The sequence below is a fragment of the Hylobates moloch genome, unplaced genomic scaffold (genome assembly GCF_009828535.3).
Source record: "Hylobates moloch isolate HMO894 unplaced genomic scaffold, HMol_V3 SCAFFOLD_5, whole genome shotgun sequence".
In the NCBI taxonomy this organism is placed as follows: Eukaryota; Metazoa; Chordata; class Mammalia; order Primates; family Hylobatidae; genus Hylobates; species Hylobates moloch.
This window is the reverse complement of record NW_026652280.1, coordinates 87,106,284-87,350,076: the sequence shown is the minus strand read 5'-3', so window position 1 is coordinate 87,350,076 and position 243,793 is coordinate 87,106,284. Positions and strand designations below refer to the sequence as shown.

The 243,793-nt window shown below is 51.7% G+C and overlaps 2 protein-coding genes across 4 annotated transcripts; one reads left to right on the top strand and one right to left on the bottom strand.

Annotated features, from left to right (window-relative positions):
- Positions 1-10,924: 10,924 nt before the first annotated feature.
- LRP5 (LDL receptor related protein 5) lies at positions 10,925-149,373 on the bottom strand. Its single transcript, XM_032153698.2, has 23 exons — positions 149,245-149,373; positions 113,661-114,057; positions 104,367-104,564; positions 98,134-98,330; positions 96,380-96,511; positions 74,517-74,913; positions 70,556-70,727; positions 57,808-58,024; positions 54,855-55,144; positions 51,715-51,941; positions 50,234-50,418; positions 47,825-48,148; positions 45,020-45,219; positions 37,429-37,637; positions 35,826-36,016; positions 34,928-35,137; positions 30,845-30,970; positions 26,739-26,975; positions 23,574-23,684; positions 21,872-22,108; positions 20,653-20,792; positions 13,589-13,686; positions 10,925-11,312 (listed from the first exon to the last, which is right to left on the bottom strand). Exons 1-23 carry the CDS (start codon positions 149,324-149,326, stop codon positions 11,051-11,053), a joined length of 4,839 nt encoding a protein of 1,612 aa, XP_032009589.1. The 5' UTR covers positions 149,327-149,373; the 3' UTR covers positions 10,925-11,050.
- A 41,397-nt stretch (positions 149,374-190,770) lies between these two features.
- Positions 190,771-201,427, top strand: CUNH11orf24 (chromosome unknown C11orf24 homolog). Of its 3 annotated transcripts, XM_032153695.2 has the most exons (5): positions 190,771-190,893; positions 194,502-194,699; positions 198,990-199,164; positions 199,937-200,124; positions 201,040-201,427. In XM_032153695.2, the coding sequence occupies exons 3-5, from the start codon at positions 199,089-199,091 to the stop codon at positions 201,118-201,120; spliced, it is 345 nt and encodes a 114-aa protein (XP_032009586.1). In that variant the 5' UTR covers positions 190,771-190,893; positions 194,502-194,699; positions 198,990-199,088; the 3' UTR covers positions 201,121-201,427. The 3 variants fall into 3 exon arrangements, with proteins under 3 accessions (XP_032009586.1, XP_032009584.1, XP_032009585.1); XM_032153693.2 differs by having other exon boundaries at positions 199,937-201,421; XM_032153694.2 differs by lacking the exon at positions 190,771-190,893 and adding an exon at positions 191,072-191,104 and having other exon boundaries at positions 199,937-201,421.
- Positions 201,428-243,793: the final 42,366 nt, after the last annotated feature.

The window sequence follows — 243,793 nt, the reverse complement described above, 5'->3', positions numbered from 1 at the left end:
CGTTGGCACAATCTTGGCTCACTGCAACCTCTGCCTCCGAGGTTCCAGCGACTCTCCTTCCTCTGCCTTCCGAGTAGCTGGGATTACAGGCACACACCACCACGCCCAGCTAATTTTGTGTTTTTAGTAGAGACAGGGTTTCACCATGTTGGCCAGGCTGGTCTTGAACTCCTGACATCCGGTGATCTGCTTGCCTTGGCCTCCCAAAGTGGTAGGATTACAAGCATGAGCCACCGCACCCGGTCCCCAATTTTAATTCTGTCAAGTAATGACTTTTTTTTTTTTTAGAAAAGTATTTACTATTATCATAATTTCATAAAAGAAAGGACATGCTAACACACACATACACTAACACAGGAAAAACTAGCTCTGAATAAAGAAGACCTTAAATTGAAGAAGTTCAGGCCTGGTTGCGTGGCTCACGCCTGTAATTCCTGCACTTTGGGAGGCCGAGGTGGGCGGATCACCTGAGGTCAGGAGTTTGAGGCCAACATGGTGAAACCCCATCTCTACTAAAAATACAAAAAGTAGCTGGGCTTGGGCTTGGTGGCGGGCGCCTGTAATCCCAGCTAGTTGGGAGACTGAGGCAGGACAATCACTTGAACCTGGGGGCGGAGGTTGCAGTGAGCCGAGATTGCGCCACTGTACCCCAGCCTGGGTGGAAGAGCAGAACTCTGTCTAAAAAAAAAAAAAAAAACAAGAAGTTCAACTTGAAGGGAAAAATGCCGTATTGTCTTTCCCTTTGTTACATCACCAGGGCACAGTCCATCCCAGGCTGGCGCTGATCCCACGGGCTGGAGCGGGGCTGCCCCAGAAGAGGACATGCCAGGAAGGGCTTGGCTGGTGTTCAGGAGCCCAGGCCAGGTGAGATCAAGAGGTGTTGAGGCTGGACGGGAGAGGCCAGCTAGGGGCTCTTGTAGGATATGAGGGGTCAGCCCATTTCAACGTGGAAACTGAGCTCTTCTGCTTCTCTTCCTCTTCTTCAGTGCATTAAGATTCAATCCCGCTTGGGAAGTGGGCATTTCCCTTCCTATAAAGGATGGTTGGGAGCCTGAGTGTTGGGAGAAAGTGAAGCCGCTGAGTTGCTAACAACTAGGGCTGCCGTCAAGCCTATGGGGAAAGAGAGAAGAGGACATTTGGAAGGAGAGAGATCGAGGTGTGGCACTCTGGGAGAGGACCACAGAAAAGGGGACAGCAAGGGGGTTCCCCAGTGCCATCTGAAGGTGTGGCCCAACCAGGAGGTCCGGAGGCTGCCAGCCAAGTGGCCCAGGAGAGGGAACCTCACAGGGGCTGAGTGGGATCCAAGCCCTAGCCACCGTCCTGACCACCCACATTTCTCAGGAACAAGACCTCCCACAGTGGCCTCCCCGGCAGTGGAAATAGCCAAACTGGCAACATGGACTTTCTCAACTGCCCGGGCGATGCTGCCTCAGTGCCCCAGGGCAGGCAGGAAGCTCCCACATCCATTCTGGAAAGAGGGGTTGGAGGAAGGCTGAGCTGAGCAAAGGACCCCTCTCTGCTCTGGTTGGTGAGGAGGGAGCCCATTATACAAGAGACCCTTCAGGGCTCAGTGAGGGGTGACAGAGACTTGGGGAGTAGTGGCTGTCACTGCAGAGGTGGGAGGGTTTGGAGAGAAGGTACATGCCTTTTTGGCCGCATTGAGTAGCACCTGGTAGCCAGTTAGTAATGCTTATTGGATAAAGAAATGATTAAACGGATGCAAAAAAAAAATGTTGCCTTTGCTTCTTTTTACCCAAACCTCAGTTCCCTCAACTACATTCTGGGGACACCACCTACTTGGCTGGACTGTTGTGAAGTTTAAGCCAGGTTAACTTCGCCTCCTCCTTTAAGACACAGCTCAGACACTGCCTCCTCCAAGAAGCCCCCTCTGCCTTCCCGTGTGAATATGACGCCCCTGTGGGCTCCAGGGTATCTTAGAACAATGCTTCCTCATGGCTTTGGAACCCGGCTGTCCCCTGGATTTGGAGGAAATGCAGGCGAGGAGCCACACCTGACTAATCTCTGGGTCTCCCAGCGCATAAGTGGCATAAGGGCAGGGCTGTGCCCGCTGCAGGCACTTACTGAAGGATGTACTTGGCAGAGAGGAGGCAGCCGGCGGGTGAGCCCCTCACTCTCCCCAGCTGACTGCGTGGGCAGGAAAGGCGGGTTCAGGAGACCCAGCCTCCCTGGGCTGTTACCACCTCTGCACATCCAGCCCCATTGATCAAGAGTTCAATTGGGCCGGGCGCGGTGGCTCACGCTTGTAATCCCAGCACTTTGGGAGGCCGAGGCGGGCGGATCACAAGGTCAGGAGATCGAGACCACGGTGAAACTCCGTCTCTACTAAAAATACAAAAAAAAAATTAGCCGGGCGTGGTGGCGGGCGCCTGTAGTCCCAGCTACTTGGAGAGGCTGAGGCAGGAGAATGGCGTGAACCCGGGAGGCGGAGCTTGCAGTGAGCCGAGATAGCGCCACTGCACTCCAGCCTGGGCAACAGAGCGAGACTCCGTCTCAAAAAAAAAAAAAAAAAAAAGAGTTCAATTTTTGGGGTCCTGTTGGGAGGCCAGGAGACTCACTCCAGGCACTTCTTCCAGGTCTTTGTGTTGGGGGGTGTGTGTGTTTTGTTTTATTTATTTATTTATTTATTTTGAGACAGAGTCTCCCTCTGTTGCCCAGGCTGGAGGGCGGTGGCGCGGTCTGGCTTTCTGCAAGCTCCGCCTCCCGGGTTCATGCCATTCTCCTGCCTCAGCCTTCCTGAGTAGCTGGATTACAGGCGCACGCCACCATGCCTGGCTAATTATTTTGTTTTTTTAGTAGAGACAGGGTTTCGCCACGTTGCCCAGGCTGGTCTTAAATTCCTGGCCTCAAGCGATCCACCCGCCTCAGCCTCCCAAAGTGCTGGGATTACAGGCGTGAGCCACCGTGCCCGCCCAGCCTAGGGGTACATGAGACTTATTTTTTTTTTTTTTTTTTTGAGACAGAGTTTCACTCTGTCCTCAGGCTGGAGTGCAGTGGCCCAATCTCGGGGCACTGCAATCTCTGCCTCCCGGTTCAAGCGATTCTCCTGCCTCAGCCTCCCGAGTAGCTGGGATTGCAGGCACGTGCCACTACACCCAGCTAATTTTTGTATTTTTAGTACAGACGAGCTTTCACCATGTGGGACAGGATGGTCTCGATCTTCTGACCTCGTGATCCGCCCGCCTCAGCCTCCGAAAGTGCTGGGATTACAGGTGTGAGCCACCGCGCCCGGCCATGATGTTTTGATACAGACATATAATGTATAATAATCACATCAGGGTAAATGATGTGACCATCACATCAAGCATTTATCCTTGCTTTGTTTTTTTTTTTTTGTTTTTTTTTTGTTTTTTGGAGACGGAGTCTCGCTGTGTCGCCCAGGCTGGAGTGCAGTGGCACGATCTCGGCTCACTGCAGGCTCCGCCCCCCGGGGTTCACGCCATTCTCCTGCCTCAGCCTCCCGCGTAGCTGGGACTACAGGCGCCCGCCACCTCGCCCGGCTAATTTTTTGTATTTTTAGTAGAGACGGGGTTTGAGCGTGTTAGCCAGAATGGTCTCGATCTCCTGATCTCGTGATCCGCCCACCTCGGCCTCCCAAAGTGCTGGGATTACAGGCTTGAGCCACCGCGCCCGGCCATATCCTTTCTTTGTGTTACAAAAAAAAAATCTAGTTATACTTTCTTATTTATTCTTTTTTTTTTTTTTTTTTTTTTGAGACAGAGTCTCCCTCAGTCGCCCAGGCTTGAGTGCAGTGGCGCGATCTCAGCTCACTGCAAGCTCTGCCTCCCGGGTTCATGCCATTCTCCTCCCGAGTAGCTGGGACTACAGGTGCCCGCCACCGTGCCCAGCTAATTTTTTTTTTTTTTTTTGTATTTTTAGTAGAGACGGGGTTTCACTGTGTTAGCCAGGATGGTCTTGATCTCCTGAACTCGTGATCGGCCCGTCTCGACCTCCCAAACAAAGTGCTGGGATTACAGGCATGAGCCACCACGCCCAGCCTATTTATTCTTAAATGTACAATAAATTATTGTTGACTCCAGTCACCCTGCTGTGCTACCAAATATGGATCTTCTTCATTCTATCTAACTGTATTTCTGTACCCGTTAACCATCCCTGCTCCACCTCACCCCCCAAACCCACTACCCTTCTCAGCCTCTGGTAACCATCCTTCTACTCTCTATCTCCATGAGTTCAATTGTTTTAATTTTTAGCTCCCCAGCCGGGCACGGTGGCTCATGCCTGTAATCCCAGCACTTCGGGAGGCCAAGGCAGGTGGATCACGAGGTCAGGAGTTTGAGACCAGCCTGGCCAACATGGTGAAACCCCGTCTCTACTAAAAACACAAAAATTAGCTGGGTGTGGTGTGGGCGCTTGTAGACCCAGCTACTTGGGAGGCTGAGGCAGGAGAATCGCTTGAAACTGGGAGGCAGAGGTTGCAGTTAGCCAAGATCGCGCCACTGCACTCCAGTCTGGGTAACAGAGTAAGATTCCATCTCGAAAAAAAAAAAAGTTTAGCTCCCACAAATAAGTGAGAACATGTAAAGTTTCTCTTTCTGTGCCTGGCTTGTTTCACTTAACATAATGACCTCCAGTTCCATCCATGTTGTTGCTTTGTTATAAATGACAGGATCTTGGTCAGGTGCAGTGGCTCATGCCTGTTATCCCAGCACTTTGGGAGGGTGAGGTGGACTGATCATGAGGTCAAAAGATCGAGACCATCCTGGCTAACATGGTGAAACCCCGTCTCTACAAAAAATACAAAAATTAGCCGGGCGTGGTGACACACACCTGTAATCCCAGCTACTCGGGAGGCTGAGGCAGGAGAATCTCTTGAATCCGGGAGGCAGAGGTTGTAGTGAGCCGAGATAGTGCTCTAGCCTGGTGACAGAGCAAGACTCCATCAAACAACAAACAAACAAACAAAAAACAAATGACAGGATCTCATTCTTTTTTTCTTTTTTTCTTTTTTTTTTTTAATTTTTATTTTTTGAGATGGAGTCTCGCTCTGTGGCCCAGGCTAGAGTGCAATGTGCCATCTCGGCTCAGTGTAATTCCACCTCCTGGGTTCAAGTGATTCTTTTGCCTCAGTCTCTTGAGTAGCTGGGATTACAGGTGTGTGTCACCACACCCAGCTAATTTTTGTATTTTAGTAGCGACAGGGTTTCACCATGTTGGCCAAGCTGGTCTCGAACTCCTGACCTCAGGTGATCCACCTGCCTCGGCCTCCCGAAGTGCTGTGATTGCAGGTATGAGCCACCACGCCCAGCCCTTCCTTTACAATTTGGATGCCCTCTAATTCTTTCTCTTGTCTGATTGCTGTAGCTAGGACTTCCAGTACTATGTTGAACAACAGTGGTGAAAGTGGGCATCCTTGCCGTGTTCCAGATCTTAGAAGAAAGGCTTTTGGTTTTTCCCCATTCAGTCTGATATTAGCTGTAGGTCTGCCATATATGGCCTTTATTGTGTTGAGGTATGTTCCTTCTATACCCAGTTTTGGAGAGCTTTTATCATGAAGGGATGCTGAATTTTATCAAGTGCTTTTTCAGCATCAGTTGAAGTTATTATGTGGTTTTTGTCCTTCATGCTACTGATATGATGGATCATATTGATTGATTTGTGTATGTTAAACCATCCTTATATCCTTGGGATAAATCCCACTTGGTCATGATGAATACTCTTTTTAATGTGTTGTTCAATTCAGTTTGCTAGTATTTTGTTGAGAATTTTTGCATCAGTGTTCATTAGAGACATTGGCCTGTAATTGTTTTAATATGTCTTTGTCTGGTTTGGGTATCAGGATAATACTGGCCTCGTAGAATGTGTTTGGAAGTATTCCCTCCTCCTCTATTTTTCAGAATAGTTTGAACAGGATTGGTATTAGTTCTTCTTTAAATGTTTGGTAAAATTCAGCAGTGAAGCCATTGGTTCCCGGGCTTTCTTTGTTGGGAAACATTTTATTACAGCTTTCATAGCATTACTTGTTATTGGTCTGTTCAGGTTTTTGTCATTTTAATTTTTTTTTTTTTTTTTTTTTTTTGAGACGGAGTCTCGCTCTTTCGCCCAGGCCAGAGTGCAGTGGCGCTATCTCAGCCCACTGCAAGCTCTGCCTCCTGGGTTCATGCCATTCTCCTGCCTCAGCCTCCCAAGTAGCTGGGACTACAGGTGCCCGCCACCGCGCCTAGCTAATTTTTTGTATTTTTAGTAGAGACGGGGTTTCACCATGTTAGCCAGGATGGTCTGGATCTCCTGACCTCGTGATCCGCCTGCCTCGGCCTCCCAAAGTGCTGGGATTACAGGCGTGAGCCACCGCGCCCGGCCTATTTTAATGTTTTTGAGATGGAGTCTGGCTCTGTCACCCAGGCTGGAGTGCAGTGGTATGACCTCAGCTCTCTGCAACCTCTGCCTCCCAGGTTCAAGTGATTCTCGTGCCTCAGCCTCCCAAGTAGCTGGCATTAGAGGCACCTGCCACCATGCCCGGCTAATTTTTTATTTTTTTTTAGTAGAGATGGGGTTTCACCATGTTGGCCAGGCTGGTCTCAAACTCCTGATCTCAGTCCTTCCAAAGTGCTGGGATTACAGGCGTGAGCCACCGCACCCGGCCTGTTCAGGTTTTTGGATTTCTTCATGGTTCAATCTTGATAGGTTGTATGTGTCTAGAAATTTACCCAGTTCTTCTAGGTTTTCCAGTTCATTAGCATATAGTTGCACATAGTTGCCTCTAATAATCCTTTGAATTTCTGTGGTGTCAGTGGTAATGTCTCCTTTTTAATCTCGGATTTTATTTATTTGGGTCTTCTCTCTTTTTTTCTTAGTCTAGCTAAAGGTTTGTTGCTTTTGTTTATCTTTTTGAAAAAACAACTTTTTGTGTCATTGATTTTTGTATTGTTTCTTTTATTTCCATTTCATTTATTTCTGCTCTGGTCTTTGTTTTTTTGAGACAGAATCTCACTCCAGTTACCCAGCTAGAGTGCAGGGTGCATTCATGACTCACTGCAGCCTCCACTTCCTGGGCTCAAGTGATTCTCCCACCTCAGCCTCCCAAGTAGCTGGGGTACAGGCACACATCACCACATCCAGCCTCTTCTTTTTTTTTTCTCATATTTTTAGGAGAGATGGGGTTTTGCCATGTTGGCCAGACTGGTCTCAAACTCCTGAGCAGCTAGGAGTTGAGCCACCATGCCCATGAGCCTGGCCTGCTCTGATCTTTATTATTTCTTTTCTTCTACTAATTTTGTGTTTGTTTTTCTCTTTTCTTTTTTTTTTCTTTTTTGTGACAGGGTCTCACTCTGTCGCCCAGGCTGGAGTGCAGTGGTGCCATCTTGGATCACTGCAACCTCTGCTTCCCAGATTCAAGCAATTCTCCTGCCTCAGCCTCCTGAGTATCTGGGACTACAGGCGTGAGCCACCACGCCCAGCTAAGTTTTGTATTTTTTTTTTTTTAGTAGAGATGGGGTTTTGCCGTGTTGGTCAAGCTGGTCTGAAACTCCTGGCCTCAAGTGATCTGCCAGTCAGGCCTCCCAAAGGGCTGGGATTACAGGTGTGAGCCACCGTGCCTGGCCTGCTCTTGATTTTCTAGTTCTTTAACATGCATTATAGTCAGGCATGGTGGCTCACACCTGTAATCCCAGCCCTTTGGGAGGCCAAGGTGGGGTTGCTTGAGCCTAGGAGTTTGAGACCAGCCAGAGCAACATAGTGGGACCCTGTCTCTACAAAAAGTACAAGAATTAGCTGGATGTGGTGATGTGCACCTATAGTCCCATTTACTTGGGTGGTTGAGGCAGGAGGACCACGTGAGCCTGGGAGGTCAAGGCTGCAAAGAACTATGGTTGTGCCACTGCACTCCAGCCTGGGCAACAGAGCAAGACCATGTCTCAAAAAAAAAAAAAAAAAAAAAAGTGTCAGGTTGTTTATTTGAAGTTTTTCTACTTTTTTGATGTAGGCACTTATAGCTATAAACTTTCCTCTTAATACTGCTTTCACTGTATCCCATAGGTTTTGATATGTTGTTTCCATTCTCATGTTTCAAAAGATTTTAGTTTTCCTTCCTGTTTTGTTGTTTTGTGGCCCAACATGTGGTCTATGTTTGAGATTGGTTCATGTGCTGAGGAAAAGAATGTGTATTCTGCAGCTGCTGGATGAAACATTCTGTAAATATCTACTAGGTCCACTTGGTCTGTAGTGTAGATTAAGTCCTATGTTTCTTTGATTTTCTGTCTGGATGATCTGTCCAATGCTGAAAACAGGGTGTTGAAATCTCCAGCTATTATTGTATTGGGATCTCTCTCTTTAGCTCTAGTAATATTTGCTTTATATATCTGGGAGCTCCAGCATTGGGCGCATATGTGTTTACAATTATTATATTCCCTTGCTGAGTTGACCCCTTTATCATTATATAATAACCTGCTTTGTCTCTTTTTATAGTTTTTGTCTTGAAATCGATTCATTTTCTCTGATATAAGTTTAGCTATTCCTGCTTTTCGGGTTGTTTGCATGGAATATCTTTGTCAATTCCTTTATTTTTAGTCTATGTGGTTTTTTTGTTTGTTTTTTGTTTTTTCTTTGAGATGGAGTCTCGCTCTGTCACCCAGGCGGGAGTGCAGTGGTGCGATCTCAGCTCACTGCAAGCTCCGCCTCCCAGGTTCACGCCTTTCTTCTGCCTCAGCCTCCTGAGACTACAGGTGCCTGCCACCATGCCTGGCTAATTTTTTGTATTTTCATTAGAGACGGGGCTTCACCGTGTTAGCCAGGATGGTCTCGATCTCCTGGCCTCGTGATCCACCTGCCTCGGCCTCCCAAAGTGCTGGGATTACAGACGTGAGCCACCGCGCCCGGCCTAGTCTATGTGTGTTTTTATAGGTAAAGTGTGTTTCTTGTATGCAAGAGATGGTGGGGTCTTGTTTTTTGATCCATTCATCCACTCTTTTTTTTCTTGAGACAGGATCTCACTCTGTCACCCAGGTGGGAGTGCAGTGGCTCGATCTCGGCTCACAGCAACCTCCGTTTCCCAGCCTCCAGTGATTCTCCTGCCTCAGCCTCATGAGTAGCTGGGATTACAGGTGCGTGCCACTACCGCCTGGCTGATTTTTGTATTTTTAATACAGATGGGGTTTCACCATGTTGGCCAGGCTGGTCTAAAACTCATGACCTCAAATGAGCCATCCGTCTCGGCCTCCCAAAGTGTTGGAATTACAGGCGTGAGCCACTGCTCCCGGCCCACTCTGACTTTTGATTGCAGAGCTTAGCCTATTTACAGTCAATGTTATTATTGATAAGTAGGGACTTACTCCTGCCATTTTGTTATTTGTTTTCTGTTTGTTTTGTGGTCTTCCATCCCTTCTTTTAGTCAAAGTGATATTTGTATTTTGTATTTCTTTTTTTTTTTTTTTTTTTTTGAGACAGAGTCTTGCTCTGTTGCCCAGGCTGGAGTGCAACGGCACAATCTCGGCTCACTGCAGCCTCCACCTCCCAGGTTCAAGCGATTCTCCTGCCTCAGCCTTCCAAGTAGCTGGGATTACAGGCACACACCACCATGCCCGGCTAGTTTTTGTATTTTAGTAGTTGAGGTTTTGCCATGTTGGCCAGGCCGGTCTCAAACTCCTGGCCTCAGGTGATCCACCTGCTTCAGCCTCCCAAAGTGCTGGGATTACAGGCATGAGCCACTGCATCCAGCCTACATTTTGATTATTAAATGCACCGTCACCCAGCAATAAGCTTGACTGTTTTCTGACCTCCCTCCACCATGCTGAGGGGAGTCAGGCCCTTCTCCACTGATGTGATGTGCATTTTCTCCCTTCCCTCTGAAGACGGCTGTTCCTGCCTGGCCTGCAGGACACGAGGAGGACAGCTCAGCTTCCCCACCGAAAATGCCTAGGTTACTGTCTCCTTCCACAGATTGGGGACCCTGCAGAGGCAGTAACCAGGCCTTGTCTGTCTTCTCCAGCACCGCAGGGATGGGCCCACAGCAGGCGTCAGGTGTGGCTTGCTTACTGTTCCTGTGAGGACCCAGGGATTCCCTCCCTGCCAGGGGCAAGTGCAGTGTGGCAGAGTGGGCTCAGCAGCCCCATCCAGCGAGTCAACACACAGTCATGGGGCCCCTTGCCCTCAGGAAGAGCAGCAGCCTTGGGCCGGCACAGAGAGGTCAGATGGAAGCCAACACAGGTTCAGGAAGAGCCCAGAGCCCAGGCATATATTCTGCAGGGCCCAGTGAAAAATGAAGGCACAGTCCCCTTCTTAAAAATGACTAACAGTCAACTGGGTGCGGTGGTTCATGCCTATAATCCCAGCACTTTGGGAGGCCGAGGCGGGCGGATCATGAGGTCAAGAGATCGAGACCATCCTGGCCAACATGGTGAAACCCCGTCTCTACTAAAAATACAAAAATTAGCTGGGCAGGTGTGGTGGCAAGCACCTGTAGTCCCAGCTACTTGGGAGGCTGAGGCAGGAGACTCACTTGAACCTGGGAATCGGAGCTTGCAGTGAGCTGACATTGCGCCACTGCACTCCAGCCAGGTGACAGAGCGAGTCTCCATCTCAAAAAAAAAAAAAAAAAGACTAAGAATCTGAGGAAGACGAACAGCAACAGCGTGATCAAGCCCAGGGCCCTTTCTGACGGCACAGGCCACACACACATAAAGCCGGCCCAGCCTGCAGCTCAGAGATGCATCCCAGGGGAGACATCTGCCTCTGCCCAAGGCCCCAGCCCTTCCCTGCAGGAGCCGGACAGAGGGACGCCCGGGTGCAGGAGGACTCTCATGGTGGTCCGGGGGTTGGCATTCGCTCCACGGGGACACACAACTCAAATGCACACAGGGCACGAAAGAATGGCAGTTCTGTTTTACAAAATTAAGTTTATAAATATTTCTCCACTGTACAAAGTTCTCCCAGCCCTGCCCACCCCATCACAGTTCACATTTCTCATGTTTTTAAAATCCCAATTATATTTATTTTTTAAATCATAAAATATATTTTTTCTTTGTTCATATTTAAAACTATTTACAGGGGCACAGAGAAGCCGGGAGTGGCCCGGCCGAGGTCAGGATGAGTCCGTGCAGGGGGACGGAGGGGGCGGGAAGAGGTGGAAGTAGCTCCTCTCGGTGGCGGGCGAGGGCGGGCAGCTGTCCTCCGCCGACAGGTACTGGCTGTGGGGCGTGGGTGGGGGCGGGTAGGGGTCTGAGTCCGAGTTCAAATCCAGGTAGTACTTGCTGGCCTTCCAGCGGCTGGCGCTGTAGTCGCTGTCACACACGTCAGTGCTGCAGGGCGTCGTCGGGGGTGCCATTCCTCGAATGATGTAGGGCCTGAAAGGGACACACACACAGAGGAGTGGGATTTGGTAGACACATCTGCCCTGGTGGGCACAGCAGCCCCGGGGCTGTGAACGGGAAAGGCCTGTCCACAGGCCAGCTCCAGAAGGTGCAGGCCTGACTCTGGACCCACCCCGCTGTGTGGCCAGGGCTCATCACTTACCCTCTCTGAGCCTCAACAATCCCACCTCTACCATGGGCATGCCCACACCTGCCCTGCAGCCTGCCAAGCCCGGGCCCTGCCAAGGCTGCCTCTGAGGAGAACGAGGCCTCCAGAGCCTGCTAGCTGACCTTGGCCAGGAACTTACTTGACCTCTTTGAGCTTTAGTTTCTCATTGATAAAAGTGGGGATGAAATAGTGCCCATTTCAAAAGTGAAGGATACATGAGATTCTGCCTGGAAAGTGCTAGAAATAGTGCCCGACAAAACAGGAGACAGGACAACTGTTCACCTAACACTGTTACTGTAAATGTTGGCAACCGATATGGTTTGGCTGTGTCCCCACCCAAATCTCATCTTGAATTGTACTCCCATAATTCCCACGTGCTGTGGGAGGGACCCAGTGGGAGAGGATTAGAATCACGGGGGTGGTTCCCCCACACTGTTCTCCTGGTAGTGAATACATCTCACTAGACTTGATGGTTTTATAAGGGGAAACCCCTTTCGCCTGGCTCTCATTCTGTCTCTTCCCTGAGGCCATGTAAGATGTGACTTGCTCCTCCTTGCCTTCTACCATGATTGTGAGGCCACCCCAGCCACATGGAACTGTGAGTCCATTAAACGTCTTTCCTTCATAATTACCCAGTCTCAGGTATGTCTTTATTAGCAGCGTGGGAACAGGCTAATACAGCAACCAGTGGGTCCAGAACGCTTCCATCCTGAGTTCAAGCAACCTGACTCGCAAGATGGCTCCTGACCTCCCATCCTCCCAGAGGCTGCCTGCTCCCCACTGTGGCCCAGAAACGCTGCATCCCACTGTGTGAGTCCAGACTCGGACCTGTGGTGTGTTTAGGAGCCCCTGTCCTGTCACAGAGGGGCTTGCAACGGGTGGGAAGTTGCAGCCAACAATGGGTGTTGAGAAAAGTGCAGCAGGACAGGATGCTCCTCTTGGAGCCCAACTGCTGCGAGGTCAGATGGCGAGGAGGGAAGATGTGTCTGCAGTGGGGCCCAGAACAGGATGGCATGAACAAAGGCAGGAGGTGGGATGGGGGACTAGTGAGACTGGCCTGCCCGGTGTGGATGTGACCATTCTGGAGACAGTGATCTGTATGGCTGTGGGACAGACTGTGACAGTTTGATATAATACTGAGGCATCAGGGAGGTGGCCCGACCCAGCGACCCGGAGCGGGGTGGAAACGGAGGCTGCAGTTCCGGCTCCCCAGCCAGGCCTGGGAGTTCGTGGAAATGGCCACTAGGTGGCAGGCGGCACCACACTCGGGAGGCCCTGCGGCTCCAGGGACCCAAGCAATGAGGAATGCGTGGTCCAGAGGTGTCCTGGCCCAGGCCCAACCCATCCCACCCCTTCACCTCTGGGGGTGGGGCCCGGTGCAGCTGGCGGGTGGGCCATGTTGGCTGACACCACTGGGTTAAAGGTCAGGAGGCTCACCCTGCCCATCCCAGGCTCTGATCCAGCCCCTGCGGAGACCAGCACACCTGGGTCCCACTTTTCCACACTCTCAGTTGCCCTGCCCCAACCAGGGAGGTGGGGCCTGTGACCCCAACATGGGCAGCTCGGGGCTGGTGTCCAGCTGAGCAGCCCCGTTGGATTCCCGGGCTCAAACAGGCCACTGTGGCAAGTGAGCAGCCCGGACCATCCTGGTGACGTCACACGATTAGGGGTCCACGGTGGGTGCTGCAGCAGCCTTCAAAGACTTGTCCCATCGAAAGAGGACTGAGCCACCAAGAGGGGGTATCTCAATGGCTAGGGTTCCACAGCCGGACTCAAACACACGGTCGGACCCTGGAGCCCAAGCCCCCAGCCCCTCGACTCCACAGCCATTTCCCAGCTTAAAAATAACCCCCACAGGAGCAACTTGAAGAGCAGCTCAGAACGTGGAGTTCTGCTGGTTTCTGAACCCAACACTCAGTCCCCGCTGGGTTCGTCTGGGGAGGCAGCCTAGTGTGGTTGGCAGAGCAGAGGGAGGCAGGGCTGGGCCTGGCACCTGCCCACTAGCCCCCAGAACACCTCATCAGTGGCATGGGGATTAGGCCCCTCCACCACGGGCTGGCGGGAACCCAATGGCCATGGAGGGCTGCAGGGGATGTCCTACCTGTACGGTCTCGCGGTGGCCGGAATGTTTGAAGAGTAGAACATGTCCATGTTGTACAGGGAGGGGTCCGTGGCTGGGGAGGGCGGCGGGTTGAGGATCTGAGGAGAACCAAGCCAGGGTGACCTAGAGCCTCGCCGGCCTGGGCATTCCTTCCTCCCTCGTCCCTCGGGCTTTCCTTGCAGGGAGGGCTTCTGGCCCCCCTGCTTCCCAGGACCCCTTCCTCTGGCCAGTTGGCGAAACCTGGGGATGGGAGGGGAGGCAGCAGCCACCTGCCCTGAAAGTCATCTCAGTGAGAGGCAAAGGGAACCCAGGCACTTTTGGCCCAGGTGCCCACGCCCTTCCGAGTACCTGCCTTGTGACCAGATGATGGGCTGTGAAGGCAGGGATAGGACTTCGGCCACTCCCCTTTGTGGCCGGCCCCCAGCAGTGGGAGATGTCCCCGCAGGCCCTGAGTGTCCTCCACACCAGTGAGCACCTCACCAGGCTCCTCAGGGACCTTCCCAGGAACTCTCCTTATGACCTTTCCTCCTGCCCCTCCTCCCTCCATCACGCACAGTCTAACTCCTGCAATGACGCCCTTGTTCCAAACACTCAGGGGCTCTGCGTCCTTGCTGAAGCCCTGACCCACACACAGAAGTCGCCATGCTGAGGGAGGAGCCGCGACCCCACTCCAGACAAAGGCACCCCCTTCACATGGGCCTGTGCTGGCACCAGCCCCAAAGCTGGGATAATAAACAGACAAATTCACCATATGAACGTACCCTCCAGGGCCAGGCAGCACACAACCAGCCCTACAATGGGAGGAAGGGACCAGAGGCCCCAGGCCCACACACCCACACAGATCTGCACCTTCCACAAGTGCCACTGACGGCACCCCAACCCAACATGCAGCTTCCCAAAGGGTGCAGGGCTTATGTGGGTCTCCAAGGCCCTCCTGGAAAGGATACAGCCAGATCCAAGCCCCTGCGGAGTAATGGGAACAGAACTGTCAGTTATGCCCCGAGGGACTCAGTTCTCTCAGGCCCCCTAGGGTGGTACGAGAACACAGTGAAGTCCTGTTTTACCACCTTCCGGCTGCAGCAGGATCCCTGGGGAGGGAATTTACCTGTCTCAGCCTCAGTTTCTTCAACTTTAAAATGGGCTCGACCTAGCACTTTGGGAGGCCGAGGCAGGCGGATCACTTGAGGTCAGGAGTTCAAGACAAGCCTGGCCAACATGGTGAAACCTCATCTCTGCTAAAAATACAAAAAGTAGCCGGGTGTGGTGGCGAGCACCTGTAATCCCAGCTACTTGGGAGGCTGAGGTGGGAGAATCCCTTGAACCCTGAAGGCAGAGGCTGCAGTGGGTCGAGATCGCACCACTGCACTCCAGCCTGGGCAACAGAGTGAGACTCTGTCTCAAAAAATAAATTTAAAATTAAATAATAAAATAAAGTAATAAAATGGGCTCGAGAAGGCCTGCTTCCTGGGGCTATCCTGATGGCTGGTGAGTAGCCTCTGGGGAGTGCCCAGGCCCTTCCCTTGCCCTTTAGGAAGCCGCACTGGGCCCTGCTCTTTCTGGGGAGGGTCCTCTTTGGCCCAGAGAGCCAGCCTGGGTATTCCTCAGGATTTGACCCCAACGTCGGGAGGGCACGAGACTGGGGGCGCTGGGAAAGGTGCTTCAAAGCAAAGAGCAGGCAGGGAGGCAGCAGAAAGGGCTTCCTGCAGCTGCCCAAGCCCCAGCCTATGGGGTCTGTTTCCACCTCTTCTCAGGAACTTGACCAGACCTGGTTTCTCTCCTACATCCCAAGGCAAAGTTTGAGATTCTGCCCAAATCTGCACCGGGCAGATTTCTGGCAAGATCCACCAATGCAGCGCCTCGGCAACGTCTCAGATGTCCCGTGAACCACAGCCAGGCCCTCTTCAAAGAAGACTGGATCTTGGCCCAGGGTGGGGGGTGGGAAGGCCCCACCTTGGCTCATCTGCTACTCCTGCATTGTTGTTGTTGTTTTGACTGAGTCTCGCTCTTGTTGCCCAGGCTGGAGTGCAATGGCACGATCTCGGCTCACTACAACCTCCGCCTCCCAGGTTCAAGCGATTCTCCTGCCTCAGCCTCCCGAGTAGCTGGGATTATAGGCATGCACCACCACACCCAGCTAATTTTTTTGTATTTTTAGTAGAGATGTGGTTTCACTATGTTGGCCAGGCTAGTCTCGAACTCCTGACCTCAGGTGATCCATCCGCCTTGGCCTCCCAAAGTGCTGGGATGACAGGTGTGAGCCACCATGCCTGGCCTATTCCTGCATTCTTAGAGTTCTCTGTACATCTCACTGGTCAATTCCTGCTATTCCAGTCCCTGGTAATAAGCCTGTAGACGGAACTTTCTCTGTTCAAATTCTCATAGAGTTTCTGCCTCCTGATAGACCCTGACTAATTCACGCCACCCAGAAGCCATCAGCAAAGAAACAAGCTGGATGCCTGCCTTGCTCATCAAATCTAATTACATCCCAGAAGAATTAAAGATCTGAATGTAAAACGAGAGGAGGAGGACGTTAAGAAAGAGAGTGTGGGCTGGGCACAGTGGTTCACGTCTGTAATCCCAGCACTCTGGGAGGCCGAGGTGGGTGGATCACCTGAGGTCGCGAGTTTGAGACCAGCCTGACCAACATGGAGAAACCCCGTCTCTACTAAAAATACAAAATTAGCCGGGTGTGGTGGCGCATGCCTGTAATCCCAGCTACTCGGGAGGCTAAGGCAGGAGAATCGCTTGAACCCAGGAGGCAGAGGTTGCAGTGAGCCAAGATCGCACCACTGCACTCCAGCGTGGGCAACAAGAGCGAAACACCATCTCAGAAAAAAAAAAAAAAAGTGTGAAAATAAGTTGTTCTTTATGATCAGAGCAGGGAAGGCCTTTCTGAGCATAAACAACAACAACAACAAAATATATATATATATCATAAAAGAGGAGATTGATAATTTCTTTCTTTTTTTTTTTTTTTTTGAGATGGAGTCTCACTCTGTCACCCAGGCTGGAGTGCAGTGGTGCGATCTCGGCTCACTGCAACCTCTACCTCCTGGGTTCAAGCAATTCTCCTGCCTCACCCTCCCAAGTAGCTGGGATTACAGGCATGTGCCACCACACCTCGCTAATTCTGTATTTTTAGTGGAGACGGGGGTTCACCACGTTGGTCAGGCTGGTCTCGAACTCCTGACCTCAGGTGATCCGCCCATCTCGTCCTCCCAAAGTGCTGGGATTACAGGTGTGAGCCACCAGCGCCAGCCGAGATTGATACTTGCATCGTATAAATGGTAAAACATACCATAACCCAAATCAAAAGACAAAAGACTGGGAAACAAATATTTTCAATACACATCGCAGGCTCTGGGCCAATTTCCATAGTCTATCTGTATCTAAAAAGACCTCACAAATGAATAAGAGTGTCAACAACCCAATAGAAGAAGGACTTTGAACAGACCCTTCTGAGAAAAATAAAATGACAAAAGTTCTTGTTTTTGAGAAAGAGTCTCGCTCTCTCACCCAGGCTGGAGTGCAATGGCACGATCTCAGCTCACTGCAACCTCCGCCTCCCATGTTTAAGCAATTCTCATGCTTCAGACTCCCGAGTAGCTGGAATCACCATGCCCGGCTAATTTTTAAATTTTTACTAGAGACAGGGTTTCTCCATGTTGGCCAGGCTGGTCTCAAACTCCTGGCCTCAAGTGATCCGCTCATCTCAGCCTCCTAAAGTGCTGAGATTACAGCTGCGAGCCATCACGCCGGGCCCAAAGGTTCTTAAACACACAAAATGATGCTTGACATCATTCATAATAAAATAAATGTAAATGAAGATCTTAACATAATACCATTTTTACTCTATATTAGACAGGTGGAGAGAAAGGGTGCCAGGGACAGTTTTACCGGTGTGGCCCTCTGCTGAGAAAAGATGGACTGTCCCTTTCAGAGGGCCACTTGGCAGGAGTGGTTGAAACAGCCAAGGTTCAACCGCAGCAGGAGAGGGGACCCTGATGCCCTCCAGTGGGGGCCCAGCCACGCCTGACAAGGAGCGCTGTTCAGCCACCAAGAATGTGACAGCTGTGCCCTCGAAACATAACAAACTTCAGGGTGCGGGGGAAGCAGAGTAGAAGGTGGTTGTGAGTTGGACGGCCTGGCCCCACTGCCTACCAACTGAACAACCCGGGCCAGTGGTTCATGCTCAGTTCTTCGGCCTCCTTGTTGCAAAATGAGGAAAACCATAGCACTCCTCCCGGAGACGGGTTACGGTAGAGTTCTAGGCAGGGTGCACACGGCAGCTGGGAGCCTCCGAAATGCTCAGAACACCACCTTTTATACATCGTTAGTAGCAAAAGGCAAGGCTCAATGTTGACTCTTCAGATGCTATCTTTCGGGCTTATGAAAACATATATGCCAGCCCAGGAGCAGTGGCTCATGCCTGTAATCCTAACACTTTGGAAGGCTGAGGCAGGAGGATCACTTTAGCTCAAGAGTTCAAGACTAGCCCAGGCAATATAGTGAGGCCTCACCTCCACAAAAAATTTAAAAATTAGCCCGGCATGACGGTGCACACCCGCTGTCTGAGCTACTCGAGGGGACTGAGGCAGGAGAATCGCTTGAGCCCAGGAGTTTGAGGCCGCAGTGAGCTGTGATTGTGCCACTGCAATCCCACTGGGTGACAGAGGGAGTTTGTCTCAAAAACAAACAAAAAATACCTATGTCAATCTGAATAAGGTGAAAGGATGGTTATCAGTGTCTTGCTTATGATAGGCATGGAAGACATGCAAGATGGCAGGCAGCACTGGGGGAAACCAGGCAGAGGATAAATGGGTCTGTGCTATTTCTCACAACTGCACATAAATCTACAATTATCTTTTGGCTGGGAAAACAAAGTCCATGCTCTTGTATGCTTACATTCGTACAGATGACCCCGGGGGGACAGAGAAGAAACACACTGCAGGAGGCCATGCCTCCCGGGGAGTCCTGCTTGCCGTCATGGGGGCGGGGTCTCTTTGGACTGCAGGCTCTTCTGTAGCTTTTGAATTTTGTACCATGAACATATATTTAATAGATGCAAAATAACTTTGCTAATTTAAAAACAGCTGGCTTCATGCAGAGTTTCTTTTAGGGGCAGGAAAGTGTGCTAAAATTAACTGTGGCGAGGGTTGCACACATCTGTGACTACACTAAAACCCACTGAACTGTACCCTTTTTTAAGTGGGTGAGTTGTATGGTTAAACAATAAAGTGATTTAAAAAAATAGCTGGCTGGTCAGTGCCATCTCTTATTGCCTGATTAAGATCCTTCCAGCTCCCAAGGGAGAACAGGAAAACAGAATTCGTGAGCCTCCTGCTGTGTGCACGGGGACCCTGCTCGGGTTCCTGGCACTCCTGGCTGGTTAAGTTGGGTTGCAGCAGCAGGAGCAGAGAAGAAGGGCAGTGGGTGTTTAAACTCTCAGCTTCTGGTTCCCAGTTCCCTTTGTCCCTAAACATAGCCAGGCCCTGGGGCCTCCGGAACACTCAGTTCCTGTCCAGGAAACCAAGGAGAACCCTCTTCTGCTACTTCCTTCCCAGGGCCCACCACAGTCAGGTGCCATAAGAAGACAATACCCCAGGCCAGGCACGGTGGCTCACGCCTGTAATCCCAGCACCTCGGGAGGCCAAGGCGGGGGGATCGCTCCAGTCCAGGAGTTTGAGACCAGCCTGGGCAATATAGTGAAACTTCGTCTCTACAAAAAATGTAAATATTAGCTGGGCATGGGGACGCATGCGTGCAGTCCTAGCTACTTAGGGGCTGAGATGGGAGGATTGCTTGAGCCTAGAAGGTAGAGGCTGCAGTGAGCCATGATGACGCCACTGCACTCCAGCCTGGGTGACACAGCGAGACCCTGTCTCAAAAGAAAAGAAAAGAAAAGAAAAGAAAAAGGCCAGGTGCAGTGGCTCACGCCTGTAATCCAGCACTTTGGGAGGCCAAGGCGGTGGATCACCTGAGGTCGGGAGTTCAAGATCAGCCTGACCAACACGGAGAAACCCCATCTCTACTAAAAACACAAAATTAGCTGGGCATGGTGGCACATGCCTGTAATCCCAGCTACTGGGGAGGCTGAGGCAGGAGAACTGCTTGAACATGGGAGGCAGAGGTTGCAGTGAGCCTGGAGATCACACCATTGCACTCCAGCCTGTGCAACAAAAGTGGAACTCCTTCTCAAAAAAAAAAGAAAAAGAAAACAAGAAGACAAGACCCCAGATGTGAGGGATACCCAGAAGGGCGGTAGGAACCAGCCCCGGCAAGGTGGGGCTCACTGGCGAGGCCCCAGAGGAAGCAGAAGGGGGCTGGACTCACCTTAGGGGCATACAGCTGCAGGAACAAATGAAAAGCATACAAAGCATGTCAAGTCAGCCCCCGCCGTTTACACTCAGGGGTTCACATCCAGGCACCAAGCTCGCCTTGGCATCCTGGGGCTGTGCTCCCAGAAACGGGGGTTCTCCCCAGCCAGCCCCAAGGATCCTGGAGGGCGGCGGCAGTTTATTCTCCTCAGTCATTTCACTTAGGGCGTGGCTCAGCTGGAGCCAGCCCCTCACCCTGCCGAAAGCTCCAGGGAGTATTTTAGCCACGAAAATCACTCTGTGTTTGTGTGTCATGCACAAAACCATCCAGCTGTTTTCCAGGAAGCAGCCAGCCCTGGGGGGGAGAACAGGGTGTTCGTGGAGGGGACCCCGTGGAGAAGCTCACAGAGGGCAGACAGGCCTGGTGCAGGCGGCCATCAATGGGCTGGGCCGTACGGAACAGAGACGGCCGCCTGGATGCTGACGTGGCCCAACAGCCACTCTAGGAGGTGGATTTGGGTGATATTTCGGCTCTTTATGTTTTTGTGTGGTTTTCAGATTATCTACAATCAACAATGTCATTGAAGGAAACAGAAGGGTTTGGAAAGGGAAGAAAGCAAGCATGCCTCAGAGGCGGTGGCACAGCCCCCAGGAACCCGAGAAGCCTCCCGTGGCCAGCACTGACGGTGGGAGGGGCCCACAGCCCCATCCCGCCCCGCCCCGCCCCTCCCCGGCCCCGCCCCTCACCGGTGGGTACAGCGTGGCCTTCGTGCTGGACGAGCTGCTGGACGAGGCCCCTGTGACGTGGTTCCGGTCGTAGAGGGGCACCCCGCCCCGGCCCCCCATCAGGCTCACGGAGCTCATCATGGACTTTCCGCATGCGATGCCTGGCAGGGAAGGGACGGGGGCGGTCAGGTGGCTTCGAGGCTCAGCCAAGCCGCCGCACAGACACAGGGCGCTCTCCTCTGCTCCCGCTACCCACGAGACTCAGACCAGGGCGGTGTGTCCTGTTGGAGATGTGCCCCACTCCCTGAGCCGCACTACTAGAGTGAGCTCCCCGGGGCTCATCTGTGAAACGGGAGACACATGGTACCTCCCCCAAGGGGTCTGCAACTGGGGCGGGGAACCCAGGCGGGGCAGCACAGAGCACGCCAGGAACAGACAGGGCCCCGTTCTCTGGGGGCTGCTGCGACTGTGATGGTGCCACCACTGTGGGCTCCTAGGAGCTCTTGAGAAGCCAGGTAACTGCGCTCCCCAGAGAGAATCAGGTTACATCTATACCCCGCCATCCAACAGGCTCCCAATGAGGCCGGCTTGGGGTGACAGTGGGACAGGCCAGGGAAGAGGGAACTCAGGGCTGGGCAGGCAGAGGCAATCCTCAAGGTGGCCTGGAGCTGTGGGGGCACCTGCAGACCTCACAGGGACTCTACCTTCTTAGACATACCATGGTCACCCATGTGATACAAACCAGCGTGGTGCAGCTCTGCGGTGCAGCTGCCCAGCCATCTACGAACACAGCCTGCGTTCCTGGTGCCTGGGCTACGTAGGAATTGTAACTGCTCAGCCACAAATCCCAACTGCACTCAAGACAAAGCTGCTGTATGGTACAGAGTGATTCCTTCAGCTCTGGAGAGAGCCCAGCTGCCCCCACTTCATTTCTAGGGGACATGAGAATTTGTGGACAACACAGCATATGTCCTACTAGAATATGAAGGTCAAGTCCAAGGAGCTATCTCCACACCTACAGTGCCAAAGGGCGGGTTGCTACAGCCATGCAGGCCTCTGTGTTGAAGGATTCTGATGCCAAGCACAGGCTCAGTGGGAAAGGCTGAATGCTGTGATCGATTAGCAATGTCTGCCACACGCGCAAGAGGGCCCGGGGTAGCGCATCCCTGCTCCACTCCCCAAAGCTGCCCAGACTACTCTCCTGCCTCCTCCAGGTCGTTCCATATCTCAGGCTCCTTACCTGTGAAGGGGCCATGCTGGGAACCGCCCGGGGCTATGAAATTGAGGGGCACGTGCGGGGTACCGCTGACATACTCGTGCGGGAAGGGCCCGTTGGCCCCCGCGTAGCGCTGGCACACCACGCGCTGGCACACAAAATAGACACCACCCATGACGAAGAGGGAGAGGATGATGCCAATGACGGGCCCGATGGCACTGCTGTGGGTCGGGCTGTCGTCTGAGGGTGGCTTGGTGATTTCTGCCAGACACAGACAGAAAGAGGTGGCCGACATTAACCCCAAAGGAATGGGCCCTCCTTGGGGGCAGACACCGTGCGCCCTGAAGGGGCTGGCTTTGCCACTCGTGGAGGGTGGGGAGAAACTGGGCAAGCTGGGAGGGTAGGCCTGGGGAGCCTGGCCAACCTCGGGGTAACGCGGCCCTTCAGCCTGCACGGTGCACCCTCCTCCTCCTCTGACCCCCGCCCCTGTCCGACTCCCCACAGCCCTCAACACATCCCTGCCAAGGCACCTGGTATTCACTGCTTCGCCCAGGGCCCTCGGTGGTGGCGGAAGTGAGTGCGCCCTGGCCAGCTTGGGTGATGTTGGTCAAAGAGCAAAGCCAGGCAGCCCCTGGTGCCGCCTACCAGCCACGGGAGGGGCAGGGTCGGCTGGGTGGGCTCCTTGGGCCACTCCACTATCAAGGCTGCCCATGGGGAAGTTTCCAGGCTCCAGACTCAACTTTGGCAAAAGCCACATTCACTCTCCCACAGGGCCAGCCCAGCGATCCTGAGGGCATCGATGATGTCAGAGGAATGGGAGGAAGCGTGCCAGCTCTGGCGGCAAGGCCTGGCTGTGCATCAACAGCACCCCCACAGCTGGGGCCCATGGCCATGCTGGAGGCCCAGGCACAGGCCTGTCAGACTGGAAACTTGCCCAGCAGAGGAGGCAACTCTTGGTGGCCCCCACCACTGCCTTCAGGCCTCAAGCCTGACCTGGCATGAAGGTGCCAAAGGGCACAGGGAGTCCCTTGAGGAAGCCCCCTTCTCCCCCTACAGACTTCTCTCCCTGCTGCAGCCAGAAGAGAGGAGCTCTCAGCCCAGGTCCCTCTGCAGCGAAGGAGTGGCCATGTCCCCAGACACAATGACTCATTGCTACTTCCTATCTGAACTCAGCTCCCTTCCTGCCTGAATCAGACAGCCTTTCAGGAGCCACTGCCTCTAGGAAGCCTTCCCTCACTGTCTTGGCCTCCTATCCCCTAGGCCCTATATCCATGACTGTACAGGTCATGCTATTTGAGCATGGGAGACGTTGTCATGTACATGTGTGTGCACATGACATGTGTGCATATGTGAACATCACTCCTCCTCAGCCAGACAGTAAGCTGCCAGGGAACAGGACCACTGCAGCCCTCAGGGGTAATCTTGCTGCCTGACAGACGCTGCTCAGCAAGGTCCCATGGGTGGGTGCGTGCTGCAGGCACCTGGGCAGGGTCAGCCCCGCCCACCAAGGCGGACTCTGTAGCCGCCAAGCCCACAGCTCACAGTCTGTCCTCCTGGCCACTGCCCTGGGAAAGGCTTCCCTGCCTCCCGCAAGGAGCCTCCCAGCCGCCTGAGTCTCCCACACAGCCCCCAGCCCCGCTGGAAAGGCACATCTCCTCCCCTAGACCCCACGCTCCTGGGGGAACCCAGCCCGGATGCCCCCTCCCCATGCCAGAAACTGGCTCACCACACATGAGCTCGTCGGAGCCGTCAATACAGTCAGGGAAGGAGTCGCACTGCTGCTTGATGAGGACACACTGGCCGCTGGCACACCGGAACTGGTTGGGCAGGCAGATGGCTGCAAGGAGAGGCCACACACTCAGGAGGCTGGAGGGTGCCCCCAGCCCACCACGCAGGGCACAGCAACCAAGGTCTGGACTCCGAACAGAGAGCAGACAGCTGGGACCCTTTCTAGGACCAGCAGGGAGTGGTCTAGTGCAGTCTCCACCCACCCTCGATGACCCTGTGACGAGGCCTATGCCACGTAGGGGAGGGACTGCCAGGGCTGAGACCTCAACGCACCTCCTGCCTGCCCCCGCGGAGGTATTTGTCAGGTGCCTACTGTGGGGAGGTCTACGCCATGCAAGGAGTAATAGACCCCGCCCAAGGCTCTACCAGGTTGGGGGGGTGGGTGCCAAGGACAGGAATGGCCACAAGGAGCTTCGCCTCCCGAGAGTGGGGGCTGTGGAAGGCAGTGGTGCCCAGCAGAGCTTGGGGGGAGGGGAGGGAGCACAACCCACTGGAGATGCAGGCAGCCCACATGGGAGCAGCGCAAGGCCACGGCCTCTGGCCAGGGAGGAAGAGCAAGCCAGGGCACTGACGGCTGCCTCCTCCCCTCCTCAGACGCCCACCCGGAGGGAGCCATAGCCACGCCTGCCCCGGAGAACTTGCTCAGTTCCCCACCTGCCCTGCCCCCAGTGTCCTGCCCTGGGAACGGGAGATAAGGGGACCCTGTCCTTGTAATGGATGGGATGATTTTCTGGCAACCGAGCAGGGAAGCAAGCTTCTGGAACAGAGCGTGGCGCCAGAGCCGGCATGAGGGCCTGCCACCAGCACCGCGGGGCACACAGGAGGAGAAGCTAGAGCGGGATGAGGGGGCTCAGATGGTTCCAATGTCTGCCCCTCCAAATCTCAACGGAAATGTGACCCTCACTGGGCGCAGTGACTCACATCTGTAATCCTGGCACTTTGGGAGGCCAAGGTAGGTGGATCACTTGAGGCCAGGAGTTTGAGACCAGCCTGGCCAACATGGTGAAATCCCATCTCTACTGAAAATACAAAAATTAGACGGGTGTGGTGGTGTGTGCCTGTAATCCCAGCTGCTCGGGAGGCTGAGGCAGGAGAATCGCTTGAACCTGGGAGGTGGAGTTTGCAGTGAGCCGAGATCGTGCCACTGCACTCCAGCCTGGGCAACAGAGCGAGATTCTGTCTCAAACAATAAATAACATAACATAACATAAATAAAATAAAATAAAATAAAACAAAATAAAATATGACCCCAAGGTTGGAGGTAGGGCCTGGTGGGCAGTGTTTGGGTCATGGGAGCAAATGCCTCATGAATGGCCTGGTGCCCTCTCTGCAGTAGCAAGTGGGCTTTCACTGTGAGTTCACATGGGAGCTGGTTACTTAAAGGAGCCTGGCATCTCCTCTCAAGGTGAGGGCAAGAGGCAGAGGCTCTCTCTCTCTCTCTCTCTCTCCGTTGCTCCCTCTCTCACCATGTGATGCACCTGCTCGCGCTTCGACTTCCACCATGAGTCAAAGCTTCCTGAGACCTCATTAGAAGTTGAGCAGATGCGGGTGCCATACTGGTACTGCCTACAGAACCATGAGCCAGACAGGCCTCTTTCCTTCATAATCTACCCGGCCTCAGGTGCTCCTTCATAGCAATGCAAAATGGACCAACACAGGGACAATTCCTAACCACGGCTCCTGCAAGCTGAAATCACACACACAGCACATGCTGGGCCAGGGTGCACAGCAGGGCTGGGGAAGCTCTGTCTGTCAAGGGCCAGACATGAGGTCCGGGGCTTTGAAGGCCGTAGGTCTCCAGCATAACCACTCAGTTCTCCTGCTTTTGGCATGAGAGCAGCCACAGACATTGTGTAAATGAAATGAATGGGCATGGCTGTGCACCAAGAAAACTTTATTTACACAAGTAGGTGGCAGGCTGGATTTGGCCCCTGGGCCCTTAGTTTAACAGCCCCTAGTCTACAGCCTCCATAAAATTCTCCAATGGTCAATGTGCTGGAAGGACTTAACCACTATGTCTTTATAGAAAAACATGGAGGGAGGTTACTCCCAGGCCCTCATCTTCTACGAAATGTCTGCTCTTTGTGAATGAGGACGTAGGACAGTGGCCAGACCGCATGTGAATTACCTAACAGAGCCGGTGGCTCTGGGAGATGGAGGACATCAACAGCTCCTCAGCAGTCCTGGGCCTGTGGTGCTGACAACATGTGGCAGGCAACCAACCAAGCAGGTCATTCATAAAAGGAAAACTCAGGCCGGGCGCTGTGGCTCACGCCTGTAATCCTAGCACTTTGGGAGGCTGAGGTGGGTGGATCACCTGAGGTCAGGAGTTCAAGACCAGCCTGGCCAACATGGTGAAACCCCATCTCTACTAAAAATACAAAAATTAGCCGAGCATGGTGGTGCGCACCTGTCATCCCAGCTACTAGGGAGGCTGAGGCAGGAGAATCACTTGAACCGTGGAGGCAGAGGTTGCAGTGAGCCAAGATTACACCAGGGCACTCCAGCCTGGGTGACAGAGCAAGACTGTCTCAAATAAATGAATGAATGAGTGAATGAATGAATGAATGAATGAAAGAAAGAAAGAAAGAAAGAAAACTCAGAGGGGGCACAGAAGAGATGTGTTTCACTGTCAAGATCTAAAGGAAGATCCTGCTGGTCAGAGAGGGCCCAGGATGCCTGAGCAAATCTCTTTATACCTCCTGATTCTACAGGTTGATAGAAACCCCTCAGGCTTAAGCACTATCCCACAGACTGGTCAGTGGAGACAGCACTGTCTTTTGGGGGGATTTTCCAGGGTGTAAGCCATGGACCTCTGCAGCCCACCCCTGAATGTGCCTCAGGTTTCTGTGAAACTCCTGACCTAATGCAGGAAGGTGAGACAGACCCTCACAGTCTGCCTTCAAGCCACACTACCTGGTGGGACAGGATGGGTGGGACTGCAGAGTTTTCCTTGTTGGGCCTAAAAGACAGCCTTGGCGATCTCCCTGCAAGCAAATGTTTTCAGAGCCCCTACTCCTGTGAGGCCAGAGGCAGCCCCAAGCTCTGTATCCCGGAGGGCAGGGCCAGGGTCTTGGCAGAGTCTTGACGGGGAGGGCCTCACCGTCACAGTCCGCCTCGTCTGAGCGGTCCTGACAGTCGGCCTCGCCATCGCAGCGCAGGCGCAGGTCCACACACTGGCCCCGCGCGCAGGGGAACTGGGCGGCGGAGCACACGGGGCAGCCCTCCTCGTCGCTCTGGTCGTCGCACTCGGGAAAGCCGTCACAGCGCCAGGCCCCGGGGATACAGTCGATCTCCCCCGTGGCACATGCAAACTGGTCCGGGGAGCAGGTGGGCGGCTCTGGGGGAGGGACAGAGGAGAGCATCACACGCAGCCCCGCCCAACAAAACCCAGGCAATAGCGTGACTGGGCTTCAAAGAAGTTGAGATGGACTCAGCGCGGGTTCGGCATCCCTGCTGTGCCGGGTGCTGCACCCGCACATCCTCCATCGCTGCGGCTCCTGTGCGCCGCCCCACCTCCAGCCCCAACCCAGAAGAGAGGCTGGGAGAATACACATTCACTGCAAGAAGACATGCATCTGCATGTTTTTCAATGCAGAAGGGAAAGGGGGCTGACTGGGAATCAGAGCTTTAAGCAGCAGGCGCTACACCAAATACAACAGAAATGCTCCGGGTGGGAAATTCAGCCCTGACTGGAGCAGTCCTTCCTCCTCCCGGCAACACACATCTGCTCAGCCATGCCTGAGTGCCCACTGCGCCCTCCTCAGGACCAGAGGGGCAGAAAGCAGGTGGTCAGCAGCCACACCTGTTGCAGGTGTGGGACTGCTACAAAAGAAGGGCCAGGCCTCTGTGGTGATCAGTGTGCGCACAGCAAGGCGGGAGCCGGCAGAGGACCGGTCAGCACGTCCTAGGCACCTGCAGAAGATGGGACAAAGCACAGGCAGGAGGGCCGAGGACACCTGGGGGGAGGGCGCTGAAAGGGAGGAGGGAGAAGATCATCGAAGGGTGAAGGCCACTTCCTACGCATGACCACGGAGGCCATCCTGCCCCTCGGGGCTCCACGTCCTCAGTGCAGGCTGGGCATGCGGCAGCACGCAGGGAACAGCAGAGTCCCAGGGGCTGGGGACACAGACACAAAGCGTGGGGACACTGGCACAGAGAAGCCAGAGGAGCCCTCAGCTTCGAGGTGGCCCCCCATTTTCTAGGACTCCTCCCTCCTACTTTGTACAGAAAATCACAGAAAACAGAGGCTGGCCTCAGAGGGGGATGCTGGGAAATCGGCCCAGGCCTCACTGAAAGCTGAGCAAAGCCCCTGCCAAGCTGAAATCTGATCAAGGAAAAAAACATCGGTTTCAAGCTGTCACGCTGCATGCAAGCCATTGGATGTTTGGAACCCGCAGGCCTTCCCCATGACTACTGGGCTCACCCAAGTGACGGGGACTGTGTGGCACAGGGGAGGGGGCCTGATCAAAGACGAGAGCTCTCACGTAATAAAAGGAAGCGGCTGTCTCCGCTGGGCTCGGCCACAGCAGGACACGCCAGGGTCAGCCCATGGCGGCTGAGAGGAGCCAATGACAGATGTCTGCAAGCCGTGCCTGGCCATGGGGGACATGGAGGGCCGGTGGCTGGAGGTTGAGGGCGACATAGGGCAGACCTGAGATGGAGCCCAAGTCTCCCTCAGCAGTTGTGAAACCGAGCAGCCTCTCAGCCTCCCAAAGCCTCCGACCTCGACTCTCAATCAGAAGCAACCACTGGGCACCACAAGCTCCTGTGAGCTGTAACTGGGACACTGGGGCCAGAGCCAGGGGCACGCCCAGCTCAGGGAAGGGCTGAATGGCGGTGGTGATGGCACTGCTGAGGTGACTCTGGCTGCCTCTTGCCCAGCCTGGCTCCTGCCACTATCAAACGGTCCATGTCCGAGACCTCAGTGAGCCCCTGTCCTTCTGTGATCTCCTTGGAGAAGAGGCCACAAGAGAATGACAAGCACCTGTGCGGTAAATACACATCTCTTGAGCCGTGAGGAAGGGGCCTGGAGTCCCCGAGGAGGAGGACCAAGGCCCAGGCCAGGGGGCGGTGGATGGAAGGGCATGGCCTCTGGCATGGAGGCCCAAGGCTGCGGTTGGTGCAGCGTTCTGACGGCCCCGTCTCTTGGCCAGGGCAGTTCAGGCATCAGTGGGAGCTGCACAGACACCCTTGGGTTGCAAATCCATCTGAGCTTTTGGGCTGTAACTTGGCGAAAAGCTGCCAGGAAGCTCAGGAGGGGGACAGTCACAAAATGTCCCCTCTGCTTATGGCCAAACTCAAGGTGTGAGGCAGCACCCCGTGGTCCTACTCCCCGAGCTCCTGGGCAGGAGCCAGTCTCTCCAGGAACAAGACAAACCGCTAAAAAGAACCGGCACTCCGGGTGTGGTGGCTCACGCCTGTAATCCCAGCACTTTGGGAGGCTGAGGTGGGCGGATCACCTGAGGTCAGGAGTTCAAGACCATCCTGGCCAACATAGTGAAACCCCATCTCTACTGAAAATACAAAAATTAGCCGGGAGTGGTGGCGGGCGCCTGTAATCCCAGCTACTCGGGAGGGTGAGGCAGGAAAATCACTTGAATCCAGGAAGTGGAGGTTGTAGTGAGCCAAGATCACACCATTGCACTCCAGCCTGCACGACAAAAGCAAGACTCGATCTCAAAAGAAAAAAAAAGGGGAGAGCCAGCGTGTGCTGCTGTCTGTAGGATGAAGCTGAGCCCCCAGGAACTCCCACGGGAGAACGGGAGCTGAGCAGAGCACAGAACCAACAGGATCCAAGGCCACCTGGAGGCATGGGGGCATAGGACAGAAAGCCCTGGGCAGGCTTCACTGTGGTGAGGATACAGATGGTCATTTTATTACTACTGCCACGCCCACGGCATAGCAGCTGGCATTCCTGTGCATCACGTGTCAGGGTCCAGGTGGAGTGCCCTGTTACTTCATGCCCATGACAGGCTGTCAGGTAAGTGCTCTCAATTTCACAGAGGAGGAAGTGGAGGCTCAGAGAGGGTCAGGCACCGGCCAGGGTCACTCAACTGGGAAGTGACAGAGCCAGGATTTGAACCCTGGCCTCTTTGGCCCTAAAGCCCATGTTCTTCACTACCCCACTCTCCCACTACCAACACCAGGAAGCCCTAGGGGGAGAAGAGGATCAAGGGTAGAAGGAGAGAAAAAGACAGAACTACTAGGAGAAATAAACAAATCCACCATTAGAGTGGAGACTCCACACTCCTGTCAATAACTGACAGCTCGAGCAGGCGGTCAGGAAGGAAGGATATAGACAACCTGATGAGCACTATCAATCAACTGGATCTAATTGATGTTTCTAGAACACTCCACCCAACAACAGAAGAATCCACATTCTTTTCAAGAGTACAGGGAACATTCACCAAGATAAACCACATGATGCTGGGTGATAAAACACACCTAACGGCCAGGCACGGTGGCTCACGCCTGTAATCCCAGCACTTTGGGAGGCCAAGGCGGGTGGATCACGAGGTCAGGAGTTCGAGACCAGCCTGACCAACATGGTAAAACCCTGTCTCTACTAAAAATACAAAAATTAGCTGGGTATGGTGGCATGCACCTGTAATCCCAGCTACTCAGGAGGCTGAGGCAAGAGGAGGAGGCGGAGGTTGTGGTGAGCTGAGATTGCGCCATTGCACTCCAGCCTGAGCGACAGAGCGAGACACTGTCTCAAAAACAAAACAAAGCAAAACAAAACAAAAAAACACAAAACAACAACAACAACAAAAACACCACACCCAACATATTTAAAATAACAGAAATCATACAAAATAAGCTCTCAGACTACGGTGGAATTAAATTAGAAATCAGTTGCAGAGAGACAGCTGGAAAAGCCCCAGCTCTTTAGAAACTAAGCAACACTTCTAAATAACACATGAGCTAAAGATGTCATCTCAGGAGAAGTATAAAAATATTCAAACTATCTGAAAATGAAAATGTAACAAAATTTGTGAGATGCAGGAAATGCAGTACTTAGAGGAAAATTCATAGCACCGAATGCACATAGTAGAAGAGAAAGGAGGACAAAGGAAGACACAATCAGCTTTGGAAACTGGATGCCACAGGGACCGTGATTTTTAAAAGGATGCCAGGCAGCAGCCTAGCAGGCAGAGAATCAGGTACCTGTCCATCACCCCAAAGGAGCACCTAGGTCCCACCTACCTCCACAGGTCAGCAGGTTCTGCAGGAGCACAAGGTGGACTGGGCATGAGCACCGTGGTGTCCCATCACCCTTGGCAATACAGATGTGGGAGCAGCCACCATTGTCACGGGCACATGGGTGGGCTGCTGCAAAGACAAAACAAGACAAATGGAGGTCAGGCTCTGCCTCCCACCTCAGAACCACAGCCTGGAGGGTAGGGGCCAAATGAGAACTCATGAGAACTGGCCATCCTGCAGGCCCAGCCTCTCTGGGAGGATCCTCCCACTTATTCCTCTTGGCAGCCTACAGAGTCTTTCTTTTTTTTTTTTTTTTTTTGAGACGGAGTCTCGCTCTGTCGCCCAGGCTGGAGTGCAGTGGCGCAGTCTCGGCTCACTGCAAGCTCCGCCTCCCAGGTTCACGCCATTCTCCTGCCTCAGCCTCTCCGAGTAGCTGGGACTACAGGCGCCCGCCACCATGCCCGGCTAATTTTTTTGTATTTTTAGTAGAGACGGGGTTTCACTGTGGTCTCGATCTCCTGACCTCGTGATCCGCCCGCCTCAGCCTCCCAAAGTGCTGGGATTACAAGCGTGAGCCACCGTGCCCGGCCCAGAGTCTTTCTACTGACATGGAAATTGACATCACAGGCCAGCCTGTCTGCACCAGTCCCTACTGTGCCCATGACCATCAGTCTGAACTGCCCACTTGTCTCTCCTCCTATTTACTTACTTTGAGACAGGGTCACACTCTGTCACCCAGGCTGGAGGGCAGTGGTGCAATCACGGCTCACTGTAGCCTTGATCTCCGTGGGTCGAACAACCCTCCTGCCTCAGCCTCCTGAGTAGCTGGGACTACAGGCATGCACCACCATGCCTGGCTTTTTTTTTTTTTTTTTTTGAGACGGAGTCTCGCTCTGTCACCCAGGCTGGAGTGCAGTGGTGTGGCGCGATCTCAGCTCACCACAAGCTCCACCTCCTGGGTTCACACCATTCTCCTTCCTCAGCCTCCCGAGCAGCTGGGACTACAGGCGCCCGCTACCACTCCTGGCTAATTTTTTGTATTTTTAGTAGAGACGGGATTTCACCATGTTAGCCAGGATGGTCTCGATCTCTTGACCTCGTGATCCACCTGCCTCGGCCTCCCAAAGTGTTGGGATTGCAGGCGTGAGCCACTGTGCCCAGCCATGATTTTTTGTATTTTTAGCAGAGATGGGGTTTCACCATATTAGCCAGGATGGTCTTGATCTCCTGACCTCGTGATCCGCCTGCCTTAGCCTCCCAAAGTGCTGGGATTACAGGTGTGAGCCACCACGCCCGGCCTTTTTTTTTTTTTTTCAACTTTTTGTAGAAACGGGGTCTCATCATGTTGCCTAGGCTGCTCTTGAACTCCTGGGCTCAAGTGATCCTCCCGCTTCAGCCTCTTAAAGTGCTGAGATTATAGGCGTGAACTACCGCACCTGGCCCTCTTCCCTTCTTTCATTGTATAACGGGTTGGATAGTGCCCCCCAGAAAGATACACCCACGTCTTAAGGCCTAGAATCTGCGAGCATAACCTTTTTTTGGAAAAAGGGTCTTTGCAGGTTAAGGATCTCAAGACGAGGTCATCTCGGATGATTTGGGTGGGCCCTAAACCCAATGACAAACATCCTTATAAGAGGCAATACAGACACGAAGAAGAGGTAAAGATGCAGACGCAAAGGAGATGGACACATGAAGATGGGTAGAGGTTGAGACGGCGCATCCACAAGCGTGGAACGCTGGCACCCACAGCACTGGAAAGGGGCCAACAAACAGATCCTCCCTGGAGCCTCCAGAGGAAGCACAGCCCTCCCAACAGTTTGGTCACGGGCTTCTGGTCTCCAGCACATTGGGGGAATCCATTTCTGTTGCTTTAAGCCGTCCAATTTGTGGTCATTTGTTATAGCAGCCGTGGGACACTAATACACGTGGGAATTAAAATAGCAAATGGTGCCAGGCGCGGTGGCTCACGCCTGTAATCCCAGCACTTTGGGAGGCCGAGGCAGGTGGACCACCTGAGGCTAGGAGTTCAAGACCAGCCTGGGCAACATGGCGAAAACTCGTCTCCACTAAAAATACAAAAAATTAGCCTGGTGTGGTGGTGGGTGCCCTGTAATCCCAGTTACTTGGAAGGCTGAGGTAGGAGAATCGCTTGAACCTGGGAGGCAGAGGTTGCAGTAAGCCGAGATCGCGCCACTGCACTGCAGCCTGGGCGACAAAAACGAAATTCCGTCTCAATAAATAAATAAATAAATAAATTAAATAAATAAATAAATAAATAAATAAATAAATTAAAATAAAATAAAATAAAATAGCAATGGACCAAGTCCCTGGGAACTCGCATTATTCTATCCAGTTAACCAAATGTTTCCAACATCCCGACAATGAGAAGAAGAGGAGGCGGCTTGGAGGGAGAGCTGACCACTCCCAGGTGGAAGAAATGCCAGAAGACATTCTGTTCCCCGCCCCACCCAGGAAAATTTCACAGGGTCCTCACTGTCTCCAGGATTTGGTGTTTGGTTTTTTTGGGATAGGGTCTCTTTGTCACCACCACCCCTGGCCCTTTTTTTTTTTTTTGGAGACAGAGTCTCACTCTGTTGCCTAGTCTGGAGTGCAGTGGCGTAATCTCGGCTCACTGCAACTTCTGCCTCCCAGGTTCAAGTGATTCTCCCACCTCAGCCTCCCCAGTAGCTGGGATTACAGGCGCCTGCCACCACACCCTGCTAATTTTTGTATTTTTAGTAGAGACGGGATTTCACTATGTTGGGCAGGCTGGTCTCGAACTCCCAACCTCAAGTGATCAGCCCACCTTGGTCTCCTGAAGTGCTGGGATTATAGGCATGAGCCACGGAGCCCAGCCCAGTCCCTTTTTGTTTGTATTTTTTGTAGGGATAGGTTCTCACCATGTTGCCCAGGCTGGTCTCAAGTAATCCTCAGATGGTTACCATGGAGGGGAGGAAGGACTGTGGTCCCAGCTGTGGAGGCCCCTCCCCCAAGCCCTGGGACACAGCAAGGCAGTGGCAGGCAGAATCCTAAATGCCCCCATAATTTCCCACCCCAGTCCCCAGCAAGGTGTCATGACCTTATGTGGCAGAAGGGATTCTGCAGATGTGATTAAGGTTATTAATCAGCCGACTTGGAGTCTATCAAAGGGGAGGCTAATCTAATCTAAAGGCGGCTGAGCCGAATCACAGGGCCCTTTAGAAGCAGAGCAGGCTCCCCATCTGGTGGGAGGGGAGCAAGGCAGAGAGACTCAAGGTGCGGGAGGGACTGACGCAGGGAGCCCCCACTGCTGAGGCAGAGGGGCCATGGGGCGAGGACCTAGGGTGGCCTCTAGGAGCTGAGAGTGGTCCCCGACCAATAACCAGAAAGAAAACAGAACCTCGACCCCACAACTGCCACCTGCTGAGTGAGCAAGGAAGCCAATTTCTCCACGGAGCCTCCGCTGAGGGCCCAGCGTTGCTGACACCTTGATTCTGGACCCGTGAGACCCTGGGCAGAGAACCCAGGTGAGCCACGCTGTGCCTGGACTTTGCTTTACAGAACCGAGAGATAATCCGTGGGTGTTGTCAGGCCAGTGGCTCACACCTATAATCCTAGCACTTTGGGAGGTCACAGCAGGCAGATTGCTTGAGCCCAGGAGTTGCAGACCAGCCTGGGCAACATGGGGAAACCCCGTCTCTACAAAAAAAAATTAGCCAGGTGTAGTGGTGCCCACTTGTAGTCCCAGCTACCTGGGAGGCTGAGGCAAGACGTTCACTTAATTAAGCCCAGAGGTCGAGGCTGCAGTGAACTGTGTTTGCACCACGGCACACCAGCCTGGGCAACAGAGCGAGATCCTGACTCAAAAAAAAAAGAGTTGGTGTTGTCTTAAAATGCTGTTCGTGGTGATTTGTTCTGCAGCAAAAGAAAACCACCTTAGAGGCCCCGGGACATTTGGACATCTTGCTGAACCCCAGCAGGCAACAACCGGCATCTGGCGGAGCCCACCGCCTGGCCGAGGCCACACGGGCTCTTGCACTGGCCTCCCGCCTCCTCCAGAGGTCCGTCCAGGTTAGAGGCCACCCTGCCCACCCCGCTGCCACGTACAGAACTCCTCCAGGCTGACTTCCTCCACTGCGTGGATGCCAGTGAGGTGGGCGACACGGCCCTGGATGCGAGTCCGCTTGTCCCCAGTGGTCTTCTCCACACGCTCGATCATCTGCTGCTGGCGGTCGATCCAGTAGAGATGCTTGCCAAGGACGGTCAGGCCCAGAGGCTGCACGATGTTGGCATCCTCCAGGGTCAGGCGGTTGGCCCCTGCAAGCAGCCCAAGGGCCCACCTGAGCGGTGCTGACCTCCAGAGCTCGCCCCACACTCAGCTTGGGAGGACAGAGGTTGACAGGGCTGCCAGGGAGGCTGGGGGATTCCGTGCTCCGGACAGGGGTGGGAGCTGCAGCAGAGTCCCTGGAAGCAGGCTGACCCAAGACAAGCCCTTGGAAAGCCCTGCTCCCACCTGGGCTGGGCTGTGGATGAGGGCCATCAGTTCCAACGGCGGGCCTCGGTCACTGGCCCCTGCAAGCCTGCCCCCTCCCCTCCCCTACCCACCCCATCATAAGAGGAAAAGCCATGGGGACCCGTGCCCCTTCTCTAAGCACCAACTCTCATTTCTCTCCAGCCCTCGCAGCCTAACACAGTCCAGAGCAGAGCAGCTGCTTGTGCAGGTGCTAGGGACAGAGGCTAGGCTGGAGTCTTGCTCCATCCCCGGCTGTGCGGCCCCAAGCAGCTCGCTCACCCTCTCTGAGCCTCATTTTCTGCCTCTGCCCTCTGGGGCTCACTCGGAAACCCAGCCTGGAGCTGTCAGCACGAGGACGAAACATGCTACACAGAAAGCCCCCGGCACGGTGCTGGGCTCACGGCAGGTCCCGGACAATGTGGCAGCTGCTGCCGTTACTGACGACAAGGAAGGCCGGGTGTCTGCGGGCAGGGCAGGCCCCGGGGCACGTACCTGACAGGTCACAGCTCTCAATGCGCTTCAGGTCCGCGTCCACCCAGAACAGCTTGCCCAGTGTGTTGTCCACCACCAGGGCCACGGGGCGGATGAGGCCAGTGGTGAAGAGGACCTCGCGCTCGGTGCCGTCCAGGGCCGCACGTTCGATCTTGGCTGCCCGATCCTGCATGTTGGTGAAGTACAGGTACCTGTGGGAGGGTGGCGGGTGAAGGATGGGTGCAGGGACGGCGTCTCCTCAGCCAGCGCGGAGCCCAGGGCACCCAGCTGGGCTGTGGAAAGCCCCTGCCTCTCAGGGCTGCCCGAGGCTGACAGGTCACATTCTGTACTAGTTGAACAGTGCTCCCCAAATTCCCACTCACCCCAGAACCTCGGAATGTGAGCTTATTTGGAAGTAGGGTCTTTACAAATGTCATGAAGGATCAAGATACGACCACAATGGGTGAGGGTAGGCCCTAAATATCCAACTCAAGTGTCCTTAAACGATACAGAAGAGGCCACGCAATGTGCAGCCAGAGGGAGAGACTGGAGTGACATGACCACAAGTCCAGGGACGCCTGGAGCTACCAGAAGCCCAAAGGTTCCCTCAGAGCCTTCAGAGGGCGCAGGGCCCTGCCCACACCTTGATCTCGGGCTTCTGGCCTCAGGAACTGCGAGAGAACAAGTGTCCATTACTCTCAGCCACCTGGCTTCCAGTAATTTCTGACAGCAGCCATGGGAAACAGATGCAGGCCCCCCACAGCTGCTAAGGACCCCGGAGCCCTGGCCGTTGGGAGACCAGCTCAGCTGGCTCCTGCACAGCCACCTTATAGACCCAGGGCTTCCACCCACCAAGCCCCCTGTGTGCTGCAGAGGCAGCACGACTGTGGCTGTCATTCCTACCAATAAGGAAACTGAGTCTCCAAGAGGTTAAGCCACCCGCCCAAGGTCATGTGGGCAGTAAGTGGCAGAGTCAGGGCTCAAACTCTGGGCTCCCGGCCCAGGACCTGTGCTGGCTGTAGCTCCATCTTCATGCCAGCCCCCTAGCTATCTGAGGAAAGCCATTGCACTCCTGTCCCCAAACACTCCCGTGCTCAGTTTGGAGCCTGAGTTTCATGTCACGTGGGTTTCAGTCTCCCTCTTTCCCTGGCTCTTCCCTCTGGAAACCTCCAGGTTCTGGGTACCTTCCCACCAACCAGAAGCTCTGACGACCGACAGGTGGGAGCGTCAGGGGCCTCCGGGAGGAGGAAGCCCAGGAGCTCCCTGTGGTGGAACAGGATCGAGTCAACAGGCAGTCCCCTTGCCGTGGAAGGGATTTCTGCACAGGGTTCAAGTTCAACAGGGATGGTACAAAACCTATCAACCGCAACTCCCGTCGGCCAGCGCTGCCTTGTAACCTCTCAGCAGAGCTCCCCCTTCCCTTCCAGCCCTCGGGGCTTTCTGCTTCCCTGGAGGGGCTGTGAAAGAGTCTGTGTTTGCTTTTGGGATCGTGGAAAGTCACCCATTGGATCCCCAGGGTGGAAAGTCTCCCCAGGCTGTGAGGGGCTGGCATTCGGCAGAAGACACAGCGGGCACGCCTGGGGGGGGGGGGGGCAGCACACCCGCCCGCCCATTGGCCTCCTACCCTCGCTCCGCGTTGACGACAATGGCCCTGGGCTTGTCACGGTCCCCACGCAGCACCACCCCCATGGCTTCGCCGCTCAGCCTGTGGACGTTGATGGTGTTGGTGGCCTCGCACGTCCAGAACAGCGTCCGGCTGTAGATGTCAATGCTGAGGTCGTGGGGCTGCCTGTCTGGGTTTTGGCCTTGGCTCAGAGAGGTCAAAACAAAGGGCTGTAAGACAAAGAAAACAAGACTCCTGGGCACTGGCGGAGACCCCTGGGCACTGGCAGAGACCCCTGGCACTGGCAGAGACCCCAGGCCCTGGCAGAGACCCCTGAGCACTGGCGGAGATCCCTGGGCACTGGCGGAGAGCCCTGGGCACTGGCTGGAGAGCTCTGGCAGGAGAGCAGAGGCCACAGTTCTCCAGTTTAGCCTAAAAGTCAAATCCCAATACTGGTGTGGGGGTCTCTCCTCTCCAGTCAGCTCCTAACTACGTGCCCACCCGAGTATGCCAGAGCGATCAGGACATCAGCCTCTGGAAGAGCTCTTGCTGCCTTGGAAGTTAGGTCTCATCAGCCAACCCGCCGGAGCACCCAGCTGTGCATCACTAGACTGGCGCTCCCATGAAGGCCCCGCTGACAGTCAAGAAGGCATCCAGGACCACGGGGCCCTTCCCAACACATCCCTGTCTTCTCCACCTTCCAGGACTCAAGCTTTTGGACTGCAGCCCTCATGTCCTGTTTTCTCTGCAGGGCACCAGGACAGCCAGTTTGAGGGCCACCCCTTACAACCCTTTCCCCAAGAGGAGGCAGCCAGGTGAGGGGAGGGCAGGTGAGGGTGGGGGTTAGGTGAAGGTGGGGGACAGGTGAGGGTGCAGGGGTGGGTGAGTTGGGGAGGTGAGGGTACAGGGGAGGTGAGGGTGGGTAGGGAAGGTGAGGGTAAAGGGGTCGGTACAGATGTGGGGGTAGGTGAGGCTGGGGGCCAGATGAGGGTGGGTGGGGGCAGGTGAGTGTGGGGAATGACTCAGAGCCCCTCTTGGGAACGCAGGGCAGCCACGTCTCTCAGTGACTCTCAAGGACTCTCTGTCTCCACACTCTCCAGGGTCACCGCCCAGGAGATGCTCGAGCGCTGCCTGAGCCCAGCCCACCCCCTGCATCTCAGGGATGAGCCTGGGCTTTTGGGGCCTCTGACACAGCCTCCCTTCGAAGGGATCTTACTGAGCTGATGTAGGAGGAGAGGACAGCCCAGAAGCCTACTGCCCGGGGGGATCTGGTGCCTTTGGGTTACCCCGAAAGACAGCTGCATCCAAGTTCCCGAGTGACTTGGCCTGGGGCAAATGGGGCCTGGGGCACCTGGGCTACTGCCACCCAGGCCTGAAGGAAAAGCTCCCCTCCCTCTCCCTTGAGTCAGAGGGAATCATCTTAGGATGGTGCTCTGATAGTAAGTCTTTTCAGACTTTCTTTATCTAGGTCTTTTAGCAGTTAATAAAACAGGGAGGCAGCAGTGGCTCACGCCTGTGATCCCAGAATGTCGGGAAACTGAGGTGGGAGAATCACTTGAGCTCAGGAGTTTGAGACTAGTCTGGGCAACATAGCAAGACTCCATCTGTATCAGAAAAAATTAAACCAACCAAACAAAAAAACACTAGCTCAGTATGGTGATGCACGCCTACAGTCCCAGCCACTCAGAAGGCTGAGGTGGGAGGATCGCTTAAGCCTGGGAGGCGGAGGCTGCAATGAGCTATGCTCACACCACCACACCCTAGCCTGGGTGACAGAGTAAGACCCTGTCTCAAAAAAAATACAAATAAAACAAAGTCTCTAAGTAGATAAAAAGAAGCTTCTTCCCCAGGCCCAGCCTCTTGGACCCAGATGGAAAGGGTGCCTCCCTCCCCCATACACACACACACACACCACACACCACACACTCACACACCCAGATGGAAAGGGTGGCTCCCTCCCCCATACACACACACACACACCACACACACCCCCCACACACACACCCCCCAGATGGAAAGGATGCCTCCCTCCCCCATACACACACACACACACACCACACACACACACACCCCCCACACACACACACACACACCCCACACACACACACCCCCAGATGGAAAGGATGCCTCCCTCCCCCATACACACACACACACACACAACCTTGCTGGGCAGCTGCAAAGACATCATCACTTTCATCTGGACACGAAGGATCATGTGTCTTTGTAGATAACAATATCCACATCACCACAGAGCTGTGGCCCCTAGGGGGCCGTGTGTCAACGCCAACTGAACAAATTCCTTCCTAAAAGCCACTAGCTGTAGACCTTGGTCTGGTACAGCTGCCGGGCTGAAAGACAAGCAAGATTCCAGCTACTCTGGCCAAAATCAGGCTCAGCATGGAGGGTGGGTCTATGGGAACCAGATGCAAAACCAGACTTTGGGACAGCAGTCTGGAGAACAACCATCTGAGAAACGTGTACTGTGTGACGTGAAACCCTGGCCACACTCCTCCCAGGCACAAAAACAACACAGCAGACTTTACATGGCTGGCCAGTTTCATAAACCCTGAACTCTTTTTTTTTTTTTTTTTTTTTTTTGAGACAGAGTCTTACGTGAGATGGAGTCTTGCTCTGTCGCCTAGGCTGGTGTGCAGTGGAGTGATCTCCGCTCACTGCAAGCTCCGCCTCCCGGGTTCACGCCATTCTCCTGCCTCAGCCTCCCAAGTAGCTGGGACTACAGGTGCCCGCCACCAAGCCCGGCTAATTTTTTTGTATTTTTAGTAGAGACAGGGTTTCACCATGTTGGCCAGGATGGTCTCGATCTCCTGACCTCGTGATCCGCCCGCCTCGGCCTCCCAAAGTGCTGGGATTACAGGCGTGAGCCACCGCGCCCAGTCCCTGAGCTTTCATTTTACTGTAAGTACAAATACTTATGGTTAGTGCAAACTTTCTTACCAGAATCCTGTGCAACACCACAGGCAACACGCCTTTTCCTCGCTAGTACAAAACCTTCCCCACGGAAGGAACTGTTCATAGTGGCCTTATTCACGACACCCAAAGGTGGAAGCAACCTAGCACCCGTGGATGGATAAATAACAAGATGTGGTCTGTCCATCCATATGATGAATTTTTTTTTTTTTTTTGAGACAGGGTCTCACTCAGTTGCCCAGGCTGGACTGCAGAGGCACAATCTTGGTTCACTGCAACCTCTGCCTCCCGGGTGCAAGCGATTCTCCTGCCTCAGCCTCCTGAGTAACTGAGATTACAGGTGCGAGCCACCACACCTAGCTAATTTTGTACTTTTAGTAGAGCCAGGGTTTCACTATGTTGGTCAGGCTGGTCTCAAACTCCTGACCTCAAGCGATCTGCCCACCTCAGACTCCCAAAGGGCTGGGATTAGAGGGCGTGAGCCACCACGCCCAGCCCTTACAATGGGTTATTATTCAGGCTTTAAGGAGGGAAATTCTGACACAGGCTATGACACAGATGAACCTTGAGGACACCATGCCACATGAAAGAAGCCAGTTAGGCCGGGCGCGGTGGCTCACGCCTGTAATCCCAGCACTTTGGGAGGCCGAGGCGGGCTGATCACGAGGTCAGGAGATCGAGATCATCCTGGCTAACACGGTGAAACCCCGTGTCTACTAAAAATACAAAAAATTAGCCAGGCATGGTGGCAGGCGCCTGTAGTCCCAGCTACTCGGGAGGCTGAGGCAGGAGAATGGCGTGAACCTGGGAGGCGGAGCTTGCAGTGAGCCGAGATCGCGCCACTGCACTCCAGCCTGGGCGACAGAGCGAGACTCTGTCTCAAAAAAAAAAAAAGAAGCCAGTTACATAAGGGCAAATATTGGTGTAATTCCACTTACATGAGGTACCTAGAGAAGGCAGAGAGAGACAGAAAGTAGAATGGTGGCTGTCAGAGGGAGACGAGGAGTGTGTTCAATGCAGACAGTTTTGGACACCTGCCAAGAAGGTGAAGTAGTCTGGAGATGAATGGCGGTGATGGTTACCATGTGAACTGACTGAATGCCACTGAACTGTCAACTGCAGAATAGGGAAAATGGGCCGGGCACGGTGGCTCACGCCTGTAATCTCAGCACTTTGGGAGGCCGAGGTGGGCAGACTGTTTGAGTTCAGTTTAAGTCCAGCCTGGGCAACACGGTGAAATCTGTCTCTACATAAAATACAGTTAGCCAGGTGTGGAGGTGCACAACTTGAGCCTGGGAGGCGGAAGCTGCAGTGAGCCAAGAGCCCACCACCGCACTCCAGTCTGGGCGACAGGGCGAGACCCTGTCTCAAAAAAAAAAAAAAGGCGGGGCACGGTGGCTCACACCTGTAATCTCAGCACTTTGGGAGGCCGAGGTGGGCGGATCACCAGGTTAAGAGTTCAAGACCAGCTTGGCCAACATGGTGAAACCCCGTCTCTGCTAAAAAATACAAAAATTAGCCGGGCATGGTGATGGGCACCTGTAATCCCAGCTACTCGGGAGGAGGCTGAGGCAGGAGAGTCGCTTGAACCCGGGAGGTGGAGGTTGCAGTGAGTTGATACTGAGCCATTGCACTCCAGCCTGGGCGACAGAGCGAGACTCCATCTCAAAAAAAAAAAAAAAATTAAAATGGCTGGGTGTTGTGGCTCATGCCTGTAATCCCAGCACTTTGGGAGGGTGAGGTGGGCGGATGGCTTGAGTCCAGGAGTTGAGACCAGCCTGGGCAACATAGCGGGTCTCTACAATAAAAAAAAAAAAATACACAAAATCAGCCAGATGTGGTACTGTATTCCTTTAGTCCCGGCTACTGGACAGGCTGAGGTGAGAGGATCACTGGAGCCCTGGAGGCTGAGGCTGCAGTGAGCCATGATTGCTGCACTCCAGTCCTGGCACTGGGGTGAGACCCTGTCTCAAAAACAACAAGAACAAAACAATTAAAATGGTAAATTTTATGTTATGTATATTTACCACAATAAAAAATAAAAACAATTAATAGAAAACAAAACCTCGGCCAATTGGATGATAATTTAGACACCATCTTTTGGAGGAGCAGGGGACCCCTAGTAAAGAATCAAAGCCAGGGTCCACAGGGCGGGGAGGTTGCAGGAGGCTGGACCTTAGCGAAAGACACAGGAGGGGAAAAGTACATTTTCCAAATTAAGTGGAAAACCTTCTGGGTTTTCTTCCAAGTCTTCATCACTTCTGCCTAGTAGACACCATAAAAGAACGCAGCTCCAATGAGACTCTAAGGCAATGTACGCCCAGGAGCTTTCTCAGCATGGGACCACATCCATCAATTAACACATCCCTTTCTCCAAAGGACTCCATGTGACAGTCACCTGTAGCAAGCAAGATGAAAGGAATCCATTCCACCATCTGCACCACGACAGAGGCAATGATCATAGCTGCCCAGGAGAGAAGCTCCAGGGAGGCGGGCATAGCTCTGAATTTCAATTCAGCTGACTTTTGCCATCAACCAAGGACACAGACCTCGCAGTACAACGTAACTAGAAACTGCTGCGGGAGGAAGGATCTGGTGGAAAGGGGCGTCCAGCCTGTCTGGACAGCACCAGCCTTCAGATGGAGAGCACGACAGTGAAACCAATGGTGGACATGGCGACCTATCTGAAAGTCTCTCCAGATGCTCAGCCTCTCTCTGCCTCAAGAAAGTACCAAGATTTCACCACAATAACACAAGCTCCCACACCAGCGCTCGGTGGAGAAAGAGGCCATGTGGCTCTGCAGTTTTTTTCTTTTTTTTTTTTTTGAGATGGAGTCTCGCTCTGTTGCCCAGGCTGGAGTGCAATGATGTGGTCTCAGATCACTGCAATCTCCACCTCCCAGGTTCAAGCATTTCTGCCTCAGTCTCCCGAGTAGCTGGGACTACAGGCATGTGCCACCACACCCAGCTAATTTTTGTATATTTAGTAGAGATGGGGTTTCACCATGTTGGCCAGGCTGGTCTTGAGCTCCTGATCTCGTGATCCACCCGCCTCAGCCTCCCAAAGTGCTGGGATACAGGCGGGCTCTGCAGTTTTTGTAAAATAAGGCTGCTTAGGAGCCAGGCCTGTCCTGGAATTCTACACAAATGAACCTGTTGTACCCCATGCTGCAGACTCCAGGTGGGCCTTAGGCCGCCGTGAGCACATCATTCCTGGAACAGGCCACACAAGCCTGGCACCGCAAAGTGGTTGCTTCTGCTACAGCACTTGTTTTTTTATTTTTTATTTTTTGAGACGGAGTTTTGCTGTTGTTGCCCAGGCTGGAGTGCAATGGTGCGATCTCGGCTCACTGCAACCTCTGCCTCCTGGGTTCAAACAATTCTCCTGCCTCAGCCTCCTGAGTAGCTGGGATTACAGGCACCCGCTACCACGCCCAGCTGATTTTTGTATTTTCAGTAGAGACGGAGTTTCACCATGTTGGCCAGGCTGGTCTCAAACCCCTGACCTCAGGTGATCCACCTGCCCCGGCCTCCCACAGTGCTGGGATTACAGGCGTGAGCCATCACGCCCAGCCTAGCACTTGTTTCAAAAATGCAAATCTGGCCGGGTGCGGTGGCTCATGCCTCTAATCCCAGTTACTCGGGAGGCTGAGGCAGGAAAATCACTTGAACATAGGAGGCAAAGGTTGCAGTGAGCCAAGATCATGCCACTGCACTCCAGGCTGGTGACAGAGTGAGACTCCATCTCAAAAAAAAAAAAAAGCAAATCTGTTCCAATGCAATGATGTATTAGGACAATTTGAGCACAGCACAGTTTCACATTTGCTCATGCACAATTTCCTCCATGAGAAATATTAAGCGAATGCAAAAAACCACAGCTGGCAGGGAACTGCGCAGGGTCACACCCAGACACACACCTCTGTCTCTGACCTCCCTGGGCTCACTGCTGGGGCCATGACCCACTCCTCTCCACACCTGGGGTGAGAACTTTCCATCTGATTTTCCACAATCTTCCTTCCAGCGTTTCACAAAAACTCATGCGCTACACCCTTCCACACTCATGAGCCAACTCCAGATCTTCCCAAGGTAAAGTGCCGTATTTATTGCAGCGTTAACGTTTACGAATGCACAGTATTGTGGGATATATCTAACCATTTAATGTGCAAAAGGCGTTTTGCTATTTCCCAGGTTCCTCTCTTTCCTTACATGTCATTGACGGAGATTTTGAGGGCTGTGCCCTGGCCCCCCTTTCCCTATGAGTCGTGTCATTTTTACTGTGCGATTTTGCATAGGTGACTTTTAGAAGCGCATATACTGCATTGTAGCAGAAATGACTGTACAATTCCCAAAAAATCAAGGATAAACCTGCATTAACCAGTACCAACTATCCCTGCATGACACACGACCATTTTCTTTCTTGGAAAGACAAAAGTCCTGTGGGGTTTGACCCCACCATGACTACTTAAACAACGGGGAAACCCAGTTTCTACATATAATCACAGTCTCGGGGTTCCACGCATCTCAGGGTCATACCCTGTGACTATGTAATCGAAGCCTAAGTCATCATTCACCCAGAACCATGCTCTGTTTCCTCCCTCTGCTAAGGACAGGGGCAGCAGCCTGGAAACCTGCAAGAGGAGCGCCTTGGGAAGCACACCCCACACCCTTCCCACGGGGCACCTGCCTGGGTCCCGTCGTCCTTGGCTCGCTTGATGTTCTGGCGCCCGTCCACCCAGTAGATGAACTTGTCCAGTGGGTCATAGTCGATGGCTTTGACGTTCCTCAGTCCATGCAGGGGCAGGATGAGATCCGGGCTGTGCTGGTCATCCGGGATCATCCGACTGATGGCAGATTTCTGGCTGAACAGCAAGAAGGTGGTGGGCGCTAGAGGAGGCAAAGATAGGGCTGCAGATGGTTGTCTGGAAGCCATAGAGGAGCTGGAGGATGGGACAGCACGCCACTCGACTACAACAGGTGGCTCAGCATCCGCCCCGCTGGAGGTCCACGGGAAAGACGGGGGGACCAGGGCTGTCTCTTGGGGGTGCGCTGTGGGAAATTTCACTCTCTGTGTCATATGTGTCTCTGCTGTTTCAAAGTATGTGTTATTTTTTAAATAGATCATAAATTTATTTTTCTTTATTTTATTTTTTTTGAGATAGAGTCTTGCACTGTTGCCCAGGCTGGAGTGCAGTGGTGCAATCCTGGCTCACTGCAAGCTCTGCCTCTCGGATTCACGCCATTCTCCTGCCTCAGCCTCCTGAGTGGCTGGGACTACAGGGGCCTACCACCACTCCCAGCTCATTTTTTGTATTTTTAGCAGAGATGGGGTTTCACCGTGTTAGCCAGGATGGTCTCAATCTCCTGACCTTGTCATCCGCCTGCCCTGGCCTCCCAAAGTACTGGGATTACAGGTGTGAGCCATTACGCCCTGCCATTCATTCATTCATTCATTTACTTGAGACAGAGTTTCGCTCTTGTTGGCCAGGCTGGAGTGCAGTGGTACAAACTCAGCTCACCTGAAACTTCTACCTCCCAAGTTCAAGAGATTCTCCTGTCTCAGCCTCCCAAGTAGCTGGGATTACAGGCGTGCCCCACCATGCCCAGCTAATTTTGTATTTTTAGTAGAGACAGAGTTTTACCATATTGGCCAGGCTGGTCTTGAACTCCTGACCTCAGGTGATCCACCCGCCTCAACCTCCCAAAGTGCTGGGATTACAGACATGAGCCACCGCATCCAGCCCAATAAATTTATTTTTAAATGATGAAAACTTAAGACGGAAGGAAGGTAATGGTAGTGAACATTGGTGGTGGAATGTAGTGACACTCATACCCATGACTGTGTGTGCAGTTTGCTATGTGCCTACGTGTGCACCAGTGAACTGCGGAAAACCAGGCAAAGTCAACAAGCCTGAGAGGAGACACTCCTCGAGGGTGTCAGTGAGCAGCACATGCCACCACAAGGCAGCCCCGGAATCAAGCTGGGCCTCCTCGCAGTGCATTGGCACCAGGACCCGAAGAACCAGCTCTCTAGCAGGACCAGAACATCCGGTGGCCTCTCCCTCTCAGCAGCTAACAGAGTCTCCTGGCCTGAGTCCTGCCTGGGATCAGAAGCTGTGGCACTTCGAGCGCACTGTCAGCGGGCTATAGTGGCTGGTCTGAAATCCAAGTCATTGCACCAGGTCTGCCGGCCACAGGACGGGGACTCTGAGTCATGGCAACCCCTCCTTGCCGTGGGTTACCTGCACCTCCATTTTACTCTCCAAGGTCATGGCTCCAGGGAGGGATGGTGAGCAAAAGGACCAAAGACAGCCCAGGCATGGGAAGTCCCAGACTCTGGCCCAGGCCCATCTCTTGCCAGCCTGGGCCTCGAACAGCCCCTTAACCTTTGCAAAACTCAAGTTCCCCATCCATGCAGCTGGGACAGGCAAGACCAGCCCTGCCTGTGCCCAGGTCTGCATGAGACTCCAATGGGGCCTGGATGACAAAGAGCTTTATAAACTATCAAGTTCTGTGTAGGGGATCATAACCAGCTCGCTGCTGATGTCATGGGGGAAGGACCTGCCAGCAGGAAGCACCTGTACTCCAGAGGGGCCATAGGAAAGTCACTCTTCTCATCACTAACACGAGAACAAAGAGGCCCACCTGCTTCCGAGGGTCAGGGCAAAAATTCCCCGAGTTAGGCCGGGCGCAGTGGCTCACGCTTGTAATCCCAGCACTTTGGGAGGCCGAGGTGGGTGGATCACGAGGTCAGGAGATCAAGACCATGGTGAAACCTCGTCTCTACTAAAAATACAAAAAAATTAGCCGGGCGCGGTGGCGGGTGCCTGTAGTCCCAGCTACTCCGGAGGCTGAGGCAGGAGAATGGCGTGAACCCAGGAGGCGGAGCTTGCAGTGAGCCGAGATCACGCCACTGCACTCCAGCCTGGGTGACAGAGCGAGACTCCGTCTCAAAAAAAAAAAAAAAAATTCCCCGAGCTGATGCCAGGCTACTTGGCAAGGGTTCAGGAGCAGGGACTCTTGAGCCAGCCTGCCACAGTCAACCCCGGCTGAATCTGCCCCAGTCGTATGGCCTTGGGTGGGCTGCCACACCTCTCTGTGCATTGGGTTCCTTGTACGTGAAATGGTACCATGCTACTCTCCACCCTCCAGGCTTGAGGAGTAAATGAGCGCTGTGGAAAGCACTCAGCACTGTGCTGGCAGTATGAGCGAGCACCCTTCCCCTGTGACTGGTTTTCACACCCAAAGATCCTGCCCGGGACCTTCCAGCTGAGGGGTTTTGGCCATTTATCTGTGTCCTGATGAAGCAACAAGTCCACCCAGCCTGGACCTGGACCTCCAGGTAGCATCATGCAGCTTGTGCAGTGCACAACCTACCCAACCATCTATGTACACCCAGAAACCCCAGATGAGAAGCTCCTTTCAGCGTCAGCTCCCAGAACCAGCCTGATCTAATGAGGGAGTGAGGTGTGGGGGACCGCGAGGCACTTACGGCTGCAGTTGCGGCTGCTGGGGTCCAGGGTGTAGTGTGAGGCGCAGCCGCAGCGATGGCCACCAGGGATGGCAAGGCACAGCTGCCCACACTGCCCATTGTTGTGCATACAGTCATTGAGGCCATCCTGGCGGGAGGAGTGGAACACGAGGATGTCCATCACGAAGTCCAGGTGGCCCTGGATGAGGGTGCGGTTCCGGCCGCTAGTCTTGTCGGCCCGCTCAATGCTGTGCAGATTCCAGTCCGTCCAGTAGATATAATCGCTGTACTGCGTCAGACCGAACGGGTGCGGGAGATCGTCGGCAATCACGACCCGCTCCTGACCTGCACAGACACACACGGGCACGGTGTCAGCAATGGCACAGCCAGGCCACAGAGCACACAGCACCCTGCGGGGCGAGCCAGGGTTCAACCCTGCAGCCTAGTGACCACATGAATGCTTTAAAGTGTTTGGCCACCTTGGAAAACCAGCAAGATCCACTGACGCGCAGGCAGGATCTACCAAAATTAAGTGACCTGGCTACAGTCACACAGTTGCTAAGTGGCAGGGCCAGGATTACCACCCAGGCAGTGAGACTCCAGGTTCCCGTTCTCACCATGTCAGGCCTGGCTATGCATCCTTCACGCCCGCAGCAACGAGCCCAGGCCTTCCATGTTATTAATCAAGCACTCAGTAAACATCCGGAGCGTTTAAGTCCAAAACACATACAGCAGAGTGATGGCCAGGCTGCAATGCACATGGCCACCCTCAATGGCAGGGTCACATGAGTTTCCAGGGCTTTCTGGTTTTCATCTGAGTCTGTCCTCACTCCAGGGTGATTAATGAGCTTAATCATTTCAGGCAACCACAGCTGTGCTATGACTGGTTTCTCGCCTGGCAACAGGTTTGCATGCGGCCTGGATGAGCTGGGTCACGGGATGCACTGCAGAGCTGGGTGACGGTCACGAAGTCACGTGCAAACTTTGCTACTGGCCTCACAAGTCAGGGTGCAGCCCACCCCCAGCAGCAACCAGGACATGGGGTTCAAGTGCCAGCTCTGCCTACGCAGTACCTGGGACAAGGCATTCAGTTGGTCGATGCCTCAGCCTCCTCATCTGTAAAATGGGCACAACCACGCCCAGCACAGATGGCGAGTAGCAGTGGCGGAGGTCAGAAGCCAAATTCTTGCTGCCCTTCCTGAGCGGTTCGACATGGCTGATGTGCTCAGAGGCTCTCCTAGGGCCAAGGTCACTGAAGGTCCCTCTGCCAGGGGACAAAAGTCAGGGCTGCCCAGGTGACCCTCTCCTCCCTTGTCTGCCCTCAAGCCGAGGGCTGCCTGGGGGCTTGGAGCCTCAGAGCTTCTTTTTCTTTTCTTCTTTTTTTTTTTTTTTTTTTTGGAGACAGGGTCTCACTCTATTGCCCAGGCTGGAGTACAGTGGCACGATCACAGCTCACCACAGCCTCAACCTCCTGGGCTCAAGCAGTCCTCCCACCTGAGCCTCCCAAATAGCTAGGACTACAGGCATGAACCACCATACCCAGCTAATATTTTAAAATTTTTTTTGTAGAGATGGGGTCTCACTATGTTACCCAGGCTGATCTTGAACTCCTGGGCTCAAATCAACTGCCCGCCTTGGCCTCACAAAGTGCTGGGATTACAGGTGTGAGCCACTGCACCTGGCCCTTCAGAGCTTCTGCCCCTGACCTTCTAGTCTCCCAACTTGGCAGGGGGGATGGGGGTTCCTTTGTTAAGCACAGTGGGCCCTGTCACCTGCCATATCACCCAGGACAGCTAACTACCCTAGCAGAACAGAGTGTGCGGTCCCCTGTTCTGGGTTCAAATCCTGCTCCTGTTGCTGTGTGACTTGGGATAGGTTTTTTTCAAACTTCCCCGAGCCTCATTCTCATGATCTGGAAAAAGGAGATGAGAGCACCAGCCCCAGGGTCCCGGGCGTGTGGACACTCCCAGCACAATCCCAGCACATGGTGGGGCTCAGGGCCGGGTGGGGATCGAGTGCTGGCCCTGGTGTCTCTGGGGGATCCTGAACTCACCAGCTCTGTGACCTAAGGCAAGTCATGTGACTTCCTCAGGCCACGGCTTCCCCAGCAATGAAAACCTCCACCATGTGTGGTAGGGTCAAATTAGAGTCTTGGCACAGGGATTAGCTGGGACCCGGTGCCCAGCAGGTGCACAGGAAACAGCTGTCACCAGAGCCTCTCCCGACACAACTGCAGCAACGGCACCCAGGGGTGGACGGGGACAAGCCCCACAGCAGAGGGTGAGGCTGCTGGGCAGTCGTGGGCGTGGCCACAGCTCCTGCCAGGTGGGGAACTTGCAAGGCCACAGGGTATGTGCGGCGAGGCTGGGAGGTGGCCAACGACCGGCTGCCCCGCCCTCCATGACCAGCAGGCCCCAGCCCGGCCCTCACCCAGCATGTTGGACGACTCGATCATGTTGGTGTCCAGGTCGGTCCAGTAGAGGCGCTGGTCAGCGTAGTCAATGGTGAGGTCGTTGGCCCGGCCCACCTTGTCCACCAGCGTCATGCAGTTGGTCCCATCCATGAAGGCCCGCACGATCCTTGGCTTGCCGCCCCACTCGGTCCAGTAGATGTAGCTGGAAGGCACAAGGGAGAAGGGCAGGCTCAGTGAGTCCGCTCTCACTGCAGGACAGTGGGTGGTGGGGGGACGCAACTGTCCCCACCTCTTCAGCTTAGCCCTCCCCGTCCTGGAGAAAGCCACGCGCAGGAAGCCGGGAAGGGCGAGACCCCTGCCCCCTGCCACACACATATCCCTCCAGGGGTGGTCACTGCGCCACCTCCCTGAATTCCCACAGTGGCTCACTCGTAAGGCGAATAAATACCCATTTACAGACACAAAAACAGGTGCACAGACAGGGCGAGTGTGTGCTGGAACATCCACCTAAGCTTGGCCGGATGTTGGGGACGTGGGAGAAACCAGGACGGACACAAGCACATCACAAAACAAGACCTCAGGGCAGGGGAGGCCTTGCAGGATCCGGATGTAAACTCGGCTCTGGGATCCTTCCCCCGCAGCCCCTCCTTCCCTCTTCTTTTAGCAGATCCAGAAGAGGAAGTGCACATCCACATTCCAGAATTTTCTAAGTTTGACCTGCCCTTGCTCTAAAACCTGGACCTCTTTCTGTTGTCCTGCCATCCTGAAGTCTTCCTTCCTCCCCTAGCAGAACAGGCGACAGGCAGGGATGGGGCTGCTGCATGCATCACAGATGCTTTACAGGGTGAGCACTGTGTCCACTGCACAGAAAAGAAAACTCAAGTCCAGAAAGACACCCCACACATCTGGGGCCTGTCTGACCCCCGTGCCCAAGGCAGGGCCCCCAAGATGCTTGGCAGCTAAGGGCACATTTGCCTCTGAGGTGGGTCCTAAGCTGTGGCTCAGCAGCCTCCCAGAGGTCATTTCGAAGGAGCCTGAGGTCCGGGGACCTCAAAGTGAGTTCTGGATCATGGTTTTGGCAAAAGAGTGCAAAGCAAGGAGGCCTGGTTGGGAGCCTGAGACAGCACTTCCCAGCCCAGCTCTGCCCTAACTGGGTATGTGACCTTAGGGAAGTCACTTGGTTTCTCTGAGCCTGTTCCTGCATCTGTAAAATCGACACAGATACCTGCCCTATGCAGGCTCCATGGATGCTTCGGTGAGACGGCCCAGGTGAAAGCAGCCAGCACTGTGCCTGATACAGCCTCAGCACCCACTCCACCAATGAACTCCATGACCTCTGAGGGTCCTACCAGTCCTGGCCACCATCAAGGCTAATGACGTCAGTACAGCTCTAATCACTGAGGGCCACACGGGCAGCCTGCCACCTTGCCCAGTTGGCACCCCTGCACTGTCTCATACGAGGTGGACACGAGGACGCACGACACAGGCAAACCCTTACCCCTTGGTGGGATCCAGGGCCAGTGACCTTGGGTTGTCCAAGTCCCTCCACACGAGGACTTGCCGGAACTGCCCATCCAGCCGCGCCACTTCGATCCTGTTGGTCCCGGTGTCGGCCCAGTAGAGGTTTTTGCCCATCCAGTCAACGGCCATGCCCTCAGGGTAGTCAAGGCCAAACTCCACCACGTGCTCCACCGAGCTCCCATTCATGAAGGCACGGCTGATGGTCTGGCAGCAGGTGAGGAGGAAAAGGGCCACGTTTTAGGAACTAGCATCTTTTTTTTTTTTTGAGATGGAGTTTCGCTCTTCTTGCCCAGCCTGGAGTGCAATGGTGCGATCTCGGCTCACTGCAACCTCTGCCCCCGGGTTCAAGCGATTCTCCAGCCTTAGCCTCCCAAGTAGGTGAGACTACAGGCGCCCGCCACCACCCCTGGCTAATTTTTTTGTATTCTTAGTAGAGATGGGGTTTCACCAAGTTGGCCAGGCTGGTCTCGAAATCCAGACCTCAGGTGATCCACCTGCTTCGGCCTCCCAAAGTGTTGGCATCACAGGCGTGAGCCACCATGCCAGGCCAGAACCAGCGTGTTTTGTAGACATCTGCCGAGATGCTTGGCCACTGGGAGCAGCTACTGAACACATTCTGGACCAGATCACCAACATTCAGGTTTTTAAATGAATGTTTGAAATGCAACAAGACACCTTTCTGGAAAAAGCAACTTGGAGATTTTATATATATATACATATATATGTATATTATATATCATATATTTTAAAATATACATTATATATTAAAATATATATATTTATAAATATACATTATATACGTTATATATATTATATATTTATAATTATATATTTTTTATATATCTTTTATATATATATATATTTTTATATATATTTTTTTTTTTTTTTTTTTTTCTTCCCCAGACAAGTCTTGCTCTGTCGCTCAGGTTGGAGTGCAGTGGAGTAATCTCAGGTCACTGCAGCATCAACCTCCTGGGGCTCAAGCGATCCTCCCAACTCAGCCTCCTGGGTAGCTGGGACTACAGCTATGCACCACTATGCCCGACTTATTAAAACAGTTTTTTGTAGAGATGGGGTCTCACTATGTTGCCCAGGCTGTTCTCAAACTTCTGGGCTCAAGTGATCCTCCTGCCTCAGCCTCCTAAAGTGTTGGGATTACAGGCATGAGCCATTGTGCCCGGCTGTAACCAGCACATGCATAATAAAAGAACAGGTAAGCCTAAAAGCGAACATCTGTGAAGTGGAGTATTTCACACGTTTAAAAGATTGTGCCGAAAAGTTTGTCACAGCGTCATCAAGTACCTGTTGTAATGTCAAGTGAAAAAATCAGGATACAGAATTCTGTGTAGCATATGACTGTGATGATGAGAAATGCTATCTTTGAGAAAAAAGACTTGAAGACAGTATGCTGAGGTGTCAGCCAATGGTCGTCTCTGGCTGAGAGGTTATGGACAATTTTTATTTTCTTTTTTATACTTTTCTCTCTATATATTTTTTTCTACAAAGAACCCTTGTGACTTAAAATCGTAAAGAATCTTTTAAAGCTATGTAATACAAATAGTAGCATAGGCTGGGCATGGTGGCTCATGCCTGTAATCCCAGCACTTTGGGAGGCTGAGGTGGGTGCTTGAGCCTAGGAGTTTGAAACCAGGCTGGGCAACATGCGGAAACCCCGTCTCCACACACACACACACAAAATCAGCCAGGTGTGGTGGTGTGTGCCTGTAGTCCCAGCTACTAGGAAGGCTGAGGTGGGAGGATCACTAGAGCCCAGGAGGTCGAGGCTGCAGTGAGCTAAGATTACACCACTGCACTCCAGCCTGAGTGACAGAGGCAGACTCTATCTCAACAACAACAACAAAAAGCAGAAAACAAATCGTAGAGTAATAAATGAGCGAACATTGTAGTTGTCCAATACTTTAGAACAGAGGTCAGCACACTTTTTCTGTAAAGTGGCGGATGGTACATATTTTAGGCTTTAGAGCCCATACAGATCTGTCACAACTCAACTCAGCAGAACAAAAGCCGCCACAGACAATCCATAAACAAATGCACTTTGGTGTACACCAATCAAACGTTTCTTCTTTTTTGAGACAGAATTTCACTTTTGTTGCCCAGGCTGGAGTGCAATGGTGCCATCTCGGCTCACCACAACCTCCACCTCCCAGGTTCAAGCAATTCTCCTGCTTCAGCCTCCCGCATAGCTGTGATTACAGGCAGGTGCCACCATGCCCGGCTAATTTTTTTTTGTATTTTTAGTAGAGACAGGGTTTCTCCACGTTGGTGAGGCTGGTCCCGACCTCAGGTGATCCGCCCACCTCGGCCTCCCAAAGTGCTGGGATTACAGATGTGAGCCACTGCACCTAGCCACCAATCAAACTTTCTTTACAGAATCAGAAGGCCAGCCCATGGACCAGTTTGCTAAACTCTTCTTTAGAAGGCAAAAAGTTTTCCTAGGCCGGGCACGGTGGCTCACACCTGTCATCTCAGCACTTTGGGAGGCCGAGGCGGGCAGATCACCTGAGGTCAGGAGTTCAAGACCAGCCTGGCCAACATGGTGAAACCCTGTCTCTACTAAAAATATTTTTAAAAAATAGCTGGGTGTGGGGGTGTGTGCCTGTAGTCCCAGCTACTCAGGAGGCTGAGGCAGGAGAATCGCTTGAACCTGGGAGGCAGAGGTTGCAGTGAGCTGAGATCACGCTACGGTACACCAGCCTGGGCAACAGAGCAAGACTCCGTCTCAAAAAAAAAAAAAAAAAGTCTTCCTGTATTTGTCCTGGATGTTTATATTTGCACTATAAATGAAGAAACAGTCTGCTAAGCAAACAGACACTGATGAGGGAGCGGGTGGGTTGTCTGAAGTCAAGCTCTATGGACAACGAACATTTCACATTCACACAAGCATTTCACAAAAGCCCTGTGTGTGTCTACCGGATTTGCTCATTACAATCATCTTTTTTTTTTTTTTAAACAGGCTTGCTCATATTTGATTAGCTTGAACTGCGTTACAATAAATATGATAGTGCTTTAAGAAAAATGTCTGAAGCCTTTGAGGCAGGAACAGAGGCAAGGTTTTCCCATAAAGGCTGCCTGTGTGCACGTTCTGGCCCACGCTACCTTCAGGCTGACGTCTGTCCAGTAGATGTGGTTGTTGGACACATCAAAGTCCAGGGCTGAGGCCTCCTTGACGCCGGTGAGCGGGATGGCCACGTCGTTGTTATTGGTCTCGAGGGAGATCCTGTGGATGGCGGCTCTGCTGGTGAAGACCAAGAAGGCCTCAGGCACGATGCAGGTCTTCATATCACTCAGCAGCTCCAGGCCGATGGGGCAGCCACACCGGGTGGCGTGGGGCGTGAAGAAGCACAAGTGGCTGCACCCCCCGTTCCTGTCCGCACACGGGTTGGTTCCTGGAAGCGAACACAAAGGCTCCAGTCTAAACATCAACAGCCCAGCAGGGAAAGGGGTGCGGCCAAACCACACAATGAATGCCGCCGTGAGCCACACAGCTCAGGGGTGCCGAGCTCAGGACTCACCCCCGCGTTGGGTCCAACCTCATGGCTGGGTTGGCCAGGCTCAACCCTCAATCACACACACATTTTCACCTGAAAGCCAGGATGTGCCAAAAGCTCCAACGTGCACAGCTTTATTCCTGCCACACGTCAAACAGGGACAGTAGTGGGGGTGGTGGGAGAACACCTGGCAATGGCAACCAAGTTCTCCCCTGGTACGGCCAAGGGTCAGTATCAGTAACAGCAGTGCGGGCTCTGAACGGACCTTGTCAGGCGCCAGGCACTGGTCCCAGGGAGTCACCTGTCCGAACTCACTCCATCCACCTTGGAGGTAGGAGCTATTCTCATTCCCATTGTTCATTCAAGGAAACTGAAGTGCAGAGAGGCTGCTGAAGGGAACATGGTCAGGAAGTCAGGGAGCAGCTCAGCAAGAGTGCCAGCCCAGTGGTCCAGCCTCCTGGCCTGCGCTCCTGCCCAGGAAGAAAGCAGTTAACGCCTCAGAGCAGGGACCGGGCAAGTTGCCCCTCGGGACCTCGGCTCCTGAGAGTACCAGCTAGGCCTTTCCTCCAATTCACAGACATTCCCAGCAACCCTGAAAACTCACGTTCACCCAGCATGGCCAAAGCTGCCTCTTTTTCACATAGTACACACAGCGTTCATTTATTTTTGGCCAGTCTGTTAATTTCACTCATCAACCGAAGTGCTGTTAAAATTGGCTTTAATTTAATGTTAAATATTTCAGCCAAAATAAGAATCCTTTTCCCCATCTCCTTTAAACCATGGGGTGAGAGGGGAGGGGGAAGAAGCCCAATTTCTCAGCTTCAAATCACACCCCTATGGAGGCACCCTTTTGTCTTATCTCTGGGGTTTATTTTTTGTTCTTTGAACATCACTCACAGGTCAGTCTCACCTTCCATGGTGGATAGTAAATGCTTTTTTTTTTTTTTGAGACAGGGTCTCACTCTGTCACCCATGCTGGAGTGCAGTGGCATGATGTCAGCTCACTTCAACCTCTGCCTCCAGACTCAGGTGATCCTGCCACATCAGGCCCCTAAGTAGCTAGCTGGGACCACAGGGACATGCCACCACGCCCAGCTAATTTTTTGTAATTTTTTTTTTTCTGGTAGAGATGAGGTCTCTCTATGTTGCCCAGGGAAGACACTCTTAAATTCCTGGGCTCAAGTGATCCTCCTGCCTCAACCTTCCAAAGTTCTGGGATTTCAGGCATGAGCCACTGCACCTGGCATAAATGTTCTTTTTGTTTTTTCTTTTTGAGACAGAGTCTCACTCTATTGCCCAGGTGGAGGGCAGTGGTACAATACTGGCTCACTACAACCTCTACCTCCTGGGTTCAAGCGATTCTCCTGCCTCAGCCTTCCAAGTAGCTGGGATTACAGGCGTGTGACACCACACCTGGGCTAATTTTTTTTTTTTTTTTTTTGTACTTTTGGTAGAGACGGGGTTTCACCACGTTGGCCAGGCTGGTCTCAATCTCCTGACCTCAAGTGATCTGCCTGCCTCAGCCTCCCAAAGTGGTGGGATTTCAGATGTGAGCCACTGCACTGCCCCGGCCCCAGCATGAATGCGTTTTTAAAGGAGGCTGGGAAAACTAAATTCGTGGATTGCATCCCCTGTATGAGGACTGTAGGCCGTGAAGGAAGCACTCACTGCTCCAGGGGTCACCAACACTGCCTCAGCTCCAGGCTTCCGCGGGGCTGTCCTTTCTGCCCCAACCTGCTCCCTCAATTCCCAGCTCCCTCGTATTTTAAAGCCGGGGATCTAACATCACAGCTAACATCACATCCACCCGACGGGGAGCAGAGTCAACCTGGGCATCTCACCCAAGACTGCAGGCAATGCAGCAGCAAGCATCACGTCCTCTGTCCTCTCATCCTTCATCAGCAAAGATTTACTGAGTGCCTCTGACAAGCAGGTGTAGCACGGGACCCCGGCAGGACACAGAGCCCCTGCCCGCGAGCCCCAGGCCTGTCCCTGCCGCACCTGGATGTTGCTCTCTCCAGTGTAACTCTATCACCTTTTCAGGAAGAGACAAATCATTGTGCCAGACAACGACCTCAGGGAGCGTCCCGAAGATCCTGGCTTTCAGGTGAAAGGTGCACGTGCATTGGCCACAGGGGCAACAAGCACAGCCCAGCCCAGCCCAGGCAGACCTAGGAGTGAGTCCTGAGCTCGGCACCTGTGAGTTGCACGGCTCTGCCTCCCACTCCCCAGTGTGAGTAAAGCAAGGAACTACATTCGCAGATGGGGTCACTCGGGGCACGAAGGCTCCCGGCCAGGGCCGGGCACATAGCAGGTGCTCAACAAACGTTAGTCACTTTCTAACCATTGTTACCAACATTCCTAGTCCATAACCACTCCCTAATCAGCACGCTTGGTCCCTTCCCATCTGTCCTTGGCCAGATACTGTCATCTTTCCTGTCCTGCCCTTCCCCAGGGCGGGGCACCTCAGCTCAACACTTATGCCCAGGCATGGACCTGTCACTTCCTCATCATGCAAGTCTGCATGGCTGAGCCATGGCTTGGCGCCCCCCTGGACTCACCGACGACCTTGGCCACATTCACAGCTTTGAGCCCCATCAGGTCGGGCAGCTGGTCAATGATGACATCCCGGCTGGCCTTGACCTTGTGCACCCGCTCGATGCTGCGGCGCTGCCAGTCAGTCCAGTAGATGAAGTCCCCCAGCAGTGTGAACCCAAAAATGTGCGGGAGCTTGTCCTCCAGGAGGGTCCGCCTCTTCGTCCCATCAACATTGATCACCTGCAGGACGGCAGAGATACAGGTCTGGATGGGCCAGGGCCATGCCAACGAGAGCCAACCCTGACCCTGCCTGGGGCCTGAGCTGCCCCAAACAAGACGGGTTCAATGCCCAAGAGCCTCAACTTCACCTGCACCTTGCCAGGTACCATAAAACACCAGGTATCATGGTGCCCCAGGGGTGCTGGATAAATGGCGCTTTCTTTATTTAGTTTTTTTTTTTGTTGTTGTTTTTTTGAGATTTTGAGACAGAGTCTCCCTCTGTTGCCCAGGCTGGAGTGCAGTGACAAGATCTCCGCTCACTGCAAGCTCCGCCTCCCAGGTTCAAGCGATTCTCCTGCCTCAGCCTCCCGAGTAGCTGGGATTACAGGTGCCTGCCACCACGCCTGGCGAATTTTTGTATTTTTAGTAGAGATGGGGTTTCACCATGTTGGCCAGGCTGGTCTCGAACTTCTGACCTCAAGTGATCCACCCTCCTCAGCCTCCCAAAGTGCTGGGATTACAGGCGTGAGCCACCACACCCGGCCATGATGTTTTCACTAGGTTGCCACGTCCCTAGCTGATAGAGCAGTGACAGGGCCAGCTGAGGATCCCTTTCCCATAGCATCCCCCACCTGTGCTGGGATAAGAGGCAAGATTTGGAACAGACCAGGCAAGCAGGTGTCCTCTCCCGAACCACTGCAGGCTTGACAGGCAGCGGCTGCCTGGAGAACCAGGGCGTGCTCTGCAGGAAGGAGTCCTGGGATCAATTAGCAATGCCTGCCCCAGGTGCAACAATGCGGGGAGGGCTCCAGATCACACCCACCACACAGAGCAACTGCAGGACCTGAGGCAGGACCTGGAGCAAATGTAAGGACCTGGGGCAGTTGTGAGCAATGGCAGGACCTGGGGCAAGGTTCTCCCACTTCTCTGTGAACTCATTTCCCACTGGGTCAGGGCCCAATGAACTCTGAGGGCACTTCTCGTTCTAAGTCTAAGCCTTTAGGTCTCAGATGCTTTCCTCCTTGTCTCCTCTGAGACATAACAGCTAAATATTTTTCTTGAAGAGTCAATGCTGATTAAAAGCAACCACCGCAAAAGCCACAGAGGAGAAAGTACTGTCAAGGTAAAAACACCTGAACCAACGGAAGCATACGGCCGCGTGAGATGTGGTTCTGATGATCCACGAGCCTGCAGAAATGTATGTTAACAGGAAGGTTGGGTTAGGCGCAACATCCAAGTTCTCTGGCTCTCAGGACAGGATGAAAGAGACACGAGGCCATTAAAGGCAAGCTTTCACGGGCCTCCTGCTACCAGATTACATTTCCAGCTTACCAGAAAAGCAACAAGTCGTCTGTTTTGCAGGTGGCAAAACTGTAAGGCAGATGGAATGCATGTTAAGAAGCAAAGACTTCGGTCATCTGTTGTTGGGTGGCACAGGACAAAGCTGCTAGGGCCAGGCGCAGTGTAATCCCAGCCTGTAATCCTAGCACTTTGGGAGGCCGAGGCAGGCGGATCATTTGAGGTCAGGAGTTCGAGATCAGCCTGGCCAACATGGTGAAACCCCATCTCTACTAAAAATACAAAAAAAAAGAGCTGGGCATGGCGGCACACACCTGTAATCCCAGCTGCTTGGGAGGCTGAGGCAGGAGAATCACTTGAATGCAGGTAGTGAGGATTGCAGTGAGCCGAGATGATGCCATTGCACTCCAGCCTGGGTGACAGGGTGAGATCTTGTCTCAAAAAAAAAAAAAAAAAAAAGCGGTCAGGAGAGTGGGAAGGGGACCAGCAGCTCTGGGACCCAAAGCCAGGCCCCACCTCAGCTCTGCCCCCAAGGGGCCCTGGGTCCTCGGCAAGTCCTTGCACCCCCATGGGTCTCAGTTTCTCCACCTGTAACTGAGGGGCTCAGAGTAGCCCAGTGGCTAACGTCACAGAGGAAACAACAAAAAACAACGGCCTGGCCCCAACCTGGAGCAATTAAGTCAGAATCAGATGGCCCAGGGCCCAGGTATGGGATCATGATAACAGCCCCCAACTGGCAGCTCTAGGGCCCAGGTACAGAATCATGATAATAGCTCCCAACAGGCGGTTCTGACGAGCAGGCCGGCGCGAACATGGTTAGACCAGCGCCCAGGGCCGTGCCTGGAAGTCCGAGCTCTCCACCCACTCCTGGATGCTCCAGTGTGCAATGAACAGCAGGTGATGGAGCCCTGGTTCCAATATCGTCTAGGGTTCTTCACGTTTTGCCTCCACAACAGGAAGACAAGCAAAGGCCGTGAATGCACACGCCTATGTATGACACTCAGAAAACACCTGAGGGGTTGGCCCCGTCCCAGCAGCACAGAACCACGCCAGGAGGGACCCGGCCCTGGCATACAATGAGGAAGTGCAGGTTTCTCCAAGGACACCCAGCGTGAGAGGAGGGGCTCACAGTAGCGGGCGAACCCTTGCCCCTTCTTCCACTCACAATAACAGGGCTGGGGGAGGGACATCGGCACAGAACACAAACACCACAAAGAAAAGAATCCGCATTTAGAAAAAGAAAGCAATCCAGGTTTCAATCTACCAAAAGGTCACTATTATCTCTTAAATTTTATTTTATTTTTGTAGAGATGGGGTTTCACCATGTTGGCCAGGCTGGTCTCAAACTCCTGTGCTAAAGCAATCTGCCCATCTCAGCCTTCCAAAGTGCTGGAATTACGGGTATGAGCTGCCACACCTGGCCAGAGGTCACTATTTTTATTCATTTATTTTTTTTTTTTTTTGAGATGGAGTTTCACTCTTGTTGCCCAGACTGGAGTACAATGGTGCAATCTTGGCTCACTGCAACCTCTGCCTCCCAGGTTCAAGCGATTCTCCTGCCTTAGCTGGGATTATGGGCATGCGCCACCACGCCTGGCTAATTTGGTATTTATTTATTTTTATTTTATTATTATTTTTTTTTTAGTAGAGACGGGGTTTCTCCATGTTGGTCAGGCCGGTCACAAACTCCCGACCTCAGGTGATCTGCCTGCCTCAGCCTCCCAAAGTGCTGGGATTACAGGCGTGAGCCACCACGCCCAGCCCGGAGGTCACTATTATCTCTTGGAGAGATTTTTCTCTTCTTGCTCTATTTCCACACATTTTTTTAATTTTAATAACTAAAGTTCCAGACATGTTGAAAGGAAGTGAGGCGAGGAAGTCCACTTCCCTGGCTTCATTGAAGAGCAATATAAAGGAGCCCACAGAGGGCCCAAGGCAAACAAGGGTGCTGGGCAACGGCTGGCAGCCACTTCCTCCCTCTCTACCCTTGCTCCACACTCCCAGGTGGCCCCAAGACAAAGTGAGAGGAGGCAACGTGGCTGTTCCACCCGGCTGGGGCTGGCTGTAGCCTCAGCAAGCGCAAGACACTGGCTCTGGGCCGGCAGGGCCTGCGCAATCTCCCGGATGGGCAGAGGCTCCTACAGAGACCCCTACGGTGGCTCAGAAGCCACTCCCTGAACGTCGCCACTTTCCACCTGGATTCCAGAACCCGGGACACTCCCCCAAGCCCCCTATTTTCCACCCAGATTGCAGAATCCCAGGACACCCTGTGGACCCGCCAACTTGGAAAACATCAGGCTCGCAATGAACAGTTCTCAGTTGCTCTAATACTGGAGGAAGGAAATCCCAAAGTGGCCTTTTGAGGACAACTTTCAGCACACCTTGACCGGTCCAACCCATCTGCAAAAGCCACTCTGCTGGGTCAGGCCTCCCCAAGACCTGGGGCAGGTTCCCTCTGGGCTGACTCAGGAGGCCTCCGCCTTTCCTGGAGCCAGATCTTTCCAAGAATGCCCCAGCCAAGCCAAGCCTCTGAGCGTCAGGGGACAAGACGCAGAGAACGTGCCCGTCCTGGCTCCTGGGAGGGAACAGGGCCAAAACAGAGTTCAGAAATAACAGGGGCCAAATTTAGGACACCCAGGAACGCCAGCACCGGAAGAGAACTTGGGAGATGAATTTTCCAGGACAGAGGTCGGCAAAACCTTTTTGTAAAGGATAGTAAATATTTTCAGCTTCCAGGCCATAAGGGTCTCTGGAGCAGAAAGCAGCGTGGAGAGCACGGGACTGAACGGGCATGGCTGTGTTCCAATACATGTTGTTTTTTTTTTTTTTAAGAGGCAGGGTCTGGGCTCTGTCACCCAGGCTGGAGTGTAGTGACGCGATCTTGGCTCGCTACAACCTCAAACTCCTGTGCTCAAGTGATCCTCCCACCTCAGCTGCCTATGTAGCTGGGACCACAGGCGTGAGCCACCCCACCCAATGCTTTTTAAATATTTTTTTTTAGAGATACGGTCTTGCTCTGTCACCCAGGCTGGAATGCAATGACATGATCATAGTTCACCTCCTGATCACTTGAGCCCAGCCTCAAACTTCTGGGCTTAAGCAATCCTCCCACTTCAGCCTCCCAAATCGCTATAGGCACACACTACCACACCCGGCAAAACTTTATCAGTAAAAAAACAAAAACAGGCTGGGATCCATGGCTCGAGCCTGTAATCCCAGCACTTTGGGAGGCCAAGATGGAGTTCCAGAACAGCCTGGGTAACACAGAAAGACCTTGTCTTTACTAAAAATAAAAAAAAAATTAGCCGGGCTTGGTGGCATGCACCTGTAGTCCCAGCTACTCAGGAGGCCGAGGCAGGAAGATCGCTTGAGCCTGGGAGGTCAAGGGTACAGCGAGCCATGCTCACAGCACTGCACTCCAGCCTGGGTGACAGAGCGAGACCCTGTCTCAAGAATTATTTATGGACACTGAAATTTGAATTCCATATAATTTTCATGGGTCACGAAACCTCCTTTTGATCTTTTTTTCAAGTAATTAAAAAATGTAAAAACCACTCGGCTTGAGCATGGTGTGAAAACCGGGGCAGGGCTGGATCTGGCCCGGGGGCCGTAGCTCTCAACTCCTGCTCTAGGAGTTCTGTGCACTTGTTTTCAGGAAATGAAACTAGACCCGAGGGGGAGGGGCTGTGTCTGAGGACAATGAGATGGTCCAGCCAGAGGCCACCAAAGGGTCCAGCCCTGTCCTCTCCAAGCTGCCAGCTTCTGTCCTGTTCCCAGGGTAAGCAGAGCAGGCGCGTGCCCCCCTGACCAGTACACCAAGGAATGTACCAGCTGCTGGCTGCCAGGTGGGAGGGAAGGACGGGAGATCCCAAAGCAGCCCACCCTAGCTGTGCTCTGAGGGGCAGGGCTGCTGCCGTCCTGCAGGCTGACTCTGGACAGTCGCCTGCTGTGCAATGTTTTTATGAAGAACCCTGTGTTTCCTCTGACTTGGTTGTGCAAACAGACATGAGCCCAAGACCCAGCCTCTGACAGCACGCGTTTAAAGGGGAGAGTTCTGTTGTCTGAGGGAAGAAGTACCCCACTCTGTCAAACACAAAACCCAAAAGGAAACGGCAACAGTTATCTTGCTTCATGTAATAAAAAAAGATCTTATACACACGTGCGCGCGCGCAAACATACACACACACACACACACACACACACACACACACACACACACACGGCTCTGCAGTGTCAAAGCCCAGGGGTGTAGCCTCTCCCCAGATCCCTAGGAGCACAGTGCAGCCAACAGACCCTGTCCCATCACTCCCGCTGTGAGTGATGTCAAAAGTCAGGGGTGCCTGTCAAAGGGCACGAGGTTTGGGGGTCACTCCTGACCCAGACCTGGTACGTCCCGAGTCCCCGTCAGGGGTCAGCACTGAGACCCCAACTCAGGCTGGACCTCAGAGGGTCTCTGCTCTGGGAGACCAGGCCGGCTCACAGACAAGCAAAATGATGATGATGGTGACGATGATGACGTTGATGGGAACTTGGGCCAACCGAGTGCACAGACCCTGGAGGGGCATGGAAGGGCCACAGCTTCCAGCCTCCAGGCAGGGACCAGGTATCGCCATTTGGAAAGAGGACCTTCCCTGGGAGGCTAAGGAGGCAGGATGTCCCCACCATGGCATACGGCTGGAGTGACCCAGGCTTCCAGGGGAGACGGCTGGGGGCAGCTGGGCACACGGGGCTGGGGTTCGGGAGAAGGCTGGGCTGTCCCTCCAGCGTGAGGGCACGGCTAGCGAGTGGGAAGAGCAGCACTGAATCGTGGGCCTCGGAGACCCGCAGAGATGCCAGACCCTGCCACTTTCACACACAGCTGTGTCTTGTGGCACAGGATATAAAAGCCGTGGCAGGGTAGAGGGGAGAAGGGCAGGGTAGAGGGGAGAAGGGCAGGGCAGAGGGGAGAAGGGCAGGGGCAGAGGGGAGAAGGGCAGGGCAGAGGGGAGAAGGGCAGGGCAGAGGGGAGACACTCCCAGCCAGGCCTTCCCCTGGCTGAGCCCAGGTGGGCGGGGAGGCAAGAACGTGAGGGCTTGGTCCTGAGGGGACATGCTGGAGGCTCACAGGAGAAGCTGAGTGTGGCTGTAGGTGTCCCAGGGGCCAGAACTTCCAACCCCCGGGCTCTAGACTCAGGAAGAGGGCTAAGGAGATGCCCCGGGGCAAAGCCAGCACAACACTGGAATTCCTAGCCCAGGAGGCTGGAAAAACGCTGAGAAAAGGCAGCTATGCGAAGCAGAAGGGAGGTGGGGCCGCATCCAGGGGACCTCAGCCCACGACCATTTGGGCCTCACACGCGGTGGGGCAGGACTCGAATGCGGCTCCAAGCAATCTGTAGGTGTCAGGACTGCCCTGGGTGGGCCCCAGCAGGTGGGGAAGGCGCTCAGGGCTGGAGCCACCGCCACTCCCAGCTGTCACTGATGATGGCAACAGCTGGTCGCAGGATGGGGCTAAAACCCCTGTGTGTGTCAGTCAGGCTGCTGGGGAAGCCTGGAAGCTGATTCCCAGGACAGCTGTCACAGACAAGGCCAGCAGGAGGGGCCTCCCAGACCTATCCACCATCTCTGCTCCACTCTGTAAATCTGTTGTGAGCGTCTCTAATGCCATCTCATCTACATGAAACCTCATTTCATAGACCTTTGTTCTTCTCCCAATTCATCAAGGGATCAGCCACAGCTGCCCGTGAAGTCCTCTCATGCACTGGGAGCTGAAAACCTGGAGCCTGATTGTGTGTTTAAAGGCAGGGCCTGGCTAGCCCCCCAGAAAGCACCTTCCTCCCAGCGCCCAGATCCACAGAGCCCAGCTGTGCACACCACCGCGTGGAACGGAATCCTCTCTCCCATCACTCCCCAGCAAAGGTGAGCGGCAAAACATGTCCAGCGCTGGTGTGGGCTCCTCAGCACCTGGGTTGGCCGCTTCGTTGCCTCCCGACATAGCATCTTAGAAATGTTCCCATTGTTCCAAATGTGTCTCCTCCCTGACCCCATTTATACCTCCCCCAACTATCCCTTCCACCTGGAGTCCAACTGCACCCTCAAGGAGCCGTGGCTCCTTCCACCTCAGCTGTCGCCAGAGTCCCCAGAAGCCACCACAACCCCAGCAGCAGCCACTGTCCCTGCCATTGCCTGGCACGCAGCTGGCACACACTGCATCCTCAGCAGGTGTTTGCTGAATGAGCCTGCAGGCCCAAGACCCTCATGTGAGACGGGGGTCACAGCAGGAACACTGGCACATCCATCTCTAAACAAAGTGCCAGGAGGGTTTGCTCCTGGCGCTGGGCAAGGACCTGAGAAGCGGTCATGACTCGCACAAGCCTGAGGACATACCCAGGAGCGGTGGCCACTTGCAGGAGGAAAAGACGCACCAAACTCCAGCAGAAAACACAGAAACAGCGTCTCCATGGGCACATCCAAGGTGTCCCCGGGCAGGAGGTGCTGGCAGGAATCTCGAGGCTAAGTCAGCTCTGGACGTGCAGGTGGATGGCAGGGTGGGTCTCGGCATCCACCTGCACATTCCCAGAGAGTGCGCCAGCAGGGCCACAGCGGGGAAAGAAAGGGACACTTGATGAGGTAGTCTGAGAACGCTTATGCGATGTATCCCCCTCTTAGAAACAGCCCATGTTAAGCATGTGAAGGGCCCTGAGAAGGCCTGCAGTGAGGCACCCCAGCAGTCCCCAAGTTCCGGCCACCAAAGACACCCACACCCCGCGCCATCACTCCTCATCCTTCAGTATCTCTCCTTAGGCCCCCAGTGATGAGCTCCAAATCGTCAGGTAATGAACTTCCAGTGTGCGACCGCAGGGTGGCCTGCTCCACGACCCCCCTTCTGCTACTGTGACACCCCCACTTTCAATTCCTCGGTTGGCTTTTTTTTTTTTTGAGATGGAGTCTCACTCTGTGGCCCAGGCTGGAGTGCAGTGGTGCGATCTTGGCTCACTGCAACCTCCAGCCTGGGCGACAGAGCAAGACTCTGCCTCAAAAAAAAAAAAAAAGAAAAAAAAAAGTGGGCAATCAACACGCAGTGCTCACGTCATTGTGACATGAAGGCCCCAGCAAGTGCAGTTCCTGGGGGTGAGCTCCTGTGACCCCCCTGTTCCTGGACAGCGTCGCTTCCTCCTGACTGCATTTCTCTTCTTGCTTTGTCTGACTTTGCCAGACCCTCTGAGTCTTCTAACTTGTCAAGGACAGTATGGAGAATCTGGAATTCCTTCCTTTCACCTGAGACGCCTTCCCCAGAACCCCCTGTCCTACTCCAGTCTGGACCACTGAGATATAAAGTGACTTCAGGACCAAACCACAGACATCGTGTATCCAATGTGGACAAAACGCTCCTGTTTTGAGCTTTGGTGTTCTCATCTGAAAAATCTGGGCTACATCCACAACACTAGGAGGCGGTAAGGATTGGGGCTTGGTCGGCTGTGGGGTCAGATGGCCCGGAGACCCCCTGCTCGCTGTGTGACATGACACAAGCTGCTGTTCCCTAAACCTCATTTCTCGTTCGCAAATGGGTACTGTGCGACGTATCTCAAAGTGCTGAGATGTGGCAAGCCTGGGACAAGACGCTCAGCATCCTAGTTATCAGGGAAATGCAAGGCAAAGCCACACGGGACACCCACTAGGCTGGCTGTGATGAATGTTTTTATAAATTTTTATTTATTTTTATTTTTGTTTTATTTTAGATGGAGTTTTACTCTTGTTGCCCAGGCTGGAGTGCAGTGGCGTGACCTTGGCTCACTGCAACCTCCGCCTCCCGGGTTCAAGTGATTCTCCTGCCTCAGCCTCCCAAGTAGCTGGGATTACAGGTGCTCACCGCCACACCTGGCTAATTTTTATATTTTTGGTAGAGATGGGGTTACACCATGTTGGCCAGGCTCATCTCCAACTCCTGACCTCAGGCGATCCGCCCGCCTCAGCCTCCCAAAGTGCTGGGATTACAGGCGTGAGCCAGCACGCCCGGCCGAATATTTTTTTAAATGGAAAAGAAGCATCTGTGAGGAGGTAAAGTCAGAACCCTCACACACTGCCGGTGGGGATGCAGAACGGCACAGCCACTGTTGAAAACAGTTTAATGGTTCCTCAGTAAGTCAAACCTAACATTACCATAGGACTCAGCAATCCTACCCCTACGCATACATCCAAATAATTCACAACAGGTGTTCAAACAAAAACTTGCATTGAAATGTTCATAGCAGCATTCTTCATAGGAGACAAAAGGTGGAAACCACTGCCCACCACCCGACAAATGGACAAACAAAATGTACTCTGGCCATACAATGGGATGTCATCCAGCCACAGAAAGGAAGGAACTTTTGTTTGTTTGTTTTTTGAGACAGGGTCTTGCTCAACTGTTGCCCAGGCTGGAGTGCAGTGGTGCGATCATAGCTCACTGCAGCCTTGACCTCCTGGGCTTAAGCGATCCTCCCACCTCAGCCTCCCAGGTAGCTGGAACCACAAGTGCCCACCACCACGTTCAGTTAACTTTTAAAATTTTTTGGTAGCTGGGGTCTTGCTAGGCTGGCCAGGCTGGTCTCAAACTCCTGCCTCAAGTGATCATCCTGCCTTGGCCTCCCAGAGTGTTAGGATTACAGGCCTAACCCACTGCACCCAGTCAGGAATGAGGTTCTGATAATGTGCGACAATGTGGGGATGAATCTGGAAAACACGATGCTACAGAAAGAAGCCACGCGCAGGGACCACATATTGCAGGATTCCAGTCACACAAAACATCCAGAAGAAGTGAACCCCCAGAGACGGAAAGTAGATTAGTGGTTGACAGAGGCTGGGAGAGAGGGGAGAATGGGCGTGAGTGCCGGCGGGCATGGGGTTTCCTTCAGGGCAGAAGAAAGTGTTCTAGAAGTAGATAGTAGCAGAGATACCTGCACCACATTGTCCTCATACTAAACGCCCTGAATTGTTCACTTTTTAAAAATTATTTATTTATTTATTTTTCAAGACACAGTCTTGCTCTGTTGCCCAGGCTGGAGTGCTATGGCGTGATCTCAGATCACTGCAACCTCCACCTCCTGGGCTCAAGCGATTCTCCTGCCTCAGCCTCCCAAGTAGCTGGGATTACAGGCACCTGCCACCATGCCTGGCTAATTTTTGTATTTTTAGTAGAGACTGGGTTTCATCATGTTGGCCAGGCTGGTCTCGAACTCCTGACCTCAGGTGATCTGCCCACTTAAGCCTCCCAAAGTACTGGGATTACAATCGTGAGCCACTGTGCCCGGCCTGAACTGTTCGCTTTAAAATGGTTAAAATCGTCAATTTTGTGCTATGTTTATTTTACCACAATAAAGAAAATCATTGAGCTGGGTGTGGCGGCTCATGCCTGTCATCCCGGCATTTTGGGAGGCCAAGGCAGGTGGATCGCTTGTGCCTCAGGAGTTTGAGATCAGCTTGGGCACCGTGGGGAAACCCCATCTCCCCCTAAAAAATACACAAAAACTAGCTGGGTGTGGTGGTACGTGTCTGTAGTCTCAGCTACTCAGAGGATGAGGCAGGAGGATCACTTCAGCCCAGGGAGATTGCAGCTACAGTGAGCTGTGATCGCGCCACTGCACTCCAGCCTGGGTGAGCGAGCGAGACCCTGTCTCAAGAAAACCACTGCTGAGACAGTACACGGAACAACGCCTGTCACAGGCCTGGTGTGCCACAGACACGCGAGTCCCTGACCTGCTCCCACGGGTAGCGGGGATGCGTGAAGGCAAATCATCCTTAGCGGCCCGCAAACATGGGCCTTGCCAAAAACAAAACATTTACAAGGAGCTCCAGCAGGAAATGGTCAGCGTCTAGGGTTTTCGTGGGAAGGGCGTCCGCTCAGCCTCCCCCATCCCTCAGTTCCCACCCTGAAGGTGCTGAGGCTCCTCCCGCTCAGAAGCAGGGTCTGAAATCCTACAACACAGACACACACTCATGTTCTCCATCCTGCCCTGCCCTGCAAGCTGCCTGATTCGGGCCTCCTCTGGGAGCCCTGAGGAGAGCAAAGGTGACCCCAATGGTGATGTCAACGAGGACTGATGCGGCTCAGGAAAAGCCTTCAGAAGTTGCTGGAAACAGAGGGAGGCATCCACTCCGAGGAGAGGCACCAACGTCACCTCAATGAGTGACGATGGTGTGATGGGGACACATGTAATTAACATATCACTGGCACCAAGAGCACCTCAAAATATGCTCAATAGAGGCAGGGCACAGTGGCTCACGCCTGTAATCCCAGCACTTTGGGAGGCCGAGGCAGGTGGATCACATGGGGCCAGGAGTTCCAGACCAGCCTGGCCAACATCGTGAAACCCATCTCTACTAAAAATACAAAAATTAGCCGGGCGTGGTGGTGGGTGCCTATAATCCCAGCTACACAGGAGGCTGAGGCAGGAGAATGGTGTGAATCCGGGAGGCGGAGGTTGCAGTGAGCTGAGATCACACCACTGAACTCCAGCCTAGGCAACAACAACAACGACAAAAACAAACAAACAATCAAACAAAAAAACAAACAAAAAAGCTCAAGAGAGGCTCCATAAGTGAGCAAAAAGCAAGCTGCCAAAGCACACCCACGGGACAAGGCCACTGAAACCCGACCACCGCGGCAGGGCGAGGCTGCGTCCACGGGACGAGGCCACTGAGACCCGACCACAGCGGCAGGGCAAGGCTGCACCCAGCATAGGGAGAACAGACATCTATGGAAAAACAAAACTGCCTTCAACTGCTTGGGAACCAATCACCAAACTCAGGCCAGCAGCTGCCTCTGGCTTCAACGACACCCATGTCTTCTGTCTTAAGCAGGGCAGTGGATATGTGATTAATTTTTTGTCTTAATTTTGTATTGTGAAATAACTTAAGTCTCACAGTAAGTGGCAAAAGCAGTGCAGAGGATTCCTGTGTCCCCTTTGCCCGGGCTGGCCTCAAACTCTTGGACTCCAGCAATCCTCCCACCTCAGTCTCCAAGTAGCTGTGACTACAGGCGCCCGGCCGAATGATAACATCTTACGTAACCACAGGACGTTGTGTAGCACTACCCTCTCAAGGCGTTTTTGTCAGAAAGTATTGTAACTATTTTCTCAAGCATTCCATGTGGCCAAATAGCAGAGCACAGGCACCCATCGGTGCCTCGCCGATACATACATCTGACTGCAGGGGGTGGCCAGGCCTGGCCTCTCGGGAGCCCAGGGACAGCCGGGCAGGGCCAGGCCTCCTGGATCAAACACGTCCACAGGAGCCTCACCTCGATCTTGTCTGTCTTGGCGTCTCCCCAGTAAAGCTTCCCCTCCTGCAGGTCCAGGGCCAGGCCGTTGGGCCACCCGAGGGAGGCATTGACCAGCACACGCCGCTCCTGCCCGTCCAGGTTGGCACACTCGATTTTAGGGTTCTCTCCCCAGTCTGTCCAGTACATGAGGCTGGAGAAGAAGCAGAAGTCCATGACCCCATGAGTCTGTCTGGTCTCTGCAGCATCCCCAGTGCCAAGAACAAGGCCTGCCCCCAAGCTGGCCCCCATCACATGGCTAAATGTTGATGTCAGTAAATACTGGCGTCGGTAAATGTCGGTGTTGGTAAACGTCAGTGTCGGTAGATGTTGGCATTGGTAAATATCAGTGTCAATAGATGCCAGTATCGGTAGATGTCAGTGTCAGTAAATGTCAGTGTCGGTAAATGTCGGTGTTGGTAGATGCTGGCGTCAGTAAACGTCGGCGCTGGTAAACATCGGTGTTGGTAAATGCCGGTGTTGGTAAATGTCAGTGTTGGTAAATGTCGGTGACGGTAGATGCTGGTGTTGGTAAATGTCGGTGTCAGTAGATGTCGGTGTCAGTAAATGTCAATGCTGGTAAATGTCAGTGTTGGTAAATGTTGGTGTTGGTAGATGCTGGCGTCGGTGTCGGTAGATGCCAGTGTCAGTAGATGTCAGTGTTGGTAAATATCAGTGTTGGTAAATGTCGGTGTTGGTAAATGTCAGTGTTGGTAAATGCCAGTGTAAGTAGATGTCAGTGTTGGTAAATGTCAGTGTTGGTAAATATCGGCATTGGTAGATGCTGGCGTTTGTAAATGTCAGTGTCGGTAGATACTGGTGTTGGTAAATGTCGGTGTTGGTAGATGCCATGTCAGTAGATGTCAGTGTCAGTAAATGTCAATGTTGGTAGATGTTGGTGTCGGTAAATGTCGGTGTCGGTAGATGCCGGTGTTGGTAGATGCCAGTGTCAGTAAATGGTCACTGTCAGTAAATGTCAATGGTGGTAAATGTCAGTGTCGGTAAACGTCGGAGTTGGTAAATGTCGGTGTTGGTAGATGCTGGCATTGGTGTCAGTAGATGCCAGTGTCAGTAGATGTCAGTGTTGGTAAATATCAGTGTCGGTAAATATCAGTGTCAGTAAATACCAGTGTCGGTAAATGTCGGTGTAGGTAAACGTCAGTGTCAGTAAATTTCAGTGTCGGTAAATTTCGGTGTCGGTAAACGTTGGTGTTGGTAAATGATGTTGGTAAATGTCGCTGTTGGTAAATGTTGGTGTCAGTAGATGCTGGGGTTGGTAAATGTCAGTGTTGGTAGATGCCATGTCAGTAGATGTCAGTGTTGGTAAATGTCAATGTTGGCAAATGTTGGTATTGGTAAATGTTGGTGTCAGTAGATGCCAGTGTCAGTAGATGTTGGTGTCAGTAGATGTCAGTGTTGGTAAATGTCAGTGTCAGTAAATGCCAGTGTCAGTCAATGTCAGTGTTGGTAGATGCTGGTGTTGGTAAATGTCGGTGTTGGTAAATGTCGGTGTCGGTAAATGTCAGTGTCAGTAAATGCCAGTGTCGGTCAATGTCAGTGCTGGCAGATGCTGGTGTTGGTAAATGTCGGTGTCGGTAAATGTCGGTGTCGGTAAATGTCAGTGTTGGTAAATGTCAGTGTCGGTATATGTCGCTGTTGGTAGATGCCAGTGTCAGTAGATGTCAGTGTTGGTAAATAGTGTTGGTAAATGTCAGTGTCGGTAAATGTCGGTGTCGGTCAATGTTGGTGTTTGTAAATGTTGGTGTCAGTAAGTGCTGGAGGACTGAGCATGCCAGCGGCAAGCCCAGTGACCTGAGTGCCTGGGGGCTCCCCTGGGACAGGGAAGCCCACTTCCACCCTGTGCAGGCTTCCCGCACCAGCCCCTGGACTCTCAGGGGCCAGGAGCTCATCTCCCATCCCAAATGTCAGTGGACAGAAATGACCTTGTCTGGGGTCTGGGGCAGCCTCACATCTGACTGGTGGGCTGGAGGAGCTGAGCACCTAGAGGGAGGAAGGGGCAGAGCAGAACCTTCTGTACATAGCTGAAGGGCTCCCCTATGGAAAGGACAGGTGACTTGTTCCCTGGGGCCCCCCAAGGAAAGAACCCAGATCCTGGGGTGGCAGCTCAGGGGTGGAGGTTCTGAGGCCCCAGGTCACAGCCTCTGCTTCAGCTGTGTCTGACCCAGCCAGCCAGCCCCTCTGCCTCCCGCTTCCAGCTCGGTGCCCCACCCTGGACCTCACGACCTCACAGGTCAGACTGCCAAGCCCATTTCCCTGGGATCCTCAGACTCATGAAACCAGGGCTAGGAGGGACCTTGGAGTCAGCTTCCCCATCCCTTCCTCTTTCACAGATGAGGACACCGAAGCCCATGTAGACAGTGACTTGACCAAGCTCCTGACCTCAGGGCCATGTTCCCTTCACTGTAGCTGGCAACCAGTTCCTGTGCCTCCTCTTGCTAAAGCCCCTGGGGACCCCACTTCTTACCCTCATCCGCCCTCCTCGGGGAACAACCCAGTCCTTCAGCCACTGCCATGGAGCAGCCCTCTCTCACATGCCTCCGTGCCCCAGGGTCCACGGAGGGCTGCTGGAGCCCCGCCCTCTGCCTGCTGTGCTCCCGCTGCCTGCTGCCTGACATGCTGGCTCCTAGACACCAGTCCAGTTGCAGGAAAAGCTCCCCGGCCAGCATACTCACAAACCCCAGGGCCGGGCCACGAGCACAGGCTCCACAGCCCGCAAATCCTCTGCCCGCCGCTGCCCAACGAGCACCCTGGGCAAGTTACTTCACCTTCTGAACTTCAGGTCCCAGGGCCATGAACCTGGAAACACACCTGGTGCGCACTAAGTGCTCCACAGAGGGCAGCACCACTACTGACCTCCCAGCTCCTCTGGGACTTCCCATCGGCACCCACAGCTCCACTGCGCCTCCTCCATCAGGGTTTTCCCATTCAGTGTTCTGGGTTATGAGCCCCCAGGAAGGCCCCTGGCTACTACCCTCTGAGCCGCTGGGGCAGGTCTCAGAAAGGCTCCCCTACCGACCAACAAACTCTCTGCTTTCACAGACTTCTATGCTGGAAAGCTGGAGCCACGCTGCCAGGCCCAGCCCCACACCTGCCACATCCTGCTGTGTGACCCTGGGCAAGTCCCTGAGCCTCTCTGGGCTTCAGTGTCCTCAACTGCACAACCGTACCTACCCCCCTGGATGAAAAGACCCATGGCGTGCAAAGTGTTAAAAGAGGCCTGGCCTGACGGGGAGCGGTGGCTCACGCCTGTAATCCCAGCACTTTGGGAGGCTGAGGCAGGTGGATCACCTGAGGTCAGGAGTTTGAGACCACCCTGGCCAAGATAGTGAAACCCCATCTCTACCAAAAATACAAACATTAGCCGAGCACAGTGGCAGGCGCCTGTAATCCCAGCTACTCAGGAGGCTGAGGCAGGAGAATCACTTGAGCCCAGGAGGCAGAGGGTGTAGTGAGCTGAGATCGCACCACTGCACTCCAGCCTGGGCAACACAGTGAGACTCCATCTCAAAAAAAAAAAAAAAAAGAGGCCTGGCCTGTACTGTGGTCAGTGTCACAGAGGCTGCCTTTACTGTCACTACTGACATCCTGGAAATCACCCAGGTGGACCATTCCATTCTACAGATGAGGAAACTGAAGCCAGGGGAACAAAGGGCTCACTCCAGGTCTCCAGGGCTTTCTACGCATGGACCCAGTGGCAGCACCAGACCACCGGGGTGCTTGTTAGAAACCCAAGTCTTCAGCCCCGCCCTGGGGCTCCTGAATCACCGCTCTGGGGGTGGGGCCCAGCTGCTGGTGTTTTAACAAGCCCTCCTCCGGGTTCTGATGCAAGACAGTGTTCCAGAATGACAGGTCCAGGTCAATCTCCCTCTCGCCTGTGCTCGGCCTGGCCCTGGCTCCAGGCCCCAGCCCCCACCCGACTTACCCCATCACGGGGTGCAGTGCGATGGCTCGGGGCTCGTCCAGGTCCTCCGACACCAGGATCTTGCGGGAGGTGCCATTAAGGCGCGTCACCTCAATGCGGTCCGTGCCTGTGTCGGTCCAGTAGAGGTTTCGGGCCACCCAGTCGACCGCGATGCCATCGGGGTCGTTGATCTCGGTGTTGACCAGCGTCTGCGCCCCAGACCCGTCCAGGTATGCCCTGCGGATGGCCCGCACCTCGTCATCTGTCCAGTAGACGTAGCCCTCCAGCGGGTCGTAGTCGATGGCAATGGCATGCCGGATGTCGTCCACCTGGAGCACGATGTCAGTGAAGTCCGGCGTGTCCAGCGAGATCCTCCGTAGGTCCGTCCGCCGGGCCAGCAGCAGCACCTCCTCGGCTCCTGTGGAGACAGATGCAGTGGGGTCAGGAGTCAAGGGCCTGCAGCAGGCACAAGACTAGGCCTGGGGTGGGCTGGGCAAGGGAAAGACTCAGCCAGGCCCCCAGGGCTCTCCTTGCAAAGGCTGGTGATGTTAGGTGACACGCAACCAGCCCATGCTACATGGTCACTCGTTCATCCTCACGACAGCTCTGGGAGGCTGGCATTGTTTGTTTCCTCATTTTACAGATGGGAGATCTGAGGCACAGAGAGGTTATGCACGCAGCTGAGAGCCACACAGCCAGGCCATCGGGCTGCAACTGCTGGGTGGGAGCTGCCTCATAGTCCCCCTTGTCTCCTGCCAGCCCCTCTCCTGGCCACAAACCAGCCCCAACCACAACCCGGCCCCAACCAGCCAGGTACCAGGCTGCAGACCCAGCTCCTACCGTGCTGCTCAGTGTCCCCAGCACGCCCACCTTGCAGGGGCTCACCTTTCCTGCCCAGCTCGACGCCACTTCATCTCTCCCTCTCCTCCACCACCTGGGGGCAGCTTCAGGCCCCAGCACCGTGCTGGGGAGCTCCTAGGCAGGGCCAGATGCACCCGTCAAGTGAATTGCCCTCTTTGCTCAACTGCCCAGATGCTCTCGGGCCACCGAGATGAAGGGAAACCCTGGTTCTGAGGCCTGAGACCCGGGGGCACTTTCAGGAACACCAAGAGTGGACACAGCGTTTCACGACCACTTGACACACCAGGCAACACAGGTGCGAGACGAGAAGCACCGCTGGGGCATGCGTCCTGGTCACGGCTAGACCCAGGGCCCTGGCTCCTTGGACGGGGCTCCACCGCGGCCTCCACACAGCTGGGCCATCAGAACATAGCGATGAACCCCAGTAACTCAGACCTCGTTTCTAAATAGCGTCCCACAGAGAACAGGCAAGGCACTGTCCACACACTTCCAACTAAGTTTCAGAACCACGCCACGAAGCACCCACCCCACAGCCACCTGGGTCTCTGCTGCCCCCCAGGGCCAAGCCTGCTGCTGGCTGAGCAGCTTGAGGTCACGCCCCTCCACAGCACGGGTGAACAGGGTTCAGAGTGGCACTTAGGCAGGTGGATGAGGGGACAGCCTGGTCCTCTCAGGACGTCCCTGCAGACAGGCTAGAGACAGCTGGGGACAGGAGGATGCTCAGGTGATTCTGGTCTCAAATAAAAGCCCCCTCTCTAGCTGAGGGCAGGATATGCCAGCCCTCAAGGCTTGCATGTGTTAAATCCCCAAGGAAAGTTCTCTCTGTGCCGGGCATCTGTGCCCTGCCTAACTCACCAGCGTGACCTGACAGCGTACGACCAGCACAAGAGAAGCTCAACTCGGGCTCCCTCGGTGGCCACAGCAACACTCTGAGGACATCTGAGCAGCAGGGCCCAGGGAGCAGCTGTGGACGGGGTCCCGCCGCTCAGGCCCAGCGGCGTGCAAACCCAAGGACTCCTCACCACCCACTCCACAGGACGCATGGAGACCCCCCAACCTTTCAGCCATGGCCCTCAAGTGGGCTTCAGTTTAGGGGGTGGGGGTTACGGGATTCTCTTCTTCTGAACCCCCGTGGCCCACCCTCCGCATGCTCCTGACCCCCAGGGCCCGGAGCTCCACACACGGCGGCATCAGCATTTCTGACTATGTCCTAGGACCCCCAGTTGGGATTTATCAGAGCTTCCTGCAGAAATTGCAAGTGGAGGCCCACACAGACTTGGGGCCCCCAGGGTGCCCCATAATCCTGACAGATCCTTCCCGAGGTTGCTGGGGTCAGGATGTGGCTCCCTTCCTAGGTTAGGGCATCATCTACTCATTTGTTCCAGACCTTTCTGGTCTCAACGATGCACAGAGCCAAGAAGGTCAGGGTCAGAGACTCCTCCCAGCGTCCTGTGGCCATGCCCCTGCACAGGGGCCCAGGTCACAGTCTGCAAAGGGGCCTGGGGCTGAACCAGCCCAGAGCCTCCCTGATGCCCTGGCCCCTAGACCTGGCCCTGCAGCCAACTGCCAGGTTCCCTGAGTGCCCTGCCTGGCTGCAGCCTTCAAACAACAGACGGTCCCCTGTGCCCAGGCTCTGGCTCTTGCCAGGAGGAATGCAGAGACTGTTCCAGGATCCCAGCGTCCAACGTTTCAAGAAAGGGCAGGAGCCCCTCCTGACTCCTGCTCCAAGCCCCGGAGTGCATAATCTGATTCCTCCACTAGAGGGCGCCCAGGTGATGGCGACAGAGACACGGGCCCAGGGCTGGGGAAACTGAGGCAGGCACGCTGGGGAGAGGCGGAGGCAGCACTTGGAAGGTTCCCCAAGTGCCCAGCTACAATGGAAATCTCTGAGAGCCAAATTCAGATCTGGTCAGAGGCATCTGATTTGGTGTGTACTGGCAAGGGGAGGGGAATCTCTGAATTTCAACAAATTTTCTCCCTCTAGGCTCCACTCCCAAAATGTTCTGTTGACAATGGACCTGTCCTTCAAGGCCCAGGTCACACAGCACCGCCACTTCCTCCTCAGGGAAGCTGTTCCTCCCCACACCCCAGTGGATGGCCGCCCCGTACCAACAGTCTGCCCCACGGCAAGGGCGCCACCCCCACTGGCTCACTGGGGTCCTGGCACAAGCCCCCTGCTCTCCACAGCCCCCAGCACAGCCCCACACCCGCAGCAGCACTACATCCAGGGATGAGCGGGAGAATCCGAGACCAAAACCTCTGGGGCCTGCTGGGTGACCTCGGGCAGGTTCCTGCCCCTCTCTGGGCCTGTCTCCTCATCCAGTGAATAATCAGCCAGGCTTGGCGATGCCTGAGTCCCTCTCTAGCTATGACTTGGAGGACCAGAGACTCCACTTCACAAAAGGTCCCTACTTAACAGCCACAGTGGGGAGATCACAGTCCTGGAAGGTCCCCAAGGGCTTGGCCGGGAAGAGCCCCGTCCACACAGTGTCTACAGAACTTTCCAATGAGACTGCCAGGCACAGCGCGAGACGAATCACGCTTGACCTCAGCAGTGTGTCCATCGTGGCCCCACAGAGAATGCCAGTGCCAGACAGAAACCGGCACTCGATCCCAAAACACATTCCAAGCCTGCCTTGCCAGCCTGTTCCCTCTGTCCTCCTAAGAAATCACTAAAGTAGGCCGGGCGCAGTGGCTCATGCTTGTAATCCCAGCACTTTGGGAGGCCGAGGCAGGCAGATCACCTGAGGTCAGGAGTTCAAGACCAGCCTGGCCAACATGGCAAAACCCCATCTCTACTAAAAATAGAAAAATATGCCGGGCCCGGTGGCACACTCCTGTAATCCCAGTTACTTGGAAGGCTGAGGCAGAAGAATCACTTGAACCCAGGAGGCAGAGGCTGCAATGAGCTGAGATCGCACCACTGTACTCCAGTCTGCGCGTTGGGACAAGACTCTGTCTCAAAAAAAAAAAAAAAAAAAAAAATCGGCCAGGCGCGACGGCTCACACCTGTAATCCCAGCACTTTGGGAGGCCAAGGCAGGTGGATCACGAGGTCAGGAGATCGAGACCATGCTGGCTAACACAGTGAAACCCCATCTTTACTAAAAATACAAAAAAAAAAAAATTAGCTGAGCCTGGTGGCGGGCGCCTGTAGTCCCAGCTACTCGGGAGGCTGAGGCAGAAGAATGGTGTGAACCCGGGAGGCGGAGCTTGCAGTGAGCCGAGGTAGCACCACTGCACTGCAGCCTGGGCGACAGACGGACACTCTGCCTCAAAAAAAAAAAATCATTAAAGTAACACAATAGCACAATTTTCACACACCACCCCTCAAGCTATGAGGATGCCCCATTCTACTGACAAGGACCTCGATGCTCAGAGATGGTAGGCTCCCGGCCCAAGGACACACAGCCGCAAGAGGAAAGCTCACTTCACTTCACTTCCTCAAACACTTCAATCCCAGGAGCCAGCACATGCAGGAAGTGCATTTTTCACTTGCCGCCTGGCTGCCTTCATCATCCCACCAGTATCTCTGTGGGAATCTACTTCAGGCCAGGCCCTGGACCCGCTGCTAGGGAAGGAGGGGTGGACGAAATAGACTTGGGATCTGCCCTCAGGACTCCCTTGGGGTCACAGGGCAGAGACCTCAGGTGAACGACACCATCCGTGAATACACAGCCACCAACTGTACTCTGAAGGCAGGCTAGGGTTATGGGGTCTGTGCGGGGGACCTGCTGGGATTGAGAGGTCTGCTCTCCAGCTCAAGAGCCTCTGGGATTTAGGCAGCTATCACCACGTGACAGGTTGTGGCAGGTTCTGGTGGGGTGTCCCAAATGGGCCTAGAACCTTGAGGGGCTGAGCACACCCAGCCCTAGCCCTCTGTTAACTAGGTCAGCAGAGGGCCTCCAGTCCCACCATCAGGAACCCATTCTCAGCATCCCTTCCAATTACTTAGGAGTAAATCAAACCTCTGTGGCGAAGCAGTCCTTTCACTGCTGGAGTGAATCTGTAGGTGTTTACTGACTCCAAGGAGGAGTCTCTGACACCCCTCAGGCTGCAAGTCCTCTGAGGTTTTTGAGTTTTGCAGAGACTGAGACACCTGGGAGAGAGGCAGGACCCAACCCATTTGCCTGAAGGTCTGAGTGAGCTGTGACCAGCACAGAGGTGACCCCAGTGGTGGTGAGGACTTTGTCCAGCCAAGCCAGCAGGGAGCAGCTGCAGAGAGAGCGCCAGCAGCCTGGGCTCTGCCAGAGGCCTGCCAAGGCTGGTGCCCATAGCTGGCCTCCAGGAGGTTCTGTGTGTAGAGAGGTCCGGGCAGCAGCCATGGCCACGGGGAAGCAGGCCTGGGGTTGGGAGGGGCAGGTGCAGGGGACTGACTGTGCCAGGCTATAAAGAAGAGAGGCCAACTCCTTCCCTGGGACCAGCTACAGAGCCTTGGTAGGAGTTTATTTAAACACCAAGGAAGTAAATTGTGTGGAAACTAACAGTTTGGCCAAATGGTTTTCTTTGGGGTTGTTTAAACAAATAGCCAGCCCCGCAACGTTGCCTGAAAGTGAAACCTTCCCCTCGCCGGAGCCTCCTCCAGGCAGGCTCCTGACCTCTCCCCTTCCTCCCTGCACACATGCAGGAGAGAAGGGTGACATCCCTTCTGCGAGGCCAAGCACAGGGAAGGGGCTTGGGGCAAGGGCCAGGCAGGGCACAGCTTCCTGGCAGGCAGCCTTGTCCTCAAAACAAAAAAGCAGTCCCAAGGGATGGCCCAATGTCACAGACATGTCCAGCTCAGCACCGTCCGTCCCTGCCCACCTCGGCACCGTCCGTCCCTGCCCACCTCTGTCCCCAACCACATGGACACACAGAACCTGCGAGGGGCTCCCATGACACATCACTGCCAACCAGGTGGCTTCTAACATCAGAAATGTACCTCCCCACACCCCAAGACATGCATCCCCGAAGTCAAAAGTCAAGACGTCTGCAGCGACAGACTCCCTCTGAAGGCTCCAGGGGAGGATCCTTCCTGGCCTCTTCCAGCTTCTGGTGTTGCAGGAAATACTTGGAGTTCCTTGGCTTGTGGCCGCCATCGCACTAAGCCCTGCTCTGACTCCATGAAGCCTTCACCCCTGAGTGTCAGTGTCTGCTCTCCTGCTCTTATGAGAACATCAGCACCGTGGATACAGGCCCCCTACTCCAGGGTGACCTCGTCCTCGCTTGATTACATCTGCCAAGACCCTGTTTCCAAATTAGATCACATACACAGGTTCCTGGGGTTAGACTTTCAGCATATCTCCTTGAGGGACACAATTCAACGTACCCAGCCAGGAGCAGAGGGTAAGAGGAGCGCTTCAGTGGAAGGCCAGAGGCAAGCGTGCCAGGAAGAGGGGACGGCCTGGGCCACTGCACAGAGGCGGGAGAGAGGGTGGCCCAAACCTGTCGCCGGGGCTGATCTGAGCGTGGAGGCCTGGCACCCACCAGCGTTGGCATTGCCCCACCCACCACAGCTCTCTTCTGAGGCCCCACTGCGTGCAGGACACCCCCCACTGCGTGCAGCTCCGAGCCCAGCCCTGTCCTCCAGGAAGCCTCATGCAAACAGCCCGCCGTGCGTGCAGCAGATCCCAACCACAAAAGCAAACAGACTGCCACTCTCACACAAAAGCCGGGAAGGAAACGCGCTCAAATGTCAACAGTGGTTATCGTCGGACGGGTCCTATCCTTCCTTCTAGCTGTCGGACAGAGGTCGGCAAGCACTCTGCGAAGGGCCAGAGAGCAAATATTTTCGGTGCTGCGGCCTGCACGGTCTCCTTCCCGCCTCCTCAGCTCTGCCGCAGCTGTGGGAAGGCAGCCTGCCTCAGTCAACACAGCTGGGAGCAAACAAAACTTCATTTATGGACACTAAAATGCGAATTCCGTGTCATTTTCCCATGTCCCAAAACATTATTCTCCCGATTTTCTTCTCAACCATGTAAATATATAAAAAGCATTCCAAGCTCATGGCCTGTCCCAACTAGACGGTGAGCCATCTGGCCCCTCGGCCAAATGACCCTCCTACAAGAAGCGTGTATGACTTTGTTTTTGAGCTGGAGCTTCACTCTTATTGCCCAGGCTGGAGTGCAGTGGCGCGATCTTGACTCACTGTAACTTCTGCCTCCCAGGTTCAAGCAATTCTCGTGCCTCAGCCTCCTGAGTAGCTGGGATTACAGGTGTCCGCCACCACGCCTGGCTAATTTTTTGTGTTTTTAGTAGAGACGGGGTTTCACCATGTTGGCCAGGCTGGTCTCGAACTCCTGACCTCAGGTGATCTACCTGCCTCGGCCTCCCAATGTGCTGGGATTACAGGCGTGAGCCACCGCGCCCAGCCATGCGTGACTTTTATAATATCAGAAAGAAAATTACAATGGAGGAAGGAGGGGAGGTGGGAAGGAGCAGAGGAGGAGAGCGGGTGGAAGGAACTCTCCGTACTTGTCCCTTGATTTTTCTGCAAACTTAAAACTGCTTTAAAAAAATGAAGTCTATTAATGTTGTTTAAAAAATTAAAAGGCGTACAAGTCAATAGGGACAACACCAAAACCCTAGCAATAAATGAGCAAAGACTATAAATACAAATTAACAGGAGAAAGAGCAGTCAGTAAATGTGGAAAATGGGTAACTTCTCAGTCATCTGCAAACAGAAGGGAGCTGCCCGGAGCTGCCGGTGAGGTGGAAAGGCCTGTCTGACACTTAAGTGAGGGCATCTCCTGCTTCCAGAAGGGCTGTAAAGCACCTCAGGCTTCCTAGTCAGCAGCCCGGGAGCCGTGGACCCTAGCGTTTCCTCTCTAAACACAGGCAGAAGCAGCAGCTGGAACGCATGGAGGTTCCTGCAACCAGACACCACCATAGCTCCATGAGAATAGCAAAACTCAAGACCAAGAACCTGGAAACAACCCAAATGTCCCCAAATATTTTTGAATAAAATGTACTTATTTTACCTAAACGAGGGCATTCAAGGTGATGGGTGATGACACAGACACGAAAACAGCACGCTCTGAAGAACAGTTAATGATGTCGGAATTTGTATGAACGATAAATGAAAAAGACTCAGACACAACATTACACACATTGTTTGAACGAATCTCCTAAAAGTCCATTTACTTATTTATTTTTTTATTTTTTTATTTTGAGACAGAGTCTCGCTCTGTCACCCAGCTAGAGTGCAGTGGCGTGATCTTGGCTCACTGCAACCTCTGCCTCCTGGGTTCAAGTGATTCTCCTGCCTCAGCCTCCTGAGTAGCTGGGATTACAGGCACCCACCACCATGCCTGGCTAATCTTTTATTTTTAGTAGAGATGGAGTTTCACCATGTTGGCCAGGCTGGTCTCGAACTCCTGATCTTGAGTGATCCACAGCGCCCCCGCCGACTCCAGCCTCCCAAAGTGTTGGGATTACAGGCGTGAGCCACCGCGCCTGACCTTAAAAGTCGATTTTGATATGTAAACAGAAAAAACATGCACAAGATACATGGACACAACTAACTCTGGGTGGCAAAATTATGGGTAATTTCTATTTTCTTCACTATTTTTTATAATGTTTTCCTTGCTACAGCGAACGTATAAATGTTATTTAAGAGGAAAGAAAAAAGCCTCTGAAACACGGGTGAACGGGTTTATCCTTAGAGGCTCTCAGTCTCTAAGGGAGGTGGGTCAGGATGCTGGGGACAGGGTCCTCTTCCCGGGGCAATGTGGGGGAACAAGCCACCTACCCCTCCACTGAATTGCCCTGGGGTGGTACTGACGGCTCATTCGGTGTCCAGGGTCTGAGATGTGTTGACAGAAAGAATGACAGGGGATGGGAGGGATGGGGCAAAAGAAGCCACCTGCAGCCCCAGGAACTATCTGGCCAGCACATGGTCGCCCAGCAGCCTGAGCCACCCCTGCCAGAGCCAGGAAGAGACCCTGCCAACAGGTCACCAGTGTGCAGGAACTCAGAAGGTCATCAAAGTTAATACCCTCCATGCCCCAATGTGGGAAAACAGGTTTTTTCACAACAAACAAGATAATTTTTATTATTTTGGCAAAAGGAGGCAGGGCAGCCCCGGACACCTCCATCCCACCTCATCAGCCAGCCGCAGGACCCTGGCCATCCCTGCAGACAGAGTGGATGTCACAACCTTCCTGTACCAAACCAAGTGCAGTTCCCAGGCCACAGGCCACCCAGGAAAGGTCCAGTGCCCGCCGGAGGCTCCCACCGCAGGCCTCCCGCCACAGCCAGCACCAACCCAGGACGGCTGTGTTCTCCTGGCTTCTTTTCACACGGGTAGCAGAAAGCTGAGATCCGCGGAAAGCTGAGAATCAGCCTCTGCTGCCCGGATGCCCACCCCTAGCTCTGCTCCCAGCTCCAGGGTCTCCTTCTCAGGTGCCCTTACAGGAGGCAGAGGGCTTCAGCCACCTCCCAGGCCTGGGGCACGCAGGGTGAACGGGGTCACAGTGCAGGCCGCTGTCCACTGCGCAGATCCCAAGGCCATAAACAGCCTGGCCGCAGTGGCTTCCCAGCTGGCAGGCGGCTAGATTATTTTTGTTGTTTAGCAATTGGTTAAGTTTCTCCGCTGCCCCCAGGTGGGGCAAATGCCGCAACCGCAGCCCAGCACCTTGACCCGGGATCCTGTGCCAAGCGACCATAGGGTCACAAAGCACAAGGGAAGTGGCTGGGCCCAATGCTGGCTCTGCTGGAACCTGAGGCCTGCCGCTGTCACCTGCACAGTGCCTGGGACCTTCCAGCGAGCGCAGAGAGGCTGTGGCCCGCCAGGAGCAGCTGGCAGGCACCTTGGCCTGCAGTCAGGGGCTCCGTCTGCTCAGCTCTAAAACAGGGAAGTCGCTGCTCTGCCTGGGGTCAGGGCAGCCAGAGAGTAACCAAGTCAGTGCCGGCCTCAGGAAGGGACCTGCAGGCGGGTCCCTTCCTCTCCCATCCCCCAGTGCCAGCCAGCCTCTCCTGTAGCCCCCCACTGCCTGCCTCTGCCCCCACACCCCACCACAACCTTAGGCCCATGGCTGCATGGCCACTCCCCAGGCAGGCAGTGCCATCCAACGGGCTGTGCGCCTGCTCCCTCGGCAGACAGACCTGACTCCAGCTCCCAGCCCCATCTTGTCACTGAATGACCTTGAGTGAGCAACTTGACCTGCTTTCCACATGTCAGACTCAAGGGGAAATGGCCCCCCAGCAAGGTGGGATGCCTATGACCAGGCCCCAAGACATAGAACCTCCCTGTGGGTTTTGCTGTTGTTGCTGTTACTGTGTTTTGTTTTGTTTTGTTTTTTGTTTTGTTCTGAGATGGAGTCTCGCTCTGTCGCCCAGGCTGGAGTGCAGTGGCGCCATCTTGGCTCACTGCAAGCTCCGCCTCCCAGGTTCACGCCATTCTCCTTCCTCAGCCTCCCAAGTAGCTGGGACTACAGGCGCCTGCTACCACACTAATTTTTTGTATTTTTAGTAGAGACAGGGTTTTACCATGTTAGCCAGGATGGTCTCAATCTCCTGACCTCGTGATATGCCCATCTCGGCCTCCCAAAGTGCTGGGATTACAGGCGTGAGCCACCACGCCCGGCCGTTATTGTTGTTTTTGAGAGAGAGAGTCCTGCTCTGTCGCCCAGGCTAGAGTACAGTGGCGTGATCTTGGCTCACTGCAACCTCTGCCTCTCAGATTCAAACGATTCTCCTTCCTCAGCCTCCTGAGTAGTTGGGACTACAGGCGCCTGCTACCACGCCCGGCTAATTTTGTATTTTTAGTAGGGATGGGATTTCACTATGTTGGCCAGGCTGGTCTCGAACTCCTGACCTCAGTGAGGAGTTCCCAGAGTGCTGGGATTATAGGCGTGAGCCACCGCGCCAGCCCTCCCTGTGGTACTAAACACTCGCACCCCCTTGCTGGGGACCCTGGTGAGGGAACACAGCCTCACAAGTGAAGTGTGGTTTTGTTGGGCAAATGAAGCCTGGGCAGCCCTCTCATCTTTGCCTAAAACTGAAGAATTTAGGGGCACGGATGTATAAAACAGTTGGTGACTTAAATGAAAAAGAAGGCCACATTCCCCGCTTTAGGCGGGCAGCTTAATTCTTTAAAAGCCACCACAGGGTGCCTTTCTGAACCCAGGCACACAGTAGGTGTTCAATGGACAGCAGGGGTTACTTGTACTGCTGATGACACCCTGTCTGTGGCCCCTGCAGCTGGCTCTGGCCTGACGCACAGCTGCACCCCTCTGCAAGGCCACCCCACTGTACATGGAAACTCTGTGGAGGTGGCCTTCGGGGCCGGCCAGGACGCCCAGGCCCCGATCCCATCTGTGCCCTTCCTCCATAGACCTCAGCGAGCTCTCAGCACTGCGTGCCTCAGGCCCATTTAAGAAGTAGGGCTGGCTAGGCGCGGTGACTCATGCCTGTAATCCCAGCACTTTGGGAGGCCAAGGTGGGTGGATCACAAGATGGTCAGGAGATCGAGACCATCCTGGCTAACACAGTGAAAACCCGTCTCTACTAAAAATACAAAAAATTAGCCGGGTGTGGTGGCGGGCGCCTGTAGTCCCAGCTACTTGGGAGGCTGAGGCAGGAGAATCGATACTCGGGAGGCTGAGGCAGGATAACTGCTTGAGCTCAGGAGGCAGAGCTTGCAGTGAGCAGAGATCGCGCCACTGCACTCCAGCCTGGGTGACAGAGAGACACTGTATCAATAAAAAATAAAAATAAAAATAAAAAAAAGAAGCAGGGCCAGCCACGGACGACCCCTCACACAGCTCCCAGGACACGTGCCTAGGTATAGGACTCAGGACCGTGACCGCTGCAGTGGCCCCCAAGAAACGTTACTTCCATCACCCACCCCGCCTCAGTGGCAGTGGCCAAAATAACGGATTAGAATGGAACCATGTGACAATGCCACTGCCCTAAGTGACGGAAGATGGCTGACTATCAGCAGTTCATGTGGCCCCACCTAACACAAGTACAGGGCACTCTACAACTTATAAATCCTTTCCCAGACACTGTCCTTTCGACACTCCCAGGTCAGCAAGGCACACAGGGTCTGCATTTCACAGCCACACAGCAGAGGGCTGAGGCTGGAACTCGGATGTTCTGATTTCCATTCAATCACGTCCCCAGAGGTGGCACGGAGACGGGGGGCTTCTCTTGACAAAGTCGAGAAAGTCACTGCCAGCTCCACTGAAGACCAAAGAACCTCAGCTCTCAAACACTCTTGAAGGTGTTATCGAACTCTCCCAGCCTGTTTCCTGGGTCCTGATGTTGGTCCCGTGGGACACAGGAAGAGGAAGAAGCCAGCTCTGCTCTAGGGAGCAGAGCCTGGCATACCTGCCACACTCTCAGAGGGCTGGGCGTGGGCGGAGGGGCCGTGTGCAGGAGCAGGGTCTGGATGGAGGGGCGCTGTGGCAGGAGGCAGGGGGCAGCGGAAGGGTGCTCCAGGTGGTGGGCACAGCACGAGCAGGGGCAGGGAAGGCCGCACTCAGATGTGTGCAGGGAGAAACAAATCGTGCATTTCCATTGGAATAGGTGGTAAAAGGTAGAAAAACAGAGTGGGGGCCAGGAAGGGAGTCGGAGCCTTTTAGTGTCTCTCTGCAGGTGAGTGGCAGCCCGAGGTGTCAGCTCAGCACACTTCGGGCCCAGGAGCTGTGTCTTCTATCACTGACCCCAGGGCACACGGAACTAGGCAGGGAGAGCAGAGGCACAGGGCACGGTCAGTAAAACCAAACAAGGAATCATCACCAAACGCGGAAAGGGCAAGGAGTGCCCGCAGCCACACAGGGGCTCTGTCTGGGCAACGTGGGGGTCCCACCAGGCCCTGTACCCTGCAAGCGCAAAACTTGCCTCTGAAGATAAAGGGAGGCTGTTGGAGCTGCAGAGCTGGTCTGGGGTCCGCATGGAGCTGGGCTTATGCTGCAGTCACAAGGGGGACACGGAAGAGGCTGCAGGGGACAAAACCAGTGGCCAGAGTGACCACAGTCTAACTCTGAGGCTGTGGAAAGGACACCCACAGCGTTCACCCACCCCAGAGGTGCCATTCCGCCTGTGCCCCCGCTCCACTGTGACAGCGTTCTCCAGGAATATGATGCACCCCTCTCCTCTTGCATCAGCCCTGACAGTGAGTATTCAGGCCGAAAAGCAGAAGAGCACAGCTGCATGGTTCCATTTCCATGTAGTTCTGGAACAGGCAACGCTAATCCACAGTGATAGAAGTCAGGAGAGTGGTGGAGGGGGCGGGGGTTGAGGACGGCACAGGGGCACCGGGAACTTTCCCAGTGGTGGAAATGTTCTCTGTCTGGACCGGGTGGTAGTTATGCAGACATCCGCAGCTGTCAAAGTTAATCCAAATGTACACGTTAAAATGTGTGCGTTTTATTGACTGCAAGTTATACCTCAATTAAAAAAAATAAAGTTAGCACTCAGGCTTCTTCCACAACTTCCTGAACCGTGCGAGCTGATTTTCTTGCTATTAAAAATTCACGGTCCATGGCTGAGAACAGCAGCTGCCTTCTGTTTGCAAAGTGAACGCCAATCACCGCCCGGCGGCGGCAGACTCGGCCCCACAGGACCTCCTTTCTTTTTTCCCTTTGACCTACTTCCCTGATAAGTGACAAGACAGCCAGACTCTGGGAACAAACGCCCGTTATTCGGCCCCGAGCTGAGTGGGCCCTGCTCCCTGGGCTAATCCGCCCGGACAGACGGATGGACGTGAGGGGCTTTGCCGTCGGCTCCAGCTGTCAGTCTGCCTGTCAGACTCGACAGTGGCCCCCTCTGTTCCTCCCGCCGCCCCCACTCCATCCCCGACTTCTTTTTGTTTCCTGTCCCTGACAGATGAACATCTGTTAAAACTCTGTCTGGGTGAGCTGTGGCCGGCGGCCCGCAAATCCCCAAGCCTCACCCCAGCCTCATCTGGGCGCTGCCAGGAGCACTGCCTGGCCACCCTCTGGACACGGCCCCGAGAGCCGCCGGCCCGGGCACGTGTGGCCCGAGTGGCATGGTGCACGCCGCTAAGCCCACTGCCCAAAGGCCCCCAAGCAGGAGAGATGTGCGGGCGACAAAAGTCAAAGGAACAGGGGCACGTTCCACAGAGGATGGGGCTGGAGGGGTGGCAGTGAGGGACAGCAGCCTCCAAGGACGGCGGTGGCAACTCCCAAATAAGGCCTCACTCTTGCTGTTTTTAGATCATTCCACATAATTGGAAAAACATGGCAGAAACCGAAGCCAGCTGCTGCCTCGGTCCTGGAGCTGTGTGGAGGGGGTGGGGAGGCCGGGAGGCCAAGGCTCTGCACTCGACTGCTGGGGATGAGAGTGACTCTGAGCTGCAGAGAGCAGCATCGCAGCCGCCGTGGTCCCACTGAGTCCCGGCCATGCTGGGCGGCAGAGGGAAACTCACAGGACATACCTGCCCTGTCTCATGGGGGTCACTTCAGGAGGGGCGGGGGAGCCAGGACACAGACAGCCCAGGGCCAGCGGTCACCCTGCAGCTCAGGGGCCATGTAAATAGTGCCACCTTGAAGGCACATGGCAATGCGGGGACCCCCCCCCGACGCATCCCCACCTCTAGGAGGCTGCCTGTGCGCCCCTGGGAACGCTGCTCCCCGTCCCTTGGGGTCCCGGCGTGACCACCCTCTCAGCCCCTTCCTTGGGGAAGGCACCTGACTCCCTACACCCGGCTGGCTTTCATTTGCTCAAAATCAGGAAAAAGCAGAATTCAAGACATCACAGAAATGTCTTTGCCTCTAACCCCATGAAAGATAAATGGTCAGACACCCCGGAGGGAGTCGCAGGGACCCTCGAGTCTCACCTGAGGCTCTGGCTTCAAACCTCGAGATGTTTCCGGCCATGCTAGCGCCACCCCCCACAACCTGCCACACACAGCCCTCCCTTGGGAACTCACAGATTTGGCCCCCACCTGTCCACCCCGTTTCTTCTCGTGGACTGGGTGTGTTGGGTTGGGGCTGGGGACTCTGAATGTGTCATAAGAGTCTGAATGATTCTGACACAGCCAGGCCCTGCCCCCCTGCTGGCCTTCACCCCACAGGAAAGGAAGCCACACGCCTGGAGCGCCCAGCACACCCCGCTCCGTCCTCCCCAGGTCACCCGCCGGCCATGTGAGCTGTGCTCCCCATTGCCCCTTCACCCCCCCCCAGCTCCTCCTGGCAGCACCCAGCCTTGGAAGCTACTTCTGATTACAACCGCCGAAGGAAGACTCGCCCCCTCGGCACTGACCCAGACGGCCTGCACCATCGCACTGCTCAGCACGACCCACACGGCCTTCCTCCAAACCCCATGGAGTGGGAAGTATAATCACCCCCATTCTACCAGCGGAGAAACTGAAGTACAGAGAGGTTAAGTCACTTTCCGAAGGTCCCAACACGATGACAAAAAATAGAAAGCCAGCCCACAAGTGGAACTAGGTGCTCCAAGTCCCGGGTCTGCCTGACACTGCATTTCCTCACCACCACAGTCCCGGGTCTGCCTGACACTGCACCTCCTCACCACCACAGTCCCGGGTCTGCCTGACACTGCACTTTCTCAACACCAGTCCTTGGCCGGCTCCCAACTACAAACCAAGCCATGTCTTCCATCCTGAATCCTCTTGGCCTAAACATTACTCCCAATGCCTCCCTCTGGAACAGGCACAAGTCCCACCAGCACAGCCTCCTTCGTTACCTGCGTTTCCGCTAGCCCAGGGCCAGCTCCGGAGCCCTCACCACGGGGCCCCTATCCTTCACCCCCGGACACTGGACCTCACCAACCCACAGCCAGGAGGAGATCCCCGTGTGACCCCAGGGCCTCCTCTGCCTGACTCTGAATTTCATTGCCCAACGTGACACCTCGGAAGGCTCTTGGCACTGGCAGCCCTCCACGGGCACCGCTCCTTCCGGCCAGCTCTGACATCCCGGCTGGCGAGGTGCCCTGCACGAGGCCTCTGCCTACCGGGACCTCACAGCCATGCTGTCAGCTGCAACAAGCGACAGAATTTCACGTTTTCTTCACGTCGCCCCTGGGTGAGCAGCTTCTATCTGCAGGTGGTTTTTGGTTGAGGCGAGGCGTCCCGTCGGCAGCCACGCTGCACAGCTAATTCATGCCCGCCAGGCGCATGGCCGCAACACCAATGGGCGCCTGCAGCCTGGAAAGCCACAGAGGAACCGAGAACAGCGACTGTGCTCAGGTGACAGGACTGTGGTCTTTTAACAAAACATTTTCCTTTAATGTGATATTTTATGGCAAGGAATAAAACCTGGAGGGCAGGACATCTGGATAAGCCCCAGGTTGCCATGTGGTCTGCTTTGTGAAGTCTGAAGCCCACGCCCCATTCTGGCCCCGCTCACAGGTCCGTCTCTGACTCACCAACTTCAATGCCAGGCTGTGCCCGTCCTCCAACCAGAACAGGACTTCCTTAAGGACAAAGCCATTTCTCACCCATCCCCATCTCCCACTGGATTAAGAAATATGGAAAGATCTTCTAGAACCACCTCAAATTTGCAGAGCCACCTTGGTGACAAACCCTTGAAATGCTTCTGAGAAGAGTTTAGGTTTCTTCTCAACTCTAAAACCTCTAGAAAACTCTTATTTCCCCTTGTCCACACCAGCTGTCCATGGAACACTTCAGCTTCAAAAGTGTCCAGGGCAGGGAGACGGAGGAGCCAGCATCCACGCCCAGCACCGGCCGGTTAATTAACGGGAAGCGGGTGGGGTCCATCTCCAGGCAGCCCTGAGGTCAGGCTGGGGAACCATGCTTACAAAAAAAAGTGAACTGAAACGCTCAGGTCCTTATGCAAAACCAGACTCCGGTTGCATCTTTCTGTCTCCTTGAGGAGCTTTTTTCTCCCTTTGACAGAACACCCTACATACAGCATCTGGAACCAAAGCAGAAAGATTCAGGCTCAGAGTAAAACAGTCCCCAAACTGGCTGCATGTGGATGTTCCCAGCCCAGAGTCCCGCCCAAGCAGGGCCTCTAAATGACACAAAATGTTTTTCTCTGCATGCCAGTCATGCTCCAACTGAGTTATGTGTAAAAGTGCCTCTCACGGCTGAGGGCAAAAACAGTTCCCACAAGACTAGAGAAAGGTGACCCCCGACGGCTGAGTCTCCAGGGAGCATGGAGCTGCGTGCTCAGCCCTGCAGCCCTGAGGGCTCTGGAATGGAAAAGCTTCCAACAGGAAGGGCAGGGCTTGCTGCAAATCCAGTGGTCCAACCCCACAGGTGTCTGTGGTGTCAGCTCCATGCCACAGAGCCCAGGGCTGGGGCCAGAGCCACCAGGCCCCCTGCCAGTCTGCAGGGGCCTCCTCCTCTGTGTAGCCCAACCACCCACTCTGAGCGCAGACAGCCTCCTCTAATCACCACAGGGCCAGTTCCAACCCACCACCACCCACCCCCTTGCAGGAAAATGAGCCCTGAGGACTCCCCAGGGCTGCTCTGGGCCTGGACATGGAAACTGGAAGTGACATTTGCAGAAGGAGTGCAATGCCCTCGAAGGGCTCAGCCACGAGCAGCCAGTCCCCAGGGCTCAGAAGGCCCAGCTGTCAGAACCCTGGGAGCCAGCAAAGAGCCAGGGGCTCCACCTAAGTCTATGGCCCCTGCCTCTTCTGGTTGGGAAAGAAATCAACACCCCTTTACTGGCTCCCACTGACAGCCCACTCCCCCAGGTGTGGGAGGATTCTGGGACGATGCAGGCAAACCCGGACCCTGAGCGAACCTGCCCCAGCCCTCACGGGCCTGGCACCAGCCACAGCACCTAAGGCGTCAGTCATGGTGACAATATGACGGTGATAAGGGCATGGACAGTGGACATGGCAGCTGGACACTGGGCACCCACTGCATGCCAGGCACTCAGCACAGCACTGTCACCCCTGGATGAGCAGTGGCCCTTTGCAAGCCAGGGTAGCCTGGACAAGTTATTTGGGGATCTCTGAGCTTGTCCAACGGTGCAACTTCACTGAGCCATGAGTCTGGGGTTTTATCAGGGCCCACGCCCGTTCCTGGAACTCTGATGCATGAGGGAGCCACACAGGGACCCTTAACAAAAGCTCCCTGGGCAATATGTTCTCTTGCCTCAGTCTCCCAAATAGCTGAGATTACAGGCGCACCACTACCGTCGGGCTAATTTTTGTATTTTTAGTAGAGACAGGGTTTCACCATGTTGGCTACCATGTTGGCCAGGCTGGTCTTAAACCCCTGACCTCAAATGATCCTTCCACTATTGGGGCAAGGCACCTGACAGGCACGACTGCACGATCTGCTTGTTGGGGGCTGTGTCCATTCCCCACTCCTTCGACAAATGTCCACACCCAACCTTGCTCTGACACCCCAAGAGCAGAGATGGTGACACCTGCTTCCTACATGCCCATTGCTCTCCCAGGGCAGACATCCCCAGCAGATGCAACACAGCATTTAGGCAGACATCACCAATTGATGGTGGCAACAGACACCAGGCCCTGCTCCCTCTCACTCCAGTGGGCAGGCCCCAAGCCAGCTCTCACCTGCCCACCCCCAACCCACAGCAGCAAGACTCAGAAATGAAAAAAACACAAAGAAAACAGAAACGCCCCATAGCAGGAGGATGGCTAAAAGACATGTCTTGATAAGATATCATTCAGGCATAGGCCAGGTACTGCGGCTCATGCCTGTGATCCTAGAACTTTGGGAGGCTGAGGTAGGCGGATCACCTGAGGTTAGGAGTTCAAGACCAGCCAGCCAACATGGTGAAAACCCATCTCTACTAAACATACAAAAATTAGCCAGGCGTAGTGGCGGGCGCCTGTAATCCCAGCTTCTTGGGAGGCTGAGGCAGGAGAATCGCTTGAACCTGGGAGGTGGAAGCTGCTGTGAGCCACTGCACTCCAACCTGGGCAACAGAGCAAGACTGTCTCAAAAAAAAAAAAAAAAAAAAAAAAGATCTCTTTCACTAAAACTCATGTCTTTGATACATATTTACCTCCTGCAATTGCAAACGCTTCTGCAGTGCATAAAGTGAAATAAATAGCAGGAAGCCTTATGGTTCGATCACCCACACAGACACACAGTCATACAGAAAAAATGCAGGGAGGGCTGGGGAACAAAAAAAACAGAAGATAAAATGCGGAGACAGACACACCAAGCAAGTAAGAGACCACCTCCAGACCTCCCTTCAGCTTCTCAAACACACACAGCAGGGCCCGTTACAGAATTTGTGGGGACTGCTGCAAAATGGAAGTGCACACGGCCTCTTACTCAAAAGGTAGGAATTTCAGGTCAACAACAGAGCTCACCTCATGTGACTACACAGGTCACACAGCCCATGAAGTCGGTCCCAACACCAACATGCTCCTGCCTCAGAGCCGCCACATGTGCTGTTCCTTCTCGCCTTTTCCTCTTTTAGTCCTTCAGATCTCAGGCCTCCTGAGAGAGACCTCTGATCTGCCGGCTCAGGCGGCCATGCCCCCAGTACAGGAGTCTCCGGCTCAGTCCCTGCTGTGTCCCGTACCCGATCCAGGTCTGTCCTGACTATGTCCATCTGTGTGCCGGCTTGCTTCCTGACACGGCCCCCACCACACGTGCGCCTCGGGGCAGGGGAACAGGTCTGACTCATTAACTGCTTTCTTCTCAGATATATTCTGGAATATTTGTGGATATTGGGGAATGTATACGCTCCACCTTTTTCAGATTGGCCAGGATGAGCTGTCCTTTTTCTTTTTTTTTTTTGTTTTTTTTTTGAGACAGGGTCTCACTCTGTCACCCAGGCTGGAGTGCAGTGGCACGATCTCGGCTCACAGCAACCTCTGCCTCCTAGGCTCAAGCAATTCTCTGGCCTCAGTCTCCCAAGTAGCTGGGATTACAGGCCCGTGCCATACTGCCCAGCTAATTTTTGTATTTTTAGTAGAGATGGGGTTTCACCATGTTGGCCAGGCTGGTCTTGAACTCCTGACCTCAAATGATCCACCTGCCTCAGACTCCCAAATTGTTGGGATTACAGGCATGAACCACTGTGCCCAGCCCAAGCTGCCTGTTTTACACCTGTGCCATGTTGTGGTGATTCTCTCTCCCCTCCATCCCCTGGCCCTGACTGTGGTAGCCGCTCCCTGCCGTCATGAGCCCGTTATGTCCTCACTCTTTCCCTTTCTGCCAGGACTTCAACCAACACTGCAGAACGCAGGGTCCAGCTCCAGCACTGAGTTCAGCCTCTTCTCACCAACAGACAGGAAGGAGAGAAAACAAACCCTGAGAAGGCCAAGGTTCCCGGGCAGCCAGCAGGCCAAGCATCCTTCTCCACTGAGGCTTGTGCAGCCGAGGCACCCCCTCCTCCAGGGAGTGGGCAGGGTCCTGGGGCAGTCTGCGAGGGAGACCAGGGCCTTGCTCCACCAGGGCCCAGGTATGGGGCAGCAGCAAACTCATGGCAGGGGAGCCAGACCCCACCTGCTAGAACCTACTATGCCACCTGGGCAACCCCAGGCGGTGACTTGCCCTAGCCTCCTCTGTAAACAAAGGGCTCATCCAACCTGGTCAAACCACTCCTCCCCATCAAGGGTCTATAATCCTCCCTTAACCTGCTTGGTCCAAACCCCTAGTGTCGCCAGGTCACTCACGAGGCAGCTCATCTGGACTCCTTCCCTGGGTCCAGTTTCTCTCTCAGCGTTGCCTTTGAGGCCAAGGTGAATGGTCAACAGCGAAGGGCCCCAGAGGTGATGGAGGAGCGGGTGTCCAAGACACTCACCCTTTCTAATGCACTGACTCCCTCGTGGACTCACTTGTGCCGTCTCCCCGACCCACCCAGCCCCAGAGCCCAGAGTGTGAGCGCCAGAGGCCCGGGATTCTGTCTGCACCGCGGGGTCCCCAGTGCCTCGGAGCAATGCCGGCACGCGGCAAGTGCTCGACAAATGCCTGCTGAACAAGCAAATGGATGGATGAACGAATGAATGAGCAAGCAGATGAATGAATGGGGTGCTGTCCAGAGCCCTTAGGACTAGGCCGCCCAAGTCCCCATTTCTCAAATTCTCCTTCTCCCCACTTGGGAAACAAGATGCTTGGTGGGAGAGACTCTCCAACCATCCCCTGCAGTAGCCGGCACAGTGGATAGACCCTTTGATGAAACAGCCATGTCTTCACTAAAGATGCTCTGCTCTCAGAAAGAGAAAGACAAATACGAACCTGGAAAGTCCTCACCAAACACAGGACCCCTGCCAGGGAGCAGAGAAAAGGCCCATGCGCCACAGGCACCGTGACCACACACACACCCCGGCCACTGCACACAAATACAGACCCTAGCCGGCGAGAGCAGGGGGACCAGGAAACTTCCTAGAGTCAGGACCCCCATGTGCTCAGACAGCAGTGGGAGCAAGGAGATTTCTCCACCCACTGGATGCCAGGAGAGTCCTTCTAGGGGGCCCCACACTGAGACTCTGCCCCTTAGGACTGTTCCTGAGTGTGGAAGCCAGCCCACTTGGAAGCCCTCTGCCCTCCCGAGTGGGACACTGGCACAGGAAGCAGGCCCTGTCCCCCACCACCTTCTGCAAGCTGGGCCCCATCACACTACAGAAATGGGGAGGACTGGTCCCAGGGATGGCACTTTCCTGACACATCTCATTACCCCCTCGCTTGCCAGGCCCCAGGGTCAGCCTCAGAGGGCAGACCGGCTACCCCAGGCCCGGGAGCATCCCCAAAGGTGAGCTGCATCCTGAACGTGTGTGATTTCCTGAAGGGCCCACCCCAAACCGACACCTGGAAAGAAAGATCTTCAGCCGGTGCCCCAGAGGAGAAGAGCCATGCCTCACTGCAACACAGTCCCAGGAAGCACCAAGTGCCTGAGGACCAAGGCGGAGAGTAAAAAAGTGGGAAAATATCTGGGGCAAAAAAAAAAAACAGGATTGATCTCCTGGGCTCAAGCAATCCTCCCAACTCAGCTTCCCCAGTAGCTGGGACCACAGACTTGAATCACCACACCCGCCAAGTGGATCATGTTGAATGGGTTTGCCGAGGTTCCTTCTGGGGCACCCCTGCCGGCCTCAGCCCATTCCCGCCAGGCCCCGCCCCGCCCGCCCCGTCCGGTCCCACCGCCTCACCTGCCTTACACGTCCTGCCGTTGTCCTGCAGCTGCACACCCGTGGGGCAGGCGCACGTGTAGAAAGGCTCCCTTGGGGACAGCAGGCACAAGTGGGAGCAGCCGCCATTGTCCTCCTCACAGCGAGTGTGGACTGGGAAAACCAGGACAGAGTGAGTGAAGGTTCCACAAGAGGACCGTCACTTGTTTCTGAATGAGTCGCATCCTGCCTCCTTATCCCCCGTGACAGCCCCCAGTGTGTCCTCTGCCCAAACCTCAGCCTCAAGTGGCATCAAGGACCTCTCCGCGGGCACCATTCCACCTGCCTCATCGCTGGCCCCGTCCACATCGGGCCTTCAGCCTGGCCAGATGGCCTGCAATTTCCCCAAAACCAGCGTGACCTTCCTAACCACCCTCACACCCAGACGTGATCTGCCTTGGAGCGGCATCCTCCCCACTTGCTCCCTCCCACCAAGCTCCTATGACTAGAAAACCCTCCCCAGCTCCTCAAGTCCCCCAAAGGACACCCCTCTGCAAAGACTGCCCCCCACGCTCCAATGGCCGGGGTCAGGACCTGCCTGCGTGGTAGTGACGGGAACCCCAGAGACAATGGGCTCCTGGGCAAAAGGCTTGTCGTGTCTTTGTGCTATGTGTGGACCCAGCAGCTTCCACAGGAACACTGTCCCTCTTGCTGGGATGGCCAAGCTTGTCACTCTCTCAGGCCTTCTATGACCAACAGCAATTGAACAGAACTCGATAAATGCTTCCAGCACCTCATTTGAACCAGGGGAAAGCTGGGGTGTAGCAGCCCCAAAATACGGATATAACTGGAACAACAACCTCACCAAAATGAACCTCTCCCTCCCTCATGCTGCCCCAAGCGTAGATGGGTTTTGTGCCCACGACTTTCTCACCAGGAAACAGCTCCAGAGAGCACCACCCTCCTGTGTCCTGCTCTGGGAAGAGCTGGCACCCCTAGGCCCCACCTTTTAATTCAAAGTCCAAACCTTCCATAATGGCCTGGCCAGAAATCTCCATCCCTGGTCCCTGTGGGGGTAGGCCACTGTCCCCAGAGCCGCAGCCCCACTGTCACAGAAGCTGGTGCATTTCCCCATCAGGGACCTCTGTCACAACCCTGCGTGGCCCCCAGGCTGAGAATTGCTGATTCTGAGCAGGTTATTCATTGACAAATACGAAACTTGCAGGGCCAAGCATAGTGGCTCATACCTGTGACCCCAGCACTTTGGCAGGTCAAGGTGTGAGGATCACTGGAGCCCAGGAGTTTGAGACAAGCCTGGGCAACGTGGCAAAATCTCTCGTCTCTATTAAAAATACATACACACACACACATATATATGTATATATAAATAACCATATATATACACACACACACACACACACGAACAACTTCTTCTGGGCCTTGAAAACGAGGCAACCTTCCTTGGGAATCCCCTTGCCAATGCTGAGCCTGAAACAGCCCCCACAAGCTCTGCAGAGGGGCCCTCTGCAGGCTGGTGCCCCCCAGCCAGCCACACACTCTGCACACACCTCCCTCCATTGCAGCAGGCACCCCTTTAGAGAGGGGGCCCCCCAGAGCATGGGCTTCTGCAGGGAGGGGTCACCTGCCCCCCACCCCACCCACGCCCACGCACCCCCACGCCCCTGCGCCCCCACTCCCCTGCCCCGCGCCCCACTCTCCCCCGCCCCCACGCCCCCCCGCTCTCCCCTGCCCCGCGCCCCGCTCTCCCCCGCCCCCGTGCCCCAGCCGGCACTCACAGAAAGGTTGCCGCTCCTGGCTCAGCACCTGGATATCCATGGGTGAGTAGAGGGCGCTCAGGATCTCCTTCCTCTTCCCCCCAGTGCGCTTGTTGCAGGCATGGATGGAGCGGGTCTGCCAGTCTGTCCAGTACAGAGTGTCCCCGGAGAGCGTCAGGGCGAAGGGGTGTGTCAGGCTGCCCTCCACCACCTTCTGCCTGCAGTCAGGGAAGCGGGGTGGAGGAGCCATCAGGAGGGTCCCCTGACAGTCATTGCTGCTGACCCAATTACTTTCTTTTTTTTTTTTTTGAGATGGAGTCTCGGTCTGTCACCCAGGCTGGAGTGCAGTGATGTAACCTCAGCTCACTGCAACCTCCGCCTCCCGGGTTCAAGCAATTACCCTGCCTCAGCCTCCCGAGTAGCTGGGATTACAAGATGCCCACCACCACACCCAGCTGATTTTTGTATTTTTAGTAGAGGCAGGGTTTCATCATGTTGGCAAGGCTGGTCTCGAACTCCTGACCTCAGGTGATCCACCCACCTCAGCCTCCCAAAGCGCTGGCATTACAAGCATGAGCCACCATGCCACGCCTCCCATTTACTTTCAACCAGACAAGTGAGGCCAGGTCAAGAGCCCCAGGAGCTGGCACCCTCGTACATTTCTCCCGGCGTGCACAGGGCACCTCCCAAAAGCAGCCTGTGATGGTGACACAGGGGCTCCTCCAGGGCAAGTGGCAAAGTCTCCCCCAGGGAAGAAAGGAGGAAGCCACGCCTGGCAAAAAGGACACCTCTCCTGCCCACGGCTTTAACCTCTGAATGCAAATCAGGCCACGTGCACTCGCTCCTTCTTACAATGCTCGTAATTGATACTTTCAGAGTAAATGAAACTTGGCATCAACCCGAGAAACAGCTATTCTTTTCTAGGTGCTTACAGTGCCCAGCAAATGAGGACTCGGGTGTAATGAGATTATGGACACTGGGAACAGGATCGTAATGTGATGCGGTTGGTAATGTGCAGTTTTATTTGCTTAATGACCTTCGCCCCGTGACAGGTGGGCCTGGGGGCAGAGGGTCCCCGCCACGTCCCCAGCCCTCAGCACAGCTGCCAGGGGAGGGTGACACTCATGAAATGGCACAGGGAAGATGGGAGCTGTGGGCTCTGCAGATCCACCGCCTCTTTTGTTCATTTTTGTTGATGCTGTTTTTTAAGAAAATTATTGAAGTAAAATTCACAGGACATACATTTACTTTTTCTTTTTTTTTTTTTTTAGATGGAGTCTCACTCTGTCACCCAGGTTGGAGTGCAGTGGTGTGATCTGAGCTCACTGCAACTTCTGCCTCCCAGGTTCAAGAGATTCTTCCACCTCAGCCTCCAGAGTAGCTGGGACCACAGGCATGCACCACCACGCCCAGCTAATTTTTGGGGGGTATTTTTTTTTGGTAGAGACAGGGTTTCACCATGTTGCCCAAGGCTGGTCTTGAACTCCTGAGCTCAGGCAATCCACCCACCTTGGCCTCTCAAAGTGCTGGGATTACAGGCGTAAGCCACCACACCCAGCCTAAATTTACCACTTTAAAGTGAATAATTAGTGTTACCTAGTGCATTCGCAAGGCGGTGCAGCCTCCACTTCTGTCTAGTTCCAAAGCACTTCCATTGCCCTATAGGCAAACCCCACACCCGTCAGCAGTCACTCCCCAGTCCCCGCCCCCAGCCCCGGCAAACACTTTTGATGGATTTAACTACACACGTTCTGAACATCTCATATAAACGGAACCACAATATGCAGCCTCTGATGTCTGGCTTCTTTGACTCAGCACTATGTTTTCGAGGTTCATCCAGGCTGTAGCATGTCAGTGCTTCATCCCATTTTAGGGGTGAACCATATTCCAGTGTAGAGACAGAACCCAATCTGTGCTGGGGGAACTTTGTGTCATTTCCACCTTCGGCTGTTGTGCACAGTGCTGCTAGGGACATTCCTGTCCATTTGCATTTTGTGTGAAGACCTGTTTTTTATTCTTAGAGTATACAGCTAGGAGTGGAATTGCTGGGTCATAAGTAAATCAGTGTTTACATCCTAAGGAATCACCAAACTGTTTTCCACAATGTTGCCTTTTTTGTTTGTTTGTTTTCTGAGACAGGGTCTCGCTCTGTCACCCAGGCTGGAGTGCAGGGTCGTGATCATGGCTCACTGCAGCCTCGATCTCCTAAGCTCAATCGATCCTCCTGCCTCAGCCTCCTGAGTAGCTGGGAACACAGGTATGTACCACTACAGCCAGCTAATTTTTAAATTTTAATTTGTTTTTGTTTTTGTTTTTTTGAGACAGAGTCTTGCTCTGTCGCCCAGTCTGGAGTGCAGTGGCGCCATCTTGGCTCACTGCAAGCTCTGCCTTCCGGGTTCACGCCATTCTCCCGCCTCAGCCTCTCGAGTGGCTGGGACTATAGGCGCCGGTCACTATGTCCGGCTAATGTTTTTGTATTTTTAAAAGAGACGGGGTTTCACCATGTTACCCTGGATGGTCTCGATCTCCTAACTTCCTGATCCACCTGCCTTGGCCTCCCAAAGTGCTGGGATTACAGGCATGAGCCACTGAGCCCAGCCTTAATTTTAATTATTTAATTTTAATTTTTTTTTTTCAGACAGAGTTTTGCTCTTGTCACCCAGGCTATAGAGTGCAATAGCAAGACCTCAGCTCACTGCAACCTTTGTCTCCTGGGTTCTAGCAGTTCTCCTGCCTCGGCCTCCCAAGTAGCTGGGATTACAGGTGCCTGCCACCATGCCCGGCTAATTTTTGTATTTTTGGTACAGATGGGGTTTCACCATGTTGGCCAGGCTTGTCTCAAACTCCTGACCTCAGGTGATCCACCTGCCTCGGCCTCTCACAGTGTTGGGATTACAGGCGTGAGCCACCGCACCCGGCCCAATTTTTATTTTTAGTAGACGGGGTCTTGCTTTTTTGCCAGGTTGGTCTCGAACTCCTGGGCTCAAATGATCCTCTCACCTCAGCCTTCCAAAGCACTGGGATTATAGGTGTGAGCCACTGTGCCTGGCCATGTCGCCATTTTTCTTTTCTCTCTTTTTTTTTTTTTTTTTTTTTTGAGACGGAGTTTTGCTCTGTCACCCAGGCTGGAGTGCAGTGGCGCGATCTCAACTCACTGCAAGCTCCGCCTCCTGGGTTCACGCCATTCTCCTGCCTCAGCCTCCTGAGTAGCTGGGACTACAGGCAACCGCAACTACGCCCCGCTAATTTTTTGTATTTTTAGTAGAGATAAGGTTTCACCATGTTGGCCCGGATGGTCTCGATCTTCTGACCTCGTGATCTGCCCGCCTCGGCCTCTCAAAGTGCTGGGATTACAGGCGGGAGCCACCGCGCCCAGCCTATGTGGCCATTTTTCAGTGAGAGAAGCCAGAGGCACATCACTCCTGGTTGCTCCCTGGGCCATGCTCTGCCTCAGCCAGAAGCACGGAGGGAAGGTCAGCCTCGGCCCTTGCCCCAGCCACAGTCACAGATAAAGGTGCCTTCACGGGTCTGTGTGGCTCTAGAGCTCGTCCCCTCCGCACACAATGCTTCCATGTGAATAGCCCCAGGTGCCTCATGAAGAGCGATGGCCACCGCAGAGGCAGAAGAATCCCACAGGGAGGCAGGTGGGAGAGAGGCTGAGAACAGACCAGACCCTGGGGCTACAGACCCTACGTTCCAACCCTGGCTGGGACTAGCTGTGTGGCTTTGGGCAAATTCACATGCCTTTCTGTGCACAGGGGATCATAATAGCAAACATAGGCTGCGCACAGTGGCTCACACCTGTAATCCCAGTGCTTTGAGAGGCTGAGGTGGACACATGGCTTGAGCTCAGGAGTTTGAGACCAGCCTGGGCAACATGGTGAAACCCCGTCTCTACAAAAATATACCAAAAAAATTAGCCAGGCATGGTGGTACATGCCTGTGGTCTCAGCTACTTGGGAGGCTGAGGTGGGAGGAACACTTGAGCCCAAGAAGTCAAGGCTGTGGCCAGGTGTGGTGGCTCATGCCTGTAATCCCAGCACTTTGAGAGGCTGAGGTTGGCGGATCACTTGTGATCAGGAGTTCAAGACCTGCCTGGCCAACATGGTGAAACCCCATCCCTACTAAAAAAAATACAACAATTTGCCAGGCGTGGTGGCAGGCACCTGTAATCCCAGCTACTTGGGAGGCTGAGGCAGGAGAATCGCTGGAACCTGGGAGGTGGAGGTTGTAGCGAGCCGAGATGGTGCCACTGCACTCCAGCCTGGGGGACAGAGCAAGACTCCATCTCAAAAAACAAACAAACAAACAAACAAAAAAAGAGGTTAAGGCTGCAGTGAACCATGATTGTGCCAATGCACTCCAGCCTGGGTGACAAAGTGAGACCCTTCCTCAAAACAATAAAAATATAAATAAAAATAAAACATAATAGCAAACGTTTCATAGAGTTGGTGTGAGCATTAAATGAACTGATAAATGTCCCTGGAAAACAGTAAGTGCTATGGAAGGGTTGCTGCCGCCACCGCCACCACCATTAGCATGTTTCAACTGCCATCACCCTCACTGTCCCCTGTCACCATCCTTTGACCAGGGCACTCCCAGCTGCAGCCTTTCTATCCTCTTATCCACCCTTCATAACTGTAAGATCACTCAGCTCCCAAGAACCACAGTCTATAGGGTAACCACATTTCCAAATCTCAAACCAGACCCGCCGGTCTGCACTTCCAGGGACAACAGGATATTTTCAAACCAGCCCAAAAGAGATGTGTGGCTCAGCATAAGAGGAACAGGAGAAACCGAGGCCTCTTGCCCTGAGAATGAGCTTGGAAGTGGATGTCCCGGGCCTCACTCACACCTTCAGATGACTGAGGCCCCAGCCAGGAGCTTGAGTGTACCCTCAGGTCACACCCTGAGCCAGAACCACCCAGCTAATCCACTCCTCATTGCTGACCCCCTCCCCATAAAAAACCTCTTTGCTGTTTCAGGCTGTTAAGTTGTGGGCCGTTTTGTTACACAGCAATGGATAACTAACACACGAGGCCTGGCAAGCATGGAGCAAAGCTGCCCATGCCCTCAAGTCTGTTCATGTGGGTGTTGGCCTGTGTTTGCAGAAATCCAGCCACTGAGTCCTCCCATGCAGTCACTACTGCCCTCTGCAGAGACACCTGCCACATCCCTGCCTGGGCCAGGAGCTCCACTACTACAGGAATGGGGTCTGCCATCCCAGGAGGATCCCTGACACCTGGCACAGGGCTAGCAGCAGGCAGTACTTGGTTAGTGAATAAACTGCCCTTCATCTGTACACAGAGGGGATGTTTCTCTAAGGGGTAATTAAGTACGGAGCTGTGAAGCTACGCTGACCAGAAGGCTCTAAAGGCAATTACCCAACAAGAGGAAAACCCTTCCTACTCATTCTCGGCCCATTTTATTGAGCACTGACTATGTGGAAGGCCCCCTGGTGAGACTGGGTAATGCGGTAATAACTGAGACAGCTTCCAGCTGCTGCCCTCAGGATGCCTGAGCTGGGGTAGGGCTGGGGTGGGGGTGGTGCGTGTGACAGGGTTACTGTTCACAACCCTGCCGGGCCACAAGCCCTCCCCAACAATTCCAAAATCCAAGATGCTCTGAAGATGGAAAGCTTTTGTTGCTCATTTGGTGATAAAACCTCATTTGGTGCATGGGCCGGGTGCAGTGGCTCACTCCTGTAATCTCAGCACTCTGGGAGCCGAGGAGGAGGATCCTTTGAACTTAGGAGTTTGAGACCAGCCTGAGCAACATGTGAGACCCCATCTCTACCAAAAATACAAAAATTAGCCAGGTGTGGTGGCGCACCCCTGTAGTCCCAGCTACTCGGAAGGCTGAGGTGGGAGGATCGCTTGAGCCTGGGAGGGGAGGCTGCAGTGAGCTGAGACTATGCCATTGCACTCCAGCCTGGGTGAAAGAGTGAGACTCTGTCTCAAAAAAACAAAGTTAAAAAACAAAAAACTGTGCATGGGTGTGGGCTACAGATAGTCTTTTCTGCCCTACTTAGAATGAACATGCCACATTTGCTATAGAAATATTCAAGGGCTGGTGGCAAGTGTCACCCAGACCCTGACGCTGTTCCAAGTTCTGAGAAGTCCTGCATTCCTCAGGTCCCCAGAGTTTCAGAGAAGAGTCTGTAGGCCTGAGTTAAGAAGGAACGCCTTCAAAAGCCCTGGGGACACCTGGGGACAAAGTGGAAGGGGGTGCTCCAGGACTGCGTGGGTACCTACCGGAACGAGCCATCCAGGTTGGCACGGTGGATGAAGCTGAGCTTGGCGTCAGCCCAGTAGAGCTTCTGCTCCTCCAGGTCGATGGTCAGTCCATTGGGCCAGTAAATGTCCGAGTCCACAATGATCTTCCGGGTGCTGCCGTCCATCCCTGCCCGCTCAATCCGGGGCGTCTCACCCCAGTCTGTCCAGTACATGTACCTGTGACGAGGGCAGGCCAAGAGGAGAAGCAGCTAACAGATCTGTTTTTTGTTTTTGTCTACACAGGTGCAGACATAAAACAATAGACAGTGAACTTGCCCTAAAATCTCACCCATCAGAAATAACCAACAGGTAGGGTTTCAGGTATTCCTGCTTTAAGCTGAGCAATCAAAATATACTATTTCCAACTTGTTCTCAGTTAACAGTAAATTCTGGGCACCTTCCCTTCTTGTGAATAGAAAGATTCCTTGTTCTTTTGATGATTGCCTAGTGTACTGTGCTGTAAGTTTTTTAAAGAACTTCGGGTTATTTATCTGATTTTTTTGCTACCATGAAAATGCTGTAAGTGAACTTCTAAAAGGCAATTCAAAACACGCAGGATGGAATATTATTTAGTGCTAAAAAAAAATGAGCTATCGGCTGGGCCCAGTGGCTCACGCCTGTAATGCCAGCACTTTGGGAGGCCAAGGTGGGTGGATCACGAGGTTGGGAGATCAAGACCATCCTGGCTAATACAGTGAAACCCCGTCTCTACTAAAAATACAAAACATTAGCCAGGCGTGGTAGTGTAGTTCCAGCTACTTAGGAGGCTGAGGCAGGAGAATCATTTGAACCCAGGAGTGGGAGGTTGCAGTGAGTAGAAATCGCACCATTGCACTCCATCCTGGGCGACAGAGCGAGACTCCGTCTCAAAAAAAAAAAGAAAGAAAAGAAATGATCTATCAAGCCATGAAAAGACATGGAGGAAACTTAAATGCATATTAGTAGGTGAAAGAGCCAATCTGTATGAGTCCAACTCTATGACACTCTGGAAGAAGCAAATACACAGAGACAGTAAAGCATCAGTGATTGCCAGGAGTTGGAGAGGAGAAGGATGAATCAGTGGAGCACAGAAAATCAGGGCAGTGGAACTATCCTGTATGCCATGGAATGGTGGGTGCATGTCCTTATTCATCTGTCTAAACCAAGAATGTACAAATCAAGGGCGAACCCTCGTGTAAATGTGGATTTTGGGTGATGGTGCGTCAGCCGGCTTTCATCAGTTGAAACAAATGTACCACCCTGCATAGGATGCTGACAGTAGAGGAGGCTGTGTGGGTGTGAGGACAGGGATGTACAGGAAGGAACTCAGTACCTGCTGCTCATCAATTTTGCTGTGAACCTACAACTGTTTGAAAAAATTAAGTCTATTTAAAAACAACAAAACATGGCCAGGCACAGTGGCTCGCACCTGTAATTCCAGTACTTTGGAAGGCTGAGGTGGGTGGGTCACTTGAGCCACCCAGGCAACATGGCAAAATCCCATCTCTACAAAAAATAAAAATTAAAAAAAAGTTAGCTGGGCATGGTGGCACATTCCTGTAGTCCCAGCTACTCAGGAGGCTGACGTGGGAGGATCCCTTCAGCCCTGGGAGGTCGAGGCTGCAGTGAGCTGTGACTGCACCACTGCACTCCAGCCTGGATAACAGAGTGAGACCCTGCCTAAAAAAAAAAAGAATAAAACCCATGGCTGGGGCCGGGCGCGGTGGCTCACGCTTGTAATTCCAGCACTTTGGGAGGCCAAGGCGGGCGGATCACGAGGTCAGGAAATTGAGACCACGGTGAAACCCCATCTCTACTAAAAATAAAAAAAATTAGCCGGGCATGGTGGCGGGCGCCTGTAGTCCCAGCTACTCGGGAGGCTGAGGCAGGAGAATGGCGTGAACCCGGGAGGCGGAGCTTGCAGTGAGCTGAGATCGCGCCACTGCACTCCAGCCTGGGTGACAGAGCGAGACTCCATCTCAAAAAAAAAACAAAAAAAACCCATGCCTGGGATGGACCCTGAACCTGCAGCTGCAGCTGTTCCCGGGTAGGTCTGTGGGTGACGTGGCTTTGCTTCTCCATGTTCCCAAGAGACAAGCATCACCCATCCATGAGAAACAAGCACATCCTCAGGGCGCCCTTACTTGATCTCTGGCCAATGAACCAAGACAAAGTGAGCAGACACCAGGTCTGGGATGGCAGGTCCCACCCCCGCCAGTGCCCAATGTGCCCTGTTTGGAGGTGACCACAGGGTGTGTGCCCAGAGGCTGGGCGTGGCTCTCAGTAGAGACCAGAGGGGAACCACACCAGCTTGGAGGACTCAGTTCCCATCCCAGCCAGCTGGGATGAGCCACAGGACACAAGGGCTGGCAGACCTATTGTGTTTTGTCCACCCTTCATAGCAGAGAAAGGGGACGGTGCCCAGAATGTCCTCTGAGGAGCCTCCTCCCACTCTTGGTCCATGTAAAATGGTGCTGACTCCCTCGCTCCCTTCTTCCTGGGGTGGGCGGCAAACCCCATTCCCCTCAGCCTTAGCAAGTGATTTAGAAACAGGCAGCTTGCCCAAGCCGGGCATGAGAGTGATCCCGGGACACAGGGAGAACAAGCCCCGCTTTGCCCTCTGGGGGTCTCCATTCAGCAGAAGGGGCAAATGATAGACGCACAGCCGCCTCCTCCCCCACCATGATGCTCTGCAGCCTCAGGAGCCTCAGGTGCACCAAGGGCCACCCCATCCAGGGGGCCATGCTTCCCTGACCAGTGTCATTCCCAAGCGAGTACCATCTCCACCTTCCAGAGGGGCTGTGACAAGATCAACAAGAACGAGGGCATACGAGCCTTGAACCAAACATGCCCTCTTCCCTGCAAAGGCTGACCGCACCCAGCTGCTATCACCAAGCCCCTGCTCCTCCGGCCCCATGGGGACAGGATAAGAGGGGTGTCACATGGAACAGCTCTCCAAACAGTCCCTCTCAAGCTGCTGTCTCCTGTGCATCTAGTGAGAACCCAACCAACACAGGGAAGGTGGGAATTTCTATTCCCATTAGACAGATGAGAAAACTGAGGCCCCGAAAGGCTGGCCTGTCCCAGGTTACAGGCGCTGAGCGGCAGCTCTGGGAACACACTTGGTGTCTGCTGAGGGCCCAAGCCCGGCCATCATATGACTCACCCTTCGCCAGCAAAGGCCGGGTGTGGGTGAACTTTTCCTGGCAGCCTGGGACTCCAAGGTGCTGGCAGCCAGCCCAGTGAAGGCTCCTGCATGCCTGGGGCAGACGCCTTGCTTTACCTGCACGTCCCCACCCCTAGGAGCTTGGACAGAGCCCAGACCCCCCGCCACCTCCTGAGAAGGTATCAGGGGCATCAGTCTGGAGTTGGGGGGATCCACACAGGCCTTCCCCAAGTGCTCCACTGTGGCCCATGGAAAAGGCTGGAAAACGTGCAGGAGCAGGAGCCTCCGCATGGAGCATAATTCACATTCCTTCCCCGAGTTTCATAACAGAGGCCTGCTGGTTTCCTTAAATGGGGAATTTGCAAGCCAGTCGGTGACCAGAGACTGGTTGGCGTGGACGTGCTCTTGCAGAGTCTCAAACGCTACCACAAGCCCAGCCAAATTCCACGGAGGAAAATCGACTTCCGAAGAAAAGAGCTGCAGCATGGCCATCGTGCAGAGCCAGCTGTGGTTGTGGTTGTGTGTTATTTTAGGGAAGAGCCATTTTGCATTTTAAAGAGGGGGTTGGGTTTCACCCTGGCTTTAATTTGAGACCCGGGGGGCCACTGCAGCCCCTTGTCAGGCTGGTACAGGCCGGGGCCTCCTCCCATGCTAAGCCAGTGTCTTTCTGGCCCCAGATCCTCAGGGGCCAGAGGGTCATCCCCAAAGCCCGCTCTGCCACCCACATGGGTACCCTGGCCTGGGAGGGACGTGCCTTCCCTCAACCCTGCCTGGACGTCTGCACAGGACCACCTGCATTGCTGAAACTGCAACCAAGTCGAGTCTCAGGAGGGGCCCCCCTGGCTGCAGGGCTCTTGATCCTTTTGGCCATGTGCACACTGAGGTGGACGCTCAGACCCAGGGACCCCCTTCCTGATCATGGCTGGGGCAGGAACCCCCTCCTCTGAGGAAGGACCCTGGTGGGGGACAGCACTGCAGGAGGGCACAGGAGATGACGGGGGCTCTAGCAGGGCCAGGAGGAAGGCCAAGATGCTCCTCGCAACCGTGTGCCTGTGGCCAGGACAGAAGACAAAACCCGCCCCTCCACTGTCCCCACTCTCAGGACAGCAGTCCTGCCCGAGGACTCAGCGCCCACACTTATGCCTGAGGACCACTACTCAAGTCAGTATCTGGCGAGCAGGGGTTGCTGCCCGCGGGCGCTGTGACAGGCTGGAATCCTCTCCCTCTCCCTCTCCAGAGAACATGGAGCCTACAGGGACAGAGTCAGCACCTCAGGGTAGGACCAGGGCTGGCGTCATCAGCGTCACTGAATCTGATGGGTGGGAGCTGGCATCTCACTGTTTTCACTCTCTCATTCAAATGACTGGAGCAAAGGGAAGGTGTGGGGAGAGGCCCAGGAATCAACACTAAGGTCAACTTTGCCCCAGGGGCAGGGGTAGGAGCGAACAGCCACAGGTGTGATCCTGGGGAGGGCTTCTGGGAGAGAATTCAGAGGCAAGCACGTAAAGGAACCATTTCAAATAGTTAAGAAAAGCCAGAGCCAAACAGGGACGGTTGGCTCCCAAAGATGATGCAGGCAAAGCCAGCTCAGATCTGAGCATGGGAAAGACTGCTCCCAACCAAGGGCCTAGCATCTCCCAACCAAATGCCAAGCACCTCCCAATCAAATACCTCCCAACCAAGCACCTAGCACCTCTCAACTGGACACCAACTACTCCCAATCAAGCACCAAGCACCTCCCAACCAAGTGCCAAGCACCTCCCAACCAAGTACCAATTACCTCCCAACCAAGCACCTAGCACCTCCCAACTGAGCACCATGCACCTCACAACAGAGCATCTAGCACCTCCCAACTGATCACCTCCCAACCTAGCACCGAGCACCTCCCAACCAAGTGCTGAGCACCTCCCAACCAAGTGCCAAGCACCTCCCAATCAAATACCTCCCAACGAAGCATCTAGCACCTCTCAACTGGACACCAACAACTCCCAATCAAGTGCCAAGCACCTCCTAACGAAGTACCAATCACCTTCCGACCGAGCATCTAGCACCTCCCAACTGAGCACCATGCACCTCCCAACAAAGCACCTAGCCCCTCCCGACTGATCACCTCCCAACCTAGCACCGAGCACTTCCCAACCAACATAGCAAAAGCCATAAGGAAGTAAAAAGACAAAACCACACAGGCATGGAGACTGGACTTCTGGTGGCAAGGAAAGGGCATTTTTATTATAACGACAGCTAACATTTGTTGAACTCACAAACTGTTCTTGGTGTTTTCCTCATGACATGCAGCATGGTCATGCCTCTGTACAGACAGGGACACTGAGGCACAGAGTGGCACCGTGCCAACCTTGTCTCATCTTTCTATCGAACCTACATGCAGAGTGCCAGCAAATCCAGCTGTCTTTCTCTTCAGAACAGATCCCGAATCTTGCCACTCCTTACCCCCAGAAGTGAGGTGTCCCCGCTGCTGCTTTCTGTCGCCAGGATCCCGGTAATAACTGTGGACAGGGCTCCTGCCCCCACGCCACTCACCCCACAGCTCACTCTTGCTCCAGCCACCATGGGATGCCTTCCAGCACGAGTCAGACCTGGCACCTCCTCTGCTGGAGACCTGATGTGTCCTCTCCTCACACCTTGGGTCCTGTTCCCCTACATTCTGCTACAGCCCCTCAAACAGGCCCTGCCCCAAACCAGCCCAGGGCCTTTGCACTGGCTGATCCCTCTGCCTGGACTGCACTGCCCCCAGACAGCCACACGGTTCTCAGCCTCACCTGCTTCCAGTCTCGGCTCAAAAGTCACCAAGAGGCCTTTCCAGCACCTGAGCTCCAACGGAAGCCCCTCGCCACAGCACCCAAGCACTGCTTTATCCCCCCACGCACACGTCCCGTTCAAATACTATTCATTTACCGTCTCCTCCCACCCACTGAAAGGGCCAGAGACTGGGCTATACCCGCTGCGTGGGGAGCAGGACCAGTGCGCAAGGGCTCACAAATGCGGGTGGATGCCTGGTTGGGAGGTGAGGGAGCTGCAGCGACCCACGCTAGGAGGGAATGCAAGGACAGGAGGAGCGCAGGTCCTGGCGACACGATGGCCGCAGCAGCCGCTGGTGAGCAACCGCAGGCCGGCCCCAGGAGAGGGCTTCCAGCAGGCTGCTATCTTCGGCCTCTCCGACTGCTGCAGATGCCCCTTCCTAGCCAGAGATACTGCTACACCAGCCCACCCTTCCAAAAAGAAGGTCAGTAACCCCATGGCTCCTGGAGCCACAGTGCAGGGGGAGAGGGCTGAGAGGGCGACAGTTCACCAGGTGGAACAGAGGCCACCCCAGAGGTCAGCTGGCTCCCCGGCAGCTACGGGCGGCCAGCCCACTCGGAGGGCAGCGAGGGCATACGAGGGTCTCCAGGGATGAGTGTTTGCCCAGCACAGCACCCCTGGGAGGCCAGGGGCACTTCTCAGGTGGTGGGGGCACGAGGCTGCTCTGGCCTGACCTCAGGGACTCAAAATACTTTGGCCATAAATTCCACCGTGTCCCACCCCTGCTGGTACCCTGTACTTACACAGACTGGTTCAGATGCAGACACTCTCGCGCACATCCTCGCTCACACGGGCACATACACATGCACACACAGTCACATGCGCACACTCACACACACACAAATACCCACTCACACGCATGCATGCACACTCATGGACACACACAGGCTCACACGTATGCACACATGTGCACGCACGCGCGTGTGTGCACACAAACACACACACACAGGCTCACATCCTCCCACTCCCACACTCAGTTGCTCAGACACACACATGCCTGGCTCTCACACAAACCTGTTGGGCTCTGAAAGGCTCCAGCTCTTCCCGTGCTCGTCAGAAGCCAGTCAATGGCTTCCTAAGTCACCGCACAGAGCAAAGTGGTGAACTTGGCCACCACAGCACTCTGCTTCCCGAGCTCCCAAACACCAGCCTTGGTGAGGACAGACCCTCACCCTGCACCCTCATTTCCACTACCCCGGGGAAGGCCCAGAGGAGGTGCATCTGCAGGATCTGGCAACCAGCCCCTCCCGCCCGGCTCCTGCAGCCAGCACTGTGGGAGTCAGGGGGAGGTCACTGCAAAAGGCAACAGCAAGTTGGTGGCCCCAGGACTACAGCCCAGGGGTCTTAGGTCCTACTCCAGAGCTTGGACACTGCTCCACAGGGCACGGCCAAGAGAAGGGCTTCCAGGGCCCTGACTTCAGGGAGGAGGGCGGGTGGGCTCCTGTGGCAGGCCTGGATGCACCGCCGCCCACTCCTGGGACTCTCTAACCTAGAAGATCTAGGTCAGGCTGGGTGCGGTGGCTCACACCTGCAATCCCAGCACTTTGGGAGGCCGAGGCGGGTGAATCACTTGAGGTTAGGAGTTTGAGACCAGCCTGGCCAACATAGCAAAACCCTGTGTCTACTAAAAATACAAAAACTAGCCAGGTGTGCTAGTGCACACCTGTAATCACAGCTACTCAGGAGGCTGAGGCAAGAGAATCGCTTGAACCCAAGAGGTGGCGGTTACAGTAAGCCAAGATCACGCCATTGCGCAAAGAAGATCTAGGCCGGCCCCTCATCCGGTGAGGTCCAGGCTGGGAGTGCTGAGAGACTGTGGTGACACTGAATGAACTAACAGGCAAAGGGCTTCCAACTGAGCTTGGGGGTGGTGGGAAATGGCTCTTGTGTTCTAGTCAAGACCTCTGCCAACCATTTCTGACACTGACCCAGCACAGAACCTGACAGGTCAGCAAGGGCCAGGGCTCAGCACAGCCCAGGTAAGGGTGTGTGTACGGCCCCCAGAGTCACTCCCAGGCTGCAAGAGGAGGGACAAAGGAGGGACAAGGGGTGTCCAAGCAAACTGTTCCCTCTGCTCGGGAGTCTGGGGTGACCTGGCCTAGCTGGCCAATGGAGCTGGGCTGCCTCCCCTTAAACTGTCCACCCCAGACTTCAACTCCAAGGAGGTTCTTAGCTTCCCTGCCACCCACCCTTTCCCCACCTGGGATCACGGCCAGGCCCTGAGCCTTCAAGGGCCCAGGTGAACTCAGCCAGACTAGGAGCAGAGGAGGACACAGGGCAACTTCCAGAACGGACCCGAGAACCACTCCCAGCAGATTCTGCTTCCAGACAAGGAGCTGCACTTTTTCAGCCAATGCAGTTAGAAAGCCAGGAGAAGGTGCAAATTCCACCTGCCTGAGAGTCCGCACTTCCCAGGCTGCCCACCACACACACAGCAAAGATGTGTTTAACCATTCAAACCCACGGCCAACCACATCGGTTGCCTCGGACATGCAAGTTTTAAAAAGGAACGTAATGATGGGCCAGGCACAGTGGCTCATGCCTGTAATCCCAGCACTTTGGGAGGCCAAGGTGGGTGGATCACCTGAGGTCAGGAGTTCGAGACCAGCCTAGCCACCATGGTGAAACCCCATCCGTACCAAAAATACAAAAATTGCTGGGCGTGGTGGTGGGTGCCTGTAATCCCAGCTACTTGGGAGGCTGAGGCAGGAGAATCACTTGAACCCAGGAGGCAGGGGTTGCAGTGAGCCAAGATCGTGCTACTGCACTCCAGCCTGGGCAACAAGAGGGAGACTCCATCTCAATTAAAAAGAAAGAAAAAAAAAAGAAACGTAACTATGGAATCTCAAGGGGAAGTAATTCTCTCAACTATAACAAATCCTGAAAGCTGAGCTCTTTTTTTTTGAGACAGGGTCTCCTCACTTTGTCACCCAGGCTGGAGTGCAGTGGTGGGATCACAGTTCACCGTAGCCTCGATCTCCCGGGCTCAAATGATCCTCCTACCTCAGCCTCCCAAGGAGTTGGGATTACAGGTGCACACCACCACGCCCGATTAATTTTTGTATTTTTTTGTAGAAATGGGGTCTCACCATGTTGCCCAGTCTGGTCTTGAATTGCTGGACTCAAGTGATCTGCCCGCCTTGGCCTCCCAGAGTGCTGGGATTACAGGCATGAGCCAACACCCCCCCCACCAACTCATTTTAAGAGTCACATCTTTTTTGTGAAAAATAACTTGGGCTCACATAAAGTCAAGAAAGAAATGGTGACACTCCCTGCCCCCCGGACCCAGGTGGAGTTGCAGCAGGGTTTACCCGTGAGCGGGATCCAAGGCAATGGCCCTCGGCTGGTCAAGGTCCTGCCAGAAGAGCACCTTTCGGGATGTGCCATTGAGGTTGGCCACCTCAATGCGGTTGGTCTCTGAGTCGGTCCAGTACAGCTTCTTGCCCACCCAGTCGCAGGCGAGGCCATCGGGAGAGACCAGGCCGGAGATGACCACGTTCTGCACGGCGACTCCCGTCTGGTTCAGGTAGGTCTGCTTGATGGCCTCCTCGCTCACATCTGTCCAGTACACAGCTCCCTTGGAGAACTGGAAGTCCACTGCAGCCGCATCCTCCAGGCCGCTGACCACGACGGTAGACTCCAGCTTGACTCCGCCAGCGTCCACCAGCCGTACGTCCCGGCGGTTGGCAAACAGCAGGAGTGGTGAGGCTGTGGGGCAGAAGCAAACCGTGAGGGCCACTGGCTAAGCCAGCAGGCCACAGCCCTGGGATGGAGCACTATGCCCAGAGCACTCCTGGCACTGCCCCGCCCATGCCCAAGACCTCCAGTTCCTTCCTCCCACCCGCAAGGTGCTGTCAGGAAGTTGCCTGGGCGGCCTCAGCCCGCACCATTCAGAGGCTCCTGCAGTGCAGCAAACAGCCTTCTTCCCACACTCGGTGACAGCACCTGTTTGTTTACCAGCGGCTACATCTGTTCCCCCAGGTACGGGTGACCCTTCCTGCCACACCCATCACCTCCCACATCGTCCTCCAGAGGCTGCAGGGGCCCTGCCCTGTTCTGCAGAGAAGCCACATCCCCTTTGTTGGCCTGACACAGGGGACGGGGACATGAAGGTACAGCTCTGGCCATGCTGCCCGCTACAGACCCAGCCACAGGGCCACATTTTTTGAGGGGTTCAGAGCCCAGGCCAGACAGAGCCTCAAGATTCCCTTACAAGTCTTTGACCACTGTCCAAGCTCAGGCCCGTTTCCTTGGCCTGTGGCCTCAGCTTCCCATCCACCCCTGTATTCTATATTTCTCCCACCCTGCTTCTAGACATTCCTACATTTAAAGGGTCACTCTGGAATGCCACCCCTTGGCTCAGACACCTTCCACAGCACCCTGTGCCACTGCCGTGCAGAACAAGGTCAGACTCCCTAGCCTGGCCTCCAAGGCCTTGGCCTCTGGCCTCACCTACACTTCTCTCCACCACCCCACCCCAAGCATTCCCGATCTGCCTGCGGCCAGGCTGGCTCCCTCACCTCCCTCTGCACCCCAGCCCTCAGCCCCTTCTGCCTGTGCAAGAGGCCTCATCTCACAGACAAGGGTCTCAATCCCACAACGGGCTGAATGAGAAATCAGGAGAGACCTTGAGACCATCACCCCACCAGACACCTCAGACGTCAGCCCAGGAGGGTCCAGCAACCCCCAACACAGACTCAGAAGGACTAAGAAGCCACATGAGGAGTGAACACAAGACGTGGACACGAGGAGGTAAGGGCTTTCAGGGAACTCCATCAGTCCGTGTCTGCCATCAGCAGGGCTAGGCTGGGCTGGCCACAAACACCCCCAAAAAACATCTGAAACCTTGGTTCAAAACAGCTGACATTCCTCATGAAAACTGCAGCCCCCTGGGTCCTCCTGCGCAGACGGGGGAGCCCAGCCAACCCCACACTCCCACCTTCACCAAGAAAGAGAAGCCAAAACAAACTCAACTCAGGCAACGACAATCACAGAACTGAATCCTGTAGTTAGTTCAGTTGGTTTCATTTCAGCAGGGGAAAGATTTGCAGCCTCTGTGAGGGTACCTGGGAGCACAAAGGGCGAGAGCATGGCCCAGGAGACCCCAGGGCAGTGGGGTAGATGGTTCCGAGCACAGGCCCCCCTGCCAAGACAAGCACTGGCTCAAATCCTGGCCCCTCCCGTTCCCAGAGGACATGCTCCACAGGATGGGAGGACACACAGAGGACCCGAGGCCAGGAAAATGACAGCGGAGGCTCCGCCGCCCCACCCGTGCTGTCATCATCTTAGGTCTACAGTTCTTCGTGGCAATGTGGGACATTGTGAAAGTCAAACAACAGGAAGGCATAGGCAACAAATAAAGACAAATGGGACTTCATGGGAAGCTAAAGATTTTGTGCATCAAAAGACACTATCGAGAGAGTAAAAAGGCAACCCACAGAATGAGAGAAAATATTTCCAAATCATAGATCTACTAAGAGATTAATATCCATGAAATACAGAGAACTCCTAAAACTTAACAATGAGAAAACAACCAAGCCAACTGAAAAATGGGCAAACTACTTGAACAAATGTTTCTCCAGAGACGACATATAAATGGCCAATAAACACATCAAAACAGGCTTAACATATCCCTAATCATCAGGGAAATGCAAATCAAAACTACGATAAGATACCATCTTGCACCAATTAGGACGGCTACTATCAAAAAAACAAAATAGCAAGCGTTGGTGAGGATGTGGAGCAACTGGAACCCTTGTGCACCATTGGCAAAAATGTAAAATGGTGCAGCTACTATGGAAAACACTATGGCAGTTCCCCAAAAACTTAAACATAGAATTACCATATGACCCAGCAATTTCGCTTCGGGTTATCTACCCAAAAGAATTGAAAACAGAGACACGATCAGATATGCATACACCTTGGATCACGGCAGCATCCTTCCCAATAGCCAAAACATGGAGGCGGCTGGGTGTGGTGGCTCATGCCTGTAATCCCGGCACTTTGGGAGGCTGAGGCGGGTGGATCACCTGAGGTCAGGAGTTCAAGACCAACCTGGCCAACATGGTGAAACCCTGTCTCTACTAAAATACAAAAATTAGCTGGGCGTAGTGACAGGCACCTGTAATCCCAGCTACTCACAAGTCTGAAGCAGGAGAATCACTTGAACCCTGGAGGCGGAGGTTGCAGTGAGCTAAGATTGCACCACTGCATTCCAGCCTGGGCAGACACAGCGAGACTCTGTCTCAAAAAAAAAAAACAAACAACAACAACAGCAAAACAAAAACAAAACAAACAAACAAACATGGAAGCAACCTAAGCGTCTACTGAGGGATGAACAGCAAGGCAAAATCTGCTCCATCCACACAATGGAATATTATTCAGTCTCAAAAAGGAAAAAGATTCTGGCCAGGCACAGGGGCTCACACCTGTAATCCCAGCAGTTGGGGAGGTCGAGGCAGGTGGATCAACTGAGGTCAGGAATTCAAGACCAGCCTGGCTAAGATGGTGAAACCCCGTCTCTACAAAAAATACAAAAATTAACAAAGCATGGTGACACGCGCCTGTAGTCCCAGCTGCTAAGGAGGCTGAGGCAGGAGAATTGCTTGGACCCAGGAGGCAGATGTTGCAGTGAACCAAGATTGTGCCACTGAACTCCAGTCTGGGTGACAGAGCGAGACTCTGTCTGGAAAAAAAAAAAGGAGATTCTGACACATGCTACAACATGGGTGAAACTTAAGAATGTTATGTTAAGTGAAATAAGCCAGATATAAAAAGACAAATACTTTATGATTCAATTTATATGAGGTACTTATGGTAGGCCAATTCATTGAGACGGAAAGCAGAATGGTGGGACCAGGGACTGGGGGAGGGGGACTGGGGACCTGCTTAAGGGGGAAAGTTTCAGGTGGTTTAAAGAGTTCTGGGCCGGGCGCGGTGGCTCGCACCTGTCATCTCAGCACTTTCGGAGGCCGAGGTGAGCAGATCACTTAACGCCAGGAGTTTGAGACCAGCCTGGCCAACATGGCGAAACCTGGCCTCTACTAAAAATACAAAAATTAGCTGGGCGTGGTGGCTCATGCCTGTAACCCCGGCTACTCGGGAGGCTGAGGCAGGAGAATCACTTGAACCCGAGAAGTGGAGGTTGCAGTGAGTGAAGTCGCCCCATTGCACTCCAGCCTGGGTGACAGAGCGAGACTCCATCTCAAAAAAAAAAAGGAAAAAATAAAAAAAAATCAAAAACTGGGATGTTATAACTGCAGCAGAACTGGACATTCTGACCTCTCACAAAAGGAGATGGCCACAGCTAAGGCATTTATCTCCAAATCTCATCCCCTGCCTGCCCCAAACAGGTCCAAACAGATAACAAAGAAAACTCAGGGTCAAAAGCGACAACTACACAGCTCACAGGCAGGGCCACCCAGGCCCCACCCCTACCCAGGCTGCAGGCGACGCACCCAGGCCCCACCCCTGACTGGGCTGCGGGCGAAGTCCCTCGGGCGGGGGAAGGCAGCTGCTCTGGAACACCAGCTGAGGGGTCTGCATTTCACCTGCGCCACCCAGCCTGCAGGCACCCCAACTCCAAGACACTGAGTTCCCTCCACTCGGTGAGGCTGCGAGCGAGGGAGGAGCCCAGGTCCCTGCCCCCACGCACTGGCACATTCAGGGGAGTGCAGCACCCGCTACCAGGAGGTCTGGCCGACAGGTGCACCAAAGGATGAGATGGCAGCCACGAGGGGGTCCGCAGGCGCACAGGAATCACGCCCAGGATGCAGGAGCGCCTGGGGCCTTCCGAGAGACGGAAGCAGCACTAAGGCCTGGGGGCGGGAGGGGCCTTCACCTGGAAGAGAGTTGTGTGTGAGACCCAGAGGGCGTTGGTGGCACAAGCAGGTGGAACCATCACCAACAAGGACACCCGCGGCACACCCAGGCCAGGCGGCCCCCACACGGTGTGTTCCCACTCGTCGTCCTGGCTGCTAGAGCAGGGATCACTGATATTCCCATTTTGTGAATGAGGCCAACTGTGCCCCATGCCCTGGCTGCCCCTGCGGCGAGGGCCCCCAGCTTGTCCCCACTCACCAGTGAAGGTGTGATCCACCCAGGCTGAAATTCCTTGGTTCTTGGGGTCACAGGCCTTTTGAGAAACTGGTCCACCTCCTCAGACACACACACCCAGACACACACACACACAGACACACACACACACAAACACACACACACAAATACACAGTGCTGTTGTCCAGGCCCCATGAAGTCCCCCTACCAGAGTGGACCCAGCTCTGGCCCGATAGAGTCCCCTGCTAACACAGGCACAGAGTGGGACTGGACACGGAACTTTCTACTCTAAATTAGCTTCCTTGGACAACAATGACAGATTGTCTTGGGAGGCAGCGAGCCCCCACCACCGTGGGTGTTCAAGCAGGTGGGGGACCGGGCCTGCCAGGCCTGCACCTTACCAGGCAGATGCTGGCCCCAGTGTCTCTGAGGCTGGAGGATCCCACAGACAACAGGCCTCCCATGGGCTGTATCTTCCAGGCAGGAGGGGAACCTGGGTAAAGGCAGGCATACCTGCCCTTAGGGGCAGTCCACAGTGCCCAGCAACCCAGTAAACCCTTCCCTACTACAGCTGGAGGTCCCAGCGGGGGGCCCTGGCCAGCCCAGCGGAGGGAGGCAGGAGCTCTTGGAAACCCTGGGTACAAAAGCCCTAGCTCTGCTCTGCTTCTCCCCAAACTGGAAAGACCACATTTCACCACAGTTTATACTCTCGGCTGTTCAGGTGCGTTCTTCAAAGGCCAGAGATGGAGGTGTTTTTTAATTTGCTGTGCTTTTCCCAACCCACACTGGGGGAGGCCAGGAGAGCCAGGCAGTAGCGGCAGGCCCCACGGACATCTGTGGGCACAGCCAGGGTAAGGCCCGCCGTGGCAGGCAGGCTCTTTCCAGGAGCCACTCTGGCTTCTAAGACACTTAGAAACAACCACACATTCAATTCCTAAGTTTAAGAGGAACCCACATCACTCTCCCACCACCTGGGGAGCTGGCTTTCCTTTGGAAGGAACTGGCAGTGGCCCCAGGGTCCACAGCAAATGGGAGAGCTCTGTGTGGGTGGCCCCTGCCCTTCCCCAGCAGGCAGAGATGGCACCTCCTCTTCTGCTCCCCCTCCTCCCCACCAGGGCCTATGGAGCTCTGGGTGATGGGGGCATCCTGTCATTGGGGGGCCCCATGCCAAGGCCCTACAGCCCCCTCTTCTCCAAAGGGGAAAGGAGCCCAGACAAAGAAAACCCAGCCTTTGGTGGGGAGAGGGGAGAACGTGGCAGGAGCAGAACCCGACGGGAGGGAGAAAGAAGAGCAGAGTAGCAGAGTAGAAGGGCTGGCTCTGGCTCGGTAGCTCACACCTATAATCCCAGCACTTTCCGAGGAGAGAGGATCATCTCAGGCCAGGAGTTCAAGACCAGCCTGGGCAACACAGCAAGACCGCATCTCTACAAAAACTTCTTTTAAAGCTTTAAAAAAAAAAAAAAAGTAAAGAGGACAGTTCAGGAGAGAAGCCTGTAGAGGCAGCACACTAAGGAGACGCAGCCCAGGCACCAGGAGGGGCTGGCCGTGGGCACTCACTCCTCTAGCAGGCGAGCGCCCAGCAGTAGCTGGCCCACCCAGGCACCCAGGACACGGGCCTGAATGGCTCCATATTCCTGTGGGTGGTAATAAACAAGCAATAAACACAGCCAATAAGGACACCTTAGTAATGTTACATCATAAACGCTGCAGATCAGGGAAACGGTGCAGGGTGAAGTGGGTCGGGGGGGTTGCATGCTACATGAGACAGAGCAGGCCTTGCTGGGAGAGAAGGAGCCAGCAGGCCTGGGCAAAGGTCCTGGGGTGGGAGCACACTGGAGCAGAGTGTAGGGGGAGCATGGTGGGTGCTGGTCCTCTGGGCTCCTTCCCACCACGTGATGTGCCCATGTGCCCATGTGCCCAAGGTCTCTCATTTCACAGCCCCCTGCAGCTCAGGGGTCACAGCTACACAGCCCCCAGATACCATCGGAAAGGTACCTTGGCCTGCCCCAGGTCATTCCATCCAGTGATGGATCTGCTGACCTCTAGCCTGAGCTCTGGGCAGTGTAATTCGAGAAGGAGGAGAAGGGAGGGCAACAGACCTGGGGGGATGAGGGATGCACAGGCTGCAGCAGACACCTGAGGCTGCACCTTGGAGCTTCAGTTCTGCGTGTGGGTGGGAGATGGACAGGCTGAGAGCTGAAGTAGCCGGGCCCAGCCACCATCACGCCCCAGGACCCACCAGATCACCATGAAAAACACAATGTCAACTGGCAGCCCAGACTGCAGAACAAACCTTTCAGAAAACAGGGTGGTGACTGTTGCATCATGAACATAAAATAATTACGCCCTCTCCCCAGGGATCACCCCTGCAGGAGTCTGTCCCAAGAAACACCAGAAAGAAGGAAAAAGTCTTAAAAAGTCTTAGTCTCAATATTTGCTGAGGCCTTATTTGTAATACCAAAAAAAAAAAAAGAACGATCTCCAGTGGCAGGGGTAACTAGACTATTGTCTCCGTGGAAAGGTGACACCAATTAAATAGTAACAAAATGACTGCAGTAACATCAACAACATTCAACATGTCAAAACCAAAAACCACACACAGCATAACCGTGAACCATGATTTCTACTAGAATGAATGGCAGTTATGAGAAAGCGCCAGCAGAGACGAAGATTGAAAAAGTAAAGGTGGCCTCATTAGGGAGACGAGTCTCTGGGTAATATATTGGTCTTACTGGTAAATATATAGTTTTTAATATATTTTTTAATTCCAAATTCCATGTATGTTCCTATGAAGCTATTTGTGCAAATATTTTTTTCAGGACCGTACATCACAAAGGCAAAAGGGCCAGGTCAGCTCTCCAGCTCAGAGTGACCACTTCAAAGCAGACGGCAGACTCCAGGGTTAGCAAGCCTGGCTGAGACCTGGCCCACGAGAATCCCTCAACCCCTCTGACCTCAACATCCTGTCTGTGAAATGGGGATAATTACTGCACCTCCACATCAGAGAGTGTGAGGCTTAAACAGGATGCTTCATAGAAAAGTGCTCAAGAGGTAACAGCCGGGAGGGGGTAGCGGTTTTCATTAATTAAATGTTGCCTTCATCCAGCCCTGGGCCAGCTCCAACACAAAGCACACATCATCCACTCAGACTCAGGTGCCTGGATTCAAAGCCCAGCCTGGCCTCCAGCTGTGAGATTCCGAGCAGGATTTCCCATCTCCCAGAGCCTCAGTTTCCTCATTCATGAAGCAGGAAGTGATCATTCCTTTTATTTTTATTTTGAGACGGAGTTTCACTCTAGTTGCCCAGGCTGGAGTGTGATGGCGCGATCTCAGCTCACTGCAACCTCGGCCTCCCAGTTTCAATCGATTCTCCCGCCTCAGTCTCCTGAGTAGCTGGGATTACAGGCATGCGCCACCACGCCCAGCTAACTTTGTATTTTTAGTAGAGACGGGGTTTTGCCATGTTGGCCAGGCTGGTCTCGAACTCCTGACCTCAGGTGATCCACCCACCTTGGCATCTCAAAGTGCTGGGATTACAGGTGTGAGCCACCAAGCCCGGTTGACAACTGCTTTTAAAGACACCTCTGGCTGCTGTGGAAAACAGCCTGGTAGTGCCTCAAAAAGTTACACATAGAATGATCCTATGACCAGTAATTCCACTCCTACGTATATACCCAAAAGAACTGAACCCTTCTACTCATGTATGTACACATACAGGTACACGCATGTTAACAGCAGTGTTCACACAGCCAAAACATGGAAACAGCTCAAATGTCCATAACCAATGAAAGGATAAATGAAACGTAGTCTATTCACCACCTGATGGAGGTGAGAGGGGCCATAAAAAGGAATGATGCATAAAAATGAATATTATGGCCAGGTGCGGTGGCTCACGCCTGTAATCCCAGCACTTTGGGAGGCCAAGGCGGGTGGATCACAAGGTTAGGAGTTCGAGACCAGCCTGGCCAACACTGTGAAACCCGATCTCTACTAAAAATACAAAAATTAGCTGGGCATGGTGGAGGGTGCCTGTAATCCCAGCTACTCCAGAGTCTGAGGCAAGAAAATCCCTTGAACCTGGGAAACAGAGGTTGCAGTGAGCTGAGATTGCACCACTGCACTCCAGCCTGGGCGACAGACCAAAACTCCATTAAAAAAAAAAAAAAAATTAGCCAGGCGTGGTGGCGGGCGGGTCCCTGTAATCCCAGCTCTACTTGGGATACTGAGGCAGGAGAACCACTTGAACCCGGGAAGTGGAGGTTGCGGTGAGCTGAGATTGCGCCACTGCGCTCCAGCCTGAGTGACAGAAGGAGACTCTGTCTCAAAAAAACAAAAACAAAAAAGGCCTGGCGCGGTACACCTGTAATGTCAACACTTTGGGAGGCCAACGCAGGCGGATCATCTGAGGTCAGGAGTTTGACAGCAGCCTGGGCAACACGGTGAAACCCCATCTCTACTAAAAATATAAAAATAGCCAGGTGTGGTGGCACATGCCTGTAATCCCAGCTACTCGGGAGGCTGAGGCAGGAGAATCGCTTGAACCCAGGAGGCGGAGGTTGCAGTGAGCCAACATTGCATCACTATACTCCAGCCTGGGTGACAGAGTGAGATTCTGCCTCAAAAAAATAAAAATAAAAATAAAAATTAAAAAAAAAACAAAAAAAACCAATGAGTAATGTTGTTATGTGAACTTCATCCCAATGGAAATGCAGATAATTTGTTTAAAAGGCACCATGCACACTGGGCAGGCTGGTTTCCCCTGGGAACGTCTTCTTTTGCCTGGATTCCCAGTTGGTTTAATCAGGTGTAGAAGAACACTTTCTTCAATCCCGGATTCAGGCAGCCCTGCTCAGCACAAACTCAGTACACCCAGCACTCTACTATGGGTTCTTGGCACTATTAGGAGAATGTGAGGGGGTGATTCAGATCTATCTCTAGTGGGTGCATGTCTGCCACTCCCAGGAACACCCACTTCTGGCAAGTCAGTGTCAGAGAAAGGCCAGCTCGTGGCCCCTCCTGCCTTGAGTACCAGGACCCGTGATCAGTCCCCACCAGAGCAGAATCAGGAGTTTGAAAACCCAAGTGCCAACAATCTCATTTTAACCCATGTAAGCATATCCAATATTTATATATAGAATTCATAACAGATGTCTGGGCTTCCATTCCAATAGCCTATATTTTACACTGTTTATTTACATGGTTACACCAAACAAGACTCAATTCAAGGTAACCCAATCCTTTGCTACTATACCAAAAGAAGCAACATTTTCAGTCCATGCCTTATTTATATTCACCAAGCATTACATTGGGCCTCCAACTGCTCATTGGAGCAAGCTGCAGCCTGGACACAAGCTAGAGATGAATCAGTCAGGAATGATCCTGCGTCCAGTGCCAGCACGATGGAAGAGACAGAGAAACAGAACACATCAGGGCTCCAGAGTCAAGGAGCCTGCAGGTTAGTTGGGCAGGATACACACACACACGCACACACACACACTCGCACACTCGCACACACAAAACCACCCAAGAAGAAAAGGCGGGATGAATGCATGGACAGGTAATGCCTGGAGCCTGGGGATGGATAAGCTGACTGCGGGTGGCCCAGGCAGGCTCCCTGGAGGGAGAAGACCTGGCTGTAGGTGGAGTAGGCAGGCTTCCTAGATGGGGAAGATCTGGCTGTGGGTGGAGTGGGCAGGCTTCCGAGAGGAGGAAGAGCTGACTATGGGTACACCTGGCTGTTGGTGGACTAGGCAGGCTTCTTGGAGGAGGAAGATCTGGCTGTGGGTAGATCGGGCAGGCTTCTTGGAGGAGGTAGACCTGGCTGTGGGTGGACCAGGCAGGCTTCCTAGAGGAAGAAGACACGGCTATGGGTGAACCAGGCAGGCTTCCTAGACAGAGGAAGATCTGGCTGTGGTTAGAGTCGGCAGGCTTCTAAGAGGAGGAAGGGCTGGCTGTGGGTAGACTGGGCAGGCTTCCTGGAGGAGGAAAAGCTGGAGCATCGAAAAACAAACATGACTTGGTGAATGTTAAGCATGCCCAGGCCTGAGCCCCAGATGCAATTATGCACTCAAGTTACTTAATTCCACTCATAATGCCTCACAAACAACTTCTCTGACACCTAGCACAGCTCTGGGCACCTTCTAGCTTCAGCTCCTCAAAGCAGTTATTCATGCTACTACCCTGCACACCTCCTCACACCCCAACCCCAGGAACAGGAGTCCTGCCAGATGCCAAAGCTCCAGATGCCAAAGCCTGCGTCTGCTTCCGGGCTCCTCTTGGTCTAACTGTCCACCCCGCATCGGCATGATGTGTGAAAACAAGGCTTTGCAATCTGCCCTGATGACTGGGGAAGCGAGTCCCTCCCGATTCGTCTCCTTCAGAAACACCTGGGCTGCCCTGGTCCTGTTATACTCCCGACACATTCTACAGTCAGCTCCCCAAGTTCCACAAAGATCAACGTTGGTGTTTTTATGGCATTTTATTTACAGTTTTTACAATATAAAAAAGGGAGGATGCCACAGCTCAGCCAGCAGGACAGAGATCTGTGATGCTGCTGCTGCACCATTGTTTGTGGTCAAGAAAGTCTGTTTTCAATCATTTATTAAATTGTGGGAGATGGATGGTGGCAGTGGTTACCAGCAACGTGAATGTTCTTAACGCCACTGAACTTCACACTTACAAATGGTTATGATAAGTGTTATATGTATTTTACCACAATTAAAAACAGGTAAATGCAGGCTGGGCACAGTGGCTTACGCCTGTAATCCCAACACTTTGGGAGGCCAAAGCAGGCGGATCACCTGAGGTCAGGAGTTCGAGACCAGCCTCACCAACATGGCGAAACCCTGTCTCTACTAAAAATACAAAAATTAGCCAGATGTGGTGGTGCATGCCTGTAATCCCAGCTTCTTGGGAGGCTGAGGCAGGAAAATAGCTTGAAACCAGGAGGCAGAGGTTGCAGTGAGCTAAAATCGTACCATTGCATTCCAGCCTAGGTGACAAAAGCAAAACTCGGTCTCAAAAAAATAAAATAAAAATAGGTGAATGCAAATATATGGTATAGTAATATTACAGGCTATTATGAGCTACAAAAAAAGAATGACTTGGAACTATAGTTACAGCCCTCATTCAGGAATTTGTTTTAAATGTGGGTTGGTCGCTAAGGCATGTACACAACATTTTGACGTTCAAATATTCCTAGATTTGGACAATGAGCACCCCTCTGAGCTGGCTCTTGTGTCCCAGAGGTCCCCACCAGTCCTCCAGAACTTCTTTGCCTTCTTACACAATAAGATGCCCCACGCTTGGCTTGTACCTTTCCTTGCCCCAGCCCTAGAACCAGCTTCTTCGTGGACAAGCTCTGGCTCCTTTGGGTGGAGAGTGGTATTCAGAAACCCAGACCTGGGCTCTGGTGTGCTCACTGCCACTTGGGGTCATTGCTTCTAGGCCTCTCTGCTGATGGAGGTAGGAAATACACGTACAGTCCTCCTTGTTCCCAGATTCCGTACTTGAGCTCGCCTACTTGCTAACATTTATTTATATCCCCCAAATTAAACCTCGCAGCACTTCTGCAATCATTCACAGACTTGCAGAGTGTGAAGAAACTGAGTCACCATCACACATTCCAAACTGAGGTCAACCGAGGCCACAACGCCCCATCTTCTTACTCCGGCTGTCGAGATGTAAGCAAGTGTCCTTCTCTCGGTCTAGCTAGTGCCATGCTTTCCACATCACTGTGCTTTTTGTGGGCAATTCTGCTATGTAAAATGTCCCCTGCACATATGCTGAAGTGCTGTGTAGTGCTCCTAGGTGCCTGAGACTACTCCACGCCTTACAGAGAGGATATGCGTGAGAGGCTTTATTCCGGTATGAGTTATAGCATAGTTGGCCATTAATTCAATGTTAATGAATCAACAATATACAGTAAATAAGGTGCTTTTTAGAGACAGGGTCTCACTCTGTCACCCAGGCTTTAGAGTCCAGTGGTGTGACCTTGGCTTACTGCAGCCTCAACCTCCTGGGCTCAAGTGATCCTCCCACCTCAGCCTCCCAAAGTGTTGGGATTACAGGCGTGAGCTACTGTGCTCAGCCTAAATAAGGTGTCTTTAAACAGAAACACACATAAGACAAGGTTACGGGCTGAGTGCGGTGGCTCATGCCTGTAATCCCAACACTTTGGGAGGCCAAGGTGGGAGGTTCACTTGAGGCCAGGAGTTTGAGACCAGCCTGGGCAACATGGCAAGACCTCATCTGTATATTTTTTTTAAATCAGATAGGTGTGGTGGTTCATGCCTGTAGTCCCAGCTACTCGGGAGGCTGAGGTAGGAAAATGGCCTGAGCCCAGGAGGTCAAGGCTGCAGTGACTCATGATTGCACCACTGCATTCCAGCCTGGGGTGACACAGCAAGACGCTATCTTAAAAAAAGAAGGCCAAGTCACATATCAATCAGTCGGCAAAAACGTTGTGACCTGAGGCTCACAGGAACCTAGCCCTATGTTTCCTCTAGGAACTATGGTTCAGTATTCAATAATTCAGGGTTCACAGTAACTTTATAGAGCATAACTTTCAAGAATAACAAGAACCAACTGTACGTGTGTATATATACTCACACTTTTATTTTATTTTATTTTATTTTTTGAGACAGAGTCTCACTCTGTCACCCAGGCTGGAGTAAAATGGCACGATCTCGACTCACTGCAACCTCCACCTCCCAGGTTCAAGTGATTCTCAGCCTCCCAAGTAGCTGGATATTACAGGCATGTGCCCCCACAACCAGCTAATTTCTGTATTTTTAGTAGAGACGGAGTTTTGCCACGTTGGCCAGGCTGGTCTCAAACTCCTAACCTCAAGTGATCCACCCACCTTGGCCTCCCAAAGTGCTGGGATTACAGGCAGGAGCCACCGTGCCCAGCCTACATACACTTTTATACACACATGCATCTATGACTATTTCTCTATTTCTGTGCATGTGTGCGTGGCAGTACCTACGGTTTCAGCCACGTGTCTGGGTACCGTCTAGTCCACATTTGTAAGCACCTTCTCCAAAGTGCAAAGCCTGGCTTGTGTTACTATCCATATGTTTACTTATTTGCTCAATCAATTTACTTATTAGCTCCATAACCAGCTTCCCATCTGCTCCAGTAGCCTCTGCTGTCAGTCACCTCTGCACCCTACCCCACCTTGCTTCCGGATGCTGGGTGCCAATCACCCCGACACCTCTACACAGCACCACCCTCAAAACGCTGCTTATTTCTTATTTATTTATTTATTTGAGATGGAGTCTTACTCTGTTGCCCAGGCTGGAGTGCAGTGGCACGATCCAGGCTCACTGCAACCTCCGCCTCCTGGGTTCAAGTGATTCTCCTGCCTCAGCTTCTCAAGTAGCTGGGATAACAGGCGCCCGCCACCACACCCGGCTAATTTTTGTATTTTTAGTAGAAATGGGGTTTCATCATGTTGGCCAGGATGGTCTCAAACTCCTGACCTCAAGTGATCCACCCACCTTGGCCTCCCAAAGTGCTGGGATTACAGGTGTGAGCCACCACCCCTGGTCTGCTTCTTTAAATGCCAGGCACCAACATTTGTGCAATGGGGCGGGAGGAATAGAGAGGAGAGAGCACTGCCGGCCCCTGCACTGAATCTGCTGATCAATCTGGGGGCAACTGCCATCTCCATCTCCTGTCTTCCTATCTGTGAACATCTACTGCAGTCCTCTTTAGCGTCCTTCTGTGAAGTTGTATTATGTTTTGCATACAGGCCTTGCACATTAGTTCCCAGATATAATCCATGGACTTCCATCAAATGCAAACCATATTTAAAAAAATAAAACTGGCATGACTATAACAGAGTCTGCAACATTCTCACAGACTTTATGATAAAACATGAAACTTCAAAGATACTTAGGGTGGGGCAGGGACAATGTTTAAGGCTGCCTGGAAGCCTCTCCATCCCTGAGACAGAAAGTCCTATCTCCCCTTCAAGGGGAAATGTTTGAAAAAGCACTGATCTGGCTAAAATGACAGGGACCAGGGAGAAATCTGCATAACTGTCAAAAGTACAAGTGAGCTGGTCTCCTCCACTCTGAGCACAGCAAAGTTCAGTCTCTCCAAGTCCAAGAATCATACACCTGTTTGCCAAGAATGAAGTTCAGGTGTCTACAAGTGGCTGAAAATATTCATTGCTGGGCCATTAACAACATTCTTGGCAAAACCATACGTTAGCTTCTCGTGGAAATTTCTTAAGATAGAAGAAACAGCAAACACCCAGACTCGCTTTTATGTAGACAGTTCCATGAAGCCAGGGACCTTCCCCACACCCACGTTTCAATCCCCTGCATGCAGCTCACAGTGTATTCAATGTCTACGCGTCTCTCCTACTGGGGTGGTGGTGGCCACTCAAACCCTCATGCAGCTACGATGACCGCAATTTTGGCAACACAATTTCATGTTTTTCCTTGGGCTTTTACCCAAGTCAGTGACACAATTCTGCAGTTGTCTAAAGATTCAAAATGAGAGACTTGACATTTACAACAATAATAAAATCTTGGGTTTCCTTTAACCAAGCACATGTTCTGCCTTTTAGAGAAAGCTCTGCAAACTCAGGCTGGAGTGGGATACTTGCTGACATCTTCAAGCACCCCAGGAATAGCTCTACTCCCCCATTTCTACCTTGGCTGAACCATCTATATCCCACCAATTCTCCCAACATCCCTCCATCCATCCATCCATCCACCCAAGGACCTGCTAAGCCAGGAGGTCTCTCCCATCTACCCCACAGCCTGGCCTCAGCCCCCAAGGGCTCTCTCTACATGAATCCCACCGCACCAGAGTAGACCAAGTCTCCCGTAGTCCCTACCCTGACCACTTCCATGCCTCCAGCTGTTCCCACCCCTAAAAACCCTCCCTAGTCTCTACACCCAGCTGATGAATGTGACCTGGCCTCCTGGACCCAGGTGAAGCCCATGTCCTCCGTGAGCCCGCCAGCTCACCCTGCCTCTGCACCTTCACTGGAGAGAGCCCGCACTTCACCTCCTCAGGGCAGGCATGGCCTGAGGGGTGCAGAGCAGGGCTGCCTGCAGAGCAAGGCCCGGGTGCTGGGGCCGAGCACCTCCAACGCTGGCCATGGACCCATCCCTCCCATTCCAGGTGCTGTTTCCATCAAGAGTGAGTGAGCTGCTGACATTTGCATGACAATAATGAATAAATACCATATTTTACTTCGAATCCAGAATAGACTTGGCCAGGGTTGGCATATGACTGTTGGGAAAGGACAGTTTGCCTCTTCCCAAACCAACTTGGATTATAAAAAGCTTTTCTTATGACCACAAGAGCGGAGGAACTCAGGGGCAGACAAAAGGAAGGCTGGCTGCAGAAGGCGGGAGAGTGGGGCCTTCAGGGGTGGGTGGGGAGAGAGAAAGCCTGGAGCTGCACCCCCAAGGTCTGTGTACATCAGGTGCTACAGAATAACACCACCTCTTCCAGCTTGGCCCCCACCTGCCCTCTCCCAGCCCAGTCACCCAGACAGCACTCCACTCCCCACACACACCTCACATCTGCCCACCTCACACTCACCAGCTTGGGCTCTCAACGCAACCTGGAACCTGCCCTTGGCCTCTTAGGTCAGCCACCCCCATTCCTGTTGGCACCTGGCGCCCCATCGAATTCTCTCTAATCCTAATGCACACACTTGCACACTCAAACACACACACACACACCCCGGAGGAAAACCATAATTAACTGAGGTCCAGGCAAGTTTCCCAAGCAGGGACCACATTTCAAAGGTCAGGGAAGCAGGCGAACAGGAAACATACAGGGGGCACGTTTGGGGGTGGAGCAGGAAATAAGAAATCACTTGCAAAAGATAAAAAGAAAATGAGGTAGCTGGTTTCAGACACCTCGGAGCACACAGAACAGGACAGGCACCTCCGGGTCTTCATTTAACAGGGAGATGGGCCAGGCAGGTCCCTGCTGCTCCACCACAGAGCTGGGGGCTATGGCCCTGACACCAAGGCCCTGGGGCAGGTGGGGAGGCAGCTGTTCTCCTGCCTGTGCTCCCGGGCAGGGCCTGGCCCCACAAGGGAACTGGCCCAAGGTTCTACTTGGCTACTCTGGAAAGTCCTGGGAGACAAGCAAAAGACTTGCTAGGTCACTCCAAATGGCCCAGATGTGACAACTGTGAAGAAGCCACACCAAAGCAAGGTGACAGAACAGTATTGGTGACGTCAGCTATCAGCTAAGGCACAACTCCACTTACCTGGACTCACCCGTAACCTGCCCTCTCTTCCCAACCAGTAAAGGATGCCTAGGCGGAGGAGCACAAGGCCTGGAGCATAATTACCATTTTAAAGGCTCTGAGAAACCCTACAGTGAGGAAGCCTAGTTCACTTTCTGTCCCCTAGGATTTCCCAACTGCGCCTGCTCACAGCACATTTGTTCATTTCCACTCAGGAAACACATTTTGAAAAATAATGGCCTAAAGGCAGAAGTGAAATGGAAAACACCAAAGTAAAACTGAATAGGAGGTGCTAGGCAGAGAACGGTTGGAGGCACCCCGAACCCTGGACCAGGGAGATCCCCAGCTCGGCATGCTCCTCTCCCTGGGCCCAGACTGCCTCCCCCCATTTCCTGGAGAAGAAGGCTAATGCGCATCAGGGTGAAGGGCTTGCCTGGCTACACCCCCAGGCTCGCCCCACACCAATCGCGCTCCTGCGAGAGCCAGTGACTTTCTTGATTTGGCTACTGTGGAATTGTTTGCAACTAACCACCCCAGATACAAATGACAGGATGATCAGATGTAAAGGACCCACAGGTCTCTGTGATACGGCTTCGTGCAGAATGAGAATGACCCCCGGCAAGTCCTCGCCTCCTAGACCCAGAACCCCATGGAGCCCACTAGGGCTGGTTCACAAGCACTGTCTGGGTGGGGCAGAGATTCCAGCAAGAGGAGCCATCCATGCACCGGAGCCAGTTACTGGAAGCAAATCACCTCTTCCAAAACCCAGGCTATTAATGGAGTTCACTGTTGACTGGAGCTGGGGTCTAGCTACGGAATACTGCACAGCAGAGATCTTCCTGAGAGAAAACGCTTTTCCCTGAAAGCCATGTGTCCTCTACTAATTGTGTTTTAATTGGGCGAACGTCTGTATCTCACTGCAGTGGCCGCGCACGTGCTGACAAGGGGCTGGGGGTGGGGTGGGGAGCAGAAGCTCAGGGGCCTGGGAGGGAAGGAAACAGGTCACCAGGGCTCCCCAGAAGGCATGTATCTCTCTCACAAACACACGCGTGCACACACACATGCACACATACTCTGCAAGCCCTCAGTTAGCAACTGTGGAATGTGACCAGCTCAGTGATCCCAGGACAGGCTGCTAGGGAATATGACATTTGATTGATGTCTGCGAATGTGCGTTTTCACTAATTAGAAGGTTTAGGGCAGAGCAGAGAAAAATATGTATTTCAGAGTCCCAGTTTGACCTGCCAGAAACCAGCCCGTTACTAACATTCTTATTTTCAACAAAATATAGCATTCTGATTACATACCATCTTGGTTCCACACCTCCTGCCTTGCCAAGCCCCCGGAAGCGGCCCAAGGCCATGGCAAATAGTGAGAGAAACAGTCCCAGGGTGGAGACTGACTCAGGGGTGTCAGTCAGTGGGGGGCTGATGGCCGGCGGGAGGCCAGCAGTCATCACCCTCTCCTTGGGACAGTTGAGTAGCTCTCCCCCAGGGTCATGTGGCCACTCAGGTTCATATGGGAGGCAAGAGGAGTGGCAGAGCCCAGGAGAGTGGCTCCGAAGTCACTGTTCCCTCCAGGCTTCAGTGTCTTCATCCATTAAATGGGCAGGCTGAGGTCTGGGATGACAAGGAGGGCTTGCACTTAATGAAACCCATGGGAGGCTGTTCACTGATTTCTTTTATTGATGGAAGAGAACACTCGTACAATTCAAGTAGCAATTAAGAGGCAGGCACTGGAACCACCGTCTGCCAATTCCTAGTTTTGCCTACACGAAATTGAGCAAGTTAATTGACCTCTCCCAGCCTCAGTTTCTTCGTCTATAAAATGAGGGTAGGGATGGCCCCCAGCCCACAGGGCAGCTGGGAGGATTAAAGAAATCAAACATCTCTTAGAGCCCGCCTGGCACACTGTGATACACAACAAATGTTAGCTATTTTTGTCTATGAAGTCTAGATTTTATATCTTGGGTGTTCTAAAGCAGGACACATTTATTTAAAAACAAAGATTTTTATTAAACATGTACCCCACAGACAGCAACCCTATGGAGACTGCCCTTAATTCAGGCCAGTATCGAAACGACTCTAACTACAAGCTTTATACAGGTCTCTTGGCTGTCCTTCAAATCCAACTAAGGTGGTACTTCTAAAGCACTGTGCACATGTGTGTGTGCATGCACACCGTGGGAAGGGCGGGCTCACGGATCCCTCAGGTACCCCACCCACGCAGTCTCAAGTCACAAAGCGACAGAGCAGCCGAGGAAGGTCTGTGCCCCACTGGACCCTCATGAAGCCACCAACTCTACCTCTGCGCCATGTTCTGCAGACTGGGCTACCCTTTGGGTGGGGACCAGCATTTGATGCAAGAAAGGCAGACAGAAAAGGAGAAGGGCAAGTTCGACTCCAGGTAACAAAGAGAGTACCAAGTCCCAGAGTCCATAAACACCATGCAGATGGAAGCATTTACTGCAAGGCCACACAGCAAACGCACGCATCCAGGGACAGAGGTGCAGACTGCGGTGCCCCTGAGCCATGACCCTGCAAATTACCACCATGGGAAAGAAGGCTGCCAAACCCCCGACAGTCGGCTGGGCTGGCACAGACTCGTGGTTTCCATCGAGGTGGGAGGAGGTGGGACGTCCCAGCCCCTCCCCCATGCCCACTGCAGAGGGAAGCGGCCGTTTCCCCTGTGTGGTTACAAAGATCTCATTGTTCTCCCCCACAGAGAGGAAACTGGAGGACTGAGCTCAGAATGCATTTTAGAATTGGCAGAAAAGAACATCTGGGGAAGGAAACACATTTCAGAAACAAACATACCTCTGTACCAGCTTTTATTTTCTTTAAGTGTTGAAAAAAATAATAATAATAAAGACATGCCAAATTTATCATCACTCTACAAAATCCCTTTATTGAGCAAAACGTGGCAGCTCTACTTTCAAATGATCTACTGTTCCTGGAAAATTGCAGCAACGTGGATGCCAAGGCCCGAAGGCCGCCATCAGCAGCCAAACAAAAGACGCCACCTCGGGCTCCGCGACACTGTACCATGCCAGGGAACTGGACAGATTTGGGGAATGCCACGGTTTGCCTTTAACCCCTTGTCTCCTGGTCTCTTGATGCATCTCAGAGGCTAACATTCTTTGGGGAACTGGCATTTCTTAGTTGTAAATATGCATGTGGGTTTGGGAGCTGCCTGCAAAGTCCAGTGTTGACGATCAGCTTTGATTTCCTTGGAATCAAGTTTAAGTGTCGAGTCTGGAAGTTAAGAGGAATTTGGAGAAGCTGAGCACTATGGTGTTGCAGGCCCTGGGTGAACTGTTCCACCAAGCATTCATTGTGGACTGACAGCGTGCAAGGGGCCCTGCGGGCAGGTGCACAGGACAAAACACATTCCGTCTGGGGGAAACCTGGAGGAAAGCTCCCTCTTTTTCCTAAGGTGCCGGGCCTAGGTTCATGGGTCCCTACCCTCCATGCCTGTCACACTTTCTGAGTCTCGTGTGGGAGCTGCTTCTGGTTCCTGACTTCACTCAGTCCTCACAGGAGGTGGAACTACTGTCACCCCATTTTACAGATGGGGAGACTGGGCACAAGGGGACCAAGAAACCAATGCAAAGTCACACTTGCGTGATCAGTGACAGGGAGATCAATTCCCAGGTTCTTTCTGTAAGAGTTAAATTGTTTTCATGCTGCCGGTGGGGGAGGGGGGGGGCAACTGAAAGACCCCTGGATATCTTTGCAAAAAGGGTCAAGCACAGGAACCACAGCCAGTGGGTCAGATCCGCAGAGGTGCTCGGGTGATCCTCCCTACCCGGAGGGATGCTTTTCCCCTCCTGGCCGTCACTGGGTCCCCTCAGGACTGTGACCTCCCAGGACCTCAGCACAATTCCGGTCCTGTGCTCCAGGACAAGCCCTCCGCCCCCGGGACCATGAGGAAATGGAACCAAGAGGGGCTCGCTTCAGCCAGCACCCACGCTGCCCCTTCTCAGGGTGCAAGAACCATCCTGGGGAGGACTTGGCTTTGGAGGGGGAGCCTGGGAGGCCAGTAAGTCAACAAGCCTCTCCTGCTCATGGGTGGGATCCCACCCCAGGCCCCCACCTGCTGGGGCGGGCAGGGACGGGCAGCACAGCTTGGCCAGGGCAGATAACCCCCACCTTGGCCAGGGCGAAGGTAGGAAACGTGGGCTCCAGCCTGGCCCCACCATCCCTGCACAACACTGGGCAAAGTCCACGTTCTCCTCAACTGGGTGTTGACATCTGCAGGACAGGGGCATGAAGGTACAGAGCACTGAAGCCACACAGCAACCTAGGAGTGAGACTCTATGACTCCCCGGGGACCCCTCCCCACCATGAGGACCATGAAGGCTTCCTGTGTGCCGCAAGGGCTCCAGTGTAGAGACACACGTCTCCTACACAGCCAGGCCTAACGCTCTTGTAACTGGGTAGTCCCACCTGGGCTCACAGCTGGAGGGCCAGGAGCTCAAGGCTTCACGGGGTCTGCTCTCATCCCAGAGGCAATGGGGAGCCACAGCAGGCTGTAGGAGAGAGGGTGGGCCCCCCTCCACTTCAGAGGCCCCATCTGGCCCACAGACTGGAGAGCACATCTCTCAGCAACCACAGAGCGCCAACTGCGCACAGGGCCTGGTCGTCAGAGCGGGGCAAAGGCACTGACCGTCACAACCAGGGCGAGGGAAGACGGGTAGGCAGGGACCTTGGGCAGAGGGGGAAGAACCTGGTGCCCAGGCTGGCCCTGCCTTCAGCAGTGAAGCTGACTGGGGAGGCGCTGATGCAGGGGCCAGAAAGGGCTGCTGGTCAGCCGGGAGGAGCCCCCCCCCGCCAGAGGAAGCAGCCAGCCCAGACGCAGGTGGCAGGGTCCCCTCAACAACGTCCTCTGAAAAGGAGAGGCGGGGACTGCTCTAGCGACACCTACAAATAAATGGTCAGCCCCCAGCCCCCAGCCATACTTCTGACAAAGCAGAGGCCCCCAGGGGAGGGGCACCCGAAGGTACCTGCACCTGTCCCCCAGACTCCCAGAGCCCACCTGACCCCATCCCATCAGGGCTCCAGCTACAAAATAAATGCCGAGGCCAGCTAGGCAAGGACGCACACTCGGTACTGACTGAATAGGCTCCACGCTGTCATGAGCGCAACCCACAGGCCACACTATGCAGAGCTGAGATGGTCTCAGCCAAGCAGCCTTTCAGCTGAGCTGAACAAGTCCAGAGTCCCCGGGGGGTCCTCACCATGGAGTAACAATTGCGATGCGATGGTAACCCTAACAGCTAACCGTCACTGAGCCAGGCCCTGAGCTAGGTACTTTTCAACACCGCCTCTCTGCAGCCTCAGGACGAGCCTGTGGGAGCATAAAGATCATTCCCTATTACAGATGGGGAAACTGAGCCCTGAAGCAGTTAACATGCTTGTCCAAGGCTGCAGAGCTAGGAGTAGGACACAACAGCAGGTCAGGCAGGAATGGGTGAGGGGGGCCTGCATGGGCTTCTCTGGAGGCTGCGCAGACATGCAACCCCCAGGACCCTGACCCTGCAGCTCGCTACTGCCCACTCAGTGACTCCAGCAAACCTCGGGGTAGGGGAAGGAGGCTGGGAATACCTCGGGTGTCCAAAACAGCAGCTTCTGCTTGGAGGCCAGCGCTGCATAGTGGCTGCTGCCCAGCACACCCCAAGCCACCTGTGCCACCTGTGGTGACCTTCCAGCATGCCTTGGTGACCAAGCTGGCCTTGGGTGCTGTGGGCAGCCAAGAACAGAACAGAGCCCACCCCTCCTCTTCACACTAACACAAAGCAAGCGGGGGGCACTTCAACTGAGTGCATCCCTCTCACTCAAGGGCCTCAGGGATCACAGGGGTCAGGGCGTGATCCCAATTCTGCATTCCCGTCTGCCTTTCATCCTGCTCTGCCAGCAACAGCCAGCGAGGCTGGGGACATCCCTGAACCTGTTTCCCACCTAAAACACATCATCCCATTGGACCCCAGCCCTCCGGGAGAGGCCCTAATCCCTGACTGTGGTGAGATCAGATCACTGGTTAAGTACCCGAAGGGGCCTTGGTCAAGGTCTCCGGGGGTGGGGGGTGACGGGCGTGGTGGTTTCCCGCTCTGGACTACAGTCCACCCTGATGGAGGAGGTCTGTGGTCAGAACCGGGCTGTGCAGGGCACAAGAGCCCAGAGGGACCCCCAGAGCTCACCTGGTGGTCTCTGAGCAGGGCTCCCTCAACCCTCAGAGAAAAGCAGAGCAAGGAGCCCGCCCAGAGCCCAGCGCCTAGCACCCAGCGGCATGCCAGACCTGCCTGGATCCTGGAGGAGATCTCTCATCACCCCTCCAAGTCAGTCATGCCCGACCCAGGGACCCACAGCCCACGGGGCCGTGAAGGTGTACTGGGTCCAAGAAGGCCTTCGACACTGGGAAGCCAAGTGGCACCTCCCGGTGCGGAGCAGGCAGAATCCCACAGCCTCTGCTTTGCCAGCAAGCACAGCTAGACGATGAGCAGAAGGGGCTGTTGCTTAATAAACGTCATTTCCTTAAGAGGATAAAACTTTTCAAAACAGATGGAAATTTTTTTTTTAATTAAAACTGGTGGCCAAAGAGATGGAAAGCACCCCTTGTCCTTCCCTCCCATCGTGAGCCATCCTCCGCACACCTCAAGCTGTTCGCTGCCCAGGTGTCACCGGAGGCGCTGGGGACAGGTGAGAATCCGTGAGCCCTCGGCCAGCCATGGCTCTCTGGAGGTCTGCCCCAGGCCATCGGGGCACACGCCAGGCACCCTGGGGGCCACACAGGGCAGAGCCCAGCTGGGTCAGCACATAGGGCCACACTGGGCACACAAGTCTCTGAGCCTCCCCTGTGGACGCAGCTCTCACTATCCCACCCCACTAGGTCCCAGGGATCTGTCCCACAGGGTGATATGCTGTCACAGACCACTACCAGAGCCATGGCCTGCTGTTCTGCCCGCAGCCAGGTAGTCACCTTCTCCACAGGGACAGGCAACGCCGCACTTGGGGGCTGCCCTGTGGCAGGACTAGAGCTCTAGCAGCTCAGCCCTCCTGAGAGGGAGAACTCCGTGCTCTAAAAGAGGCAGACGCAGCGGATGGCACCAAAGCCACCGCAAGCCCACGGGGCCCGGCAAGGCAGGTCAGGAGTCCCTGGACTACTCGCTCTTTGTAACCAGAGCTGCAGTGGAGTCTACGAGGCAAGGACTGTGGGTGGCAGTGGCCACAGCAAATGAATGAGTGTCCCAAGGGAGCAGGCAGTTGCGGGGAGGCACAGCCCAGACCCAGGAGTCCTCTGGCACTGCAGCAAACTCCCTGGGCCCCCTGAGCAGCGACCAGGTGGCAAGTGCCTGAACTCCCGGGGCACAACCTGGGAGGGTGACACTCTCTTCGTGTTCAAATTCTTGAGAATGCGTTAAAAATATCACTCAGTCACCCACTCTATAGTTTTAACTCAAAAGCACCAAAGTAGCCAGGCGCGGTGGCTCACGCCTATAATCCCAGTACTTTGGGAAGCTGAGGCAAGAGGATCACTTAGGCCCAGGAGTTCCAAATGAGCCTGGGCAACATTGAGGGACCCCGTTTCTACAAAAAGCTTTTTAAAAAATTACCTGGGCCTGGTGGTGTGTACCTGTAGTCCCAGCTACTCAGGAGGCTGAGGCGGGAGAACTACATGAACCCAGGGGAGGCAGAGGCTGCAGTAGGCTGTAATGGCACCACTGCACTCCAGCCTGGGCAACAGAGTGAGACTCTATCTCAAAATAAATTTAAAAAGCACCAAGCCAGGCGTGGTGGCTCATGCCTGTAATCCCAGCACTATGGGAGGCTGAGGCAAGTGGATCACCTGAGTCAGGAGTTCGAGACCAGCCCGGCCAACATGGTGAAACTCCATCTCCACTAAAAATACAAAAATTAGCTGGGCGTGGTGGCGGGCGCCTGTAATCCCAGCTACTCAGGAAGCTGAGGCAGGAGAACCACTTGAACACCGGAGGCAGAGGTTACAGTGAGCCGAGATTGTGCTACTGCGCTCAAGCCTGGGAGACAGAAGGAGACTCCATCTCAAAAAATAAATACATAAATAAATCAAAACCACCAAAACTTTTTGATATAAATATTTATTATTCCATAATTCCTTTTTTGCATGATTAAAAATGTTTATATAAAGTTTCCTGAAAATGGTAAGAATGCCAAGTGAAGGCTGCAAATGCCCAAGCCCCCACCGTGGCATCTCATGGAGTCCGGGCCCTAGGAGGCTGGTGGGTACCACGTGGACCCAGGACTTCACAGTCAAGTCCCTTTGGGGTGCACTGGGTTTCCCACACCCCAGAAACATGGGCTGTTACTGCAGGACCATGGGGGTCCTCACACTTGGCCCAGAAGCTGTCACATAGCCAGACAGGTGTTCTACAACGTAGGCTAGAGGGAGCTCATGCTCCAGGAGAATTCAAGCCAGAGGAGGTAAAGGATGGGTAAGATCTGCTCCCTGGACAGATGAGGCCTTGGGTGGCCTCAGAACAGCTACTCATCTTCTCCCAGACATCACACTAGAGGCAGAGGGGCGCAGACGAAGACAGCCCCTGTCCTCAAGGCCCTCCCAGGTTGGGTGGACCATGGAAGGTTCCAGACGGATCTGGCAAGAGAAGTGCCCACACCAGAGGCAGAAGATGGGCAGGCCTGCCAGGCCAAAAACTTCCAACTTCAGATGCTGGAGAATGGGCACAACTGTCTGAGAAAGGGAAGGACGTGATGAAAACTACTTGGAGAAAAATTAATCTGGCCCGAGCATAAGATAAATGGACAAGGGGAGGTTCCAGAAAGCAAGGAGACCAAGTAAAAGCTGATGTCATCGGCTCTGAGTCTAGCCTTTCACTGTTATGCACTGCAGGGCCTGTAGGTAAAGCCTCAGCGCCCAGGGAGTCTGAGTGGAGGAGAGGGCGGGGGACAGAGCTGGGGCCTGTGTCTACAGTGCTGAGGAGGAATAGGCATGGATGTCAGCTCAGAGGCTCCAGCAGAAGTGAGGAGGAGGCCAGGGCAGCACGGCCACGCCCAGATCCAGACTCCTTTTGGGAAGCAAGTTCGCTCTGGGGGAAAGTTTGGAGAAATGGCCTTTACCCACAGAAGCAAGCCCCAGAATATGTCTTGCTCCAAAACTATCTTGTACAGTGAGGACGTTAAGCTTCAGGTCCCCTAGAGGAGACAGTCTGCTCCTTCCTGGGGCAGAACCCAAGGTGGCCACAGCCGGGAAGGCATCCAGCACCCAGGCTGGTGTGTTCCAGCCCGGGCCACGCGCTCGGATAGCTATTAATGCCCCGTTGAGCAATTTCCTGAGAGCTTTGCCAGGCAGGCCTCCCCATCTGGACTAATACAGGGGTACATCCCAAGGAAGAAATGAAAGGTGCCCACATTTTGCTCTGGGATGAACTAGGGAGGGGAGTGATAATTAACTCGGTAATTATATTTGCCATTGGGCTAATGCTAAAATTAGTGTGCCTTAGAGTTTCTTTCCTGAGCAGACACCGGAGTGAGCTGGGCAGCAGTAGTGGCTCGGGCAAGTCGGCACAAAGGGCACCTCCAGAGCCTTCCACAAATGTCAGCAAAACCCACAAATGTCAAGGCCGGCTCCACTGCACCCGGCAGATGAATTCACTTCCACAGCCTGAGACCGCCAGCTCATCGGAGGCCATTTAAAATCCAGCCCTCTGACACCTGCTGGATATCACCATTTACCGTCCCCAGATCAAGAGATCAAAGGCTGGAACCTGATAGGATGGCTCTGAAGTTCACCACAAAAGCATAAATGTGCAAGAAGAGCTGGCCGGGCGCGGTGGCTCACGCTTGTAATCCCAGCACTTTGGGAGGCCAAGGCGGGTGGATCACGAGGTCAGGAGATCGAGACCACGGTGAAACCCCGTCTCTACTAAAAATACAAAAAATTAGCCAGGCGTGGTGGCAGGCACCTGTAGTCCCAGCTACTAGGAGAGGCTGAGGCAGGAGAATGGCGTGAACCTGGGAGGCGGAGCTTGCAGTGAGCCGAGATTGCGCCACTGCACTCCAGCCTGGGCGACAGAGCGAGAATCCGTCACAAAAAAAAAAAAAAAAAGAGCCAACACGTCTTTTGAAAAGGACAATGAGGTGGGAATTTACACAACTGATCTTAAAATATGTTCTGATGCTTCAGAGATGGAGACAGCAGCATTCTGGTACAGAAAGACACTCACAGGCAGTGGAGCACAGTGAAGGGTCTGGAATCAGGACCCAGGTGTCTGTGGACACTACACATAAAAGAGCAGCATTTACAATGAATGAATAGGATGGACCATCCCACCAAGGTGTTGGACAACTCCCTATTCACTGGCCAGACCCCTACCTCATACCACATACAAAAAAAGAAACCCAGACAGAATAATGTCTGAATGTAAAACACAAAACAGTAACACTCCTGGAAAAAAATAATGGAGAATATATTTATAATCTGGAGGTGGAGGAACAAGGGATAGGAAAAAAGCCATAGGGAAAAGATAGAGTTGTGATTACATAAAGCTTCTTAATGCCTTTATGATAATGTACCACCAGAAACAAGGATGAAGGACTAGCTACAGACCAGCAGTGAAACTGAAACAAACAGAACAAAGAAAGTCCACACCAAATAAAGACCTCCCACAAATCAATAAGAAAAAGACAAACAGGCCAGCACCGTGGCTTATGTCTGTAATCCCAGCACTTTGGGAGGCGGAGATGGGCGGGTCACTTGAGGTCAGGAGTTCGAGACCAGCCTGGCCAACATGGTGAAACCCTGTCTCTACCAAAACTACAAAAATTAGCCAGGCGTGGTGGCGCACACCTGTAGTCCCAGCTACTTGGGAGGCTGAGCCAGGAGAACAGCTGGAACCCGGGAGGCAGAGGTTGCAGTAAACCAAGATGAAGATCACACCATTGCACTCCAGCCTGGAGGACACAGCGAGACTCTGTCTCAAAAAAAAAAAAAAGAAAAGAAAAAGACAACAGAAAAATGGGCCAAGGATAAGTGTAGGCAATTTGCAGAAAAGTAAATACCAATAAACCAGAAATGAGGGTTGTGCAAATCAAAAGGTGTTATAATTTTTAACCAAACTGGACCAAAGAAAACACCAAAAACCAAAATATTGTAATTGCCAGCATCAGAGAGGACATAGGAAAGTGTGTGTTCTTGTAGATGCTTGCAGGTATGAACTGCTACAGCCTTTTAGGAGTTATGTGTGTATGTATTTGAGACAGGGTCTCGCTCTGTTGCCCAGGCTAGATCTGTTGCAGTGCTGTGATCATGGCTTACTGCAGCCTTGACCTCCTGAGCTCAACAGATTTTCCCACCTCAGCCTTTCAAGTGGCTGAGACTACAGGAGTGTGCAATCATACTCAGCTGATTTTTTAAATTTTTTGTAGACATAGGGTCTCCCAATGTTGCTCAGGCTGGTCTTGAACTCCTAGACTCAAGGGATACTCCTGCCTCAACCTCCCAAAGTGCTGGGATTACCTGGGTGAGCCACTGTGCCTGGCCTCAATATCTTTAAAAACAGAAATGGACACACTCTTTGACTAGGAACGTATCCTATAAAAACATTTATACACATGCAGAGACACACAAGCAAGCATGCCTTGTAATAGCAATGAAGGCTGGAAAAACTCCTCAATCAGGTAAATGCTGTAAAGTGCACCTGTGTACTATGAAATGGCACCTGGCTTTTAATAAGAGCAAAGATAGAAAAGCAAAAGTACCAAGTAGGGTGTGATGGCGCATGCCTGCAGTCCCAGCTACTCAGGAGGCTGAGGCGGGAAGATCCTTTGAGCCCAGGAGTTGGAGGCCAGCCTGGGCAACAGTGAGAAAAAATAAAATTAAATAATAATAATAATAAAAAAATAGGCTGGGCACAGCGGCTCATGCCTGTAATCCCAACACTTTGGGAGGCTGAGGTGGGAGGATCGCTTGATCCGAGGAGTTCAATACCAGCCTGGGCAGCAAAGCAAGACACCCATCTCAAGGACAAATTTTAAAAAATCAGCCAGGCAGGCTGGGCACGGTGGCTCACGCCTGTAATCCCAGCACTTTGGGAGGCCGAGGCAGGCAGATCACTTGAGGTCAGGAGTTCGAGACCAGCCTGGCCAACATGGCAAAAACGTGTCTCTACTAAAAATACAAAAATTAGCTGGGCATGGTGGCAGACGCCTGTAGTCCCAGATACTGAGGCACGAGAATCACCTGAACCAGGGAGGCAGAGGTTGCAGTGAGCCGAGATCGTGGCACTGCACTCCAGCCTGGGCGTAAGTGAGACTCCTATCTCAAAAAAAAAAAAAAAAAAAAATAGAAGGAGCCAGGCACTGTGGGGTGAGGGAGGGCACAGAAGCAGCGCCTCTTCTGGGGGCACCCCCAATCTCTAGTGGTCCAGAGGCCTCAGGATCCTAAAGGAAGAAAAAGCGTGAAGCTCTGTGCTGGAAGAGACCATAGAGATTGGAATCAGCTGGTTCCGTTTTACAAAAAAAGGAAACTGAGGCCCTCAGAAGATGAGTGCCCCTCAATGCCCGACAGGGAGGCAGGGAGAGGGCTCTGAGACCTGCAGGGCCCTGGATTCTTGCAATGGGGTGGAGTGGAGCCTGTGCCGCCCTCACTAGGCACCTTCTCAGGAGAGGAGCCGTTACCATATCCTTGAAGGGGTCCTTGAGCCCCCCAAAAGGCTAAAAACCACTTTCCTCCTTGAGTGAACCTTCACCTCAGTTTAACCACAAGAAAAATTACATTAAGGCCGGATGCAGTGGCTCATGTCTGTAATCCCAGCACTTTGGGAGGCTGAGGTGGGTGGATTGCTTGAGCCCAGGAGTTCAAGACCAGCCTGGGCAACAGAGTGAAACCTTGTCTCTACAAAAAATCAACAAAATTAGCTGGGCATGGTGGTGCACACCTGAGGTCCCAACTATTTGTGGGCTGAGGTGAGAGGATTGCTTCAGCCCAGGAGGTAGAGGCTGCAGTAAGCTGTGACTGCATCACTGCACTCCAGCCTGTGCAACAGACCAAGACTCAAAAAAAAAAAAAAAGGCTGGGCGCAGTGGCTCATGCCTGTAATCCCAGCACTTTGGGAGGCCAAGGTGGGAGGATCATGAGGTCAGGAGATGGAGACCATCCTGGCTAACACAGTGAAACCCCGTCTCTACTAAAAATACAAAAAATTAGCCGGGCGTGGTGGCGGGCGCCTGTAGTTCCAGCTACTCAGGAGGCTGAGGCAGGAGAATGGCGTGAACCCGGGAGGCGGAGCTTGCAGTGAGCCGAGATCGCGCCACTGCACTCCAGCCTGGGCAACAGAGCAAGACTCGTCTCAAAAAAAAACAAAAAAAATTAAATCTCAAAAAAAAATTACATTAAGACAAACTAAAAGATGTTTAAAATATATATATATATATTAAATTAAATACACTCCAATAGAGCAAATAAGAAAATACCCAGAAAGCACAATCCCCTCACCCCCAAGACAACCTCCCAGTGGGTCCACAGCAGAAGACCCCAAGTACGAGAGACAGAGAATAGTGTCCCTGTGGCGGAACCTCTGGCCCATCAAGCTCAATTAGTAAATAAGGCTCCTGCCACTGAGAGAAAGAGGCACAGTCGCCTAGCAGCCACGGGCTCTGACACACCATGAGTCAGGCCAGCAAAGTGTTAACTGCCCCCTATAAGGCAAGAAACCAGGACAAACTGGAAACCAGAGGCTGGACCTGGAGTACAGGGACCACTACACAGGGCTTGGGAACGGGCAGGGACCTCAGAGCGCCACCCACATGCCTAAGAGCAGCCCATCTGCACATGCCTCTGCATGGCTTAGGGGCACAGGGAGCTCCCCCCACCCCCAACCCAGGAGGGCAGCCCCCATTACCCAGGTAGGGAAGGGATAAGACCAGCACCCCGTTCTGCTCCTAACTCAGGGCTCCAGGCCCCCTCGGGGGCAACCAGCACAGAGCTCAGACCCCAAATATCTTCACCCACCTCCTGGTCCCCATCTGGACAAGGGTGCTGGGGACTGGCTCTCAGTCACACCCTCAAGGTACTCTTCAAAGGACAGCTGGATGCCCCAGGGCAGGAGCTTTTGACCCCCAGCTCCCTCACCCCAGACATCAGCTCTTGGGACCCCACCAGCATGGGCAAGATGGACACCATCATCCCGATTTTGCAGATGAGGAAACTGAGGCTGAGGGCCGGCACACAGCTCTCCAGAGCTGAAGAGAATGCAGAGAGCAGCCGGAGCCAGCTGGTGGGTCCCTGGTGCCGGCTTGTAGCAAGCCACAGCTGCCTCCGCCCATCACACTTGGACCTCACTGCCCCCAGGACAGCCCTCCAGGGCGGCCTGGCACAGAGCCCACACTCTGCTGCTTCCTGAACAAATAAGTGAACAAGGACACCAAGCCGAGGAGCTGGGAGCAGCCCCGGCTTCCGCCAGGGCCTCCCCAACAGACTCCCCATTTGGAGAGCGCATTAAGTGTCTCCAAGGCCTCACAAACCACAAATGTCCGGCTGTCTCACGGCTTCTGTAACCTGAACCTGGCCCTCACTCTGCCCTCCCAGCACTCCTCTCAAGGCCCAGGCCCCTCCACTGAGATGCCAGCACTGACTCCCCAACTTGTCCCCATCACCTGGCTCGTTCCTGAACCTTGGCAGGAGAGTCTCAGGCCAGATCCTCCCACCAGCCACCTCCACCAGGATCCAGGATGCATGAGACCTGCTCATGCCGGCTGGGAGACGCAACCAACCAAGATCAATCCAGTCAGCGGATGAACTGACAAATATAATGTGGTCCCTCCACACAATGGAATATTATTCAGCCACAAAAAGAGCTGAAATAGGCCGGGTGTGGTGGTTCACACCTGTAATCCCAGCACTTTGGGAGGCCGAGGCCAGCAGCTCACTTGAGGTCAGGAGTTCAAGACCAGCCTGGCCAACATGGTGAAATCCCGTCTCTACTAAAAATACAAAAATTAGCCGGACGTGGTCGCGGGCACCTGTAATGCAAGCTACTCAGGAGGCTGAGGCAGGAGAATCACTTAAACCTAGAAGGCAGAAGTTGCAGTGAGCCAAGATTGCACCACCGCACTCCAACCTGGGAGACAGAGCAAGACTCCATTTCAAAAAAAAAAAAAAAAAAGGCTGAAACACCCATATGAGGTACTACTTGGATGACTCCTGAAAACGTTACAGTAACCAAGGAAGTCAGCCACGAAGACGAAGACGCATTGTAAGATTCCCTTCATACAAAATGCCCAGAACGGGCAGAACCACAGAGGCAGAAAGCCGACTGGTGTTCACCAGGGGATCCAGGAAGAGGGAACGGGAAGTCACTGTGTAATGGGTATGGGTTTTATTTTGGGGTGATGGAAATCTCTTATAACTCGATAGAAGTGATGGCTGTAAACATTGTGAATGTACTAAATGCCTGCCTTGTATACTTTAATATTTTATATTATGTAAGTTTCACCTCAATTTAAAAAAAAATCAACTCGACACCTTTCACCTAGGAAAGATCTGGCTTTAGCTTGCATTTCCTGTAACTCCTGCCTAAAGCCTTCCAGAAGCTTCCGCTGCCTTGTGGATCACAACCAGACTCCACAGCATGATCTGGCCTCTAAGGGCCTCTCACAGGACACCCCAAGGGTGAAGGAGCACCTGTGGGCCCACCTCTGCATAGCTGCACAGCTTCTTTCCCTGTCCTCCCCTCTACATGGGAAGCTCTGCCAGCAGGGGCAGGGCCTTATCTGCCATTCTATCGCACTCAACCCCAGCACTTCACAGGGTAGCAGACACCAAAGCAAAACAGCAACAGCATTATACCGGGCCAGGTGCACGTTAACTCACTGAATTCATGGTAGGAAGGATTCTATCCCCATTTTACAGGTGAGAAAACTGAGGCACACAAAGGTAGCATCAGCTTCCCAAGCTTCCCAGCACAGGAAGCGGCCAGGCTGGAATCAGACCCTGGGCGCAGGGGCTGTGTCCACAGTGCTAACTAACTACTCCTGCCCCCAAGGGCTGCAGCAGTGAGTGAGTGAGTTGGTCAGTGGACTGGATGTCCAAGGTCACACAGGAAAAATCCAGACTATTGTAATAACAGCCTCTAGACCGGCTGGGGCCAGAAAGATCGAGGACTCTGACACACAACTGCGCTCACTGCAGCTCTGCCAGGGATGGGGCTAAAGGTCTCACACAGGGCACTTAGGGCTCCCCACAGCCTGGGAGAGGAGCGGGGCGAGATGACAGAAACTACGTATGGTGCCAGAAGTCAAACAGCTACTGAGCATGTAAACCCAGGTGGGTCTGACCCCAAAACCCCTCCCATCAGCCCTGCAACCCATCGCTGCCAGGGAGAAGGCAACTCAGAGGCCTCACCTGCCTACATCCCCCACCCGTGTGTGTGAGTTCTACTAAATGCCTGAGCAGTGACACAGCACGGCTGAAATTAAACGGGTTCCAAAAACGACAGGAAGCACGAGGTGGATCTCCCCAGAAAAGTGCTGAACAAATGCTGGATCGGGTTCACCGGCGAATTTCTTGGAACTGAAGAGGGGAGTGAAACACACGGGGCCCTGCTTTGGAGGGGACTCTCTCAGGGTGCTCCACACAGCACTTGGTTAACCCCACTCAGCCCTGCTGGGCTCTCCCAGAGGGCCCGGCCTTGGCCTTGGGCATCTACAGGAGGAACCTCCGGGGGAGAGGGGGTGCCTGGACAGGCCGGCCCTGGAACAAGCACTTGGGCCCCGAGGAGAGAGGACTAGGGCTTGGGAGCTGGGGAAGTTCTCAGCACTGGGACCACTAGAACAAAGCCATTTCCGTGGGTTCACAGCTTCCAATTGCAACAGGAAGCAATCAGGAAAAATAATTAGCTGCCCACTTACCGGCTTTGCTGGGGACCGAGGCATGTATCTCACACAGAAAACCAGGCATATAACATCAAAACCGTTCTGCAGAAAGATTCCTCCCTTTCCTTCCATTTTAGGACTGGATCACCACATTCGCTGGGGCTCCCAGGCCTTGCTGCCTAATGCTAAAATAATCAACTCTATTTTTGCCTCACACACAACTGAACTCCACAGCTGTAATTCTTTCTCCTTAGGGGCTCGAACCACATGGACGACAGGCATTTGACTCCAGCAACATCACCCCAAAACGTGCACAAAACCCAAAACTGCAATGAGGTGAAAGGCAACGTGGTCGGCCTAGAAACCCCCCCTTTAAAACAAACAGCTTCCCCCAAACCCCCTTTGCCTCCTTGACCCAGGCATTTCCGGAAAAAGGAGTGGCGCTGGCCTGTACTCCCCAGATACTGTCGCTGTTTTGTCTTCACCTTGTTTTGCTAGCTCCAGACAAGGCCCTAAAATGTAAACACGCTCCTGAAAGAGGCAGATTTAGGGTGAAACTGTCCATAGAATCTCTAGCTTGGGTCAGAGGCAGGAGGACGTGAAACAAACGCCAAGCTCCTCCTGTTCCCCGCTGCCCCCTACACCCCCAGGCAGAGGCTGCAGCCCGGGGGATCTGACTACAGGGCCACCCCGCTGCACCATCCACACTGGAAATATTCAGGGAGACAGCTGTTTGCCTTAAGGAGGCCCAGACAAAGGGGCCTGAGGTCCTCCCCACTAAACTGCCACAAACAGAACAGGAGCTCGGGCGTGCACAGGCACTTGCGGCCGTGCCACTTGGCCGGCCATACTCCAGAAAAACAAAACATGCACATCCGAAGAGAATGATTTAGGTAGCAAGAGGCTTGCTTGAAAAACCACATGGCAATCTCCAAATTAAAAGAACATGTGTAGCGTTTCACGACTGCTTAAGTTTCCTGAGTCCTCCTGACCTCAACTCCACCCCTTGGGAAACACCGAAAGTTGGAGAGAAAGTTCCCCGGCCCTATCTCTCCCCACGGGAGTGTACAACTGAGGCACGAGCCTGCCTCCCCCACTGCCCCGCGCTCTGGGACCACGTCACTCCCGCGTAGCCGACCCGGGGAGGGACACCATCTGGGGACCCGGCGGCCACACGGGGCATTCGGGTCGCCCGGGCACCTGGCAGGTGTCAATCCGCTTGGAAACCCACAGCCACGCGGCTCACAGGGGCAGCGCCACCGGCCAGGCCGCCCCGCGCCCGGGCTCAGAACTTTCTCGCTGCAACTTCAGCCCGTCCTCGGAGCACGCCGGCCGGCCGCGCGGCCGCTGGAAACAGGCTCGCGAACCGGCTCCCCCGGCCAGGCCCGCCTCCGTGCCCCAAGTCCCTGCTCGGTGCCCCGCCCGGGCCACACGGGCCCAGCGCGGGCTCGGCTCCCGGCTTCCCGCGGGCTCGGGCAGGTGAGGACCCGCCCGCGCCGCACCTGGCGGAGCGGGCGCCGCCTGCGCGCCCTCCTCGCCAGCCCGGGACTCAGCGCCCCCGGGGAGGGCCCGGTCGGGGAGACAAAGGGCCCGCGCGTGGCGGGGACGCCGGGGACGGCAGGGGGATCCCGGGCGCGCGCCCCAACTCGCACCCAACTCGCCAAGTCGCTTCCGAGACGGCGGCGGCGCCCGGGCCATTGTCCGAGCAGCCCGCGGCCCCCCGGCCCGCCCGCGCCCACCTACCCGCGGCGGGGGCCGGGCAGCCGCACAGCGCCAGCAGCAGCAGCAGCAGCGGCCACGGCGGTCCGGGCGGCGCTGCCTCCATGTTGTCCGGCGGCCGGACGGGCCCGCGCCGCGCTCACTCGGGCTCCATGGCGCGGCGGCGGCGGCTCCTCGCGCGGCTCCCGGCGCCTCCGCCTCCCCCCTCGGGCGCCGCGGACCAGGACGACGGGGAGGAGGGAGCTGGGCGCGCGGGAGCGGAAGCCGCGCCGCGTCTCCGCCCCCCGCCGCCACCGCCCGCGCCCCCCGCCGCCACCGCCCGCGCCCCCCGCGTCGGCCGCGCCCTCCAGCGGGCGCCCCCCGGAGCCGGCCGGTGGCCAGGCGGCCTCAGCGGCCCAGGTCCCCGCGGCCCCTCCCCGCGCTCCCCGCCCTGCCCTGAGGGTGCCTTCGGGAGGATCGGCGCGGGGTTTCCGCCCCGCGGGGCCTGGCGGCCGATGGGGGCCCAGAGCCAGGTGTGTCACTTGTGGAGCCTCTGAGTGGGGAAACTGAGGCACGGAGCAGGGCGGGGTTGCCCAAGGGCACATAGCGAGGCAGTTTCAGGGCAGGCAGCCTGGGGCCCCACGGGGCGGCCCCAGACACTTGTTCTCACCTGTGGAGGGCAGAGAAGGGAACAGGGAGAGAAGTGGCCGGCTGGGAGTGGAGGTGGGTTTGAGGTTTTACTGTAAACTCAGTGTGTACCCTCTACCTTAGTTATGAATTATGAGACACGAAGACTGCGAAACAGACACGCTCCTCTAAAAGTGCCTCTAGGCTGACAGGGAGAAAGTCCCGCCAGGCTCCCAGACGCTACCTTTGAGTCCTGCAACAAGCCCGCCAGGGCCTCTTGCCCACCGGTGTCAGCTCAGCCACTGAACCCTCCAGGAAGAAGACGTGCTGGGAGGAGAAGAATCTCACCCAGGCACAGCCTGGAAGGGGCACAGAAGGGGCTCTGGAACCAGCAAGCCCAAGTTGGAACTCCCGGTCTGCTACTTTCTAGAACGACTATGCCCTTGGCGGGTCTAAATAGAACCTATCCGGGCACCCTTTCCTCCCTTGTAAAGTGGGGACAGCAATCGCCACCTTGCAGGTTCAGTGAGGGCTTGCAATACCTTACTGAACTGGGTGCCCGTGAACGTGTGCGTTCCTCCAGATTTGTGACAACTTTGTCAGGCTGGCGTCAGGCTGAACGCCTCTGCCCTCATGGGGTTTATATTCTAGGAAGGGAGACCAACAAAAACAAGAAGACAGAAAATTAAAACAACAAAAGCCCCACTGACAGACCATGAAGAATGCCATGAAGAATGAAGAGCGTTGTGCTGCAGTGTCTGGGGAAACTCTGGCTTAGGGAAGGAAGGACATTTGAGCTGCTACCAAGGAGCAGCCGTCCGGTGGGAGGGCAGTTCAGGAAGAGCAGACATCCATGGAGGAGGCGCTGGGGCAGAGAGTAGCCTGGTCGCTGGATTCGGGGGAGGAACCACATCAGGCCATGAGCTGGAGCTGGTGGTAGAAGGTGCAGGAGAGGCCAGCAGGGGCCGGCACATGTCAGACCTCAGGCAGGGAAGAGGAATCGAGAATGTACCCCACTAGCAATGGGAAGCCAGACTAGGATTTAAGCAGCAAAAATATTTTCCCTTCTTCCACCCTGCATCCAGCTCTACCAGCACAGCCTGGGGCTCTATTTTCAAGATAGAAGAGACCCAGACTCCCAGCTCTTCTCACACTTCTACTACTGCCACCTGTCACCTGCTCATGCGTCCCCACTTGCAGCCTCGACCTCCTTCCACATGATCTCACGGCAGCCAGGGAAGCTCCAGGGCTCGTGAGTGCTGCCATCTCAGGAAAGAAGCAAAGGCCTTGGGCACCTGCAGGACCTGCTCCGGCCACACTTCTTCCTTGACCTGTCAGCGTCCTTAGCCACTCCCTTCCCACATCTCACCCTGCTCCAGCCACAGTGGTGTCTGTGTGGGTTCTCAAACACACCAGGTCCACTCCTGCCTTAGGGCCTTTGTGCTTGCTTTTCTCTGCTGGGACTCTTTTACTTTTTTTTTTTGAGACAGGGTCTCGCTCTGTCGCCCAGGCTGGAGTGTAGTGGTGTGATCGTAGCTCATTGCAACCTCAAACTCCTGGGCTCAAGAGATCCTCCCACCTCAGCCTTTCAAGTAGTTAGCTTTTGTTGTTTTGTTTGTTTTGTTTTGAGATGGGATCTCACTCTGTTGCCCAGGCTGGAGTGCAGTGGGGCAATCTTGGCTCACTACAACCTCTGCCTCCCAGGCTCAAGCAATTCTCCTGCCTTAGCCTCCCAAGTAGCTGGGATTACAGGCATGTGCCACCACGCCCAGCTTATTTTTCTATTTTTAGTAGAGACGGGATTTCACCATGTTGGTCTGGCTGGTCTTGAACTCCTGGCCTCAGATGATCCACCTGCCTCAGCCTTCCAAAGTGCTGGGATGACAGGCATTAGCCGCTGTGCCTGGCTCTAGCAGTTAGGACTACAGACAGGGGCCATCATGCCTGGTGATCCTCCCACCTTTTCTGCTCCAACCCTTTCACCCCACTTAGCCACATGGCTCACTCTCTTACCTCTTCAGCTCCTCAGTCAGGCCTGAGGACCCCTGTTGAAAATTGCAAACCACACCCCCGACCACCACCACCCACTATTGCCAGCACTTTCTACTCCATTTCTCTGCTTTACTTTTCTCCTTTGTACTCATCACCACCTGACTCATTACATGTTTAGGTACCTTTCTTCCCTCCACTAGCATGGAAGCTCCAGGAGAGCAGAGAGTGTAGTTTTATTCCCTGATGTGTTTCCCGTGCCTGTACCAGGGCCTAGCACACAGTAGGTACTCAGTAAATGTGTGTTGGATGAACAAATACAGTGAAAGGATCTGATTTACATTTATAAAGAAGGCACTCTGGCTGCTGAGTGGGGATGAGACTGTCAGGAGGAAAGAGGCCCCTGTGGGGGCCTGGCCAGCAGGTGGGTACAATGGTAGCAGCCAGGAGAGAGGGCCTCTTGGACTCAAGTGGATGGGGCCTGCTCAGGGCTCTGGATGCAGGAAAGAAGGGAAGGGGGCCCAGGATGGCCTGTCATAGAGGACACAGTACAACTGGCCCAAAGTTCAAGTCAGGTTTCTAAATTTGGGAAGGGATACAGAAAAACTAAAGACTCTACTGGACAGTCAGTTATTGAAATGATTACATAGAAAATGTACCAAGAATAAAAAAAAAAAAAAAAAGCATTATGAAGGGGCCACCAGAGACTCCCACAGAGGAAAGGGACTGTGGGCCGGATGCGGTGACTCACGCCTATAATCCCAGCACTTTGGGAGGCCAAGGAGGGTGGATGACGAGGTCAGGAGTTCAAGACCAGCCTGGGCAACATGGTAAAACCCCTGTTTCTCCTAAAAATACCAAAAATTAGCTGGGCATGGCAGCACACGCCTATAATCCCAGCTACTCGGGAGGCTGAGGCAGGAGAATTGCTAGAACCCAGGAGGCAGAGGTTGCAGTGAGCTGAGATTGAGCCACTATGCTCCAGCTTGCACGACAGAGCAAGACTCCGTCTCTAAAAAAAAAAAAAAAAAGGCCGGGTGCGGTGGCTCACGCCTATAATTCTAGCACTTTGGGAGGCCAAGGTGGGCAGATCATGAGGTCAGGAGATCGAGACCATCCTGGTTTCAACCCTATCTCTACTTAAAATACAAAAAATTAGCCGGGCGTGGTGGTGGGCACCTGTAGTCCCAGCTACTTGGGATGCTGAGGCAGGAGAATGGCGTGAACCTGGGAGGCGGAGCTTGCAGTGAGCCAAGATTGCGCCACTGCACTCCAGCCTGGGCGACAGAGCCAGATTCTGTCTCAGAAAAAAAAAAAAAAAAAAAATTAGCTGATTAGTTGGGCTTGGTGGCTGGCGCCTGTAATCCCAACTACTTGGGAGGCTGAGGCAGGAGAATCACTTGAACCCGGGAAGCAGAGGTTGCAATGAGCCGATGTCGCGCCACTGCACTCCAGCCTGGGCGACAGAGCAAGACTCCATCTCAAAAAAGAAAAAAAAAAATAGAAAGGGGCTGTGCTGTGGCCTGGGACCCAAAGCACACTACTGCAAGATCCCAGGGTGCCTGACTTCAACCAGAGCCTTGAGAACATTCATTTGCAAAGAATGAATTAAAACTCATCACTATTTTATTCTGCAGGATTCCAACACCCCAAGGACAGTCATTTTTAGACCCTTCAGTAACGTAATAAGTAACCGGAGGATGTGCTGGGCTTCCACCTCCCTAGGCGGTTGCCTGTCACAGCTCATCAGGCCAACAAACTTTTCTTGGGCCTCAAATTTGGAAATGTTCACTCTCAGTTCGTTCCTTAGATGCAAGTCCATCCCAATGAAGTAACAGGGGCTCAGCACCTGTCCAATCTCATTGCTTCCGGGGACAGCAGCCCATCAGAGGATGCTGTTTCAGCCCTGTGACACTTGGGCAAAGTGCCTTTTGGTTTCCCTCCCAGGCTGGAACGTGCTGGCTCTGTGAAGTTACACTGGGCACAAGAGCCCCCACAACCCGGCAGGACTGACTGCTGTGGTCAGAGGTGCCCCTGGGGCTTTCGGAGCCACAGAATCTTCCTGAGCGCAGCGCCAGAGGAGGCCCCAGTGGGAGTGCCCACTGCCAGGCTCATTCCTCAGGCTGCCGCAGGCCTCTCCCCAAAACAGGCAATGCTTCTCAGCAACCTGCCCCAGGAGCAGGCCAGGGAAGGCTGCCATCAGCCCATGGTGCTGGGCTCTGGAGGGCTTGGTTGGTAACAGGCCATGGTTTCTATGAGCCAGCTGCGGTGTGAAGGACACAGGCTGGATTCACCTCTCTGGGCCTCAGTTTCTGCATTCAAAAAGTGGGAATCATGATATCTGCTCTATTTCTTATCTCTCAGTGCTGATGTGAACCTCCAATAAGACTTTTAAAAATACTCTTTATACCTTACTTTTATTTTTCATTTATTTTAAGACAATGTCTAGTTGTCTCACGCAGGCTGGAGTGCAGTGGTGCACTCTTGGCTCACTGCAGCCTCAACCTCCCTGGACTTAGGTGATCCTCATACTTCAGTCTCCCAAGTAGCTGGGACTACAGGTGTGTGCCAGTACACCCGGCTAATATTTTTGTAGAGATGGGGTTTCACTATATTGCCCAGGCTGGTCTTGAACTCCTGGGATTAAGCAATCTACCTTCCTCGGCCTCCCAAAGTGCTAGGATTATAGTTATGAGCCACCCCCCTGGCCTATAATCCTACAACTTTAAAAAAGCCTGTAATTCTAGCACTTAAAAAAGTTTTTCTAAATTTTTTATAGAGATGGGGGGCAGGTGCAGTCTCACATGTTGCCCAGGCTGGCCTTGAACTCCTAGGATCAAGCCATCCTCCTGACCTGGCCTCCCAAAGTGTTGGGATTAGAAGCATAAGCCTTACCTTACCTTTTTTTTTTTTTTGAGGTGGAGTTTTGTTCTTGTTGCCCAGGCTGGAGTGCAATGGTGAGATCTTGGCTCACTGCAACCTCTGCCTCTGGGGTTCAAGCGATTCTCCTGCCTCAGCCTCCCGAGTAGCTGGGATTACAGGCATGCGCTACCACACCCGGCTAATTTTGTATTTTTAGTAGAGATGGGGTTTCTCCATATACCTTACTTTTAAAGCACTGCATTCATGTAAATTGTGATTAACGTGGATTCAAGAGAGGGAGTGAGGATGAATGAGCCAGGCACTCACCTCGGCTGTCACCCTCCACTTCTGTCCTCCTTCTGACAGTCATCGTCCATCCCTGTTTCTGCAGCTGTTTGTTTGACTCTCCTGATCATTTCGCTTGCCACATAACTTGTCTCCTGGGAAAGAATGCCCTGGGCAGGCCCACATGAGTAGTGAAAAATAATCTGCAGTGAAAAACAAAACTGCTAAGTAGTCTGGTCCACAGAGCAGTCTTATTTTTTCACTGCAGATGAAGGAGTTGACATGCAGGCTTCATTCTCATTTATAAGTGCTTTAAAGACACATACAGTGGGTTGAACCGTGGCCTTCAAAAAGATGTATCCACATCCTAATCCCTGGGACCTGTGAATGTTCACCGAGTTAGGAAAAGGGTCTTCCCGAGTGTCATTAAGTTAGAGATCTTGAGATGAGGAGCTCATCGTGGATTATCCAGGTGGATCCTGCATCCAAGGACAAATGTTCCTTAGAAAAGAAAAGCAGAGGCCGGGCGCGGTGGCTCACGCTTGTAATCCCAGCACTTTGGGAGGCCAAGGCGGGCGGATCACGAGGTCAGGAGATCGAGACCACAGTGAAACCCCGTCTCTACTAAAAATACAAAAAAAATTAGCCGGGCGTGGTGGCGGGCGCCTGTAGTCCCAGCTATTCGGAGAGGCTGAGGCAGGAGAATGGCGTGAACCCGGGAGGCGGAGCTTGCAGTGAGCCGAGATTGCGCCACTGCACTCCAGCCTGGGCGACAGAGCAAGACTCTGTCTCAAAAAAAAAAAAAAAAAAAAAAGAAAAAAAAAAGAAAAGAAAAGAAAAGCAGAGGCTGGGCACAGTGGCTCAAGCCTATAATCCCAGCACTTTGAGAGCCGACGTGGGTGGATCACCGGAGGTCGTGAGTTCGAGAGCAGCCTGGCCAACATGATGAAACCCCATCTCTACTAAAAATACAAAAATTAGCCAGGCATGGTGGTGGGTGCCTGTCATCCCAGCTACTCAGGAAGCTGAGGCAGGAGAATGGCTTGCACCTGGGAGGCGGAGGGTGCAGTAAGCCAAGATTGCGCCACTGCACTCCAGCCTGAGCGAGAAAAGTGAAGCTCTGTCTCATAAAAGAAAAGAAAAGCAGACAGAGATTTGAGACAGAAGAGGAGAGTGAAGGAAAAAAGGCCATGTGAAGATGAGGCAGAGGCTGGAGCCATGCAGCCACAAGCCAAGGAATACCTGGAGCCCCAGAAGTTGGAAGAGATAGGAAGGAGCCTCCCGTAGAACCTCCAGAGGGAGCACAGCCCTGCCCACACCTCCATCTTAGACTTCTGGCCTCCAGCACTGTGAGATGATCAATTGCTGTTGTTTTAAGCCACCAGATTTGTGGTAATTTGTTATGGCAGCCACAGGAAACTAATACAGCATCTAATCTTCACAAACCCATCTTACAGAAAAGGAAACTGAGGTCAGAGAGGTAGTGGCTTGAGCAGTGTGTTAGGCCATTCTTGTATTACTATAAAGAAATACCTGAGGCCAGGCACAGTGGCTCACGCCTGTAATCCCAGCACTTTGGGAGGCCAAGGCGAGCAGATCACCTGAGATCAGGAGTTAAAGACCAGCCTGGACAACATGGTGAAACCCCATCTCTACTAAAAATAGAAAAATTAGCCAGGCATGGTGGCATGCACCTGTAGTCCCAGCTACTCAGGAGGCTGAGACAGGAGAATCACTTGCGCCCGGGAGGAGGAGGTTGTAGTAAGCCGAGATTGTGCCACTGCACTCCAGCTTGGGAGACAAGAGAGAAACCCTGTCTCAAAATAAGTAAAAAATAAATAAACACTTGAGACTGGGTAGTTTATAAAGAAAGGGGTTAACTGGCTCCCAGTTCTGCAGGCTGTACAAGCATGGTGTCGGCATCTGCTTGGTTTCTGGGAAGGCTTCAGGGAGCTTTTACTCATCGTGGAAGGCAAAGCCAGAGCAGGTGCATCACACAGCAAAAGCAGGAGCAAGAGAGAGAGAGAGAGCAGGGAGGTGCGCACACTTTTAAATGAGCAGATCTCATGAGAACTCACCATTGCAAGGACAGCACCAAGCCAAAAGGGATCTGCCCCCATGACCCAAACCTCCCACCAGGCCCCACCCCCAACATTGAGAATTACAGTTCAACATGAGGTTTGCGGGGACAAATATCCAAACTATATCATTCCACCCCTGGCCCCCCAGATCTCATGTTCTTCTCACATTGCAAAATATAGTCATGCCTTCCCAATAGCCCCCCAAAGTCTTAACTCATTCCAGCATTAACTCAAAAGTCCCATTCGCGAGTCCAACATCTCATCTGAAGATGAGTTCCTTTCACCTGTGAGCCTGTAAAAATGAAAACAGTTATTTACTGCTGAGATACAATGGGGGCATAGGCATTAGGTAAACATTCCTGTTCCAAAAGACAGAAATCAGTCAAAAGAAAGGGGCTATAGGCCCCAAGCAAGTCCAAAACCCAGCAGGGCAATCATTCAATCTTAAAGCTCCAAAATAACCTCCTTAAACTCCATGTCCCACAGCCAGGGCACACTGGTGCAAGGGGCAGGCTCCCAAGGCCTTGGCAGCTCTGTTCCTGTGGCTTTGCAGAATTCAGTCCCCATGGCTGCTCTTACAGATTGGAGATGAGGGCCTGTAGCTTTTCCAGGTGCAGGGTGCAAGCTGCTGGTGATCTACCATTCTGGGGTGTGGATGGTGGCAGTCCCATCCCGCAGCTCCACTAGGCATTGTCCCAGTGGGGACTCTATGTGGGGCCTCCAACCCCACATTTCCCCTCCAATGGGAAGGCTCTGCCCCTGCAGCAGCCTTCTTCCTGGGCTCCCAGGCTTTCTCATACGTCCTCTGACATCTATGTGGATGCTGTCAAGCCTCCTTCACTCTTGCACTCTGCACACCTACAGGCTTAACACCACATGGAAGCTGCCAAGGTGTATGGCTGGAACCCTCTGAAGCAGCAGCCTGAGCTGTGACTAAGGCCCTTTGAGCCAAGGCTGGAGCTGGAACAGTCTAGATGCAGGCAGGGAGCAGTGTCCTGAGGCTGTGCAGAGCAGCAGGGCCCTGGGCCTGGACAATGAAACCATTCTTTCCTCCTCATCCTCTGGGCCTGTGATGGGAGGGTTGTGGAAGATCTCTGAAATGCCTTTGAGGCCTTTTTGCCTCTGAGGACTATTTCCTATTGTCTCAATTATTAGCAGTCGGCTCCTTTTCAGTTATGCAAATCCTCTAGCAGGTGGTTACTCCATCACCTGCTTGAACTCCTCTCCTGAAAAAGCTTTTTCTTTCTTTGTCACATGGCCAGGCTGCAAGTTTTCCAAACTTTTATGCTCTGTTTTACCTTTAAATATAATTTCTAACTTTAATTCATTTATTTGCTGCTGCATTTGAGCATAGGGAATTCAACGCAGCCGGGCCACATCTTGAATGCTTTGCTGCTTCAAAATTTATGGCCATGCTTGGTGGCCACACTTGGTGGCTCATGCTTGTAATCCCAGCACTTTGGGAGGCCAAGGTGGGCAGATCACAAGGTCAGAAGATTGAGACCATCCTGGTCAACATGGTGAAACCCATCTCTACCAAAAAAAATTAGCTTGGTGTGATGGCACACACCTGTAGTCCCCGCTACTTGGGAGGCTGAGGCTGAGGCAGGAGAATCGCTTGAACCTGGGAGGCAGAGGTTGCAGTGAGCCCAGATCATGCCACTGCACTCCAGCCTGGTGACAGAGTGAGATTCGGTCAGGGAAGGAAGGAAGGAAGGGAAAGAAAGAAAGAAAGAGAGAAAGAGAGAGAGAGAAAGAAAGAAAAGAAAAGAAAAGAAAAGAAAAGAAAAGAAAAGAAAAGAAAAGAAAAGAAAAGAAGGGAAGAAATGTCTTCTCCCAGATGTCCTGGGTCATCCCTCTTATGTTCAAACTTCAACAGATCCCTAGGGCACGAAAATAATACAGCCAAATTATTTGCTAAGGCATAACGAAAGTGACCTTTGCTCCAGTTCCCAATAAGTTCCTGATTTCCATCTGAGACTCATCACCCTGGCCTTGGCTTGTCCATATCACTATCAGCATTTTGGTCACAATCATTTAACCAGTCTCTAAGAGGTTCCAAACTTCCCCTCATTTTCCTGTCTTCTTCTGAGCCCTCCAAACTCTTGCAACCTTTGCCCATTCCCCAGTACCAAGTTGCTCCCACATGTTCAGGTATCTGTATAGCAGTGCTCCACTCCTGGTACCAATTTTGTGTGTTAGGCCATTCTTATGTGGCTATAAAGGAAAACCTGAGACTGGGTAATTTCTAAAGAAAAGAGGTTTATTTGGCTCATGGTTCCGCAGGCTATACAAGCATGACACCAGCATCTGCTCAGCTTCTCGGGAGGCCTCGGGGTGAAACAACCAGATCTTGTGAAAACTCACTATCATGAGGACAGGACCAGGCCACGAGGGATCTTCCCTCGTGACCCAAACCCCTCCCACCAGGCCCCACATCCAACATGGGGGATTACATTTCAACATGAGATTTTGGGGGAAATAAATCCAAACTATATCACCCAGGGTAGCATTTCTGACTGTTTTTTTGTTTGTTTTTTGTTTTTTTTTTGGAGATAGAGTCTTGCTCTGTCACCCAGGCTGGAGTACAGTGGCATGATCTCAGCTCACTGCAAACTCCGCCTTCCAGGTTCAAGCAATTCTCTGCCTCAGCCTCATGAGTAGCTTGGATTACAGACACCCGCCACCACACCTGGCTAATTTTTTTGTATTTTTAGTGGAGATGGGGTTTCACCATCTTGGCCAGGCTGGTCTTGAACTCCTCGCCTTGTAATCCGCTCGCCTTGGCCTCCCAAAGTGTTGGGATTACAGGCATGAGCCACTGTGCCCGGCCACATTTCTGACTGTTTTTTACACTATGATGGCAAAGTTAGTAGCTGCAATGGAGACTGTATGGCCTGTGAAGCTGAAAATACTTCCTATCTGACCTTTCACAGAAATGTTTACCCACCCATGCTCCAGAAGGGAGAGGATGATGCCAGCTTTAGAAGACAAAGCAGCGTAGGAGGGTTGAGGATGAGGAAGGCTGCACTAGGAAGGAGAGGAAGGGACTGAAGGAAGGGAGGGAACAAGCCTTGCAGCCCTGGCGAGGCCAGTGCAAAGGCCCTGAGGTGCAGCGAGGGCTGGAGGGGCTGGAGTGCAGAGAGCCATCATCAGACAGCAGCAAAGCCTGCTTTCCTCAGAGTGAGATGGGGAACCCTCAGAGGGCCAGAAACAGGGGAGCATGTCATTTGATTTTTTTTTTTTTTTTGAGACAGGGTCTCTGTTGTTCAGGCTGGAGTGCAGTGCTATCTCAACTCACTGCAACTTCTGCCTCCCAGGTTCAAGTGATTCTCATGCCTCAGCCTCCCGAGCAGCTGGGATTACAGGCACCTGCCACCACGCCCACCTAATTTTTGTATTTTTAGTAGAGATGGGGTTTCACCACGTTGGCCAGGCTGGTCCAGAACTCCCAGCCTCAAGTGTTCACCCGCCTTGGCCTCCCAAAGTGCTGGGATTACAGGCATGAGCCACCGCACCCGGCTGATTTCTGTTTTCAGTATCTCTCTGCTGTGGTGTGGGAAATATTGTAGATGGAAGGGGGCGAGAGAGAAACCTAGGCGGCCAGTGGGGGAGCCATTGCAATGGCCCAAGTTCAAAATGATGGTGACCAGGATGGCAGCAGCAGAGACAGTGAGAAGTGACTGGATTCTGGATCTCTGTGAGGGCAGAATGGGTGTGGAGAGCAATGTCCAGGCTGAGAGAAGGGGGAGTCCAGGATGATGCCAATGCATTTGGCCTGAGCCTCCAGAGGTCGAGGCTGCTGCTCACTGGGGTTACACATGATGGGGGAACGGAAGGGGAGAGACCCCAGGAGGAACAGTCTAGGGTGCGGAATGGGGTGGGATGTGGATACTTAGCCTGAACTCATCCCATGGAGATTCTGTTACTCCTCAAAAAGGAATGGAATAGGCCAGGTCTACAGTCCAAGGAAAGGTCTGGCCTGGCCATGGCAATGTGGAATCTTCAGTATTTAAGGTCATGATCCCAGAGAAGCAACTGAAGAAAGAGGTTCAAGGGCTCAGGCTTGGAGACCTCCAAGTTCAGAGGTCAGCGAGGAGAAGTGGGAGAGAATGGTGCCCAGAAGTGGTCGGAGAAAGTGGGTGGAGCGTGGGGCCCAGCCTGCGGCTGTGGCTGCCCAGGCCCATGGGACGAGCCTGGAAACTTGTCCCCTGGACCCAGCATGGGCCGCTTGTTTGTGACCTGGAGGAGACCCATATCTGGCATTTACTGAGAGCCAGGAACCGTGACATGAACTCAGGGACACACAGGACCCCTCAGTGCTGGGGCAGGAAGCACCTTTCCCCACACCTGGATGAAAACCAGGGCAGCTGCTGTCCCTCTCCAGTCACTCTTAGGTGCAATGGAGTCCTTGGGTCACTTCTAGTCCCAAGAGTGGACTCAATTCAGGAGTTGCAACTCTAGTTCCAGTTTGATGATCAAAATTCTCAAGCAGGTGCGGTGGTCCAGACCTGTAATCCCAGCACTTTGGGAGGCCAAGGCAGGAGGATTGCTTGAGCCCAAGAGTTTGAGGCTAGCCTTGTCAACACAGCAAGACTTTGTCTCTATAAAAAATGTGAAAGTTAGTCCGGTGTGGTGACGCGCACCTGTAGTCCCGGCTACTCGGGAGGCTGAAGTGGGAGGATTGCTTGAACACAGGAGTTCAAGACCAGTCTAGGGGTTCAAGACCAACATGGCAAGACCCTGTCTCTGCAAAAAATACAAAAGTTAGCCAGGCCTGGTGGTTCAAGCTTGTGGTTCCAGCTAATCGGGAGGCTGAGGCAAGAGGATCACTCGAACCCAGGAAGTTGAGGTTCACATCATGATCACATCACTGCAATCCAGCTTGAGCAACAGAGCAAGATCCTGTCTCAATAAATAAATAAATAAATAAATAAATAAATAAATAAATAAATAAGTTTATTTAAAGCCACATCTTTGGGAAGTTGCAGCAGGGAAGCCACCATGGAGGAAGGCCAGGCCAGCTCCTTCTCTCTTTCTGCACGTGCTCCTCCCACCTCAGCTGCCTCCACTCCTCAAGGAAGAACAGAGGGAACAGGAAAGGCCACCCCAGGAGGCCCAGCACCCCATGACCTGGTTCTGGGGCCTGTGGGTTTATGGATTCCCAGTGCTGAGTCATCCCTCACAGGCTCTTGTGGGCACCTTGGACATTGCTCAGAAGCATCTGGTCCCCGGGAACACACCTTTTCCTGATCATCTGGGAAGGGCAGCTTGCGCCAGTGAGGCCACCTGTCCAGCGCCATGGCCCGCCAGACAGCCACAGCCACAGCCTTGCCTTTGATCAGAGCAAACACCAGACATGTGTGTCATGCCCCCAACCCATCTCCAGGGGACACATATCCTTTCTTGCCAGGCCTGAGATGAACAAGAGAGGGACAAGTCCCCAAGTCTCTCTCTCCTTCCCGCCTCACCCACTCCTCTGTTAGATTCTCAAGGTGGATGGTGGGCTAACTGGGGCAACCAACCATCCTGGTTTACCTAGAACCGAGGGGGCATTTTCAGGAATAAAACTGCGAAAGTCTGGAGCAAACAGGAGCAAGTTGGTCACTCTGGGGCTGCTGGAGCCAGGTTTCCTTCTGCAGGCCCCCTCCCTGCAATCATGGGTGGAACCCAGGACAGGAACACAGAGCAGGCCCCAGGACCGGGCTTGTCACTTACAAGTCTTTTTTTTTTTTTTTTTGAAATGGAGTCTTGCTCTGTCACCAGGGCTGGAGTACAGTGGCGCCATCTTAGCTCACTGCAACCTCTGCCTTCTGGGTTCAAGTGATCCTCCTGCCTCAGCCTCCTGAGTAGCTAGGACTACAGGTGGCACCACCACGCCCAGCTAATTTTTTTTTGTATTTCTAGTAGAGATGAGATTTCACCATGTTGGCCAGGCTGGTCTTGAACTCCTGACCTCAAGTGATCTGCCCACCTTGGCCTCCCAAAGTGCTGGGATTGCAGGCGTAAGCCACTGTGCCTGGCCCCATTCACAAGTCTTTTTTTTTTTTTTTTTTTTGGAGACGGAGTCTCGCTCTGTCGCCCAGGCTGGAGTGCAGTGGCGCAATCTCGGCTCACTGCAAGCTCTGCCTCCCGGGTTCACGCCATTCTCCTGCCTCAGCCTCTCCGAGTAGCTGGGACTACAGGCGCCCGCCACCACACCCGGCTAATTTTTTTTTTTGTATTTTTAGTAGAGACGGGGTTTCACTGTGGTCTCGATCTCCTGACCTCGCCATTCACAAGTCTTAAACCATGCCTCAGCACATCAATGCCATTTACAAAAAGGTAGAGGGATTTTTCCAGGCAAAAATAGATAAAAGACATAGGCTGATTGATCATGTCCTGCGTAAAAATAGCTCTGATGCTATTAAGAATTGTTGGCCGGGCACGGTGGCTCACGCCTGTAATCCCAGCACTTTGGGAGGCTGAGGCAGGCGGATCACGATGTCGGGAGATCAAGACCATCCTGGCTAACACGGTGAAACCCCGTCTCTACTAAAAAATACAAAAAAAATTAGCCGGGCATGGTGGCGGGCACCTGTAGTCCCAGCTACTTGGGAGGCTGAGGCAGGAGAAGAATGGCGTGAACCCGGGAGGCGGAGCTTGCAGTGAGCCGAGATCACACCACTGCACTCCAGCCTGGGCGACAGAGCGAGACTCCGTCTTAAAAAAAAAAAAAAAAAAAAAGAATTGTTAGTATTTTGCAGGTGTGACAAATGATTCTGTTTCTGTGGGAGAATGTTCTTAGGGGCTGAACTCTCATAGAAAGCATCATGCTGTTGGCAACATCACGTTTATTTTTATTTATTTATTATTTTTTAGAGACAGGGTTTGCTCTGTTGCCCAGGCTGGAGTGCGGTGGCACAATCACAGCTCACTGCAGCCTCAACCTCCTGGGCTTAAGCAATCCTCCTGCCTCAGCCTCCCAAAGTAGGTGGGACCACAGGTGTGAGCCACTGCACTCAGCCCAATGTACAGCTTCAATATTTACATTTCTGGCAAAGGTAGCAAAAACCTTAACAAATTTTGAATCTAGATAATAAAATTATGAGGCTGGGTGCAGTGGCTCTGACAGGGATGGCTCACGTCTGTAATCTCAACATTCTGGGAGGCCAAGGTAGGCGAGTCACTTGAGGCCAGGAGTTTGAGACCAGCCTGGCCAACATGGAATAACCCTGTCTCTACTAAAAATACAAAAAAATTAGCCAGGCGTGGTGGTGCACGTCTGTAATCCCAGCTACTAGGGAGGCTGAGGCAGGAGAATCGCTTGAACCCGAGAGGCAGAGGTTGCCATGAGCCGAGATCGCGTCATTGCACTCCAGCCTGGGCAAAAGCAAGAGTGACACTCTCTCTCCAAAAAATAAAAAAATAATAAATTAATGAATTAATTAAAATAAAATAAAATAATGGACAGTCACTGTAAAGAAAAAATAAATGTATAGATCAGCCAACAAGTGATGGAATAGAGTGTCCCATCCCCTTAGCTGGACAGATACATCTCAGAACACCTGGAAGGCGGCTCCATGTAGAACTTTCTGGACTGTTGAGGTGCTGTGCTGCAGCATGGTGACACAGGAGCCCCACCATGGACCTTCCCCGGCCTCCGCCTGTGGTGGGTCTCAGGGAGGCATCCGTATGGCCTCTGTGCGGTTTGGCAGGGAATTTGGGGTCCAAGTACTTGGTGCAAAGCCTGGAAAGAGGATTTGGGTGCTGATGGCACATCCCCTGGACCACATGGGGGCAGAGGTGGGGCCCCCTGAAGCTTGGAGTCCTGGGCAGGGGCATCTATTTTGCTGTCTGAGGCCTTCAGTACTTGAAGCAAAATGGAGGCAGCACATCCGACCTTAATGTCCCTGATTCCTCCAAACCAACTCCAGAGACAGCAAGGGCCAGAACAGAGATGGCCCTGCCCAGGGTCATGCAGTCAGGAAGTGGCCAGGCTGGGATCTAAACCCAGGCTAATCCCCTCCCTTGTCCTCCTCCAGGCCCTCACCCCTGCACAGAGCCCTCCAGCTCACTCATCCTTGGCCAGCTCCATCTCCTCAGCTTGTAAACGCCGCGGGATTCTCCCTTCTTAAAAACAAAGGCCTGGCCAGGCACGGTGGCTCACGCCTGTACTTTGGGGTGGCTCCCAGCACTTTGGGAGGCCGAGGCGGGTTGATCACGAGATCAAGAGATCGAGACCATCCTGGCAAACATGGTGAAACCGCGTATCTACTAAAAAAAAAAAAATAAATAAAAAAAAAATTAACTGGGCGTGGTGGCTAGCTACTTAGGCTGAGGCAGGAGAATCGCTTGAACCCGGGAGACAGAGGTTGCAGTGAGCCGAGATCGCGTCACTCCACTTCAACCTGGCAACAGAACAAGACTCCGTCTCAACAAACAAACAAACAAACAAACAAACAAAAAAAAGGTGGAGTGCGATGGCTTGCGCCTGTAATCCCAGCCAGCACTTTGGGAGGCTGAGGCGGGCAGATCACTTGAGGTCAGGAGTTCGAGACCAGCTTGGCCAACATGGTGAAACCCCATCTCTACTAAGAGTACAAAAATCAGCCGGGTGTGGTGGTGGGCGCCTGTAACCCCAGCTACTCAGGAGGCTGAGGCAGGAGACTCGCTTGAACCCATGACCCAGAGGCTACGGTGAGCTGAGATTGCGCCACTGTACTCCAGCGTGGGCGACAAGACTCTGTCTCAAAAAAAAAAAAAAAAAAAATACTGGCCATTCCCCTTCAGCTCTTCCTCAGGGTCCCCTGAGCACTCCACACCCCCGTCTACACTGAGCACTCCACCCTGCTGTCTACACTGAGCACTCCACCCCTCCATCTACACTGAGCACTCCACCCCACCGTCTACACTGAGCACTCCATCCCGCTGTCAACACTGGCTGCCTCCCACCCTCATCTCCTGCTAAGGCCATTCCCTGCTGCATCTGTCTTCTAGATTCTGCAGCCTTCAGCACGCTGGGCCCCTCCCTTGTCCCCTTGAGCCACCTCCAGCCTCCCCCGAGCTGCTACTCCTCTCCCAGCAGCCTCCACCCAAGCCCCTCCAGTCCCCAAGCTGTCCCCTGCATCCGGCACTGCCCTTCTATGTGCTCCTTCCCTCCAGCTTCACAGCAGGGTCGGGCCTCCAGGCTCTGCCCACTGTGCCCATCCACAGGTTGTGGTGGGAGCTCCGAGGGGAGGCAGGGGTGTGCATGGACTTGGGACATCCGAGTCTGGGACCAGGGGCAGCAGGTTGGTGGAGTGTGGAGGGGGATAGGGACTTTCAGGTAGAGAGGCTGCAGGGGCAAAACCGGGACGGAGGATGCCCCTAAGGAGGGCTCTGACCCGGGGAATATTGTGCAGCTTCCTCTTTGCCATTCCTGGAGCTCAGACACTGGCTGGCTCTCACCCCACCCTTCCTGCAGGACACAGCTCCATCCCAGCGAGTCCCTAGCATAGACATCTCCAGCAGCACGGATGGGAAAGGAAGTCATCAAAGGTGCCCAGGACTGGAGGCTTTTTCTGGAGGTGGCAGAGGAGGGTGTGGGTCTCAGGGCTCTGGCTGAGGGCAAGTGTGGGAGGTCTTAGGTCTGCACCAGCCCCGTGAAGGCCCCTCCTGCTCCCTGGTGGAGTCCTAGAGGGAACAGCAGCCCCTAGGCTCTAGCAGGAGTGGGTAGGGGCTTTCTGGCTTCCTACTGCCAGCAGGATAGCTGGGCCTGGCACTGAGCCCAAAGATCACATGCCGGGGCATTGGCGCAGCGAGGAACAGACCCTCGCCAAAGCTGGCAAAGAAGACCCCATGGGGTGCAGCCGGTGAAGCTGAGAGCTCAATGTTTGAGGGAGCCTGGCAAAAGGGGTCCTCCCCTCCCTCTGCAGGCCAGGATCGCAGGTTTTCCTTACATGTTGGTAATTCTCAAACAACCCCATGGCCACTGGAGCAAAGATCACAGTGGACGGCGGCCTCGGGAGCAGTGGACAGGTCACGCAGTGCCTTTGATGCCGGAGCCCTCGCCTCCAAGTCAACAAACTCTGCAGCGGACTTTGCACCCGGACTTTGTTTTCGCCATACAAGGAAAGGGACAGTTCACAGGCGCTCTCGCTGCCCTCGCTGAGCCAGAAGCTGCAGCGTGAGCTCTCTCAAGCCCCATTTCCAGGTTCCCCAGGCATAGAACTGAGCCCCTACTCGCCCATTAAGTCCTCCTAATAGCCCTTCAAGGTCTTAATGTATGTCCATTAGACAGAGGGGAAAACTGAGGCCAGGGCAGGTGCCTTGACCGAGGTTCCTCGGCGAGCAGGGCGTGGAGCTGAGAACCTCGTCATTACTGCTCCCCACACAACCCTCTGGCCGTTCTTGGGGGAAGAGGCTGAGCCCGGGAGGGCCAGAGTGACGCAGACACCATGGGCCGCCTGCGGTAAGACGTGCGGCCACGAGAGGGCAGCAGCGGCCCGCCCGGCCGAGCTCTCTCCGGCGCTCAGTATCCGTCCCGGGCCAAGAAGAAGCAACTCTGCTGTGAAAACGGGTGACGGTAGATTGGCGGGAGGAGGGCGGAGGGGGCTGCGTGGGAGGGCGTGGAAGATGGACGTGGCCAGGGGAGTGGCAACTGCACACACTGGATGCTGTTAATATGAAGGGAAAGAACGTGGGCTCCGAGATCACTGGACACGGTTCCACCCTTCTTCCTGCTCACTGCATGGCCCTGGGCGGGTTGTTGAACCCTTGGAAACCTGTTTTTCTTTTTCTCCTTTTTTTTTTTTTGTTTGAGACAGGGTCTTGCTCTGTGGCCCAGACTGGAGTGCCCTGGCACGATCTTGGCTCACTGCTGCCTCCCAGGTTCAAGCGATCCTCCCAGCTCAGCCTCCTGCATAGCTGGGACCCCAGGTATGTGCCACCACAGCCGGCTAATTTTTGTATTTTTTTGTAGAGACGGGGGTTTTGTCTCAAGCTCCTGAGTTCACGCGATCCTCCTGCCTCAGCCTCCCAAAGTGCTGGGATTACTGGCATGAGCCACCGCACCCAGCAGAGACCTCAGTTTTCTAACCTGTGCCAGCAGGAATAATGATAGCTGCCTAGCTTGGCTGTGCTGGGAATTAAGTAAGATGACCGGGTAGCAAATATGAAATATTACTGGACACAGAGGGCCCCAGGCTGGGTTAGCAGGGGTGGTCAGGGCTGCTGCTTCCTGGCCTGTGCTTGAAGGAGGGGCCTCATTACCACCTGGGTGAGTCCTCTTCCAAGCCTGGCACTGCTGCATGGGAATAACTTCTGCCATCCAAGTTGGCAGATTGTGTGCAAAGTTAAGTCCCAACTCTTGGGGGTGGACTTCGAGGCCTCTTCATCGGACCCGCCTCTGGTGACTGCATTCGCACCTCCTCCTGTTCCTGGTTTAACCCAGCCCACCTTTCTCCCGCTGAGCCCTCCCTGGGCCTGCTGTCACCCTCATGCCACTGTGCTTCACAGTGCCACTCCCTGTACCCTGAATACTTTGCCCTGCCTCTCCACCCAGCTGAGAGTCAGGGCCCCTGTGAGGCTCTGCCCAGCCTGTCCTCTGGGTTTCTGCCTCTGCTGAGCACTTCCCTGCATGATTGCTTCCGAGAGTCCCCGCCAGCCTGTGAGCGTCTCAGGACTGGGACCCCTTCTCAGGACCGAGTCTTCCCGGTCTGCCTGCAATTTTTACAGGTGGGCACATTGTCCCTTGGCCAAAATCAGAGCCTGCACATCTGCAGATCTGTGCCAGCCACTGAGCACCCAGGCACCCCAGCAGGTAGCCCTGTTACCATCCCATTCTGTGAAGCTGAGGCTCAGAAAGGTGAAGTGCCTGGCCTGGGGCCACAGCCTGCGTCAGCTGCAGAGCCAGGAGCTGAGATTTGCACCTGCGGCTCTGCTCACAGGGTCCTGCAGAGACTGCTGCTGGAGCCGCCTATGTAGAGTCAAGAGAGTTCACGTTAACTCCCTCACATCCCTCAGCCAGGGTGGGGGCTGCCGATGGACACTCTGAGGGATGGCCTACCCTCCCCAACACCCCCTGTCAGGTTTGCCGGATCTCCTTGGAAGAAAAGCTCTGGGCAGAATTACACCGTTGGCCTGGCCTACACTCTCCTTAGTGGCTTAGGACCCTCAGCGGTGGATAAGTTGTGGGCAGAAGAGATGCAATCAGGATTCTCACCCACTCACCCCTTGCCAGCCCCAATAAGCTCAATAAGCTGGGCTAGGGCTGAGGAAGTGTCCAGGAAATGTGCAAATGGCCTGGGGCAGCCCTGTGTTCCTTTGAGTAAGGTTGCTGAAGGTGAGGCTGAAAGTTGGAGAAACAGCAGCCAGTGCTTATGGTTTTAATTAAGATAATGGAATGTATGTATGTATGTATGTATGTATTTATCTTTAGAGATAGAGTCTCACTCTGTTGCCCAGGCTGGAATGCGGTGACACAATCATAGCTCATTGCAGCCTCCACCTCCTATGCCCAAATGATCCTCCTACCTCGGCCTCCTGAGTAGCTGGGACTACAGACACATGCCAACTATGCCTAGCTAATTTTTTATTTCTATTTTTTGTGGAGACTGGGTTCTCACTTTGTTGCCCAGGCTGGTCTTGAACCCCTAGCTTCAAGCAATCCTCCTGCTTCAGCCTCCCAAAGTGGAGGGATTACAGGTGTGAGCCACCACACCTGGCCTGGAATTTATTTGTATTCTGATTATAAAATTAATACATTCTTATTGCAGAAAAGTTTGAAAATAGAAGAAAGGACAAAGAACAAAAAGCATATATAATTTCACAGCTAAGATCTCACTGCTGTTAACATTTTTATTTACTTTCAGGCTTTTTTCTTTCTAGGTACATATGCAGAGATAATATTTTATTTTATTATTTTATTTTATTTTATTTTATGTATTTATTTTTAGAGACAGGGCCTCACTCTGTCACCCAGGCTGGAGTACAATGGAGTGATCATAGCTCACTGCAACCTCGAACACCCGGGCTCAAGCAATCTCCCGACTCAGCCTGCTGAGTAGTTGGGATTGAAGTGTGAGTCACAACACCTGGCTAATTTTTTTACTTTTTGTATTGACAGAGGTCTCACTATGTTGCCCAGGCTGATCTCAAACTCCTGGGTTCAAGCGATCCTCCCACCTTGACCTCCCAAAGTGCTGGGATTACAGGCATGAGCCACCATGCCTGGCCTAAAACGCCACTTTTTATCATTTACTAAAATCCCATGGACACTTTGACCTGTCTGTATTCCATGCTATTGATCTGACTGTTGGCGTCTACATCATTATGGCCATCTATCATAAATTGTGCTGCTGCTTAGAATTTTTCTGGCCTGTCTCCTATTTGTATTCTTCCAGATAAATTTTAGAATCATTTTATCAAGTTCCCCTTGCAAAAAAAGACCTATTGGATTTTGGTTGAAAAATACTGAATTTTTACATTAACTTATGAAGGGGCTGGGCATGGTGGCTCATGCCTGTAATCCCTACACTTTGCGAGGCCAAGGCAGGTGGATCACTTGAGGTTGGGAGTTTGAGACCAGCCTGGCCAACATGGTGAAACTCAGTCTCTACTAAAAATATAAAAATTGCTGGGCACGGTGGCTCGCCTGTAATCCCAGCATTTTGGGAGGCCGAGGCGGGCAGATCATGAGGTCAAGAGATCAAGACCATCCTGGCTAACACGGTGCAACCCTGTCTCCACTAAAAATACAAAAAATTAGCCAAGCGTGGTGGCGGGCACCTGTGGTCCCAGCTACTCGGGAGGCTGAGGCAGAAGAATGGTGTGAACCTGGGAGGCGGAGCTTGCAGTGAGCCAAGATCGTGCCACTGCACTCCAGCCTGGGCGACAGAGTGAGACTCCATCTCAAAAAAATTAATAATAATACAAAAATTAGCCAGGGGTGGTGGTGTGCACCTATAATCCCAGTTACTTGGGAGGCTGAGGCAGGAGAATCGCTTGAATCCAGGAGGTGGAGGTTGCAATGAGCAGAGATCGTGCCACTGTACTCCAGCCTGGGTGACAGAGTGAGACTCCGTGCAAAAAAAAAAAACTTCTGAAGGATTGAGACTCTTAGACTCTTAGGTCTTCCTATCTGAGAGCACAATATAGCTTTTCATGTATTCAAGTCTTTTTCAATGCATCAACAGAATTTTGCAGTTTTTTCACGATATCCTGCTATTTCTTATAAAATGTATTCCTAGATATTCTGTATGTTTTCCAATTGTTTGTTAATAAATATTTTTAATTTGTCATTATTTCTTAATTGGCTGTTATTTGTATATAGGACATCTGTTGAATTTTTTTATTACTTTGAAAATGGCCATTCTTTTGTGTTTTTTTTTTTTTTTACCTTTCTATTTGGAGATAATTTTGACTTACAGAAGATTTGCAAAAATAGTACAGAGAGTTCCTGTTTCCCCCTTATGTTAACCCAGTTTCTCCTTATGTTAACATCTTACATAACTATAGAACAATTGTCAAATCTAAGAATCAACCTGGAAACAATGCTATTAACTAAACTGCAGAAGCTATTCAGATCTCACCAGTTCTCCTACTGCTCCCCTTTTCTCGTCCAGTGTTCAATCCGGAATCCTACATTATATTTAGTTGTCGTTTCTCTTTGGTGTCTTCCAATCTGTGACAGTTCCTCAGTCTTTGCCTTTCATGACTTTCATTTTTTTATACTTTTGAAAAATACTGGCCGGTTGTTTTGTAGAATGCCCTCAGTTTGGGTTTGCCTGAAGTTTTTTGTGATTAGATGGAGGTCATGCATTATTGGAGAGGGTGCCCCAGCCTGGATATGCAAGCTCAGTGCATCGTATCAGGGGGTTTGTAATGTCAGTTTATACCACCAGAGACCCTAACCTTGAGCATTTCGTGAAGATGCTGTCTGCCAGGATTCTCCACTAGAAAGTTACTATTTTTCCCTTTTTAATTACTAAATGTCTGAGGTGAAATACTTTGAGACTATGCAAATATCCTGTTTCTGCTTTAACTTCGGCTCACTAAGTTTAGCATTCATCTATGGATCTTGCTTATAGCAATTATTACTGTGGAGTTCTAATGGTAATTTTCTGTTTCTCTCATTCTTTCAACCTTTATTAATTTGCTTCTTCCTCATTTATTCATTTTGTTTAAGTTGTTTATAGCAATACGGATTCGTGGATATTGGTTTTATTCTTTGGGTTGCAATCGAATCCTATCATTATTTTGTTAGTCAGTTGTTCCATCCGACCTTGGTCATTAGGAGCCCTTGAAATTTGGCTCCTAAGCTTTTTTTTTTTTTTTTTTTGAGACCGAGTCTCACTCTGTCACCCAGGTTGGAGTGCAGTGGCATGATCTTGGCTCCCTGCAACCTCCACCTCCCAGGTTCAAGCGATTCTCCTGCCTCAGCCTCCAGAGTAGCTGGGATTATAGGTGCTCCACCACCATGCCCGGCTAATTTTTTGTATTTTTAGTAGAGATGGGGTTTTACCATGTTGGCCAGGCTGGTCTCAAACTCCTGACCTCAGGTGATCCACCCACCTCGGCCTCCCAAAGTGCTGGGATTACAGGCGTGAGCCACCACACCCGGCCTCCTATACCATTTTAACATGCCCGTCTTTTCTTTTTCTTTCCTACTTTCTGTGACCGTAAGAAGTTCCAGGATACATTTTTGCTGCCCTAGACTTAGCTTCAATCAGTTCTCAGAAAAGCCCTGGTTCTTTCTATGGGATATTTAGAAAACTAGCTCTGTATGGCCAGGCGCGGTGGCTCACGCCTGTAATCCCAGCACTTTGGGAGGCCAAGGTAGGCGGATAACGAGGTCAGGAGATCGAGACCTTCCTGGCTAACATGGTGAAACTCCACCTCTACTAAAAATACAAAAAATTAGCCGGGCGTGATGGCAGGTGCCTGTAGTCCCAGCTACTCAGGAGGCTGAGGCAGGAGAATGGCATGAACCCCAGAGGCAGAGCTTGCAAAGATCGGCTGCCACTGCACTCCAGCCTGGGCAACAGAGTGAGACTCCATTTCAGGAAAAAAGAAAAAGAAAAAAGAAAACTAGCTCTGTATGCTAGGTTGTTTTTTGTTGTTGTTGTTTTTTTTTTAAGACAGAGTCTCTCTGTTGCCCTAGCTGGAGTATAGTAGCACAATCACAGCTCACTGTAGCCTCAACCTTCTAGGCTCAAGCAATCCTCCTGCCTCAGTCTCCCAAGTAGCTGGGACTACAGGCATGCGCCACCATACGTGGCAGTTTTTAAAAATTGTTTGTAGAGATGGAGTCTCCGTATGTTGCCTGGTCTGGAACTCCTGGCCTCAGGTGATCCTCCTGCCTTGGCCTCCCAAAGTGCTGAGATTACAGGGCATGAGCCACTGTACCTGACCTGGCCAAGATCTGTCTGTTTTTTAAAAGAAGTTGTTTTATAGTTTTTATCTCAAGTTTTCTAGCTATTTATATTGGTTACAAAAAAGGATGATTTTACTACCTCCTTTCCAATGTTTCTACATATTTTTTCATTTTATCTAACTGCATTTTAAAATAAACTTTTAATTTTACAATGGTTTCATATTTACAGAAAATGTGCAAAGATAGTAAAGAGAGTTCCTGTGTACTCCACACCTGGGTTTCCTTATTATTATCTTAACGTGATACACAATTAATAAACCAATAACATTATTATTCACTGAAGTCCACACTTTCTTTCTTTCTTTCTTTTTTTCTGAGACAGAGTCTCCCTCTGTCGCCCAGGCTGGAGTGCAGTGGCGCAATCTTGGCTCACTGCAGCTTCCACCTCCTGGGTTCAGGCAATTCTGTGGCTCAGCCTCCCAAGTAGCTGGGATTACAGGCGCCTGCCACCATGCCCGGCTAATTTTTTTAATTTTTAGCAGAGATGGAGTTTCACCATGTTAGCCAGGATGGTCTTGAACTCCTGACCTCGTGATCTGCCTGCCTCAGCTTCCCAAAGTGCTAGGATTACAGGCGTGAGCCACTGTGCCCGGCGTCCACACTTTCTTTAGATATCCTTCCGTTTTACCTAATGTCCTTTTTCTGGTTCAGGATCCCATCCAGAAAACAACATTACCTCTCGCCATCAGGTCTTCACGGGCTCCCCTTGACGGGAACAGTTCCTCAGACTTTCCTTGTTTTTTTGACCTTGACAGTTTTGAGGAGGACTGGTATCTTAGTCTGTTTTGTGCTGCTATCACAGACTAGCTGAGACTGATACATGATACTTGAAAAAAATGTATTCTTACAGTTGTGGAGGCTGGGAAGTTCAAGACGAAGTTGCTGGCTGGTTTGGTCTCTGGTTCCAAGATGGCGCCTTGCTGCTGCGTCCTCTGGAGAAGAAGAATGTGGTGTCCTCTCACTGCAGAAGATGCAAGCGCTAAAAGGAATGAACTCCCTTTGCCAAGCCATTTTATAATGGGCATTAATTCATAAAGGATGAAACCCTGAGAAGCATCAAGCTTTAAAGCACTGGTTCTCAACCTTTTTGGTCTCAGGAGCCCTTTATACTCTTAAAATGTTTTGAGGATCCCAAAAAAGGCTTCTACAGGTTCTATCTTTTAATATTTACCATATCAAAAATTAAACTGAAAAAATTTTAAATTATTTATTCATTTAAAATAACAAGGATAAACCCATTGCATGCTAACATAAATCATGTATTTTATGAAAAATAGCTATATTTATCAAAACAAAAATTGGTGAGAAGAATGGCATGTATAAATTTTCTTTTGTTTATTTTTTGTTTTTAGGTGGAATCTCGCTGTCGCCCAGGCTGGAGTACAGTGGCACGATCTTGGCTCACTGCAAGCTCCGCCTCCTGGGTTCACGCCATTCTCCTGCCTCAGCCTCCTGAGTAGCTGGGACTGCAGGTGCCTGCCACCACGCCCGGCTAATTTTTTGTATTTTTAGTAGAGATGGAGTTTCACCGTGTTAGCCAGGATGGTCTTGATCTCCTGACCTCATGATCCACCCACCTCAGCCTCCCAAAGTGCTGGGATTACAGGCGTGAGCCACCACACCAGGCCTAAATTTTTGTGAATGTCTTTAATGCCTGCCTTCTCATATTTGTTTCTGCATTCAAGTTATTGCAAAATGTTGTGTTGGTTGAAGTATATAAAGAAAATGTGGCCTCATACCGTTGTGTAGTTAGAAAGGCAAGAGTATTTTGATTCTCTCTTCAAATAATCATGGATAGCCTGCTGTTATGACACCAGAATGCAAAAAGTTGTAGTAAATAAAGGTTAGGTGCAGTGTGGAATCTGAAATCATGTGAATGAACTTTCTGAGTTTTGTAACATTAAAGTCTAGTTGCGTTAAGCTACTGTGATAGCATATAGCATTGTCCTAATACTGGAATTAGTATCAGAAGTGGGGTGCTACTGTTAATAAATAAAAAGAAATAACTAAATCATGTGACACTGGCTCAGAAGTCAGGCAGTAGGCTGTGTGGAACCTGACATCACGCCATGTAATACATTGGCAACCATTTGATCCAGCTGTCTGTCATGATGACTTGGAAAGTCAACCACATGCTTACAGAGCCTGTAGACATAGGGGAAAAGAGTATAAAACAGAATACTAACAGTGGACCTTGGTTCTTACCAGTTGCATTTAGCCAAATATTAAACAAAAGAGATATTCTTGGGCAGCAACTGGACCATTTTCAAGTAAAAGTGAAAAGTAATAAACAAAGTCCAGACATTTGTGCCCATGTGGGTTAAGAAAAATCCATTTGCTTCTAGACACCGTATATGAAAACAACACTGAAAACAAGCCTTTGAGTGGTAAAGGCCAATTAACACTCAGCGCGGTAACAAAGACCAGGTGGGCTAACCCCAAATGAAATGAAATGCCTGTGGTGATGAGGAGGCAGAGAAGTAAAATCAAGTTTGAGCATTTCGTTTAGGAAAGTTTGGGCTCTGACTACTTGCACATGCAAACAGACTGGAAACACACAGATCAGACGTCTACCACTTCTTCTAGGGAATTGCATTGCCAAAGAAGTCATGAAACCAGACTCTATACTGTTTGGGCGTTAAAATAAAAACAACCTTTAGGGCCCTAAACTTGCATGGGCAGGAAGTGGGCTGCCAAAGCCGTTCATCCTCTAAGGTGGACCTAGTTCCTAGTCCCCAGTATACACTTCAGATGTGGCCCTGGAGGACACTGGACATGGAGGACCTCCCAGAGGATGAGGCTAGAGCTTTATTTCTCCAATGACCTCAGCTGCCTCTATTTCCCCTTCTTCCTCTGCAAGTCCTATCATCGTTATTATTATTATTATCATCATTTTTATTTTGAGATAAGGTCTCGCTCTGTCGCCCAGGCTGGAGTGCAGTGACACAATCATGGCTCACTGCAGCCTCCATCTCCCAGGCTCAAGTGATCCTCCTGCCTCAGCCTCCTGAGTAGCTGGGAGTACAGGCACATGCCACCATGCTTGGCTATCTTTTTTTCAGTAAAGATGGGGCTCTCACTATGTTGCCAGGGCTGGTCTCAACCTCTGGGGTTCAAAAGATCCTCCCACCTCAGCCCCTAAGTAGCTGGGATTTGGGTGCACGCCACCATGCCAACTAATTTTTAATTTTTTTTTTTGTATGGACAGGACGTACAGTGTTGGAAATGGATTGCTTGCAGAGGCAGGAGGATCGCTTGAGCCCAGGAGTTTGATCACACTGTGAACCATGATCGCACCCCTGCACTCCAATCTGGGCAACAGAGTGAGACCTTGTCTCAAAAAAAGAGAGAGAGAGAGAGACTCAAAGACAGGCAAAGGAGTGGGAAAGCTTTATTTTATTTATTTATTTTTTTTTTTTTTTTTTTGAGACGGAGACTTGCTCTGTCCCCCAGGCTGGAGTGCAGTGGCGCGATCTCGGCTCACTGCAAGCTCCGCCTCCCGGGTTCACGCCATTCTCCTGCCTCAGCCTCCCGAGTAACTGGGACTACAGGCGCCCGCCAACACGCCCGGCTAATTTTTTGTATTTTTAGTAGAGACGGGGTTTCACCGTGTTGGCCAGGATGGTCTCGATCTCCCGACCTCGTGATCCGCCCGCCTCGGCCTCCCAAAGTGCTGGGATTACAGGCTTGAGCCACCGCGCCCGGCCGGGAAAGCTTTATAGTGGACAAAAAGGAAGGCTCCAAGTCTGCCCTATTGGCATGGTGCTGAAGGTGGGCTAACTAGAGATAGGGGGTGCTACGTGGTTGACTATGGGTGCATCTTTGGCTTTCCCTGATTGGTCCTAAGTTGGAAGCAGGGACAAAAATTAGGGAAGCTGTTAGTTATTAATCAAGTTCTAGCAGTACTGGACTGGTTGTGATAGAAGTTATTGCTTTGGCCAGGTGCGCTGTAATCACGGCCAGTAAGCCGTGATTGTGCCACTGCACTTCAGATTGGGTGACAGAGTGGGACCCTGTCTCTAAAAAAATAAAATAAGGCTGGGCACAGTGGCTCACACCTATAATCCCAGCACTTTGAGAGGCCAAGGTTGAGGTCAGCAGTTTGAGACCAGCCTGGCCAACATGATGAAACCTCATCTCTCCTAAAAACACAAAAAATTAGCTGGGCGTGGTGGCATGTGCCTGTAATCCCAGCTGCTCTGGAGGCTCAGGCAGGAGAATCGCTTGAACCTGGAAGGCAGAGGTTGCGGTGAGCCGAGATCCCACCACTGCATTCCAGCCTGGGTGACAGAATGAGACTCTGTCTTAAATAAATAAATAAATAAATAAATAAATAAATAAATAAATAAAATAAACCTTTTTTTTTTTTTTTTGAGACAGAGTCTCACTCTGTTGCTCAGGCTGGAGTGCAGTGGCTCGATCTCGGCTCATGGCAACCTCTACCTCCTGGGTTCAAGCTATTCTCCTGCCTCAGCCTCCCAGATAGCTGGGATTACAGGCATGTACCACCAGGCCCAACTAATTTTTGTATTTTTAGTAGAGATGGGATTTCATCATGTTGGCCAGGCTGGTCTCGAATTCTTGGCTTCAAGTGATCTGCCGACCTCGGCTTCCCAAAGTGCTGGAATTATAGGCGTGAACCACAACGCCATGGCAATCTTTTTTATCAGTGTAGATAGACTCAAAATATTCTGATTTTAGTCAATGGCCTACAGTCCATTACAACCATTACTTATTTTGAGTTTGTGTTCCATTCTCGTTTATCTATTTATTATTTATCTTTTAAAAATCTCTACCAAAAAAAAAAGATATATAAAGAGAGCAAAAAGACTGGCCATAGAGTAGGAAAAGATATTTACAACAAATGTAACTGGCAACCCTCATGTCCATAATATATAATCCACAAAGGACCCCTGCAAGTCTGTGAGAAAAATCCAGAAGACTCAGTAGAAAAATTAAAACACTTGAACGGGTATTTTGTAAGAGAGAAATCCAAATGGTTAACAGATATAAGAAATGGTGCCCATCCTCATTAGGAATTTTAAAAATGCAAATTAAAACCACAACAAAATTCTATTACATATTAACCAGAGAAGCAAACATTTAAAAGTCTGACAATACCAAGAATGGGGCGGATGTAGCATAATGGGAAACTTTCATACACTCCGTTGGCATTATCTTATAAGGTTGAAGCATCTTATACCCTACAGCCTGACAGTGTCACTCCTAGTACCTACGGGAAAGAAACGGGTTCCAGAAGACATGTATAAATTGGTATGTTCCCATGCAGCTAATAAAGACAGACCCAAGACTGGGTAATTTACAAAGGAAAGAGATTTAATGGACTTACAGTTCCACATGGTTGGGGAGGCCTCACAATCATGGTGGAAGGCAGAGGAGAAGCAAAGCCACATCTTACATGGCGGTAGACAAGAGGGCTTGTGCAGGGGAACTCCCATGTATGAAACCATCAGATCTCATGAGACTTATTCACTATCACAAGAACAGCAGGGGAAAGACCCACCCCCATGATTCAATTACCTCCCATTGGGTCCCTCCCACGACATAGGAATTATGGGAGCTACAATTCAAGATGAGATTTGGGTGGGGACACAGCCAAACCATATAAGTGCACAAGAATGTTCATCACAGCAGTGTTCATAATATCCAAATTCTAGAAGCAGTCCAAATGCTGACCTACAGGGGAACAGATAAACAAATTGTGGTCATTCACATAATGACATGCCAAACAGCAATAAATATAAGCAAGTTACAGCTACATATAACAACCAAAGCATGATGAAGAGCATGGGAAGCCAGGCACAGACGGATGCATGCAGCATGATTCATTCATAGGCTGCTCAAAATGAAACAAGTTTGACTAGGAATGCATGCAAAGGTGTCAAAACTGTAACAAAAAGCAAGGAGGTGGCGCTCACAAAAACCAAGAGCTTGTTACTCATAGGGAAAGCAAAAAGGGATGTGTGCAAGAACAAGCAACACACAGCCTTCAGAGAGCTGGAAAAGCTCTATTTCTCTTTTCTTCTTTTTTCCTTTCTTTTCTGAGTCGAGGTTTTGCTCTGTTGCCCAGGCTGGAGTGCAGTGGCATGATCATAGCTCACTGCAATCTTGAACTCCTGGGCTCAAGTACTCCACCCACCTCAGCCTCCCAAGTAGCTGGGACTACAGGGGCACGCCACCTCACCTGGCTAATTTTTTAGATTTTTATAGAGAAAAATGGTCCCTCTTTGTTGCCTAGGCTGGTCTCGAGCTCCTGGGTCCAAGCAATCCTCCTGCTTAGGCCTCCCAAAGTGCTGTGATTACAGGCTAAGCCACTGTGCCCTGCCACGTGTCACTGTTAAAGGGAAGATTCCAGGCTGGGCGCGGTGGCTCACGCCTGTAATCCCAGCACTTTAAGAGGCCGAGGCAGGTGGATCACGAGGTCAGGAGATCAAGACCATCCTGGCTAACAGGGTGAAACCCTGTCTCTACTAAAAATACAAAAAAACTAGCCTGGCGTGGTGGCCGGCACCTGTGGTCCCAGCTACTCGGGAGGCTGAGGCAGAAGAATGACGTGAACCTGGGAGGCAGAGCTTGCAGTGAGCCGAGACTGTGCCACTACACTCCAGCCTGGGCAACACAGCAAGACTCTGTCTCAAAAAAAAAAAGGTAAGATTCCAGTAGAGACAAGTGGGACGTCCCGGAGAGGCAGTAGTTAATCAGTGGGATAAAGTTCCCCAGGAGATTGTGGGGGATAGAACCCGCATCTCAGGTGAGAAGATATTTCACTGGTGAGAGCACCTCTTCCAATGCTACTAGAAGGGAGGAGAAAGGGATGGACGTGTGTTTCTTCAGGCCTGGTGCAGGCAGGGAGGAAGGGAGTTAAGGGAGTTCCCATGACAGGGCTGCTGTTGTCTCTTTGAAGAAAGAGGCAAGACCTGCTGAAAGAGAATGAGGTGGGTTTGAAAATGGTGGAGGGGGCTGGATGCGAGCACCATGCCAGGTGAGCATGGGGTTTCTGGCAGCTCAGAAGGCCTGGTTGTGGGAAAAAGCCACAGGTCTCTCTCAGCACCCACCCAGGGGCAGGCATGCAGGTGGGCAGCTGGATTCATCCAGCGGGGTGGGGCTGCCAAGGGGAGTGTGGGAAGGACAAGGATGTGGAAGACACTCTATTGGCAAGAGAATGACTAACTTGTTGGGTGTGGCTGCAGCCCAGGAGCAGGTGCGTGGGAGTCTCGAGGCAGGATAGCTGGAAGATGGCTCAGGAGTGGGAGCCAGGTGGATTCTCTCTAAGATGGAGCCTGTCCCTGGGGATGATGACAGGGTCCCGAGCATGGCCTTGGAGCAGGAGAAGCCACAAGGGTCAGCAGGACTAGGATGAAGGAAGTCACAGGGTGCACATGGAGGCTGGAGCACCCCATTGACAACCTCAGGGCTGGGGGTGTGGAGGGAAGATAGTGGTCCGATGTAATCAGAGTTAGATGGGGAAGTTGGTAGAAGGCAGTGCCTGGGAGTGGTCTTTTGAAGGCAGAGTCTCCTTGAAGCTCAGGAAGAGAAATACTTCAGTGTGTATTTTTCAAGGCATGAAAAGGCTTTCCCTAGCACTTCACACAGGCTGCCATCCTGGAAACACTGGGTGGAAATTCAACACTAGCTCTTGGGAAAGTCAGACATCTCCAAAACATATGTGACCCATGGAAGACAAAACTGTTAGAGACTGGGGGTGGGGAGGGGTGATCAATGACACCATAAGTGCTACCGGGAAACTTAAGTGAAATCAGAAATCTAAAGGGGAGGAAGCGTGCAGCATTTCTCACCGGGGTCCTGGTTAGGATTCACTGTGACTCACCTCATGACGGGTTACACTCGGGTGCTGGCGTAACGTTTAGCGTTTAGAATTGGTCAAATGTGCCTGGGCATGCCAGAACACAGATGACAAGACAGGGTTTGTGGTTGTGAAGATCTCAAAAGACAGGAAGCAGCCCTTTATTTCCCAAATACACTATTGTTCAAATCGGTGACACTTATTTATTTGCTACTCTACACAGAAAGTTGATCAACATAACTCTTGAAAAACCATTCAGGTTCTGCAACACTCTAATGGGTTTGTTTCTTTTTCTTCTCTAGGCAAAACAATATCAAATCATATACCTTCTTCTCAAAGAACGATTTTCCCACTTATTTGCAGTCCTTTTGAGTGGAATGACTTGAACTTTTGGCAATAATTTAATAAGGAATGGATAGGCAGGTTTATACCTCAGCTATTGCATGCTATATACTACTTTAAAATGTGTATTGGGATTAAGTTGGGGTTTTTTTTTTGTTGTTGTTGTTGCTAAAGAGCATTTCTCCTAAAAAACAGTTTTCTATTTTAAAACACTCTTTTTCAGCAGGGCGCAGGGGACTCACGCCTGTAATCCTAGCACTTTGGGAGGCCAAGGCGGGCAGATCATGAGGTCAGGAGTTCGAGACCAGCCTGGCTAACATGATGAAACCCTGTCTCTACTAAAATTGCAAAAAATTAGCCAGGCATGGTGGCACACGCCTGTAGTACCAGCTACTCGGGAGGCTGAGGCAGGAGAATTGCTTGAATCAGGGAGGTGGAGGTTGCAGTGAGCCGAGATTGTGCCACTGGACTCTAGCCTGGGCAACAGAGCAAGACTCTGTCTTAAAAAAACAAAAAACAGAAGAAAAATACTCTTTTTCTACTATAAAAGTAATAAATATTTTGTAGCCATTTTGAGAAATAAAGGCAAGCTAATTTCTTTGCTATTTTTGACCATTTAGTGTTACAGATGAATACTAGAATTATTTTCTCAAGTTCCAAAAGAATACAAAATGAGTTTTGAGGTCTTGTTATTGGTACATTCTGATTTAGAATATTTAGAATTGTTACATCTTCCTGGTGAGTTGAATTTTTTTTATCATTTATCATAAAGTGACCCTCTTTATTTCTTTTCTTTTCTTTTCTTTTTTTTTTTTTTTGAGACAGAGTCTCACTCTGTCACCAGGCTGGAATGCAGTGGCGTGATCTAGGCTCACTGCAACCTCCGCCTCCTGGGTTCAAGTGATTCTCCTGCCTCAGCCCCCCAAGTAGCAAGGACTACAGGTGCACGCCACCAGACCCAGCTAATTTTTCTATTTTTAGTGGAGACAAGGTTTCACCATGTTGGCCAGGATGGTCTCGATCGCCTGACCTCGTGATGCCCCCACCTTGACCTCCCAAAGTGCTGGGATTACAGGCATGAGCCACCGCACCTGGCCAACCTTCTTTATTTATAATATTGCTTTCTAAAGAATCAACTTTGGCCAGGCCCGGTGGCTCACACCTGTAATCCCAGCACTTTGGGAGGCCAAGGTGGGTGGATCACGAGGTCAGGAGATCGAGACCATCCTGGCTAACACAGTGAAACCCCATCTCTACTAAAAATACAAAAAATTAGCCAGGCATGGTGGCGGGCGCCTGTAGTCCCAACTACTCTGGAGGCTGAAGCAGGAGAATGGCATGAACTCGGGAGGCAGAGCTTGCAGTGAGCCGAGATCGTGCCACTGCACTCCAGCCTGGGAGACAGAGAGAGACTCCGTCTCAAAAAAAAAAAAATTTTACCTGGGCATGGTGGCAGGCACCTGTAATCCCAGCGACTTGGGAGGCTGAGGCAGGAGAATTGCTTGAACCTGGGAGGGGCACTGCTTTGCTCCTGGGGAGGCGGAGGTTGCAGTGAGCCAAAAATGCACCACCGCACCCCCACCCGGGCCCCAAAAAAAAAAATCCCCCCCAAAAAAAAAAAAAAAAAAAAAAAAGAATCAACTTTATTGGGGGTATAATTAACAGAATAAAATGCACCTATTTTAAGTGTTCAATTCCATGTGCGCACGCGCATACACACACATTAACTACCATCATAATCCATAATCCATTTTTCCATTTTTGACTTTTACCTTTCTTTACAGCTGTTTTGTTTGTTTTTAGCTAAATTTATTGAGGTATAATATACATTTAGTAAAATTTACATCTCCATGACTCCATGACAAATGTACACAGGCAAGTAACCATCACCACAATCAAAATATAGAATATTTCCATCATCCCCAAAACTTCCGTTATCCCCCTCTGTAGTCAGTCTAGGGTTGCCAGATTTAGTAAGTTTACCTGGGCAACCTGTATTTTCTCTGGCAACGCTAAGTCATTTCCTGTCTTCCCACTCCCATCCCTGGCAGCTACTGTTTTCTGTCTCTATACTTTTTTGTTTTCATGAATGTCATATAAATGGAATCATACTGTATGTCATCTCTTACAGCTGGTCTCTTTCTCTTAGCACAATGGCTTTTGAGATTCATCGGTGGTGTTGCATATATCGGTAATTGGTAACTTTTTTTTTTTTTTTTTTTGAGATGGAGTCTCATTCTGTTGCCCAGGCTGGAGTGCAGTGGTGCCATCTCGGCTCACTGCAACCCCTGCCTCCCAGGTTCAAGCGATTCTCTTAAGTCATCCTCCCGAGTAGCTGGGACTACAGGTGCGTACCACCATGCCTGGCTAATTTTTGTATTTTTAGTAGAGACAGTTTTTCACTACATTTGCCAGGCTGGTCTCAAACTCCTGACCTCATGTGATCCATCTGCCTCAGCCTCCCAAAGTGCTGGGATTACAGGCGTGAACCACTGTGCCTAGCCGGTAATTCGTGACTTTTTATGGCTGGGTAGTGTCCATTTTAAAGGCATACCACAAGTTGTATATCCATTCATTCACCCATTGATTAGCATTTGGGTGTTTCCAGTTGTGACATAAAAAGAAATATATAAGTGGTCTCTGCCCCTGTTCCTGGCACACAGCTTCTAAAGCTCTTGGAGTCTCAGGAGTGATCATGGTGTCTTTTTGTATGCTAATGAGACAACTGGTGTGGCCGGGGACCCCTATATACCTTAGGAGGGGTCTGGTCACCACAAAGACCAAGGCATGATTACAAGATTGGAACTTTCAGCCCCACCCCACCTTCCCACTTCTTTGGAGGGAAGAGAGGCTGAGATTGAGCTAATGACCAATGGCCAATTACTTAATCGATCACACCGATGTAATAAAGCCTCCATAAAAGTCTAAAGGCCTGGGCCAGGCGAAGTGGCTCATGCCTGTAATCCCAAGACTTTGGGAGGCCAAGGTGGGTGAATCGCCTGAGATGGGGAGTTTGAGACCAGTCTAACCAACATGGAGAAACCAGTCTCTACTAAAAATACAAAAATTAGCCAAGTGTAGTGGTATATGCCTGTAATCCCAGCTACTAGGGAGGCTGAGGCAGGAGGATCACTTGAACCCGGGAGATGGAGGTTGCAGTGAGCCGAGATCACACCATTGCACTCCAGCCTGGGCAAGAAGAGCAAAACTCCACCTCAAAAAAAAAAAAAAAAAAAAAAAAAAATCTAAAGGCCAGGGTACAGAGAACTTTGTGGTTCATGAACACATATATGTGCCAGGAGTGTGGTGCACCCCTAGCTCCACGGGAACAAAAGCTCTTGGGTTTGGGACCCTTCCAGACCTTGCCCTATGCTTCTCTTCATCTGCTGTTCATTTGTATCCTTTATAATAAATCGGCAACTGGAAGTAAGGTGTTTCCCTGAGCTCTGTGAGCTCTAGCAAATGACAAAACTAAGGAGGAGGTCGTGGGCCCCTCTGATTTGTAGCTAGTGTGGTAACCTGGGGACCCACTACTTGGGATTGATGCCTGAAGCAGGGGCATTCTTCTGGGACTGAGTTCTTAACCTATGGGGTCTATGCTAACTCCACAGAGTTAGTGTCAGAATTGAATTAAATTGTAGGATACCCAGTTGGCATCTGCAGAGAATTGCTTGGTGTGGAAAACCCACACGTTGGGCTGGGCACAGTGGCCCACACCTGTAATCCTAGCACTTTGGGAGGCCGAGGAGGGAAGATTGCTTAAGGCCGGGAGTTCGAGACCAGCATGGGCAATGTAGTGAGACCCCTGTCTCTACCAAAAATTAAAAAAAAAAAAAAAAATTAGCTGAGGATAGTGCACACCCATAGTCCCAGCTACTTGGGAGGCTGAGGTGGGAGGATGGTGTGAGCCTTGGAGATCAAGGCTGCACTGAGCCATAATTGTGCCACCACAGTCCAGCCTGGGTGATAGAGAAAGATCCTGTCTTGAAAAAAAAGAAAGAAAGAAAGAAAAGGAAACCTACACATGGATGTCAGACGTGTTGTGAGTAGAACAAGGTTTTCCTTTACCAGTTTTGGCAATTACAAATACAGCTGCTATAAACACTTCCTACAGATATTTGTGTGGATGTATGTTTTCATTTCCCTAGAGTAAATACCTACGAGTGGGACTGCTGGGTCACGTACGTGTATGTTTAACTGCCAAACTGTTTTCCAAAGTGGTTGTACCATTTTTCATTCCCACCAGCAACTCTACGGGAGTTCAGGTTGCTCTGAGTCTTCACAGATACTTGGCATTTTCATTTTGGGCCTGGAAGGGGGGTTGAAGGGAGCCCCCAGGACGCTGGTGCCACTGTTACTGAGTGTTCATTCCACAGGGGGGTTCAGTTTGTGAAAATTCATCAAGCTATAAACATTTATGTGCACTTTTCTGGACGTATACTAATCCTCAATTAAAACTCTTTAAACCATATCAAATACATGTGAACTAAATTAACAATTTAATAAAATTTTTATTTAATTTTAAAGCATGTTAATAAAAATTAACATGCTTTAAAAATTAAAAAAAAAAAACTCAGAGTAAGTCCGTAGTAGCCTGGTTTCATAATCCTGAAGACTTTTCCCCTGGCCATCCATAATGAATACCTGAAAACTAAATTCATTCTTCTAAACATTATAAGAGACATGTCAGGAGGCTCAGAACAATAATGCGTATTCAATTTTCCTCCTATCCCCATCAATTATTCACTTTTATTCTCAAAATTCTCATAATTGTAATATTCTTAGTTTTGTGTTCAGAACATAAAAATAAACCTTCTATTTTCAAATAATGACAATAAAGGGTGAAGCATGAAGGGGAGTATTGGCTTCCTCCTGAAAGGGAACTCCCTTTAATGACAGAGAACAACTCCTTCCTGAGGGAGTTTCTGGTGACAAGGGAAGGGCTTTCTGCCTGGTGTGACAAAGGCGGCACCATGGAGGGGTTCGGAATGGTTTGGGACTCCGGGACTTCAAGTCGTTCCAAACTCCAGAGAATCCTCTTCCAAATACCAGAGTCCTGTTCTTTTGTAATCAATAATAGTAACAACGGGCCCAGGTGCGGCAGCTCATGCCTGTAATCCCAGCATTTTGGGAGGCCAAGGCAGGCAGATCACCTGAGGTCAGGAGTTTGAGACCAGCTTGGCCAACATGGTGAAACCCCGTCTCTACTAAAAATACAAAAATTAGCTGGGTGTGGTAGCACACGCCTGTAATCCCAGCTACTAGGGAGGCTGAGGCAAGAGAATCGCTTGAACTCAGGGGGCGGAGGTTGCAGTGAGCCAAGATGGCGCCACTGCACACCAGCCTGGGCGACAGGATGAGACTCCATCTCAAAAACAAAACAAAACAAAAACAAACAAAAAAACACACAAAAAACACTAGCTAATATTTACTCAGTCCTCTCTGTGTAATGCCCCATTATAAGCAATTTACATGCACTCATATATCATTGAATTCCCATAACCATCTGATGAGGCAGGTCCTATTACTCCTCTATTTTAGCATACAGTTCATTCTCATAATTTGTAGATTCCAAATTTGCAAATTCACTTAGTAGGTAAAAAATTTATGTGTAACCCCCCACCGCCCCCCCAACAAATCAATACTTGCAGCGTTTCCGAGGCCATGAGCCTGTACATGCCATGTGCCTGGAGTGGGGAAAATCCAAGTCGCCGCGTGCTAGAGTCCCTGGCTGAGACCCAGCAAGGACTCTCTCTGCCCTCATTTCTGCTCACCTACTGCCAACAACTGTCCTTTTCTTGGTCTGTTTAGCGCCACATTTTTGTAATTTTTTGTTTTTGGGTGGTGGTTTTGCATTTTTAAATGGCCCCCACACATAGGGTTGAAGTGTTATCTAGTGTTCCTCAGTGCAAAAGGTCTGTCTTAGGGAGAAAATACATGTTAGATGTACCTCATTCAGGCATGAGTTATATGCTGTTGTCTGTGGGTTTGATACCAGTGGGCTGGGGAGGTGCCCAAACGCAGGTGGGACCTTGACCCCGGGCTCTTGATGTCATTACAAAAAGGAATTCAAGGATGAGTCAGAAAATAGTAAAGTACAAAGACTTATTACAAGGTGAAAATTACATACTCAAGAAAGAGGAATGCGGGCCCACTCAAGAGAGAGTCGAGCAATGGTTTGGGGTTTCTACCTTTACGGGTTTCTTTAACCAACAGGTGGAATATTCATGAAAATTCCTGGGAAAAGGTGGAAATTTCTTGGAGCGGTGGTGTCACCCATTTTTGCGCCAAATCTGAGTGTTCCTGAAACTGTCACGGTACTGGTGGTTGTGTGTTTAGTATGTTAATGAGCACACAGTGGGTCCTAGGGGAAGCCTAGGTCAAGCCCAGCGCCATGTTGGGTCCAGTTGGTCTTAGCCAGCTTGGTTCATACCTTGGTTTTTCAGGGTCTTAGCAGACGACAGTCTCTAGTCATGTAAAACTGCTGCCTGGAATTTAATTCTCCTGTGACCACCCTGTATTATTCCCATCTCATTAATGTGTCAATAATAGACATTAAATAAGGCTTCTTGTTTGTTTCTGTTTTGTTTTGTTTGAGACGGAGTCTTGCTCTGTTGCCCAGGCTGGAGTACAATGGCGTGATCTTGGCTCACTGTAGCCTCCACCTCCTGGGTTCAAGTGATGCTCCTGCCTCAGCCTCCCCAGTAGCTGGGACTATAGGCATGTGCCACCACGCCTGGCTAATTTTTGTATTTTTAGTGGAGATGGGGTCCCACCATGTTGGCCAGGCTGGTCTCGAACCCCTGACCTCAGGTGATCCACCTGCCTCGGCCTTCCAAAGTGCTGGGATTATAGGCATGAGCCACTGTGTCTGGCCTAAATAAAGCACCTTTAAATAGAAACACACACACAAAAACAAAGTTATGTATATTGATCTGTTGATATAAATGTTGTGATCAGAGGCTCACAGGAACCTAACCCTGTATCTTCCCTAGGAGCTGTGGTTTCCAAGGAGCAGTATTTGCTAAGTCTGTGTACTGGGTGACTTTATTCAACATAACTACAGCAAATACCAGAATTGGCTATGATGAAAGTGAGGCACAGAGCCTAAGCCTCTTGTTTGTTGTCATTCAGCAAAAAAATGAAGGATCTGAAGCCAGGCAGTGTCATTCCAGAGCCCTGACTTTCAAATGTCGTATCTAGCAAGGTCTTACATTCAAATAACATTGTAAATTCACAACAAAGAGGACCAAGCTCCGAGTTCATTCAGCTATTTCTGCACAGAAGGCACCTGAAATGATCTGTGCCTGGAGACAAAAGGTAGAGGATGTAAGTGTATCGTTCTCTATTTTATCCACAGCCCTCAGAAGCAGCTGGTCTGCCTGGCTTTACTCTCCATAACACTTCACAGAACAGTTTTGCAGTTCCCAGAGCTGTGCCTTCAACAGACACTGGGTTTCAGGTGACCAAAGATGCTATCAGAGAATATGGCTTTCCCATAGGAGAGAATGAGTTTCCCGGTATGTTGGACCATCTCAGCCAGGTATTTCTGTGTCAGAAACCCATCAGTAACACTCTAGACTGGAGATCAGCAAATATATTCTGTAAAGGGCCAGAGAGTAAATATTTTAGGACTTGTGAGCCATATAGTCTCTACAACTAGTCAACTGTGCCCTTTTATCAAAAAAGCAGCCACAGACAATACCTAATGAAGAGGCATGACTCTGTTCCAACAGAAACTTAAGAAAGCAGATGGGCCGGGTGCGGTGGCTCACGCCTGTAATCTCAACACTTTGGGAGTCCGAGGCGGGTGGATCACTAGGTCAGGAGATCGAGACCATCCTGGCTAACATGGTGAAACCCCGTCTCCACTAAAAATACAAAAAATTAGCCAGGCGTGGTGGCGGGCGCCTGTAGTCCCAGCTACTCAGGAGGCTGAGGCAGGAGAACAGCACGAAGCCGGGAGGCGGAGCTTGCAGTGAGCTGAGATGGCGCCAATGCACTCCAGTCTGGGCGACAGAGCAAGACTCCGTCTCAAAAAAAAAAAAAAAAAGAAAGCAGATGGAGGGCCAGCTGCCCAGCTGCTCTAGAGGGGCTGTGTCTTATGTTTGTAATTTCAGCCCCAGCAGTAAAAATTGTCCCTATGCTGCCAAAGAGGAAATGAAAACACAGAGTCACAGTCATTCTTTTTTTTTGTTTTAGAAGGAGTCTCCCTCTGTCGCCCAGGCTGGAGTGCAGTGGTGCGATCTCGGCTCACTGCAACCTCCGCCTCCCAGGTTCAAGCAATTCTCCTGCCTCAGCCTCCCGAGTAGCTGGGACTACAGGCGCCCGCCACCACGCCCGGCTAATTTTTTGTATTTTAGTAGACACGGGGTTTCACCATGTTGCCCAGGCTGGTCTCGAACTCCTGAGCTCAGGTAATCCGCCCGTCTCGGCCTCCCAAAGTGCTAGGACTACAGGCAACAGCCACCGCGCCCGGCCTGCAAAGCCTACTTCTAACAAAAGTCAAGTCCCACACACTTGCCTCTACATTGCGTTTTGCTCCTTTGTTATCCCAGGTTTTACAATTACAGAGCACTTGATGAGCCTGTTTCCACGCCTGTAAAATGGGGCGAAGTTCTTCACTGTGCTATTGCAGAATTAAGCCACTGGCTCTGTAGGCAAAGTGCTTAGCACGGCGTGGCACGCTGCGGGTGCAGAGAAACGCTCGCTGCCACCCCACTCTTAGCTACCGGGCACCCCAGCGCCCCGCCAGGGGCTGAAGAAACGTGGGAGGAAGCGGAGGAACGCCAAGGGCGTGTGCCCGCGAAAGGTCTCACGAGGCGTTTCGAGGTCGCCTCTTCAGGCTCGGCGCCGACAAGGTGCCTCTGAGCTCACCCAGGCCAACCCAGGCACCCCAGGACCCCAAGACGGCAGCAAGCACAGCTGGGCAGCCGAGACCCGGGAACACCCACTTCCGCCACAGACCTGCTCAAAATAGCTCCTTCTGGCAGCGCGCGAGACGTGGCCCGAGCCGGCCCCGGGGAGGCGGGGCCTGAGAGCAGACAACGCCCCCTCTTCCGGCTCGCCTCCGTTCCCCACAGGCCCCTCCGCTGCCGCTCCTCGCCCCGGCCAGCAGGCCCGCCCCGCCCTCCATGACGTCATTTCCGGCGTTTGGGCGGGGCCCGGGCAGGGCGCGCTGCCCGGAGCTGCCTGGGTTGCGCTGCCGGCCACGTACCCGCGCCGGGCCTCAGGCTCATTCCTACTGTCCGAGGGCCACCAGGCCGCCGCGGGCCTGCTGCGCCCGGGTAAGGGGCTCGCACTGCCGTCCGGGGAGCTGCTGTCAGGGCTCCCTGACCGGCTTGGAACTGAGAGACAGAGGTGGGGGGGCAGGAGGAGGGTTGGATGGGGGCACGAGGGGCAGGGGGAGAGTGAGTGGGGCTGAGAGAGGCAGGAGGAACGGGACAGGAGGAGCGGCGGATGGGGCACGCACAGAGTGCAAGACGCTGAGCAATGCAGGTACTGAAGGAGTCAACGGGGGGCCGAGCATGGCTGGGGGCCCAAGAGGCAGGAGGAAGGAGGAGGGCTGAAGGGGGTCCGAGACTGGAGAAGAGGCCCGCTTGTCCCATTTTGGGAGGAGAATGGGGACACTCTCGTAGGGGGGGCGAATTTGTCCTGGGGTCTTTCCCGAGCAAGCCCAGGACGGGACTGGACCCCAAGAAGTGTCGCTCTTAGTTGAGTGACCCAGACCTATCCCCCAGACCCTCTCTGTACCTGGGTGAAGGTTGTGCATTGCCCCAGATTCCCTCCCCTGCCCATCTGTCTCCCTGCCTGCTTCCCCCATGCGAGTCACTTAGTAGCCCCCGTGTGGCTGCTTAGCATGTTGACTTAGGCTGATAGGAGGAATCGGCCTCCACACGCATGGTTTGCTACCAGAAATATCATCGTGCTTAGAAATCTGACTTTAACAACTTGCAGCTATCCCTCGCCCCAGGAAAATCTCTAACATTTCAATAAAATCAGCAAGGAAAATATTTAAAATACAAATTTTTCCATTTATACAGTGGATCTGCCTAATGGACAAAGGAATGTCAGAGCTACCCACGTTCTTAGCAAAAACTAGGCTCTAGCATTTAGCTATGATACCAAAACTTCCAGAAACCTGGAAGAAAGCAAGGTAGTTAATGTAATATAATAAATGTCCAATGTTCCAGGTTCCCATCTGCCACAAAGTCACATCCTTTGGACTACAGGACAATGTCTATATACACAAAGCCATAAGTCTGTGTGTTCCTTGGGCTTCTGCTACCAAAGTTCAGCCAGGTGACGTGTCAGGATTAGGTACCTGCAGTTTGCCCTGTATTTGCTTTTGCAGTTCCTACTCCTTGGTATCTGTACCTTGCCTAACTTGGTGTGGGGACCTGGCCATGTTGCTGCTGAGTGAGTCTTAATAGCCTGATAGAATGTGGGGGTAACAGCTGTAGTTCTTTACCAAGCTTCAGGATTGGTCTTTGGAACCTCTCTATGCCAGAAGAAAAGAATTAAGTTATTTCTTTCCCATTTTTTTTTTTAAGAGATGGGGTCTCACTATGTTGCCCAGGCTGAACTCAAACTTCTGGGCTTGTAATCCTCCCACCTCAGCCTCCTGAGTGTCTGGGATTACAGGCATGTAGCACCACGCTTGGAGTCCAGTTTTGTGTAACTGGCATGAAGTGCCCCACATATAACAAGCCAAGGTTGAGAACACAAGAATTCAGACAAGATGCCTTGGGAGGCGTCTCGAGGTCATGAACCAGAAAAGGATAGGGAGGTTGACACCCGGGGCACAGTCTGGGGCTGCCTTTCTCATGGGGTGTCACCTGGCTCAAGGGAGTATCCTGTTGCACCTTCCTTGCAGATCCTATGGGGAGCTGACCCCTGAAGAAGGGAGCTCCCAATGCCAGCCTAACCTTCCGTCTTTCCATCTGCCCTGGTCTCCAACTTAATACAAACTTAATTCTCTCTTGCTCATTCCCCTCCTGCCCCTGGGGTCTCTTTTTTCACATCTGTTATGGTCTGAAACCCTGATCTACCCAGTCTCCCTGTATCAGATAATAATGAGAATAACTGGGTGGGGTCCCAAGACCCACATCCTAATTTTGGCTCGAAGCCCTTGCAGGGGAAACAGTTATTTTAAATGTTGTTAATGGTTTGTCCATCATGAGTCAACCTACATAGATGACCACAGGTTCCCGCGTGGGATCTTGACATTTAGAATATTCTGTTGGAAAGTGGAGGCAGGACCATAGCAGAGGGATGAAGTCATAGGACAACGAAGGCCTGTTCTTGACTACACAGTGGCCAATTCCTGTTTCTGTGGGAGTGACCACCAGCCCCACCGGCTGGGAGGGAATAAGTGGTGATGGTATCCAGCAGAAGTTTCCTGAGAAACCCATGGAGTGTCCTGAGATACCTGTGGAGTGTCCTGAGATAGCCTTGTGGACATGCGCCATGTGTGTGCCCTCACCTTTGTGTGTGTGATTTTGCATGTGTATGTATGTGCCTGTGTGAGCGCACATATGGTGGCATGTGTGCATGTGCAGATGGACATGCATGCAGCTGTGTGCACACAAGCGTGTGTAAGTGCATGTGTGTGTGCGCACGTGGGCATCTGTGTTGGGAGCAGGCCCATGGTGGTCCTTGATATCACCACTACTACTGATAACCTTCCCAGGATAAGAGGTGACGAGCTGTTTCTGTAATCTCTTGAGTTCGCGTTAAATATTCATCAATGAGAGAATCATTTGTGCCGGTTAACATCTTTGCATTATGGCTTTGCTTCTGGATTCCTCTAAAGTTTTGCTTGGCTCCTAGGAAAATGTCTCTCCTGGTATATAGATCGTGTAGTCTCTCTAAATTATGGAAATCAGTGTGTGGAAACTGTATCAGGTGGGAGAACTCTGTGCCTTTCTGCTTAGTGGCTTGAAGTACTTGAAGAAAATACACTGTTTTCTTTCCTTGGAGCCTTTCAGAAATGTTTTCCAAAAGTGATACATGCTTGTTAAAAAAAAAAAAAGAAAGAAAGATATGAAGTAGAGAATGAAAATCACAGGTGAATCCATTCCCCAGGGATAATCATTAACATTCTAGTGCAAATCTTTCCAGACCCTTGAATAAATGTTTCTTTTAACGAAAATAGGATCATGGTCCACACGTTGCTGTGTAATCTGCCTTGTTCATTTATTGATGCATGCTATATATCTTCCCATGTTAATAAGTAGAGAGTTGTATATTTTTAACAGTTGTCATAGTATTTTATATATGAATGGGGCCATACTTGACAGAACTATTCCAGTTTTTTACTCTTTCTAAATAATGCTGTGAGAAATATCTTTGTAGATCATCTTTGGACATCTGTCTGAGTGCTTCCTTAAAAGAAACTGCAGTTGAAGTTGCTGCATTGGAAGTTGTTGTTTTTTGTTTTGTTTTGTTTTGTTTTTGAGACAGAGTTTTGCTCTTATTGCCCAGGCTAGAGTGCAGTGGCGCAATCTCGGCTCACTGCAACCTCCACCTTCTGGTTTCAAGCGATTCTCCTGCCTCAGCCTCCCAAGTCGCTGGCATTACAGGCGCCCGCCACCACGCCTAGCTAATTTTTTTGTATTTTTAGTGGAGATGGGGTTTCACCATGTTGGTCAGGCTGGTCTCAAACTGCTGACCTCATGATCCACCCGCCTCAGCCTCCCAAAGTGCTGGGATTACAGGCGTGAGCCACTGCGCCCAGCCTGCATTGGAAGTTTTGACATTGAAAGCTTTGATCCATGTTGTCGTTTTCCCAGTGGAATGATCTATTGAATGCTGCTCTTTCCATGCCTCCCTCCTCACTGGAATTTTCCTTCATGCCTTTCCTAAGGAATGTGGACTTTTTTTCAAACTCTAGATGCGTCTGTTACCAGAGCGGAGAGTCTACCTTTGTCTCACATGTGCCACAAAGGATGGCATGGCCCGGGAGTGCCCCACCACGTGGCTTTCACCCCCTGCAAAGCCAGACTTCGCCCAGCGACACAGTGCCAAGCCTGCAGCTCTCCAAGGAGGAAGATGGCCCAGGCTGGGAGCATACCTTTAGCAGCGGCCTCTGGTGAGTGTCCTGGCTCTGCAGGCCGGGCCTGCTTGTTGGGTGATGGGACAGTGAGCGTAGAGGGAGCTTTGCAAGATCATCAGAGGGTCAAGGGAAAAGGAAAGACAGCCAGGCCTCTAGTAACCAAGGAAGGCCCAGTCTGTGGCCCTTAACTGTCAGAGGCCCTGCCTCCTTTTTTTTTTCCTTTTTTTTTTTGAGACAAGGTCTGGTTCTGTGGTCCAGGCTGGAGTGCAGAGGTGCAATCTTGGCTTACTGCAACCTCTGCCTCCCAGGTTCAAGCCATCCTCCCACCTCAGCCTCTCAAGTAGCTGGGACTACAGATGCATACCACCACGCCTGGCCAATTTCTGTATTTTTTGTAGAGATGGGGTTTCGCCATGTTGCCCAGGCTGGTCTCTAACTCGTGAGCTCGATCCACCCGCCTGCCTCGGCCTCTCAAAGTGCGGGGATTACATGCATGAGTCATTGTGTCTGATCAGGAGGCCTCATCTTCTGAGTAGACTGGGGTGGTGGCCCATGAACAGGATGGGGATCACGCAATTCCCTGCAACCCTCTTCGGCTTCGTGACACAAATGCAAGTTACCTCAAGAGGTTCTCCCTGACCTTGGTGATGCCGTGGGCACTCACAGAAGCCTCCTCTGTGCTGCAGGGAGGCTGTGTCTCACTCATGCAGGGTGGTGGAGGGGCGCCTCTTAGCAGAAGATGATGAGAGGCTGTCCCCTCTCAGGAAGGAGAAGGTCCTTGTCTGTTCCAAGGCAAGGAACTGGACAAGAAGGAGGTTCATTCAGTACATTGAGTCTGATCCTCCCTGCTGTAGCTGGAGCACGGTCCCTGAAGCTGGCTGAAGTGCTAAAGCAGGGGCTAGCAAATTGTGGCCAAATCCCACCTGCTGCCTGTTTGTATAAATAAAGTGTTATTGGGACACAACCTTGCCCACCATTCACATCTATTCCAGGGCTGCCTCTGTACTGTAAAGGCAGAATTGAGTAGCTAAGACACAGACCGAATGGCCCACAGAATCCCAAATACTGCCATCCTGTCCTCTATAGAGAAAGTGTGCTGACCCCTGCCCTAGAGATTTGTAGTGAGGGGGCAGCAGAAGGCCTGGGGCTGGGGTACATTCAGGAGCCGAGACCCTCTTCACCCATAAGAAGCCCCTGCCACATCATCTCACCTTTAACTCACCCAGAGGATTTCAAATCCTGGGCTCAGGCCTGGGGAACATCTGGAGCCCAGGGGTGGTAGCATTTTAAAAACATTTGGTAGATGTTACTGGCCCAAGAGAGAGCCGTTTAAATACTCATATTTATCAAAAGCCCAGCTGCACTGCCTTGGCCCATGGAGGATTGTGAGTTCTTTGTGCCCGAAACCTTCCAGTTTCAGTTCTGTCCTGCGTGATATTGGTTAGTTTCTTCTCTCCCCATCCCCCCCGCCACACTTTTTTTCTGTCAGAACAAAGAATGCTTTTTGCACTCTAGATCTGTGGTTTGTAAGGCCAAGTAATTTTTCTAAACCCCTAACACATCAGGAGCCCTTACAGACCATTTTGAAGAGAAAGCACCATTTGAAGCTAGAGAAAAGTTAGTGGCTCTCAGAAAGAGACCAGGAGTCTCGAGGAACACACCGGCCTTCCAGAGGAGTGTGTGCTCTAAGGGCTTTCTCCAGCCCTGGGGCAGCTTGACAACAGTCCACGTGGATTACAGGAGGCAGGAAGCCACCCAGGGGCTTCTTGTCGCGCAGCGGCTGCTTTTGCGTAGCTGGAAGTGCTTCTCGGGTGGGCTGCTGCCTAAGCCAGGCGCCATTCTGGGTCCTTGCCCGCGTGATCCCATGTCACTCCCATGCAGCTCAGCGGGGCTCAGAGATCTGTGGCTGCACATGTCACTTGGTTAATGAGCTTGGGAGATGGGGTTGGAACGCAGGCAGTGCTGTTGGCCTCTGCGTGTCCTGCTGGTCTCCCACTCCCCTTGCATGGTCTCTTGACCCTATTACGGTAGCTTCCTCAAGGGAATGACAGTGAATGCTGAAAGAGCTAAAAGGCTGCTCCTGCCACTCATGCATTCGGTGGCCCCTTTGTCCCTGAGTGACCAATGGGCAGCTCAGCCAGCACCCCCAAGCCCCAGTCCGCCTACAGCTATGCAGCTGGGGCCCCACTTTGCTATGGGCTGCTAAGTGCTGGTTTCCTTGTGACTGTTTTCATTATTTTATCTAACAAAACAAATCAACCAAACCAAATAATTTTTTTATAATACGTTAAGGGCCGGGCACAGTAGCTCATGCCTGTAATCCCAATACTTTGGAGGCCAAGGCGGGAAGATTGCTTCAGCCGAGGAGCTGGAGGCCACCCTGGGCAACATAGCGAGAACCCTCTCTCCACAAAAAAATAGGGGTGGTGGTGTGCACCTGTGATCCCAGCTGAGGTGGGAGGATCATTTGAGTCTGGGAGGTCAAAACTGTAGTGAGGTACAATCGTGCCACTGCACTCCAGCCTGGGTAGCAGAGCGAGACCCATCTCAAAAAAATAAAAATGTGTTAAGTCATCCACATCACTTCTGTGGAGCATTAGAATGAAGGAGAGGGCTTTGCTTTACAGCGACTTGGGCCGGCTGTGGGGACCACTGCAGTCTCTGAAGTGGGGCAGTCACTCATTCACTCAACGCCTGTATCAGGTGCCTGGATCGCTGCCCCTCACTGGCTGCCCCTGCCTCCCCTCTTACCAAAAGCACCTTCCTGTTCTTGTCTAAGGCCCTGCAGGGACTCCCATCCCCCTACTGTGAAATCTAAACTGCCACGTGGCTCATGGGGCCTCCTCGCTCTCTCCAGACTAATTCCCGCCTCACCATGCTCTTCCTTGCCTCTGACCCTGCTGCTGTCATCTGCTGCTCCCTCTCCACCTGCCTGCCCACCCCCACCCAGCTTTCAGAATGTGGCCCAGGCGTCGCTTTCCCTAGAAGCGTTCCTTGGCATGCCGACCACACCACCACTGGCTGAACTGTGTCCTCTGGGCCCCTCTGGCACCCCGTCCTCTGGGGCCCAACCATCCTTGGGGCTTCTGCCCAGAGGACCAGCCTACCTCACTCTTCAAGGCCTGCCTGCGTACTGTCTCCTCCTTGCTTCCCAGCACTGAGTCACACCCTGCACAATGCTTGTGCCAGCCTGCAATGACCTCTTTTCTGTGTCTCCCATGGACTTCAGGTCCCTGAAGAGGTTGTGTGTTTTTCACCTTTTTGTCCTAAGTGTACTGCCTGGCACATGAGTAAGCACTCAGTAAATATTGGATGAAAGGATGGGTGAGTGGATGGATGGATGGATGGGTGGGTGGGTGGGTGGATGGATGGATGGATGGGTGGGTGGGTGGGTGGGTGAGTGGGTGGATGGATGGATGGATGGATGGACAGATGAGTAGATGAATAGTGGATAGATGGATGGGTGGGTGGGTAGATGGATGGATGGATGGATGAATGAACTTATGGATGGACAGATGAGTAGATGTATAGAATAGTGGGTGGATGGATGGATGAATGAGTGGGTGGATGGATGGGTGGGTGGGTGGTTGGGTAGATGGATGGACAGATGAGTAGATGGATAGAATAGTGGGTGGATGGAAGGATGGATGAGTAGGTGGATGGATGGGTGGGTGGATGGATGGATGAGTGGGTGGATGGATGGATGGATGGGTGAGTGGATGGATGGGTGAGTGGGTGGATGGATGGGTGGGTGGGTGGATGAATGGATGGACTTATGGATGGACAGATGAGTAGATGGATAGAATAGTGGGTGGATGGATGGGTGGGCAGGCGGGTGGATGGATGAATGGGTGGATTGATGGATGAATGGTTAAGTAGTATCTCCCATGTGAAAGGCACAGTCACCTGTCACAGGGTGCACATGGGGTGCGTTAGGCTTGATTTGTACTCTGCAGACCATGGGGGAAGCTGAGGAGGAAGACTTGACCAGTCTTGGTGATGAGAAAGCCTTCACCCTATGAACACAGCCAAGTCTTAGCCCTCTCTCCTGCTCCTTTAAGCTCTGAACTCTAGGATGGGAGAATGGGAACTTTTGCAGGTTGAGATTCATAGTGAAATTGGGTCAAGAAGTGATCAGATGCAAAGCACGGGGCAGATTATTACTACACCATGGCTGAGGTCTTCCTGGGCACCAGGCCCTGGTCTCAGCACTTGGCTCAGTCTGCACCTTGGACCCTGCCAGAGCCCTCCACAGCAGGTGCTGTCAGGCAAGGCTGTGTGTTGCTGGCCAGACACCTTCTGACCAGCATGCTTTCTTGACCACAGATCCCTTGGCCAAGCAGGAGGGAACCATTAGCAGCCTGAGGAGCTGGCTGGCTGGGAGCCTCAGGGACCGCCCAGCCTTGCTCCCAGCTCACCCGCAAGATGTGGACAGCTCTTGTGCTCATTTGGATTTTCTCCTTGTCCCTATCTGAAAGCCATGCGGCATCCAACGATCCACGTAAGTGAGAAAGCTGTGTGACTGCTGGATGGGCCCACGGTGGCCACAAAGCATGCTGAGCCCATGAAAGCAACGTCTGCAAACCCAGGCCAACACATCGGAACCCCAGCCCTCCCAGGTGCCGGGCAGGGAAGGGTTGTCAGGCCAACCTTCCTTCTCCAGGGTCATGGTGGGCAAAGAGCCCCCAGCAGGACCAGGCAGCTGAGCCCTGAAAGGTTTGCTCCCTTGGCCTGCAAGATTTGACGTCATCTCTAAATTGAATCTTCACTGGGGAATTGGTTCCTTCATACATCGGATCTTTAATTGCGTTCCCACTCTGTGCCATTCATTTCCAAGAATTCCTGCAGTGAATCCTTTCACAAAGCCAAGCATTGTTTTATGATGTGAATACCTGTGCAGTTTATCTGCTTTGTAAACCTGGGTGTGCGTTCAGTGGGTTTTTAATGGTGATTCACACCTGTTGTGTGAGACTTTTACTCTGATGTTTTGGGAATTGGATCAAATAGTGAAGGTCTGAAGCCTTCAATGGGCAGGGGGTTCATAGAGGGCAAAGGAGTTTTAAAATCAAATTGACAAGGGCTTTTTCAATGAGCTGCATACCAACAGTGGGAAGAGAGATGGGGAGGAAGCATGTCCGCACATCACCTCCCCCGACTCTGGCTGGGCTGAGGAGGGGGCCCCACAGGGCTGGGTGGAAGCCGATCCCTGAGCAATCCCCCTGCGCAGGATTGAACGTGATTGTGTCTCTTTTTCTCCTTTTTCTGACTTCAAGGCAACTTTGTCCCTAACAAAATGTGGAAGGGATTAGTCAAGAGGAATGCATCTGTGGAAACAGTTGATAATAAAACATCTGAGGATGTAACCATGGCAGCAGCTTCCCCTGTCACATTGACCAAAGGGACTTCGGCAGCCCACCTCAACTCTACGGAAGTCACAGCAGAGGACACAAGCAGGACAGATGTGAGTGAACCAGCAACTTCAGGAGGTGCAGCTGATGGTGTGACCTCCATTGCTCCCACAACTGCAGCCTCCAGTATGACTGCGGCCTCCAGCGCTCCCACGACTGCGGCCTCCAGCACTCCCATGACACTCACACCCCCCATGCCCACGTCCACTTCCGCAGGGCGGACCCCATCCATTACCGCCACTGGGCATCCATCTCTCAGCACAGCCCTCGCACAAGTGCCAAATAGCAGCACGTTGCCAAGAACAGCAACCCTGGCCATGTTGGCCACACGTGCTCAGACTGCTCGTGTAGCAACCACAGCAAACACAAGCAGCCCCATGAGCACTCATCCGAGTCCTTCCAAGCACATGCCCAGTGACACCACGGCAAGCCCTGTACCCCCTACGCGTCTCCAAGCACAAGGTCCCATTAGCCAGGTGTCAGTGGACCAGCCTGTGGTTAACACAACAAATAAATCCACACCCACGCCCTCAAACACAACCCCAGAGCCCGCCCCCACCCCCACAGTGGTGACCACCACCAAGGCACAAGCCAGGGAGCCAACTGCCAGCCCAGTGCCAGTGCCTCACACCAGCCCAATCCCTGAGGTGGAGGCCATGTCCCCCATGACACAGCCAAGCCCCACACCATATACCCAGAGGGCCGCTGGGCCAGGCACACCCCAGGCACCAGCGCAGATAGAGACTGAAGCCACATCGGGTACTGATTCCACTGGGCCAACACCCAGGAGCTCAGGGGGCACTAAGATGCCAGCCACGGACTCGTGCCAGCCCAGCACCCAAGGCCAGTACCTGGTGGTCACTACTGAGCCCCTCACCCAGGCCGTGGTGGACAAAACTCTCCTCCTGGTGGTGCTGTTACTCGGCGTGACCCTTTTCATCACAGTCTTAGTTTTGTTTGCCCTGCAGGCCTATGAGAGCTACAAGAAGAAGGACTACACCCAGGTGGACTACTTAATCAACGGGATGTATGCGGACTCGGAAATGTGAGGGAGGCGGGGGCCTGGCGGGAGGCCTGGCCCCTTCCTCGTCCTTTCCTTTTGCCTTTGAGACCAAACCAAGTGCTTCCAAATTCTTTTGGTGCAATTTAGGAGATATGCCAGATGCTTAAACACATTTAATTGCTGTCAGATTAATTCCATGATCACTAAAGAGTTGCTGCTTTTTTCATATTTATTTTTGTAAATGATCCTGTGCCCAGGAGCAGCTGGGGGTTCCGCCTCAGGGTGGGGTGGGCAGGGCCCTGTCCCCCCAGGTGTCGGAGCCTGACCTGAATTAAAGTACTGACTGCTCGGCACTGTCGTGTGGGTGCATCCTGCTCCTCGGGGAGCCTTTCTTTCTGCCATGCACGTGGCAGAGTTTGGTTTTGTGAATGTGCACCATCACTCCGCACCCTGGAGGTTGACTGTGTCGTTACCACTGACTTGGGCTTCTCCCTGGTACCCATGCCCGTCCTGGGGCTTGCTGGGAGGCTCCTGGGCCCAAGAAGAGGCCACAGCCAACATCTTTAATCCTTTTTCTGACCTGTTCGGTGAGCCTCCTGGAGCCAGCTTTAGGGGCGAAGGAGCTAAATTCAACACATCACCCCCATGGTGTGGCCAGCTCGGCCTGAACCTGCGCAGAACAGAATCTGATCCTGCCCTGCTCATGAGGTGGGGTCATTATCACTAGTCCTGAATAGCGCAAGTCCCTTGCCCCAGGTAACCGAGGACCCCAGGGCCAGGCCTGGGATTCGACCCCAGAGCCTGCTCCTTAGGCCAATTCCCCTGGATTCCAGGCTCCCATCCTGAACATGCAGCCAGCACTTGCTCTGTGCTTGTTACGTGCCTACCCTGTCCCTGTGCTGTGTGAGTGTGACCTGCTGTGTGAGTGTAACCTGCTGTGTGTGTGTAACGTGCTGCGCGTGTGTAACCTGCTGCGTGAGTGCAACCTGCTGTGTGTGTGTAACCTGCTGCACATGTGTGACCTGGTGCGTGTGTGTAACCTGCTGCGTGAGTGTAACCCGCTGTGTGTGTGTAGCCTGCTGCACATGTGTGACCTGCTGCATTGCATCAGCCCCAGGAGATCAGCATCACAATTTCCATTTTGAAGATGGGACCACTGAGGCACAGAGCAAAGTCACCCCCGGAGGCCCAGAGTCAGGATTGAGCCCTGGTCCTAGAGTCCCAAATCTTTGTCTAACTAGGTTCCTTTGCCACCTGCCCAGCCTGAGCTTGGCCTTTGGGCCTTCATCTGCCCACCTGCCCAAGGCAGAAAGAACTGATGGGCCACACGTGGCCAGGGCATCTTGTAAGGCCATGTTCTCAGGCCAGGTCTGCAGCTGCTGAGACCTGGAGCAAGCTATAGAGTGTTCTGGAGCTCGGCTTCTTCCCCTGGGAAATGGGGAGAGACAGAGCAGCATCTGCTCTAAACGTGGCGGCATGGGGCCCCACCCAAAAACGCTTGTGGAGTTGGCTGTGACTTCTCAACCACCTGGCGCTGAGGCAGAGCCGATCTTTGTCCAGAATCTCCAGTCTCCCCTCACCAGGATCTCCCTGGGCTAGGTTTGGGTGTCCAGCTTCTTTCTTAAATTCACCTCCAAAAAGGATGTCAAAGGGCCTGTGATAAAAGGCTAAGACAGTAACTCCCAAACCATTTGAAATAACTTCAAAGCTGAGGCTGGAAAAATATGGAGTGGGGAGAATGGGTCAGAAACTCCCTCTGGTCCTCCCCTCCTGTCTTCTCCCTCGCTGCACCCTGGCTTCCCCAGCCTTTTTTTTTTCTCATTGTCACGTCCTGCTGGCCCCTTCCCCTCTCCCAGCCTCCACTGCCTGAGTCAGGCCTTCTGGACTGACAGCCACACTCCACAGACCCTGTGCCTGACTGTCTCCCTTTCCTGGCCGTCACACATTGGAGTCGCCTCTGCATGCTTAAGTACAGGTACCGGTGCTGGCTGGGAAGGTAGTTGGTTCCAGCCCCTGGCTCATCTCCCTTGCCATCTTGAGCTCTAGGCCAGCTCACAGCATTGTCCTTGAATCTGACAAGACACCGTCTGCCCGGGATGGGCAGTTCTGCCCACCACGTGTAGACAGTCGGAGCTGTGGAGGACACCCTCTCCTCTGCCTGACTTCACCCCAGTGGTCCAGGCGAGGACCAGCCTGCTAAGGGTCAGCTCTCCACCCTGGTTCATTGAGCATCCCCTGGGAAAGCCAGAACCCTGGACCTGTGTGAGCTGTGGCTCGGGGGTGTTCTCATAGACTGTGGGCACCTTGTTCCTTTCTGGGGAGGTAGGATGAGGAGTAACCTGCAGTGCGGGCCTTCAGCTTGTGACTAAGGGCCTCTGCCTGGCACCCCTACATCCAGGGAATGGGCCACAGGGATCTACAGAGTCAGCCGATCAGTCCCCCTGCCCCAGCCAGGGCCCCCAATTTTTTTTTGACAGAATCTCGCTTTGTCACCCAGGCTGGAGTGCAGTGATGCGATCTCGGCTCAGTGCAGCCTCTACCTCCTGGGTTCAAACAATTCTCCTGCTTCAGCCTCCTGAGTAGCTGGGATTACAGGCGCACGCCACCACACCTGGCTAATTTTTGTATTTTTAGTAGAGACGGGATTTTGCCATGTTGGCCAGGCTGCTGTCAAACTCCTGATCTCAAGTGATCCACCCTCCTCGGCCTCCCCTGGGATTCCAGGCATGAGCCATCGCACCCAGCCTCCAAATTCTTTTATCCTCTGGGAGCATTGGCCACACTCTCCCCCTCCATTCTTGGGGGTCCTATTCCAAACCCCTTGCCATTGTTCTCTCTTGGATGGCATTCCTCCTGGACCACAGGCACCTCAAACTCAGCATCCAAGGCCAAGCTCATCATCGGCCCCCAGGAGTGTGTTTGGCCCCAGGGGTCCTCCCTGTACCCAATGGCATCCCCACGTGGGCTCACAGATTTAGAAACCTGTGCTTCCCCCTGAGTCCAACTGTCCATCCTAAAGGTTTCAATACTCCGGCCGCTTCCCCTGTCCTGACCCCAGCTGCTGCCCGGCCTTGGGCCCTGCCACCAACTGCCTGCCCACTCTGCTCCCAGACAGCCTGGCTCATCCGTCCTCCACCCTGCAGCAAGGGACCCGTCAATACACAAATCTAACCACACCCATCCCTGCCCAAAGCCCCAAGCTCCTCTGCCCAGCACTGCAGGCCCAGTGCAGCCCCCTGTGGTGGGTCCCAGCCAAACAGAGCTCGAGGCGCCCCCATTGCAGACCTGTCCAAATCCAGGGGCCCCAGGCTGTCTCCTCCCTGCCTTGGAGGACACCAGACTGCGAGGTAAGCCAGGTGCCATCCTGGCCTACACAAAGTCCCATTCAACTCAGTTTATCAGGTGCCTAGTGAGCACCTACTGTTTGCAAGCCCAATGGGGATTCAGAGATGACGTGGCCCAGGAGCCCCCAGTGTAGTGGGTGAGACCCGCCTCATGAACTCAATGAAGGTGAGGGGTGGGCTCAGAGAAGGTGCCTCCTCCACCCTGGGGAGCTCAGAGAGCTCAGAGCCCCCCTCAGGCTTTCTGTTCCTGTGGCAGGGGCAGTGGTTCATCTGGGGCCTAGCGCAGCACTGACACACAGGAGGTACAAAGTCCCTAACTGATGGGTGAGAGTCCACACAGAAGGTGCCAGAAGCCCAAACGGAAGTGAGAGTCCAATTCGGGGCCTGGCCCCAAAAGCAGCTCATTCCCTTCACAGTGAGGAAACCAAGGCACAGAAAGGCCAAGTTGCTTGGCCAAGGTCATCCACCAAGCAAGTGGCAGCACAGCATTCACACCGGATCTGTGCTCTGTCTGCGAATGTTGGGCGTGGCTCAGGAGCACACAACAGCCACAGGGAGCAGAGGCTCCTCCAAAGCCGTGAGAGCCCGGGCAGCCGGACAGACGACAGGGCATGGCCTCGAGCATTCACACCGGATCTGTCTGCTCTGTCTGCAAATGTTGGGCGTGGCTCAGGAGCACACAACAGCCACAGGGAGCAGAGGCTCCTCCAAAGCCATGAGAGCCCGGGCAGGGCATAGTCTCGAGCTCGACAGCGCATGGCCTCGAGCCAGCCAGTTTCTCTAGGGGCAGGGCAGAATCTCTTGGTAGAGGAAGTCCAAGGGCTCCCCCTGGCGGGCAAGGCTCTCTCCCAGCCTTCTTGTTTTTTGTTTTTTGAGACAGAGTTTCATTCTTGTTGCCCAGGCTGGAGTGCAATGGTGCCATCTCGGCTCACTGCAGCCTCTGCCTCCCAGGTTTAAGCGATTCTCAGCCTCCTGAGTATCTCGGTTACAGGCACCCGCCACCACGCCCAGCTAAGTTTTTGTATTTTACTAGAGACGGGGTTTCACCATGTTGGCCAGACCGGTCTGGAACTCCTGACCTCAAGGTGATCCACCTGCCTTGGCCTCCCAAAGTGCTGGGATTACAGGTGTGAGCCACCATGTCCCGCCTCTCCCAGACTTTTTCACCAGTCCTGGTGCTGGCTTTGGCCAGAGACACCATCCCACCCTCTGGCCCTCTGCACCTACCATTCCATGTTTGCGGGTGGAAACCCCTTAGCCTGCTCCCCTGACAGCAGGGAGTCTTGCTGTTACCCCACACTAGAGAACTCTGGCCCTCCTCAATTGTTCCAGGCCAGGGGGGCTCGGCTCCCACTATGAGATGGATTGTTCTAGGTGGTATTAGGTTATTTGCGCCTGTAACTGTCTCCCACCAGAAGGAATCCAAGAGTTCAGGGAGAATGCAATGAACTCAAAGGCAGCTCCCGGGGCCTCGGTCACAAAACCCACCAGCTGGGTCAGTTGGGACACACCACAACCACACTCAGCCACAATTTCCGTATCTACAGCTTTGCTTCAAGATCCAGCGCAGTGGCTGACACAAGCCGATGCCTTTTAGAACATGGACTTCGTGCGGCTGCCGTTGAATTCTCTGTGATGGTCTTCCTGCTCCCCGCCCCAGCCCTACTCATCCTCCACACAGCAGCCAGAGGATATTTTAAAAACACAACTCAGCTCCTAATACTCCCCTGCACAGCTCTCCCCGATGGCCTCCCACTGTGAGCAGGAAACAAAATCCAAACATTTGAAGTAAAAACACAGATGAAAAATCAGAGAAATGCGGGATCCAGGCAGAGAGGCCAGCAATGCAGAGCCCCCAGGTCAGATCCAAGGCCACAAGTGTGAGGAGAGAAGGGCCCCGGGGACAGTGGAAGAAACAGGCCGGGCCCAGGGGACAGCGGGCGGGGAGGAGCGCGAGAGCCCAGGAATGCACAGGGAGTCATGTTATCCGGTTCAGAGTTTAAAAGATTACTCTGTTGCTTTAGGATGCAGTCATAGGCTGTCTGAGATGTGCTTTAAAATGCTTCCACACCAGGAGAAGGGGGTGAGAGAATCGTGCCACAAGACACATGTGGCTGCCGTCCATCCAGCATGGCTGATGGGTTCATGGAAGTGGGGGGTCTGTTTCCCACTCTTTCCATGTTTGTGTGTGTTTAGAAATTTCCATCATCAAAAGCTAAAAGAGGCCAGGCGTGGTGGCTCATGCCTGTCATCCCAGCACTTTGGGAGGCCGAGGTGAGTGGATCATTTGAGGTCAGGAGTTCGAGACCAGCCTGGCCAACATGGCAAAACCGCGTCTCTACTAAAAATACAAAAATTAGCTGGGCGTGGTGGCAGGCGCCTGTGGTCTCAGCTACTTGGGAGGCTGAGGCAGGAGAATTTCTTGAACCCGGGAGGCAGAGGTTGCAGTGAGCCGAGATTATGACACTGCATTCTAGTCTGGATGACAAAGGGAGACTCCGTCTCAAAAAAAGAAAAAAAAAAAAGAGGCAGTATGGTTTAGTGGCAAAAGCTTAGAAGCTGGGGTCACCTACCAGCTATGTGACATGTGTAACGGTGGGCAGGTTCATGAATTCTCCAGGCCTTAGTTTCCCCTCTAAATGGGGGCTGATGATGATGACATACTATCTCGCAGGGTTGTGGCGAGGATAAAACGAATTCACGTGTGAAGCACTGGGAATAAGGGTTCATTCCCTCCACCCGAGAAATGATCCCTCCACCATTCCACCTTCTCAAACCAAAAATACAGGGGTCACCCCGGCTCCTGCCGTGGGCATGCGGATCGTGCATAAGGAAGCAGTGCATGTCCTGCTGACTCAGCCTCCAAAGTGGCCCCCAGGGTCCTCGGTTTCTGTCCATCTATGTGAACACACCCTGGTCCAAGCCAGCCTCCTCGCTCCGCAGATGACTAAGCCAGCCAGGCCTCTCTATCTGCAGCCAAAGTGATCATGTACTTATGAGATCTAAGTTTAAACTCTTCTTCCCCTCTATTTTTAGTAGAGACAGGGTTTCACCATGTTGGCCAGGCTGGCCTCGAACTCCCGACCTCAAGTGATCCGCCTGCCTCGGCCTCCCAAAGTGCTGGGATTACAGGTGTGGGCCACTGTGCCCGGCCTATAGAGTCTCTTGATGAGGGGGTGTAGAAGGATTTGGGGAGAAGGTGGACCAGAAATCATGAGTTCTACTGTGGGTTGTGAAGGCAGAGATGCTTATTGGACAGGCAGACACTGGGCATGAGTCTGAAGCTCAGGGAAGGTCCCCACAGGACAGGTAGAGGGCTTCACCGCCTCCCCACATGGCGGGAACCATTTCTAAGCCCACTTTCAGATGAGGAAATAGAGAACAGGGAAGGTAGGTGACTTGTCCAAGGTCACACACAAGGTAAGGGGTGGGCCCAGTCCACCTGACTCCTGAACCCCAACTTCACCAGTGCTGCATGCTCCGGGCACACGCTGAATGGACTTGAAGCACAAGATTGAGCCCCGCTGGGCAATCTGGCCTTCAGAGTGAAAAACTCACTGTCTTTTAAGAGCCAGGGCCCACGGCGGGGGCCTGGTCCCACTTTGCTGACTGTAGATGCCCGCTCAGACAGGACACAGCAGGAGGGCAGCAGGCACGAAGACGTTGGGTGAGCAAAGAGAACCACGGAGTGGCACCAGGCGGGTAGGCCCAGCACGTGAGATTCCGGGGGCCCTATACGTGGAAATGCATGAAGAAGGAAGACTCCACCCCAGCCTCTGGCCTTTCTCCTGAATCTCTGGGAGACCCCCCAACTCGGCATCTGAGAGGTCCAGAGAACAAGTCCACGAACACGGAGCAGCTGTTTGTCTCAGGGAGCCTTTGGCTACAAGGAACAGAAACCTCAGGCCATCCCAAGACGGGGATTTGCTGCAAAGACAGAATGAGAGCCGGGCCTCCTGGGGGCCGTGCTTCTGCTCCTCTCCTTCCTTCTGCTCTCTGCACATCTCTGTTCTCTCTGCAGAGGACCTGCCTCCTGAAGCTGTTAGGCTCCGCTTTCCCCAAGGGGCTCTGACTGTAACTTTGGCTCCAACGGCGGCCCATTTAAGCTGCCTGTCCAACGTCCAGGGTCCTCTGTGATCCAGTCCACTGTAGCCACAAGGCTGTCCCTAGTGGGCTGCCACAGCCCAGCTATCCAGAAAGGGTTGTGGGCCAGGCGCAGTGGCTCAGCCTGTAATCCTAGCACTTTGGAGGCGAGGCAGAGGATGGCTCGATCCCAGGAATTCAAGACTAGCCTGGACAACATAGCCAGACCCTATCCCTACAAAAAATAAAAACTAGCCAGGCATGGTGGCACATGCCTGTATTCCCAGTTCCTCGGGAGGATAAGGCAGGAGGATGGCTTGAGCCCAGCAGGTTGAGGCTGCAGTGAGCTATGATCCCACTACTGCACTCTAGCTTGGGTGACAGAGAAGACCCTGTCTCAAAAAAGGGTGGAGGATGTGGACAGAGAAGGAAGGATGTGCATAGCTTGGGATCTACGCCAGGCCCTGGGCTGAGCTCTGGGACACAAAGATGCAAAGGAAATGCTTCCTGCCTTCCAGGAGTTACAGTGGGGAAATCAGATGGTGACAGTGACAGGCAGTCAACAGGGACAGGAAAAACGGCACTCTAAGGCCTCACTGGGGAACTTCACTCTGCAGGGCAATTGGCAGTGGCATTAAAACTAAAGATGTAGCCAGGCATGGTGGCTCACGCCTGTAATCCCAGCACTTTGGAAGGCTGAGGTGGGCGATCACCCGAGGTCAGGAGTTCAAGACCAGCCTAGCTAACATGGCAAAACTTCGTCTCTACTAAAAATACAAAAATTAGCCAGGCATGATGGCGGGCGCCTATAGTCCCAGCTACTTGGGAGGCGGAGGCAGGAGAATGGCGTGAACCTGGGAGGCGGAGCTTGCAGTAAGCTGAGATGGCGCCACTGCACTCCAGCCTAGGTGACAGAGCGAGACTCCATCGTCAAAAAAAAAAAAATCAGTAGTTTTCCAAGACATATTATTGAGCAAAGAAAAAGAAAAATTGCTGGTAGTACAGTACAATACTGCTTGCGTTAGTTACCTATTGCAGTACAATATTACCACAAATTTAGTCATTCAAAAAACAGCCCACAGCTGGGCATGGTGGCTCACACCTGTAGGCCCAGCACTTTGGGAGGCTGAGGCTGGCGGATCACAAGGTCAGGAGATTGAGACCACCCTGGCTAACACGGTGAAACCCTGTCTCTACTAAAAATACAAAAAAAAATTAGCCGGGCATGGTGGCATGCACCTGTAGCCCCAGCTACTAGGGAGGCTGAGGCAGGAGAATCGCTTGGTCCCAGGAGGTGGAGGTTGCAGTGAGCCAAGATTGCACCCCTGCACTCCAGCCTGGGCAACAGAGAGACTCCATATCAAAAACAAAACAAAAAAACCAGCCCACATTTATCACCTCAGTTTCTGTGAGCCAGGAATCTGAGTGTGGCTTAGCTGGGTCTTCCAATTCAGGGTCTCACAGAGCTTTAATCAAGGTGTCAGCAAGGGCTGCAGTCTCATCTGAGGCTCACCTGTGGAAGGATCTGCTTCTGTGCTCACATGGTTGTTGGTAGCATTCAGTTCCTTGCAGGACTGCAGACTGAGGGCTTCAGCTTCTCACTGGCTTTTGGAGGCTGGAGGCTGCACCCATTTCCTTGCCATGTGGCTCACTCCATAGGCTGCTCATGACAGGGCAGCTTGCTTCTTCAAAGCCAGCAAGGCAGAGAGTCACTAAGCAAGACAGATTTTATAATCTTTTAAAATTATTAGTGTGGTAAAATATACATCAGATAAAATTTATCAATTTTACCATTTTAAGTGTACAATTCAGTGGCATTAAATACATTCACAGTATTTAATTGTATAACCAGTACTTTTTCCACCATCTCAAATGGAAGCTCTCTACCCATTAAGCAATAACTCTCTGCTTCCTCCACCCCCAGCTCCTGGTAATCTTTATTCTACTTTCTGTCTTCAAAATTTGTCTATTCTAGATAGAGTGGAGTGATAGAAGTGGAATCATCCAATGTTTGTCCTTTCACTTCTGATTTTAGTAATCTGAGCTTTTTTTTTTTTTTTTTTTTTTTTTTTTTTGTTAAAAATTTTTTCTTTTTTTTTTTTTTTTTTTCAATTTTTGTTTTCATTATTTAATGGTTAATTTTAGCTGGTTAGTTTAGCTAAAGATTTGTCCATTCTGTTGATTTTTTTTTCAACTTTTGGTTTCATTATTTAATGGTTAATTTTAGCTGTCAACTTGACTGGGTTAAGGGATATCCAGATAGCTGGGAAAGTATTATTTCTGGGTGTGTCCATAAGGGTGTTTCTGGAGGTTGGCATCTGAATCATTGGACTGAATGAAGAAGATCTGTCCACATCCAATGTGGGCAGGCACTGTGTTAGTCCGTTCTCACACTGTTAATAAAGACATACCTGAGACTGGGTAATTTATAAAGAGGTTTAATTGACTAACAGTTCAGCATTGCTGGGGAGGCCTCAGGAAACTTAAACTTACCATGAAGGGGAAGGGGAAGCAAATACATCCTTCTTCATGTGGCAGCAGCATGAGAAGAATGAGAGTCCATTGAAGGGAGAAGCCCCTTATAAAACCATCAGATCTCATGAGAACTAACTCACTGTGATGAGAACAGGATGGGGGAACCACCCCCATGATCCAATTATCTCCATATGGTCCCTCCCACGACATGTGGGGATTATGGGAACTACAATTCAAGATGAGATTTGGGAGGGGACACAGCCAAACCATATCAGACACTATGCAACTTGTTTAGGCCCATATAGAACAAAAAGGCAGAAGAATGGTGAATTCACTCTTCTGGAGCTGGGACATCTGTCTTCTCTTGCCCTTGGACATCAGAATTCTAGGTTCTCAGGTCTCTGGGACTTGTACCAGTTTCCCAATTTCTCAGGTCTTTGGCCTTAGTGAGTTACGCTATTGGCTTCCCTGATTCAGGCCTTTGAACTCAGAATGAATTAGATCACCACTTCCCTCATTCCCCAGTTTGCAGACAGCACATTGTGGAACTTCTCGGCTTCCATAATCATGTGAGTGAATTCCCATAGTCAATCTATTATCTATCTATCTATCTATCTATCTATCTATCTATCTATCTATCTATCTACCTATCATGTGTCTACCTATGTATCTATCTGTATATATGTATGTATTTATCCATCTATCTATCTTTGTATCTATCTGTATGTATGTATGTTTCTATCTATCTTTGCTTCTGTTTTTTGGAGAACCCTAATACACGTTGATTTTTTTCTTTTTCTTCTTTTTCTAGTCCAAGTGAAGCAGTGGGAGTAAAGAAGGAACAAAGAGGCCAGGCGTGTTGGCTCACACCTGTAATCCCAGCACTTTGGGAGGCCAAGGCGGGTGGATCACCTGAGGTCGGGAGTTCGAGATCGGCCTGACCAACACGGAGAAACCCTGTCTCTACTAAAAATACAAAATTAGCCGGGCATGGTGGTGCATGCCTGTAATCCTAGCTACTTGGGAGGCTGAGGCAGGAGAATCGCTTGAACCTGGGAGGCAGAAGTTGCAATGAACTGAGATCATGCCACTGCACTCCAGCCTGGGCAACAAGAGCAAAACTCCATCTCAAAAAAAAAAAAAAAGAAGAAGAAACAAAGAAATCCATAACTGCATGTGATCAGTTAGTTGTAAACACCCCTGCACTCAAACCAACCTAATACACACTAATTTTATCTATTGTTTTTCTATTCTCTATCTTGTGTATCTCAGCTCTAATTTTTATTATTCTTCCTTCTGCTAGCTTTGGGTTTTGTTTGCTCTTCTTTTTCTAGTTCTTTAAGATGTACAGTTAGGTTATTGATTCGAGATCTTTCTTCTTTTTTAATATAGACATTTACAACTATAAATTTCTTTTCTAGCAGTGCCTTTTTTGCATCTTTTAAGTTTTGATATGCTGTGCTTTTTGTTTTTTGTTTGTTTTTGTTTTTGTTTTTTTCATCTCATAGTCTGTTCTCACGCTGCTATAAAGAACTGCTTGAGACTGGATAATTTATAAAGGAACGAAATTTAATTGACTCACAGTTCTGCATGGCTGGGGAGATCTCAGGAAACTTAGGATCATGGGGGAAGGGGAAGCAAACACACAGTGGCGGCAGGAGAGAGAAGTGCAAGCAGGGGAAATGCTAGATGCTTATAAAACTATCAGATCTCATGAGACTCACTCACTATCATAAGAACAGCATGGGGGACACCGCCCCCATGATCTCATTACCTCCACCTGATCCCACCCTTGACATGTGGGGATTCTTATAATTCAAGGTGAGATTTCGGTGGGGACATGGAGCCAATCACAACGTTTGAGTTGTGATTTATTCTTTAATCCATTGGTTAAGATTGTATTGTTTTGGTAGGGTGTGTTGGCTCACACCTGTAATCCTAGCACTTTGGGAGGCTGAGGCAGGCAAATCACCTGAGGTCAGGAATTCGAGACCAGCCTGGCCAACATGGTGAAACTCCGTCTCTACTAAAAAAACACAAAAATTAGCTAGGTGTGGTGGCAGGCACCTGTAATTTCAGCTACTCGGGAGGCTGAGGCAGGAAAATTGATCTGGGAGGTGAAGGTTGCAGTGAGCCAAGATTCCACCACCACACTCCAGCCGGGGCAACACAGTGAAACTCTGTCTCAAAAAAAAAAAAAAAAGTATATTGTTTAATTTACATATATTTGTGAATTTTCTAGTTTTCCTTCTGTTATTGCATTCTAGTTTCATTCCACTGTGGTTGTAAAAGATACTTTACATTACTTCAGTCTTTTAAAATTTAGTAAGACCTGTTTTTTGGCCTAATGTATTATTTGTCTTGTAGAATGTTGCATGTCTACTAGAGAAGAATGTATATTCCACTTTTGTTGATTGAGTACTCTATATATCTGTTAGGTCTAATTGCTTGAGAATATAAGTCCTCTATTTCTTTCTTCTTTCTTTCTTGTTTTTTTTTTTTTTTTTTGAGACAGAGTCTCACTCTGTCACCCAGGCTGGAGTGCAGTGGCTTGATCTCGGCTCACTGCAACCTCCGCCTCCCGGGTTCAAATGATTCTCCTACCTCAGCCTCCTGAGTAGCTGGAATTACAGGCATGTACCACCACTCCCGGCTAATTTTTGTGTTTTTAGTAGAGACGGGCTTTCACTATGTTGGTCAGGCTGGTCTCGAACTCCTGACCTCGTGATCCACCTGCCTCAGCCTCCCAAAGTGCTGGGATTACAGGCGTGAGCCACCGCACCCGGCTTTTTTTTTTTTTAGATGGAGTTTTGCTCTACTTCCTAGGCTGGAGTGCAGTGGCGTGATCTCAGCTCACTGCAACCTCTGCCTCCTGGGTTCAAGCGATTCTCCTACCTTACCCTCCTGAGTAGCTGGGATTACAGGTGCATGTCACCACACCCAGCTAATTTTTGTATTTTAGTAGAGATGTGATTTTGCCATGTTGGCCAGGCTGGTCTTGAACTCCTGACTTCAGGTGATCCACCTGCCTGGGCCTCCCAAAGTGCTAGGATTACAGGCATGAGCCACCACACCCGGCCAGTCCTCTATTTCTTTATTGATCTTCTGTCTGGCCATTCTATCCATTATTAAAAGTGAGGTACTAAAATTTCTATATTGTAGACATATCTACTTTTCCCTTCAATTCTGTCCATTTTTGCTTCATATTTTGGGACTTTTTTTGTTAGGTTCATATATGTTTATAATTGTTATATCTTCTTGCTGGGTTGAAATTTTTATGATTATATAATGTTATTATTTTCTCTGATAGCCCTTTTCTTTTTTTACTTATAGTTTATTTTATCAATAATAACCACCCTTGCTCTCCTTCGCTTACTATTTCATGGAATATCTTTTTTCATCCTTTTACTTTGAATCTCTTTGTGTCCTTCTTTCTAAAGTGAATCTCCTTAGAAACTGAGAAGGCAGTAGTAAAAAAGAAAAAAATAAATAAAGTGAATCTTTTAAAGATGGCATTAGGCCAAGCACAGTGGCTTACACCTGTAATCCCAGCACTTTGGGAGGCCGAGGCAGGTGGATCACTTGAGGTCAGGAGTTCGAGACCAGCCTGGCTATCATGGTGAAACCCCATCTCTACTAAAAATATAGCAGTGGTGGTGGGAGCCTGTAATCCGAGCTACTTGGGAGGCTAAGGCAGAATTGCTTGAACCTGGGAGGCGGAGATAGCAGTGAGCTGAGATGACACCACTGCACTCCAGCCTGGACACAGAGCAAGACTCTGCCTCAAAATAAACACATAAATAAATAAAAACAGCATTAGATCAAGCTTGTCCAACCCATGGCCTGTGGGCCACATGTGGCCCAGGACAGCCTTGAATGAGGCCCAATACAAATTTGTAAACTTTCTTAAAACGTTATGAGGTTTTTTTGTGATTTTTTTTTAGCTCATCAGCTATTATTAGTGTTAGTGTATTTTCTGTGTGGCCCAAGTCAATTCTTCTTCTTCCAATGTGGCTCAGGGAAGCCAAAACATTGAACACCCCTGATATAGATGGATCATGATTTTTAAAATCCAATTTGCCAATTTCTGCCTTTTAATTGGAGAATTTATTACATTTATATTTAAAGTAAATATTGATAAGGAGGGATTTAAGCTCCATTAAGCTATTTGTTTTCTGTGTCATATATTTTTTGTTCTTCAGTTCCTCCATTATCGCCTTTTTTGCATTTATTAATTTTTTTGTAGAAAACAATTTTGATTCCCTTCTTTCCTTTTCTGAATTTTTAAAAGTTATTTTTTTGATGGTTACCTTGAGAATTACAATTAATATCTTAAACTTACAACAACCTAGTTTAAAAAATACCAACTTAGTTTCAAAAGTATACACATAACTCTGCTCCCACACATTCCTATTCTTCCTTCCCCTTTAAATTGTTATTATCACAAATTACATCTTTATCCATAGATTTGTAATTATGTTTTATGTACTTGCTTTTCTTTTTCTTTTTTTTTTTTTTTTTGAGACGGAATCTCACTCTGTCACCCAGGCTGGAGTGCAGTGGCGCGATCTCAGCTCACTGCAAACGCCACCTCCCGGGTCCACGCCATTCTCTTGCCTCAGCCTCCCAGGAAGCTGGGACTACAGGCATGCGCCACCACGCCCAGCTAATTTTTTGTGTTTTTCATAGAGACAGGGTTTCACCGTATTAGCCAGGATGGTCTCGAGCTCCTGACCTCGTGATCCACCGGCCTCAGCCTCCCAAAGTGCTGGGATTACAGGCATGAGCCACCACGCCTGACCGTACATGCTTTTCTTAAATCATATAAGAAAAAAAGGCCAGGTACGGTGGCTCTCACCTGTAATCCCAGCACTTTGGGAGGCTGAGGCCGGCTGATCACGAGGTCAGGAGATCGAGACCATCCTGGCTAGCATAGTGAAACATTTTCTCTACTAAAAATACAAAAATTAGCTGGGCACGGTGGTGCATGCCTATAATCCCAGCTACTCGGGAGGCTGAGGCAGGAGAATCACTTGAACCCGGGAGGTGGAGGTTGCAGTGAGCCGAGATCGCTCCACTGCACTCCAGCCTGGGTGACAGAGTGAGACTCCGTCTCAAAAACAAAAAAGAAGAAAGAAAGCAAGGAAGGAAGGAAGGAAGGAAGGAAAGAAAGGAGGAGTCACAAATAAAAAATGCACTAATCCTAGTTGTTATATCTACCTAAATAGTTACCTTTACCAGTGTTCTTTGTTTATTCTTATGGCTTTGACTTACTGCCTAATGTCTTCATCTCAGACTGAATGCCTGTAACTCCCTTTAGCATTTTTGATATGGCAGGTCTACTAGTCATGACCTCCCTCAGCTTTTGTTTAACTGGAAATATCTTAAGTTCTCCTTCACTCTTCAAGGATAATTTTGCCAGATATAAAATTTTTGGTCAACAGGAGTTCAAGACCAGCCCAGGAGTTCAAGACCAGCCTGGGCAACAAAGCAAGATTCTATCTCTACAAAAAAAAAAAGAAAAGAAAAAAGGAAAAATTAGCCGGGTGTCGTAACATGTGCCTATATTCCCACCTACTAAAGAGACTAAGGAAGGAGGATTGCTTGAGCCCAGGAGTTTGAGGCTGCAGGGAGCTGTGAATGGGTCACTGCGCTCCAGCCTGGGCAACAGAGTAAGATCCTATCTAAAAATATTATTAATGATAATAAATGACTATGTTACTGCTTTATGTATTTACTATAGCATTAATCATTATGTTAGAATATTCTTCTTCACATACATATATATATGTGTGTGCATACATAGAAGACCTGTTTTGTGGTTTAATGTATGATTAATCATATATATATATATATATATATATATATATATGTTGTATTAGTCCATTTTCACACTGCTATAAAGATACTACCAGAGACTGGGTAATTTATAAAGAAAAGAGGTTTAATTGATTCACAGTTCTGCATGGCTGGGGAGGCCTCAGCAAACCTACAATCATGGCGGAAGGCAAAGGGGAAGAAAGGCGTATTTTACATGGCAGCAGGAGAGAGAGAGAGAGAGAGCACAGGGGAAACTGCCACTTTTAAACCATCAGACCTCGTGAGAACTCACTCACTATCGTGAGAACAGCATGGGGGAACTGCCCCTATGATCCAATCACCTTCCACCTGGTCCCTCCCTCAACATGTGGAGAGCGGAGATTACAATTTGAGATGAGATTTGGGTGGGGACACAGAGCAAAACCATATCATAAGCTACTTGTAAAACAGCTTCAGGCAGATCCTTCAAGAGGTATTCCAGAAGAAGAAGGCATTGTTTACAGGAGATGACAACTCCATGCATGTTATTGTCTCTGAAGACCTCCCAGCAGGACAAGATGTGGAGGTGGGCGATAGTGATTTTGATGATCCTGACCCTGTGTAGGCCTAGGCTAATGTGTATTTGTGTCTAAATTTTTGACAAAAAAATTTTAAAAAGTAAATAAAAATGTTAACGGCTGGTCACAGTGGCTCATTCCTGTAGTTCTAGTACTTTGGGAGGCTAAGGCAGAAGGATCACTTAGGCCAGGAGTTTGAGAACAGCCTGGGCAACACAGTGAGACCCCATTTCTAAAAAAAAAAAAAAAAACTCGCTGAGCATGTTGGTGCACTCCTGTAGTCTCAGCTACTTGGGAGTTTGGGGTGAGAGGATTGCTTGAACCCAGCAGTTTGTGGTTACAGTGAGCTACGACTGCACCACTGCATTCCAGTCTGGGACAGAGAAAGACCCTGTCTCAAATTTTAAAAAATAAATAAAATTAGGCCAGGCACGGTGGCTCACGTCTGTAATCCCAGCACTTTGGGAGGCCGAGACAGGTGGATCATCTGAGGTCAGGAGTTCAAGACTAGCCTGGCCAATATGGTGAAACCCCATCTCTACTAAAAATACAAAAAAATTAGCCGGGCGTGGTGGCGAGTGCCTGTAATCCCAGCTACCCGGGAGGCTGGGGCAGGAGAATCGCTTGTACCGGGAAGGCAGAGGTTGCAGTGAGCTGAGGTACTGCCATTGCACTCTAGCCTGGGCAAGAAGAGCAAAACTCCGTCTCAAAAAATAACTAACTAACTAACTAACTAATAACTAACTAACTAACTAACTAAATAAATAAAATAAAATTTAAAACTAGAAAAAGTTTATAGAATAAAGATATAAAGAAAGAATTTTTCTTGTATAGCTGTATAATGTGTGTTTTAAGCTAAGTGGCTTTTTTTTTTTCTTGAGACAGGGTCTTCCTCTGTCACTTAGGCTGGAGTGCAGTGGTGTGATCATAGCTCACTGCAGCCTCAACCTCCTGAGCTCAAGCAATCCTCTTGCCTCAGCCTCCTGAGTAGCTGGGACTACAGGCATGCACCACCATGCTTGGATTGTTTTTGTTTTTTTAAAGTGGAGATAAGGTCTCTCTACGTTGCCTAGGCTGGTCTCGAACATTTGAGCTCAAGCAATCTTCTCACCTCAGCCTCTCAAAGCACTGGGATTACAGGCATGAGCCACTGCATCCAGCCCATGATTGTATTTTCAAATTCAAATTGCTGAGGCTTTATATTAAGATTTGAAATAAGGTAGTTTTAGTCCTCCAACTTTGTGTTTTATGAAAGTTATGTTGGCTATTCAGGGTCTTTGAATTTCCACGTGAATTTTAGAATCAGCTTGTCAGTTTCTTACAAAATAGCATACTATGATGTTGGTTGAGATTATGTTGAATCTACACGTTAATTTGGGGAAAACTGACATCTAAATATTAAGGCTGGGCGTGGTGGCTCATGCCTGTAATCCCAGCACTTTGGGAGGCCGAGGCAGGTGGATCACCTGAGGTCAGGAGTTCGAGACCAGCCTGACCAATGTGGTGGAACTCCGTCTCTATTAAAATACAAAAATTAGCCAGGCGTGGTGGCATACGCCTGTAGTCCCAGCTACTCTGGAGGCTGAGACAGGAGAATTGCTTGAACCCGGGAGGTGGAGGTTGCAGTGAGCAGAGATTGTGCCACTATACTCCAGCAGCCTGAGGGACAGAGTGAGACTCTGTCTCAAAAAAAAATATATATATATATATATATTTATTTATTTGGAGATGGGGGTGGGGGTATCTCCCTATGTTGCCCAGGCTGGTCTTGAACTCCTGGCCTCAAAGTGATCCTCCCACCTCGGCTTCCCAAAGTGCTGGGATTACAGGTGTAAGCCACCACACCCAGCCACTGAGTGTTTTTATAAGTAATGAATGCTGCCAACGGTCAAATGTTTTTTGTGCATCTATTGAGATGATAAAATTTTTCTTTTTAGGTTTGTTATTACGGTAAATTACATTAATTTTGTAATGTTAAACCAATCCTGCATTCCTGGAATAATAAAACCTAGTGATGATATGTTATCCTTCAAATATATTATTGGGTTTGATTTGCTAAAAATAAATTAAAGATGTTTGCATCAATGTTCATGAGGGATGTTAGTTGGAAGTTGTGGGGGTTTTTCTCCCTGTTATGTCGTCATCTGGTTTCAGTATCAGGGTAATCAAGACCTCAGAGAATAAGTTGGAAAGATTTTGTATAGAAATGGTGTTTTTATTTCTTAATATTTGATAGAATTCACTAGTGAAGCCATCTGGGCCTAGTTTTTATTTGTGGGAAATTTAACTACAAGTTCAATTTATCTAATTGACATATGGCTACTTAAGCTATCTATTTCTGCTTGTGTGAGTTTTTGTGTCTTTCAAGGAATTTGTCCACTTCATCTAAGTTGTCAAATTTATTGGTAAATTATTTACGGTTTCCCCTTACCACTATTTTAATGTCTGTGGATGCTATAGTGAGTCACCTCTTTTATGCCTGAAGTTGGTAATTTGTGTCTTCTTTTTTTCCTGATCAGTGTGGCTAGAGATTTAGAAATTTTATTGATCTTAAATAATAATAATTATTTTTTCTTTTGAGACGGAGTCTCACTCTGTCGCCCAGGCTGGAGTGCAGTGGCCCAATCTTGGCTCACTGCAGCCTCTCTCTGCCTTTCAGGTTCAAGAAATTCTCCTGCCTCAGCCTCTCAAGTAGCTGGGATTACAGGTGCCTGCCACCACAGCCAGCTAATTTTTATATTTTTAGTGGAGATGGGGTTTCACCATGTTGGTCAGGCTGGTCTCAAACTCCTGACCTCAAGTGGTCCACCTGCCTCCAAAAGTGCTGGAATTATAAGCATGAGCCACTATGCCTGGCCAGATTTTTAATAATTATTTTTGATTAATCAATTATTTTTGATTAATTTTATTGATCTTAAATAATTATTTTTGATTAATTAATTAATTGATTAGCTTGATTTTCTGCTACTTGTTCTATCAGTTACTGAGTAAGGGTTGTTAAATCTCTAGCTAAAATTGTGGATTGTTAATTTCTCCTGCTAATTCTTTCTCTTCTTGCTTTATGTATTTTGAAGCTCTGTTTTTGGATGCATAAACATTTAGGACTGCTATGTCTCCTCAATGAATTGACCTGCTTTTCATTATAAAATAATCTTTTTGTATCTGGTAATTTTTTTTACCCTGAAACTTATTTTGTCTGATATTAATATAGCTACTTCAGATTTTTTTTGGCTAGTGTTAACATAGTATATCTTTTTCATCTTTTTGCTTTTAATCTACGTGTGTCTTTATATTTGAAGTGGATTTCAGGCCAGGTGCAGTGCTGGCTCACGCCTATAATCCCAGCACTTTGGGAGGCTGAGGCAGGAGAGTTGCTTGAGCCCAGGATTTCGAGACGAGTCTGGGCAACATAACAAGACACCATCTTCGTGAACGACAAAAAAAGTAAAGTTGAGGCTAGGTTCAGTGGCTGACGCCTGTAATCCCAGCAGTTCGGGAGGCCGAGGCAGGCAGATCACTTGAGGTCAGGAGTTAGAGATCAGCCTGATCAACATGGTAGAACCCCGTCTCCACTAAAAATACAAAAATTAGCCAGGCATGTTGGTGCATACCTGTAATTTTAGCTACTCAGGAGGTTGAGGCAGGAGAATTGCTTGAGCCCAGGTGGTGAAGGTTGCAGTGAGCCAAGATGGAGCCACTGCACTCCAGCCTGGGCAACAGAGGGAGACTCCGTCTTAAAAAAATAAATAAAAAAGTAAAGTTGATTTTTTATATAGTATACAGCTTGGTCACTTTTAAAATACAATTTAGTAATTTTAAATTATTAATTTTTAATAATAAATATATTTATTATACAATAAATATAATATTATATTTATTATATGATATAATAAATATAATAAAAATAGTATAATAATAAAATAATTTAAATAATTTTAAATTATTTAATTGGGAGTGTTCAGACCATTTAAATTTAATGTGATTATTATACGGTTATGTTTAAGTCTTAACATATTACTATTTGTGCTGTATTTGTCCCATCTCTTGTTTGTTCCATTTTACTTTTTCCTGCCTTTTTTGGCATTAAGTCTTTCTTTTTTTTTTTCTTGAGTCAGGATTTTGCTCTGTCACCCAGGCTGCAGTGCAGTGACACAATCATGGCTCACTGCAGCCTCAACCTTTCAGGCTCAAGAGATCCTCCCACCTCAGCTTCCTGAGTAGCTGGGACCACAGGCACACACCAACATGCCATGCTATTTTTAGTGCAGACAGGGTTTCGCCATGTTGCCCAGGCTAGTCTCAAACTCCTGAGCTCAAGTGATCTGCCTGCCTCAACCTCCCAGAGTGCTGGGATTACAGGCACTGTGCCCAGCCAGTTTTTCTGGCATTAATTATTTCTTAGGATTCCATTTAATTTCCTTTGTTGGCTTTTTAGCTAAAACTCTTTGGATTTGTGTTTCAGTGGTTGCTTTATAGCATACATCTTTAACTTATCAAAGTCTACCTTTAAGTGCTATCATACCACTTCATGTATAGTATAAAAAACTTACAATAGGCTGGGTGCAGTGGTTCATGCCTTGATATACTTTGGCTCTGTGTCCCCACCCAAATCTCATGTTGAATTGTAATCCCCAGTGTTGAGGGAGGGACCTGGTGGGAGGTGATTGGATCATGGGGGCAGATTTCTCCCTTGCTGTACTCATGATACTGAGTTCTCACAAGTTCTGGTTGTTTGAAAGCATGTAGCATTTCCCTTTGCTCAGTATCCTGCCAGGTGAAGACATGCTTGCTTCCCATTTGCCCTTCCGCCATGATTGTAAATTTCCTGAGGCCTCCCCAGCCATGCTTCTGGTACAACCTGTGGAACTGTGAGTCAATTAAACCTCTTTTCTTTATAAATTACACAGTCTCAGGTAGATCTTGATAGCAGTGTAAGAACAGACTAATATGTGCCTGCAATCCCAGTGCTTTGGGAGGCCAAAGCAAAAGGATTACTTGATCCCAGAAGTTCAAGACCAGCCTGGGCAAAGTGGCAAAACCCCATCTCTACAAAAAATACAAAAATAGCTGGGGATGGTGGTGCACACCAGTAGTCCCAGCTACTTGGGAGGCTGAGGAAGGAAGATTGCTTGAGCCCAGGAGGTCAAAGCTGCAGTGAGCTGTGATTGTGCCACTGCACTCCAGCCTGGGCAACAAGTGAGACCCTGTCTCAAAACAAAACAAAACTTACAATAGTATATTTCCATTTCTTCCTTTCCAGTCTTTAGGCTATTGTCATGCATTTACTTTTATATGAACCCCACAGCAAATTCTTATTATTTTTGTTTAAATAATCAATTACCTGATCTAGCAATGGCTTCTGGGTATTTACCCAGAAGATTTGAAATCAGTTTATTGAAGGGATGTCTGCACCTACATGTTCATTGCAGCACTATTCACAATAGTTTATGAAATCACCCTGGCCTGGTGTGGTGGCTCACACCTGTAATCCCAGCACTCTGGGAGGCCAGGGCAGGCAGATTGCCTAAGCTCAGGAGTTCGAGACCAGCCTGAGCAACATGGTGAAACTCCGTCTCTACTAAAATACAAAAAAGTTAGCTGGGTGTGGTGGTGCACACCTGTAATCCCAGCTACTGGGAAACTAAAACATGGGAATTGCTTGAACCCAGGAGGCGGAGGTTGCAGTGAGCCAAGATTGCACCACTGCATTCCAGCCTGGGTGACAGAGCAAAACTCTGTCTCCAAAAAAAAAAAAAGAAATTACCCTAACTGTCCATCAACAGATGAAGAAAGAAAATGTGGTGTATGTATACTGTGGAATACTATTCAGTCATTCAAAAGAAGGAAATTCTGTTATTTGTGACAATATGAATGGAACTGGAGAACATTATGCTAGGTGAATAAACCAGACATAGAAAGACAAATACCACATGTTCTCACTTACATATGGAATCTAAAACAATTGAACTCATAGAAGCAGAGAGGCTGGTTACAGAGGCTGGGACTGTGGAGAATGGGGAGATAAAGTGTACAAAATCTCAGTTAGAGGAGGAATATGGGGTTTTCTTAGTTCTATTACACAGCATGGTGAATATATTTAATAATAGAATATTGTACATTTCAAAATTGCTAAGAGAGTAAAACGTAAATGTTCTCACCACAAAAAAAATGTTAAGTATTTGAGGTGATGCATATGCTGACTAGCTTGATTTAATTTTTCCACATTGCATTCATAAATCATAACATCACTTTGTACTTCACAAATGTATACAATTATAAATTTCCAATTTACCAAGTCGAAAAATTACTTGATAAGCAAGTGTAAGGAATAACAAATAATTACATGTATATTTATCCATGTAGTTTCCATTTCCAGTGCTCTGCATTCCTTTGTGTATTTCCAGCTTTTCTCTGGCATCATTTTCCCTCTGCCTGAAGCACTTCCTTTGACATCTTAGTTCCCTTACTTTTTCTTCCGCCATGTCTTATCTGCTGTTAATCTTATTCAATATATGTTTCATCTCAAACATTGTAATTTTAATATCTTGAAGTTCACCTTGGGTATTTAAAACATATTTCTCCGTCTCTACTTAACATTCTTAATTTTTTCCTTTACTTTCCTTAGCATATGGAATACAGTTATAATAACTTTTTTTTTTTTTTTGAGACACAGTCTCGCTCTGTTGCCAGGCTGGAGTGCGGTGGCACGATCTCGGCTCACTGTAACCTCTGCCTCCCAGTTTCAAGCAATTCTCCTGCCTCAGCTGGGACTATGGGCACGCGCCACCACGCCCAGCTAATTTTTGTATTTTTAGTTGAGACGGGGTTTCACCATGTTGGCCAGGATGGTCTCGATCTCTTGACCTTGTGATCCACCCGCCTTGGCCTCCCAAAGTGCTGGGATTACAGGTGTGAGCCACAGTGCCCAGCCTATAATAACTATTTTAATGTCCTTGTCTACTAACACTGTCATCGGTGTCATTTCTGGCTCATTTCTAGTTTCAATTGATTTAAAATTTTCTCTTCATGATGGCTCCCAGTTTCTTGCTTTTCTGCATGCCTGGCAACTTTTTACTGGCTGCAATACATCATTTGTGCTAGTTTTGAAAATTATTTTGTTATGTGATATTTTTGTATTTATATAAATTATCTTGAATTTTGTTCTGAGACACAGTTAAATTCTTTGAAAAGAGTTTGACTCTTTCTGGTCGTGTTGTGTTAGGTAGAACCGGAGCGACATTTAGTCTAGGGCTAATTTTCCCCACTACTGAGGCAGAACCCTTCTGAGTACTTTACTCAATACCCCACAAGGTCTCCACGCTGATGTTGGGAAAGGAAAAATATTCCTGGCCCTACGTGAGCTGTTATGATTGTTTCCACTGAGCCTTTTGGGTGGTCCCTTCCCCAGCCTCAGCATTTTCCTCACATGCATGCACTGATTGGTACTCAGATTCATTACGACTCTAAATCTTCAGGGTGCAATCTCAATTTCTCTCCTTCCCCTGCACTCTTTTCTTTCTAGAACTTTGCCCTGTGAGCTCCAGTCTTGGCCTCCCGGACTTCCAGCTCCATCTCCTCACTTCAGGAAAGCTGCTGGGCTGCTCCTCAGCTCTTCCTTCTTTGCGCTGCAGGCTGCAAACCCTTCAGACAGTAAGACGGGGCCATCATTAGGGCTCATCTCATTTGCTTCCTCTCCCTCAGGGATCACTAGTAATGGAAAACAATGACAAAACCAGTCCCAGAGCTCCCAAAAGTCTTAATACTTAGGTCTGAATCTAACAATGTACATATAGGATTGAAAGCTGCAAACTACAAAATGCTGATGAAATAAATCAAACAAGATCCAAATAACAGATAGACATACTGTGTTCATGGTTTGGAATACTTGAGATACATACACACACACACACACACACACACACACACACACACAGTTAAGATGACAATGCTGGGCCGGGTGCGGTGGCTCACGCCTGTAATCCCAGCACTTTGGGAGGCCGAGGTGGGCAGATCACGAGGTCAGGAGATCGAGCCCATTCTGGCTAACACGGTGAAACCCCGTCTCTACTAACAATACAAAAAATTAGCCGGGCATGGTGGCGGGCACCTATAGTCTCAGCTACTCGGGAGGCTGAGTCAGGAGAATCGTGTGAACCTGGGAGGCGGAGCTCGCAGTGAGCCGAGATTGCACCACTGCACTCCAGCCTGGGTAACAGAGACTCTGTCTCAAAAAAAAAAATTCTCCGCAAATTGATCTACAGATTTCATTCAATTCCAATCAAAATCTCAGCAGAATATTTTTGTAGATATTAACAAGCTAATTTTAAATTTTATATGGAAAGACAGAGGATATAGAATAGTTAAAACAAATTTGAAAAAGAAAAAGAAGATTGGAGAACTCACAGACACTACTTGGGCTTTTAAAAAAACATGAAAAGGTAAGTCAGTTAAGAAAGAATAGTCCGGGCGTGGTGGCTCACGCCTGTAATCTCAGCATTTTGGGAGGCCGAGGTGGGCAGATCACGAGATCAGGAGATCGAGACCATCCTGGCTAACACAGTGAAACCCTGTCTCTACTAAAAAAAAAAAAAAAAAATACAAAAAATTAGCTGGCTGTGGTGGCAGGTGCCTGTAGTCCCAGCTACTCGGGAGGCTGAGGCAGGAGAATGGCGTGAACTCGGGTGGGAGGCAGAGCTTGCAGTGAGCCAAGATGGTGCCACTGCACTCCAGCCTGGGCGACAGAGCGAGACTCCGTTTCAAAAAAAAAAAGGATAATCTTTCAACAGGTGGTGCAACTAGATATCAGTATGCAAAAAAAAAGGAAGAAGAAGACAAAGATCCTCAATCTATACCTTAAGCTTTATATAAATATTAACCAAATATGGAGCACAGACTTAAATACAAAACAAAACAATGAAACTCTTAGAAGAAAACATAAGAGGCCAAGCACGGTGGCCCACGCCCGTAATCTCGGCACTTTGGGAGGCCAAGGTGGGCAGATCACTCGAGGACAGAAGTTCGAGACCAGCCTGGTAAGCATGGTGAAACCTCATCTCTACTAAGAATACAAAAATTTGCCAGGCATGGTGGCACACGCTGTAATCCCAGGTACTCAGAGGCTGATGCAGGAGAATAGCTTGAACTCGGGAGGTGGAGGTTGCAGTGAGCCAGGATCACATCACTGCACTCCAGCCTGGCGTCAGAGCAAAGAAAAGAAAACATAAGAGAAAATGATATGAATTAGGAAAAGAATACAACTATGACACCAAAATCATGGTCTCTAAAGGAAAAAATTGATGAAATAGACCTTATCAAAATGTTTTCATCAAAATTTTTGCTCTGTAAAAGACACTGTTAAGAAAATGAAATGATAAGACACTGACTGAAAAAAAATTTATAAGTTACCTATTCAGAGAGGAATCTGGGAAGATAGCATGGTAGGAAGCACCAGGAATCTGTCTCCCCACCCAGACAACAATTGCATGGCAGAATCTGTCTGGTGTAACTATTTTAGAACTCTGGAGTCTATTGAAGGCTTGTGGCTTCCAGGGGGAAGGCTTGGACTGGTAAATTACAGTAAATTTCAGTCCATTTTAGTTCTTCGCATAATGGCTACTACCCATCCCTGACCCCCAGCTCTATGGCACGCAGCTGTGTATGTGTTCCTGGAGCAACCTGCACACAACTTGCGGGAGCCAGGGTGGACAAAAAGGGTCTTGTCCTCCAAATATCAGGGATCTGTGCTCTCACTGCTGAGTGCTGCTTCTGACCTCAGAGGTGCTTCCTTTTTTTTCTTTTTGAGAGGGAGTCTTACTCTGTCGCCCAGGCTGGAGTGCAGTGGTGTGATCTCGGCTCACTGCAAGCTCCACCTCCTGGGTTCAAGTGATTCTCCAGCCTCAGCCTCCTGAGTAGCTGGGACTACCGGCATGCACCACCATAACCAGCTAGTTTTTGTATTTTTAGTAGAGATGGGGTTTCGCCATGCTGGCCAGGCTAGTCTCAAACTCCGGACCTCAAGTGATCCACCCGCCTCAGCCTTCCATAGTGCTGGGATTATAGGCGTGAGCCACCGTGCCTGGCCCACAGTGGCGCTCCTAATCACAGAAGAGCAGGTGGCCACTGCTGTTGCATCTCCTCCAGTTGTTGCAAGCTCCTCCCCCTCTGGCTGAAGTGACTTCTGGGGCATTTAAAGGGCTGATGCACTTTCCCTCCCACCTTCATTTTTATTTTTATTCCCCTTTGGGAGCCAGACATTAAACACTATAACTTTCAAAAAATTTTTATTTATTTTTTACTTTTTAGATGGAGTCTCACTCTATCACCAGGCTGGAGTGCATTGGTGCGATCTCGGCTCACTGCAACCTCCACTTCCCAGGTTCAAGCAATTCTCCTGCCTCAGCCTCCTGAGTAGCTGGGACTACGGGTGTGCGCCACCATGCCCAGCAAATTTTATTTTTGTATTTTTAGTAGAGATGGGGTTTCGCCATGTTGGCCAGGATGGTCTCGATCTCCTGACCTCATGATCCGCCCACCTCGGCCTCCGAAAGTGCTAGGATTACAGGCGTGAGCCACCGCACCTGGTCGAGAACGTTTTTTAAAACCGCATATATGAGGAAAATGAGTAAGTGACCACACATACCCAAGGCTCAGAAAATACCTGAGAAGACCTTAAGTTTACACCCCAGGCTGATTCTTGACACAAGGATAGGATACAGCAATCAATCAAATAAACAAAAAACAAAAATAGTAACAAAAACCAGTAAACCCTGGATAAGGGGGAGAATATGATTTCCAGTTACAATTATGGAATTCAATTGTCCAATGCTCAACAAAACATCATAAGGCATACAAAGAAACAGAGAAATACAGCCTATTAGAAGGTTAAAGAACACCACAAATAAACAGAAACTGTCCCTGAAAAAGAGCTTATGGCAGGTGTACTAGAAAAAGGCTTTAAAGCAACTGTCGTAGAGATGCTCAGAAAACTAGAGGAGGGTATGGAGTAAGTCAAGAGAATGATGTATGAACGAAATGGAAATATCAGTAAAAATAAAATCTAAAAGAAACCAAAAAATTTCCAGAGCTGAAAAGTACAACAACTGAAATGAAAAATAACTAGAGGACAGATTCAAAGGCAGGTTTAAACAGGCAGAAGAAAGAATCACTGAACTTGAAGATAGGGCAATGGAAATGATCAAGTCTAAAGAACAGAAAGAAAAAAAAAGACTGAAGAAAAATGAACAGAGCTTAAGGGACCTTGGGATACCATCAAGTAGACCAACATAGGCACTGTGGGAGTTACAGAAAGAGAAGAGAAAGAAGCAGGGAGAATATTTGAAAAATTAATGTTCATAAACATCCCAAATTTGATGAAAGAGATGAAAAGAAACATGCAAGAAGCTCAATGAACTTCATGTAAGATGAATTCAAAGAGATCCAGCCAAATGCAGTGGCTCATGCCTGTAATCTCAGTGCTTTGGGGGCCCAAAGCAGGAGGATGGCTTGAGCCCAGGAGTTTGAGACAAGCCTGGGCAATATGGCAAAACCCTGTCTCTAAAAAACAACAATGACAACAACAACAACAACAACAAACAAATTAACTGTGCATTGTGGTGCATACCTGTAGTCCCAGCTAGCTACTTGGGAGGCTGAGGTGGGAGGATCACTTAAGCCCAGGAGTTCAAGGCTACAGTGAGCTATGATCATGCCACTGCACCCCAGCCTGGGTGATAAAATGAGACTCTGTTTCCAGAGAGAGAGAGAAAGAGAGAATCAGTGGCTCATGCCTTTGGGAGGCTGAGGCAGAAGAAGAATCACTTGAGCTGAAGAGTTTGAGACCAGCTTGGGCAACATAGTGAGATCTTGTTTCTACAAAAAATAAAATAATTCGCCAGATGTAGGTGGCACACACCTATAGTCCCAGCTACTTTGGAAGCTGAGGTGAGAGGATTGCTTGAGCCCAGGAGGTCAAAGCTACAGTGAGCTATGATTGTGCCACTGCACTCCAGCCTAGGTGACAGAGTAAGACCCTGTCTCAAAAATTAAATTCAATTGGCCGGGCACGGTGGCTCACACCTGTAATCTCAGCACTTTGGGAGGCCGAGGCAGGTGGATCACCTGAGGTCAGGAGTTCGCGACCAGCTTGGACAACATGGCGAAACCCCATCTTTACTAAAAATACAAAAATTAGCCAAGTGTGGTGGCACACGCCCGCAGTCCCAACTACTACAGGGAGACTGAGGTAGGAGAATCGCTTGAACCCAGCAGGTGGAAGTTGCAGTGAGCCAAGATCACACCACTGCACTCCAGCCTGGGTGACACAAAAAGACTCTGTCTCAAATTAATTAATTAATTAACTAATTAATTAATTAAATATTAAAATTAAGAGGGAGAGGGAGTCACACCAAGACACGTTATAATTAAACTTTTGAGGCCAGGTGCGGCGGCTCATGCCTGTAATCCCAGCATTTTGGGAGGCCAAGGCGGGTGGATCCCCTGAGGTCAGGAGTTTGAGACCAGCCTGACCAACATGGAGAAACTCCATTTCTACTAAAAATAAAAAATTAGCTGGGCGTGGTGGAGCATGCCTGTAATTCCAGCTATTCAGGAGTCAGAGGCAGGAGAATTGCTTGAACCTGGGAGGTGGAGGTTGCAGTGAGTCGAGATTGCACCATTTCACTCCAGCCTGGGCAACAAGAGCAAAACTCCTTCTCAAAAAAAATGATAATAATAATAATAACAATGAAACTTTTGAAAGACAAAGAGAGAATGCTGAAAGTGGCAAGAGAGAAGAGACATGTGACATACCAAGATCTTAAATAAGATTTTCAACAGATTTCTCATTAGAAATTTTGGAGGCCAGAAGAGAGTGGGCTGACATTTTCTTTTTTTTTTTTTTTTTGAGATGGAGTCTCGCTCTGTCACCCAGGCTGGAGTGCAACGGCGTGATCTCGGCTCACTGCAAGCTCCACCTCCCGGGTTCATGCCATTCTCCTGCCTCAGCCTTCTGAGTAGCTGGGACTACAGGCGCCCACCATCACACTCGGCTAAATTTTTGTATCTTTAGTAGAGATGGGGTTTCACCATGTTAGCCAGGATGGTCTCAATCTCCTGACCTTGTGATCTGCCTGCCTCAGCCTCCCAAGACATTTTCAAACTATTAAAAGAAAAAAAAAAACAGCAGGGCGTGATGGCTCACGCCTGTAATCCCAGCACTTTAGGAGGCTGAGGAGGGCGGATCACAAGGTCAAGCGATCGAGACCATCCTGGCCAACGTGGTGAAATGCCGTCTCTACTAAAAATACAAAAATTAGCAGGGCTTGGTGGTGTGCACCTGTAATCCCAGCTACTCGGGAGGCTGAGGCAGGAGAATCGCTTGAACCCGGGAGGCGGAGGTTGCAGTGAGCTGAGATCATGACATTGCACTCCAGCCTGGAGACAGAGTGAGACTCCATCTCAAAAAAATAAAAAATAAATAAACAAAAACAAAAACAAAAATCCTGTCAACCAAGAATCCTATATTGGATAAAACTGTCTTTCAAAAGTGAAGAATATGCGCTTGGCTGAAGAGCCAATGCAGCAAAGCTTCCATCTGTGGGATTATGACTGAATGCCTCTAAATCAAAACTCCACCCAGGCAGAATGATATGATAGCACTGCAGAGCCTTGGTTGGCCTCAGATAGCTGGTCCTCTGCTGTGCTGCCAGTGCCCCATTTGGTGCTGGGACCGGAGTCCAGTACAGAGAACTTCTCATCCTGTGAAATGGGGCATGGCCAGAAATGGGCTGTCCCTGCTGGCCCATCATGGAGTGCACATTCACGGAGAACCTGGTACTAAACCATTCATAGACAACCCGCTTCTGGGTCAGGATTTTGTACATAGCAGAGCAACTTCCTCACTGTGATCTATTTAAAATCAGCCCTCAAGATAAGGGTTTGTAAAAGAAAGGAATCAATAATATAAAATTTTTTGAGACAAGGTCTTGCTGTGTTGCCCAGGTTGTAGCGGAGCAGCATGATCATAGCTCACTACAGCCTCAGCCTCCTGGGCTCAAGTGATCCTCCCATCTCAGCCTCCTGAGGACTACAGCTGGGACTACAGACATGCACCAAGTCCAGCTAATTTTTTTTCTTTTTTGTAGAGTGGGGTTTTGCCATGTTGTCCAGGGTGGTCTCCAACTCCTGGGCTCAAGCAATCTGCCCACTTTGGCCTCTCAAAGTGTTAGGATTACAGGCATGAGCCACCACACCCAGCCCATAAATAATATTTTTAAGGAGATAAAAGAAAAATATAAGAAAAGCAAAAGGGGCCAGGTACAATAGCTCTTACCTATAATCCCAATACTTTGGAGGACAAGGCAGGAAGTTCACTTGAGTCCAGGATTTTGAGACCAGCCTGGGCAACACAGTGAGACCCTATCTCTACAAAATTAAAGGCCAGGTGTCGTGATGCATGTTTGTAATCCTGGCTACTCAGGAGGCTGAGGTAGGAGGATTGCTTGAGCCCAGGAGGTTGAGCTTGCAGTGAGCTGTGATCACGCTACTGTACTCCAGCCTGGGTGACAGAGCGAGGCCCTGTCTCTAAACAAAAAGAAGAAAGAAAAAGAAAAAAAAAAGCAAAGAAAACTCAAGAAGTTCATAACCAGTAAACCTGCTCTGCAAGATATGCTTAAGGGAGTCCTGCAGGTGAAACAAAAGGACGCTAGATAGTAACTTGAAACTGTATGAAGAAGTAAAGTCCTCAACAGAGGCAAATAAATGCGCAATTATAAAAGCTAGTAGTATTGTAACAATAGGTTGTAACTCTACTTTTGGTTTTCTGCAGAATTTAAGAGACTATTACACTTTAAAAAACAATCAGTATCGGCCAGGTGCAGTGGCTCACATCTGTAATCTCAGCACTTTTGGAGGCCGAGGCAGGCAGATCACCTGAGGTCAGGAGTTCAAGACCAGCCTGGCCAATATGGTAAAATCCTGTCTCTACTAAAAATACAAAAATTAGCCAGGCATGGTGGTGGGTGCCTGTAATCCCAGCTACTCGGGAGGCTAAGGCAGGAAAATCGCTTGAACCTGGGAGGCGGAGGTTTCTGTGAGCCAAGATCGGGCCACTGCACTCCAGCCTGGGTGACAAGAGTGAGACAGACTCCATCTCAAAATAAATAAATAAGTAAATAAAATAAATTAAAAATCAGTATAATAATTAATTGATTGATTAATTAAACCAAGAACTAATCTAAAGCTAGTATTACTGTAACTGGTTTGTAACTACACATTTTGTTTGCTATATAATTTAAGACACTAACTTTTTAAAAATGCTTGTCAGTTTATGTTTTGGGGCATAGAATGTATAAAGATATAATTTTATGACATCAACAACCATAAGAAAAAGAGATGGAGCTGTAAAAAGAGCAGAGTTTTTCTATGATACTGAAGTTGACCTGGTATAAATTCAAACCAGAGTGTTATAACTTTAGGATGTTGATATGGTTTGGCTGTGTCCCCACTCAAATATCATCTTGAATTGTAGTTCCTACAATCCCCATTTGTCATGGGAGGGGCCTGGTGGAAAGTAATGGGGGTGGTTACCTCAAAGTTGCTGTTCTCATGATAGTGAGTGAGTTCTCACAAGATCTGATGGTTTTATAAGGGGACTTTCCCCCTTTTGCTCAGCACTTCTCCTTGCTGCTGGCATGTGAAGAAGGACATGTTTGCTTCCCCTTCCACCCATGACTGTAAATTTCCTGAGGCCTCCCCAGCCATGGTGAAGTGTGAGTCAATAAAGCCTCTTTCCTTTATAAATTACCCACTCTCGGGTATGTTTTTGTTAGCAGCATGAGAATGGACTAATACAGATGTTAAATGTAATACCCATTGTAATCATAAAGAAAATAGCTGCAGAATATACACAGAAGAAAATGAGAAGAAATTCAAACAGTTTACTATTAAAAAAAAACAACCAGACACACCAAAAAGCTTGTAATGCAGGAAATGAGGTCCAGAAAAGCTACGAAGCATATAGACAAATAGCAAAATAACAGCAGTACATCTCTCCTTATGCACTGAGAAGACATTGCCCCTGGATATTCTTGCCACAAATGCACAACTTGAATCTACTCACAAGGAAACATCAGATAACCCACACAGAAGGACATTCTGCAAGTCAAGACCACAAAAAACAAAGCAAGACTGAGGCACTAAAAGACACGACAGCTAAACACATCCTGTGATCTTGGATTGGCTGCTGGACTGGGGGAAAAGCATGTATCAAATTATAATATTGTATTGCTGGTGAGTTTCCAGATTCTGATAACTACCAAAGTGATTATGTAAGAAACAACCATTTTGGAAATATACACTGAAGTACTCAGGGGTGCAGAGGTGGGGTGTTTCTAACATAACCTCACATGATTCAAATCATCTTCATTATTCTTGGATTCTGTATTTGTGGGTTCACCTCTAGCTAAATTTATTTGTAACCCCGAAATCAATACTTGGGCCTTTCTGTGGGCATTTGAAAGCCGGTGCACACACGGAGTGGTGAAAAATTGGTGTCTCCAGAGACTAAAGTCACCCGCTGAGGTGAAGCAGTCAGCACTCACCTCCCTGTTTCAGCTCTCCGACCCGTAAACAAGTGTCCTTTTCACAGTCTATTTAGTGTCACGTTTTTCACAGTTTTGTGCTTCTTGTTGGTGATTTCACCATTTAAAATGGCCCCTGTGCAGTGCTGAGGCTGTCTAGTGTTCCCACGATCGAGAAGGCTATGTGTGCCTTTGGGAGAAAATGCCCGAGTTAGATAAGCTTCATTCAGGCATGAGTTTTAGTGCTCATTGACCCCCATGGCAACGTGGGGTCAATGTCAATGGATCAACAATATGTATTAAATAAGGTGTATTTAGGCCGGGCACAGGGGCTAACATCTGTAATCCCAGCACTTCGGGAGGCCGAGGCATGTGGATCACCCGAGGTCGGGAGTTTGAGACCAGCCTGGCCAACATAGTGAAACCCTGTCTCTACTAAAAATACAAAAATTAGCTGGTGTTGTGGCACGCACCTGTAATCCCAGCTACTCAGGAGGTTGAGGCAGGAGAATCACTTGAACCCAGGAGATGGGGGTTGCAGTGAGCCAAGATGGTGCCACTGCACTCCAGCCTGGGTGACAGAGTGAGACTTTGTCTCAAATAATAATAGTAATAAATAAATAAGGTGTCTTTAAACAAAAGCACACATTTTTTTTTTGAAAAGGTCATGTATTGATCAGTCGATGAAAATGTTGTAGCCGGAGCTCACAGGAACCTGACCCTGTCTTCCTCTAAAAGCAATGATCCAGTATTTGCAGCAACTCTGTAACTACTGTGAAGAGGGAGAGTGTAAATAGTTGGCGAATTTGAATAATGTGTATATGGGAGTTTCTTATGCTAGTCTTTTTTTCTGTAAGTTTGGAATTATACAAAAATAAAACATTACCCCAAAAACAGGACTGTGTCACTCCTGGCTTCTTGTTATACTTGGAATAAAATCCAAAGTCTTTAGCAAAAACTGAGAGGCTCCCACGTGTTCCAGCTTCTGCCTTTTCCCCAACTTCATTTCTTGCTCACCACGCTCCAGCAACTACAGTCTCCTGACACTCCCCAGGAGAACACACCAAGCTCTTTCTCACCTCTGCATCTACTCGTCCTTCTGCTTGGAACACTTTGACTCAAGTCCTTGGCATGCCTCGGTCTTTCTCACCCATTAGGTCTCAGCTTCCATGTCATCTGCTTGGAGAGTTTGACATCAGCCACTCCATCTAAGGGAGGTGCCATTCACCGTCTCGGCAGCCAGCTTACTTCTCTCATCCTCCTTGTCACAGTCCCTAATTCTTTTGTTATTTTGTTTTTGTTTTTGTTTTTGAGACACAGTCTCGCTCTGTCACCCAGGCTGGAGTGCAGTGGTGTGATCTTGGCTCATTGCAACCTCCGCCTCCCGGATTCAAGCGATTCTTCTGCCTCAGCCTCCTGAGTAGCTGGGATTACAGGTGTACACCACCATGCCCGGCTAATTTTTGTATTTTTAGTAGAGACAGGATTTCATCATGTTGGCCAGACTGGTCTTGAACTCCTGACCTCAGATGATCCGCCCACTTCAGCCTCCCAAAGTGCTGGGATTACAGGCGTGAGCCACCATGCTCGACCCCTAATTCTTTGGATTCTTTGTTTATTTGGTTATTGTCCATCACCCTCTTTGGGCTGTATGCTCCATGAGGACAGGCATCTTGTCTCTTATCCACCACTGTTTCCCCAGGGCCCAGCTCACCACAGAGGCATAGTAATGTTGGTTGAAATTGAGAATGAGACTCTCCCTGGGACAGGGATTAGCTAAACTTGAATCCAATGACCACCCTTGGGCTTGGGAGCAGAGTTGTACCAGAAATAACCCCTGTGGAGGCTGAGGGCATGGTTGGTAGAGATGAAAATGTGGTGAATCGGGCAGACCCCATGAAAGGTGTCTAGTCCAACCCGCTCTGCATGCAGCCCCTCCACAGGGATGCTGAGTGTTGACTGAGATGGTCTCACAGTGGTGCAGCTGGTTCCAGAAGCTCACGGTCCCCCAGGACCCTGACTCCCAACTCTTTGGGAAGGGCGTCTCCATTTTCCTAGGCTGCTCTCTCCTTCTCCATTGGGGCCTTCTCCACTCTCCTCAAGTTGTTAATCTCCTCCTCAGCCACCCTCACCCTCACCTTGCCTCCTTCCTCACAGAGAAACCAGATGCAATCAGAAAGCAAATTCCTCGTCCACCTGCGGCCCACCCCTAGAAGTGTCCATGTTTACCCCACAAGTGACACCCTCGCCCCTCCTGCCTAACGCAGCTCTCCCTCTGAACGCCCAACGTCGTCAGCCTCCTAGGCCTCCTGGGGACCCTGCTCCTCCCTGGGCACTCTCCTTTATTTTCAGCCTCTTCGTCTGCATTGGGCCCATCTTGGTTGGAGTTCCCTCAAAAGCAGACCCTGAAACAAGGGTTTGGGGGCAAGCAGGTATTCCAGGAAGTGAGGAACTAGGCAGGGGAGGAGAAAGTTCCAGAAAGTGCTTTAACGAGTAGGTCTCATCACTTGGGGTGAGTAGGGCTCTCTTCTGCCAGTGACCGCCTGAGGAACCACGTGGAACTCACCCAGGAGTTGTCCCACAGAGGTGAAACTGATGGATTATCTGTCGGCTGCCCAAGGTATCACCTCCTGGGCACGGCTGGATTGTGCCTGCTCCCTTGTGGCCAGAGAAGGTCCTCCGGCAGAAAAGGGAGAGGCCGTCCTGGGTGTGGAGAAACAGATCCAAGCAGTAAAGGGGAGGACTGTGGCGGATGTTCTCCTGCATCGCTCACATTCCCCTTTAGGAGTGGGAGGCCCATTGGCCAGCTGCTGCAATGCCGTTGGCAGGTGGCCCCCTTCAGGGACGGCCTCAGTTGATGTGGGCTGCCCACCCCAGGACATGCTCCCTTCCCAGGGTGGCCTGCATCTAAGGACAGACAGGCATGGAAGAGCAAGAGCTACCTCATCTTCAGAGCTCCCCATGGGGGCTGGCATCCCAGGTCAGCTTCTCCCTCAGCCCAATCCTGCTTGCCTCCATTCCATTCTCTTCTAAAGGCGTTGATCCCAACAGCAGCCTCTAACCAACTTCCTGCATGTTCTCTGCCTCAGAGTCAGTCTCCTAGGAACCCAGCCTGAAACAATCACTCTTGAGAAATGCTGTACCGTCAACATTCATGATGGCAGAAACAGTGTGAATTGAAAAATTATGGATGTCGATGACTGAGTTGAGAAGGGTTCAGAAGAGTAGGGCTCTAAATGTAAAGTAGTTTAACAGTAGTTTTTCTGCTTTATTGCAGACATTGACAATGCCCATCCACTTCCCTTCAGCACCCACTACTCCATGCCCCCAACCCTTCCAGCTGTAAGCATCTGTGCCTTAACTCGAGGGCACTCCCTGGCTGCACGAGCCTGCAATCCCAGAGAGCTTCCCTAATCCCATGACTGGCAGAAATGGTGGATCAATACCCCAACTCTCTTGCCTCAGTTGGAGAACACTGAAGCATATCCTCGCGGATTGCCTGAGGTTAGGAGGATCCCAGCAGAATTGAGCCATAGTTGCCTGCAGCAGTAACCAGATTATGAATGCACCCTCTTTTCTGGCTTCCTCCCCATCCCTGTCTCACCTGCTCCCCAACTGGTGCTTCCTGGGATCACTTCTCAAATCGTATTCTTTCTCAAATCATATTCTATGACTCTTTCTCAAATCATATTCTTAGGGTCTGCTTCTAGGGGATCCAGCCTGAGACAGCTGGTATCAGATGTGGGCCTAGGAAGCAGCCCCTTAAGAAGTGCTCATTTGCCAGCCAGAGGGTCACCGGGTGCCCACTGCTGAGGAGCAAAGTGGTGATCACCCCGGCCCGCTGTAGCGTCACAATGCTAAGATGCTCACGTGTTGAGGTGGCACACAGGTGGGAAGGGTGCACAGGCCTAAGCTGCTCCTGCACCTGAGTGGCATGGAGGCAACAGTAGCCACCAGGATGGTGGAGAGGATGGCGGTAGTGAGCTGACGGCAAAGACTGGACCGCAGACTCAGCAGCTGACTCTTAACTCACAGAAGAATGCAATGGCCAGAAAGCCCCCAGGATAGCATTTAAAAGGACCCTGTCTGGCAGGGCTCGGTGGCTCACGCCTGTAATCTCAGCACTTTGGGAGGCCGAGGTGGGCAGATTGCCTGAGGTTAGGAGTTCGAGACCAGCCTGGCCAACGTGGCAGAACCCCATCTCCACTAAAAATACAAAAATCGCTTGAACCTGCGGGGGTGGAGGTTGCAGTGAGGCGAGGTCGCACAATTGCACTCCAGCCTGGCCAACAGAATGAGACTCCATCCCTCAAAAAAGTAAGATAAAATAAAAGGACCCCATCTTCTGCAACAAGAAGACAGAATATGCTAAAAATTGAGGTCCCAGATGGGATTCTAAGAGTGTCCTCCTGCAAAGGAGGTTGGAGTCACAGCCCTGGTGGCTCATGCAGCACCGGGGGGCACTCTCACACCTCGGCCGCACAACAGAGGGGTCAGCACACTAGCTTTGCCACTAAGGCTGTGTGGCCCTGGGTAAGCCACTCCGAGCCTGTTTCCCCATCTGTAAACACAGATCACAATGTTCTCTATCAGAGCCTTGCTCAGTGCATGGCACATGGTGGAAATTCAGTGAACTGGCTGCTGTTTTGTTTTTTTTAAAAAAAAAAACTATGCGAAAATGCACATAATGTAAAATTTGTCATCTCAGTCTTTTTTTTTTTTTTGAGACGGAGTCTCACTTTATCACCCAGGCTGGAGTGCAGTGGTGTGATCTTGGCTCACTGCAACCTCCGTCCACCCCAGGTTCAAGTGATTCTCCCACCTCAGCCTCCCGAGTAGCTGAGACTACAGGTGCCTGCCACCACGCCCAGCTGATTTTTGTATTTTTAGTAGAGATGGGGTTTCACCATGTTGGCCAGGCTGGTCTAGCACTCCTAACCTCAAGTGGTCCGCCCATCTCTGCCTCCCAAAGTGCTGGGATTACAGGCGTGAGCCACCGTGCCTGGCCTCAATCATTTTTAAGTGTATAGTTCAGTAGTATTAAGTACATTCACATAGTTGAGCTACAGTCATCACTTTATCCACAGAACTGTTTTCTTCTTACAAAATTGAAACTGTCCCCATTAAACAACTCTCCATTTCCTCCTCCCCAGCCCCTGGCACCCACCATTCTACTTTCTGTTTCTGTGAATACGACTACCCTACATACCTCACATAAGTGCAATCACACGGTTTCGTGCTCTGTGTCTGGCTCATTTCACTCAGCCTAATGTCCTCAAGATGCTTCCACGTTGTAGCACGTGTTGGAATTTCCTTCCTTTTTAAGGCTGAATACTCTTCCATGTTTTGGGTGTATCGTATTTTGTTTACGCCTCATCCACTGATGGGCACTTGGGTTGTGTATACCTTTTGGCTGTTGTGAAAAACAATACGAACATGTGTGTGTGGTGTTATTATTTTTCTTTTTTTTCTTTTCTTTTCTTTCTTTTTTTTTTGAGACAGAGTTTTGCTCTTGTTGCCCAGGCTGGAGTGCAATGGTGTGATCTCGGCTCACCACAACCTCTGCCTCCCAGGGTCAAGTGATTCTCTTGCCTCAGCCTCCCAAGTATCTGGGATTACAAGCATGCGTCACCACGCTTGGCTAATTTTTGTATTTTTAGTAGAGATGGGGTTTCACCATATTAGTCAGGTTGGTCACCAACTCCTGACCTCAGGTGATCCCCCTGCCTTGGCCTCCCAAAGTGCTGGGATTACAGGTGTGAGCCACCTCACCTGGCCTGTTATTTTTATTAAGAAAGCAATTGTTTGCAGAACACAGGCTTGAACCAAGCCCTGGTCCCTCTCCTACCGGAGTACCTTTGCCTTTAAGTTATATTTTATTATTGGAAACTCTGTTCCCAGGAGGAATAAGAAGGAAACACAGGAGGCAGAAGGTGCAACAGGGGCCAGAGGCCAGGAGCCAGGGACTTCTGCCTCTCCTGCCCCCAGCAGCAACTGGTCCCCACAGAAAGGGCCTGGTTTTGACAGTCAGAGGACCCCTGATGGGGTGGCCACAATAACTGTGCTTTTCTGCTTGTTTTTTTTTTTCTTGCACTGTTGGCCAGGCTAGAGTGCAGGGGCGTGATCTCAGCTCACTGCAACCTCCGCCTCCAGGGTTCACGCCATTCTCCTGCCTCAGCCTCCTGAGTAGCTGGGACTACAGGCACCTGCCACCACACCCAGCTAATTTTTTGTATTTTTAGTAGAGATGGGGTTTCACCATGTTAGCCAGGATGGTCTCGATCTCCTGACCTCATGATCCACCCGCCTCGGCCTCCCAAAGTGCTGGGATTACAGGCGTGAGCCACCGCGCCCGGCCAATAACTGTGCTTTTCTAGCACGGGCCCTGCGTCCAGCACTTCCCCTGCCTAATCCCTGGCAGCCTGTTTAGATTTGGAAATTTAACTCTTGACTTTCTCTTATTTGCTGTAATTATTTTTTCTCACTTCCAGGGAGGGTTTTAAAATTAAACTGTACTCTTTCTCTCCCCTTTCCCTTTCTGCTATAGACTGAATGTTTGTGCCCTTCCCTCCCCAAATTCATATGTCAAAGTCCTAGTGTTCTATCTGAGCCCCCAGTGGGTTGGATGAGGCCCCCACACGGTGGGGGATGGGCATCTGCTTGACTCAGTCCACCGGATTCAAAGGCTAATCTCTTCTGGAGACACCCTCACAGACATGCCCAGAAATCATGTTTACGCAGCTATCTGGGTGTCCCATGGCCCAGTCAAGTTGACACCCATTGACCACCATATGGAGAGACAGCCTAAGTCCCTCAGTCCCCATGGTGAGGGCGCTTCTAGGTCTCTAATGGCCCCCCACCTGGGAAGCCCTGTGCACTGAGAATGCAGGGCTGAGGACCCCAGTCACCCTCTCTGCGTGGCCACCCAGAATGCCCTAGAGGAAAACCATCTGGACTTTTGGCTCAGGAAATGCCACCCCCTTGGAATTTATCAGGGGACAAGCCAATACCCCAAAATGTGTCTATGAGTTGTAACATAAGGGAATGATTATGAGACAGAGCAAAATTGGCTGATTCCACATAAACCACACATACCCTGGCCAGAGAAGACCCAGGTCAACTCAGAATTGGCTGGAGGCTTCCAGATCAGCACAGACCAGGCAGCAGCTGGGAGGTGACTGGAGGGGGCCTGCAGCAGGGAGGCTCGCATGCTAGGAGAAGGTTCCAGCATGTCTATTGGAAGCAGGGACAGTTTCTCTTCCTCCCTTATTATTTATTTATTTATTTATTTATTTATTTATTTATTTATTTATTTACTGAGACCGAGTCTCACTCTGTCGCCCCGACTGGAGTTCAACGGTGCAATCTCGGCTCACTGCAACCACTGCCTCCCAGATTCAAGCAATTCTCCTGCGTCAGCCTCCTGAGTAGCTGGGATTACAGGTGTACACCACCATGCCTAGCTAGCGTGTGTGTGTGTGTGTGTGTATGTGTGTGTGTGTTTTAGTAGAGCCGGGATTTCGCCATGTTGGCCAGGCTGGTCTCAAACTCCTCGCCTCATGCAATCCACCTGCCTCGGCCTCCCAAAGTGCTGGGATTACAGGCGTGAGCCACCACGACTAGCTTGCCTCCTCCCTTTAAATATCTGCAGCAATAATTGGCACCAACAGTGCTCCGGCTGAAGGAACAAGATTCTTCAGGTTCCTCATCTGCACCTTAAACCTGTACCACGAACCTGGGTCATTCTCAGAAGCAATGTCTGGGAAACACCCGAAGAAAAACTATTTTGTAAAATTTGCTTGTCAAGATAAGTCATGGAAAAACTAAAGTTTTCATTGAGCAGTAGTATTTCTCCAGATTATTTCCCTCTTTTTTGAGTGCATAATTTGCAGCAGTGATTTGCACAGATTTTAGATTTGGCTCACGCCTGTAATCACAGAGCTTTGGGAGGCTGAGGTGGGAGGACTGCTTAAGCTCAGGAGTTCAAGACCAGCCTGGACAACATGGTGAAACTCCGTCTCTACAAAAAAAAATTTTTTTTAATTAGCTGGGTGTGGCCGGGCGTGGTGGCTCACGCCTGTAATCCCAGCACTTTGGAAGGCTGAGGCAGGTAGATTATCTGAGGTCATGAGTTTGAGACCAGCCTGGCAACATGGCGAAACCCCGTCTCTACTAAAAATATAAAAATTAGTCAGGCATGGTGGCACATACCTGTAATCCCAGCTACTAGGGGGGCTGAGGGAGAAGGATCACTTGAACCCGGGAGGCGGAGGTTGCAGTGAGCTGAGACCATGCCACTGCACTCCAGTCTGGGCAACACAGCGAGATACCGTCTCAAAAAAAAAAAAAAATTAGCTGGGTGTGGTGGTGAGCGCCTGCAGTCCCAGCTACTGGGGTGGCTGAAGTGGGAGGATCGCCTAAGCCCAGAGAGGTCAAGGCTTCAGGGAGTGAGATCACACCACTGTACTCCAGCCTGGGTGGCAGAGTGGGACTCTATCTCAAAAAAAAAAAAAAAAAAAAAAGAATTTAGATTTGAGAATTTTCACAACATACACACCCCGGCAATCAGCCCTCAGAAACAGAGATTTCCATCTCCCCACAGTTTCTCAGGTCCCCTCATGGGCAATCCCAGCTGCCCAGAGGCTAATGACCCTTGGATTTCCATCACCATAGATTAGGGGATTTTCTCTTCCACGACCTCATTGTTGGAACCCAACAATTTTTACTCTATGGTTTCTGACGTCTTTGTCTCAATGTAATGTTTCTGAAATTCATCTATGGTGTTTGTAACAGTGGTCCGTTCTTTTTTATTTCTGAACAGGATTCTATCACATGGAGAGACCACAATTTGTCTCTCCATTCTTTCGGTGGTTGGCACTTGGGTTGTTTCCAGTTTACAGCTATTATAAATAAAGCTACCACAAATAACTGTAAAGGAAGAAATAAAGAAAGAGAGTGGGAGGGAAAGAGGGAGAAATAAATAGAGAAAGAAAAGAGGAAGAAAGAAAGGATGGGAGAAGAGGAGAGAGGAAGGAACAGACACCAGCTGAACAAAACTAGGAACCCACAAACCCATTCTGAGATATATATTAGAATGTAGATATATACCAGAATATAGATATATAATGTGGTGAGGAATGATGTTCACATCCCCTCAATGAACCTCCACAGAAAATGTATTTATGACAATGGGCAAGCAAGTGGCCTGCGATGGGGAAGCCTGGACAGCCCTAAACCACATGGCGGGTGACCCATGTGGACATCACCCATAATGGGTTAAATCAAAACTGCTTCAGTTGTAACATCTCATTTTTTAAATTTTTTTTATTTTTTATTTTTTTTTGAGATGGAGTCTCACTCTGTCACCCAGGCTGGAGTGCAGTGGCATGATCTCGGTTCACCGCAACCTCTGCCTCCTGAGTTCAAGCGATTCTTGTGCCTCAGCCTCCCAAGTAGCTGGGACTACAGGCACGTGCTACCACACCTGGCTAGTTTTTGTATTTTTGGTAGAGAGGGGGTTTCACCATGTTGGCCAAGCTGGTCTCAAACTCCTGACCTCAAGTGATCCACCCGCCTCGGCCTCTCAGAGTGCTGGGATTACAAGTGTGAACCACCATACCTGGCCAGAAATTATTAAAAAATAATAGTAATAATTAAAAAAAAACTCCCCGTGCCCATGAGGAAACCTTTGTCAGCTGCTGTTGGTCCTCTCTGTGTTTGCTTCTAGAGAGGGCTGGTTAGGGCTGAGTTTTATTTGGGGGAGGGGAGACAAAAAGGTGTGTGATGGGATCCCAAAGGAACAACATCCTCAGTGACAGGGAAATTTTCTTGGTGCCTGTCCCACTGCCCCAGGTGGGTGCTGA

What these genes read in the sequence shown, in the direction of transcription:
- LRP5 (XM_032153698.2), bottom strand. Translation starts at nt 149,326, where the DNA reads ATGGAGGCAGCGCCGCCCGGACCGCCGTGGCCGCTGCTGCTGCTGCTG. An exon ending in AGTCAGCCTGGAGGAGTTCT is followed by an intron (nt 30,971 to 34,927) that starts GTACGTGGCAGC and finishes TTGTCTTTGCAG; the next exon opens with CAGCCCACCCATGTGCCCGT. An exon ending in GAACCTGCTGACCTGTGGAG is followed by an intron (nt 26,976 to 30,844) that starts GTAGGTGGGACC and finishes TCCCTCCCCCAG; the next exon opens with AGCCGCCCACCTGCTCCCCG.
- CUNH11orf24 (XM_032153693.2), top strand. Translation starts at nt 199,089, where the DNA reads ATGTGGACAGCTCTTGTGCTCATTTGGATTTTCTCCTTGTCCCTATCT. An exon ending in TGCGGCATCCAACGATCCAC is followed by an intron (nt 199,165 to 199,936) that starts GTAAGTGAGAAA and finishes TCTGACTTCAAG; the next exon opens with GCAACTTTGTCCCTAACAAA.